The sequence below is a fragment of the Myotis myotis genome, unplaced genomic scaffold (genome assembly GCF_014108235.1).
Source record: "Myotis myotis isolate mMyoMyo1 unplaced genomic scaffold, mMyoMyo1.p scaffold_m19_p_40, whole genome shotgun sequence".
Lineage (NCBI taxonomy): Eukaryota > Metazoa > Chordata > Mammalia > Chiroptera > Vespertilionidae > Myotis > Myotis myotis.
The window spans coordinates 64,499-324,262 of NW_023416347.1; the positions used below are offsets into that span (position 1 = coordinate 64,499).

Consider the following 259,764-nt stretch of genomic DNA (forward strand, 5'->3'; position numbering starts at 1 on the left):
CGCCCAGGCCCGGAGCCCGCGCCTCCACGTCTGCTGGCCCGCAGCGGGGCGGAAGGCGGCGCCCGCCGGGGTCTCCAGAGCGCGCCCCTGCCCCGACGCCGGACGGCCCCGCGGTGGACGCCGCGCACGTCGGACGTCGCTGAGGGAGCCGACCCGCCGGGGTCGCGAGAGAGAGCGCGCCCCTGCCCCGACGCCGGGCGGCCTCGCGCACTTAGGGCGTCGCTGAGGGAGCCGCCGGGGGTCTCCTGAGTGAGAGCGCGCCCCTGCCCCGACGCCGGGCGGCCCCGCGCACATCGGGCGTCGCTGAGGGAGCAGCCGCCGGGGGTCTCCAGAGCGCGCCCCTACTCCGACGCCGGGCGGCCCCGTGCACGTCGGGCGTCGCTGAGGGAGCAGCCGCGGGGGGGGGGAGGTCTCCTGAGAGAGAGCGCGCCCCTGCCCCGACGCCGGGCGGCCCCGCGGTGGACGCCGCGCACGTCGGGAGCCGCTGAGGGAGCAGCCGCCGTGGCCCCTCAGGCCCGGCCCGCGCCCCCGCGCCTCAGGGCCGCCGGGGGAGGGACAGCGGCAGGTGACGGCCGCCGGGGCTATAAATAGGGGCGCGCGTCAGCCGCGGGCGGAGCGGGCGGCGCTGGGCCGGAGGGCGAGGGCGCGCGGGGCCAGGCGGGCGGCGGCGGTGGGGCAGCAGCATGGGCTCGCGGAGGGCCCCCAGCCGGGCCTGGGGCGCGGGCGGACGGGCCTGGGCCCGGGGCGACCGCGAGGACGACGGCCCCGTGTGGACGCCCAGCCCCACCAGCCGCAGTTACCTGCTGGGCGTGCGGCCGGAGACCAGGTGAGCGGCACCCCGGGGGCCGGCGGGCGGTGCGGGAGGGGTGAGGTGGGGGGCACAGAGGCCGCGGCCAGGCCCTGGGTGGGGCCCCGGGCCCCTGGAGGCCCGAGCCTGGGGGCAGGGCCGGGCCTCAGTGGCCTTCACGTCCCTTCACGTCTCCTCAGGCCCCTCAGTCCGTGGGCCTCACGCCTCTCGCTGCTCGAGGCTCCAGAGGAGAAAGGGCTTTCTTGGGGCGATTTCACAGGGGTCCTAAGGCGCCCTTATCGCCCCTGCCTGACTCCCGCCCGTGGCCCCCCGCGCCCCACACTGGCTGCTCGGGCCTGGGATTCCACAGTGAGAGATAAGGAAGCCCGAGCGCCTGAAATTCCTCGGGCTGGAGGGAGTGGAGCGGACACCAGGTGGTGGTGGGGGGGGGGGGGGTCGGGAGCAGGGGTAGCTCTTAGCTGGGGCGGGGGTCACCGGGAGGAAGGAAACCGAAGCCAGTGAGGTTCTTCCTATGGGCTCAGGGTTCTCCTCTCCCCAGGATCTTTGTGGGGGCTCGTGAGGTGAGGGGGTGAGCTGGGATGCCGGCTGGCCCTGTCTGAAGATTGCCTGCCCCGTTTGGGGGAGCGGGATGCTAAGGGAGGGGCCGGACCGCTGTGCCCTTTACTCCTTAGGAGTCACAGGGGTGTGGGTGCTTTAACAGTGGTTCTCAACCTTCTGGCCCTTTAAATACAGTTCCTCATGTTGTGACCCAACCATAAAATTATTTTCGTTGCTACTTCATAACTGTCATGTTGCTACTGTTATCAATCGTCATGTAAATATCTGATATGCAGGATGGTCTTAGGCGACCCCTGTGAAAGGGTCGTTCCACCGCCAAAGGGGTCGCGACCCACAGGTTGAGAACCGCTGTTTTAGGACCTGTGTTATCCCAGGTAGAGAGAGACAGGTAGGCAGTGGAGAAGCAGGCGGGCCGCAGAGGCCGGCAGACACACAGGGACATGTGCATTGCCATGGAGATGACCCTTCCTGACCCCTCTGGGCAGCTCAGTTTCCCTCCCAATGGGGAGCATATTTTCCAGAGGGAATTGTGAAGGTTGGCCCCAGAACTTGGCTTGTGGGCGTGCAGAAAACAGCCACTCGGAGAAGCTGCCTGGTCACCTACCTCCCTCTGTCCTCAGTTCCTAAAACAGCACCAAAATAGGCACCAAGGACATTTAGGAAAAGTCCCAGGCACTTCCTCGTGAATTGGCTGAGTTCTGTTGACCTTGGAGTTGGAAAAGTTCAAATGTAACCGGAACCTGTTTCTGCATAAAAACTCGTCAAATGGTATCACATGTCTGGGGCAGGGCCGAGGGCTTGTGTTAGTGACTGAGTCAGACTGGACACGGCCCCTGGCTGCCAGGGAAGAATGCCCCTTGCTCCTAACTCCCGGCTCTACGGAAAAACTGGCATTCCAGTCTGCGGGGACGCCGACTGCCTTGTGGGAGCCTCACACTTGTCTCACACTTGTCACAGTGACTTATCTGAGCTTGGCCTCCCATGTCTGGCCTTTGTCAATACCCATGGAACAAGTAGGAGAGAGAAGCAGGGCCTTTCTTGGAGACAGCAGCACTGGAGGGAGGGGGAAAAAGGTGGTTTCAAAACCAGGCGGGAGGCGAGGGGGGCAGGGGTCTGCGCTGTTAGGGAAAAGGCTGGAGAGTGGACATCGTGCTCACTATCCAGCTGCCCCAACAAGCAGGAGTCTTGGCCCAGGTCTAGAACTTGTCTCCCAGTACACACCTCCCCTCCCCGCACCCCATGGCCCTGGAAAGGTTTCTAGTCCATAGAAGCTCAAGGGTATTTCTAATGTCCCCTGGGGTCAGAGATCCAACATATAAACAGTCCCACCAAACTGTAGGCCCAGCCTCCTAGGGAGTCCAGCCTCTGGAACTTCAGCCCTATAGGCAGGTGGGGCTAGAGTAGGTTAGGAAACTACCGTTGGCTGGATGTAATCACAGCTACCTCATTTCTGAGGGACACTCAGAAGTCCCAGAAGTCCTTGCCCCCTCGTTTCAACCAAGTGAGCTCGGAGGAGCAGCAGAACCTATGATGTTTGCTACAGACGACTTTGTAACACCTGTTTTGCTTAGGTCAGGCAAGTTGTCTAGGGCTTTCAGGTCAGGACTTCCCAAGGGCCTTTTATGGCCCCAAATATCTGAAAGCCAGAAGGATGGGAGGCCTCCAGCTTCCATGGCCAGGCCTGGTTCTCTCCAGGCCCAATTCTATCTTTATGAAGAGACATATCCTTCCTGAGCCCCGAGTTTCCATTCTTTAAAATTAAAGTGACATTAAGAACTGTTTTAGGCCTTTCTGCCCCAACACTTGATGTCTCTGATTCTGACCCCTCAGAGCCAGTAAATGGGGAGTTCCCTGCCTGTGAGAGCCCCTAGCCTCATTCTGGCCCAGTCAGCAGGGCAGTCATATCTTCCACCTTCTGAAGACACGGTGCCTCCATCGCCCAGGATTCCTCCTGATCTGGCTGACATCTCTGGGTGGGGCCTAGAAAAAGGACAATGGGGCGAGGGAGCAGAGACTCCTAACCAGCCCTGGAGAGAGAACCGGGGAGGGTCACTCTCCCAGCTCAGTGCCTTGCCCACTTGCAGGTGGAAGCTGTGGAACCTGTCATTTTTCTCTGTAATTTAGCTGATTCTCTCCCTCTACTCCTCAGGGAAGAAATCCAGACCCAACAAAGGAGAAATCTCTCGATTCTGAGGAGAAAGGCAAAGGAAGTTGATGGTCAGGAAAGGATGGAGTTGGCCAGTGCCTTGGAACCATGGGAGGTTCCTCCCACGCTGTCTCGAGAGGATTTTTAAAGCTCTGAGCAAAGACAGCTGCATTCTTGCTTTCTTCTTCCCATCTTTTCTGGAGCAGCAATTCGTTCTGGGAGGCAGGACCCTTCCTGTTTGAAAGATGCACTTCCCTTCCTTCCTTCCCTCCTCTTCCCTTTTTCTGTTTCTTTCTTCCATGAAACAGTTGTTGAATACCCACCGTATGCCTAGCACTGTGCTAGGGGCTGTAGAAACCACAAAAAGATCTAGGTTTGAAGACTGGGTGGGAAGGATTTAGTTGAGCAGAAGGAAAGAGGAAGGGCTTTCTAAGCATGGAGGACAAAAATGAGGGCTCAGAGTCCAGTAATGGATGTGTCATGCTAGTTAGGAGCAGGCCTGGTTACAGTAGAACCTGACTAAGTGTTGGAAAGCAGAGAACCATGGCTGTAGCGGGAGTGTGAGTAGATCAGGGAGGGCCTTAAGTGCCCAGCCAAGGAGTAGAGACTCAATATAATATATGGTGGGGGGACTGTAGCATTTTTTTTTCTGAGGAGGGGTGTGGTATGAGGGGTGAAGGAGAAGTGGGTTGAGGTGGTCATCAGATGTGGAGCCATGAGGGTCTAGATCAGAGCACAATAGCTAGAGTAGAGAGGGAGAAAGAAGGGCCAAGAAGTGTTGATTGACTGGACCTGGGGGTAAGAAGGGGTGAGAGGAGCCCAGAATGGCCAGGGTTAGAGCTCTGGAGTTTGGGGGAGTGCTGGTGGTATCCACAAACCCACTGGAGGGAAAGCCAGGTTTTTTGGATGGAGAGGATGAGTTTGGTTTTTTGGTTATAAAGAGATACAGCCTGTCAGTGGAGCTTTCTTGTAGTGAAAGATGTACACTGCGAGTGCCACTGAGCAGGCTGGGCTGCTGACAATGGAGGGAGAGCTATTCCCATGGTAGGGACAGCTGCAAGAGTGAGTAGATGGGCTGGCCCCTGAGGTCTCCCGAAGAGCAGTGGAAGATGGTGGTCCTAGACTTCACTAGAGATATTTGTGTTAGGAAAGAGGAGGGAGAGGTAAAAGTTGGCTCATATCTAGTGGGCTGGAGCTCTACTATGGGGCAACCCTAGGTGGGTCCTCCTCACCCGCCAGTGGCCTACACAGCCCCTAGCTAGTGCCTACTCTCAGCTGCCCCGCGGCAGAGGGATGATCAAGGCTCTAGGCATAATGGGCCTTGTGCTGGTCTGACTGAACTGGGTGCCTCCTGGCTCCTGCTGAATTAACTGCTTTGTTTTTTTCCCTCTTTACTGTCCCAGCTGGTTTGCCTTGTGTGGCCTCTTTAACCGAACTTTAACACATTAATGGGTGTTCTCCAAGCCACCTGAATCCTTCCCAGCCTATTAGGGGATTTCCAGGAATGGGGGCTTTTTTTCCCCTCAAAAGGCTGAGGGTTGAAGCAGGAGCTGCCCCCAGGCTGCTATGCTGTGGGCTGGAGAAGCGTGCCAGGCAGCTCTAAGCCCTTTCTTGGGGGCAGTAACTGAAGTGCCTGGGACACACCTTTCTCAAAGCACAGCCCTAATGGGCTTTCTTTCTGCCTAAGCCCTAACCATTTCCCCGGACTCTGCTGCATTTAATGAGCTCTTGGTTTCAGATAGACTGGTGTCCGATGGTGAGGCCACTTGCTAACCGGAACAGGCCAACTAAGACAGCTGGTCCCTTTTAATAGAAAGGCCTCTGGGCCCTAGATGATGGCTGGTTAATACTTTGCAGACTGTTGGTTTTGCCTCCTCCTCTCCTTGCTTTTTTGGCCTAATGATTCCATTTGCTGTTTTTGCTTAGCTTATCAAGCAGCCGGTTGTCTCTCCCCAGCTCTGGAAGGTAAATGCACATTGCATTACATTTCTCTGACTGCCTTTTTTCTTGGGTATGGACACTGAGGGGCCCTTGGGTGATTGCTTGTGCACTACTAACCAGACTGCATGGAATGAGGGGAGGGCTGGAGGGTGGGTGGTGTAGGATGTGAGAGGTACTCGCGTGAGCATGGGTCTCACAGGCCACACATGATGCTTGCATGGACCATTTGAAAGGGGTGCAGGGACTCAGAAGTAGGCATGGGTTCTGAGATGCCTGCACTATATCTCTGTGCACTCGGGAGAGGCATCACGGAACCAGAACAGGGAGCCACCAGTCATGTGACCCACTTCTTCATCCTAGGTTTTCATGGTTTTTGTAACCACATATCTAGGTTTGACACTTCATTGTCTATCTTCTAACCATGGCTATTGCCTTATATATTTTTTTCCTTCAGTCACTTAAGGCCTCCTACCACCTCTCATTCTGAATTTCCCTTTCCTTTGGCTCCTCTCTACCCCTGCAGACTATGAACTCTGTGAGGTCAGGAGACACCATGTTAGTGTATTCCTGCGTTAGCTCGTTCTCTGAATCTGCTGCAGAGCCAGGGCAGGGCCTGAACAGGCCGCAGATGGGGTTTGCCCATTGAATGACTGCCTCCTGAGCTGGGGACAGCTCTTTACCCCTGACTATTACAATCAGAGTTGGGAGCATTTCTGGACTATTCCCACCACTTGGACCTCATCCCAGACTGGTAGATTGGGGGAGAGTTTGCTATAATTTCTTTAAACAGAGAAGGATTTCTAAGTAGCTAACTGGTCTCAATAGCTAATAATGTCTACAGATGTGATTAGTACCTACCATGTAGGTTTCCTTTGATGGGGAGAACAGTGAGGAACCTGGTTCTGGATGGAAGAAAGGTTATTACAACTCGTTCAAAGTGGAGCATGGTCACTGCTGAAAGAGACCATCATGAAAGTTCATTTAAAGCAGGGTAAAATAACCATACCTAAGGTCAAAGTTAGGTTCCTTTGAACATTATGTAAACCACTGATTCTGGTGTTCTCTAGAGCAGCGGTCGCCAACCAGTGGTCTGTGGACCACTGGTGGGCTGTGAGGTCTGAAAGATTGGCAGCTGCTGCTCTAGGGAACACATGATTAGGCTGTGATAGCTGTATGAAGTCACAGAGTTGGAAGGACTTAGAGGTGTCAGGGTGGGAACAGACCACTTCCAGATGTGTGGACTTCCTGGCTTTCCAGGGGACTGGAAGCACACTGACTCCATCCCATGTCAGAGTGGTTAGGAAGATGGGGACAGAGAGCATGTGACCTTCAGTGGAACATGACAGTGTCTGCAGTTATTGTCTGACATGCATCCAGACCCACTCCCCTGGAGGGCCTCATCCAGGCATGCCCTTCAGCAGTTCCTATGATTTTCCAATTTAAACATATTTTTTATAATATAGCTTAGTACCTAGTGTGGAAAGTTTGAGGAGATGTGTTTTTTTCCCCTTCAAAAAAAGTAATAACACAAATGACTACCTGTTGTTGAATATTTAGCATGAGCGCTTGTCTCTGCAAATTTTCTTGAAGCTTGATTTCCATGTTTTCTTTCTTACCCAATAGTTGAAATTATTTTCTTAGACTTGCTCAAGCAGCTTCGTCCTAAGAGCCTAAGCTGAATATTACATCCAGGCTCATGTTCATGAGTAAGGTAGGATTCAAACTAAGCATGGAGGACATAATTAGGAATGTTTTGAATTAGTTGCAAAATCATAGAAATCTGATTGCTTTTGGCATGGCAGTTTCTGTTGGTTGGGATTTAGTATTCCCCAAAGTCAGAGATTGCTGTTAGTACAAGAACAGCAAGAAACATTTTCAGATGTTATATTTCCTGAGTGTCAGGGAGTTGATAGTCTAGGTCCTGATGGACCCTCTGTTTCTGAGTGGATTAAAGGGAAAGGAAAAGACACTGACAGAGGAGTTGTAGGTGAGAATGTTGCAGGGAGTGTCTAACTGTGACTTCACTCAAGTGTTCAGTTACGTGAGAGGCCAGGATCCGCTTTCTTGGTAGTCTGTGGGGGTGGACTCCTGTCCTCCCTGAAGGCCTGAGCATCTGCATTCCTGTAGAGACGCCATGGCTGCACCCATCAGTCTAGAAGTTTTACTTGATTTTAGATACTCTTCTTGGGATGCAGTCTTTCTCCTCAAACTCAAGTCCAGAATGATCTCCATGGAAAGGACAAATAGAATGTGGAAGGTGTAGGGTTGTAGTTCTTGTTTGCTTGTTCCCACAGACTCTCACCCCGCCCGCTCCTGCTGGAGAGATAACAGGGAGACACACACTGCCTGTGGGTGACCACCCCCTCCTCCGAGGCACAGAGAAAGGCAGCTTTGAATGATTTGTCTTTTTCATCACAGTTCTTACTGCTTCTCTTCACTTTACCCCTCACAGTCCTCCCTGCTGCTCATAATAGGGTGTGTGAATTTGGATGGGGAGGAAGGCTGGGCACAGCTTGTGCACCATACAACCTGGCTATGTGGTTACGCTTCACGCCTTGAGTCTCTGCTGGCCCATGAAAAGGTCTGGCATGGTGGTTTGCTTCCTGTGCCCAGGAAGGAGAGGACTGTAAATGCTAAACAGTGTTGGTGAGTCTGTGCTGGACGCAGTGAGCCCACAAATGCCTCTGAATTCTGGGAGTTGGATTGTCACAGGGAACTAAAAGTCCTCTTTGTAGTTTGGCAATCCTGCTGGTTGGTCTTGGAGCTGCCAGCCATGTGTTCACTTGAGCATGTGGTCTCCAGGTATGGAACAGGGGGCCATGGCTGGCTTCCCATGACAGGTCCATAGCCCTGTTTAGGGTCAGAATTCATTTAAGTCTCTCTTTTCCAATACCCCTAGGAACCTGGGTCTAGACCCCCTGGCATTGGCTGGCTTATATTTTGTCTGCTATGAGTCTGTGCTTGCAAATGCAGGCTTTTTTTTTTTTTTTTTTTTTTTTTCCCCTGAGCCCAAGCTTTAGAATAGGCTCCTGAGCTCCTAGGACCTATGGATCCTTGAGAGTTGGCCAGCTTTTCCCTCTCTGGCATGAGTGGAGGCTCTGCTATGCTGGGGTCTCCCTCTCTGAGGCTGGGTCTATACATGCACGAGCTTCCTCGGAGCCGAAAGGTGGAGGGTGAAGCAAGGCCCCTAATGAGGATGGGGTGGGACGCCAGGCTCTGGCATGCTCAGGAATCTGGCCTGTGTTCAGAAGGCTTCCTATTGTAATGGGTCTGGGTCAGGATTCCATTTAGCCCTTGGTCCCATGGCTGTCCCCACCTGACTAAGAGGCCTAGGCTTCCTTGAAGAAAGACTTAGTCAAGTGCTTGCCATGGCCCCAGGATGACAGATGGAAATGGTAAGATTTAAGCTGCCCTGGACAACGCCAGGCTGTGGGATATTGGGGGGAAGGCAGCTCTGAATAGTTCTTTGCCTTTCCTAGGAGCACCTTCTGCTCCATCATTGCTCAGCTAACAGAGGAGACCCAGCCAGTATTCGAGACCACTCTCAAGTCCCAAGCTGTGTCCAAGGACAGCGACGTCAGGTTCACCTGCATCATCACAGGTAATGAGGCCATCCCCAGGCAGGGCCCAAGGGGGCTGTGGGGCGGACATGGAGGGGGATTGGCGTGTGCACAAAACTATGCACGTTGACATTTGTTTTCTTAGTTTTCTCACCAGTTTAATCACCTTATGTCGGCTGGGGTCCCTTTCACCTCCCATTCTGGAGCCATATATACACTCTGCCCTTCTTCAAAACCCGTCTTCAATAAAGGTTCCTCACCTTCAAGCATATACATACACGACTGATGAATCTTAATTCTAAGGGAAGAGACAATTCAGTTGAAAGAAGTTTTTGAAACCATCTCTCCCCCAAAATCCCTGTTTTACAGTTGAGTAGTTTGAGGCTTGGGAGTCCCAAGCCTAGAGACTAATGTACAATGATTCTGACTGCAGACCTTGGAGACAGACTGCCTGGCTTGGAATGCTGGTTTGCCCCCTTTTCAGTTATGTGATACTGAGTAGGTTACATAACCTCTCACTGTCTCATCTGCAAAGTGGGGAATGATAATAGTATGAACTTTATAGTGTTATTATGAAACGAAATGCATTAATACCTGCAAAGCATTTGGAATAGTATCAGGCGTGCAGTAAGTACCATGTAAGTGTTAGAATAGAAGGCCATTGTTATTTGCATTTCACTGAGCTCCCTGGTAGAATTTGAAGCAACAGGTTGGTAAAATAGGAAGCAAAGTGATGTTCCTTAGAAGGGGAGGGTAGAGGAGTGAGAGTACTGGAAAGTTGGACCAGGCATTGCCCCTCCTCAGACCTCTCAATAGAGTCTCCCACTGTACCAAGCTGACCCACTTCAGGTCCTGCAGGACTCACCAATAGATGCCTACCCTTCCCAGCTGTGCAGGCAGCAGTTCAAGGGTTCTAGGTCAAGGTTCCCTCCACAAGCATGTATTTTATTATTTAATTTTTAAAATTTTTACTGTTAAAAGTATTACATATGTCCCGTTTTTTCTCCCATTGACCCCTTATAGCCTGTCCGCACCTCCCGCCCCAGGCCTTTATCCCCCTGTTGTCTGTGTCCATATGCATACAAGTTCTTTGGCTGACCTTTTCCCACCCACCTTTGCCTTCCCTCTGAGATTCTATAATCTGTTTTGGCATGGCAGTTTCCTCTAGAAACTGTTGGTTGGGATTTAGTATTCCCCAAAGTCAGAAATTGCTGTTAGTACAAGAACAGCAAGAAACGTTTTCAGATGTTTTATTTCCTTCTATGTCTCTGGATCTATTTTGTTCAACAGTTTATTTTGTTCATTAGGTTGCACATGTGAGTGCAATCATGTGATACTTGTCTTTCTCTGACTGGCTTATTTCACTTAGCATAATACTCTCCAGGTCCCTCCATGATTTCTCAAAGGGTAAGAGATCCTTCTTTTTTATTGCACAAGCACATATTTTATATCAAGGGCATTGGTAGTTTCCAGCTGTGATATGTCCTGATTCTGGGGGACTTGTCTGCTCTAGCCAGCTAAACCACTTCTCTGGGATTGGTTTCCCCTGGGCAGGTCTCACCCTTACCTAGAACCTCTGAGCTCCAGTTTGAGAACACTGCCTATTCCAAGGGACACAGAGATGTGCCTGCTTCCCTTACCTTTGTACAGCATAACACATTTTGCAATGTTTATCTGTTTCCATAGTCATTGAATTCTTACAAAACCCAGTGAAGTAAGTGCTATTATTTTACACAGAAGGAAACTAGAATAGTTGAGGTGATTTGCCAGAGCCTACAAAGCTGGTAAGGAGGAGATAAGCTATTGCTCTGCGGCTCCTGAAGCTGTTTGCTTATGCCCGCTTCTCCTATCCTACTGTGGCACTGTTAAATGTGGCTCTCTCACAACTCCAGGCTTTTGCATATGATATTTTCCCTATATAGAAAATCCTTAATCCTTCTTTTTGAAGAAAATTACATTTTATTTTATTTTACCAAAGCAAAACAACACATGCACATTGTTTAATACTTCAAATTATACTAACAGGCATATTATCAAAATATAGTAGTTCACCCCTTCCACCAAACTTATCTTCTTAGAAGCAACTGTATTCAGCTTTTAGCTTCTTCTTCTGGTGTGCATACATTTCCATAAGACTAAGTAATATGTGAACACTGCTGACTTCTGAGTCTTCAAGTTTAGATGCTATCTCATCTTCCTTTTATGGTAGATGGGGAATTAGCTCTCTTTACCATAATTTTCTCTGCTCCCCCTTACTTATTTTCTCAATATAGTTACAATTTTTGTTTAAATCAATATTTACTGTTTGCCTTATTATGCCTATGCAATATTATTCATAATTAATGTTGTAGTATACTATGATTGTATTTCTTATTTTTCCTAAAGTTAGTACTTTCTTTAGTTTTTCACTTAATTAGTTTTTGGTACCTATTACTATTTCTTTTACACTTTTTAATAGCCTTTAAAAAATTGATTTTAGAGAGTATAGAAGCGGGGGAGGGAGAGAGACAGACAGACAGACAGACATTGATGTGGATCGGTTGCCTCCTACATGTGCCCCAACTGGGGATTGCACCCATAACCTAGGTATGTGTCCTGACTGGGAATTGAACCGGCAACTGTCCAGTGCATGGGACAACGCTCCAACCAACTGAGCAACCCAGCCAGGCCCTAATAGCCTCTTAATATAATTTTCTGCTAAGTCATTGCCCTCAGTACTCTGTCAGTTACTTCCTTGGAGACATCTCTCTTGCAGATCTCTATTCTTCGGTCTGAACTGGTGGCCTCTTAGGTCTGATCCACTGGTGGCCTATTAGGCCTGGTCCACAGCTATTCTCCTGGGTCTTCCCTTTGCCTTTATCCTGGGTTGACTCAGTTTCCTGGGTCTCACATCTTCCTTTTTTGTTTGACTTACTGTATGGCTTTATTGAACCACATCCTTCAGCAGGTCCTAAAGATGGTACAATAGCAGGAGGCATTGTGATGACAGATCTCAACCTATCTTTCCTGTGATTCATTCTGCACCAATATGATTTAGTTGCTTTCTATGTCCGGTGCATGATTGACATCCTAGGATCTCACTTCACTGTCATCCTGTAGATTCCCTTTATTTCTCTCCTGTAAAGGATTTCCTGTATTCCAGGGTTTTCTTTCTTGATTTACATTTTTGTTTTGGTAGCGTCCTAGGAGGAGTATATAGGAAGTAGATGTTAGACAACTTATATCTTAAAATGTCTTTTTCTTTACTTTACTCTTGATAGAGAGTTTGGCTGGGTATAGAAGTTGAAATTGAAAATAATTTCCCTTTAGAATTTTGACGAGATTTTTCCATTGCCTTCTTGCTCCTAATGTTGCTGTTTGGAGCAGGAGGAGAGTTTGGTTCCTAATCTTTTGCATGAGACCATTCTCCCCCCGCAACCCCTACCCCCCTATGGAAGCTTGTAAGAATGTTCTGCTATTTCATAATGATGTATTTGATATGGGTCTCTTTTCATCCTGGGGCATGCTTGGGCACTTTCAACCTGGAAACTGAATGCCTTCAGTTCTGAGAAACTTGAGATTATGTTGATGTTGAGTCTTCCTCCTGTCATGTGGACATTTACTACCAAGGACTCATTCTCTTCTTTTCTGGACCTTTTTTCCCCCTTTCCATCTGGTTATCTTTCTGCTCTACTTTTGGGACATTTCCTCAGTGTTATCTTTCAACTCTTCTAATGTTTTTTAATTTCTAAGATGTCTTTGTAAACCTTTTGACTGTAAATCCTTGTTTCCTGCATGGGCCCCAACCGGTGGCAGAGAGTAAACCCACAACTCCGGTATGTGTCCTTGCCTGGGAATCGAACCCAAGACCCTTCAGTGCACAGGCCATCATTCTAACCACTAACCATTTCAGCCGTCCAGGGCTTAAATCCTTTTCTATAGCATCCTGTTCTTTTCATGAATGTAATATCTTCTCTTTATTCTCTGAGACTACTAATGATAGTTTTCTAAGAGTTTCCTTCTCCATGTATAGCTTGTGTTTCTTCCAGTTGGCTTTTTAAAAATTTGTTTGGATCCATAATCATCTATTTACAGGCTTTCCTTAGATATCTAGGAGATGACTGGCTGGTAATGATTAAGAGTGGGAGACTAAAAAGTTGTTTGGAAGTTCTTAGCAAGTAGGAGGGGGCTGAAAACTTGGGTCTTCTCTGTAGGGTGATTTGGGGGCCACTGTTGGTAACTGCCACTGTGTCTTTAGTCCTTTCCTCCTGGACCAGCAAGATTCCTCAGTTTGTAGTCTCCAGTATCTTGTCTAAAGGGTAAAAGTTTTATGGGAAACACACAGATTAAAGGGTTGGGTGGGCTCTCTGTATAAAGCATTTATTTTATATGTATGATTATTATATTTTTTCCATTTTCCACCGAATAGTCATGCCCTCCGTGGCTTATCCTCAGGGATAAGTTTTATCTTTCTAGTTATAAATCTCACCCTTGGCCATGGTGGGGAAGGAGCTGTCACCTAGTGGTACAGAGTGGATAAAGGGATCCAGAGATCTGATAGTTGAATTTCAAGTAACTTCTTACCTTTCCAGCTCCTCCTGTAGCCCCAGTCTTAAAGGCACCTGTGGCCAGTTCTTATGCCCTTTGGGGGTTTTCTAGTGTAGGAAGGGTGATTGTCAGTTTTTCTCATGCTGGACTGGGTCAGACGGCCTTAGGTCTGCTAAGCAGTTTCTCCTTGTCCGTCTGCTTTCCAACTTCCAGTGTTGTTGCTCCTAATATTCTCCTTGCCTGTTCTCCCCTTACTTGTGGTTTTATATCGTTAAGAAAAAATCGCTTTAGTGTAGTCTTAGTGGTTTGGGGGAGAGAGTGAAAATAGATGATCTGCCTATTTGGCCTTTTTACCTAAAAGCCTACTACTTCTTTGCCTGGCAAATTCCTTCTCATCTTTTAAGGCCCAGCTCAAATGGCTCATCTCCAGGGGGTCATCTTTAGTATTTGCATTTAAAGCTCTTGCTCTCTCCTCAGTGGCACAGTTTGTTTACACATCTCTTTCTTCAACAAGACTGTGAGATCTGTGAGGTTAGAGCACACGCCTGACACATTGTGCCTCTTGGGAGCTGGCACAAAAAAGGTGCTCAGTATATATTTGCCCACTGACCATGCTGTGAACAATATCCGTATCTTTTCCACTTTCCATGTTGCCTATACATTTCAGTTGCAGCTTCGGTGCCTTGGCAGTAGCACCTGTTGTGGGGGCCTCTGACCACTTGAGAGGTGCAGGCCTCAGGGATGGCTTTCCCTTCTCTCCTTTTGTCCTTCTGTCCTTTGTAGCCATGGACTCTGAGAGCAACGTAGAGAGCCTAACATGAGTCTGACTTACAGAATCTTGGGACACTTTATTGAACACTTCCAATGTCATCAAGGGAGTAAGCTTTTCCCTGCTTCAAGCCCAACCTAAAGGGGCAAACTTGTCTCCCCTCAGTCTCCTGAGACCGGCTAGGGTTTTCTGTGTAGGAGCCCCTACCGTGCTGAGATCTACAACACCATCAACAAGGTTGTAAGATTTCCAGGATTCTGTATCTCTAACCTCCATACCCTTGTCCATTATTGTACGTAACTCCCTCTTCCCCCTCCTCACCTCCACGCATACAAACTATCTCAGGTTACCTGGGTTTTATGCAGCAGATTAGGAAAGATTTCTCTGTGATCACCATAGTAAAACTGTAAATAAGCCATTTCCAATTAGCAATGAGAAAAGAGAAAATGTAGACTGTAGGAGAGGGGGAAGGGTGATGCAGAAACATCAGAGAACAAAAGAAACAGGGTTAGAAATCAGCTTTCCAAGAGGGGAGGGAGGTAGAAGTGGGGAAAGGGGGGATACATGTTGATGGAAGGAAACTTGACTTGGAGTAGTGAACACACACTACAATATACAGATGAATTGTATACCTGAAACCTATATAATTTTATTACCCTATGTCACCTCAATAAATTCAATTAAAAAAATATTGGCTCTCCACATATTGGAAAGGTGGGTGGTGGTGGATGGGTGGATGGCTGAGATTGGTCTGTGTGTGAGACTGGCATGGTAATCCTGGCTCGTTTCCATGGAGACAGTAATCACAGTTGCCTCTCTTCCTCCACCCCGCTGGTAGCGTTTTTTATACTAGGCTGTGATGAGTCAGCCCCTGCCAAGAGCAGGTGATGCTTTCCTGGTGGGTCAGAACCTAGTCCAGGTGAGAGAGAGGCGGCTGTGCTGGTTCCATGTGGGCTGACCTGTGAGGGATGCCCTTGGAGGCTCAGAGAGGAAAAGTTTTACCCTGAGATTCTTCGTCAGAGTTAACACGTAGGAGGATAGCGGACCTTGACTGGTCCTTTTGCCTCCTATCTCCCCCGGGAGCCCCTCAAGCCAGAATGCGACTGCCTTCCCTGAGGCTGTCTAGCCCATTGCTGTCTAGCATGGTGGCCTCCTTCCCCACTCTCCTCAACACTGTTATAGATTCAATGTTGGGGTGTGTGTGAATGTGTGTGCACATATGTTGGGGCAAGAGGAAGAGGAAATACAGGCTAGATGGAACAAGGGACTGAGCCTTTAGACATAACCAACCAAGTTCCTGAAGAAACTTATTAGAGATGTCAGTCTAAATAATGACTACTGGTGCAGAAACTTGCATATTGGTCCCAGAATCACCAGTAGAAAGATCGTTAGAAAAGGAAAAAGGAAACCAGGGCTTTGTCATGGGCCAGCTATGTGACCCTGAGTAAGTTTCTTAGTTTTTTCTGACTCTCATCTTTTCTTTTCTTTTCTTTTTTTCTCCATATAATAGAGATTAAAACACCCGCCCTGTTTTATGGAAGAGAGGGATTTGAATTTTGGCTCTTCTACTTAGCAGCTGGATGAATTTGGGTAGGAGCCTTCATTTCATGGGCCTTGATTTTCTCTTCCTCAAATTGGGAATTAACATTCTTCACAGGATTTTTGTGAGGATTAGATGAGATAATACATGAAAAATGTTCAGCTCAGTGCTTGACTCAAAGTAAGTCATGAGTAAACATTAGCAATTGTTTTCACAAGATTGTCCTGAGGGCCAAATGAAACTCTGTACTTGAAAGCTCTTTGAAAACTTGAGATTTACATTCATTATGACTCTTGAATCTGAGCTTCTCCAAACGGAATGGTTGGGAGGAGGCTGCAAGTTCCAAGTTGGGTTCCAGACTCGGGTCTGCTGGCTGTGAAGCAGAAGTCACAGGGTGTGACAGGAAAAGGGAAGGCCACCGGCTCCAGTGCCTCTGTGGGCACACACTTCAGCATGCACGTGTGTGCAGCAGGGAGGGAAGGATCTCTCCTGCTTTTGTCTGTTTTAGAATACAGTTCATATTATCCAGGGACAAGCCATGTTTTCTCCCCAATTAAAGTTGTTTCCAAAACTCATGGTTGCCATGGAGCTCTAAGCTGTCAGGTTGGTCCCACTTTGTAAAGAGGCACAGTGGGCGGCATGGGGGCTTTGGCCCCAGCCTTGAGGCTGTGGAGTTCAATCAGTGTCCACCTTCTTTCCCCATCCCTGCCCCCTTGCTCCAGCCTGGATGGACTCAGATGCCCTGATGCCGAGGCCCTACTGGTCAGGTCATGGGGCAGGGAGGCTCTGAGCCGGGCCCTTGTAGGGATGAGATCATCCCACAGGATGGTGAGGGCACCAGTGCTGGTCCTGGCCATATGCATAGTGATGTAACCAGCGGCTTTAGCTCACAGTGGAAACATGGGGTTCACTTTACAGTCAGGGCTGCCCAGAGTTTGTTCCTGGCCAACCTGGCTGCAGCCTTGCCTCTCTTGTTCCCAGCTTCTGTACACAGTTCCAGGGTGCCCTGTGCTTCCACCACTCTACTCTCCCCCCCACCCCTACTCTACTGTTGTGTTCCTTTGTCAGGCATGCCCTTCCCGTCACCTTTGGTTTGTTTGTTCACTCATTCTCTTACTTATATACTCACTTATTCAGCAGGTTTGATGAAGTGACTGCTGTGTACCAGGCACTGTCTTCATTGGAGGGGATATAGCAGTAAGGAAGACATGATTCCTGTCCACATGGGACAAAGTCAAGGAGGGGAGGAAGACAAGGAAATAGTCAATTACAGTGCTGTGAAGGGCAAGTAAAGAGGAGGTGGGATCCAGTGTGGGCGGCCCACATTTTCTGGCCTACCCTTCAAAGCTAGTTCAAAAGCCACTCCTACCATAAAGCTGTTCCTTATTCCCCAGCCAGGAGTGCTTGCTCCCTTCTCTGCACTCTGAACACTTAATGCATTGCTTCATTCATTCATCTATAAATATTTAATGAGCGATTCCATACCAGGCACTATTCTAGAAACTGGTGACACAACAGTGAATAACATAAGTCATGCAGCTGATATTTCCATGGGCAACCTGGAGAGGATGGATGTAAACTAACGAAGTCATAGTGTATAATATGTCAAGTATCCATGCATTCTGTGAAGAAAGATTAAACGGTAAGAGGATTAAGAAGTGCAGGGAGAGGCTTCTCTGAGGAAGTGATGTGAGGACAGACAAGGACTTGCAGTGTGATGTTCACATGGTGTGTGAGAAGGGAGCCTGCAGCATTATGGGCTGGAGTGCACTGGGCAAGGCCAAGTGGTAGGAGGTGAGGTCAGTGTGCTAGTGGGCCCCAGATCAGGAGGCCTTAATGAAATGGGAGCTATTGGGGTGTTTTGAGCAGACAGGCGTCATGGACTGACGAGAGAGGAAGGGAGAAAGAGAGCGATAGAAACATCAGTGATGAAAAAGAATTATTGATTCGCTGCCTCCTGCAGGCTCCCTTCTGGGGATCGAACCTGCAACCTGGGCATGGGCTCTTGACTGGAATTGAACCAGGGACCCTTCAATCCACAGGCGGATGCTCTATCCACTGAGCCAAACCAGCTAGGGCCTGACTTTATTTAAAAAGGCTCCCTCTGGTTGCTGTGCTGAGAATGGGTTGAAGAGACCCAGGGAGGGAGTAATGAGAACAGAGAGGAGGTTATTGCAGAAATTGAGGTGTGAGATGATGGTGATAGACCAGATCAATGGTGAGAATGGCAAGAAGTGATCAATTCTGGTTATTCTGAAGGGAGGACTCTTAGGTTTGTCTGATGGAGTCGACATGAGAAAAGGAAGGAATAAAGGATTACCTCTAGGCTTTGCCCTGAGCCAAAATAGAAGGGTAGAGTTGCCATTTACTGAGCTGTGTGGGAACTGGCTTGGGAGAGAGAATAAGGAGCTTGGATATCAGGTGAGAAACAAGAACTAGGAGTTCAGGGGAGAGGTCTGGGCTACACATATAAATATGGGAGTCATGAACATATAGATATTTAAAGGCCACTGGATGGGATTAGATCCCCTAAATTATTTGGAGAAAGAATGGAAAATGGTTCTGAGGCCTGAGCCTTAGGACATCTCACATTTATAGGCCTAGGTGGTGAGGATGAAAGAGATTAGGAAAATCGGCCAGTGAAGCAGGAAGAGCCCTCGGAAGGACCAGGTGAGGAGAAGGTTTCAGAAGGGGTGGGTCAATGCTGATAGATTGGGTAGATAAGGCATAAGAATTAGCAGTGAATTTGGCACTGTTTGAGTCACAGGTGACCTGGACAAGAGCAATTCTGGTGCAGTGGTGGGTACAAAAGCCAGATTCGAGGAGAGAATGGAAGATCAAGTACAGACAAGTCTTTCTAAGTTTTTTTCTGTAAAGGAGAGAACAGAGAAACAGGGGCAGGAGAAGAAGATTGGGGTCAAATGAAGTTCCTTTTCAGAAGGGAGACAGTGCAGCAGGCTGTGTGCTGATAGCAATGATATAATAGAGAGGAAAAGTTTGGTGATACAGGAGAGAACAGAACAATTGTTGGAGAGATGTCCCTGATGAGAAAGGAAGTGGGATCCAGTATGGGCAGCGTTAGCAAGGCGTGTGGGCAATTTATCCATAGACAGTAGGGCAGGGAGAGCAGGTGTGTAAGGACCTGTCTTATCTTGTTTTGCTGTGCAATAGGTTCCCTGAGAGCAGATACCCTGTCCGTCATGCTTCTCTGTCTTCATAACCCTCACTTGGCAGTCAGCACATAATATATATATTTGAGGGGGTTGTACATTAGGAGTCTTTGTTTTCTAGTAAGTATTGCAAATCTATTGTAGTTAGCTGAATTCATTGGTAAGGCTAGCCAGGTTTTTTTATGAAATTGACTGGAGGGTGGCCGTGCCCAGGTAAGGAATGGAGCCAGTATTTGGAAGGATGTTGGGACTCTTTCTCTGGCTCCGAGCTCTTATTCTGTCCTGAACATTGAATTCATTTTTCCATCTCGCTACAGACCAGTGTAGTCTGCTTCTCAGTCCATGTGGCAGAGCATGGTTGTACCCCTTTGAAGTTATATTTCCAGACAACAAGGGAAGACTGTCTCTTGGTCCTAACTCCCAAATCCTAGGTCAGTGATTTGGATTAGATTAGCTGATTGGGTGTCTGTTAGTGGACCAGTCAGCTATGTGACTCTAATAGTTAGAATCTCTCCTTGTGGGTAGACCTGGAAGTCCCCAGAGAGGAGGGGCTGGGAGGACACTTCAGCCAGCCTCACAGCAGTAGGGTAGGTAGGTGTGGATGGTTTGGTGGGTGGATGGGTGAATGGATGGGTGTTTCAGCCATGTCATCAAATAATTGCTCAGGAACCTGGAATGCAAGAAAGAGGGCTCTTGGCAGTGGTGCTGGTGTTGAGGTGTTGGGGGAGATTTCTGAGGATAGAGCCGTCATTACAGTTGAGGATGTGAACAGGCCACTGAAGAAAGGAAGCTTATTACTATCAGCCAAGGCTTTCTAGAAACTTCTTCCTTCTCTTCTTACCAGGAAGCTAGGAAGTTTCTCCTCCGTATTTGCCTTCCAGATGCTGAAGAGGAGCAGTTTTCGTCTTTGACAGGGCCTAGATTCTAAAAATACGCTCAACCATATAATAGCCCTGTTCTGCCAGCAAGCCTGGGGCAAGTGTGCCAGTCCAGTCTCTTCAGGTGGTTTGGGGGAGCCATGACATCCTGTTCTCTCATCTCACTCTTTTGAAATTGGTCTTCCTGCAGCCCAATCTCCTGTTTCCTTCTTAGGATACCCAGAGCCAGAGGTGACCTGGTACAAGGATGACATAGAGCTGGACCGCTTCTGTGGCTTGCCAAAATATGAGATCACGCATCAGGGCAAACGCCACACACTGCAGCTCTACAGGTAAGGGAGCAGGGCTTGCTCTGACTCTCTGTCCTGCTGAGGGTTCTGTGGCCCAAGTCTGCCCTCAGCAATAGAGTCAGCTGGATGAAGATGTCCAGGCAGGCTGTTGGCCTGGAGCTGGGGTTGTGTTGTTGAGTTGAACCACCTGGTGAACTGTGTCTGCCTGCCAGTGTCTGGAATCTCCTAAGGCCAGGGTGGGAGTATTTGTGACAGCCAACGAGCTGAGTGCAACAAGAGGAGGTCCTGACCCATGGAAACATTTTCCATGAGGTCTGCGGCCAAAAAAAGCTCCTGTGTCATCCTTCACAAGGGGCTGTGTGGGTCACCTGCTTCTGAAGGGAACTCTCCTGTGCCCCAAGTCTAATCCCCCTGGAACAGCATGATCTTGATCAGCTTCCATCCTCTTGCTGGCCTTAGTTTCCTCAACTATACTGAAGAGTGATGGGCGTGGCACTCAGAGCAGGACTTTTAGGGACTGGGGTAGCTTGCTCAACTCTGAGAGGCTCTGGCTGTGGGGAGTGGGGGCCTCTCACATCCCGGAAGGAAGAGTTGGCATCTAATGCTTCTGCCTCCAGGTGTCAAGAAGAAGATGCTGCCATCTACCAGGCCTCTGCCCGGAACACCAAGGGCATCGTGTCCTGCTCGGGGGTTCTGGAGGTGGGCACCATGACCGAGTACAAGATCCACCAGCGCTGGTTCGCCAAGCTGAAGTGCAAGGCCGAGGCAAAGATGCGTGAGATTGAGCAGAGCTGGAAGCGCGGGAAGGAGGTGACGGGAGAGGCCGATACTCTGCGCAAGCTCAGCCCCGACCGCTTCCAGCGAAAGCGGCGGCTAAGTGGGGCTGAGATGCCAGTCCCCTCTGCCCCCACCAGGGAGGCTGAGGACAGGACCTCAGCAGCTTGGCAGGAACGGGAGGCTGAGCCTGGTCAGCAACCAGGTTTAAGCCTGATCAACAGTTTTGCCCCTGGAGAGGTGACCACCAATGGAGATGCTGTCCCTGAGAATGGGGAGGACGGGGATCATGGCCTATTGACATACATCTGTGAGGCCATGGAGCTGGGGCCTCAGAGAGCCCCCCAAAAGGAGTCAGGGGCCAAGAAGAAAAAGAAAGTTGAGGAACCTAAGCCAGGCCTACGGAAGCCAGAGTTAGAGAAGGCAGCTCGAGGTCACCGCTCTGAAAACTGCGTCCCTAGTTCAGACAAGCCTGACTCCTGTGGGACACGGGGGCCCATGGATGCAGAGCAAATTCAGACCTGGTCCAGAGGCAGGGCTGCACGGGGGCCTGGGTCCTCAGGAGTAGAAAGCACCAGAAAGCCAGCCTCTGCCATGGGCTCTCCAGCCCAGGCCCAGAATGTCCCAGCCCCTGTCCCAGGCCCAGACCAGGAAGTATATTTCTCCCTGAAGGACATGTATCTGGAGAGCACCCAGGCAGTCAGACCTCAGGGGGAAGAAGGGCACCACACACAAAGTGGCAGGGAATCTAGAGAGATGCCCTCAGGGAAGGTGCCCAGCGAGGCAAAAAGTGAGAAGGGGCCTCCAGCCCCTGACCAGCCGATACCCTCAGCCCCTCAGCCAACTAGGCCTTTCAACAGGAAGAGATTTGCCCCTCCGAAGCCCAAAGGAGAGCCCACCACCAACAGCAAGCCTGATTCGTCCCTGAATCAAGCTCCAGAACCCGGAGCCCAGAGCTTAGGAAACGCTCCACCTCAGGCTTCTACCCAGGTGCCTACACCGCCTGCCCGGCGGAGACACAGTACAAGGGACAGCCCCTTGCAGGGACAAGCAGGCCGTAGGACTCCAGGAGAGGTAAGTGTGGTGCTGGGTGCCTGGGGGTCGCTCTGGGAAGCTGACTTCATGGAAACTCTTGCTACAACAGCTCGGCAGCCAGTGAGCAGTGGGATATTTATAGAAGGGGTGGGGTAGGGATGGAGTGCCAGCCTGGAGCAGGGGACCTTGCCCCAGCCAGTCTCCAGATGCCAGGCATGTGGGCAGCACAGCCTGACAGTGTGGGAGTTCACAGCCAAGGGGCCTGTGCCCCAGAGGGAGGCGGAGGAAGACGATATTTTTTTGTTGAGGAAAAAGTCAGTGGAGAGTTTTCTGTGGGCTTTTCCTTAGAGAACAGCTTCCTGGGGGAGACAGGAGCAGGAGTGTGCTGGAGTATGCAGTGGGGTCTCGACCTGGATGCTCATTAGAAGATTTAAAAAAGATCAGAGTTCCAGGAAATTCTGATTTAATGTGGGTTTTTATCTAAGATTTTGGAGTCGGGTGTACCTGTGTACAAATCTGACTGTCCTTAACATTGTGTGATCTTGGGCAAGTTGTAACATCATCATCATCATAAGACATACTTCATAAGGCTGTTGCAAGAATTAAGAGTGCTTAGCACAGGGCTTGGTACATATTAAGAACTAAGTAAATGACAGGAGGTATAAGATAGTACTCTGGTGGAAGACAGGTGGACTGCTTTACCTGGGAACAGGAGTGTCGTTGTTTTCTGGGGATCAGGTAGCCAACAGAGAAAAGGTGATGTGTTTTTGTTTTGTTTTGTTTTGTTTTGTTTTAAAAGGTGATGTTTTGTGTGGAGACGGGCAGATAATTGACAACATTAAGGCACTTGATGGGAGTGGGACAACATTAAGGAGTTTGATGGGGGTGGGGAAAGAGGGTGGGAGGGCTGGGATTGAGAGGATGGACAGAAAGGAGTTTGTCCTGTGTGATCACTGCTTCATGTTTCAGGGGGCAGAGGGCAGGCAGTATTTCACAGGAGTTTAGAGAGGCAGTGTTTTATAGTGGGGCAGAAAGAAGGCAGTATTTCTTATGAGTGGCAGAAAAAAAAAGTGTTTCAAGAGTAGGGGTAGTGTGGATAAGAGATGGGATACACATACTGAGAAATTATTGGTTGTTTATCTGAAATACAAATTTAACCTGGTGTCTTGTGTTTTGTTTTGCTAAATCTGGCAACCTTAAGTGGAAACAGCATTTTGGCGGGAACTAAGATGAGACTGTTTCTTGGGATGGAGGGAGCAGAGCCTGGGCCCCAGGAAACAGGAGCATCTGGAAGCAGGGCTTACAGGGGTTGGGCAGAGGACAGATGGCTTCTTGGAACTGGGAGGGAATCACGTGCGTGCGGTACAAGCTGCTACAGCACCTCAGGGAGGGCAAGGGGAAAGGGGTGCTTCATGGAGAGCAGAGAGGGGCTGCCTTTCCCATGGAGAGAACTTTTATGGGGGAAGGAGGGAGAGATCAGTTTCAAGGGTGAACGGGGGAAATGGTTTTCTTTCAGTGGATGCTGAAGTTAGTCTGTGTGGACAGTTGTTCAGAGGGCGCTAGAGTACAGTGAACCTCAAACCAGTCTGTTTAGAATCTGTTTATGACCCTCATGCTTGGTCTCAGGAGATTTTAGCAGCTGGTTTGGTGAGTTCTAATGGCCCAGATGGGGCTGCCTCATGTACTTGACAGCCCACAGGCTGGACAGGAGGGCTTCCCTGTAGGGATGGCCCTCATAGGGCCCTAGGGATTTCATTTGGGAAGTGACAGGATGGCAGCTAGGTCTGGGAGTGAATCTGGCTCCTCCACCCACAGGGGTGGGGAGCACCATAGCCAGGATCCTGGCAGGGTCCTCCTTGCCTCTCAAAGGTGAGAGGAGAGGGTTCAGGCCATGTGAGCACAGGAGAGGCTGGCTGCAGTGGTTCTGCTGTTCTTGCAAAAAGTGTGTGTGGCTTTTAGTTTTTTATACTTAAAAAATGTGAAAAATGCATTTAACATCTGTGTAAATTTTGAAGCTGTTGCTTTTTAGTGGCTGAAGTTGACTGGTTTTTCATATTTTTACAGTACCAAATCTTTTTAAAAAACACATTATATGTTGGATTATGAGAGAAACACATGGTAATAGTAGAAAATATGGGGCGAAGCCCTAAAAATTCACCTATAATTCTACCATACAGAGACGTCTTGGTATATCTACAAGTCTTTTTGCATATGTAATTTATTAGTTTTTAAATTTAATTTGTGCTGTTATTCTGGGCATGGCACTCTACTTCTCATTATTTCATGAGCATTTTCTCATGATTCCTAAAAATTAGTTGAAAAACTTCATTTTTAATGGTTGTATACGATGCTACAGTATGTATATTTTAACCATTTCCTCCATAGTGTTTATGCTTTCCTTCCCTATGTGAAGGTTAGTTAAATATTAATCTTTATTAAGAAAAATTTTATTGCTTGAATTAATTCATTTGATTTTTAAATTAATCTGGAATTGATTTGCGTGTATAGAAAAGCATCAGTCTCTAGATCAATTTTTGGTTAATTGGGTAATTTCCGCAATTATCATTTGTTAATATTCAACCCTTACCTATTAGTTTGTGATTCTTTATATAATAATTTTTATAAACATTAAAGTCTGTATATTCACATCTGTCATAATCCATTCTGTTTGTTGGTTCTTACAACAGAATGATCTTGTTTTAATTATTATAGTTTCAATTTCTGGCAGAGAAACCCTCTTATACTTGTTTAAAAAACTTTTCTTAGCTCTTCTCTCTTGTTTATTCCTGTAGAAAAACTTTAGAATCATTGTTTGAAATTGTCCAAACTCCCATATATCATTTTTTGTTTTGTTTTTACCTTGTATCTTTATATTCACCATTATAAAAAACCCCACATTTTTTTTAAAAAAAGTGATGAATTGCTCTAAGAAAGTAAGCCTATAAGAAGGAAAAAAAAGTGATGAATTTTTAACAAGGTCAAAAGCCTATTAAATACTTTCCTGGAAAACTAAAGTCAGATTTGCATTTTGGATGGTCTCTTAGTAAGACTTGCTAAATAATATATTTTTAAACAGCTTTATTGAGGTATAATTTATATACCATAACATTTACCTCTTCAAAGTATATAATTCATTGTATACAATTCAGAGTTGTGCAGCCATTGCCACAATCCAGTTTTAGAACATTTCCATCATTATAAAAAGATCCCTCTTCTTTTTTGCTGTTAATCCTTGTTCCCACTCCCAGACCCAGGCACCAATTTATCTGCTTTCTGTCTCTATACCATTGGCATTTTGATTGGGATTGCGTTAAATATAAGAATTAATTTGGAAAAAATCTATATATTAATATTTATCTTTCTCATTTGGGAGCATGGTAGTTATTTCAATTATTCAAACCTTCTTATATCTTTTTAAGTTCTGTTGTCTGCTTCATATGGGTCCAGCATGTCTCTTGCTAGGGTTAAGTACTTTAAGGGTCTCTGCTTCTGGAATATGATACCAACTGTTCCTCCCTCCTGCAGTCTGTCTTGACTTCCTTTCCTGAAAATAAGGGTTATCTCTGGCAACTCAAGTTAGGCTTCCATCTTGGATATGGATGAGGAGCAGATGCCAGAACAGAGGCCTCTTGAGTTGTTAAGACTGTCCAGAGACCCTCCCTCCAGCCCAGCCATGCTGTTCAGACAGCTCTCTCCCTGGGCAGAAGCAACCTTGCCTACAGGTATTTGGTGAATGGGAACTGGCCATTAGTGTTCTCAAAGGCTGCTTTTTAGTGCTCTCGCATGGTACCTTCTCTGAGACTGCCTCAGTTCTCTGGAGCTGAGGTACAGCAGTGTGGGGACACCTTACCTCAGAGGGACAGTATAGCTCTGCTGAAAGCCTTGAGACCTGAGTGTTTCTTCTTTAAAAAAAATTATTCTCAATTACAGTTGACATTCAATATTATTTTATCTTAGTTTCAGGTATACAACATAATGGTTAGACAATTATATAATTTATGAACTGATTCCCCCCAATAATTCAAGTACTCACTCACCTAGCACCATATCCACCTGGCATCATACCAGTGTCTCTTTTTTTATTTTAATTTTTAAAAATTTATTCATTTTTAGAGAGAGAGAGAAACACTGATTGATTTATTATTCCACTTATTTATGCATTCGTTGGTTGATTCTTGTATGTGCCCAGACCAGGGATTGAATCCACAACCTTGGCATATCAGGACAATGCTCTAAACAACTGAGCTACCAGCCAGAGCTAGAGTGTCTCCTTTTAAAAGTATATATATATATATATTTTATTGATTTCAGAGAGGAAGGGAGAGAGAGAAAGAGATAGAAGCATTAATGATGAGAGAGAATAATCAATTGGCTGCCTCCTGCACGTCTCTACTGGGGATAGAGCCTGCAACTCAGACCGTGACTTCCTGGTTCATAGGTCAACACTCCATCACTGAGCTCCATCAGCCAGGTGAGAGTGTCTCTTGAAAAACCCTGTAAGTTCCGAGGATAATGATCCCAAAATGTGGACACTCCCCTCCCATAATAAGGGCTCTTTAGTTTTAGAGAATACGTGAATATAAGTATTTTATGAGAGCATTGAAGGGAGTAGAGGTTGAGGAGAGACATGATTCTTGCCTTAAGGGATTATCCAACCAATCAAGGGGACTAGACTTATACCAGATCAAAGTCAGAGGATATGGACAAAATGCATTGTTTAATTATTTGATAACTTGGATAAGCAAATGGCAACACACAGATTGGGGAAGAAGACCAGAATTCAAAGTACTACTTAACTAGCAATTTACGCTGTTTTTATTTTTATTTTTTAAATTGATTTTTAGAGATAGAGGAAGGGAGAGGGAGAGAGAGAGAGAAACAACAGTGTGAGAGCAAAACATCTATCAGCTGCCACCTGCATGCCCCCTACCTGGGATTTAAGCCTGTAACTCAGGCATTGTACTCTGCCTGGGAATCGAACCAGCAACCATTCAGTGCATGGGATGATGCCCAACCAACTGAGCCACACTGGCCAGAGCAGTGCTTACCTTTTTTCTTTTTTTTTTAATCTAGTATTTCCTGGCCTGGTCTTAATATAATTAAAAATTCAGAAGTAAGCATCAGCTTGGACAGAGAGAGCTTCAGGAGCCCTCTAGATCAACGGTCACCAACCTTTCGGGCCTCACGGACCACCAGTGGTCCGTGGACCACCGGTTGGTGACCGCTGCTCTAGGTCAGGCTTGAGGACTAGGAAAAGGATCTCCTGTTAGTGGTTGTAGTGGCAGCAGAGGCCATAGGTGTCTAAATTTTATGAGAGGCAATATTTCCCCTCCTTCAGAGGAGCTCTGGTCCCAAGAGGGTGGGATGAACCCCTGTTTTTGTTTTTGTTTGTTTGTTTTTAGTCCTGGGTCTCTTCCTTGGCCCAAGAATCAGGCTCATGTAAGGAAGTATGTGACAGAGAGGGGTAAATGAAGACCCTGTTATGTGACAGAAAGTACAGGGGAGATCCTGGAGAGGGGGAAGTTCGGGAAAATGACTTCATAAGCTGTTTATAAAGTCCTGGACTTATTCCCAAGCTGTTCACGCATGGATCTGGTTCTGAACAGCGTATCAAAAATGTTGAGACTGGAACTAAGAGACCATCGTTCAAATCCCAGACCGGCCACTGGATGGCATACAGAGAGGACAGCACAGCAGAGGCTTTGAAAACAGAACTTGGATTGCAACTACAACCTCAGAGGCTGAAAGGAACTTATATCCTGACACAACCAAGTACATTTGCCATGGGTACATGGGATAGGAAGCCACTAATTTTTGGGGGGGAAAGGGGAGAAGAGGAGTGAACTCATAAGTCTTCATAGAAGAAAAAAACTTGAATGAGGTCTTCAAGGAAGTGAAGAAGTCCTCCAGGTGAGCAAGGAAAAGGTTGAGAATGTCCAGTAGAGGAAAAACCAAAGCGTTTATAAAATAGCACTAACTTACTGTAATTGGTACAGTAAGTTTGTGTTGGGTGGAGGAACCCAAGAGGTGAACTTGGAGAGATATACCTGCTGGGACCCTTGCTGATGGAAAGGCTTCGATGATCATAGAAGGGTTCATTTACTTATTTTCATTTTAATTTAATTTCATTGAGTATGTGTCATGCATGTGGTATAAAACTCAAAAAGTATAAAAGGTATTGGAGCCCTGACCAGTTTGGCTCATTGGCTAGAGCATCGGCCTGTGGACTGAAGAGTCCCAGGTTCAATTCCGGTCAAGGGCATGTACCTTGGTTGCGGGCACATACCCAGTAGGGGGTGTGCTGTAGGCAGCTGATCGATGTTTCTCTCTCATCAATGTTTCTAACTCTCTATCCCCCTCCCTTCCTCTCTGTAAAAAAATCAATAAAATATATATTTTTTAAAAAGGTATTGGAGAATATTAAATCTTCCCTCCTTCCTTATCCCCACCACCCACTTCCTCTTCCTGAAGTCAGTCTCCATTACTGGTATCTTGAGCATTCTTCCAGAGCTATTTTCTGTGCATTTACATATATGTGTGTGTATCTGTGTATTTTCTACATAAAGGTGGTATATGATACTTTCTAGCTCATACCTTGCTTTAAAATTTTTTTTATTGATTTCAGAGAGGAAGGAAGAGGTGGGGGGAGAGAGAGAAACATTAATAAGAGAGAATCATTGATTGGCTGCCTCCTGCATGCCCCCTACTGGGGATCAAGCCCACAACCCGGGCATGTGCCCTGACAGGGAATCGAACCGTGACCTCCTGGTTCATAGGTCGATGCTCAATCACTGAGCCATGCTGGCCGGGCTGAACCTTGCTTCTTTTTTATTTGTATGTTTATTTTATTTATTTGGAATGGGTTGTACCATAATTCATTGGATCAGTCCTGTGTTGATGGAATTTAGGTAATTTCTAATCTTTGGCTATTGTAAACTACGCTGCAATGAATATTGGCAGTAGAGACAGAGGGAACAGACGTTGAGAAACTGAGGAAGTGGGTTCAGTTGCACTCAGGAACTGATCAGCTAGGGCAGTGGTTGGCAAACTGCAGCTCGCAAGCCACATGCGGCTCTTTGGCCCCTTGAGTGTGGCTCTTCCACAAAATACCACGTGTGGGCGCGCATGTACAGTGCGATTGAAACTTTGTGGCCCATGCACAGAAGTCGGTATTTTGTGGAAGAGCCACACTCAAGGGGCCAAAGAGCCGCATGTGGCTCGCGAGTCACAGTTTGCCGACCACTGACCTAGGGTGAGAGAAGTGAAGATAGCTTTAGCCAAAAGTTCTCTTTTCATGAGCCTTGTGTGCAAAGTCAGAATTTTCTTTGTAAATTATAGACTTCATGTCCATATTAATATATCCTAATCCTAGAATATCAGAAATTAAAAGAAGTTTCTAATATATTACTAATTGCTATTTGTTGGCTCCAAGGTATTTTTGTCTGTTAATATCTTACTGATTATAAGAGAAGTTGGAGGAGTGTTTTTATTAAAATTCTTTGCTCAGTCAGACTTAACATTTGATGGCTCCTGATATTTACCAAACTCTTCTATTTTTCTCTACTCATATTCATTCAAAATTCTATATTCAGTAAAGTAACTGTAAATTTCCTAATTAATTTATATTTTCATTATATATTTAAAAAATTATTATATGATCTGTTTCCTTTGGTGTTGTGTGTGGTTCTTCTGATACTTAGAAGTGTTTGTGTATAGTAATTTATAATTAAAATTTTGATGTTGTTGTTAATCTTCACCCAAAGATATTTTTTACATTAATTTTTTTTAGTAGGAGGGAGCGGGGAGAGAGAGAAAGAGAGAGAGAGAGAGAGAGAGAGAGAGAGAGAGAGAGAGAGAGAGAGAAACATCACTGTGAGAGAGACACATTGTTGACTGGATGCCTCCTGCACACGCCCTGACCGGGTCCCAGGATCAAACTTACAACCCAGATACATGCCCTTGATGGGGAATCAAATCTACAACCCTTTGGTTCTTGGGATGCTCTAACCCAGCAGTTCTCAACCTGTGGGTCGCGACCCTTTTGGTAGTCGAACGACCCTTTCACAGGGGTCGCCTAAGACCATCCTGCATATCAGATATTTACATTATGATTCATAACAGTAACAACATTACAGTTACGAAGTAGCAACGAAAATAATTTTATGGTTGAGTCACAACATGAGGAACTGTATTTAAAGGGCCAGAAGGTTGAGAACCACTGCTCTAACCACTGAGACCACTGGCCAAGGCTGTAATTTAAATTTTATATATATGTCATTAATTATTTTATCTTTTCAGTCAGTGTCTTTTTAAATTTTTTGTAGTGGGCAAGGATAGTTTCCACTTCCTTCCCACCATTTTCCCCTTTTATTTTCCATCTCCTATTAGTCTAAAATTTTATTTCTAAGTGATTTTATTTGTATTAGTTAAACATCTTCTATTTCCATATTACCTGGCTTTTTAGCTTTGAGTAATGTCTTTGGTTCCTGGCTTGTATAGGTCAGACATTTAAGGGATTTACTCCACTTGTCACCTTCCCCCTTCCCCTTTTGTGCTAGTTAAATAGTTTCTGTATTGTCAGGGCATAAAACATTGACATTCTGATCTGCCACTCCAAGCTCCTATGGTTTTAGTCTTGGTTCTACAGTTATATATTTCATTCTCATCAATTCTTTGGCTATGGTTTTTCTAATCACCTTTAGTTGAGTGAAGTTTATTCTCTAGAAGTTTCCTCAAGCAGGGCACATATTCCTTAACTCCTTGTATGTTCAAAAATAATTTTCTTAGCTAAGCAATTTTCAGGAGGATTCTTCAGTAGTGTACTTTTTAAATTTTTATTTTTATTGATTTCAGAAAGGAAAGGAGAGAGAATCAATGATGAGAAAGAATCACTGATTGACTGCCTCCCACAGTTCCCCCACTGGGGACCAAGCCCGCAACCCCGGCATGTGCCCTGACCAGGAATTGAACCGTGACCTCCTGGTTCATAGGCCGATGTTCAACCACTGAGCCACACTGGCTGGGCCAGCAGTGTACCTTTCCCTGTTTCCTTGGACACCTCCCTTATAGGTTTTCTGCTTGCCCTCCAGGATCCTATAGCTCTTGTAGGTGGAGTTTGGGGGCTTATCACCCTAGGATGAGTCCTTTATGTACAATAACTTTTGCTGCCATATTCTGAGACCTGCTGAACGGTTTCACTATTCACCTGCTGAGCTGTTTCACTGATTATTTCCTCCAAACAGCTTTTGTTCCAGCTCAGCTGCCCAGTGTTGAATCTGTCTGCTTTTGACAATACTGGTCCATTTTTTTTTAGACTGTGAGTTTTATTTACCTCCAGTTTCATAACAGTAGAGTTTGTTTGTTTTCTTGTTTACTTTGTTGGTTTTGATGACATCCAGGAGGAAAGAGGCAGATTACTATCTTATACTACTATGTTTATGTTTAAATAATAAATCCTTTAATTAGAACTTAAATGGGTGGCATTATAGTATAACAGCAAAGAACATGGGATTTGGAGCTTGGCACACCTGGCTTCTAAACTAAACTCTGCCATTTAGTATCTGGTAACGGACAAATCAGACCATCAGTGTTTTCATATCGAAAAGATTTTCACAAAGCTATCTCATATTGTTGTGAAGAGTGAGGTGATATATAGCCTCACTTCACCCATAATCATTCTATCCAGGGCAATGAGGGACAGGAGGAATGCTCAGAAGCCCTGGGGGACAACTCCCCTCCAAATCCCAGGGGCGGGTGGGATACAGACGAGCAGGTTCTTTCAGGAAAGCAGGATTTCTTCAGGGAGAGGGGAGAAGGGCCAGGCTGGACCTGGGTGCTGGGGATTCCCTAGTCTAGATTCTGGGATCAGGGGTTGGGGTGGGCAGCTTTGGCACTTTGTCACATAGCCTTTGCCTCCCAACCCCTGTGGGCCCCAGAAACCAGGTGGCAGGATTCCCATCAAGGCAGTTTGGATAAGGTCAGAGGAGGCTGGGATGCCAGATTGCAGATCCTGAGGCCATGAGTTAAGTTCTTGCTTTTGTCCATGTGTTCTCAGGTCCTGGAGTCGCAGGCGACCATGGTTCCTACTGTATCGGCCAGCAGCAGCACTGGTATAGCCTTTGTTGGTGGCAGCACCCCCAGAAGTCAGAGCATCATTGAGCCCATGGATACAGAAACCCAGGAGAGTAGAACATACGCTGACTGGAGACATGGAGGCATGAAGAATACAGAGGCTGATGGGAAGATGCAGGTGGATGGGAGGACACAGGCAGACAGGAAGACACAGATGGACATTGTGACACAAGAAAGTGAGAGGACAGAGTCAGACAGGAGTTCCCAGAAGGATGTGGTAGCACAGGGAAGGACAGGGACACAGGCGGAAAGGACACAGGAAGACAGAAAGACACAGGCAAGTGCGAAGACACAGGAAGACAGGATACAGGAAGATAGGGGGACACAGTCAGAGGGGAGTGTACCCATAACTGTTAAAGTTCAGTCAGAGAAGAAGTCAGTGACCAACCTCAGCCCACAGTCCAGAGTCCCTGAACCCTCACCTTCAGAGGGTTCCAGTTCCCAGATTATTGCATGTTTTGAGCAGAGTCCAGAAAGGTCCTCTGTCCCAGAAAAACCTGGCTTCGTGCTCAGATCTGGAGAGGCAGCAGAAACGGCCTCTGGTAACCAAGAGGAAATGGTGCTGGGTCCCCTATCAGGGGGCCTCAGGCTCCCAGCACAGCTGCTTCCTGAGGATAGCTTGGAGCAGACGGGAGGAGGGAGATGTTGGGGGCCGGAGTGGTCAGGTCTGGTCAAGGACAAGCCAGAGGATAGCCTGTCCCAGTGCCCCAAGGAGGAGCAGCCAGGGGAGGTGCTTTCTGTGGATCGGGGAGGCTGTCCTCCCGGCGGCCTGAGCCCAGATGTGCCTACTCTGCCTTCTCCTGCTGGTACTGGCCTGACCGACAGCTCACAGCAGGGGCTGCCCAGCACCCCCACTTCTCAGCACATAAGTGCAGCTGCCTTCTTGCCCTCTGGGGACCAGGCTTTGCTGAGTTCTGCACCCTCAGTGCACCTGGGGCCTGGGACCCCCTCCCAGAATCACCCACCAGAAACCGTAGCAGCCAGCAATGAGGGAGCCTGCGCCAAGATGTCAGATGTGGAAGGGAGGCCCTCAGGCACCCAGAGCTGTGACCCTGGTCTCATAGATTCCCTGAAGAACTACTTGCTTCTCCTGCTAAAGCTATCCAGCACAGAGACGAGTAGAGGGGGCACAAAGTCCCGGGAAGGAGCTGCCCCCAGGGGTTTGGCACCCTCACCCACACTGGCCCCTACTCTGGAAGTGGCTGGTCTGAGTCCGCAGACATCACGGCGCATCCTGGAGCGTGTGGAAAACGACCATCTGGTGCAGAGTGCACAGACGCTACTGCTCAGCCCCTGTACCTCCCGCCGCATCACTGGCCTCCTGGACCGTGAGGTGCAGGCTGGCCAGCAGGCCCTGGCTGCTGCCCGGAGCCCTGGCTCCAGCCCCCTCACCGTGCCTGCCATCGTGGTAGGCGAGGAGGAGGACCCTGGGCTGACCTCAGAAGAATCCAGTAAGGGTGATGGTGAGGTTCCCCTTGAGAGGTCTGGCCTCCTGGGAACCTCTCAGGAGAGCAGTGCGGGGGGTCTGCTGGGGGAGGCAGGGGGGCAGGCGGCCTCTGGTCAGAGACCCCTCTCAGCAGAGAGCAGAGCCCAGGAACCCTCCCGAGAGGAGGAGTTCCCACAGGAGGCACCAGCAGGTCTCCCTGCAGCCACCCCTGAGGAACTGGCTCTGGGGGCCCGGAGGAAGAGGTTTCTCCCAAAGGCCAGAGCAGCAGGGGATGGGGAGGCAGCCAAGCCTGAAGAGAGGGAGAGCCCCACGGTTTCCCCCCGGGGGCCCAGAAAGGGCCTTTCACCTGGGTCCCCAGGGACTCTAGGGCGGGAGAAGCGCTCTCCTACCCAGGGCCGAAAGGCAGGCCTGCTGGAGGTGCCACAGGCAGAAGAGGAGCAGGCAGCAGGAGACCTGGGCTCCAGCCCCAAGCCCAGTGGGCTGGATGCAGAGCCGACCCTGGATGAAGGCAAGCAGGAAAGCCCGGGCAAGCTGAGGAAAGCCAAGGACCTGCTCAAAGGTGAGCAGTGGTGTGGGGACTGGGGTGTGGCTCCACAGAGAGGGCTGCCCAGCCAAGGACATTGCTGCAGCTGCTAGAGTTGTGCGTGCCTGCTAGGGATTTACAGGGACCTAAAGATATTCTTGCGTCCTAATCCCTCAGGCTTTGCAATCAGGAAGGCCTTCTTCTCCTCCTGGCTCTGCCACTTGGAGATGGTAATAGAAGCAAACTTTGTAACATTGCAAGGGGTTAAATAAAATAGAATAAATCAAGTACTCAGCACAGAGATTGACATCCACGGCATCCTACCTCTGTCATCATCATCACCATAATCCGCTCTTTCCAGACTTGTCTCATGAGTATAGAGTGGTAGGAACGGGGTTCAAATGCAGGTTCCTAGAGTTGGGGGCCTGGAATGCAAATGGAAGTTCCTCTTTTGTTTGTTTGTCTTTAATTCTCACCCGAGGATATTTTTTCCCATTGCTTTTTAGAGTGAGTGGAAGGGAGGGAGAGAGGGAGGAAGAGAGAGACAGAGAAGGAGTGGAAGGCAAACATCGATGTGAGAGAGACACATCGATTGGTTGCTTCCCATACAAACCCCAACTAGGGGCTGGAGAACCTGCAACTCCGGTACATGCCCTTGACCCGGAATCGAACCCACCAGAGCTTTCTTTGGTGCACAGCTGACACTCTCTCTACTGAGCTACACTGGCCAGGGCCAGAAGTTTCTCTTTCAGCTGCTGTCTGTATCCTCGCTGGAAGGCTCGCCCTGGCTTGTGAAAGGGGTTTTAGAGTGGGTTCTTTCTAGCTAGGATGTGTGTTTTTGGGGTCAGGGAAGATGCTTCAGAGAGAGAGGTGAGGCGCAGCTGGGCGTTGTGAAGGAGTGGGCTTATGTGGAGACTTGAATCCTGTTTTCTCTCAGCCTGTTCCAGCAGGGACACCCAAGGAAGCAGGGGCAGGGCCAGAGGGCACAAGATGGAGGGGAGGAGCTCAGTCCTCTTCCCCGTCCCCTGCTCCCAGCCCCACAGGTAATTCGAAAGATTCGAGTGGAGCAGTTTCCTGATGCCTCGGGCAGCCTGAAGCTCTGGTGCCAGTTTTTCAACATTCTTAGTGACTCAGTCTTGACATGGGCCAAGGATCTGCACCCAGTGGGCGAAGTAGGCAGGAGGTAAGCTGTCTGGAGGCTAGCTCCCCTGACTGGCTCCCTAATTACAGCAATCATAAAATCATAATGTTGGGCATTGTCCTCATTTAGGTCTGTCACTCACTTAACCCTCACAGTAACTGTACGAGGGAGATTCTATCATTCTCATAGTAGAGAGGGGGAAGATAGAGGCTCAGAGGTATTGAGTCACTTGCCCAAAGTCACACAACTAGTGAGTGTCAGGACTGTAAACCAGACCTGTGTGATCTTAACCACAGTACCTTGCTGCCTGCCCCAGAGCTCCCAGCAGCCTGAGAGCCGGGTCTGAGGAGCCCCAGGACCTCCTTCTGGCCCTGGCTGTGCCGTGGTGATGGCTCTCACAGGAAGGGTCTCCACTCTCTGCAGTGCAGGGGACGAGGGGCCGGCGGCCTTGGCCATCGTGCAGGCGTCCCCTGGGGACTGTGGCATGTACCGATGCACCATCCACAATGAGCACGGCTCGGCCTCTACTGACTTCTGCCTCAGCCCCGAGGGTGAGTTTGCCCTGGGTCTGCCTGGCCTCCCTCCTGAGGGAGGGCAGCAGTCCTCTGCAGAGATGGTGTTCTCCCTGGGCAGACCAATCTGAGGACAGCTGCTTTCTCTTCTTTTTCTCCACACAGTGTTGTCAGGATTCATCTCCAGAGAAGAAGGTGAAGGTACAGAGCACCTTGGGGGAGGAGCGGGTGGCCTTCATCCCTGCCTTGCCATCTGTAGGGGGACCTTCTCCAAGGACTTGGAATCTGTTCCAAATGCCATGTTTGCCTTCACAGACAGCTACTCTTTGCCTCCTAGTTCAGGAGATGCTAGAGGAGGAGGATAGAGGAGGACGGCTATTTCAGAAGATGGAGGAAGAGGTGGCTAAGGGGGCCCTTTCCACAAGGAGTTAATTCAGCTCTGTGCCCTTTGCCTTTGTCAGAGTGCTTGACAAAGGGCAGGACAGGCCTCCAGGGCACATCTTACCCTGCCCAGCACCCTTCCCAGGATTTCTCACAGTGGTCTGTTCATTAGATTCACACGGGAGCCTGGTGGAAATGCACTTTCTTAGGTCTCACTGCAGATCTCCTTAATCACTGTTTCTGGGGAAGGACCTAGGAAAATTGCATTTCTAGTAGGCGCGCTGGTGACTGTGATGTACCCCAACATTTGATAAGCATTTTAAAGGTCCAAATATGAGAGGAAGAGTCTGTGTTGCTCCTGCAAGAGACATACTAAGGATTAGACTGTGAAAGTTGCTGGTGATGGAAAGATTCCTAGAGCTTCATTGGCCAATTAAAACATTAATTCCTTCACTCATTTAATCACTCATTGATTCAACCAGTGGCTTCTGTTCAGTTATAAAATCAAAATAATATCAAATCTAACCTCATACCTAAAAACTCAATACAGGCATACCTTCCTTTATTGTGCTCCAAAGATGTTGCATTTTTTACAAATTGAAGGCAAGACCCTCTACCAGCAAAAATACTATATTCCCTTTTTTGCAATACTTGCTTTATCGCAGTGGTCTAGAGTCAAACGTGCAGTATCTCTGAGGTATGCCTGTAGTAATTCTTTAATATCATCAAATATACAATCCTATTTTCCTGGTTGTCTCACAAGTTTTGGTTTATTTGAATTAGAAACCACTCATTGTGTTGAGCTGACATATCTCATAAGTCTGTCAGATATGTAAGTTCTTTCACCCTCAATTTTTTTCTCTCCTTACTATTTATTTATTTATTTATTTATTTGTTTAAATATTTTTATTAATTCCAGAGAGGAAGAGAGAGAGAGATACAGCAATGGTGAGAGAGAATCATTGATTGGCTGCCTCCTGCACTCCCCTCACTGGAGATTGAGCTCGCAACCCAGGTGATATGCTCTGACCAGGAATCAAACTGTGACCCCCTGGTTCATAGGTTGAAGCTCAACCACTGAGCCACACCAGCCGGGCCCTCTTTGTTATGTATTTGTTGAAGCCATGTGCTGTGTAGAATTCTTACATTCTAGATTTTGTTGGTTATAAAATCATTGAACATGTTGCTCCATCCATGTGCTTCTCTAAAAGATCGAGAGGCTTGGTCAGAGTCACGTATAATTGTTTTGGCAAGGCCACTTCACACGTGTGCAGTGTGTCTTCTTTTGCATCTTATCTCGACTCACATAACAACTGATTTACTTTTAGTAACGTTAAGATTGATTACTGGGTCCATTCAGGAGTTTTCTGCGTGATCCATCCCCTTTAAAAGTTAAAAAACTGTATCTGATACACCCATGTTGTTATCTAGGGGTTTTAATAGTCACTGATTATTGTCTAAATTCATTACTTCATTAGAGTTTGTAACATGGAGTGTTTTAATTCTACCATTTCTTTTTCATTCATTAATTGTTTTTCTTCTGTAAAGGAGAAATGGTTATTTGGTGACCCTGAGTTGGTACCCTGGTATCCTCCAAAGGTCACCAAAAAGACTTGTTTTGTGTTTGTTTGGTGCAGGGGGGAGAGGGTTCAGTTATAATTGTGAACATAGGGATTTTTGATATATTTGATATGTTTAATACATTGCAGAAATTATTCATTTTTGTTGGTAAGATTGTCTAATTTTGGCGAGTGGAAGCCCCTTCAGAAGGTTGGTTCCTCTGTCCTTTTGACAGACCTCCAGTGTTTTATTAAACACACACACACACACACACACACACACACACATCCTATATAATAAAAGGGTAATATGCAAACTGACTCTTAACAGCAGAATGACTGGGAATGACTGGTCACTATGACACACACTGACCACCAGAGGGCAGACATTCAATGCAGGAAATGCCCCCTGGTGGTCAGTGCACTCCCACAGGGGGAGCTCTGCTCAGCCACTAGCAAGGCTGATGGCTGCTAGTACAGCGGAGGTGGTGGAAGCCTCTCCCGCCTCCTGAGCAGCACTACGGATGTCAGACTGCAGCTTAGGCCTGCTCCCCGCTGGCAAGTGGACATCTCCCAAGGGCTCCCAGGCTGCCAGAGGGATGTCTGATTGCCAGCTTAGGCCTGATCCCTGGGGGAATGGGCCGAAGCCAGCAGGTGGTCATCCCCCAAGGGGTCCCAGACTGTGAGAGGGCACAGGCCGGGCTGAGGGACCCCCCCCCCCCCAAGTGCACAAATATTTATGCACCAGGCCTCTAGTATATATATATATGTATGTTAAGGGTGATCTTTTCCTTTTTAAAAAATATATTTTTATTGATTTCAGAGAGGAAGGGAGAGGGAGTGATAGAAACATCAATGATGAGAGAGAATCATTGATTGACTATCTCCTGCATGCCCCACACTGGAGATTGAGCCCACAACGTGGGCATGTGCCCTGACCGGAATCAAACCATGACCTCTTGGTTCATAGGTCGATGCTCAACCACTGAGCCATGCTGGCCAGGCTCCAGTCATTTCCAATAGCTTCTTTCTTTTCTGGTCTGACAAGATGATTCAGGTCCATCCAGTAAATGTTCTGCCCTAGGCCTGGAATCAACCATTTCTTCAGGGAGCTCTGGTTCCTTTTAGGGGGAAATGGTATTTAGTGGTTACAATCTGAGCATGAGGGGGGTATCCTGCTACTGGATTGGTCCTGAAAACTTTTTGTTAGAGTCGAAGATGTTGCTTGAGATGGAATCAATTTATTTGATCAAAACACCTAATTCTAAAACAAAGTAATTCTGGTTTTTTGTATTGACTAGAGGCCTGATGCACAAAATTCATGCAAGAGTAGGCCTTTCTTCCCCCGGCTGCTGGCACCGGCTTCCCTCTGGCACCTGGGACCTGGGCTTTCCTCCAACCGCTGGCAGGCACCCAGGACCGGGCTTCCCTCGCAGCCCCGGCTTCGTCCGGAAGGTTGTCCAGAAGGATGTCCGGAAGGACATCCGGTCTAATTAGCATATCACACTTTTATTATAGATCGCCACTTCCACAGAAAACCCCTGCCTTCCACACCACTAACCATGTTCTTACTATGTGATGGGCACTCTGAGCACTTACACGACAGGCATGTATCAGATATAGTTTCTGCCCTCAGGAGCTCACAGTCTGGTAGGGGACCCACGGTGTACACCAAAGAGCAATAATGGACAGAGAGTGAGCACACCGGGTGGCGGGTGGAAGACTGTTCCAGCCTTTTCCTGCCCTATAGACCCCACATCTATGAGGCAGGAGCTTGTAGTTTCCATGTTTTTCCTGTTTCCCTTCAGTTGGAGAAGAGATTGAAATGACTCCCATGGTGTTTGCTAAGGGTCTGGCTGACTCTGGCTGCTGGGGGGACAAGCTCTTTGGGCGCCTGGTGAGCGAGGATCTACGAGGGGGTGGACATAGGTACAGCCTTCGGAAAGCCTCCCAGGCCAAAGTCATCTACGGGCTGGAGCCTATCTTTGAGTCGGGCCGCACGTGTGTCATCAAGGTGTCCAGCCCGCTGGTGTTTGGGCCCAGCAGTGAGACTTCTCTCCTGGGCAGAAACTACGATGTCACCATTCAGGTACTGTGTCCCATTCCCACGGCCGTCCTGCTTTCTCTCCCCTCCTCCCTTTTCCCAGCCCGGGTCCTGTAGGAAAGCCCAGTACAGAGGCAGAAGCCATCTCAGCCTCAACCTGTGAGGGTCCTGGGATGATCTTTGAGAGCCTGAGGTGTAGCCTGAAGTTACATCTTTGGGGCCTTAGTTTTCAAACTAGATTTTTGCAGCAGAATCCTTTCCCACTGCCACCAGATACACCTTACACTGAAGCCTTATATGAGAGATAAGAAGGGAGTGACTGGGTGGGTGGTCTGTGTTGTGCCCATTCATCGGCCTCCTTGCTGTCCACAGCATGGCCCTGGGGCACTGGCACTTATCACCAGGGCCCCCTGGCATCCTCTAGCAGATGGCCTTCCCACATGGAGCTGGGCATGAGAGGACAGGGAGCTTCCTTGCTGATCAGGATGTGTTCTCTGTAATCCACAGGGGTGCAAGATCCAGAACATGAGTCGGGAGTACTGCAAAATCTTTGCAGCTGAAGCCCGGGCTGCACCTGGCTTTGGGGAGGTGCCTGAGTAAGTGCACAAGGAGGGGGCGTGTAGTGATTTCACAGCTTCTCAGGGGCATCCTGAGTTATGACCACGTCCAGATGGGCCCACAACCAACTCTGTGCTCAGCTTGATGGTCCTACAAAATCTAGAAACAGAGACCCCAGGATTCACTGCCTGCTTTAGGAAAGCCTCTGCTCTTGTCTTCAGTCTCCTCTTAGCCACCCCAGTTCCCTATCCCGTTGTCCAGTTTCTGCTAATTGCAAAATTTGAACATAGCAGGTTCTGGGCCTCTCTGAAGGTGGTAGGCACACTGGTCAGGATCCTTCTGTGGTAACCGGCAGAGTCGTGTGGGTTTGTAGGAGTCAGCTCTAAAAGGTAATTATTTTCACTCGCCTACTCTTGAATATTGGAGTCTAGCTGACATTGAGCCACAGTCTGGTTGAATCTTCTCAGGAGGGGTTCCTTTCTGACACATGCTGGTCTCAGTTCCTCCCTTAAGCACAGAGTCCTCCTGTGTCCATAGCGTGGTCCAGTTCTACTCCCCCTGACCTCAGAGAATAGAGAGGACTCAGAAGTCAATGCCTCCATTTCCTTTCTTGAACTCAGGGCGGAGCTCCCCTCCCTTGTTGCCCTCCAGGCTCAGAGCTGAGACTTCTTTCTTGGAAGGGTCTTCCTTTATGATCCAGTTGAGATGGAGGTGGGAGCTTTCTGCCACCCTACTTCCTGCTCACTGCAGGTGAAACTGTGTTTAGGATCATTCCACTGTATCTGATCTACCGGCCTGCAAACAATATCCCATATGCTACGCTGGAGGAGGACCTGGGCAAGCCCCTGGAGCCTTACTGTTCCCGGGAATGGGGCTGTGCTGCTGCACCAGCATCAGGCAGCTCAGAGGCCGTGCAGAAATGCCAGGCCTTCCAGCACTGGCTCTATCTGTGGACGAATGGCAGCTTCCTGGTCACAGATCTGGCAGGTATGAGGGTGTGAAGGTACGTGGGCACATGTGTGAGAGCAGGCCCAGGGTCGGGGGGGGGGGGGGGTGGGCTTGTGTACTAGTCTACAGCCCACTTTCTCACTTTCCTTTGCTGTTGGCAATAACCTGGTGAAGTAAATCGGACAGGCACCATTTTGTATGCAAGCTTAATACATACCAGGGCCTCCTGTAGCCTCATCTGTAATCACGGTTGTATTTAAAGGCATGCACTCCAGGCTCCACTTAAAATTTTAAAAGAATTTGTTAAAAAAAAATTACATGGGCTCTAATTCAAAACCCACAACCACCTTTTCAAAATCTCCCTTCCTCCCTTCCCTGCAGCTTTGCTCTGGACTTTCACTCTCCATACTACCCAAACTCGCTTCCACTCCAGCAGCGGAGCTTTACTGTCCCCTGCCTCCCTTTCCTCCTCCTCCATCCTCATTAGCTTTCTTTTAATGTAACCAACATAATCTATCTGGCTTCTTCCTGTTTCTCCCATTACTCAGATTCTTCCCCAGCAAAGGAAGGCCAGCAAGCATGAATCCTCCCTCCTTCTCTGACCATCCCCTCCAAGCCTACTCTCTTTACACAACTGGGCAGGAAAGAGGAAAAGATAAAACTCTCTACAGTGGTTAGAGAGGAATGCTGGGAATATCACACATTGTTACATATAGTCCCTGGTGTAAATAAGTGAGGAAACCAAAGGTCAGAGAGAAAACTGGCTCAAATGTGCCTTTCAGTGAGGTTAAACTGTATAATAAATACCGTTTTTATAACTCCATATATTTAGGGGTGGGGAGGCTAGTAGCACATTTAGCCATTGTCATTCACTCTATTTGTAAACTCTGAATTGATCCTTCCTTCCATCCATCCATCATTTAACTTTACCAAGTATTGGAAAGGTAAAAGGTGAATTAGGAATGGTCATTGTCTTTAAGAAGCTGTGATCAGTATACAGTTTCTATAATGAGTAAAATCATGTAGTAGAAAGACTTGAGAGTTAAAGAAATTAGATTTAAGTCCAGACCTCATTGTTTTCTCGCTGGGTCTATGTTTTACAGAGAAGAAAACTGAAGCTCAGACAAGTTTGGCCATTTAATCTCTCTGAGCTGCAGTTTCCTTTCTCTCTCTCGGAATAATAATATTGTCCCTGTTAATTTGTTACAATTAACTGAGACCATCTTTGTGAAAGCCTTCTGCAAACTAAAATTCTGTGCAGGTGTAAGGGAGCATCATTATTATAATACAAAATGGAATGTGGTAAATGCTGAGACATCACAGAATTAATATTTATTGCATAACTACTGTGTTTCAGACACTAAATTGGAGTCCTACATGTTCTGATTTCCTCAATACCTCATCTACATGGAGATAGTGAGTGACTTGTCAAGTTCAAACAGCTCAAGTGACAGAGCTGAAATGTAAATCCAGGTCCGTCTTGACTCTCAAGCCCACATTTACGCTGCCTATTGTACTCAGCCTTAGTGAGAGGCAGGTTTCAAGAAAAATACTATCAGACTGTTTGAAAATGCTCAGTTACTGAATGAATGAATGAATGAATGAGACTTTGCTTGAGCCACTTAACTCTGAGCCTAGCTCCTCACCTGTAAAAACGGGAATGTTATTACTAATACAGAAATACACCACGCTGCCTGTGAGATAGGCCTGTGGTGATGACCCACTGACAGGAAGCCTGAAGATGTGCCCTGAAACCTGGCAAGTTTCCATCTTGGAGACACGGGGGCCTAGAACCAGCCCTGGCTGCCAGAACTCAGCTTCCAACTTTCTTTCCAGGGGTTGACTGGAAGATGACTGATGTGCAGATTGCCACCAAGCTGCGAGGGTGAGTACTTCTCAAGGACAGAAGCCTCTGAGAGTCTTCTTAGGGTCTAACATGTCAAAGTTCTCCTGGTTCCTCATCCCTGAGGTGCTAGGCCTATGGTCACATGGTCCTAGTTGCACCCCTGGCCATGTAGTAACACCCCAGGGGTTGCCAATCCCCACACGCTGTGCCCCTGCCCCAGACCGGGACCAGCAGCTCCTGACGCCCACACACAGGGTCACCTGCAATTCTGGGCTCTGACTGTACCTGCTCCTCTTCCTTCTCACTCGAGAAAGCTCATCACGACACAGATGAGCAAGGGCCCGTGAGCAGAGTGATGCCCTAGAGACTGCTCTAATTTATATGAAAAAGGCAAATCGTCTTCACAACAGTTAGTGTCCCACATGAGGAAATCCATGTGCCAGGGCATAATGAGACCTCAGTTTAGAATTGAGGTTTTAGATCTGCCACCTGAGGTAGTACCAGGTAGATTCCCCAGTACTGACTGGTAGGGTATATGTACCTGGAGCTAGCCTGCTCCCCTTGGAATGCAATAAAGCCATCCCAAAGCCAGCCCCTCAAGGACCCTCAGTCTGGGTGGGACTCCCTCTCAGCTCTTACTGTTTGGCTTCAGATACCAAGGCCTCAAGGAGAGCTGTTTCCCTGCCCTGCTGGACCAGTTTGCTTCCTCCCACCAGTGTAACACCTTCTGTGAGATGCTGGGGCTGAAACCTCTCAAAGGCCCCGAGGCTGCCCACTCCCAAGCCAAGGCCAAAGGCTCCAAGAGTCCATCTGCCGGCAGGAAGGGCCCGCAACTGAGTCCTCAGCCTCAGAAGAAAGGCCTCCCCAGTCCCCAGGGCTCCCGGAAGAGCACGCCAAGCTCCAAAGCCACTCCTCAGGCTTCAGGTGCAGTCGCCACTCAGTTATTGGGACAGCCTCCCAGCCAAGAGGGGGGCTCCAAGGCCCAGGGCACACGGTAGCCCCTACAGGAGGCTGGGGGCCTCCACCCAGCAGCAGACCAACAAGGAAGCAGCTTGAACCGATGGAGACTTTCCCAATACAGACAAACTGGAGAAGGTGCACCGAGCAGGCACCACGTGGGGGCCTCTCTGCACAGCCTCTCCTCAGTCAGCTCCGCATCAGACGGCTTTGGTGCACAGCACACAGCCCAGTGGCCTCTCCTGGTGCCATGTCACCAGGGCTCCCAGGCCTCACCTCCAAGTTTCCCAAGGGCTGAGGCCCTCCTTGAAGTTTACACTGGCCACTGCTGGAGGCTCCCTGAGTCCTCTGCATGAGTTCTGCACCCTGACCCTTGCCCCAGCCAGACCCTGCCATGCAGGCCAGCACTTAACCCTCCGCCCTTTGCTCAACCCTGATCTCTCCCTGACCTCAGGGCTCTAGGCTTCCTCTGCTGTGTGACTCTCAGGGTGTCTTCTCTTTCAGACTACTTCGCCTCATTCATCCCAGCTTACCCTGCAACTAACCTGTCCCTGTGCCAAATGGGCCTCTTCAGTCCTGTGCGGTGGTCTTTGGTGGCACGTGTTCTTGCTTTCTTCCCCCTTCATTCAGGCACTCACTTGCCTGCTTCCCGTGCTTTCTTGCACCCCATCCACCATCCCTGGCTTTGAGCACAGTTGCAGCCTGCTGCCTGCCCTGCACTGACTCTGCTTGTCCCCTTGCCTGATGGCTTTTCTAGCCTGACCTACCCCCCTACCCACCAGGATCCAGGTAATGAGCAGACCCTCTGGCCTCTGGCCTACCCCATCCACTCCTCCCCTACTTTTCCCAGGCCCTCTGCCTATGAGGTGAGAACTGGTACAGGGGCTGTGTCAGCAGCTGTGGCCAGAGGGAAAGTGTGGACTTTGTGGGCCTTGTGCTCCATATTGAAGGAAATGAAGGTGAATTTCACATCCCCTCCTGGCTGGGGATGGAGAGCTGGGACTCTTCTCCATGGGGAAATGGCATGGGGGTTTTAGGAAGGATATAAACCATCTACCTGCTGTGAGGACTGTCTCTGTGCCTGGGACTTAGGACCCCTACCCCAACCATTAGCTCTTGATTCTGAAGCTCCAGCTCTGGGACCTCATATATGGGCTCCCAAGGAATTGCTGTGCTCAGCCCAGCACCCCGTGTCCTTCCTGAGAGCCCAACCTGGAAGCCCCAAATGGGGTGGGTCTGGAGCTAGCCTGCTCCCCTTGGAATGCAATAAAGGCAGCAACTGTGTTTCCTGCTCTCCCTCATCTGGTGTGGTTGTAGGTATATGGACTCAGGGTCCCCTCTCCCCAGGCAGGTTCTCCCTGGGCCGACTGGAAAAATGGATCCATGTTTTGGCTCTTGGATTGACATTTAGTCTCAGCCTTCTGTGGCCACAGCTAGACAGTCCATGCTGCTTATACAAGTGGGCTGATGGCTTGTGCTCCTTAGCAGGGTGTCTATGAACTTGAGGGCAGATTGGAATTGCTCCTTCATTTGGGAGAGGAATCCGAAGAAGGAAACCCGAGAGGGTAAAGCAGAGCTGGGGACTGGGGAAACGCCACTGTTTCTGGCTTCTTCCACTGCAGCCAAACCAGCTCCGGCGCCAGCCAGCGTCTGCCTCCCAGCCACTCACTGACCACTTCCTGCCTCCCAAGCGGCAGAAGGCTTCTCATTCCCAACCCATTCCCTTCCCTCTGTGGTTTGGGATTTTCCTTGCCTGATGTTTGCCCTCTCCATGCTGACATTTCTGACTTCTCTATCTCCTCCTATGACTTTCCCCACTTTTCCCTCTTGCCCCATTGTGCCCCAACTCTCCCACCTGCCTATCCCCGTTGGCCTGGTGAACTAGAGCTGGAATATTTCCCATTCATTTATTTATCCATTAAGCACCTCCCTACTTTATGTCAGACTCTGAACTGACAGTTGTTGGGGATCAAAGATGCATGATGTAATCTCAAAAGAGACCCTTTCCATTAGGTTTCTTGGGTTTTTGAGCAACAGAAATGGACTTGGATCAACTTAAAGAAAAAAGGTTCATGAGAAGAGTGTTGGGGTAGCTCACAGAGGAATAGCTGGACATTTAGCCTTGAGAAGCGGGGAGCCAGGTAGCTCCAGAGCTTGCCTCCCACGAGCTACTGCTGTTGTCAGGTGGACACCATCCAGCCATTGGTCCCAGTGGGTCTCCCTCCAAGGTTCACATTCCTGGCATGGGGCTCATGGAATGGGAGGAGGGCAGTTTCCAGAGGATGGGAATTCTCACCAGAAGAATGGTGGAGAGTGGGAGGGTAGAAAAGGCTTGGTGGGCGACGACAAATAATACCCCGACACACACACACACTGTTCTTCCCATCTGCTGTATTATGACTCCTCCACATACAACCAAACACAAATTTCTCCCTGCTTAGGGAGACCATTCAGGGTCACTTCCAATGACTGAATCCACGGGTAATGACTAAGCTACCACTCTCCAAAGTCCAGTGTCACCAGTAATACTCCACCCTCTTTTATCACAATCCCATTTTGAAATCTTGCAACCCGTGGATTAACTGGTAAAATTAACCATTTTCAACCAAAATGATAAAACCTAGCAAGAAAATAAGTATGGGTAAAGGCTACCATCCATTTCTCTACCAGGTCATGGGAACTAGTGTTTGTGACTGGGGATTTTTGCCTGTCGGAGTGACCTAGGTCTTCAGTTCTGAAATCCAGCTCCTTAGTGGTCCTGCCGGGTCGCAGGCATTAACCACTGGATATGGCAGTACTAGGAATGCTCTAGGAATCCCCATGTCCATCTGTGCCCCTTTCCCATAGCAGCAAGCATACTTTTCCTTAATAGTGTTCATCATACTAGCTACTCCCGCAACCTTTTGTGTGCTGCTCAGAGGTATAGGAGTCTGAAGTGGCCAGATAGAATCCTTACTATGACTCTTTGAGGAGGTGTTTCCTTGGGGACTAAAACCTCTATACCAGCCTGGTCCCAAACCTCACGTCTGAAAAAAGTATTGAGACTAGTGATAACAGACCCTCTCCTCTCAACTTCCTAGCCTGTAGAAGAAATAGCATCATGCATTGGCTGCCAGTTCAGAGCTTATGCTATAAGCTGCAGGCCTGGCCCAATCTTGCACGGTATTGTTTCTCAGCTGGAGCTATAGCTGAGTTTTCAGTAAACCATTTCATTATGCTGTCAAGCCAACTGCTTCTGGACTATGGGGATCAACGCATTACGTTAGTTGTGTTGCAAAGTGCATTCTCTGGTGATGTTTACAGCATTTCATAATTCCCTGGATATTGGTAGTAGAGGAGGTGATGGGTAAGGAAAGCAAATCTAAACCCAGGAGGGTCCATAACAGGCAAAACAAATTTCTGTCCTCTTAAAGCCATGGGTGTAGACTGAGGGGAGCTCAGCAGTGGGGCAGGAGGAGGCATTGTGGGAGATGGAGTGAGCAATCCACATACACGGCTGTCCAGTGCCTTCAGAGACCTATTCTGGAGTGCCCACCCTATGATGGGGTGCTGCTGGCCATGCCTCACTCTGGCTGGGTGGATCAGATGATTCCAGTTCACAGGGGTAGCCTAGCCACCTGGATGCCGTAGCCAAGCATTTAGGCTTTCTCAGAGGCAAGCCAGAGGGCCATGTCTCAGAAAGGTGATCATTTTTGTCCAACGCATCACTTTTTTACAAACCCTGGGTTCCCCTGCTGTATTTTTCTAGTCAGTACTTGCCACAAGCTTCATATAGCATTCTGCTCCATCTCAGGCTGTAAATGGCTCCCCAGCATTCTTCAGATAGACAAACACCTCATATATCATGGAATCTGTCACTGGTGGCAGAACCCTTTCTACTAAAGGCCTTCCCAGCTGGAGAGCCTTCATTTGCTCTAGGCCCAACTCAAAGCTAGTAGCCTTCTAGGTCAATCAATCAGTAAGCAGGTTGGAGCAAGATGCCCCAGAGTGACTTTTTTTTTTTTTAATTTTTTTACTAGAATTGGGTCTTAATGGTAAGGTATTCAAAATACAATAATTTGTTCCACATTATGGAAGAATATTCTGACCTTAACCCCTTTGCCTCCAGGAACTTATTAGGGTGTTAGGCCTTTGCATTTTAATCTGGTTTATCTCCCACCTCTGACTCACAAATGCCTTACCAAGGCTTCTAGGGAAACTAGAAGTGCTGTCAGCATGATAGAACTTAGTGGTGATGAGGTCAAGGTCCCTGTGAGCCAGGTGGTGGCACAGTGCAAGACAGATAAGATATTCTATATGTCGAAGCCAGGACAGCAACAGAGTACTGCTTCCCTGCCAGGTGAAGATGGCATGCTTCTGATGTTCTCTGTTCATCAAAATAGAGGAAAAAAATGAGTTCACTAGATGAGAGGATTTTTACCGAATGCCAGGAGCTGGGATGAATTTGCTTTAGCAAGAAGACCCCTCTGAAGCAGCACCTGCAATTGGAGTCATCACTTTGGGACGTTTACAGCAGACAAAGACCTCCTGGTGTCTTGCACTGGCTAAGCTGAACTGTGGTAGTAATCACTGTGACGTCACTCTCAAGACTTTGGTAGTAACACCACTGTTTACAGTTTCCCCAGGAATATGGTATTACTTCTGATTTACCATTTTGCTAGAGAGGGCAAATTCTAATGGCTTGCACTTGTCCTACTATAGTCACTCTTACCCCACAAACCAGAGAGCCATTGTGAGGTTTATACCTATAATATATCCATTTCAACTATACACTCAACCCCTGGTTGGCTTTGGGATTTCACTATAGCATAAAATTTGATCTGTGAATGACCCTCATTGATTGGCAGACCACATGCTTTTCCATTGTTCCCAGAAACAATGGAAAAGCTTGGAGCCAGTGTCCTACAGTGTCCTCTCCCCAGGTGTGGGTGTTTAGCCTCTCCTTCTATAGTCCCCAGGCAAAGGCCCAAACAGGTCCCTCTGGGAAGGCTGCAAGGAAGAGTTACAATATTTCCTAAGTGCTAAAGTAAGGTTCCTCTTCAAAGATAATTGATTTCCTCTCCATTGAAGGTCTGGAAATTAAGAGATTTTGACTCTACCTTGGCATCTTGAGAAAGACCTGTTTTCCCACCCAGAAGTCTTCAGTCATAGCAATAACTAGGGACTATCTTAGGGGATGCCTGGTCTTTTTCATTCCCGGGACCTAGTGATTGATTAGCCACAGCTAGAGGTCTGGTTTTCATGCCTGTGTGCCTTACGATGACTCCCTACTTTGTTCCTTCCCCCTGTCTCTGCTGCTGAGACCAGGAGCTCATTTTCACAGCAGCTCCCAGGCCTGGAGAGGAAAGCCAGCAGAGCCTCACCAGTTAATTTCTCGTGGCAAGGAGCGAGACCCGCAGGTCCTGCCAGAGGATAGTGAGAGGGTGGATGGACTGGATGCATGCCAAGGACCCAATAAAGCATTCTTGTCTCCTGAAATCTGTGAGTTCCTGCCTTTTTGGATTTTTGGTCTTTTCATTTTGCATAGACAACATTTGGTTCAGATTTGTATTATTTAACAACCCCCACCACCCCAAAAAACCTGGTAAGCAACGTACCTGACTGACTGAGCTTCAACTTTGAATGCAGAATCTCTGGTGAGTGAACATATAAACAAATATAAAATATAACCTGCACCAAAATTATGTTCTGCTATCTTGGTCAAATAGCCTTAAAGGAGTTCCCATAAAGTTTTCCTTTATTTTCTGACAATGTATCTAGTTCATACAGTTTCTTCTGGGTATAACTCTTCTTTTCCTACTCTAATTCTGCCTCACATTCCCTGGTCTATGTTGAGTGTGGATTCTGATTACTAGCAGATCAACAGTGTAGCATGGGGCAGGGTCGAGGTCTCCATTTTGCAACTCATGCTGTAGGTACCCCTGAGCTGATCAAATTCAGAGAGGCTGTCTCATTGATAACTAACTTACAAGAAAATGGAAATTGTACACCCCAAACCCACCACCTTGCTAATTTTTAATGAGAAATTTTAACTATCCAGGAAGCTGACACTAGTGTTTGCCTGACAAGTAAATTCTTCCCTTTTTCTTCTGAGAGGGAAAGTTTAAGGGAAGCCGCATTATCAGAAAGTTGTTTGATGAGCATAGAACAAATCAGACAAACCTCAGTTCAAATCCAGCTTTACTAGTCATGTGAACTTAAACTTGTTGCTTAACCTCTCTGAACTGAGAATGCCTCTTTTATATTTTATTTATTTTTAAAATAATTCTTTATTGAAAATATTAAATGTGTTCCCCTTTTTCCCCCACTGCCCTCCTCCAGCCCTTCCCACCCCCCACCCCAGGCCTTCACTGCCCCATTGTCTATGGCCATGGGCCATGGAGATGCCTCTTTTAAAAAAACATATATTTTTAAAAATTGATTTCAGAGAGAAGAAGGGAGAGGGGGAGATAGAAACATCAATGATGAGAGAGAATCATTGATTGACTGCCTCCTGCATGTCCCCTACTGGGCATCGAGTTCACAATCCAGGCATGTGCCCTGACCAGGAATCGAACCATGACCTCCTGGTTCATGGGTCGATGCTCAACCTCTGAGCCAGGCCCTCATTTAAAAAATATCTTTTCACTAATACAGATCTATTATATGTGATTAGTATATGTCCTGGGTACATAATAGTGAACAAAACAGACATATACTCCTCCTTCATGGAGCTTACAGTCTAGGTGAAACAAATACTTGTAAAATGGCAAATGTAGTATTAAGTGCTACAAAGAGGGAAAATGGGAGGGAATACCAGCAGGGGGTTGGACCTACATTAGACTGGGGCTCTTAGAAGCTAGTCTAAGGGTGTGATACTTGACCTGAGATCTGAAGGACTTTGATCAGAGGATAGAGGAAACCATCTGTGCAATAGTACAGGACAGAAGGGAAGCTTGGGTGGATAGTGTGGTAAACAAGAGGACTGTGGTATTGCAGTGGGAGGTTCAGTCAGAGAGCGGCGGGGCCAGGCTCAGTTTGCATTGAGCCCTAAGAGCGGGGAAGTATCAGTTAGGATCAGCTACAAGTGGAAATAATAGAGAAGCCCTCAAGTGACAGTAGTCTTAAGCAAGAGGAAGTTGTTTCTTCTTAGAAAGAAGTCGGTAGGCAGCAGCAGAACTGGACGTGATCCATCTAAAGCGGGCGTGGCAGTTGTAGAATGTCGTTGGAACCAAGGCTCCTCTCTGCTCTCTCCCGTCAACTCGAGCAAGAGAAATGATTGATCCCAAGTACAACATCTTGAGTAGAAATAAAATAATGATACAGTTGTCAAACATCAGACAACTAAATTTTCGTTTGTATAGAGTCAACAGATAATGTCTATAGAAAAATAAAAGATAGTATCTATATTTATGTATCAGTTGTCTATTTGTCCATCCTTCCATATACCCTATCATCTATTTATCTATCTATCTATCTGACTGTCTATCTATCTTTCATCTATTTATTTAAAGAGGTTACTACCAGAAGTGAAAAACAAGAACAGCTTGTTCGTAGTTGTCTGGGGTGGGGGTTAGGGAGATGGCACTGGTCTCCAGCTTTCTCAGCTCTGGTCCTCCTGAGACTGCCCAGTGGTGAGCTTCCATTGCCAGTCACTCGTTTGGATTTTACTTGAAACAGAAAGGCCTCCAGAAAGACCCACCTCCTTCGGCTTCAGAAACTCCTATCAGAGATTGGATTGTATCCTATTCAACTGGCAAATTTGAGCTTCATTGTTAAGTTGCAAAGGCAAATACAAGATTGATGGAACTCAGCTAGACAGGAGTGTCTGTCATCAGGAGGCGGTGGTTATATGAATGGAGCTTGCCTGGGTTGGGGGCACCAAAAGGTCCTGGAACCCAGGAGGCACCGTCCTCTGTCTTCAGAACTGATGTGGTTCAGAGGTGGCTCTTTCCTGTTACTTCCAAAGGGCTTCAAGGAGCAGCTACCAGACACTCAGCCTCAGGGGACACACCACACACGAGGATGACCCTGGCACTTGCAGCACATACCTGGATGGGAGAGTTATAACAGGACATGATTATATGGATTCCTGGCCTGAGGTAATGGTCTAGTCAACTCCTTTGGCCACTTTTTAAAAAAATTGATTTCAGAGAAAAAGGGAAAGGGAGAGAGAGAGAGAGAAACATCAATGATGAGAGAGAATCATGGATCAGCTGCCTCCTGCATGCCCCCTACTGGGGATTGAGCCACAACCCAGGCATGTGCCCTTGACCAGAATTGAACCTGGGACCCTTCAGTCCACAGACCAATGCTCTATCCACTGAGCCAACACAGTTAGGGCTGGCCACTGGTTTTTGATTATTTGAGTAGCACATCCAGGCCCAATATGGGACATGTCCCTGTGGATTAAAACTGACATTTCTTTTTTTCCCCTCTTTGTATGTGTGAGAAAGCTCAACAATTAGAGGCTGTTTTGCATTTAAGGATTTAACACTGGCTATATACAGAAGGGACAGCATTTCAGTTAGAAATATTTCACCTGTTACCAAGTTCTTGCTGTTAATATGGCAACATTTAGCATCTTGCTATTTTGACATTTAAAAATCAGCAGGCATAATCCTACTCTTTTATCCTTTAGTTCCCAGTGACAAATAATGCAGTGATAAGGCCTGTGGTTTTCAGTTCCTCTTGAATGACATTTATTAGCAGAGAGAAACCTGATGCTTTAGCTGAAATTTGGCAGCCCAAGAAGTACACCAACTGCTCCAAAGCACCCCATGCGCTAGGAACAATGCTTTCAGCTGACCTTCTGACCAGTAATCCAGTGGATATGCCAAAAGTTTCATTGAGAGAGTATTGGCTCATAAGAAGTTTCACACAGTGACAGCTCTGTTTATTTGCCCATGAACAGCACACATTCCGGCCACACAACGAATGTTACTGGTGATAGTAACTAAAGTAGCTCTTGCTAGATCTTCTTTACTAACAGATCCTTGCTTCCCCCTTATAAATCATATTGCCAATCATATTGCCAAAACCAGATGCTACAGCCCAGCCCAGCAGGCCAAATCTCCCACAGTCTCCTGCATATCTCAGCTTGTCAGCTGTCAGAATGGGTGCTGTCACCTTTGGATGCCATTTCACGAGCCTCTTTAAAATGTTCACAGCCAGCCAATAAACCGCATAAGCCCAGAAAGGTACCCCCTCCAAGGCTTGTCCCAGTGCCTCGTTTATAGTTGTCATCAGAATGGACTGCTAAAACACTGACTCCGAGCCAGTGTCCGCAAAGGCATCTTTTGGCATCGCTCGGGTTCTGAGGCACTAGCACGGGAAGAGCGCTCTGCTGCTATCTGTGTAGTGCCTGCGATATGTGTATAGCCCTTCTGGCAGACTCTGTACACAGCAGGCCCTTTGCAAGACGGTCGAGTTCATCCAGTCTGTGCAGGCGTGGGCACCACCTCCTGTAGCACATTGCACCAGGTGTAATGTTGAGAAGTTTCCCCCTCCAATTTGATAAAAGTAGACAGGTCCTGCCCTAACTGGTTTGGCTCAGTGGATAGAGCGTCAGCCTGCAGACTGAAAGGTCCCAGGTTCGATTCCAGTCAAGGGCATGTACCTTGGTTGCGGGCACATCCCCAGTAGGAGGTGTGCAGGAGGCAGCTGATCGATGTTTCTCTCTCATCGATGTTTCTGACTCTCTATCCCTCTCCCTTCCTCTTTGTAAAAAATCAATAATATATATATATATTTTTAAAAAGTAGAGAGGTCTTGGTTTGGAAATCGATCAAGTGCAGGCTCCCTTCTGGGCAAAAAGTGTTAAATCCTTCAGTTCCAGGTGTACATCCTGAATACTAGTGGATCCATGTGCTACATTCGAAGTCCAATGTTTCAGGACACTTTCCAAGCTCGCAACTTCTTGTTCTTCCTCTGCTGGGATATCAATAGGTTCAAAATATGAGAGCTTTACTAGAGTTCCCCCAGTGTCCGTGCAAAACCATGGGAAAGGGTTTTTTATTTTTGTTTTTGGCATCTTTGATCTTCATGGCAAGGCCTGAGGGGCCAGGGGCAGCCTGGGGTTGAGTGCACAGAGGGTGGTGGTGACTCCAGGGGTAGCTGGGCCCTTTGAGGAGGAGGAGGGTGGGCTTAGGGTGGGGGCAGTGGTGCCTGAGGTGAGGTTGGCCCGGGGGTGGCCCTACAACCCCCAAAGTGGGAGCCAGGCCCAAGCCAAGCTGGGGAAGGCTGCTGGCCTTCGCACCTGGCCCAGTAGGGGGGCGGCCCTTCACCCCCGCAGTTGCCCCAAACGAAAGGCCCTAGTACCCCAGCCACCTCTGCATTCCCGACTGACCTTTCTGATCAAATTATACACCCGGTTTCACATTAAGCCTCTTTGGTTCCACCAAACCTCCAGGAGAATTCTCATGGTAACAAGGCCATGGACAAACGCAGGGTTCTCTCTCAGACTCCCCTGAGAAAGACAGAGTACCTATGGGAAGGAGACTGCTTTGGCCTGGCCCCTGCCTGGGGTAACCCCCAGCAGCCTGGGAGTGAGGGGTGCCAACAGAATGAATCAGTTTTCACCCGTAGCGGCAGCTGCTGGCGCCCTGCAGATGCCCTGTACCATGGGCACCCATCTCCCAGGTGCTATGTTAGTTAGGGCATCGCTGCACCTTGTCTGAAGAATTGTCATGAGTTGAATGGAAGCCACTTTACCTGGGAGGCAACGCCCCCTCCCAACCCCTTCCCTAGTCCTTGGCTCACAACAGACTGGCCTGGCCTGGCCTCGGGGAGGGACTAACCTGTTGAAGAGTCTGTGTAGAGTTTGTGTTCCAGACTGAAGCTAAGCTCTTCCTAAGACGATGCCCTCACTTCTTACCCCCACCCTATGCTGCTCCCCTTACTCCCCTCGCTGCCCTTCGGAAATAATAGGAAAGAGCCATCTCTGAGCCACGTCAGTTCTGGGGTCACAGGACAGTGTCCGACGGGTTCTCAAGTAAGTCACTTGGACAAAAATCCTCATCTCTGCTAAGGAATCTGCATAAGATGAATCAGGCACCCTGCTGTGTAGACTGTCACTGGGCAGAAATTTCACTGGATCTCCTCTTTCATCAGGGCAAAATGGATATTCTCGGACAAGTTGGAGTTGGACTTAGTATTCAGGTTATGTGGCTGGTTGCCCAGTAAATCAGCCCCTGCAGAATTTGTGCTGGGTCTTAGGAGGTCGTATCCATGATGTCATGGAGTCTGACCCAAGAACATAATTCATAGCCACCGGCTCTAAGGGTGGGCTCAGAATCCATCCTGCCTGCCAAGCAGCGGGCGAAGTGGAAACATGGGGTGGACACCTCAAGTGACAGTCGCCTACAGTCTACCTCAGCCTGTTCATCTTCTCAGTAGTTGCTCCATCTATGATGCTGGCTTCCCCATTACACACCTCCATGGAGGACAGGTGGGGGACATGGTGACCAGTACCTATCTCACTGATTATTATGAGGGTTAATTGAGATACTGCAGGGAAAGTTCTTAGCACAGCCTGGCACATACCAAGCTCTCCGGTGTGAAGCTGTCAGCTGGTGCCATAGTTGTTACCATCTCCTGGAACCACAGGCTCCATCTCAGGGCCCATTCGCACACTGCTCTTCTCCGAGCCAGGAGACCCCGGGGCTTATCCCTTCGCTCAGATGAGGTGGCTAACCAGCATCTCTACTCCATCCCTGGAAGTGGTCTCATCCTGTGGGAAACAGCACTGCCTCCTGACCCACAAGCTGGCCAGTGTTTAGCTCCCGTGTTGGGTCATGCTGTCTACAAACCGCCACTGTCATGGAGCTGAAGGGAATTGGATACAACCTTTGGAATAGTGACACTTGGTTCTACAGGCATGGCGAAATGGAAAGGAGTGGTTCAGAATGAGCCATGGTGTATGATTGTCAGGTCCACACAGGAGGGACACTTGGCCCTAGTCTGAGGACAATCAGAGATGAGGCCAAGCCTTTCGGTCTCTGGCACAGTGTGACCAGTGGAATTCCCCCTGCTTGGAAGGAGCCAAGATATGCCTGGAAAGTTTCATTCTTCCTAGCAATTTTGTTTACTTTGTGATGCCTCACTTGTCAGCACCTTCCCTATGGACACTTCTGGTCTGTGGTAAATTTATTTTGCCAGCTCCTCCCAGGAAGGCCTGAAGTCCCCTTCATGCAAACTCTTGTAAAAAATTTCTGGCTTTGCTGTAAGGCTCAGTGGGTGCCCCACCAGACCACTTCTCTGACAGGGAGAGAAGACAGAGCAATCAAGGGATTATTTTTGCCTGTATAAATAACCAGCTTATCAGCTGGACTCAGTGTCAAATTCTGAGCCAACAAAGCAATGGAAATCCAAATTAATAGCCCTACAGCCCTTCCCAGAGGCTGGAGGAAAATGGTGCACCTCAGATAGAGGATGTGGCCTAAAAGCCATAAATGATATATTTGAACCCAAAGGGATGATGTGCATTAAGAACTACTTTGGTTTGTAGAACATCCTAACCTGGATCCAACTGAAAACAAAACATCTCAATCTCTCATGATATAAAAAGCGAATGAAATGGAGAAGAAAGAAGGATAGAAAGTGAAATAACAAAGGGAATATTCTTCACAAAATAGTAACCAGTCAAATATTTGGAAACAGTGATCTCCTACCTGCTTGGGGAAAACCCCCTGCCTGGTGGCCTTGGGCCCTCTTGGATGTGTGACCAGGTGTCCTTATGTTCTTTTGTCACCAGCCCTTCATTTCTTTCTTTCTTTCTTTCTTTCTTTCTTTCTTTCTTTCTTTCTTTCTTTCTTTCTTTCTTTCTTTCTTTCTTTCTTTCTTTCTTTCTTTCTAGAGGAACGGAGAGGGAGAGAGAGAGAGAGAAACATCAATGATAAGAGAGACTCATTGATTGGCTGCCTCCTGCATGTCCCACACTGGGGATTAAGCCCACACCTGGGCATATGCCCTGACCAGGAATCAAACCATGACCTCCTAGTCATAGGTCAACACTCAACCACTGACCCAGGTTGGCTGGGCACCAGCCCTTTCTTGTTGGCTGAGAACGAGATGAGCCCCAGACCCATTCTTTCATTTTGTATTAGATAATGGCCCTTTGTGCCCATCTGTTCTCTGTGAACAGAGTCAAGGGGTGGACTCTATCAGGGGACACTTGGATAGTCATGCCAAGTGGCCATTGCAGGGGTGTTCGACCTTTTAGGTACTGGAGAGAATGACAAGGTCATATTCCTGCAACTTTTTGTTCAGTGCTTGGCTTGGACACATGAATCAATGCAATGAAAGAGACCTCACCTGTGAAGAGCCAAGACATGAGTGTGGGCCAGTTTGTGAGAAGAAAATAGATTGTTGAACACCCTTTCCGATGATGGTTGCCTCTTACAGCCCTGAACGTCTCACTCACCACTTATAAAAATATCCTCTTTATTGTATCAAAGCCTGGCAAGGAGAAGGATTTCTTTCTCGTGTCTTGGCCGAGAATTCCCCAGAAACAGAAGGTGGCCCCAAAGAACTAACCCCAGAAACAGGTAAGTGGTTGCCTCTAAAGAGTGGGGCAGGCATGGGCGAGGTGGGGCAGCCTCTTCGTTATAAATCCAAGCGCTGTTTTGTTTTGGTTGGAAAGGAAATATATATGTATATTTATTCCTTGTCTTCCTCTGCCTGGCTCAGGCCCAGGCCTCACTCTACCACCTCATGGGTGGGACAGGCCTCAGAGCTAAACATCTCAGGAACAGCCTCCTCAGGAAGCAGGCCACAGGGGGCAAGTGATGCACTGAGTGCTGCGGTCACACAGCTGAATGAGGCAGAGCCAGGACCCCTGCGGTCCCCCAGCTCTCGGTCTTTCCCACCCAACCTCCTCACTGCCCAGCCTGTGGCTTTCAGCCGAATGCCACCTGAAAAGCGATCTGGTGCCTGACCTCAGTGGCTCAGTGGTTGAGCGTCGACCTATGAACCAGGAGGTCCCGGGGCAATTCCTGGTCAGGGCACATGCCAGGGTTGCGGCCTCGATCCCCAGTGTGGTGTGTGCAGGAGGCAGCTGATCAATGATTCTCTCTCATCATTGATGTTTCTATCTCTCCCTCTCCCTTCCTCTCTGAAATCAATAAAAATATATTTAAAAAATAAAAAAAGGAGCATCCGGTTTCTGGGGGCCAGGTCACTACGGTCACGCCTCCTTGAGTGGGGGCAGCAGAGGAGAAGCACAGGGTCTCCTGGCCTGGAGGAGGAGAATATGCCAAGACAGCTCTGAGGTGGGACTGTGGCAGTGATGACACCTGCCAGCCTGAGGGTGCCAGGCTGTCTGCCAAACACCCACCAAAATTAGTTCACTTAACCCTCATGAATATTTAAGAGGCAGGTACTATTACCCACCCCCACTGTGTTACAGATGAGGAAACAGGCTGCCTTTGAGAGACAGGAATGAATCTAGACCTTTAAGCTCCAAGCTCAGGATTTTATCTCATGACGCACAGCCTATTAAGTCCTTGCTGTGGAGATTAGGGCACATGAAAAGGTCAAGATGCCTGGCCGGTGTGGCTAAGTGGTTGAGCGTTGACCTATGAACCAGGAAATCATAGTTTGATTCCAGGCCAGGGCAACGTTTCTGGGTTTTGGGCTGGATCCCCAGTGTGGGATGTGCAGGAGGCAGTGGATCAATGAATCCCTCTCATCATTGATGTTTCTATCTCTCTCTCTCCCTCTACCTTCCTCTCTAAAATCAATAAAAAAATATTTTTACAAAAGAGGTCAAGGTCATAAGCTGCAATAGAGGGAATGCTTTGAAACAAGCTTGGCTGCTTCTGGATGTGTTGTGCTTCCAGGCTTTCGTCTGTCTGGACACCAAGAGAGAAGGAGAGAGGGCAGGGAGGAAGGGAGGGAAGGGGGAGAGGTTAGAAGGGGACCAAGGCAGAGAAGCAGCTTCAGACCCCTCTGCCTTGACTGCGACTTACTTGATGAGGCCCCTGTGAGGGTAGCTCTGCCCACCCTTGTGGAGGTTGCACACAGAGGCAGGTGTCCTGCTCAGGATACACCAGATGACAGGCATGGGCACTGAGTTTACAGTTGTTGACCTGAAACAAATAGGCAGCCAGATATTTCTCTAGCAAAATGGGTTTATTTGGGAAAAACAAAGAATTGCCATTCAGGACAATTGCTGCCTAGCCTAATAGCAAACCATTCGAAGTTCTAACAAAGGGAGGAAATTCTTTCGTAGAAGAGGAATTCTGGAAAGCTAAGATAAACAGAGACGTCTTCCCGCTGGGCTACAGGAACCCATGAACCCACGCCCTTTTAAATGAGTTCCTGTTTATTACTTTTAATAGAATCAAGACAGCGCATTGCCCCCCCCCCCCCCCCCCCGCGCCAGAGTGGGCAGGGCAAAGTGTGGATGTCTGCCCAGAAAAGCAAGTTGCAAAAAAGCTGGTATAGTCTGAGCCCCTTTTGTAAAATGAATGACATTTAGTAGTATTCACTTAAGAAAAAAGTCTCCACAGAAAATGCCACAAACTCTGTGGTGGTCATCTCTGAAAGTTTCACATTAGGGAATTTTTAACTTCCTTTGTTGTGTGGGACGCCCAACCCACGTCAAATCTGAACTCTGCCCCGGAATTCCCCTTAAAATGAGAACTCAGGCTAAAGTGAAAGCATGTTGCACACAGCCTGTCTTCACAGAAAAACACGCTGCCGCCTGCCCCGGAGAGTGGCTTGTTTACCACAGATATGTGAGTAGGAAGAGGATCTTGCCTCCCTCCATGTGGCTGTGTGTCTGTGTCTGCGTGTGCATGGGTAGCTGGGCTTCCCCAGGCTGCACGTGTGGGTGCCCTTCCACAGCTGTTGCTGCTCTTGTGTGCACACCCCTGGATCTGTGAGCTTAACCGGCTGCTGTCTGGATAGTGTAGGTTGCCACCCAAGGGGAAGAAAAAAAGAGGGGAGATATGGGGATATAGAGGGTCTCAGAGCTCTTACTTACAGGTGAGTTTAAGCCTATGAACTGAGCTTCAGTTAAAAAAAAAAAAGAAAGAAAGAAAGAAAAAGGACAGTATTGGCTCTTGTAATTGAAAGATCAGACAGAGGCCGAAAACAAGGACTACAGGCTTTATTAGAGAAGACCTGCAGGGCTGTCTCGCAAGGGGAGGACAGCAACTCGTGCAGAGGTGAGCGCGCCTTTTGAGGGGCGGAAAGGGAAGGAATGGGGGCTTAGTATGCTCGGCACGTGCTGATTGGTGGCTTAATGTATGTTCCATATAGGAACAAGGGCTTAGGGGATTTGGCAGGTGTTGATTGGTGGTTCAATGTATCGTCCATATAAGGTACATGGTTAGTCGCTCAGGTGTCTCCAGGCTGCAGGTTAAGTCATACTCCGCCCACCAGTTGGGGGAAGGGAGGTTCTATCAGTAATTGCAAAGTCCCTCTGGGGTAGGGCTGATTTCAGGTACAATTGGGTACAAGGACTAGAATGAAGTCTTCAGGACATTGTGTCTCCACCTTTCAGAGGTGGGACAGTACAATACAATGAAAATATCACTTAATGGCAATGGTGTGTGTTTTTTTATATAATGTATTTTTATTGATTTCAGAGAGGCAGGGAGAGGGAGAGGGAGAGGGAGAGAGAGAGAGATGGAAACATCAATGATGAGAGAGAATCATTGACTGGCTGCCTCCTGCACGCCTCACACTGGGGATCGAGCCTGCAACCTGTGCATGTGCCCCTTGATCAGGAATCGAACCACGACCTTCTGGTTCATAGGTCGATGCTCAATCACTGAGCAACTCGGCTACAGCTGGGCAATGGCAATGGTTTTAACCTATTGTGGGGAGCATTGAAAGCTAGGGCCTCTCTTCACAAAAATACCTGTATCAGGAACACCTACGTGCTACGCAGAATTCCTTCCTTCTCTTCCCTGTGCAGGGGGGCAGACTTTCTTCGCTTCTGCCTGGACTCGGGGTTTCTGAGAACTTGCCTCTCACAGGTTCAGAAGTGAGCGCAGGAAGGGATGCCTTCCTCTGTCCTTGGGGAATCATGGCCGTGGCCCCCAGCCATGATGAGGGTTGAGTTCTGGGATGGTAGCAGCTATGCTAGTTGTCTGGTCCCCCCTGCCAGCCCTCTCCCTTCCCATCCCCCTCCCTTCCTCAGGCCCCTCCCTGGGTCCTGCCTGGCCTTCCCCCTTTCAGCTTTGGGCCTCACTCTGTCTTTCAGCTGGAAGGTCTGGCACATGGAGGACGACACAACAAGACCCAAAGAGTCCGTCTCTCTCGCAGCCGTGGCCGACATGGGGGATGAGCTGGTCTGTCCCCTTCCGCAGTCCCATTTTGGTCTCCTAGTGGGAAGGGCCTTTGTTCACCATCTTCCTTCATTTCCTCCCCACCCCTCACCTCGTTACTTCAACAATACTTCAACAATTAGGATCCCCACGTCCCCCCCCCCCCCCCCCTGTGTGCTGGCCTCCTCAGTGCAGAGCAGCCCCTTATTTCACTTCTTAAACAGTTGTTGTGTGCCCACCGCATGCCAGTAGGGCCTGCCCTAGTCTGAAAGGTCAGGAAGGTCTCAACAAGGAGGAGCCATCGGCTTGTGATTTAAAGGATGAGAAAGAGAAAGCACGTGGGGGTGGGAGTGGCATGGGGGTGAGGGTCCCTGAGGAAGTCTCAGCCTTTGAGGAGCTGGCAGGCTTGTCCTTGCTGTGGAATGGCCAGGTTGGGGCCCACCACCCAGAACTCTGGAGCCTAAAATGACACCCTCTTCCCTCCCTTAGTTCCCTCCCCTTCACCACTTGCACAACCCAGGGTGCACCTTTCACATCGTAATTTGCAAGAGTAACCCCGCCATGTCAGAACCTAACTCCACAGACTGTGAGGTTATTTGTGTCCTGGGGCTGCGTGACCAGGAGGCCCTGCTTGGGACTCCCACCAGCCACAGCTCAGGCACAGCTGAGTGTCCCTCCCTAGCACAGAGCCCAGCACACAGTAGGTGCTCAATGCATGCCCTGCAGAATTTCAGTTGCCCTCTAATTACTTCCTGTGCAAAAGCCCAGCCCCCACCCCAGCCCACTCCTGGTGGCAGCCAGGGCCTCTCCCACTCTGGGCCCCCAGCTGCAGTTCTCACTTGGGGTGGCGGGGACACTGTGGTCACGCTCTGGTGGCTTTAGGAGGAAGGCCAGCCCCTGGGCAGCGACTTGAACCATGCGGAAGACAGGAACAATTTGAACGAAGCCAGCCAGGAGCCGCTCTCAGGAAGGTAGGTGGTCTCCAGGAGGGGACGCAGGCCGGGTAGGAGAGGAGGCCACCACAGGGAGCAGGGGTGGGGAGCAGGGGTGGGAGCATGCTCTCTGCCAGGGTGAAAGGCAACTCCCTGTATCTTTGCTGAAGGAAGGAGAAAACACGATTTAGCAAATGAGTGCGCCAGGCCCGAGGCTCCCAACCTGCTTTGAAGCAGCCAGAGTGAAATCCCATTGGAAACCCCAAACTATGCTGTGGGGCTGCTCATGGTGTAACTTGGATGGGGCCCCCAAACCAGACTGGCCCCCCTCTTAGCCATTCAGTCTCTGGGCACCTTGGGAACCTCGAGGCTTTGTTTGAAAACCCCTGGACTTGGGCAGGCCCCCCTTTTCACATGGGAAGGCTGAAGGAAGGGGATGGGCCCAGGCCACACAGGCAGCAAGTAGGAGCCGAAAACTAGGCCTCCCAATACCTAGGCCCACTGGGGCCCTCACTGGCCAGTCCTGAGTTGAGGAGAACAGGAGGCGGGGGTTCGTTCCATCTGTCTGTCTTGGAGCGAGATTGGGGAAGATGCACTTAGGAGGTGGGACATGGGACAGAGAGAGGGAAGAGAGGGTCCTTAAAACAGCAGCTGATGCCTAATGAGCTCTGAGTGTGCAGCCTGTGGGACCCCACCGGCTATTCAGATTCCAGCCTCTACTGCAGGGCTAGGCCAGTGACCAAATTACCAGGCAAGAACTGGCATTGCACTGGGCCTGGAAGGCAGTGGGGTCACAGCTGGAGCATAAAGAGGGCTGTCCCCACATCTCCGGAAGGACTACTGACTCAGCGAGGAGTGTCCCGGGTCCCAAGGGAGTAAATGCAGAGGTGAGAGCCTCTCCACCTTGCTCCATGGGACAGGAGGGAGGCAGCCGGCATGATTTGTGCACGTTGTTTGGTAGCTGGTTGCTGGTAAGTTCTTCCTGTTGGCAGGCCATTCCCCTCCAGCTCTGCAGGCAGGGTTATCACTCGGGTGGTGCTGAGTAGCCTGAGCCTTTCCTCAGTTTGCTCTGGGCTGGGGTTGCTCTTCCTCACTGTGGGATGTCAAGGCCAGTGCCTGGCTCACCCCAGGTCACCATTTTATTGGAGCAGCTTCTACCTGGAGGTGCTGAGGATCCCCATGGGGACGGGAGTCTGGGGGCCACTTGTGGACCCTCTGGTCTTCTCCCTAGGAGTACCCTGCAGGCCGCCCTGAGAGTGAGGCGCTTCTACAGGGAGCACGCACAACTGTTCCGCTGGATCTGCATAGGCCTGCTCTGCACTGGTGAGCCTGGGCCCAGCCCCACCCACCCCACCCACCCATTTCAGCCATCTCCACCCCAGCCATCCATGTCTCAGGGCAGGGTCGTTCACTTACCCAGTAATTCAACAGAGCTTTGTTGAGCAACGGCTCAGGGCTGAGCATGCCAGAAGCAGGGCCAGCAGAATTAAGGCAGACCAGATGTTGTTCCCAAGGCACTCTGATCAGTTAGGGAGAGGACAACAACTATGTCCACATAGTGCAGCTTGCCATCTGGGAGCACCAAGGAAGGATGGGGGTGATCAGGGAGGACTTCCAGGAGGAGGTGGCATCTGAGTCTCACAGGTTGAGCAGGAGTTGGCCAGGTGGAGGGGAAGGACAACAAGGAGTGAGAGGCACTCCATGCAGAGGAACCCCAGGAGCAAGAGTGAAAAGGGACAGGATGTGAACAGGGAGCTGATCAACAGCCTAGTGTGGCCAGAGGGTAATGTTCTAGACAAGGAGCCAGAGGATGAGGCTGGACAGATGAGAAAGGGCTGATATTGCATCGATGTAAGAACATCCAAACCTGTAGAGAGTTTTTATGATACTTTATTTGAGTCAAACAGAGATATGCCTGCCTGCAAGCAAGATCTCCATGGACTGAGAAAAATACTTCTGAGACTAACAGTTTGCAGTTTCTTTTATGCATTTGAGATTAAGGAGGGAACGAAAGGACGATTACATAAATGTGGGAGGAAGCCAAGTGCAGACTCTCCAATTAGTCTGGTAGCAGAGGGGGTCGAGTAGAGCTTACACTTACAGTGTTTCATCTCACATCTTTTATCCAGTGGAAAGGCTACGCGTATCTTCCCATTCTTCAAGAGCCCTGGCTTTTGAAACTCATAAGCCAGGGAGAGATATTTCCCCTCTATCTACTATCCACTATCTATCTACTATCTACTATCATATTCCTTTCTTTAAAAAAAATATTTTTATTGATTTCAGAGAGAAAGGAAGAGGAAGAGAGAGAGAGAGAGAAACACTAATGATGAGAGAGAATCATTGATCGGCTGCCTCCTGCGCATCCCCTACTGGGGATCGAGCCTGCAACCCGGGCATGTGTCCTGACTGGAAATCAAACTGTGGCCTCCTGGTTCACAGGTCGATGCTCAACCACTGAACCACACTGGCCGGGCTCATATTCCTTTCTGGAGGCATAGCAGACTGGAACAGACTGGTTTAGCTCCTCGAAGGGGAGGAGGGCAAAGGGGGAGAAGGAAATTCCAGGAAGAAAATGTCACCGATTAATACTTCAGAAGGGAATCCTGGCACAAATAAGCGGACGCCTTCCTGGAGTATCTGACTCACTCACTCTGTCCTCATTGGAACCCAATGAGCTTGGAGCATAGCAGGCACTCTTTCGACGCTAGAAGAGGCCACACTGTCTAGCAGTCAATGATGGCGAACCTATGACACGCATGTCAGAGGTGACACGCGAACTCACTTTTTTGGTTGATTTTTCTATGTTAAATGGCATTTAAATATATAAAATAAATATCAAAAATATAAGTGTTTTACTATGGTTGCAAATATCAAAAAATGTCTCTATGTGACACGGCACCAGAGTTAAGTTAGGGTTTTTCAAAATGCTGACACGCCGAGCTCAAAAGGTTTGCCATCACTGGCTCTAGCTTCTTCCGAACACATCTCCTCGCTCACGTTTGGTCAACACTTTGCAGCTTGCAGAGCCCTTATACACCACTCTATCAGTTACCTCAGTAACAACCCTCAGCACAGGAGGGATGATTGTTCGCACTTCCAGGTGAGGAACTGAGGCTCAGAGGGGTTGGGTGAAGTTCCTGCCCTCCAAGTTCTGGATGGGGCAGTTGGAGCCGGAGGGCGGGGCTGCAGGGGCCCGCAGAGACCCATGTCATCACTGACCCTCCTTCTTGTACTTTCCCCTCCCACTGCCAGCGTTCGGGGCCTTCCTGTTGACTGCTTGCATCCTGAATTTCCAGAGGGCCCTGCCCCTGTTTGTCCTCACCTGTGTGGTCCTGGCCTTCTTGGCCTACAGCCTGTTGAAGAAGCGGCTGGGACCAAACCTGCTGAGGTGTGCCACACCTTGGGGGTATTCCCGCCGCAGGAGCCTCTGGTTTAAGAGGTGAGTGAGCTCACAGCCCCCAGGTAGGGCGGGGTGAGAAGGAGCGGGGCACATTGACTGAGGGCCTCTGAGTCAGCTCTGGGGGCACAGCCAGGGCTGGGTGAGCAGGGCCTCGGGCCATCCCACCAGCCAGTTCCTGTGCTATGGGGAGAGTAATCCACCCTGCTTGCCTTTTGGAAGTTTCCTAAAGTAAGAGATCCCAGCTCATTCGGGCAGGGAGGGCCTATCAGATCATCAGGGACATGTGTGAGACATCTAGCTGCAGGGTGACCACCCTGGAGTCTGAATCAGCAGGCTGGGCTAGGGTCCAGGTGTCATTACTTTTAGGTAGCCCCAGGGGATTTTGTTGTTGTTAATAATCCTCACCCAAGGATATTTTTTCCATTGATTTTCAGAAACTGGAAGGGGGGAAAAGAGGGAGAGAGGGCAAAGGAAAGGGAGAGAGAAAGAGAAAGAAACATCGATGTGAGAGAGACATACACCCCGACTGGGACCAGGGATCAAACCTGCAACCCATGTAGGTGCCCTTGACTATGAATCGAACCTGAGACCCTTCAGTCTATGGGCCGATGCTCTAACTCATGAGCCACATCGGCCAGGGCAACAGAGAATTTTTTTAAAGTATATTTTTATTGATTTCAGAGAGGAAGGAAGAGGGAGAGAGAAATAAAAACATCAATGATGAGAGAGAATCATTGACCACCTGCCTCCTGCATGCCCCATATTGGGGGTTGGGCCTGCAATCCGGGCATGTGCCCTAACTGGGAATCAAACCCTGACCTCCTGGGTCATAGGTCAGCACTCAACCACTGGCTGTGCCGGCCGGGCCTAACAACACGTACAGAGTGTATAATGGTGGGATGTGATCTCACTGTATTTAGTATTTAGTCCCCTCCCAACCTTGAGAAATGGGGAGCCTTTGGCCTCCTTTTCCCAGTGAGTAAATTAGACTCAGAGAGGTTAGGTGGTTTTCCTGAAGTCACACAGCTCTCTCCTCCCACCAGACCTGAGTGTGCTTTTCCTGGAGCCCAGGTGGTCTCCTGTGTGGGGTTGGGGAAGATGCTGAGGGTGATGTCTTTCTGCCTTTCCCCTGCAGGGGTCTAGCCCTCGCTGCTTTCCTGGGCCTGGTCCTGTGGCTGGCTCTGGACACCTCCCAGCGGCCTGAGCAGCTGGTGTCCTTTGCAGGAGTCTGCGTGTTCATTGGCATCCTCTTTGCCTGCTCAAAGCATCACCGCGCAGTGAGTGCTTAGTTGTCAGGCTTGTCTCCCACTGCCTCCTTGGCAATGCAACCACCCCAATATCAGGACCCCTCCTGGTTTCACAGTGTGGCTAACACCTCACCTCCTCCCCACTCCCCCCTCTCTCACCCCCGGCTCCAGCCAGGCCCCCCAGAGATCCTGATGCACTCCTGAGTTTGGGGATCACCACTAAGGAATCATTAAATGCTGAGAGGCATCCTGCTCCCTGCTGCTGGAGTGAGAACATTGACAGAGGGAGATTAGGGCAACGGGGTCCCTGCCTATGGAGGAGGAATGGGGGGAGGGTCCAGGCAGACAAAGGTTACACTGAGGCCCGACCCTGAGGCTACAATTCCGCCCACCCAGTGATGACCCGGGACCAAGTGCCATGGCATGCCCAAAGCTGGTGAAGGCTTACATGGGTCCTCGGTTAGACCTGCCCACTCCTGCCTGTTGCCCCAGTCTCACTGCCGCCAAGGGTGTGGCCTATTATGAACTCCAGGAAGGATGTGACCACTGGCAATAGGTCCAACCCCTGGCTGGGTCCAGCCCTATCCTGAGCGCCCGTAGCCCCTCAGAGCAGCCCCCTGGCCTCTGCTCTCACCCCACCCTGTCCCCGGTGGGTGCCCCCGGGGAGCTGAGCTCACCAGGACCTTTCTGTATCGCCGGCAGGTGTCTTGGCGCACTGTGTCCTGGGGTCTTGGGCTACAGTTTATACTTGGCCTCTTTGTCATCAGAACAGAACCTGGATTTATTGCATTCAAGTGGCTGGGCGACCAGATCCAGGTGTGTACGTGGAGCCCGGCTTCCCAGGGCATCTTGGGTTGCCAGGGAATGAGACACCATTCTGTTGGGAGACAGTGGGAGGTGAGGCCTCAGAGAGGGATTGGGACCAAGATGGTTGGTGTGTAGTGGGCCCCAGACCAAGTGGGTAGCTGGGGGCTAGGCTGTGCAGCTGGTACTTCCCTCAGTCCTGGTGCCCCCGGACAGAGCAGTCCCCTCAGAGCATGCCTCAGAGAGAGGCATGCGGTCCTTGGCAGCCATCAGTGATGTGGAATGTGTATTGGGAGTGCTTAGAAAATTGCAAACTATTTACTTTGTGTATGTGTGTGTTTAAAGACAATGTTTAGTCTATTGAAGTTATACTTTCTAAATTTCATTTTTTATTCTAGTAAATACACGTAACAGTTACCAATTTAGCCATTTTTATTTTTTAAATATATTTTTATTTATTTCAGAGATTAAGGAAGAGGGAAAGAGAGATTGAAACATCAATGATGAGAGAGAATCATTGATCGGCTGCCTCCTGCACACCCCCTACTAGGGATTGAGCCCGCAACCCGGGCATGTGCCTTGACGGGAATCGAACCCGGGACCCTCCAGTCTGCAGGCTGATGCTCTATCCACTGAGACAAACTGGCTAGGGCCCATTTTAACCATTTTTAAATGTCATTGAGTTTATTCACATTGTTGTGCAACCATCATGACTTACTTTGTAAAATATGAATTACGGAAGACAAAAGGTTAATCCAGTACTCAGCCCTGGACAGGAGAAGTGACTTGTCCCTGCAGCCACAATGCAAGTTCCGGACCTAAATAAGGTCTTCTGTGGAAGTGTGGCCAGATTCAAACACCAAAGCCAAGAGCCTGGGGCAGGGACAGATGGGGGCTGTGCCCTTGGTCAGGAGGGAGGGGGTAGCAGGCCGGCAGGTGAGGCAGCCCTTGACAGCCGCCTCACCTATCACTGTTTGGCTCCCTTTGTTGTTTATTTATTCTCTAAATAACTCTCATCTCAGAGCATTTCTTTAAACTTTATTGAAAGGATGTATCTTCTGGAGAGAGTGGCCATCAATGGGGCTTTAATGACGCACACTGCCACGTGGTGTCCAGCCCCTACAAGGCCAAGGCCTGGGGGCCTCGTCCTGGGACCAACCTGCCACTGTTTCCTCCCTCCCTCCCTCCTCCCTCCCTCCCTCCCCTCCCTCCCTCCCTCCCTCCCTCCCCCATGGGCTCACTCTGGATTTCATTTTGTTTTGTTTTCTCCTTTCAGACCTTCCTGAGCTACACCAAGGCCGGCTCCAAATTCGTGTTTGGGGAAGCTCTGATCAAGGATGTCTTTGCCTTTCAGGTCAGCTGACTGTTGGCCCACAGGCCTTTAGCAGCCTCTTCCAGGCACCTCCAGCTAGTGGGGAGCCCGAGCCAGCTGTTTGGCCCAGGCCTGGGCCGGGGGGTTCTAGAAGCAGCTGTATGGGCGGGGGTTCTGGGCGGGGGTTGCTGGGAGGGGCCCTGGCAGGAGGATGGCTTGGCTTAGCGGTTTGCTTTTAGTTCTGTTAGCTGCATCCTTGCTCTTTTCTCCCTTTCTGGAAGAATGTGCACAGACCTGCAACTTGCATCTCTCCCCTAAGCACCCTTCAGAACCATGAATTCATAGCCCATCAGGCTACGAGGATGCTCAGCGATCTTGGGCCTCCCTTTATACTACAGGGGGTCACCCCAGAGGAGCAGTGACCTGGCCACAGTGGCCCAGCAAGTTAGGGCAGAGCCAGGCCAAGGGCTGGAGGTTTAGGGAGAATATGCAGGGGGTGATTCGGGTGGTACATGCCCACCAGGTACCATTTGGGGTCACCAGGTACCAGGGGGTCCTGGACCCTGGTCTCTCCGGAAGTCGGAGTGTCTGGTTACAATTTTCTGCATAGGGGGAATCGGGGAGGGAGTAATTGGCAGGTGCGATATACAGCCCAGCTCTAGGAACGTAGCCATCCTCTGTAGTCCCAGAACGTAGTCAGTGACGTCATACCTCCCTTCCAAAGAGCATGCCTAATCGCAGTAGAAATACATTTAAATCGTATTCATGGTTGCTAAACATTTTGAGATTGGATGTTGTGTTAAGAGAGAAAAACCAAGGAAGGGAGGGAGGTTTATCATTAACCAGCCTCAGCATTTTCCTGTCAAACAATAACTGTTTCCTGGCCGCTGTGAGGCCCTATCCTTTGGACAGACTGTCAGTGGATTAGCCAGGGCTTTCTGAGCAAAGATGGGTCAGGCGAGGGAGGACTTCAGACAAATGCCCCTTGGCCACAGAACTCCCTCTCTCACAAGATTCACGAGGCACAAATTTCCCTCCTCCCTGCATTATGCACACACACACATAAACATATACATGCACACATGCATACATGCACATGAACACACACACATGAACACCCACACTTGCCAGGCTTGGGACTTATCCTCAGTGTAGGAGTGGCTTTGTTGCTGAGTCGAATAGAAGACTCAGAAGCTTTCTTTTGGTTCTTTCCATGAATCATGTGGACCTGGTCGAAGGTCCTTGGCCCATGTCAGCCTGGGGAAGTCTTCTCTGGGCTCCCTCAGATTTTTAGAATCCAAGCTGCTTCCAGCTGGGCCACAGTCCAGCTCGTCACTCCTCCAGGAAGTGGAGCCCCTGCGGGAGGGTCCTTCAGTCCCCACCGCCCCTGGCCTGGAGTCCAGCACAGTGGAGGTGGCAGCCTGGCTGGATCATTTTGATTAGTCATTCCACCTTGGCTCTATTTCCCTTCTGGTAACTTTCCACCCACATGATGGCCTCCCCTCAGGGTCCCGCATCCTTCCTGGGTCTGGCTGAGCTGGAGCACATGTCTGCTCATCCCTTCACTAACACTCCGGCCTCTGGAACGTGCACCGCTTGCTAAGCTCAGCAGTGCTGCTTACAAGGTCTTTCTGAGAAAGCCCTAGGGAAGTGGTTCTCAATCTTCCTAATGCCGTGACCCTTTCATAGAGTTCCTCATGTTGTGGTGACCCCCCAATTTCATTGTTACAAATTGAACTATTGTCTAGTATGGAACGGACTGAAGGGGTTGGAGGACGACAAAGCCCCTCCCTTCGGTGGGTCCAGAGGGAAGACAATTGGCCTCGGGGGAGGCAGGGGCTCTGGGTCAAGAGCTGGTGGTGTGGCCTGGGCCTGAGGCCGGGGCTCACCCAGATCCGTGCTGGGAGAGCATGGGGAGGGAGCAGCCGGCTAATGGGTTCTTCCTGCTCTCCCTGAAGGACCGGGGGAGCCTTTCCCTTCTGGGGCCCAACCAAAAGAATTGTCTGTCTCTGTCCCGATTTTCCCCTCGGGAGGCATGCCCTCATCTACCAGGGTTTCTTGGACAATACGTCAACCCAAACCTGAATATAAGGAATTTGATCAGGATGCCCTGGGCGGCCGTATATGATATGATGGACCCGGTAGGCAGTGGTCAGATCGAAAGACCCTGCATCCGGCCACCCCACCTGGAAAGTGGGCCACTCCCGTTCACAGAATCGCTGTAAATCAAAAGCATTAACATCATAATCGTAGTCTCCGGCTCTCTTCTTGAAGTCCTGAAAATGCTTAAGAAAACATTGCAGCGGGGAGCACACAGAAGCAGACAACGACTGTCCCATTTTGACAACAAACACCAGACAACAAACACCAGACAGACAAGTCCTGTGCAACCGAAAGTCACACTTGCCAGATGCCGTGGCCACCGTCATGGCCACCGGCTGGAGTCAGGAGGTAGTGCTGCGTCCAGCCCTCCCCTTGACTCCCCTGTGAGATCTCACCCAGGCGCCTCCTGTCCTTACCTCCTGCAGGATTTTTCAGTAAGTCCTCGCCGCTTGCCCGGTGATGGATGGGAGAGAGCCTCCTGCCCTAGATAAGGGGTCCCTCTCACCCCTGCCGCTGGGTGAGAACCTCCTGCCCTAAATAGGGGGTCCCTCTCACCCCTGCCGGGTATCTCACTGCGGCCTCCAAATGTTGTGGACCAACATTTGTGAGAATAAGACCACCGACTCCAATTAGGTCTTAAACAGCAAGCGAGGATTTATTGAGCTGGCCAGCGTCTGCCACAGGCCCCTCCTGTAACAGCCCCGAGCTTTGTGCTCGGCGAGCTTTTATTCACAGAAACCACAAACGTCCTTGATTTACAGTTACAAGTGTCTAATCAGGACCTTGACATGCAGATGTCTGGGAGTGGGAGACTTGGAATTATGCCTGGTTACCTATCCTTGACCCCCATCCTTGTTAAAATTTTTTACTGACATTCAATTCATCACAGAACATAATTAAAGCATAGTGATTAATCACAAAAACAATATGTAATTATAGATGTGTTTTCCGATGGTCTTAGGCGACTCCTGTGAAAGGGTCATTTGAGAACCGCTGCCCTAGGGAGAAGGAAATGTTCTCACCTCCCAGGGGTTTCAGGTGTCTGCCTGATGCAGCCTCTGCAATCCCCAATGGTCAGCAGTGCCACATTTTGGGGAAAAAAAAATAGTAAGTAAGACAAGGACAAAAAATACCCCAAATAAAATAAGGACTGAAAGGTACCATTGGATTGCCCGACTGCTGTGGCTCAGTGGTTGAGCATCGACCTAGGAACCAAGAAGTCATGGTTCAATTCCCTGTCAGGGCAGGTGCCAGGTTGTGGGGGTCTATCCCCAGTAGAGGGCATGCAGGAGGCAGCTGATTGATGCTGTTTCTCTCTCGTCAATGTTTCTATCTCTCTATGCCTCTTCCTTCCCCCCACCCCCCCACCTCTCTAAAATAAATTTTTAAAAGCATATTTTTAAAAAAGTACCATTGGATTTAGTAATGACCATGTTCAGGGGAGGGGCTGGGAAATAACTGGAGACCAACTTGGGATGCAAAGGAGGGAGTTGGGACCTCTGAACCAGGAGAACTCTGAGAGAGTGTGGCATCTGCAGAGGCCTCCGAAGGAGACTCCAACAGGCAGGGGCAGGGTAAGGAGTGGGTGTGAGGTCGGCAGAAAGTCAGGAGGCATGTCCAGTTTATCTGCTTTTCTGTCAGTTGCTGGGGTTGCAGCAATCAGCCTGAGGCATCTTCTCACTTTGGGTCATTGTGGTTCCTCGCTGCCTGGGGCTGCAGTGCTTGGGCTTGGGGGCTGGGGGTGTAAAGTTTGCTCAGCTCCCTCCAGGAAGAGGAAGCAGCAGGGCTCTGTCCAAATGGGTTCAGTCCTGTCTTTGGAATCTGTTTCCCGGTGAGGACATGACATCTGCTCAGAGGTGTGGCTCTCAGAGGGCGGTGTCCAGATCAACAGCCCCAGCAGTGTCTGGAGAGGCCCACTTTGGACAGGTGGCGGGGGCGTGTTCCTCAGAAATTGCATTTCTAATGAATTCTCAGGTGGTGCTGCTGGTCCGGGGACCACATTTTGAGAACCATTTGCTGAGAAGAGCTAGAAGTACTTCTCCCTTGAGTTATGGGTGAACATTGGTACTGGCAGGCACAGCCTGCTCTGAGTTTCCACAAAGCAGTGGTCAGGACTTACTGGGGCAGCTACACCCTGGGCTCAGGCTACCCTTGGAGGAGATGGGTGCTGCCCCCGAAACAGGGAAACGAGGCCCCAGGGCTCGCACAGACTAGAGCTCCTCAGGGTCACGCAGGGTCTGGGCAAGCTGCTTGGTGGGCAGGGGGTACTCTGTCTCTTGGCAGGTGTGTGACCTTGGGCAGGTAACCAGCATCTCACAGTCTCAGTGTCCCACTGGTGGAGTGAGGTTTCCTGGCTGGGAGGTCCTATTGGCCTCAGGGACCTTGTTTAGTATTAAATGTCCCACCTTAGAAAGATCAGGCCCATCTCTCTTCTCTCCCATGCATCTTCCCTCCCTAGACAGTCACCATTTAATCCAAAAGACAGCCTCCCTTCCACCATCGATCCCCATCTCTCAGAGAGAAATGTCTCTGATTGCTGCCCCGAGAAAGCCATTCTGCAGTTGGGTCCAGCGCCCTGGGCACTCTCCTTCCTGGCTCCAGCCTTCTCCGCAGCCCTGCCAACCTGCAGAGCAGTCGCCTCGCATGCTAAATTGGACAAGCTGTCTAGACAGTACGTGCTCCTCCGTGCGTTTTACTCCAAGGGTACAGCAGAGTGATGTCAGCACCCCTCGTGCTGAGGGTGTGTCCAGCACCAGGCAGTCACAGGGAGTCACGGGGCAGGAAAGGGTTTATCCAGACAGTGCCCGTGTTCCCTGTCAGGCGACATCCCCCACGGCAGTGACACCGGTGACAGATGCCAAGTGGAGCAGGTCCAGATAAATCCCACAGCCTCCTTGGGAAGGGAAGGGAAGAGAAGGGAAGGAAAACCCCTCATCTTGTCTGGTCTCCAGGGGAGCTGCCCGGGGCAGTCTCTGTTCTCACAGGGCCATTCTGTCATCCCCGTGCATTTTGAACCAGAGCCTGATTCTGATTGCTCAAGATTCTCTCTTCTTAAAAACAACAACAACCCTTCCTCCACCCCTCTCTGCTCCAGCCCCTCTTCCTTTCCACATAGCAGCTTCTCCTCAGAGCTTTTACCCTTGCTGTTTCTTTCTCCTCCTCCTCCTCCTCCTCCTCCTCCTCCCCCTCCTCCTCCTCCTCTTCCTCCTTCTCCTTCTCCTTGCTGTTTCTTTCTCCTCCTCCTCCTCCTCCCCCTCCTCCTCCCCTCCTCCTCCTCCTCCCCCTTCCTCCTCCTCCTTCTCCTTGCTGTTTCTTTCTTCTTCTTCTTCTTCTCCTGTTTCTTTCTCCTCCTCCTCCTCCCTCTCCCTCTCCTTCTCCTTCTCCTTGCTGTTTCTTTCTTCTTCTTCTCCTCCTCCTCCTCCTCTTCCTCTTTTTTAAATCCTCACCCGAGGATATTTTTCCATTGATTTTCAGAGAGAATGGAAGAGAGAGAGAAAGACAGAGAAGTATCGATGTGAGAGAAACACATCAAATGGGCCAGGGAGGTGCCTGCAACTGAGGTACGTGCCCTTGACCGGAATCGAACCTGGGACCTTTCAGTCCACAGGCTGATGCTCTATCCACTGAGCCAGACCGGTTTCGGCTGGGTGAACTGCTTTTAATGTTTTCAATGGTTGTGATATTCCAGCTCTCCCACTTGCCATTTTAGCATAAGAATGCTCCCATGTTGTTACCAACTCTGCCCGACTTACTATTTTAAACCTGTTTGGAACAGATCACACATTCCAACAGAACAAAAGGGGATATAGTAAAAAGTGGGTCTCCCTCCCACCCCCCAACACCCCCCACCCGCCCCCAAGTCACCCGTTCCCTCTGCAAGGCAGCTGCCATCCCAGGCACTTGCAGATCCTTCTAGTGATATTGCGTGCCCACACAGGAGCGCACACAATGCCACCCACCCTTGTCTACACATAGAACAGCACCCTGTTCTCCACCTTCCCTTTTTATTTAACGACTCTCTTGGAAATGATTGCAGAGAGAGCTGCCTCGTTCTCGCTTCCCAGCCTTAGTGCTCCACTGTGTGGCTGTACATCAGGTTATTAAACTCCCCCTCCCCCGAGACACATGTGCGTTATTGCCTGTCCTGGTGACTAGAAATCAGCCTGCAGTGAGGCAGCCCTGGGGTGGGGCCCTGGGGTGGGGCCCTGGCCAGGAGACGGGGTGATGGTTGGGAAAGAAATTTTGAAGGAAGAATTGGTGAGGCTCAGAGTGAGAAAAGAGAAGTGACAAGCTTGGGAATAGGGAACGAGGTGACAGGAGGAAACGCTGGTTGCAGGTCCATGAGGAGTCTCATTCTGAGCCAGATAAGGGGCTCCTAACTCGGGCCCAAAGCACAGGAGGGAGGTTGAAGCCAGAGTCATGGGCCAGGGAGTGAGCTCACAGCCAAGGACAGACACTGTGCAAAGAGAGAGAAAGAACACTAGCCGTTTCGGCTCAGCAGATAGAACGTCGCCCTGAAGACCGAAGGGCCCTTGGTGTGATTCCGGACAAGGGCATGGACCTCAGTTCCAGGCTCCTCCCCAGCCCATGCCCTGGTCAGGGCTCGTGCAGGAGGCAACCAATCAATGTGTTTCTCTCACATCTGTATTTCTCTCTGCCTTTCCCTCTCTCTTCCACTCTCTCTGAAAATCAATGGAAAAAATATCCTCAGGTGAGGATTTAAAAAAAAAAAAGCGCTAGAGAAAGACATCTTATGCTCGTTTTACAGGCCATAAAAAGTGGTGGACTCTTTCCTGCCTCTCTACCACAACTCAGGCCTCGTCTGTGGTGAGGGGAGGAGGAGGGATGGCTGGGCAGATGGTCAATATTTGGAGGGGACAGACGTGTCTCTGGAGAGGCCACATATGTAATCCCACGCACTGAATGCAGAGCTGCTTCCCTGACGCTGTCAGGCCTCTGAGAGGCAAGGCCTTGGGTGGAGAGGCTGCCTGGTAGGTATCCCTGAGGCCCTGCCTGGTCCCAGCCACCCACCTGCCCCTCACCCGGGGCCTCCGCTCTTCCTGCAGGTTCTGCCCATCATTGTCTTCTTCAGCTGTGTCATGTCCATTCTCTACTACCTGGGCCTCATGCAGTGGCTGATCCTGAAGGTGAGTCCCAACACCGTGGCCTGGGCTCTCCCAGAGACACCTGCTCCGGGGGTTCACACTCTCCCAGAATGCCTTGCTCCCATGGCTCAAACCCTCCCCCAACCCCCTAGCCTTTCTCAAATCTACTGCTAACCAAATATCTTTTCACAGAGTCTGTTGTCATGATACTAGGCAGACATGGCACCACAATCCAGGGTAATCTTTGTGGGAGGGAAGTTTGTAGAATTGAGGGTGCGTTGAGAAGAAATGTTAGAGGGGGAAAAATAATTCATACCAAAAAATCTTGTGAGACCGGAGCAGGGGCTACATTGGCCAGACTTAGCTGGTGTAAATGCCAAATCCTGTGCTTATGTTCATAATATCTGCTGCACAAAATCAGGATGCAGGAGACAGCATTGCACCAGGCCAAAGATTATGAGTTTTTAGCTGATTGAGCTCAGAATAAACCAATACCGTCAGGTGGCTGCCGGGAATGCAGAAACCGCCTGCGGTTATGTTAAGAGTGTGGCACGAGGGAGGCAAAGACGCCTCCGTTTGGAGAATGTGTTTAGCCAAGGGGCTATGACAAACTGAACATCAGAGAGAGTGCAGGGCCGAACCTACGCTCCACGGACTGGCTGGAGGAGGTAGGGATGACGGGCCTGGGAAAGAGAAGGCCCGGGTGGAGGAGGCTGAGGGTAGGATAGCTGTCTCCAAACATGGAGGGAAGGGGCAGTTTGGGAGGTACCAGCAGTGAGGAGAAATTCCAGAGAAGCAGATTTCATCTTGATTGAAAGGAAGAACTTTCTAATATAGCGTTTCCAAAGCCTTATTCACGAAACTCTGGTTCCATAGCAGCTTAATAAATGCTTCTAGGTAAAGGGATCCCACAGTAAAATGGTTTTGTGGTTTTTGGGGTTTTTTTTTTTTTTGATGCTAACAAATTTAAACAAGTCTTGTGCGGGACTTGTCAGAGCCTTTACTGAGCTAATATGTAGTAATCTCCAAGGTGTGTGTGTGTGTGTGTGTGTGTGTGTGTGTGTGTGTGTGTACAGTAATTCTCAAATATATTTGACCAAGGAATCCTTTTTTCATGGATGGTAAGTCCCCATCAATGGAGGTTTGGAAGGGGAAGATGAATGGACCTTTTGGAGGAAATGTAGGGGGGGGGGGGCTCCTGCGTGGGTTGGGAGTTGGAAGGAAGCCTCGTAAGGTAACTCCCGACTCTCTCTGCCTCTGGGACTTGCTGATGCCAGCCCTGCTTGCTCCTAGATTGCCTGGCTGATGCAGGTCACCATGCGCACCACCGCCCCTGAGACCCTGAGTGTGGCTGGAAACATCTTTGTGAGCCAGGTGGGTCCTGCACCTCCTGCTGTCATGCCTGTCAGCAGCCTCCCATGGAGACCAGCTGTTCTGGGTCCCTGGAGCTCTGATTTAGTCAGTAGAAGAGCCATTGAACCTTCTCCCGGGGTCACCAAAGACGGCTGCCTCAGGGATGCACATCTGGGTCATGCCAGGGAGGATGCTATCTGGCACCTCCTACTCCTCTGGGCCTAGGCTGCCTTCATCAGCTTAGAGACGCACAAATCCTAGAGATGGAATCTAGCTTTCCCCTTTTGTACACGAGGAAACCGAGGCTCAAGGGTAGGAATGACTGGCTAAGAGCCAACAAGATAAGCCAGGACTTAGAATCCCATTGTTTTAGTTCCTGACCAGGGTTCTTTCTACTACATCCTTTTGTCTTTCTTTTCCCTTCCTCTTTCTGAAAATGTATTTTTCATAGTAAGTGTGACTCTGAAGGCATGGTTAGTCCTGAGTCCCTCCCTTTCAGAAGGCCTGACCCTCCTGAGGGCGAGTCTCTGCAGACCATTCCAAGATCCAGGCCCATCTGTCACCAAAAGGCATACTTGCCTTTCTTTCTGGCAACCCCCAGGCTTCACTGAAAGCTCAGCCTGGCCGGCATGATTCAGTGGTTTAAGCATCAACCTATGAACCAGGAGGTCACATTTCAATTCCCAGTCAGGGCGCATGCCCAGTTTGTGGACTCGATCCCAAGTGTGGGATGTGCAGGAGGCAGCCAATCAATGATTCTCTCTCATCATTGATGTTTCTCTCTCTCTCTCTCTCTCTCTCTCTCTCTCTCTCTCTCTCTCTCTCTCCCTCTCTCTCTCCCTCTCCCCCTCCCTCTCCCTTTCTCTCTGAAATCAATAAAAATCCTATATAATAAAAGGGTAATATGCAAATTGACCCTATCAGCAGAACAACCAAAACAACTGCTGGACCAGTCACTCTGGGGCGCACTGACCACCTCTTGGTCCCTTTCCCCAGCCAGCAGGCTCCAATCGCATGCTGGCCACCTGTGGCAGGGGCGGGGCTGGCGAGTGGGTGGGAAAAGCTGACCTCTTGGTCCCTTCCTCCAGCCGTCAGGCATCGATCACCTGATGGTGAATAGGGAACCGGGGTGGGGGGTGGGGGTGGCAGCGGGGGGCGGGACCAGCTGCGGGCAGCTGGGGAAGATGGCCCTGATCGCAGGTCAGGCCTAGGGACTGTACCCGTACATGAATTTCATGCACCGGGCCTCTAGTATATTTTAAAAAAACAAAAAGTTTAGACCCAAGTTACATCTGCTCCTGGCCCTTTGCATGAAAAGAGGTCATTCTTTGAACCTCTCTTATCCTCTATTTGCTCTCCTGAAAAAAGGGCATGATGTCTTCCTCCTCAGAAGGTTGTGAGTAATAACTGTGAGGTGCTTGGACGTGGTAGGAGCTCAACACAGGAGCATTATCAGGCCAAGTGGCAGGGCTGGGGGTCCTTGTACAGAGCAGGCTACAACGGATGTTCAGAGCGATTCAGTCAAGTACAGACCACAGTCTTCACCCCACCTGCTGTCTCTTCCCCTGGGACCCCCAGCACTCACTGGGAGCTGCCCACTCCAGTGGGGAGGGAACTCCCCAGGTTCCTGTGCTGGCCCGGCCAGTTCCGTTTGTCTGATACCTTTCCTGCTTGCAGACCGAAGCTCCTCTGCTGATCCGGCCCTACTTGGAGGACATGACGCTCTCTGAAGTCCACGTTGTCATGACCGGAGGCTATGCCACCATTGCCGGCTCCCTGCTGGGTGCCTACATCTCCTTTGGGGTATGAACACACTCCTGAAAGGGAGTGTAATTTGCTGTCAGTTTTAAAATACTTTCCCTTGATCCAGTTAGAAATATCGGGATACAGAAATATTTTCACAAGTGGTCAAATATGCAAAATTCTATTATTATTTGCAATAGAAGAACAAAACAAAACAAGAAACAACCTAAATGTCAAGCAGTGAGGGGATGAGTTGGGTGAATTTATCCATACAATGCCATGCCACAAGCCCCTAGAGCAGCGGTTCTCAACCTGTGGGTCGCGACCCCTTTGGCGGTCGAACAACCCTTTCACAGGGGTCTCCTAAGACCATCCTGCATATCAGATATTTACATTACAATTCATAACAGTAGCAACATTACAGTTATGAAGTAGCAACGAAAATAATTTTATGGTTGGGTCACAACATGAGGAACTGTATTTAAAGGGCCAGAAGGCTGAGAACCACTGCCCTAGAGTGAGGTGGGCTGTGGTCTGCCTTTCACTGTCCCTGATGCTGTGTATGTATGCGTTGAGGGATGACAGAATGACCCCCACTGTCCTCTCCTCTGGTCCCAAATTCCACCTCTCATCTCTGTCCTTGGGGGTGGCCAAGGGACAAGCCAGACTGCCCCTCAGCACTTTCTCCCTCAGGGCACTGGGCTGCACCAGTCAGCTCAGCTCCACACCCCACAGAGCTGCCTGGGCAGAGAGGTGGCTCTGTGACCTCAAGAAGTTTGCTTGTCTTTGTCTTCCGGCCTGGCACCCTTCCATCTAGAATTTTCGAGGTCACCTGCTTCACACTGAGGCTTAGGGAAGGTCCATCAGAGCTGGTGCACCCCCCACCCACTCCACCTCCAATTGATTTAGGAAGGTGTTTGATATTTCAAAACTGGAAACTCGAAACTGTTCCCGAAGCTTTTTTTCATGGTGGCATATTAGGGGCGGGAATGCCATAATATTTTCAGGACTCATAATATTTTCAGGACTTAGGGCCTTTGACTGTCTTAACCTGGTTCTAGGTCTCGCAGCCAGTTAAAAGAATGGTCTTCTTTCTGCTGCATCCATGTGGCTGCCCTTACTTCAGGCTAAAATCCTGGAAGAACTCTGTCCCTTTTCCACCTGCCTTACAACTCATCCTGCTCTCCTTCCCCTTCTCGGGCAGGAGTCCAGGGCGGCCCCAGGCAGCAGGGGCCTGGGTGCCCACTTGCCTGTAGCTCTACAGAATGTGCAGAGGCTGCCAGGACCAGCCAGATGACCAGGGCCTCCATTCACAGCCTATATCTGGCAGCCTCCAGGCTACCGCCCAGCTGGCCCAGGTGAAAAGCACCTACTAGAGAAGTCTGGTATCAGAGAAGCTCTCTTCTGCCCCCACCTGGCTCTTGGCCGCCACTGCAGCAGCCTCGGACCTTCTCCCACAGCCCTGCCTTCTTCCCACCCTCTCCCCTCTGCTTTCACTCCCTCCTCCAGGCACTTCCTCACTGTATCCTTGCTCTGCCCTCAGCCTCTGACTTACTGGAAGACCCCTCTTGTTCTCTCCTCCTTTCTCATTGTTGCTCAGCTTCTGGGTCCCTCTGCCCTGCACCTTCCTATTGCTAATATCTGGACATTTCTAGACCCGCATTGTCCAACCCAGGAGCCATGAAGCCACACATGGCTGGCTATGGAGCACTTGAAGTGGGGCCGGTCTGAAATGAGATCTGCCCTGAGACTTAGTATGGAAAAAGTCCATATGTCGTATTAATAAGTTCAATATTGATGACATGGGTGGAGAGATAATATTTGGGATAGAGTGGGTTAACTAAAATGTATTATTAAAATTAATTTTACCTGTTTCTTTTTAATTGGCTACTAGAAACTTTAAAGTCAAAGATGTGGTTCTCATTGTATTTGCCTTGGACAGTGCTGATCTAGACCTTCTCTCTGGTCTGGGACCCGAGGGTTACTTGACTGAATTCTTTCATGGTGGCCTGCACATGGTACATCTCCCTCTTCACCATACTTTCCAAAACTCTAAAGCAGGCACCCACTCTCTTCACTAATCCTGGGAACTGGTCTCTCTTCCCACCCCTCTGGTTCAGGAGCCACCGCGAGAGGAGATTAAGATGTGTGCCAGGAGCTGTGGACACGGCCGGGCAGGGTGACACTGAGGAGCGGGCAGTGCCACTGATGCTCCCTAGTCAGTTGTGCAAGAGTTGGGCACATGTCAGCGGGGTCTGGAGTGAGGCCAAGTGAACATCCACTACTTAGTTTTAACACCTGTAAAATGGGCGAGATTACTGCCCATCGCACAGCAGCTTAAGAATTAAATGCGATATCATGCAATTAGCATGATATTGAAGACATGGTAGTTACTTCTCTGACATAGTAGGGTCAGAAATACCTCCTCCTGAAACAGGGCAGCGTCATGCTCTGTAGTTGTCTGGATGTATTTTCTTTCTCAGTAAAGATCTTTCTTAAAAAATATATTTTTATTGATTCCAGAGTGGAAGGGAGAGGGAGGGAGTGATAAAAACATCAATGATGAGAGAGAACCATTGATTGGCTGCCTCCTGCACGCCCCCTACTGGGGATCAAGCCTGCAACCCAGGCATGTGTCCTTGGCCGGAATCGAACCCGGGACCCTTCAATCCCCTGGCCGACACTCTAGCCACTGAGCCAGGGCCTCAGTAAAGATCTTTTTGAAAATTCAAATGGAGAGCTCATGCCCTGTATCCCTCTCTGACCTGGGCCTTGGGGGTTGGAACAGAAGGCATTCCTGCCCGGGTATCTGGGATGTCATGGCCCTGAGAAGCAGCTGGCCTAGCGGGGGCCGGGGGGGGGGGGGGGAGCGTGTATGGGCTGGCCCAGTGGCCCAGAGAGCCCAGCCTGGGCAGGACTCACCCCTTTTCAAGATGAGCAGTACATGTCCAGCTGGGGCCTTTGAGGCTGTGGCCACGACTGCCTTACAGCATTGCGGCTTAAATTTACCTCCCTTCCTTCTTGTCCTTTTTATTTAAAATTTAAGAACTGCAGCCCTAGCCGGTTTGGCTCAGCAGATAGAGCATCGCCTGCTGACTTAAGGGTCCCCAGTTCGATTCCGGTCAAGGGCATGTACCTCGGTTCCAGGCTCTGGTGTTAGGCAACCAATTGATGTGTCTCTTTCACATCGATATTTCCCTCTCTCTCTGTCTCTCCCCCTTCCTTCCACTCTCTAAAAAAAAATAATAAAATAAAATTTAAGGACTGCAGTTGACTTATTATAAAATTTAAAAAGAAGTCTATTTTACTTTTCTGTTTATAAACGCAATATATATCCTTGTGAAATTTTCAAAACACACAAAAAAGCAGAAAGAAAAGAAAATCACCCTTGGCTTTCCAGGGGCAGCGAAAACTGGTTGGCACTGTGGTGTCTTTCTTTCTGGTCTTATAGCTCCAGAGCCTGCTTTCCCGCATCATTGAGGTTATGCTCTATATGCAATTTTGTGGTCATTTCCCCTGTGATTGTGAAGCTTTGGTAACCATTGTTTTCTATGGCAGCTTGACAATGCTTAGCCACTCCCCATTGTTATGTGTTTGGCTTGGCTCTAATTTCCCCATTTGGTAAATAACACAGTGGAAGAGAACAGGGAAGCAGAGGGGTTGGGGCCACCACAAGGATAGAAATCCAGGAAGGGACAGTCCTGGGGCTCAGGTGGCTCTGCCATCTTGCTGGGAAGGGTTTCGAAGCATGGCTCCAGAGACATCAGGACCCAGGGCCAAAGGGTGGCTGTGGTGGGAGGTAGATTTCCTGAGAAGAGCTCTCCAACCCAGGAGTGGGTGTGATGGGCTCCCTTGAAGAGGTGAGTATTCAAGAAGCGATCTTGCCGCCCTAACCGGTATGGCTCAGTGGATAGAGTGTCGGCTTGCAGACTGAAGGGTCCCAGGCTTGATTCTGGTCAAGGGCATGTACCTTGGTTGCGGGCACATCCCTAGTAGGGGGTATGCAGGAAGCAGCTGATTGATGTTTCTAACTCTCTACCCCTCTCCCTTCCTCTCTGTAAAAAAATCAATAAGATATATATATTTTTTAAAAAAGTGATCTTGCCTTAGCCAATTTGGCTCAGTGGATAGAGCACTGGCCTGAAGATTGAAGAGTCCCAAGTTCGATTCCGGTCAAAGATACATACCCAGGTTTCGGGCTCGATCCCCAGTAGGGGGCGTGCAGAAGGCAGCCGAGCAATGATTCTTTCTCATCATTGATGTTTTTATCTCCCCCTCCCTCTCCCTTCCTCTCTCAAATCAATAAAAATATATTAGGAAGAGATCTTATATAGGGAGGACATTCCTACAGTCCGAGGTTGAATTAGGTCACCTCTTGGATCCATTTCAACTCTCAAGTTCTGTGAACTTTGTCTGAAACCATCACAAACCCCTCCACCAGTGGCCAACCAGTCCTTGTATTAATGGTCAAAGGGACACAGCGCAGAAGAGAAGGATGAACTTTGAACTTTGACCCAAAAGGCCTGATGGGTTCTAATTCTTTGTCTTCCTCTATATTAGGCAAGTCAGACTTAATCCTTTGGGGACTCAGTTTCCTTCTTTATAAAATGGGGTAACACTATAGTTGTCTCTTGAACAGCATGAGTTTGAACAATCTGGACCCACTTTTACAGGGATATCATTCAGTAAGTACTATATTCTCCCTTTTTCATGATTTTCTTTTCTCTATTGTAAGGATAGAACATACAAAATATGTGTTAATTGACTGGTATTGGTAAGGCTTCTAGTCAACAGCAGGTTATGAGTAGTTAACTTTTGGAGGAGCCAGAAGTTATATGCAGATTTTTGACTATTTTTGACTGGTGTTCAGTGTCCCTGACCCCTGCTTTCTCAAGGGTCAACTGTACTCATCCGCCTGACTTACAGACACTCTGGGGGAAATATGAGCTCTGTACTATAGCCTGGGGCCCGCTGCACATAAAAGGAATTATAATGGACAAAGGTGGCAGCAGTTCTGACAATAATGACAGCCCAGTGGGGCTGAGTACAGTGGCCCCTGCTGCCCTGGGCCGCACTGCTTGGCCCCCACGTCCTCCTGTAACCCCCATCTCCCTCTTGCAGATCGACGCCGCCTCTTTGATTGCTGCCTCTGTGATGGCCGCCCCGTGCGCTCTGGCCCTCTCCAAGCTGGTCTACCCGGAGGTAGAGGAGTCCAGGTTCAGAAACGAGGAAGGAGTGCAGCTAAGCTCCGGGTGAGCACAGCAGGACTCATGCTGGTGCGGAGGTGGGGACAGGAGCAGAGGCAGGAGACAGCAGTGGGTCCTGTGTTCTCTGCCCTTCCACCACGCCCAGGCTCACCTCTTGCCTTAAACTGCCCTCTTTGTGGCTTCGCTTAGAAAAACTCGAACTCCAGTTCTTGCATCTTAATTTCCTTCTTGGAACAGCAGGAAACAATGGGCTGGTCAAGGCATGGGAGGGTGGCCTGGGTCTTGTGTGGTGAGGAGGGTCTTGCCACCTTCCCCACAAACCTTGAGCTCTGACCACCAGTGTGTCAATCACATATTCACTTACTGAGCGCTGTCCCGGATCTCACTCACCTCCTAACACCTCTTCATCATGTTCTTAACAGCTGCTGAGTAACATCTATCCTTTAAAAATGTTGAAAAGGGCCCTAGCTAGTTTGGCACGGTGGATAGAGCGTTGGCCTGCAGACTGAAGGGTCCTGGCTTCTATTCCGGTCAAGGGCACATACCCAGGTTGTGGGCTCGATCCCCAGTAGGGGGCCTGTAGGAGGCAGGCAATCAATGATTGTTTTTCATCACTGATGTTTCTATCTCTCTCTCCCTCTCTCTTCCTCTCTGAAATCCATCAAAATATATTTTAAAAATAAATAAAAATCTTGAAAAGATATCACTTTTGACAAATGAGCGTGGGGATACAGTATGCTCACAGCGCCCTGAAGGTTGAGAGCAGCACTGTCCTATAGAAATATGATCTAGAATTTTCTGGTCGCTGTCTTTTAAAAAGTAAAAAGAAGCAGGAGAGTTTAATAAAATACTTTATTAACCCAATATATCCAAAATATTATCTTCTCAACATTTTTATAAAATGATTTGTTTTCATATTGAATATTTTGGTACTAAATCTCTAAAAACCTAGTGTGTGATTTCCACTTACCACGCACCTCAGCTCTGAGCAGTCTCCTTTCAAGTGCTCCGAAGTCACATGTGGCTCGTGGCTCCTGTCGTGGGCTGCTTTGCCCTGGAAACCTGGGTCTCCTTCTGGTGCTGGGACCAGCCCTTCTCTCTGTGTGTGTCAAAGGGAAAAAACAAGGACCTTCGGCTCTGAACTACATTGCCCAGGGTTCTTTTCTGACCCCATAGGACAGTGATGGCGAACCTATGACACGCGTGTCAGAGGTGACACGCAAACTCATTTTTTTGGTCGATTTTTCTTTGTTAAATGGCATTTAAATATATAAAATAAATATCAAAAATATAAATCTTTGTTTTACTATGGTTGCAAACATCAAAAAATTTCTATATGTGACACGGCACCAGAGTTAAGTTAGGGTTTTTCAAAATGCTGACACGCCGAGCTCAAAAGGTTCGCCGTCACTGCCATAGGATGAGAGGCCTTGCTGTGTGTGTGGGGTCAGGCCAATAAGATGACTCTTGATCCCAACAACAGAGATGCTCAGAACATCTTAGAAGCCGCCAGCAGCGGGGCCGCCATCTCTGTGAACCTCATTGCCAACATCGTGGCCAACCTGATCGCCTTCCTGGCCGTGCTGGACTTCATCAATGCTACCTTCTCCTGGCTGGGGCACATGGTGAACATCCAGGGGCTCAGCTTTCAGGTACAGCCCCGGCCGACCCGCATGGCCTGGGGAGGGGGCAGTCCTGGGCAGTGGGTGGTGGTGGACATTCAGCAGAGCCCAGGCCAGCCCGGGTCCCAGCAGCTCCCCTTGCCTTGTGTCTCAGCTCATCTGCTCCTACATCCTGCGGCCGGTGGCTTTCTTAATGGGAGTGGCCTGGGAGGACTGCCCGGTGGTGTCCGAGCTGCTGGGGATCAAGCTGTTTCTGAATGAGTTTGTGGCCTATGAGAAGCTCTCCAAGTACAAGAACCGCCGCCTTACTGGGGTTGAGGAGTGGATCAATGGCGAGAAGCAGTGGATCTCCGTGAGTGTCCGGTCCCCTCCCTGAGGCAGGAGCATGACCCAGCTGCTCCTCCTGTTCCATGGGCCCTGTGTTCCACCTCCCACATCCTACTGCCCTGGGCCCAAGACGGCTTCGGGCCTCACGGCCATCACCTTGGGTCCTCAGGAGGCTGAGGTGCGGGGAAGGAGCCTTGTGGGAGATGTGGGAGATCTGGCCGTAGATGGGCTACCATCCTGTGTGGCCTTGGGCCAGCCGCTGCTCCTTGCCTCTCTAGAAAAACTGGTGTAACACCTGCTATATCTACCCCGAAGGAATAGGTATGAGCCTCCAGCGAGCCCTGAGGGTGAAGTAGGGAGACCTTACCACTACAGCCGCTGTCAGTACATTGCATTCAGTTCAGGGGTTGGCTCTTTCTGTTAAAATTTATTTTTAAAACTATAAAAGCTATAAAATGAACCTTTGTAAAAGAGTTCAAGCTCCATGTCACATCATCAGGAATGAAAATTTACCAATCTCACACCAGCCTAAAATAATAGCTATTGTTGTATACAGTTTCTTCTATTCTTTTAAAGATAATTTGTATAGTTTTCATTTTAGTATTCAAACTCTATTGTAGCCAGCTTTTCTCACCTACTATTATGACATAAGCATCATTTAAAAAGTATACTATATATATTTTTGTATTGATTTCAGAGAGGAAGGGAGAGAGATAGAGAGAGAGAGAAACATCAATGATGAGAGAGAATCATTGATTGCTACCTCCTGCACATCTCCTACTGGGGATTGAGCCTATAACCCGGGCATGTGCCCTGACCAGGAATCAAACCATGATCTCCTGGTTCATAGGTTAACACTCAACCACTGAGCCACACCGACTGGGCTAAGCTTCATTTTTTAAAAAAAAATATATTTTTTACTGATTCAGAGAGGAAGGGAGAGGGAGAGAGGGATAGAAACATCAATGATGAGAGAGAATCATGGTTCGGCTGCCTCCTGCACACCTCCCACTTGGAATCAAGCCCACAACCCAGGCATGTGCCCTTGACTGGAATTGAGTTAGGGACCCTTCAGTCCACAGGCCGACGCTCTATCCACTGAGCCAGACCAGCTAGGGCTAAGCTTCATTTTTGATATCTGTATTCTCACACATTACACATATCAAAAACGATATTGATTTGTCATCAGTTAAGGTGAATTCCGTTATTTGGCGATCATGCACAATGCTGAAGGGGATAGGTTTGTTTACAGAACTTTTCCCTGCTCTCCGATCATTCCCTCAGGAGCTTTTCCAGATGTGGGATGACTCAGTCAAAGGGCGTGAGTCCTGTGGTTGCTGCCAGTAACTTTCCCAAAGGGTTGTAGCAACTGAAATCACCCCCAGCTGTGCCTGTGAGCAACGCCTTCACCACACACTGAACAGCACTGAGTCGCCTCTTAAAAAAAGAAGTTCTAGTTGAATGGGCAAATAATAGCTCATGGTGTTCATTTATGTTTCTTGGGTTACTAGGAACTTTTAACATGAAATATTCGTTTTGTCTTTTAATTGTAAAGGAATGTACTCTTTCTAAAAAAAACTTTATGTGGAGTAAAAGGACAGTTTCCCTCTCACTCCTCATCCTCAGCTCCTCTCTCACTCTCTTCTGTAGAGATAGTGGATGGTACATTCCTTCAGGACCATTTTAAAAAATCCTTACCCGAAGATATGTTTATTGATTTTTTGAGAGAGAAAGGGAGGGAGAGAAACATCGATGTGAGAGAGAAACATTGATCTGTTACCCCCACACACACACTCCCCCTGACCGGGGATCGAACCTGCAACTTTTTGGTGTATGGTAAGTATGTACCCTGGTCGGGAATCAAACCCACAACCTTTTGGTGTATGGGACGATGCTCCAACCAACTGAGCCACCCAGCCAGAGCAGGGTCATTTTTTCATGAACTTCAGTCCTTCAGCAAGTATTTGTTGAGACTTCTGAGGTGCCATGCATTCTGTGAGGTACCAGGAATAGAAAGGGGAGTCAGACAGATCCTGGTGTCATGGAACTTACATCTAGTGAAGGACACAGGTAAAACAAAAGAAAGCAAAAGAATAAAAAATAAAATAACGACAATTCATGGTTTTATGAAGGAGACACCAGGAGGAAATGGGGGAGAGAGGGAGGTCTTTATTGGCTGGTCAGGAAAGGACTCTCTGCAATATGGAATTTAGGCCAAGACTTGGAGGGAGGAGAGGGGGCCAGGAGAAGCTGGGCAAAGCATTCCCGGGAAAGAGGTATGTGCAAAGGCCCTGAGGTTGAAAAGCACTTGTTTAGAGAACTGAGAGGAGAGAGTGCAGGTAGAGAAGGTGGTAATCATAAAAGACAGTGGCACAGGCCAAGGAGAAGTAGGATATTACTGACAATTTGACATTTCACATTTTAAGAGTACTTGGGCTGCTATATGGAGGGTAACTATAGGTGAGCAAGCAGGATGCAGGAGTCTTAATATTTATTATTTTTTTAAGTCTGTTTTTTAAAAAGTATATATGAATATATATATATGTATATATATATGTATATATGTATATGTATATATATATATGTATATATCCTTTCAAAGAGGAAGGGAAAGGGAGAGAGAGATAGAAACATCAATGATGAGAGAGAATCACTGATAGGCTGTCTCCTGCACGCCCCCTACTGGGGATCAAGCCCGCAACCCTGGGCATGTGCCCTTGATCAGAATCGAACCCGGAACCCTTCAGTCTATAGGCGGACACTCTATTCACTGAGTCAAACCAGCCAGGGCAGTAATGGCAAACCCATGACATGCATGTCAGAGGTGACACGCGAACTCATTTTTTTGGTCGATTTTTCTTTGTTAAATGGCATTTAAATATATAAAATAAATATCAAAAATATAAGTCTTTGTTTTACTATGGTTGCAAATATCAAAAAATTTCTATATATGACACGGCGCCAGAGTTAAGTTAGGGTTTTTCAAAATGCTGACACGCCGAGCTCAAAAGGTTCGCCATCACTGACTGCTAGGGCTATATATTTTATATTAATTTTAATAAACTCTTTATGGTATAAAGACATTAACCGTTTTCTGTTACATTGTCTACATATATTTGTCTCCCCCCCCCCACTTTATTTTGTATTCAGTGATTTTTCTTTTATCACACATTTTACACCAAATCTTTTCCTTTGGGATTTCTTCTAGTATTTCTAAACTTAGTTTTCTCCATTCCAGAAATCTGCTAAGTGTTAAATTTCTGGGACGTCATGGTGTTGTTAAAAGCATGAGCTCTGAAGGCAGAACTGAGTTCAAATTCTGACACAGCCGCATTCTTGCTGTGTGAACTTCCTCAGTTACCTAACCACTCTGAGGCTCGGCTTTCCCCTCTCCAAAATGAGAGTGATAACACTGCATTGGAACTATAATAATTATCCTATAGTTTGCATTATTTGCTGTTTAAAATATCAGTATTTATCTACTTCAATGATCTAGAATTTATTTTTTTATATGATATGAAGTATGGGTCTAAGCCAATCCCTGTCCCCTCCTCTCAAATTGTTGCATTTTGACTCAAAACACCTCTTTCCGGAAAATTAAGTAACTGTGCAGAGCAAAAGAGAAGAATTACCTTGCTTAAACTTGTACTGTGTGCCTGGTGTTTCCCATAGATGGTATGATCCTTCCAAGCTGGTACTGTCTTCCCCACCCTCCAGACGGAGGAACGAAAACATAAAGAGGCTATTGCCTTGCTCAACCTGATCATACCTGGGGACAAGCCTGGAACCCAAGTTGGTTGGGTTCCACGTCCCTCATTCTCTTCACGAGGCCACAATCCCTCCACCCTCAGAGTTCTCAGCAGAAGAGTCCACAGGAGTCAGGAGTGCAAGACTGTAGAGTGTTGGGAAGGGGCCAATCACCCAAGTGCCCCCTGGGTGCAGAGCTTGGTAGGACTGAGCCCGCCTGAATCACGTCCAGAAGGGCTGGTGATTAAGCTGAGCAGAGCAAAGGGCGCCTGAGGTGGTGCAGCTTGACCTGACTTAGAGGTGGGTGTGCAAGGCCTGGCAGGGCAGCACCGAGTATTCCCAAGGTCAAAGACACAGAACAGCCCAGCAGGTGTAACTCAGTGGCTGAGCATCCACCTATGAACTAGGAGGTCGAGGTTCCATTCCTGGTAGGGGCACATGCCAGGGTTATGGGCTCAATCCCCAGTGTAGGGTGTACAGGAGGCAGCCAATCAATGATTCTTTCTCACCATTGACGTTTTTATCTCTCTGTCTCCCTTCCTCTTTGAAATCAATAAAAATATATCTTAAAAAAACACACAGAGCAAGTGGGTGATGTGAAGGCCAGGGAGCCGGGTGGTGTAGGGTGCTCCCATCCCGTCTGAGGGAGCCCCTCCTCACTCATCCTCTGTAATTCCAGGTCCGAGCAGAAATCCTCACGACATACGCCCTGTGTGGATTTGCCAACCTCAGCTCCATTGGCATCATGCTGGGAGGCCTGGGTGAGTCTTGGGGGGCATCCCGGGCATCCTGGACTGTCGGGGACCTGGGCTCTAGTCCCGGCTATGAAACAACTTCCTGGGGACCTGTAGGTCTCAGTTCCCTGTCTTTGTCTAAGGAGAGGCCTGAATGAGATGGCCATGGAGGTTCCTCCCAGCCCAGGAATTCCATGATTTCTTGGCTTCTGGGTGCAGCCCAGGCCGAGCCTGGCTCTGGGATCTGGCGAGGGACCGGAAGCACGGTGCTGGTCTCTCTCCTAAGACCCTGGCCTGCCATTTCCCACTCCCAGTGGACAGGCAGGCTTGGGCACCCAGGGAGGCAGGCTCTGCCCAGCTCTCAGCTCTCTGCAGAAACCCCTTCCTTCTACTCTTCGCAGTCCCCCTGCCTGGGCTTGTAACCACCCCATTTTACAGAGGAGGACACGGATTCGTGGAGAAGTGAAGTGATAGCCTAAGTCACACAGCTGGCCAATGGCTAGGCCTGTATTTAATCCCAGGCCCACCTGACTCCAGACACAGGTTCTTTTCCTACATCTGCCTCCGGTGAGGTGTGTGGAGAGGTGTGGGGTGCTACCTAGTGGCCCAAGTCAGGCCAAGGACTCCCAAACTCAGCCAGTGTCAGGAGGACAGTGTCCATCCCTGGCTGCCTAGAAGAGAAAGGGGAGTCAGCAGACGCAGCAGCGGTGCAGAGCGTGGGCAGAGAGGCCCTCGGCGTCCTGGCCCTGAGCATTCCTGTCCCCTTGCAGCCTCCATGGTCCCCCAACGGAAGAGCGACTTCTCCCAGATCGTGCTGCGGGCACTCTTCACAGGGGCCTGTGTATCCCTGATGAACGCCTGTGTGGCAGGTGAGTCCCTGCCTGGCAGAGCCCTGATTTCTCACTGGGCTGGGCACTGGGGCTCTGGACTTTTCGGAAGTCCCTGAGGGTGGGAAGTGAGGGGATAGACCCTGCTTGCCATCTGCTTTCTCTGCACAGGGATCCTCTATGTGCCCAGGGAGGCCGAGGTCAACTGTACGAGCCTCCTGAACACAACCCTCAGCAGCACCAGCTTTGATGTGTACCAGTGCTGCCGCAAGGCCTTTCAGAGGTGAGGGCCAGGGGACGCCATGGGCACCTGGGCAAGGAATAGAAAGGTCATGGCCGTGGTTGATGTGGCCAGGGGAGGAGGAAGTGGGGCTTGAGGACCAAATTTGGGGAAGAAAGATGGACCAGAGACATGGAGCAACTTTTCCAGGGTTGCACAGCCTGTAGGGGCCAGCAGAGCCAGTGCTGGGGGTCAGACAAGCTTTTGCTTTCTTTCAGCACCAGCCCGGAGTTCAGCCTGGACAACTGCTGCCGATTTTACAACAACACAATCTGTCCATAGTGGGGCAGCATGACTTGGTGCCTTCTGGGGGCTGTTCTTCCCCAGGAGGCAGCTGACCCCACCTTTCCCTCTCCAGGCCTGTCCTCGGGAAAGCCCACTGGGAGGGAGCAGTGGCGTGAGTGGGCGGAGTCTGCCTTCTCTGTTCTCCCCTCCACATCCAACAGCACCCTGGTCTTTTTAGTCCCTTCCTACCATGGATCTCTCCCACGCACCCTTTCCTTCTCTTATGGCCACTTGCCCCTGGCATCTAGGCCCCCATCTTCCCTCTTCTCTGGCACATGGGGCTTACTGAGGCTTACCTCTGACCATGGTTTCTCCTGAAGGCCCCTTCCCCTACTTCCACAGACTCCCCACTGCCTTCCTTCATTGCACTTCCCAAACTGGTGTCCTGTGGAACACTCCCACAAGGTGTCCAGAACTTCCATGGTCCACTAGGTTTGGGAAACACTAGGCTAAATAAAGTTAGACAGGGGTTTTTTTTTTATTGTTTTATTGCTTAAAGTATTACAAGGAGTTATTATATATGTCTCCTTTTTTTTCCTCCCCTTGACCTTCCCCTAGCCTCCCATACCCCCCGGTGTCTTGTGTCCATTGGTTATGCTTATATGCATGCATACAAGTCCTTCGGTTAATCTCTTACCCACCCCCTCAACCCTCCCTGGCCTTCCTGCTGTAGTTTGACAGTCTGTTAGATGGTGCTCTGCCTCTGTATCTATTTTTTTTTATCAGTTTGTAATGGTCTTAATTATCCATAAATGAGTGAGATCATGTGGTATTTTTCTTTCATTGACTGGCTTATTTCACTTAGCATAATGCTCTCCAGTTCCATCCATGCTGTTGCAAATGGTAAGAGTTCCTTCTTTTTTACAGCAGCATAGTATTCCATCGTGTAGATGTACCACAGTTTTAACTTTTTGAGGAAACTCCATACTGTCTTCCATAGTGGCTGCACCAGTCTGCATTCCCACCAGCAGTGCAAGAGGGTTCCTTTTTCTCCACATCCTCTACAGCACTGTCAGAATGGCACCTCATTGTTGTTTTGATTTGCATCTCTGATGATTAGTGACTTTGAGCATGTTTTCATATGCCTCATGGCTTTCTGAATGTCCTCTTTTGAAAAGTGTCTATTTAGGTCCTTTGCCCATTTTTTGATTGGATTGTTTATCTTCCTTTTGTTAAGTTTTATGAGTTCCCTATAAATGATGGAGATTAAAGCCTTATCGGTGATAACATTGGCAAATATGTTCTTCCATGCGGTGGGCTTTCTTGTTGTTTTGTTGATGGTTTCTTTTGCTGTGCAGAAGCTTTTTATTTTGATATAGTCCAATTTGTTTATTTTCTCTTTAGTTTCCAATGCCCTAGGAGCTGTATCGGTGAAGAAATTGCTTTGGCTTATGTCTGAGATTTTGTTGCCTTTGGATTCCTCTACTATTTTTATGGTTTCCCGTCTTACATTTAAGTCCTTTATCCATTTTGAGTTTATTTTTGTGTATGGTGTAAGTTGGTGGTCTAGTTTCATTTTTTTGCATGTATCTGTCCAATTTTCCCAACACCATTTATTGAAGAGACTGTCTTGACTCCATTATATGTTCTTGCCTCCTTTGTCAAATATTAATTGAGCATATTGGTTTGGGTCGATTTCTGGGCTCTCTATTCTATTCCATTGATCTATATGTCTGTTCTTATGCCAGTACCAGGCAGTTTTGAGAACAGTGGCTTTGTAATACAGCTTGATATCTGGTATGGAGATCCCACCTACTTTGTTCTTCTTTCTCAGTATCGCTGCAGCTATTCGGGGTCTTTTTTTATTCCAGATGAATTTTTGGAGAGTTCATTCTAGGTCTGTGAAATATGCCGTTGGTATTTTAATGGGAAGTGTGTTGAATTTATAGATTGCTTTGGGTATTATGGACATTTTAATGATGTTGATTCTACCAATCCATGAACATGGTATGTTCTTCCATCTGTTTATGTCTTCCTCTATCTCTTTTTTCAACGTCCTGTAGTTTTCTGAGTAGAGGTCTTTTACCTCTTTGGTTAAGTTTATTCCTAGGTAGCTTAATTTTTTTGGTGCAATGGTAAATGGGATTGCTTTTTTAGTCTCTCTTTCTGTAGGTTCACTATTGGTGTATAGAAATGCCATAGATTTCTTGGTGTTAATTTTGTATCCTGCTACATTGCCGAATACATTTATTAAGTCTAATAGTTTTTTGATGGAGTCTTTAGGGTTTTTATGTACAATATCATGTCATCTGCAAATAAGGACAGTATTACTTCTTCTTTTCCAATTTGGATGCCTTTTATTTCTTCTTCTTGTCTAATCGCAATGGCTAATACTTCCAGTACTATGTCGAACAGGAGTGGTGAGAGTGGGCATCCCTGTCTTGTTCCTGTTCTTAGGGGAAATGGTTTTAGTTTTTGTCCACTGAGTATGATGTTGGCTGTGGGTTTGTCATATATGGCTTTTATTATGTTGAGGTATGATCCTTCTATTCCCACCTTGCTGAGAGTTTTTATCAAAAATGGGTGTTGGCGCCGAAACTGGTTTGGCTCAGTGGATAGAGCGTCGGCCTGCGGACTGAAACGTCCCAGGTTCGATTCCGGTCAAGGGCATGTACCTGGGTTGCGGGCACATCCCCGGTGGGAGATGTGCAGGAGGTGGCTGATCGATGTTTCTCTCTCATCGATGTTTCTAACTCTCTATCTCTCTCCCTTCCTCTCTGTAAAAAAATCAATAAAATATATTTTTTAAAAAAAAATGGGTGTTGGATTTTGTCAAATGCTTTTTCTGCATCAATTGATATGACTATGTGGTTTTTTTCTTTCAATTTGTTTATGTGATGTATCACGTTTATTGATTTGTGGATATTATACCATCCTTGCATCCCTGGGATAAATCCTACTTGGTCATGGTGTATGATCTTTCTGATGTACTGCTGGATCCGATTTGCTAAAATTTTGTTGAGGATTTTGGCATCTATGTTCATCATCAGCACTCACCTGCTCAGTCCCAGTCCGCCAGGTGCTGCTTCTGCTCCCTCAGTGTCAGTGTTTTACTGGACAACATTGGCTTTGCTCCTTGCAAGCCCCACAGGCTAGCCTGGGGTCCCTGACCTTAGGGTAGAAGTGCTTCCACTTAGCTCTGTATAGTGGCGTCTGGGCCTGATTCTCTTACCCCGTGGCCAGATCCTTGCCTTGCTCTTTGCAGTCCCCCACTTTGCCCCTATCCTTCCCCAACTCCCCTCGGGCCATCACGGGACATCCTGCTCTTGTGGACTGCGCAGCTGTCTCCCAGCATTGGACCCTGGTCCCTTTCCTGCATGATTGTGGGGTCATGAGCTGTCTACGGGCCCCCTGCCCTCCTTCCCTCCTTCCCTGGACTCCCTCCCTGCTCACTCAGCACATGGCTGGTGTCATTCCCAGAAGACTGTAAGCCCCGGGAAGACAGGGCTCAGTACCCAGTACCTAGTACCTCTCACAGTACCCAGCCCAGTGCTGGGCCCAGAAAATGTGCTGGGTAAATGCTCGTGGAATTGAATCGCACCTTCTCTCAGAGCCAACAGCGTATGCACCATCATAGGAGACGGAGTGTAATGTGATGTTATAAGGAATCGAATTGTGTCCCCCAAAAATATGTCCAAATCCTAACCTCGGTACCTGTGAATGTGAATTCACTTGGAAATAGGGTCTTACAGGTGCAATTAAGCTAAGTATTGCAGGATGAGATAATCCTGAATGTAGGGTGAGCCCTAAATCCAATGATTTATAAGAGAAGGGAGAGGGCGATTTGAGACAGGCACCGAGCGTACAATGAAGGCCATGAAGAGATGGAAGCAGAGACTGGAGTCATCCGCTCGAAGGCATAACTCCACGTGGGAAGCCAGGAGCCGCCAGAAGCTGGAGGAGATGTGGAAGGATTCAGATGGAGACGCCCTACAGGTTTTCGACTTCCGGCCTCCAGAATTGTGAGAGAATACATCTTGATTGTTTTAAGCCACTACGTTTGTGGTAATTTGTTCTGGCAGCCCTGGGAAACTTATATGGGTACTTTGAATGGGATCCTGAAATGGAAAAAATTGACATCAGTGGAAAACTGATGAAATCCAAATTAAGTATGGCATTTAGTTAGTAACATATTAATATCGGTTTGTTAGTTGTGAGAGTGTACCATCGTCATGTAGGATATGAACAACAGAGGAAACTGGGTGTGGGCTATATAGAAACTGTATTATTTGCCTAGCCTATTGAAAATGTAAAACTATTCTAAAATTTAAAAGTTAATTTTAAAACTGCATGGGAAAAATCTGCATTGACATAGGTGGAGTGTAACTTGCAATTCAGCCAGTGGGTGGTTCTGTCCCACACACTGTGTGTCTCAGTAGGCAAACTGCCAAGGCCTGTGGGTTGCCCAGTGGGCTATGTCTACTCCCTTCTCACCACTTCTTCCCACGGCCTTGCCCTCACCTCTCCTGTCCCCTCACTTACTTTTTTTTTTTTAATCCTCACCCAAGGATATTTTTCCATTGATTTTTAGAGAGAGTGGAAAAGAGAGGGAAAGACAGAGAGAAACATCGATGTGAGGGAATCACATCAATTGATTGCCTCCTGCATGCACCATGATCAGGGCCCGGGCTGGGGAGGAGCCTGCAACCGAGGTACATGCCCTTGACCAGAATCGAACCCGGGACCCTTTGGTCTGCAGGCCGATGCTCTATTCTCTGAACAAACCAGCTAGGGCTCCCGTCCCCTCACTTTAATTCAAGTGTACACCTTCAGTTGAATAGGAATCAGTCCTGACCTCTTTATAACCCCATGAAAAACATCATCTGCTTGGAATTATTTTTGACTCAGAATGAGTGAGCCCTGAGTTTGGACAGGACCCTAACCATCATTTTGAGGGTGTCTGCCCCTCCCAACTTTTCTGAGAATTTTTACCCCCACAGCATGGATGTCTCTGTCACCATGCTCTTATGTTTGAATCATGACACTCCACCCCCATGACCACCACTGATTGAACCAGGACTGAACGCCTGACTCAGAGGAAGCCAAATCCAAAGTCTTGCCAATGGCCTTCCAGATTCTTGGGAAAGAATATGAACTAAAAAACACCAGAATCAGAGCTGAGAGCCGAGTCACCACAGTGGGGCTGGCCTGGAGCTGATCTCATCCCCTCCCCACGCCCCACCCCCCACCCCCCACCCCCGTTCCGCAGCCAAGTTGCTCGGGTTTCCCTTGGGTCCAGTGAGAGCTGACTTCTCTCCAGAAACCCCACCTAACCTGAGCTGCCGCGAGAAGGTCACTCTTACTTGGTAACCGAAAGGACACTGGCTGGGAGAGCCACTCTGTTAAACTCCCCATTCCGCTTGGGATCAAGTAGTTGTGGTCGTTCACCATTTGCTTGAATACCATCAGAACAAGAATCTCACTTCGCCACGCAACCCGTTTCATAGTGGACAGCTCCGCTTCTTAGATGGGTCTTTTTGATTTTGCATCAAGAAGTGTTCCTTTTCATCCCAGTTTTGCCATTCTGGGCCCTTTAGAACAAGACCCATATTGTGTGTCTATCTTTATTGTTCTATTTTTTTTTTTTTTAAATATATTTTATTGATTTTTTACAGAGAGGAAAGGAGAGAGATAGAGAGTTAGAAACATCGATGAGAGAGAAACATCGATCAGCTGCCTCCTGCACATCTCCTACTGGGGATGTGCCCGCAACCCAGGTACATGCCCTTGACCGGAATCGAACCTGGGACCTTTCAGTCCGCAGGGCGACGCTCTATCCACTGAGCCAAACCGGTTTTGGCAATTGTTCTATTTTTTTTATTTATCAAAGTAATACTTGCTCATGGTTTCTAAAAAGTAAAATCTTACAGAAACCACCCAGTGGTTTGGCTCAGTGGATAGGACTCCTCCTGCAGACTAAAGGGTCCCGGGTTTGATTCCTGTCAGAGCACATGCCTGGGTTGCAGGCTCGATCCCCAGTAGAGGGCCTGCAGGAGACAGCCGGTCCATGATTCTCTCTCATCATTGATGTTTCTCTCTCTCTCTCTCTCTCTCTCTCTCTTCCTCTCCCTTCCTCTCGGAAATCAAAAGAAGTATATATTTTTTAAATCTTACAGAAACCTTGCACAGGCGTTCTAATCCCTTTCCCACATGACAGCCCTTCCAAGGTTTGATGACAGTGACCATGCAGCCTTCTCTCTGAGCTGGGAACCCTCAATTCTTTCCTCATTTCTCACTCACTCTACAGTAATTCCAAATTTTGCCCCAGGTCTGATTCTCAGTTATTCTGCAGTCAGCCAGAACCCAGGGAGGTGAATATGATCTCATGTGTGTAAACCGAGATGTTGTGCTGAGACTAAAGACTGAATAGAGCCACGGGAGGGTATTTGAAAGAGGCAGACCAACAAGGAAGGAGGAGTGTTAAGAAGCTGCATACCTGCTTCAGGAGGCCTCAGAGCTGAGGGCTTGCATGTTAAGGTTGAACCATGAGGAAGAATTGTCACTGAGGGAGAGAATGTGAGAAAGTCCTGGCCTGGATCACAAAGGCGACCAGCGGTAGGATATAGCACGAAAGGAGGGGGTGGGACCTTACCTTTTGGGACTCCTGCTCGGACTCCTGCTCACCCCCCATCCACAGCACAAGTGCCCAACTGGCCTGGGAGGTGCTTTCCATTCTCAGAGTGAAGGAACATTTCTGCTTTGGACCCAGGCCAGACAGAGATGTGGGATGGTGGAGTGGACTAATCACGCCAACAGAGGCTGTGCCTGGGAGTGAAGGGGCGGCTGGCACAGCCAGGCACTTGTTCTGCACTTGCAGACAAAGGCACTCAGGAAGCAGCCTCTGAGAGTCAGTCAGCTCTTGAGTGGAACTCTGGTTCTGATGTGGCAAAATATCCCAAGGAGGAAAGGAAAGCACAGGTGACAAAAGAAATCAATGTACTGTAAATGCACACAGGAACCTGGCTTATAAACTCAGAATTTTAAAATAACAGGCACCGCCCCAGCTGGTTTGGCTCAGTGGACACAAGTGTTGGTTTGCGGATTGAAGGGTCCTGGGTTCAATTCCAGTCAAGGGCACATGCCCAGATTGTGCGCTTGATCCCCAGTAGGGGACTTGCAGGAGGCAGCCAATCAATGATTCTCTCTCATCATTGATGTTTCTATCTCTCCCTCTCCCTTCCTCTCTGAAATCAATCAAAATATATTAAAAAAAAATAACAGGCACAAAATCTGGCCAAAGGATACATGATCCAGAATAGGGAAGATAACTGGTTGTCCTGCAAAAGTCACTCTCCCTTTTTCCCTCCTAGAAATAACTGATCGTATACAGATGGGCCACTGGCCACCTAGCATAAAGACTACACTTCCCAGCCTGCCTTGCAGCTAGGTGTGTCCACGTGACTAAGGTCTAGTCAATGGAGTGTGAGCAGAAGTAAACAGCCTCTGGATCTTGCCTTTAATGAAGGATCTTGCCTTAAAGAGCTAGAAAGTAAATATTTTAGGTTTTTGTTAGCCATATTATGTTATCTCTGTTGCAACTACTCAACTTAGACAATACTTAAGCAAATGAGAGAGGCTATGCTCCAGTAAAACTGAGTTTACAGAAACAGGTGTCCAGCCCACAGGCTGCAGTCAGGCAAAGGGACTCACCCTCCATGTCCCAGGTCCATTTCACAGTTCTGCTCCGTGCCAGTTGGAATACAAATGAGAAGGTGAGCCCACTTGGACCATGGAGACAAAGGTAACAACGCCCTGGGGATGGGGCAGCCATGAGTTAGAAGGAGCCTGGGCCCGTGATGTCTTTGTAGAGCAAGGCTGCCCTGATAGGGCAGACCTCGTGTGAGAGAGGAACAATGTCGATCTTGTGTATGTCCCTATTCGGGATCTCTGGTGCACACACCCTGCCACCGGTGACAAGGAAAGCAAGACAGACGGTCTGACCCCTTTCCTGTGGGGTTCCAGATGAACAAATAGGAAATGAGGTATTATTAACCAGGGGCCCACCGCCTGTTCTGGCATCCCCGGGCCACTCCTGTTGACAAAGTCCACATCTAAAATATACCACCCACTGGCCACCAAGACCTAAGAGAGGAGAGTCCTGATACACATGTGAAGAGACAAGGAGAGAGAGAGAGAGAGAGAGAGCCAGGTGGCCAAACTGCAAAGTTATCCAATTTCGCTTCATGACAGTGATAGAGGGACTTATAATCTGATAGAGCACGTGAATTAATCTGAAAAAATAATCATATTATTTTAAATCTTAGAACACATATACTTATGTGACTAGGGAGTCAAGTTTCTTATATGTGAATAGGGAGTTAAGTTTTTCTTAAGTTTTTTTTTTCAAGGCCTGTGCAAAGCGGTTAAGGAAGTGACTCAGCTGTGAATCCAGCAAGCAGAACCGATGAGCAAGGTCAGACTGACCCACCACGAGTCAAAACATCATCTCATCAACATCATCTCATTGCCTGATGGCTAAGGGCAATAGCTGATGTCTGCGGACCCCCAGGGCCACCCATAGCTGCACTCTGGTCCCAGCCTCACCCCAGCCCCTTCCCCTTTACAGTCCTGTCCCCTGCACCTTGCTGTAAGACAGGATTTGAATGCTTGTAAGCACCCTGTCTTCTTGGTTGGCTGGCCTTCTCAATAAACACCTTATGTGATTTGTTATTGGACACAGCGGGGTGGGGTGGGGGGGGGGGGGAGAGGAGGTGGGGTGTTCCTGGTAACAACAGGAGAACACCAGAGAGAGCAAGCAAGAAAGAAGGGTCCTATCCTATTGGCTCCATGCCTCAGGCTCACAGAAGCAGGAAATAGAAAAGAGGCTGATCTGCTATGCATAATCTGTTATAGTGGCCTCGCCCACAATGTGGACTCAAACCAATCAGATCCTCAATAGCAGGAAGGTGGCACTAGGAGAACACTGCCCACTCCTCAACCAGCAACTCTCCCACCGGCCAAGCCTTGCCAATCATGTTCAGAGCAGAAAAGAACAAGGAAAAGATAATCCCATAAGGACTATTTGGAACCGATTTTAAATCCTTATACAGGTTATGTTGCTATCTGATTTCTCTCCATGTGGACATATATCTTTTCAAGATGGGACGCCTTAGTTCTCATCTACAAGATCGGCAATAGCCGACAGGTCAAGGCTGCTCATGGGAATGGAACAATGTCGGGTCACAGCCCCTCTGCTAGGGCCTGGACCTCCGTGGACGCTGGGAATTGGAAGACATGAGGAGCCCCAGGCATATAGGAGAGACTTTACTGTAGACCAAGCAGTCATTGCAGATACAGGAGTCATCAGACAAAGTTGTTTTCAAAGTAGTCCCACAAAGCAGCCATGCACCGGCTGGTCAGCAACACAGTTTTATATCAACTCAGACAAAAGAGGCTTCTTGCTAAAGAGTGGTATCAATATTTGGGTTGTAGAAAGGTATGCCTGTGCAGTGCATACAGCAGGCATGTCAAACTCAAAGGCTCACACGGGCCAAATAAACAAGGTTTAAGTATATGTGGGTCACAAAAAAACAAAGCTTCAATTTTCATAGAAACGTGAGCTTATTTCGATAGACACATGCTGAATACAAAAGGCTGAAATAAATGAGTCACCATTAACATAAAATCATAGAACAGTTTAATAAAAATTAATATTTTTTCTTGAACATTAACTTACCAGACACTGAATAACTGCACAAATAAGCGTAACGCACATAAACCTATTTTTTCTTGTTCTCCGAAAGCAAAATATTTTGTTGCGCACACCAAACAAGTCGGTCCAAGACTAATGACATGGCAATCAGCTGCTAAAATATCCGCTGCTAGTATTAGTGGAGAGAAATGGTGCACCTGCGCGTAAGGCGCGTTAGGGAAATGAATGCAACATGATTATAGTAATCTGTCATTAGCGAGCGTTGTAGTTCGTTATTAATAATTATGTATAACAGGATATTGTAAAAATTAAGTTACGAAATTTTTATTAAAACGTTTCTTACATACCGTTATATTGGCTGGGCTGCAAAAATATTCGTTATGGGCTGCATGCAGCCCGTGGGCCGAGAGTTTGACATGCTTGGCATACAGTAAAACTGCTGTGTCAATGCTTTGCACAAGCGTGTGGCACATGGGCTTTAAACGTCCAGTGTACTTAGGTCAGGGTCCCCCTACACGGAATGCTACAAACTCTCCTAGATGTCACTCAACACCATGTGTCCAGTGCCTGCAGGTGCTCAGACCACGGTGACGGAGCTTGGTGGGGCTTGAGGAGCCATAATGTAGGCTGCTTCTGTCACTCAGCTTCAACCGACAGAGGACATGTTTCCCCCCAAGCAAAATTATGTTTTGTTTTGTTTTCTTTCTAAGAAAAAAGACAAGCCATTCAGGGATGGGACAGGAAACTCACTTTATAAACTAAAGATTGCTTTTATCTCCTGAAACTTAGTTTCACAATAAGATTCTTTTCTGCTTCTAGAGACATCACTCACTCATACTCTAACCAAACTATTTTGTTTTTAAAAGTCAGTACCTCAATTAGAGGAGAAATAAACTGTATTAAAGCACGCAGCTTTCCAGGGGATTTTTTCTTCGGCAGTGCGCCCGGGGCAAATATCTCTCATCTCCTCTCCTCTCTCGTGTTTGGGCTTGGGGCCTGATGTTATTGCGATGTCAGCTGCTTTGAGCCAAAGTCAGAGGCTGGGACCAGCATCATCTCTGTAGGAAGAGAACCAGGTGAGAGACAGTCTAGTGGCTGGTTTTCAGAAGGCCCTCCTTCTGGAAGTTTCCATCAGAGGGCTTAGGAGGAGAGGCATGAATGGGCTGCTGCGTGTCAGCAGGGAGGGCAGAGCAGCAGCTGCAGGCCACGGGACCCAGGAGCTCCACGGCTGCAGCACTCTGTGCTTTTCGTTGTGTGTCTTTCTGCACGGGGACCTTCCACTGAGTTGGCTTTCTCCATCAGGCTGAGCTCATGGCCATCAGAAAATCATGGACTCGCATGGTAGTTCACGTCCCTGACAGCCAATTGAAAAGGAAAAAAAGAGCAGAACTCCAAGAGTGTGATTGATTCTCCAGAGTCATGTGCCTCCCCTAGACCAACCTTTAAGGCCCAGAAAGTGGGATGTGCTCTTTCTTTTTTATATATATATACATACACTAGAGGCCCAGTGCATGGATTCATGCATGGGGGGGGTCCCCCTCAACCTGGACTGTGCCCTCTCCAATCCGGGGCCCCCCGGGGTATGTAGCAGTGCACAAAGTGGCAGGCAGCCGGGGAAGAGCCGGAGCTGGGCTCGGCGCTCAGCGCTCGGTGCTTTAAACCACTCGCGGCTTGCTCCCTTGCTGCTTGCTCCTTACCGCCGCTGCCGCAGAGGCAGGAGAGGCTACCGCCACCACTGCTGTGCTCACCAGCCATGAGCCCGGCTTCTGGGCTCCGGCTGTGGGAGCGCACTGACCACCAGGGGGCTGAGTCACAGGATACCACGAACTCGGTTGCTAAAACAACAAGGCCAAGATCAAGGTGCTAGCTAGCTCAGTGCCTGTGAGGGCACTCCTCCGTGTTTTCAGAGAGACACCTCAGGTGGCAGGGAGGGAGGGAGCTCCAGTCTCCTATTTGTTTTTTATTTTATTTTTTTAAATATTTTAAAACTAGAGGAAGGGAATGAGGGAGGGAGGATTCATTCACAGCAGGACGTGATCAACAGATACTTGAGTAGTGGTACCAGGAACAGCAGGGGGGAAGGGCATTCCTGCCACTCGGGCCTCCCCACCCGCTTGGGGGTGCTTCTGCCACAGGTGTCCGTCCCGGGTGGCCCGCAGGCGGAAGGGCACACGGCAGTGGGGGCACCAGGCCGTGTATGCGGCGGCTAAGCTTGCTCCTCTGGACACAGGCAAAGGAGCAGAGGTCGCAGGTATAGGGCCGCTCCCGGGTGTGTGAGCGCCGGTGCACAGTCAGCTGCTGCTGTGGGCACAGGCGAAAGGACACTGGTCACAGGCGTAGGGCCGCTGGCCCGTGTGCGAGCGCATGTGCACCTTGAGGCTGCCGAAGGTGCTGAGGGTCTTCCTGCACACGGGGCAGGTGGGGCTCCTGTTCGCCCGGGAGCCCTTGGCCTCCACTTCCTGCCCCACCACTGCTGACCTGGCTGCAGCCACCTCTGCCAGGCCCAGCAGCGGAGTCTCTGGGGCCTCGGATCCCGTCCAGTAGATGGACAGTCCATGGTCCCACTGCGCATGGCCCAGCAGTTCCCAGGCCTCGGTGACTGGTCGGCCACAGCGGAGGCAAGTCAAAGCCTTCAGGTTCTCAAGTTCTGAGTCCGGGCCAGGGCTGGGCCCTCCAGAGGGCGGACAGCCCTGCTGCTTGTGGTCCATGAAAGCCTTGATGGCCTCCAGCGGGAAGGTCTGCAGGCAGAGGCCGCAGGTCAAGGTATCCGGGTGTTTGTCAGTCCAGGGCTGGCGGTCGTGAGGATTAGGGACCAGAGAAGTCCACGGCGCCGACTGGTTCTGCAAGTCGAGGGCGAGGATGGTACGGGCGGCGGCGGGCGCCAGGATAGGGCACGAGCGGGGTGCGCCCTCGAGGCTGCCCCTGCCGGGCGCGGGCACCTCCTTTGGGGAACGCTGCTGCAGCCCCGCGGCCTGTAGGGGCCACGGATGTGGCTCGGGCTTCACGTTGATGACCAGGTCCCCCATCTCTATCTCGTCGTCGGTGTGGGCGGCAGACTCGGGGTCGACTCGGCGGGGCATGCAGCCGGCCTCGCGGTGGGACCTGGGTCGCGGTGCGGACAATCCTGAGAGCTGGCGGGCGGAAGGTGCGCGAGGTGTGTGCGCTTGGGCTGCGATGCTCATGTGAGTGACTGAGGCGCCTGGCCTCGAACTTTTATACGTGCTGCCCTGGCCGTGGCTCCGCCCACCGGGGCGGGGCCTGATGGGAGCAGAAGGGGCGCCTGCAGGCACCTGGCTGGAGGCCAAACTCAGTCTGAGCCTTGCCCACGGGGATTGGCTGAAGGACTACACCTAAGGGCACGGAAGCTCAAGCGGCCAGCATAGGAACAGCGACTTCAGATCCCTTTTGGGGGGTTGCTGAAACTGAGGCACAGCACCCCCACAAACACCCAGGAGGGAGAAAATGGTAGGGGCTACGTTTCTCACTGTGTCCCTAACAGTATCTTGGACTCTTTCAGTAAATAATAAAAATTCACTGGGCAAATCTCTATTGCGTGCCTATGGTGCACCAGGTACTGTTCTAAGCACTGGGGACACTGCAGCGAACCCAACAGACAATAATCCCTGGCCCCCAAGTTGACTGGTTCAGGGAGACTACGCTCAACAAGATAACTATGCAAAAGAGAGTGCCTTCCTGGGTGACCTGTGTCACCTGGAGCCAAACAAAGCTAGGAAGGGTTAGAAAGGGGCAGGGTGAGTTGTGGGGGGGAGGGGGGAGGGGAGCGGGACTCAAATTTCTCCCCACCCCACGGAAAGGTATGGTGGTGTTGAGACCTGAGAGACGTGAGGGAGTCAGCCAGTCTCTGTTCAGGAATAACTAGGAGAGACAAGATGGCGAGGAATAGGCAGATGCGTCCCAGGGCTTGTCCCAGAGCAAAAGGAGTGAGCAGCTGAAACTAATAACACCCACCCCTGAATTGGCGAAGGAGACTCAGCTGGTGAGACAGTTTGCAGCCGGGAAGGGCAGAGTTCCCCTGGAAAGGTAAAAACCAGGGATCTGGGCAGGAAAGTTTGCCAGACCTCTGAGCCCAGAGGGTCAGAGGGAGACCGTGCAGCACCCAGCTGCGTCCCTTGGGACAGGCACAGCCCCTGACTGTGAAAAGGAGATTCAAGGGATTGTTGGCGCCAGGGGATTTGAGATCTGGTTTCCGTAATTACGGAGGACTGAGCCTAGAGCGGGCAGCCTGAAGCGCTGACCGGACCATGCAGTGCAGGTGGGAGAGGAGCTCCCAGAGACTCAGCCTTCCCCGTTTCTGTGGCCGGCGTTTGTGTGTTTGTTTTCACTGAACCCTGTTCATAGGACATTTCGGATACAGACACTCACCCGTGCTGAGGAGCGGGAGAAGGTGCGGACGAGTGGAATCTGGGGAGAGGGTAGGGGGAGAAGAGGGGCCAGGAGAGGTGGCAGCAAATTGAGTGCTGAGTCACCCCTGAGCCCAGGACCTGGGCAGCCATTTTCTCCCTCTCTTCTATTTTTAAAAAAATATTTTCATTGATTCCAGAGAGAGGAAGGGAGAGGGAGATAAAAACATCTCGGCGTGTGCCCTGATCAGGAATAGAATCAGTGACTAGGAAAGGTCAAGCTGGTGCATGGGATGATGCTCAACCACTGAGCCACACCAGGTCACAGAGCGCTTGGAAGACGAGAGAGATGAGACTGAAGATTGTCTTGTATCAATATAGTAGCAAAAGTAGTGATTCTTAAAAAAAAATATATATATATATGTGTATATATATATATGTATATGTATATATATATATATATATATATACACACACACATACATACATATTTGGAACTGGAAAGCATTATACTAAGTGAAATAAGCCAGTCAGAGAAAGATAAATATCACATGATCTCACTCATTTATGGAATATAATGAACAACATACTCTGATGAACAAAAACAGACCCAGAGACAGAGAAGCATCGATCAGACTGTCAAACCTCAGAGGGAAGGTAGGGGAGGGTGGGAGTAAGGGGGAGAGATCAACCAAAGGACTTGTATGCAAGCACATAGGCCCAACCAATGGACACAGACACCAGGGGGGTGAGGGCATGAGTGTGTGTGTGGTTGGGGGGGGGGGGTCAGGGGGTAATGGGGGGGATAAGGACACATATGTAATACCTTAATCAATAAAGAATTTAAAAAATATATATATTTGTATTGATTTCAGAGACAAAAGGAGAGGGAGAGAGAGATAGAAACATCAATGATGAGAATCATTGATCAGCTGCCTCCTGCACGCCCCCTGCTGGGGATGGAGCCTGAAACCTGGGCATGTACTCTTGACCCAAATAGAACCTGGGACCCTTCAGTCTGCAGGCGGACAAAAAGCAGTGATTCTTCCCAGCGGGGAAGCTATTGCACAAAGTACACACAGCGTCGGGCTGCAATCTCTCTTCCTCCACCAGGTGGGGTGGATGCACTGGCCGCTGCCTCTGCGCGTTCTCGATGGGAGCCAACCAGTGCCTCAGGACTGTGGATTACCTACCCCAGCTGGCTCCCTGGCCCCACTTGGCTCCAAGGCTGCAGAGGGCAGAGCCCCAAGAGGTCAGAGGAGGTCACCGCCTTGATGGAAGGTAGGACCTGAAAAGGAAGTTCTGACAGGGATCTGCATCCCACCGCAGGAGTCACGCGCCCCAGGATGGGAGCGAGAAGGAGGACACGGTGGGTCTTGGGGAGCAGCAAGGAGGAAGGGGAGACCTCTACTTCAGAGGGAAAGGGGTGGAGAGTAATGAGGCAGGAAGAGGGGAAGGTCCCAGGCCCCGTTCCCAGGTAGAGTCCAGGAGGTGACAGGCTTGGGGTGGAGTGGCTGCCAGGTATACCGGGGTGGGGTGGGGTGGGGTGGGGGGTGGACCCCGGACACAGAGCTCACACCCCTCCCCCACAACCCCCAGCAGAAAGGAAAGGTCAAGCTGAGTGAAAGGCCTACATATTGTGTGACTGCCAAAGAGCGTCCTTAGGGGAGGGTCCACGCCCTTCTTCTGGGGTGAAGCCCTTGTTTGCCTGAGACTCCCGGTTTTATTTTAGTATCATTATTTTTTTAATACATCTTTATTGATACAGAAAGGAAATGAGAGGGAGAGGGAGAGACAGAAACATCCATGATGAGAGAGAATCTTTGATCGGCTGCCTCCTGCACGCCCCCTACTGGGGACCGAACCTGAAACCCAGGCATGTGCCCTTAACCGGAATCGAACCCGGGACCCTTCAGTCCACAGGCCGACGCTCTATCCACTGAGCCAAACCAGCCAGGGCTATTTTATTTTTCAATTACAATTGTCATTCGATATTATGTTAGTTTCCAGTGGTACCGCTCAGGGGTTAGACATTTATTAAGTTGCGAAGCGATGCAGTTTGAAAGCCCCTGCTTCTTAAAGGAACGGTGACAGCCCGACCCGCTGTCCTCCTCTGACCCTCCCCTTCCCTGCTGTTTAGCCACTTCTCACCCTCTTACCTACGGACTGCACAGAATCCAGCCAGACACAGACAGGCTAAGGAACATAGAGGCCAAAAAGAAAAGGATTAAATCTTAAGAAAAGTTGCAGCCCTGGCTGGTTTGGCTCGGTGAATAGAGCACCAGCTTATGGACTAAAGGTCCTAGGTTCAGTTCCGGTCAGGGCACATGCCGGGGTTGCAGGCTTGATCCCCAGTGTGGGGCGTGCTGGAGGTAGACAATCAATGATTCTCTCTCATCATTGATGTTTTTCTCTCTCTTTCCTTCTTCCTTCCTCTCTGAAATAAAAAAATATATATGTTTTAAAAAGTTGCGCTGAAACCGGTTTGGCTCAGTGGATAGAGCGTCGCCCTACGGACTGAAGGGTCCCGGGTTCGATATCAGTCAGGGGCATGTACCTTGGTTGTGGACACATCCCCAGTGGGAGGTGTGCAGGAGGCAGCTGATCAATGTTTCTCTCTCATCGATGTTTCTAACTATCTCTCTCCCTTCCTCCCTGTAAAAAATTAATAAAATATATTTTTTAAAAAGTTGCATAAGCCTAAGCCCTCAGGAGAGTGCTAGCACCAGCCGGTGTCGCTGGCAGCAATCCTGGGGGACTGGCTGCTACAGGTTCCACTCCAGGGGCCACCTTGGGAAGGAAACCTACTCCCAGGGGTGTTGCATCAGGCCCCACGTGGCCTTGCTTCTAACAAAGCATCGCTGTTCCTGGAAATACTGGCCTCAGCCACACCTGTGCAACCCAGGAACTGTCTGGGTTTGTGAGTTAGACTAAGGGTGGGGCTGAGGGTACAAGGCAGGCTTATGTACAGCAAGCATGTCAAACTCAAAGCTAACACAGGCCAAATAAACAAGGTTTGAGTGTATGTGGGCCGAAAAAAAACAAAGGCTTCAATTTTCATAGAAACGTAGCTTTATTTCAATAGAGACATGCTGAATACAAAGGGCTGAAATAAATGAGTCACCGTTAATATAAAATCATAGAACATTTTAATAAAAATTAATATTTTTTCTTGAACATTAACTTACCAGACACTGAATAACTGCACAAATTAATAAGCGTAATGCAAGTAAACTCTTTTTTCTTGGTCTCCGAAAGCAAAATATTTCCTGTTGCGCACACCAAACAAGTCAGTCCAAGACTAATGATGTGGCCATCGGCTGCTAAAATATTCGCTGCTAGTATTAGTGGAGAGAAATGGTGTGCCTGCATGCGTAAGGCACGTTAGGGAAATGAATGCAACACGATTATAGTAATCAGTCATTAGTGAACATTGTAGTTCGTTATTAATAATATGTTTAACAGGATATTGTAAAAATTAAGTTACAAAATTTTTATTAAAACGTTTCTTACAGCCTTAGCTGGTTTGGCTCAGTTGGCCTGCAGACTGAAGGGTCCCAGGTTTGATTCCGGGCAAGGGCACATGCCTGGGTTGCTGGCTCGATCCCCAGTGGGGGGTGTGTAGGAGGCAACCGATCAATGATTCTCTGTCATCATGGATGTTTCTGTCTCTTCCTTTCCTTTCCTCTCTGAAATCAATAAAAATATTTTTTAAAAATAAAAAAACATTTCTTACATACTGTTACATTGGCAGGGTCACAAAAATATTCGTTGTGGCCTGCATGCGGCCCGCGGGCTGCGAGTCTGACATGCTTGCTGTACAGACACAGATTGAGTGAACCCGGAAGCCACAGTTTCCCTCTGGCCCACTGTTGGGTGGTTTGGAGGCCTGTATAGGAATACCAGGGCCAAGGCACCCAGGGCAAATGGCATGGAATAGGGGTTTTTGTTTGTTTTTTTCTAATATATATTTTATTGATTCCAGAGAGGAGAGGAGAGAGAGAAAGAGATAGAGAGATAGAAAGCTCAATGATGAGAGAGAATCATTGATCAGCTGCCTCCTGCATGCCCCCTACTGGGGACTGAGCCCCCAACCCAGGCATGTGTCCTTGACCGGGACCCTTGAGTCCACAGGTCGACGCTCTATCCACTGAGCCAAACCAGCTAGGGCCCAAGTTCCTTTTTGGCTTAAGGTAGCCAGAGATGATTCTCTGACTGACACCCGGAACCCCTGGCTGATACACAGAGTAGGCCTGGGCTGTCGGGAGGGTGGGCTCTTGGGCTGTCACCCTGAGCCCCACAGGTCTGACCTGCCTTCCAGGACCCGAGAGCAAGCCCCGGGAGAGGAGAGAGAGCCCGGCGTCAGCAGGCCTAAGGAGTCCTGGTGAGTTAAAAATAAAAACAGAGGAAGAGAAAGGCTTGCTGTAATGACATGACTGGCTCTGTCTGTGTCTCCGACGAGCTCTGTGGCCGGCCGACTCTCCGTGGAGGAACTGAACCCTTCTTCTTCTTTCTCTCCTGACTAGACTTTCCTGCTGACTTTTGGGATTGGACTCTTTCCAGCAGGAATTCCCAGGCTCTGTTCCTCGGATGGCCAGCAAGCAGGAGAACCTCTGCAGTTCCCACCGGGGCCTGGGACAACCCTGAATTTACACGAGACTGTTCTCCTCCCAAAGGTAGGCCAGCCCAGCCCAGCCAGTGCGGCTCAGTGGCTGAGCATCCACTTATGAACCAGGAGGTCACAGTTGGATTCCCGGTCAGGGCACATGCCCGTGTTGTGGGCTCGGTCCCCAGTGTGGGGTGTGCATGAGGCAGACAATCAATGACTCTCTCTCATCATTGATTTCCTCTCTCTCTCTTCCTCTCCTGTCTTCTCTGAAATCAATGAAAATATTATTTTAAAAAAGGTAGGCCAGAAAGCCCAGACTCACTGAGCTCTGCTGCCTTCATGTGGGCACTGGCGGCCTCTCACATTCCAGAAGGACGGGGAGCCTTTTGAACTCATCCCTTCTGATCTTCTGGCTCAGCTGTAGCCGGGCGCACAGGAGCTGGGTGCCCACAGGCGCTGGCATAGCCCCAGACCGCGCATGCTAATTATGTGCTAGGGAAGCGCCCTACCCCCACCCACACTTCTGTATTCTGCTGGGCCCAAGGGCACACATGCAGAGGGGCAGGCTGCAGTGTGGGAAGTGGTCTAGGGCAGTGACTCGCCCAAGGTCACAGGGCAAGTTGGCCAAGGGGTGCATGAGGGTACAGTCTGGAGTCTTCACAGGTCTCTCCCTGCACAGCAGAGGCCTGGCTCTGCTCCCACAAGCAGGAAGCCCTTGGAGCAGCGGTTCTCAACCTGTGGGTCGCGATCCCTTTGGGGGGTCAAACGACCCTTTCACAGGGGTCCCCTAAGACCACCGGAAAACACATATATAATTACATATTGTTTTTGTGATGAATCACTATGCTTTCATTATGTTCAATTTGTAACAATGAAATTGGGGGTCACCACAACATGAGGAACTGTATTAAAGGGTCGCGGCATTAGGAAGGTTGAGAATCACTGCCTTGGGGCCTCCAGCGCCTGGAGCGACCAGTCAGTCCTTCGGTTAAAACGCGAGGAAGATATATGCACCCCTATGTTCATAGCAGCACAATTCACCATAGCTAAGATCTGGAAACAGCCTAAGTGCCCATCAGTAGATGAATGGATTAGAAAACTGTGGTACATCTACACAATGGAATACTACGCTGCTGTAAAAAAAGAAGGAACTCTTACCATTTGCAACGGCATGGATGGAACTGGAGAGCATTATGCTAAGTGAAATAAGCCAGTCAATGAGGGGGAAAAAAACCACATGATCTCACTCATTCATGGATAATAAAGACCATTATAAACTGATGAACAAAAATAGATACAGAAACAGAGCTGCCTCAAACAGATTGTCAAACTGCAGCAGGAAGGCCGGGGAGGGTTGCCGGGTGGGGGTGGGGGTGGTGGGGGTGGTAAGAGATCAACCGAAGGACTTGTATGCATGCATATAAGCATAACCAATGGACATAAGACACTGGGGGGTAGGGGAGGCCAGGGGATTGTTAAGGAGGGGGGGGGGGGAAGGAGACATATGTAATACTCTTTGTAATACTTTAAGCAATAAAAAAATAAAAATAAAAATAAACGCAAGGAAGAGGGAGCGGGTGGGGGAGTGGCCTGCAGCTTCTTAGCAGCGCAGCCTCCCGGTGGCAGGTGCAGCCTGGCGTGGTGCTCCAGGGCTTGGCTTGAGGGGTCGTGGGGCACCCTCGTGGGCCTCTCTTCGCCCCCCCCTTGCCCCCGAAAACGGGGGTCCTTCCAGGGCCTCTCTGGCTCAGAGGTCGTGGCCCGATTGAGGTCATGCAGCTGCGAAGGGGCAGAGCTGGCATCTGAACCCCTGCTGGTCTGTGTGCCAGACCCCCAACATCCGAGTTCCGCGTGAGGGAAGGCTTATGGGTGGAGGAGGCGCCAAGAATGGGGGAGCCCTGGGGGTTCCTCCCACCCCACCTTCCAGGACAGACCGGGCTCAGGCTTCTCTTAGGTCCGGGCGAGGGGAGCATGGGAGGGGGCAGCTTCGTAAAACTCAGAGGAACAAGATGGAGTCTCCCGGTGGGCATCGGGGTTTCGGGGGCTCGAGGTCACCGCCCTCCGCGCCGCTGATGTCCTTGGGCGAGTCCCTGCCTTGCTCCCCGCAGCGCCCGCGGCCGCCCCTGCCCCTCGGGCCGCGCATGCGCAGTGCGGCGCGCGGGAGGCGGCGGCGGCGCCCCAGGTGCTGCGCCCAGACGCCGGCCCGGAGGCTGCCGCTCGGCGCGGGGCGTGGCGCCGCCTCCAAACCCGCGGAGCCCGAGCCGGAGCCCGCAGGTCCCGGGGGCGCGCCGTGTCTGCGGTTCTCGACGGCGCGGGCCGGGCCGCCTGGATCCGCGCTCCCTGCCTCTCAGCGGGCGGCCGCCCGACGGGCTCCCCTCAGCCCCGGGCCTCAGGGCGGGCGCGGCGAGGCCGCCGGGGCGCTTCTTTCGGGGTCGGAGCCGCGAGGTGTCGGCGCCGCGGGGCCCCGGCGGGGAGAGCGCGAATCTCCTCCCCGGCGTTTCCCGGGAGCGCGGCCGGCGCTGGGCGATGTGAGGGCGGCCGGGCGCCTGGGGAGGGCATGTTCGGCGGGGCGTCCGCGGCGCCCCCGCCCCAGCGCCCCCTCCGCGCCGCCTCGTGATAAAAGCGGCGGCCGCGCTTCCTGACGTGAGACCCGCGCTCCGGCCGCCCGCCCGCCCGCCCGGCGATGACACGGCGCTGGAAGTGGCCGCGAGGCGCCGGGCGGGCCGTTGGCTGACCGTTTGCTGACCGGAGAGCGGCCGCCGCCAGCATGGGCTGCGCTGCGAGCATGTGCAGTTCCGGGACCCAGACCGTGTACCCGGGCGCCCGGGACTCCGAGGACGCGCAGGACCCCCCGGCGCTGCTGCCTCCGCCGGGCGGGGCCACCCCCGGGCCGCGGTGCCCAGGCCGGGCTCCGGGTGACGGACGGACGCCCGCAGCCCGTCCCTCCGGGCAGCGACCGGGCCCCGGGCCCTGATGAAGGGCGTTGTGGGGTGAGGACGCGTCCGGGCCGCTGTGGCGGCGGTTTCGGGGAGGCACCAGCCATCCGGAGCCCGGGGTCCTCTGTGAATTGTCCAAGGCGCTGAGGACGTTCCCTCTCCCCGAGCGGGACGGGGATCCCCGGAGCCGGGTCGGGGTGAACTTGGTTTCCGGTGGACGGAAGGGGAGGGAAGGGGAAGGAAGGGGGCGCCGCGGGGCCCGCGCTGCGTGGGGACCATCCCCCTGCGGCGCGTGCATTTGAGGTTCACGTCTCTCCGCAGACATGTGTGTGCAGTGCACGGATTTACAGAACCCGACCAGGAACGCCGGCTTTGAAACGTTCATCAGAACAAAGTTAATTTTTTTATATTAAGCAGTCGACTGGCGGAACACATTTGTGACTTTCTTGTCCTTTTTTTTTTTTTTTTTTTTTTTTAAATAGTTGAACGTCTTCTCCAAAGTGTATTGCCTCGGCTATGTTTTCTCAAACTTTCTGGGCCTTAATCTTTGCTAAATTTTCTTTTAAAGAATGATCATCTTTTTTTTTTTTTCTTTTTTTTAAAGGGGGAAATAAAGTTCAGTAGGGCACACAGCAGCAGTTTTCCAGGGCTCTGACTTGAACTGTTACAGCTGGAACGTATGCGTTGTTGATGTTTTACTAAAGGAGGGAAGGCAGATTGGTGCGAATGGTCACAGGTGGTTGAAGAGCAGCATCCCTCTTCCCGCAGCTGCTCAGAGTCGAGTCGTTTGCAAACTTAACCTGCTTTTCTGTGCAAACTTAACCTGCTTTTCTTTGCAAACTTAACCTGCTTTTCTGTGCAAACTTAACCTGCTTTTCTTTTCAACTGAGGACTGCGAGACCTCCCGAGCTTGAGGGCTGTAGCTGGGTTCGCTTTCTGTCTTAAGTTTGCATCAGTAGTCATGATATTTTTTTTTTCTATAACAGGTGGAGGTGATTTTCCCCACCCCTCCCTGTATATCACGTGAGAACTCACCTTGTTCTCGTTATCAGAAGGTGCGCGCTCTCTGGGTAGATTCTTCAGACACACACACCAGCAGTGGTTTTAGACCAGCCGTGGGCAAACTTCGGCCCATTTGAAATGAATAAAAGTAAAAAAAAAAAAAAGACCGTACCCTTTTATGTAATGATGTTTACTTTGAATTTATATTAGTTCACACAAATACTCCATCCATGCTTTTGTTCCGGCCCTCCGGTCCAGTTTAAGAACCCATTGTGGCCCTCGAGTCAAAAAGTTTGCCCACCCCTGCATTAGACTGTTGACCCAAGCTGCTCCGCATATCCACATAATGCTTATCCATTAAGTCTACCTAACTGGCTTTTTTTTTGTTTGTTTTTTTAAAGCATTACAGCAAGTGACGTTGAATCTGGAAACTTTTAACAGCTTTCAAGTTTTTTTGGCCCGAGTCTAATCTCGGTTTGTCTTGCATTCACTGATATTAAGCTTTTAGGCCGTGACAGTAGCCTTTTTAGCGAGAGGCCTTTCTGCCTTCGTGGCCTTTCTGTGGCGGAGTGGCTGTCTTGAAATGCCCCTGGTGTCTTATAAGCCTCTCCAGCGCAGCAACTTACTCTAAGCCTGTTATCCACAGTGCCCGATGTTCCCTGAGTTTCCAAGAGTCTTAAATTTTCTGTCCTGCTGTCAGACCGTCGTCTTGATTTGGGTCCCACAAAAGTACATTTGCCATGACAGTGCTTAATCCAGTGGCATGCGTATAGTGGGTGTTAAAGAAATGTTGACCGAGTTTGTATGTGTTTTTTTTTTATTGGTAACTGAATGTTGAAACATTTTCAGTCACTGGAATTTGATTCTGTAAAACCTCCAACATAGGCTTTAAGACTATATTATATTGCCCTGGCCAGTTTGGCTCAGTGGATAGAGCGTTGGCCTGTGAACTGAAGGGTCCCATGTTCGATTCCAGCCAAGGGCACATGCCTGGGTTGTGGGCTTGATCCCCAGTAGGGGACGTGCAGGAGGCAGCCGATCAATGATTCTTTCTCATCATTGATGTTTCTATCTCTCTCTCCCTCTTCCTTCCTCTCTGAAATCAATAAAAAAATATAGAAAAAAAGAGAAAAGCATATTATATTCAGAGGAGGGGTCAAATTGTAAGTAACAATATCACAACCACAGACATACTATAGTCTCATGCTTGTGACTCTCAAACTACATGTTGATACCACATCTCAATTACAGGTCTTTATAATTAGACATTTCTGGTAATAGGGCAGAGGTAAATATTGGCCTTTTTTGGTTCAATATTGTTTCTTTAAGGGAATATATTAAATATGCTCTAGAAATATAAAAATGCATGCTTAGGACAAACTGCCGGCAATTTAGCAAAATCGCATTATTTTACAATTAATTTGAATCCTTTTTATTAACATATCAAGATCCAATTTCTGTTCATTAAAATTTTTCTTCTTAAAAAATACAGTAAGTCAGCATATTGTTGAGTGATTTTCAGTAAGAAACTCATTGGGGGAAGTTTTTCTATTCCTAAAGCATAGAGTAAACACCAGTTCATCAGCACATGCTTGGGAGAGTGGTGATTAATTGCATTTTCAGATTAATTATTAAGCAGTGTATTCCCTACACTGTAGTGATCCCACATGTGTTCCCTGAAGCAAGTTGTGTACTCTTGAGAGAAATCTGGTGTTTAATCGGCACATTCCAGCACCGGGCCTGGAATCGAAGCAGCAGGGACGGGTAGGTGACCCCACGGAGCCTCACATGGCGAAGAGGATGAGGAAGGCGACCATCAAACAGAAGAGACCCAGGGCAAAGCCCAGAATGGCATAGGAGAAGAGCTGCTGCTTGAGAGACGGGTTCCTGGCATAGCCGATGATCAAACTGCCAAACACTGTTCCAATTGCGGCCCCTGAACCAGCCACACCCACTGCGGCAGCCCCAGCACCAATAAACTTGGCCTCTGTGTCAATGTCCCGGGAGACAACACTGGTTTGGAACTCCCATCTGGCCACCTGGAGTGGGAAGCTGCTGTAGGAAGACTGTTCCGATGGGTCTCTGGCCTGCTCAGGAAGCAGGCAGACACAGGCCGGATTAGACCCCGGGTGCAGCAGCGGATGAGAGCGGAGGGATGAGCAGTGCCCCGGTGGTCTGCATCTTTCCCGTCTCCCAGCGTTAGCTCTAGGCTTCAGAGCTCAGCTCCCCCACCCACAAGTTGTGTACCCTTAATAAGTATTAAATAAAAAAATGGTTCATGGTCAAATACATTTGGGAAATACTGGCTCAGACGAAGTTCTGCAGAATTCTTTCGTGCAGGATTGGTCATAAAACGGAATTTTCAAAAACACACTGTGGCTCCCCAAATCATTCCCCAAACTTGTTTCGATTACAGAGCCCTTCTATCGAGGTGTATTTTAGAGGCAGGCCGCACATTAGAACATGAGTATTCAAAGTACAGGAAATACACTTAACAGTAAAGCTCAATAAATACAATATGCTCCTTAATGATTCCAAAGGTACTTTAGGATCTTGTAATACACGAGGCTAGGTCATCTTTATGAACTTCATTTAAATACTAGAGGCCCGGTGCACAAAAATTTGTGCACTCGGTGGGTAGGGAGGGTCCCTCAGCCCGGCCTGTGCCCTCTCGCAGTCTGGGACCCCTCGGGAGATAACGACCTGCTGGCTTAGGCCTGCTCCCGGGTGGCAGAGGGCAGGCCCAATCCCTAGGTGCAGCCCCTGGTCGGGCTCAGAGCAAGGCTGATTGGGGAGTTGGGGCACCACCCCCTGTCATGCACAGAGCAGGGCAGATTGGGAGGTTGCGATGCCACGCTCAGTCACGCTCAGGGTAGGGCCGATTCGGGGGTTGGGGCACCACCCCCTGTCACACTCAAGGCAGGGTCGATGGGGAGGTTATGGCTCTACCCCATCACACACAGAGCAGGGCCGATCAGGGGGTTGGGGCGCCGCACCCTGTCACACACAGAGCCACAGGGCAATCAGGGGGTTTGGGCGCTGCCCCCTGTCACACTGATCCTGGTGCTGGGAGGCCTCTCGGCTCCGCTGATCCCGGTGCTGTGAGGCATATTACCCTTTTACTGTATAGGATAGAGGCCTGGTGCACGGGTGGGGGCTGGCTGGTTTGCCCTGAAGGGTATCCTGGATCAGGGTGGGGGTTCCCACTGGGGTGCCTGGCCAACCTGGATGAGGGGATGATGGCTGTCTGCAGCTGGTCACACCCCCTTCAGGGTCGGGGTCCCCACTGGGGTGCCTGGCCAGTCTGGGTGAAGGGCTGAGGGCTGTTTTCAGGCTGGCCGGTGACTGAAGCTCCCAACCGCTCCTTTTTTTCTTTTTTTCTTTTTTTAATTCTGGGCCAGCTTTAGCTCTGAGGCTTGGCTCCAGCTCTTAGGCCTCCGCTGCTGAAAGCAGGTATCTGGCTTGTTTGGGTTCTATAATCGAAACACTGTTTCAACTCCAGCTCTGAGATCCCGGCTGGCTCAAAGCAGGTTTCTGGGGTTTTGTTTAGCTTCTGTATTTGTAACAATGTTTCAAGCTGCAAGCTCAGAGGCCGACAGTGGCAGGCGGGGAACCTTGGCTTCCTCCGTCACTGAAGCAAGGAAGCCTCATGTTCGCTTCAAGCTGCCTGGCTGCCGGCCGCCATCTTGGCTGGCAGTTAATTTGCATATCGCCCTGATTAGCCAATGGGAAGGGTAGCGGAGTGACACCAATTTGCATGTTTCTCTTTTATTAGTGTAGATAACTAAAAGTACTCTGACTGTTGATTCATTTCGGGAGTTACTGCCTGTGTGGTTACCGATGATGACTGCTGTGTTCAGTTTTGTTTTGTTTTCAATTGGGGTGAGCGTTAACTGTAACATTTCAGTGTCTTCTGTCAGTTTGGGGATTTCCTCTGTTTTCCCTTTCCTTAGCTAGGACTTGAGTGGCCCTGAAAAGAGCTGAGTGTGTGGGGCAGGGTGTCAGAGGGGACCCTATATGCTCACCCTCCCTCCCTTTTAGCAAACACCCAAAGCACTGCCCTGATTGATGCCCTCCCCACCCTGTGTGGCTAGCCAGCTCTGTGGAGTGGCAGTCACGTCTGTTTCGTTCACTGCTGTACCCCACAAGCTCCCACAGGTCTTCACAGCCATTTGTTGAAGTGGAGACTTGTGTGCACCAGGCTGTAGAAGTGGGCAATCCACCCGGCCCATAAAAAAGGAGAAATAGAAACCAGCGTGGAGGCTGTAGAACTTGGGTTTGATTTTGAGGAAATCTCGGGTAATTGGACCCAGGGAGCAATCTGTTTTCACCTTGGTGAGCAGAGTAGATTTCCCTGTAAAGATGGAAGGGTTAGTGTAGTTCAGTGATGGCGAACCTATGACACGTGTGTCAGAGGTGGCACGCGAACTCATTTTTTTGGTTGATTTTTCTTTGTTAAATGGCATTTAAATATATAAAGTAAATATCAAAAATATAAGTCTTTGTTTTACTATGGTTGCAAATATCAAAAAATTTCTATATGTGACAGGGCACCAGAGTTAAGTTAGGGTTTTTCAAAATGCTGACACGCCGAGCTCAAAAGCTTCGCCATCACTGGTCTAGGGTCACCTTCGTCCAATCCCGGACTCCCCTTCAACCCGGAAAAGTGTAGGTAGCCGAAACCGGTTTGGCTCAGTGGATAGAGCGTTGGCCTGCGGACTGAAAGGTCCTAGGTTCGATTCCGGTCAGGGGCATGTACCTGGGTTGCGGGCACATCCCCAGTAGGAGATGTGCAGGAGGCGGCTGATCGATGTTTCTCTCTCATTGATGTTTCTAACTCTCTATCTCTCTCCCTTCCTCTCTGTAAAAAATCAATAAAATATATATTTTTTAAAAAAGTGTAGGTAAGTGGGACAATGAAATAATTTCTTTCTTTTTTAGTCCTCACCTGAGGATATTTTTCTATTGATTTTTAGAGAGAGTGGAAGAGAGAGAGAAAAACGGAGAGAAACATCGATGTAAGAGAAACACATCGATTGGTTGCCTCCAGGGCCTGGGCCAGGGAGGAGCCTGCAACTGAGGTACGTGCCCTTGACCAGAATCGAACCCACGACCTCTTGGTCCACAGGCTGATGCCCTATCCACTGAGCAAAACCGGCCAGGGCAGCAATGCATCATTTATCAGAAACGGGAGCCATTTAGCACCGATCTCCTTCCTTGTGTAGAGGGAGAGAAGGCAGCAGAGTGGAGGGCCCCGCTCTGCCACACACCTATGGTGTGACTGTGGACAATTCCTCTCTGGCCCAGAGTCGGTTTTCTTCTTTGAAAAGAGACGTCGAGTCACAAAATACTAGAGCTATAAAGGGCAGGTGGCCTCAAATGTAAGGTAGAATGCTCTTGGCTGCAGATAACAGAAGCTCTAACTAAACAGAGCTCAGCCCGGCCGGCGTGGCTCAGTGGTTGAGCATCGACCTATGGACCAGGAGGTCACGGTTCGATTCCCCGTCAGGGCACATGCCCAGGTTGCGGGCTCCATCCCCAGTGTGGGGCGTGCAGGAGGCAGCCGATCCCTGATTCTCTCTCCTCACTGATGTTCCTCTCTCTCCCTCTCCCTTCCTCTCTGAAAGAAAAAGAAATATATTTAAAAAAATAAAAAGAGCTTAAACAACGGAGTATTTGCCATGTAACAAGGAGTTCAGCTGTTGGGTGGTGCCGGGGTGGGTTAATTCAGCAGCTCTGTGGTTACACTCGAGGCAACAATGGTGCGGGTTCATCTTCCCGCTGTGCACCCTCACTGCTTGCGGTGGTCTGGACTGAACACACAACACCCCCGAGGTGCACCTATGTCACCCAGCGATCAGGACGCTGCGTGCACACTCCAGGAGCCCACACGCCTCATCGCGGAGCTGCTGGTGGGGCTGCCTTCCAGCCCAACCCATGAAACTGCTGCCAACAGCCCCCCAGGGATGCTGCCAGAGCCATAGTGGCGTTTCCCTTCCTGCAGCCTCTAGTCTCTAAGGTGCCTCCCTGCCTGACCCTTTAGGAGCCAGTGGGTCAGAGCAGCGGGTGGAAGGGGATGGACATAGGCCCCAACAGGTCTCGTGTGGAACAGAACTCACAAGGTGAAGATTAACAGCACGGATTTCAGAATCAGAGAGGCCTGGGTTATGTCCTTACTACCTGACCTTGGGCCGGTCACCTTTGTGTGAGATTTAGTTACCTCACCTGTCAAATAGGAGTGCTAACCCACCTATCTCAGAGTATTGTTGGGAAGGCTCAAAAGGAAGTTATTAGATAGCCCTGGCTGGTGTGGCACCATTGGTTGGGCATGGTCCCGGGCACCGGGAGGTTGCTGGTTTGATTCCCAGTCAGGGCACATCCCGGGTTTCGGGCTCCATCCCCGGTGGGAGGTGTGCAGGAGGCAGGCAATTGATGTTTCATGCTTACAGCAATGTTTCTCTCTCTCTCTCTCTCTCTCTCTCTCTCTCTCTCTCTCTCTCTCTCCCCATCTCCCTTCCTCTCTCTCTAAAAATAAATAAAAAATCTTTTTTTTTTTTCAAAAAAGATAATTATTATAAGGAGCTTTTAGCACAGTGGCCAGCAGCTTAGAAGGGGCTCAATTCCTGCACATCCACCCTCCTCCCTGTCACTTGGGGCCCTTTGTTGTCTGCACTTTCTCTTACATCTGCCTGAACGTTCTGTCCTCTATTTCTTATCTCATTGCTTCTGACTCATTCTCCTAGTTCAGCCAGGACAGTTTTGGTTGCAAGAAACCGAAAACTAGAACCAAAGAGGCTTAAGCAAAAGGAAGTTATTTGTTATTAAAGCTGAAGTGTTCAAACATAGTCTTGCTTCAGGTGTGGCTTGCTCTGGGCTCAGCCAGTGCCATCAACACTCATTAACTAACTCTGCCGGTGTGGCTCAGTGGTTGAGCGTCGACGTATGAACCAGGAGGTCACGGTTAGATTCCCAGTCAGGGCACATGCCCGGGTTGAGGGCTCCATCTCCAGTAGGGGGCGTGCAGGAGGCAGCCGATCCATGATTCTCTCTCATCATGGATGTTTCGATCTCTGTCTCCCTCTCCCTTCCTCTCTGAAATCAATAAAAATATCTTTAAAAAAAAAATCAGTCATTAACTCTGGGCCGATTCACGTGCCCATCTCTCAATCAATGTCTGTGGCCAGGGAAGGGGCGCAGGCTAAAACAGGGAAGGGGCACAGTTCCGCCCAGATCATCCGAGCTGATGGGAGGGCTGTCTGTGTTTCCCCAGAGGAAGGGCTGGTGTGGTTATGAGAAGGATGAACGAGTGCTGGACATGACAAGCAGCGGTGGACGCAGGTTTTAGGTCAGGACCGAACTGCCTGGGACTCACTCTCTTCTGTCCAAGATGAAGTCATTTCCTCCTGACATGCTCGGAGCTCCTTGTACGTCACCGCACTCATCAGCCTGTAATTATACGCCCGTCTCCCGCCCCCCATTCTGAGCTGCTGGGGCTATTTCTGTCATCGTCATCTCTTCACAGCCCGGCCCAGCGCCTACACATACTACACACTCAATAGAGTCTGACGTGAAGGGATGACTCTGGGGCCCTGGGTATGACCTGGCCCAGCCTGCTACCCTGACTGTTCCAGCCGCACAGCCACTTAGGTCAGAATTCACCGCTCCCCCCAGCCCCCCAATGTCTTCTCCCCCTGCAAGCAGGCCTGGGGACACTTACACAGGACGCACTCCCCAGAGAAGAAAAAAACGAGAACGGGAATTTCCCCAGGGGTGGCCTAGGACCCAGAATGTTGGGCAGAAATGTCATGATGAATGAGGAGAGGGGGGCGGGGGTGGGGTGACAGGGTTCTGGATTAAGCGCTTTAAGAGGAGTGATTCATGACCACTGCGGCCAGGCAGGCAGTTAAAAAGCCCCGCCTGCTTTCGGTAACCAGGGTGCCACTCGCGTTTGGCACCACATCGGTCCTGGGAATGAAGCAGCCCTCAGTGGCGCTGGTGTGTATCATGTTTCGCTTGCTGCTTCGCAAGCCCCAGTGGAGTTTGGCTCCTCGGTTCCCTGTATGTAACTCGTTATTGCCAAAGCGTCTTTTCGTGTGAAAGCTGATTTTCATTTATTTCCGATAAAAAGCTCTTTCTAACCGTTTCCTTTTGAGCCTTCACAACAATACTCCTATTTGACAGATGAGTAGACTAAGTCTCTCACAAAGGCGCCTGGCCCAAGGTCATAGAGCAGTGGTTCTCAACCTCCTGGCCCTTTCAATACAGTTCCTCATGTTGTGACCCAACCATAACATTGTTTTCGTGGCTACTTCATCACTGTCATGTTGCTACTGCGATGAATCGTCATGTAAATATCTGATCTGCAGGATGGTCTTAGGCGACCCCTGTGAAAGGGTCGTTCGACCGCCAAAGGGGTCGCGAACCACAGGTTGAGAACCGCTGTCATAGAGTAAGGACACAAGCCCAGGCCTCCCTGACTCTGCATGTAACTCATTTGCACAGTAGAGATGAGCTGGGCTTTGGTGTGAGAGAGGGCACAGTTTGCAACCTGGTTCTGCGTTCTGTGTGATGTCGGGCAAGTTGCTTAACCTCTCTGAGCCTCCACTTCCTCTCCAGGAAAGTGGGGACGATAATGCCAACCTCACAGGGCTTTAGGAGTCAGAAGGGGATGCTTCTGTGTAGCGGGAGCTCCAGGTTTCAGCTAACCTTTGGAAGGAGTCGGAAGAGATGAGTGTGCTGTGTGGGGGAGGAGCATGGGGACGCCCCAGGGCTCTGTTCTCTCTCAGCTCTGCCCAGAGGTGGGCGTGAGTCGGAGCCCCCAAGGGAAAGTCTATGTACAGAAGCTGGAAGGACTCCTTGCCCAGACATTAACCCTGTAAGACAAACAGCATGACTTCGGGGCCTGGAGACAATGTAAGATGTGTGTGTGTGTGTGTGTGTGTGTGTGTGATGAAGGATGTGTAGGGCAAGCATGTCAAACTCAAAGGCTCACACGGGCCAAATAAACAAGGCTTAAGTGTATGTGGCCACAAAAAAATAAAAGCTTCAATTTTCATAGAAACGTAGGTTTATTTTGATAGAGACATGCTGAATGCAAGGGGCTGAAATAAATGAGTCGTCGTTAACATAAAATAATAGAACATTTAATTTTTTTTAATTTTTATTTTTTTTTGTTTAAAAATATGGAACGCTTCACGAATTTGCGTGTCATCCTTGCACAGGGGCCATGCTAATCTTCTCTGTATCGTTCCAATTTTAGTATATGTGCTGTCAAAGTGAGCACAATAATAGAACATTTTAATAAAAATTAATATTTTTCTTGAACATTAACTTACCAGACATTGAATAACTGCACAAATTCATAAGCGTAACGCAAATAAACCTATTTTTCTTGTTCTCTGAAAGCAAAATATTTCCTGTTGCGCATACCAAACAAGTCAGTGCAAGACTAATGACGTGGAAATCGGCTGCTGAAATATTTGCTGCTAGTATTAGTGGAGAGAAATGGTGCGCCTGTAAGGGAAATGAATGCAACACGATTATAGTAATCAGTCATTAGGGAACGTTGTAGTTTGTTATTAATAACTAGGGGCCCAGTGCACGAATTTGTGCACCTTGGAAGGAACTGTGGGCCGCAAGGCTGCGCTAGGCACAGGGGCGGGTCTCGCCCATCCTCTGCGCCCCCTCAGTGGAGAGAGCAGGTGCAAGTGCTGGACAGACTGCGGCATGCAGGACCAAAGAATTTTCAGTAACCACCAGAGGCTCGCCCCAGTGACACTGACTGGTGCCTGGCCTTGGTCGGGCACCCCTGCTCACCTGCTCCACCATCCCGCCATGACCAACGACCACCATGTTCTGCACATGCCCCCTGGTGGTCAGTGCACATCATAGCGACCGGTTGTTCGGTTGTTCTGCCGTTTGGTCTATTTGCATATTAGCCTTTTATTATACAGTGGGGCCTTGACTTACGAGTGTCACAACTAACAAGTTTTTTGAGATACCAGCTGTCTCTCGGCCGATTTTTTGCATTGAGTTGATAGAGTAATTTGAGTTAACGAGCTCCTTAACGAGCTCGGTCTCGGAACGAATTAAACTCGTAAGTCAAGGCCCCACTGAATAGGATTATGTATAACAGGATATTGTAAAAATTACGTTAAGGAAATTTTATTAAAACGTTTTTTACATACCGTCATATTGGCTGGGCTGCAAAAATATTTGTTGTGGACTGCATGCAGTCCGTGGGCGTGAGTTTGACATGCTTGCTGTAAAACATAGAAACATAGAAACATAGGTTTATTTCGATAGAGACATGCTGAACACAAAGGGCTGAAATAAGCCCCAAAGTGTGGCTTCAGGGCCTGGAGACAATGTAGGAAGGATATCATGTGTGTGCATGTGTGCGCACGTGTGCATGTGTGTGTGCATGTGTGCGTGCATGTGCGCGTGCGCGCGCGTGCATGTGTGCATGTGTGCGTGTGTGTGCATGTGTGTGTGCGTGATGAAGGATGCATAGGGTGACCAACCAGCCTGGTTTGCCTGGAACTGAAGACTTTTAGGGTAAAACCGGAGAGTCTTGGGCAGACAGGGACACGGTTGGCCACCCTGTAAGTGCATCTTTTCCCACCGGGGCCTGGAGCCCAGAGGAGCTCCTGCGTCCCGAGGACACCAGGGCCCCAGCTTTCACGGCCCCAGGAGTCAGGGCCACGGAGGGTGACCGCACTCCTCGCCTCACACCCACCTTCGGACACTCCCGCAAGTGATGGGGGGGCTTTGCAGGAGGCTGAAGGCTTGTCTTGGAAGAGGGGGGAAGAGTCAGCAGAATGTGGGTTATGGCTGCCGCGGGGACCCCGGGCAAGGCCTGGGGAGACTTGGCTTCCATATAAGGGCCCACCCAGCGCCTGGCACTCAGGGCCACTCTTGTCATTGGATTTCCTAACTGGTCATGGGTAGCCCACAGCAATACTTTTTTGCCGGGGTCCAACCCCAGCGGGTCCAGGGGTCCCCAAAGGTGTGGACGGAGTTGGCGAAGAAGAGATGACATGGAGACAGCGTTCAGTTGATCAGCAGCCTAGCCAGGATCTCTAGCCAGGATCTCCAGGCAAGTTCTGGTTAGGATCTCCAGCCAGGTTCTGTGTCCATGTTCTCTTGCTAGGTTCTCCAGCCAGGTTCAGTCACCAGGTTCTAGTCAGGTTCTCTTGCCAATTTCTGTAGTCAGGTTCAGTCCAGGATCTTTTGCCATGTTCTCTCCAGCGAAGTTCTTCTGTCTCTAGGTTCTGAGTAGGTTCTGTGTTCTAAGTTCTGTGTTCTAAGTTCTGTCTCTTGCTGTCTTATTGCATCTGTATTTATACCAGTTGATTCAATCCTATCAATCTCTATTACAAAGGTTAGGGCGTTTCTTATCTTCATTCCAGGGAGTAAAGATTATGTAGCTTAAGCACGATTGTTCGTAGTTAAAGTGATTAATTACCCGCCTGGCACTTAGTTAAGAAGTTTTATTCCCTCCCTAACTTCAGGGGAAAATCCCTACCTGGGGAAACAACCTTTCTCAGAGACCTTGGTTAAAACACATAGTGTCAAGAAGGTGAGCAAACATATTAAGAACAGTATGCCATATATGCCAGGTCCCTTGAAACAGCAAGCATGGACCGGCTCCCGGCACTTTTTTAAATTTTAACTTTGAATCTGAACACTTTAAAGAAATATTTCATCTTAAAAACTTGGGAGTTGATTTAAAGCAGTGGTTCTCAACCTTCCTGATGCCGCGACCCTTTCATACAGTTCCTCATGTTGTGGTGACCCCCAACCATAAAATTATTGTCATTGCTACTTCATAACTGTCATTTTGCTACTGTTATGAATCATAATGTAAATATCTGATAGGCAGGATGTATTTTCATGGTTACAAATTGAACATAATTAAAGCATAGTGTTTAATCACAAAAACAATATGTAATTTTATATGTGTTTTCAGATGGTCTTAGGCGACCCCAGTGAAAGGGTCGTTCGAGTCCCAAAGGGGTCGCGACCCACAGGTTGAGAACCGCTGATTTAAAGCATCTTGGACACAATGCTATGTTACCTGATACATTTTATCTCCAGTTCCATTCAGAACCTCTAGACCAGTGGTTCCCAACGTGGGGTACATGCCCCTCAGGGGGGGCAACTTGATGTTTAAGGGGGGCAATTCGAGAATGAGTTATTAACAGTGAATTTTTTTTGCATTTCTTATAGTTCTAGGGGCCTCATAGACAGCCTATAAATATATATTGTGACATATTTATGTATTTCAGGTCTCTATTATGTTTTGAAACTTTGCTATTTTTTCATCTCACTTCATACTATTATTTTTTGTGACAGTTTCTTAGTGATTTCTTCCTCAGTGCTCCACTCTCCTTTCGTCCTTTTATTTTTCTCTCTCATGGGTGCCATGTTCTTTGGAAGCTTGTTTAGACCAAGTTCATGGCCTTTGAGGCTTCCTCCACGTGAATAGGAGTTCGCTTTCTGAATAATAAGAATGATATGTCCGGGGGTGGGGGGGGTGGGCATCAGGATGTTAGAGATGCTTAGGTGAGGCGTGGCCACAGAAAGGTTGGGGACCACTGATCTAGACAATGCTAGAACAGCCGGGACGGGGCTGCCCTACGTCTTACCTCTGATTTCCTTAGTTATGTTCCGTCAAGTGCTCCTTGGTCGTGGGGAACTCCTTAGAAGTGGCCCTGCTCAATCCCAGCCCCTGGGTTGTAGTGCTTCCGGATTACATTTCTAGGAAGCTCTTAGCTGGAAATAAAATGCTTCCTTGTATTAAAGAAGCATCCTTCTATTTTTTAAATTTTTCTTATTTGTTTTCTATTTAATTTACATTTTTCTTTTTTTAAAAAAAAATATATATATATATATTTTTTTTTTATTGATTTCAGAGAGGAACAAAGAGGGAGAGAGAGAACTAGAAACATCAGTGATGAGAGAGAATCACTGATCGGCTGCCTCCTGCACACCCCACACTGGGGATCAAGCCGGCATGTTGGGTATGTGCCCTGACCGGGAATCAAAACCGCGACCTCCTGGTTCATAGGTGGACACTCAACCAGCAAGCCATGCCGGCCGGGCGGAGCACCCTTCTATTTCTAAAAGAGTCTCTCTAAGGGATTGGGTTTTATTAAAACCCTGCATCAGCCCTGGTTCCAAAAACACCTCAGTGTTTTCATCTGCAAAATGGGGGCAGGGGTGGAGGAGTGGAGGATCACAGTGCCCGCTTCAGGGACCGTTATGGGGAACAAGCGAGCTCACACCCGTGAAGTGAGCAGCAGAGACCCCAAGAGTCAGGCTGGGCGGTGTCATCGCTGCCACCTCCGAGCCGTCCTGACACACTGCTCTCCTCCTCCAGACCAGGAGACCCCGTGTTGCTCCCCTGCTCCCCCTGCTCAAGGAGGGGTGGCCGGCAGTGCCCCTGGCCCCCCCAGACGCCAGATGCTCTTTTCCGGTGTCAATTGGCTGAAAGCCACAGGTTGAGCGGTCCGGTCCGAGGGAAGGGCCAAGAGGTGCAGGGGCTCGGGGTCCTGGCCCTGCCCCACCCAGCGGGGTGACCTCAGCGCTTGGTGGGGAGGGGAGGAGCCTGAGGTTACAGGAGTTAATAAGGTCGTTTTGAGGAAGGGAGTCCTCACTGGGTTGTCAATCCCAGGCTCCAGGTGAACCACAAGTACCCAGGTCTGGAGCCAAATAGAGGAGAGAAATGCAGGGCACACCTGAATTCTGGGCGCCGTCACAGGGGCTTGCTGACTCCGCCGCCGTTCTGGATTCTAGGGGGCGCTGCTCTCTCCTTACTGTTCTGGCCTAAGGGGGATCACCCAGTCCCTTCCGCATCAGCGAAAGATTGGGATATACAAGCCCACTTCACTAAAGGCTTGTGAGCACCAAGAGAAATAAAGATAAGCAGGGCCAGCCCTAGCTGGTTTGGCTCAGTGGATAGAGCATCGGCCTGTGGAATGAAAGGTCCTGGGTTCTATTCCCAGTCAGGGCATGTGCCCAGGTTGTGAACTCGATCCCCAGTAGGGGGCGTGCAGGAGGCAACCAATCCATGATTCTCTCTCATCATTGATGTCTCTCTCTCTCTCTCTCTCTCTCTCTCTCTCTCTCTCTCTCTCTCCCTTCCTCTCTGAAATCAATAAAAAAAAATTTTTTTTAAATGTTGAGTCCTAGCCAGTTTGGCTCAGTGGATAGAGCATCAGCCTGTGGTCTGAAGGGTCCAGGGTTCCATTTGGGTCAAGGGCACATGCCCATGTTGCGGGCGAAATCCCCAGCAGGGGGCGTGCCGGAGGCAGCTGATCAATGATTCTCTCTTATTGATGTGTCTCTCTCTCCCTCTTCCTTCCTGTCCGAAAGCAGTACAAATATATTTTTTTAAATGTTGAAAGACTAATAAGTCTGCAGACTTATCCCTTTTCTAAAAACTAAATAAAAAAAAAAAAGATAAGGAGGCCCATGAATATGCAGATGATCAACAGAGGCTTTGCATCTGGGGCTGGTTAGCTCCCCCTCATCCAGGGGCAGAGGGGGTGCCCAGGGAGTTCGTCTCAGTCCCCCAGCCAGGCTCTCTATGCTTTCATTTCCTCTCATCCCTCCTGGAGCAGGGGTGGGGGACGGTGGGGTGGGGTTGGGGGGGAGTACACACCTTTAGACAAAGCAATTCAACTTTTAGGAGTCTACCCTATAGAAAAAGGTTTAACCAAGGATGTTGACTGCAGGCCTGTTTGTGATATTGCAATAGTTTTGTGTGTGTGTGTGTGTGTCTGTGCGTGTACGTGTGTGTGTGTGTGAGATATGTTTAACACAGACATAGGTCTGTAAGCATATGGTCCAAACAATAGTTACCTCCATAGAAGGAAGGGAGTGGGGGTGGAAGAGAAACTTTCCTTTGCTTCTGCTCACTTTATATATTTCTGCTTAGATTTTTTTTTTTTTACTATTTCCAGCACATACTCATGTGTAAATTATAAAATTTAAATTTATATATAATATATATAAATATAAAATTATAAATGTGTAATTTAAAAACAATACAACTGCCCTAGCCAGCTTGGCTCAGTGGATAGAGTGTCGGCCTGCGAACCAAAGGGTCCCGGGTTCGATTCTAATGAAGGGCATGAACCTCGTTTGCAGGCTCCTCCGCAGCCCAGGCCCTGGTCGGGGCTCGTTCAGGAGGCAACCAATCAATGTGTTTCTCTCACATTGGTGCTTCTCTCTGTCTTTCCCTCTCTCTTCCACTCTCTCTAAAAATCAATGGAGAAATATCCTCGGGTGAGGATTTAAAATCAATCAATCAATAACATAAAAACAACACATCTTACAAAGTTTTGAATGAACAGGATGAAGCCTAATTCCAGACGTTGGTAGGGTAATTGATCCTCATGACAGTTGGGGAACTGCCTGGTACACACCTCAGTGGAGAGAGCATCGGCCTACAGACTGAAGGGTCCCAGGTTCGATTCTGGTCAAGGGCATATGCCTGGGTTGTGGGCTCGATCCCCAGCAGGGGGCGTGTAGGAAGCAGCCAATCAATGATTCTCATTATTGATGTTTCTATCTCTCTTCCCCTGTCTCTTCCTCTCTGAAATCAATAAAAATATATGAGGGGTGGGAGGGGCCGGGGAGTGAGGGGCGGAACAAGGACCAGCTTAGGTGGAAGAGGTGTAGAATCCGACAAGGTTTTGATTTTAGATGCACAAAGCTGTGTGGTACCATGCATTTTCATGTCTCTGGTAAACTGGCGAGGAGGGCTTCGAGGGCTGAGGAGTCCCCTGGGAATGGACTGGGCAGTGGGGTGGGGGGCTGGGCACAGGCTGGCATCTGTTCCTTTGTTTGGCTCCTTTCCCAGCCCCACTGACCTCAGACTGAGTCCTAGGAGTAAGAACTGCAAGCCCACATTCAACTGTGACTCTGAGCCATGTGGGGGTCAAGCCGTTCAGTTTGGGGGTCCCCATAACCAAGGGGAATGGACTGGAGGAGTGGGGGTATGTTCTGTGTGCCACAGAGCTTCGAGGTGCCCACATGGCTGGCATAAAGGGGGTTCCCCCCCTCCAGCGGGACTGGCGCCATTAAACTCCTGAGACACTGCCAAGTGGTGGGATTCTGCATGGGGGCCTGAGAGTCTTGGTGAGCTGGTGGGTGGCATATGGGTTAATCAGTGAACACTCTTTTAATATTTATTTATTTATTTACTGATTTCAGAGAGGAAGGGAGAGGGAGAGAGAGAGAAACATCAACAATGAGAGAGAATCATTGACCAGCTGCCTCCTGCACGCCCCCTACTGGGGATCAAGCCCGAAATCCGGGCATGTGCCCTGACCTGGAATCAAAAAGTGACCTCCTGGTTCATAGGTGGACGCTCAACCACTGAACCACGCCGGCCAGGCCACTGTGAACTCTTTTGTGTCCACTGTTGCTGAGGCCCTGGGGCTGGTTTCACATGATAGAGAAACATTCAGGGACCTCAAGGTGCAGGTTACGGCCAGGCCAGGGAAGGGGGGTGGGGTGGGGTGGAGTGGAATTGATGTCAAGGGGTTGGAGCTGAGATGGGGGCCTGTGACTTCTGCAGTGTCCGGGCTGGGTTCCTGAGTGTGAAAAAGTGTGTGTGGGAGGGATGGCTCTCTGTGGCTCCAGAAGCTGGCAACTGACGTCTACCTTTCCTGTCTGCTCCTGTGTCGTTCTTAACCTTCAGTCTCTACGTCCAGGGCCCCAAATTGCCCGTTTCAATGGGGAGGAGTAGAAAATTGGGTGCCAGGGGCACAGTCTTTGATCGCTAACCCCTGGATTTCCAAATCAGTCACTGCTGCTATCCAGCAGTTCTCTGGGCACAAGAGAGGGTAACTGACCAGCTTGGGAAGGACAGTGAGGTGGGGGCGGGGAAAAGCACCCTCACCGCCCACATGAGCTCAGGCTCAAGGATTTCCAAGGGGAGCCAGGGCCCTGTGAGGGGAGGGCCCAGAGGCTACAGCAGCCTGGAGCCCCAGGGGAGGCAAGGTCAGTGGAAATGATCAAGGCCAGACGGGGAGGGGAGGGGAGGACAGAGGGCGCACGGTCTACTGCCATGCACTCTGGTAGTTCAAAGCGTTTTCTTCCTGAATTCCTCTTTATTTTTATTTTGTTGTTTTTTTTTAAATCCTCACCCAAGGATATTTTTCCATTGGTTTTTAGAGAGAGTGGGAGAGAGAGAGGGAAAGACAGAGAAATATCGATGTGTCGATTGGTTGCCTCCTGCAGGAGCCCAGACCAGGGTACAGGGCTGGGATGGAGCCTGCAACCAAGGTGCGTGCCCTTGACTGGAATCGAACCCGGGACCCTTTGGTCCACAGGCCGACATTCTATTCACTAGGGCAATTCCTCTTTATTTAAGAATCCAGATTCTGCCTGGAAAAATTACCTTCTAAAACCTGCCCAGAGCCCTCGCTGGTTTGGCTCAGAGTGTCAGCCTGTGGACTGAAGAGTCATGTGTTGATTCTGGTCAAGGGCACATGCCTGGGTTGCGGGCTTGATCCCTCATAGGCGGAGTGCAGCAGGCAGTGGATCGATGATTTTTCTGTCATCATTGATGTTTCTCTCTGTCTCTCCCTCTCTGAAATCGATAAAGATATATTTTTAAAAAATAAAATATAATAAAACCTGCCCAGAACAAAGGTGGAAAACACTATACAATATAGGCAGAATAACGGGTGATAGTAAAAATCCTCTCCTGAATTTTTCCAGACCTCTTCCTTGATCGGCTGCTACTTTGATAAGGCCCAGAGGCATAAACATGACTATTGATCAAAGTGCTTAAGCCTGATAATGGACGGAGTCAGGGAGCTGGTGGTTCCGGCCCGGCTCAGCTGGTAATGAACGTGAATAGCACAGGCTGCTTGCTCTTGGGTTCCGGGCCTTCCTGCTGTGCCACTGTCGGGGAACCACTGCTGTTGGGGAACCGCCTGGTGCACACCTCGCACCTCAGCTGGAAGACTGAGGCTCGAGGGGCCCTGGGCTGCGGATCTTAGGGGGCCCCGGAGCCCGAGCCACCACCGGAGCCCCAGCCCCTGACTGTGCAGCAGTCCCAGTGCTGCAGCAGGGACGCTAGCCCTGAGCAGCCTCCGGGTCCAGGGCTACCTTAGGAAAGGCCAGGACTGCCGGGGGAGGGGGGGTGGGGTGGGATGGGGAGAGGTCAGGGGTCTTTGTGAACCCACAGTCACAGGGAGGGCAGGGGCGGGGGTGGGTCCGAGGTGGGCCGCTCTGGGGTGCCACCCCATGGACACTCAGGGTTGTGGGGGCCCCCCAGGCACAGGCTGGGTGACTCGCCCAAGGTCACAGGGCAAGCTGGCCAAGGGGTGCATGAGGGTACAGTCTGGAGTCTTCACAGGTCTCTCCCTGCACAGCAGAGGCCTGGCTCTGCTCCCACAAGCAGGAAGCCCTTGGAGCAGCGGTTCTCAACCTGTGGGTCGCGACCCCTTTGGGGGGTCGAACGACCCTTTCACAGGGGTCCCCTAAGACCATCGGAAAACACATAGATAATTACATATTGTTTTGTGATGAATCACTATGCGTTAATTATGTTCAATTTGTAACAATGAAATTGGGGGTCACCACGACATGAGGAACTGTATGAAAGGGTCGCGGCATGAGGAAGGTTGAGAACCACTGCCTTGGGGACTCCAGCGCCTGGAGCGAGCAGTCAGTCCTTCGGTTAAAACGCGAGGAAGAGGGAGCGGGTGGGGGAGTGGCCTGGCGCTAACGCAGCTTCTTAGCAGCGCAGCCTCCCGGTGGCAGGTGCAGCCTGGCGTGGTGCTCCAGGACTTGGCTTGAGGGGTCGTGGGGCACCCTCGTGGGCCTCTCTTCGCCCCCCTTTCCCCCCCGCAAACGGGGGTCCTTCCAGGGCCTCTCTGGCTCAGAGGTCGTGGCCCGATTGAGGTCGTGCAGCTGCGAAGGGGCAGAGCTGGCATCTGAACCCCTGCTGGTCTGTGTGCCAGACCCCCAACATCCGAGTTCCGCGTGAGGGAAGGCTTATGGGTGGAGGAGGCGCCAAGAATGGGGGAGCCCTGGGGGTTCCTCCCACCCCACCTTCCAGGACAGACCGGGCTCAGGCTTCTCTTAGGTCCGGGCGAGGGGAGCATGGGAGGGGGCAGCTTCGTAAAACTCAGAGGAACAAGATGGAGTCTCCCGGTGGGCATCGGGGTTTCGGGGGCTCGAGGTCACCGCCCTCCGCGCCGCTGATGTCCTGGGGCGAGTCCCTGCCTTGCTTCCCGCAGCGCCCGCGGCCGCCCCTGCCCCTCGGGCCGCGCATGCGCAGTGCGGCGCGCGGGAGGCGGCGGCGGCGCCCCAGGTGCTGCGCCCAGACGCCGGCCCGGAGGCTGCCGCTCGGCGCGGGGCGTGGCGCCGCCTCCAAACCCGCGGAGCCGGAGCCGGAGCCCGCAGCTCCCGGGGGCGCGCCGAGTCTGCGGTTCTCGACGGCGCGGGCCGGGCCGCCTGGATCCGCGCTCCCTGCCTCTCAGCGGGCGGCCGCCCGACGGGCTTCCCTCAGCCCCGGGCCTCAGGGCGGACGCGGCGAGGCCGCCGGGGCGCTTCTTTCGGGGGTCGGAGCCGCGAGGTGTCGGGCGCCGCGGGGCTCCCGGCGGGGAGAGCGCGAATCTCCTCCCCGGCGTTTCCCGGAAGCGCGGCCGGCGAGTGGGCGATGTGAGGGCGGCCGGGCGCCTGGGGAGGGCATGTTCGGCGGGGCGTCCGCGGCGCCCCCGCCCCAGCGCCCCCTCCGCGCCGCCGCCGCCTCGTGATAAAAGCGGCCGCCGCGCTTCCTGACGTGAGACCCGCGCTCCGGCCGCCCGCCCGCCCGCCCGCCCGCGCGGCGATGACACGGCGCTGGAAGTGGCCGCGAGGCGCCGGGCGGGCCGTTGGCTGACCGTTTGCTGACCGGAGAACCGCCGCCGCCAGCATGGGCTGCGCTTCGAGCATGTGCAGTTCCGGGACCCAGACCGTGTACCCGGGCGCCCGGGACTCCGAGGACGCGCAGGACCCCGCGGCGCTGCTGCCTCCGCCGGGCGGGCCGGGCGCCCTGGTCCCTCTGGAGCCCGAAGCCTTGGCCACCACCAGCGGCGCGCTCCCCGCGGACCTCCCCCAGCATCGCGACTGTAAGGTAAGGGCGCCGGCGGGCGGGAGCTCTCCCTCCGGGCCGGGCGGGGCCGCCTCCGGGCCTCGGTGCCCAGGCCGGGCTCCGGGTGACGGACGGACGCCCGCAGCCCGTCCCGCCGGGCAGCGACCGGGCCCCGGGCCCTGATGAAGGTTGTGGGGTGAGTTTCGGGGAGGCACCAGACGTCCGGAGCCCGGGGTCCTCTGTGAATTGTCGAAGGCGCTGGAGGCCGTTCCCTCCCCCCGAGCGGGCCGGGGATCCCCGGAGCCGGGTCGGGGTGAACTTGGTTCCCGGTGGAGGGAAGGGGGCGCCGCGGGGCCCGCGCGCTGCGTGGGGACCATCCCCCGCGGCGCGTGCATTTGAGGTTCACGTCTCTCCGCAGACATGTGTGTGCGGTGCACGGATTTACAGAACCCGACCAGGAACGCCGGCTTTGAAACGTTCATCAGAACAAAGCTAATTTTTTTATATTAAGCAGTCGACTGGCGGAACACATTTGTGACTTTCTTGTCCTTTTTATTTTTATTTATTTTTTAAATAATTGAACATCTTCTCCAAAGTGTATTGCCTCGGCTATGTTTTCTCAAAGTTTCTGGGCCTTAATCTTTGCTAATTTTTTTTCTTTTTAAAGAATGATCATTTCTTTTCTTTTTTTAAAAGGGGAAATCAAATAAAGTTCAGTAGGGCACACAGCAGCAGTTTTCCAGGGCTCTGACTTGAACTGTTACAGCTGGAACGTATGCGTTGTTGATGTTTTACTAAAGGAGGGAAGGCAGATTGGTGCGAATGGTCACAGGTGGTTGAAGAGCAGCATCCCTCTCCCCGCAGCTGCTCAGAGTCGAGTCGTTTGCAAACGTAACCTGCTTTTCTGTGCAAATTTAACCTGCTTTTCTTTGCAAACTTAACCTGCTTTTCTGTGCAAATTTAACCTGCTTTTCTTTGCAAACTTAACCTGCTTTTCTGTGCAAACTTAAACTGCTTTTCTTTTCAACTGAGGACTGCGAGACCTCCCGAGCTTGAGGGCTGTAGCTGGGTTCGCTTTCTGTCTTAAGTTTGCATCAGTAGTCATGATATTTTTTTTTTTCTATAACAGGTGGAGGTGATTTTCTCCACCCCTCCCCGTATATCACGTGAGAACTCACCTTGTTCTCATTATCAGAAGGTGCGCGCTCTCTGGGTAGATTCTTCAAAGACACACACACACCAGCAGTGGTTTTAGACTGTTGACCCAAGCTGCTCCGCATATCCGCGTAATGCTTATCCATTAAGCCTACCTAACTGGCTTTTTTTTTTTTTTTTTTTTTTTTTTTTTTTTAAAGCATTACAACAAGTGACGTTGAATCTGGAAACTTTTAACAGCTTTCAAGTTTTTTTGGCCCGAGTCTAATCTCGGTTTGTCTTGCATTAACTGATATTAAGCTTTTAGGCCATGACAGTAGCCTTTTTAGCGAGAGGCCCTTCTGTCTTCACTGTCTTCCTTTTTGTGGCGGAGTGGCTGTCTTGAAATGCCCCTGGTGTCTTATAAGCCTCTCCAGTGCAGCAACTTACTCTAAGCCTGTTATCCACAGTGCCCGATGTTCCCCGAGTTTCCAAGAGTCTTAAATTTTCTGTCCTGCTGTCAGACCATCGTCTTGATTTGGGTCCCACAAAAGTACATTTACCATGACAGTGCTTAATCCAGTGGCATGCGTATAGTGGGTGTTAAAGAAATGTTGACCGAGTTTGTATGTGTTTTTTTTATTGGTAACTGAATGTTGAAACATTTTCAGTCACTGGAATTTGGTTCTGTAAAACCTCCAACATAGGCTTTAAGACTATATTATATTGCCCTAGCCAGTTTGGCTCAGTGGATAGAGTGTTGGCCTGTGGACTGAAGGGTCCCATGTTCGATTCCGGCCAAAGGCACATGCCTGGGTTGTGGGCTTGATCCCCAGTAGGGGACGTGCAGGAGGCAGCCGATCAATGATTCTCTCTCATCATTGATGTTTCTATCGCTCCCTCTTCCTTCCTCTCTGAAATCAATAAATATAGGAAAAAAAGAAAAAAAATATTATATCAGGAGGAGGGGTCAAATTGTAAGTAACAATATCACAACCACAGACATACTATAGTCTCATGCTTGTGACTCACGAACTGTACATGTTGATACCACATCTCAGTTCTAGGTCTTTATAATTAGACATTTCTGGTAATAGGGCAGAGGTAAATATTGGCCTTTTTTTGTTCAATATTGTTTCTTTAAGGGAATATATTAAATATACTCTGGAAATATAAAAATGCATGCTTAGAGGGGATAAACTGCCAGCAATTTAGCAAAATTGCATTATTTTACAATTAATTTGAATCCTTTTTATAAACATATCAAGATCCAATTTCTGTTAAAATTTTTCTTCTTAAAAAATACAGTAAGTCAGCATATTGTTGAGTGATTTTCAGTAAGAAACTCATTGGGGGAAGTTTTTATATTCCTAAAGCATAGAGTAAACACCAGTTCATCAGCACATGCTTGGGAGAGTGGTAATTAATTGCATTTTCAGATTAATTATTAAGCAGTGTATTCCCTACACTGTAGTGATCCCACATGTGTTCCCTGAAGCAAGTTGTGTACTCTTAATAAGTATTAAATAAAAAAATGGTTCATGGTCAAATAAATTTGGGAAATACTGCCTCAGACTAAGTTCTGCAGAATTCTTTCGTGCAGGATTGGTCATAAAACTGAATTTTCAGAAACACACTGTGGCTCCCCAAATCATTCCCCAAACTTGCAACATTCCCCAAACTTGTTTTGATTACAGAGCCCTTCTATCGAGGTGTATCTTAGAGGCAGGCCGCACATTAGAACATGAGTATTCAAAGTACAAGAAATACACTTAACAGTAAAGCTCAATAAATACAATATGCTCCTTAATGATTCCAAAGGTACTTTAGGATCTTGTAATACATTTAATTAATATATTTAAATATAACTAAAAGTACTCTGACTGTTGATTCATTTCGGGAGTTACAGCCTGTGTGGTTACCGATGATGAATGCTGTGTTCAGTTTTGTTTTGTTTTCAATTGGGGTGAGTGTTAACTGTAACATTTCAGTGTCTTCTGTCAGTTTTGGGATTTCCTCTGTTTTCCCTTTCCTTAGCTAGGACTTGAGTGGCCCTGAAAAGAGCTGAGTGTGTGGGGCAGGGTGTCAGAGGGGACCCTATATGCTCACCCTCCCTTTCAGCAAACACCCAAAGCACTGCCCTGATTGATGCCCTCCCCACCCTGTGTGGCTAGCCAGCTCTGTGGAGTGGCAGTCACGTCTGTTTCGTTCACTGCTGTACCCCACAAGCTCCCACAGGTCTTCACAGCCATTTGTTGAAGTGGAGACTTGTGTGCACCAGGCTGTAGAAGTGGGCAATCCACCCAGCCCATAAAAAAGGAGAAACAGAAACCAGCGTGGAGGCTGTAGAGCTTGGGTTTGATTTTGAGGAAATCTCGGGTTATTGGACCCAGGGAGCAATCTGTTTTCACCTTGGTGAGCAGAGTAGATTTCCCTGTAAAGATGGAAGGGTTAGTGTAGCTGGATGAACAGGGCACAACAGGTGACAGAGAATAGCATAGCCACACACTGACCCAGGGCCACAGCCTCCAGCACTCGGAATCCTCACAGGTGGATTTCTGTTTTGGCCATGTCCAGTCTTCACTCTGTCCTCTTTTCCTCACCTCCTATTCGCTCTCTCTTTTCCCCACCAGCTTCTCCATCTTCCTCCCTGCCCACCCAACCTTCCTCCACAAAACTGGCCAAACTAGCCATCTTACTCAAAGTTGTGTAGTTTCTCAGTGTTTCTCGGCTGTGGAATCAAATTTATTTCCTGCTCTTAATATACCAAGTGGATTAATCAAATCTTTATATTTCCCTAAGCTAAAGCAGATGTCTCTTTTTGTGTGACCTGACTGCTTTTCCCCCCACGAGAGGTCATTGATCCTTGGTAGATTATATGCAAGTATAGAAAATTTCCCTCTGGAAATACAATTGAGAAAATGCGACAACCACTGAGCCACACCAGCTGGGCTGTGCTGTATATTTTTTAAACATAAAGCAGATTTTATAGACATAGAATAGGTATTGAAGAAAATATGAAAAGCCAAATCTCTATGAGAGGCCTGGCAAAATAATAAGATTCTACATACCGAAAGGTTTAAGTGCAGGATAATGAGAGAACTCTCAGCCCATGAGCGCCAGAGATAAATTACAGTCACTTATTTCAGAAACAGAAAGGGGAGGGGGGTGTCGCATTTTCTCAAATGTCCGTCAACCACGTAAATAAGTTGTGATATGCTTAAACAGTGGACTGACTAGTTTACAGCTCTGAAAATGAATGGATTGTGGCCACAGGTATCAACGCAGATCAATTTCTAAAACTTAATGTTGAGAGAAGTTATATAAGAACTTATGAAGCATAATTCCTTTTATTTAAAATTTAATAGCTAAACAGTATATTATGTGGGGTTGTGTATAATAGATACATAGGTAATAAAGCTATAAAGAAAAAATACTACAAAATTCAGTTAGGTAAAGAAACTTTATTTTAGGGACTAAAATGATTAGCAGGTTAATTTGAGTGCTTACTATAGAGAGTATAGGAGGGCTGAACAAGGCCCTGCCCTCAGGGCACAAGAAGTCCTCCCTGGGAAGGTGTGGCAGGGCTCCGCCCTGGAAGTGATGGTAGTGCCACAGGAATGGATGGGTGCCCAGGGCACAGCCAGGAGCTTGGTCTGGATTGGTCATAAGGTATAGAGACAGGAAGGGAGGGGGGACTTGGGCCTGGACAGGTAGACAGGTGTGAGGGTGGAGGGGTGGCTTGCTTTGCAGACTGGGAGGGGGCTGACCAGGAATAGGATGGAGGGCCTGAAAGCCAGGTTGGGGAGTTTGAAGTCCATCCTGTAAACCTTAGAGAGCTCCCAAAAGCTTTTTCACTTTCCTCAGGGTAAACACATTTTATGAAGGTTAAGTTTCAGAGGAAACTCGTTCGTGTAGGGTGAGGAAGAGCTGGAGGTGGGCCTGCTGTAGGCACGAGGTGTGACCAGGCATCAGTAATGTCGTGGGGTGGCTTGGGGAGGAGGGAAGGAGGAGCTGGCAGGCTGAGGCAGACTGGATTTGAGGAGTGAGGGAGGAGGTAACTGGAGGGCGACTGGGAGGTGGGGTTTACCAGCAGAGAAGGACTGATAGCATGCCACAACTTGTGCAGGGCTTTATGGTTTACCAGGCGCTATTTTTATGCAGCGTCTCATTTGATGTTCCCCAAGCTCCTGTGACGCAGGAAGGAGGGATTTTATTTTCCCTCTTGAAGACCTAAAGAAGCAGAAATTTGAGGAGATCAAATGACTTGCCCCAGTTTGTGGTGACCGCTTCCAGAAACAGGTTCACTGTAATAGCATAGGGCAGAAGCCAGAGGAGAGAGGTTAGGGAGTTCTTTAAAAAGCCTTTCTGGTCTCTTGGTTCTGGAATCATGTTATAAAAGTAAACTTTTATTTTTCCCCTTATTAAGACAGTAATGTTCATTGCAGAAAACTTGAAAAATACAGAAAGGAACAAGGATCGCTTCAGTTGCACAATTACTTACGTTGCATAATCGGGAGAGAGCGTCCCATAAAGTGGTGGCTTGTTTTCTCCCTCCATGTAGGTTCCTTTAAATAACTGTAATTCAGAATGATTTTTAAAAATTGTTTTGTTCATTAGTCCTAGGAAACACTTAGCTGTTATTTCCCCAGATGTCCCCTTTCCATTTCCTCATTTTCTTTCTTTTGCCGCTCCCTCCAAATGATAGGGTTTTTTGTTTGTTTGAATGTCTTTTTATTGATTTCAGAGAGTAAGGGAGAAGGAGAGAGAGATAAAAATAGCAGTGATGAGAGAGAATCATTGATCGGCCGCCTCCTGCACACTTCCACTGGTGATTGTGCCCGCAACCAGGCATGTACCCTTGAGCCAGATCGAACCCAGGACCCTTCAGTCCTCAGGCCGACACTCTGTCCACTGAGCCATACCAGCCAGCGTCAAATGATAGGGTTTTGACACATCTTGGTCTGCCCTCCGTGTCTCCGCACTGTTCTCTCATATTTTTAAAAAAATGATGATTCAAAGCCCCTGTTCTTTTTTTTTTTTAATATATTGATTTTTTACAGAGAAGAAGGGAGAGGGAATAGAGAGTTAGAAACATCGATGAGAGAGAAACATTGATCAGCTGCCTCCTGCACACCCCCTACTGGGGATGTACCCGCAACCAAGGTACATGCCCTTGACCGGAATCGAACCCGGGACCCTTCAGTCCGCAGGCCGACGCTCTATCCACTGAGCCAAACCGGTTAGGGCTGCACTGTACTCTTACTTCCCATCTCTGCATCACAGTGTGGGAGGGTTTTTTAGTCCACTCTTCCAGCTACTGACTCATTCCTCAAGGTCTGCACAGCCCTCGAGCCCATTGAGTTTTAAAATTGGGCAGTTTTTGTGTTCAAGATTTATGGTTTGTTCTCTGCTTATTCATGTTTTTTTTCGGTTGTAGCATTCTACTCCCTTATCTCTTTGAGGATATAAATTAGACACACTTTGAAGTCCTATTCTGATTGCTGTTTATTGAAAACATTTTTTGTGAAATAAGAAATGCAGTCAGAAAAATGTACAAAGTCTTAAAGTGGGCAGCTTGATAAGATTTTACACATGTCTGATGCGTGTAACCGCCACCCAGATCAATATAAAACATGGCTAGCACTCCAAAAGCTTGCCTCATGACTGTTCACTATTTTTCAGTATTTTTAACATTTTATTACGAAAAATCTCAAATATACAGCATTCCCGGAAGAATTTTACATTAGCATTTTACTGTTCTTGCTTTATCATCTATCTGTTTATCTGTCTATCTAATCCTGAGTAGCCACCTCCTTTTTCTTTTATGCATTTTAAAGTAATTATAATCATCAGTACACCTCCCCTTCAATATTATAGCATGAATGTCATTAATTAAGGTTCATTATTTGTTTAGATTTTTTTCTTTTGAGGTGTAATTTACATACAATAAAATGCACAAATATTTATTGTACATTTGCTGAGTCTTGACAAATCCATACATTTGCCTGTGTAATCAAAACCTCTCTCAAGTTATAGAACAGTGATGGCGAACCTTTTGAGCTCGGCGTGTCAGCATTTTGAAAAACCCCAACTTAACTCTGGTGCCGGGTCACATATAGAAATTTTTTGATATTTGCAACCATAGTAAAACAAAGATTTATATTTTTGGTATTTATTTTATATATTTAAATGCCATTTAACAAAGAAAAATCAACCAAAAAAATGAGTTCGCGTGTCACCTCTGACACGCGTGTCATAGGTTTGCCATCACTGTTATAGGACATTGTCATCACCCAGAAAGTTCCCTCGTGCCCCTTCCCAGGCAGTTTCTCCCCACCATCCCTGCAACTGTCCTTCTAATTATTTTCAAAAATGCAAAACCAGCCAGGGGGGCATGGCTCAATGGTTGAGTGTTGACCTATGAAACAGGAGGTAATGGTTCTATTCCCGGTCAGGCACATGCCCGGGTTGCGGGCTCCATCCCCGGTGGGGGCGTGCAGGAAGCAGCCAATTAATGATTCTCTCTCATCATTGATGTTTCTCTCTCTCTCTCTCTCTCTCTCTGTTCCTCTCTGAAAGCAATAAAGATATATTTTTTAAAACAAAATAAGAGAGTGACTTAATAAGCAATGATATATGAAATCAAATTGTATATTATCACCACATAAAATATGTGCATATGAAAAAACACAACGGTAATACACCCCAAAAATGATAACCAGTTGTTACATTTGTGTTAATTTTTTCCCCATTGTAGATTAGCTTTGTTTGTTCTAGAATTTCATATAAGTAGAGTTATATACTATGTACTCTTTTTATGTAACACTTCTTTTAGCATCGTGTGTTTTGAGACTGAGGGGTTTGATGTGTCAGTAGTTCGTAGTGTTCTATGAACTTGTAAAAGCTCATGGTAGATACTGTTTAATGCCCCCAGTGTTTTAGTGGCCTCTAGCCTCCCTTCTCCCTCACACCGAGAGCTCCAGTTTGGTAGGTTCTGTGATAGGGAGAGCACTGGTTCTTTATTGGATCAATGAAGTATTCCTTCATTCCTTCAGCACACATTCACTTAGTGCTCACTGTGGGCCAGGAGCTGCGCTTGGCTTTTGTAAGTTATGTGGAGATGTAAGGTTAGCCTTCTTGCCCTGGCCGGTGTGGCTCGGTGGATAGAGCGTCGGCCTGTGGACTGAAGGGTCCCGGGTTCTATTCTGGTCAAGGGCACGTACCTTGGTTGCAGGCTCCCTGGCCCTGGTGTTTCTCTCACATCGATGTTTCTCTCTGTCTCTCCCTCTCCCTTCCACTCTCTCTAAAAATCAATGGGAAAAATATCCTCAGGTGAGGGTGAACAACAAAAAAAGATTAGCTTTCTTTTTGGATGATGCATTCATGGGAGAGAAGACTTGTCTCTGATTGTGTGTGTCTCCCTGTCCCCCGATTCTCCAGGGCCTGTTCAGGAATCTGAACATACCGTTGACTGTGGTACAAAGAGGGCAGGGGAATTGGAGTCAGAATTCTGGCTTTGGTTCTGGTTAAGCTGTGAGCTGGGCAAATCACGGCACTCGTCTGCGAGCCCCGGCTCCTTGGATGTAAGGTGAGCGTATGCGAGAAGGTGCGGGAAGAGCCCTAGAACTGCCGGACTTGCCTTGTTTTCCTGTGGTTATTAATCAGAACTGTTTTCTCACCACCGGGGCGTTAGAGAAGGAAGCTCTGTTATAATGCGCTCAGTGCGGCTAAATATACTGACAATGGGAAAATAAACGGGTGTACTGCCTTGCTGGCCTGCAAACCAGAAAACAGTGACCGGAGCCAAAGCTGTGTTTGTCTTGAGAGGCCAAGAATATTTCTGCGGCGTAGGTCAGCCCGGATCCCACAGTGACTCGTGGGCCAGCGCGTGGTTTTGGTGTAGGCTCAGTTGTTCCTCGGGCTGGCTCTGCCACAGTGAGAGCTCGGTTACTGGGCTCAGTTTCTGCCGGAGAACAGTGATGTTGGCCGGCCGGAGGGGTCTCTGGTCAGGGCTGCTGTGGACTGAACTCGTGCTTCCAGGGTGCAGGCACTGGCCCGCGGCGCAGCATGCGGTCCCACGCCGGCTCCTTCCCACCAGGTTGCGTTGGAGTGAGCAGTTTCTAAACGATGGCCTGAGGGCTTTGCCCTGGTGTCCGCTACTGCGGTACAGCGGGATTGCTGAAGTGATCTACCTTATTTCTCCCTCATTGGGACATTTTTTGGAATTTCTACCCCACCTAAGCTATTCTTCTGAAGAACATATGTTTAGAACATATTTAAAAAAATATCAATACTAATAAAAGGATAATATGCTAATTAGACCACACATCTCCTGGACATCCTTCCAGACAAAGCCACGGTGGCAAGGCAGAGGCGGTTAGGGGCAACCAGGCCAGCAGAGAAGAGCAGTTAGGGGCGACCAGGCAGGCAGGCAGGTGAGCAGTTAGGTGCCAGGGGTCCCAGATTGCAAGAGGGATGTCCAACACACATCCCCCGAGGGGTCCGGTAATGGAGAGGGTGCAGGTGGGGCTGAGGGAACCCCCTCCCCATGCACGAATTTTGTGCACCGGGTCTCTAGTATATATATATTTAAGGGAGAGGGGGAGAGAGAGAGACATCAATGATGACAGAGAATCATTGACTGGCTGCCTCCTGCATGCCCCCCACTGGGGATGGAGCCCTAACCCAGGCATGTGCTCCAACCGAGAATTAAACCATGACCTCCTGGTTCATTGGTTGATACTCAACCACCAAGCCAGGCCAGACCTCATTGTTAAGTTCCCAGACAATCAGACCCCCCATATGCAGGAGGTCCAGATTTGCTGCTCTAGAAGCAGAGGTTGGAAGAGGGGGAGCAGAGTGATCAGCTGTAAATCCAGCTGTGCCATCTCCTGCTCAGCTCCCCATCGGCCAATCCAGACTCCTTCCCTTGACCTTCAGAGCCCAGCCCTATGTGGGTCCTGGCGCTTCCAGCTTCCGCCCATGCCTCACACACCGCCCGCCTCCGGTACCCACATGGCAGGGACTCGATGCCCTCTGGACTCTGGACTGGGCAGTTTCCTCACAAGCGCTCTGCTGAGAATGTCTCCCCAAGGGAATCAGCAGAACCAGTAAAAGAACCTGGTGACGGCGGAGCTCTGAGAAGGAAGTAGGTAGCTGTTGGAGGAAGTGTTTTACGTGTGGAACAAATGCCCTCAGGTTTTTGTGTTTATGGAATTCATTCCATTAAAAAAAACAGATTAAGATAGGATGCAGGGTTCAAACTGTCAAGGTCATGCCTGCTCCGAGGATAGAGAGGTCCCTGTGGGCTGCTCTGGGGCAGGATTTACCCTCCCGGGGTGTTGGAGGACGTCCTTCCTTCCGCAGAGAATGGATATCCTAGGGACCAGAGGAGCGAGCTGGTGGCTGATGCAGCTTCTCCTTGCTAAGCGCCTGGGGAGCCTGTGACTGCAGAGGTAGGTTACCCTTCAGTGCAGGCGAAAGGGCCTCCGGGTTTGATGGCGCCCCGCTGCGTGGCGGGTTGTGAGGGACAAGCAGGCTTTCCTGTGATCAGCTTAACTCCTCTGTTCATCTGGCTTGTTACACTGAAACCTACAAAAACATGGGTCACTAACCTAGAAATAAACTAAGATTGCTGTCACACACCAGTGACCACGTACCAGGCACTGTTCTAAGTTACTTCCATTTATTACTGATTGAATCCCTAAGAACACCCAAAGGGCTTGGTATTACCTTAATGGCTCACCTTTAACAATAAGAAAACTGAGCCAGTGGAAGGTGAATTTGCCCATGGTTTCCTAGCTAGCAGCCTGGTTTCCGAGTCCATACTAGATTTTGCTATTTCTGTAGTTTTCATTTTACTTTTTGAGATTAATGAGGTGTCGTGAATGGGTTTTTTTTATGAGTCTGGTTTGTTGTTGTTTTTTTTGAGACAGTTCTCTTGATTATATTGGTCAGGATGCTTTTGACTGCAGGTGACAGCAACCTAACCCAGCTGAGGCCTAAGAGAATCTGTGGGCACCACAGCCTCCCCTACTAACCAGACCTGGAAGGACGGGCACGCCCGCCTCCGGGACAATGAGACCAGGACTCTCTCCATCTTCCTCTCTCACTTCTGTCATCTTCCATTTTCTGGGGCTGGTTTATTTCTGCTCAGCAGGAAGCAGGGCCCAACAACAGCCCCCATTTCACAGCTTCATCCGTGAGAATCTCTTCCTTTCGTTCCCACGTGCAAGTCCTGGGAAGGACCAAGACGGGCTGGTTTAGGGCACTTGCCCGCCCAGCGGCCAATGGTGGCTTCTGTGATGTCAGGGTGGGGGTTGCGGGGTGGTGGGGTAAGGTGGATGGAGAGGAGCAGCTCTCAGAGGATGGGAAGGTGCTGGTCACAGAACCACCGCTGCTCCTGCCCTGGGGTTCAGCCCAAGCCCCCAGACGCTTTTCATCTTAAGAATTTATACCACTTTTATGTGTAATGAGGCTTGTTCTTAATTCTGATTGTGAGACAGTGTGTGTTCTGAGTTATCAGAGAAACTTTCCATTTATTCTGTTTGCTAAGAGGAGAAAATTTCAACAAGTTTTGACATAGGAAGGGCTTCCCAGTTGACCCTCTCCCTTGTGTATTCTGCTTAAGGATATTTAATGACTCTGTATTGCGCATTTCTTCTCTTTTTATCCGTTGCTTTCAGGGTTATTGCTTGTTTTCAATTCTGTTTTTGCATTCCAGTGGTAAGATCATCGCATCCTGTGTTTTGGGGTTTCTTTTCATCAGCTAACTGTATCTTAGGCAAGCCAGCCAGTCTTGTGGGCCTTAATCTCTTCACCTGTTAGGATAGGCCGACCGTCAAAACACACCCAAAGTATACAAAAGTCTCAGCCTTGATAAACGTCTCTCAGTCATGTCAAATCTGAAAGGAGTGTCCCTGATTAGTGGAGGACTCTTCTCGAAGTGGCGACTCAGGGACTGAGGCTCCCTCCATCGGTGGCTCCCAAGGTCACCGAGCATGTCCGCACCGACAAGCTTTCGGGAGGGGTAAGAGCACGAAGGGTCGTGGGTGAGAGGTTCTTAGGGGCCAGACCTGGCAGTGGTCCGTGCCAGTTTGTTCCAGGGGTCACTGGGCCACACCTAGTTTTGCCGAGGCAGGGAAATGGGATCTGTCTGTGTGCCCAGGGAGAAGAGGAACCGGGCCTGGACAGCCCGCCATCTCTGCCACACCTCTTGGGTAACTATTTTAGTTCTTCCCTTTTCCCCCTGCCATGCACAGCATTTGTGAAGGTTGGTCCCTGACATAGTCTCAATAACAGATTCATAACCCAGGCCTGAGTCAGGCGTGAAATTCCTCTGGTCCCAGTTACTAGTCCTGTTGAATCTTGCCTGAAGCTCACAAGCTCTCACTCTGGGCTTTGCATCTACATATGCCAATAAACCCCCCTTACGGCATAGTAATTTGAGGTCGGATTTTTTAAAATTTGCAACCAAAAGCACCCTGATTGATACAACTTATGAAATGGAACAGGAGCAGGGAGAGAGGAGGGGTAGAGTCTGGATCTCCAAGTCCTGCTTCCTGCTGCCGCTGCCACATCTGTGATGCTTCTTTGGCTACTCGAACCCCCAGGCAGGGTCTGAGTTGACGTTATTCGAGTTTGACTTCCAGTTTCCTGGAATTACAGCTGGGATACTGTTCTTCGTTCTTCTGTCCTTAGACAATGATTTGTCTTTGGATTGAGTGATAGTTTCATTGAAGAATAAATAACGACATTTTATTTGTCTTCCACCAAAATGAACGGAACATAGTTCATATGCTTTCTTTTCTCACATGTTGTTTTAGCAGCTTCTCTAAAGTTTGCCTTTTCATCGGGAAAGTATATGGAGCAAATATACACGCTGCAGAATGCATTTGTTTTATACTTGGGGATTATCTCTGTTTATGTAGGAATTCTGTATTTCTTGATTTGGAATGTTCCAGACCCTTTTGTAACTTGAACAGTTTGCCAAATTTGTTGATTTTGTAGCACCTCCATCTTGAAAAAAAAAAATGCCAGCGCCGCTAGTGGCCCAGGGAGGTGTCAGAAGCCAGGTGATCTTTTCTGTGTTGTGACACTGAAATACAGGTTAATTATGTCTGTCTGAGTGTATTTGCAGAATTCCACCCTCTGTCTGCTGATACCTACTAGGATAACGGCCTGCCTGGCTCCCTGTCACTGCCTTTCTCCTGACACCTTGCCCCCACCCCACCCCTATTCAGTTGGACTTTATTCTAGTCCATGCTCCCCTGGGACTCAGCCCTGTTTCTAATGACGGGCCTTGTTGCTGTGGACACAGTCTCACCTTAAATTCTTACACCCTCTCCTGGCGACCTGTCAGCACCTCGGTTTCCCTTTTTCTGACTCCAGGCCCCAAGGATGAGACCCTGCCCCCTGCCGCGGATTTCCTCCCACTGCTGATGTGTCTGCCTGCGTCCTTTCCCACCCCCTTCACCCCACCCCACCCCACTCCTCCTGCCCTTGCTGGCCGAACCATCTGCCTTTTGCTAAATGTCCCTAAAGCAATGCCTGGCAGCCTTGTTTGCTGGGGATACGGTGGGGAGCTTCTCTCCACAGTGTCTGAGTAGCCAGGCGCCCACTCCACCTTAGAGAGCCTGCGGGGCTACCCAGCCTCCTCCCTCCAGGTCAGCCTGTCTTTGTCCTCAGGGCTCCTGCTCTGATAATGGGCACGTGGGAGAGACAGGCTTGGAGTTTGAGTCCTGTTCAGAGGAGAAGGAAGGAAGTGTTCTTCACCCAACTTCTGCCCCCTTTTCCTCAGTCTTCCTGGGGTGTGTGTGGTTGTGTGTAATGCTCTGTAGTTTAGGGCAGGGAGAAGGTGGGAGAGTCGCAGAGTAATTTTTACGTTGTGACTGGGGAGGAAGCCTAAAAGCCAACCTGGAGACCATTCTAGCTCTTGTCTCTCTACCTTCTCACTTAACACTATTGATGTAAAAACAGGCTTTTTTTCTTTTCTTTTTAAAATATAATTTTATTGATTTCAGAGAGGAAGGGACAGGGAGAGAAGAGAGAGAATCATTGATCAGCTGCCCCCTGCATTCCCCCTACTGGGGATTGAGCCCACAATCCGGGCACGTGCCCTTGACTGGAATCGAACCTGAGACCCTTCAGTCTGCAGGCGGATGCTCTCTCCACTGAGACAAACTGGCTAGGGCAGGCCCTTTTTCTTTTGAAAGTGACTGTTAGAAAGTCATTTTTGGCTGCAGGTGATATAGAATGTTTTATAATCAGGCCAAGAAGAAACTATACCTGTACGTTTGTTTTCTATGACCTGGGAATAAGGATGTTACAGATCTCTCTTTGTAATGGAATTTGTTGTCCTAAGAGCTTACCCATTGTAAAATTTAGGCATTTTGAGTGACAGATGATAAAATTCATCTAAAGGAATATATTCGGGGGCTTCAGGCTGGAGAAGGACCCTTGGCCATGGTTTTCACATGGCCAGTTTTAATCAAAAGTTTAGGTTTTCTCCAGACAGTGGTAGGTTGTCTTGTCTGTTATTACAAAAACCAGCAAAACAAAAAACAGATGTCATATGCCGTTGGTAGGAATGTAAGTTAGTAAGGTTATTTTGGAAAACTGTTTGGCAGTATCTGCTGAAGTTGAACATATGCATATTTTGTCTCCTACCAATTCTGCTCCTTGGACATATACCCAGTAGAGGTGTGTACATATGTTTGCCACAGTCACATACTAGAATGTTCATAGCATTATTCACAACAGCAAAAAACTAGAATCCCAAAGTCCACTCAAAGGAGAATAAGTTGTGATAAAAGTATACAATGAAAGGCTCTATAGCCGTGGAAATGAAAGAACTATTGTTATATGCAACAGCACGGGTGAATTTCACAGGTAAAGTGTTGAATGAAATCAGCCAGACAAGAATGATTCCCTGCTCCTAAACTCAGGCTGAGGTGTGGTGCTGGGAGCCATGATGCCCTGGCCTTTTGGAAAGAACATGAGGGCTTCTGAGTCTGGGAATGCTGTTTCTCGGCCCGGATGGTAGTTAGACGGGTGAGTTTACTTTGTGTAATTCACCAAGCTACACACTTAGGGTTTATGTATTTTTTCCTGTATGTTAACTTTCAATAAAAATGTGTATTAGAAACCTCAGTATGTGTCGTGTTGGAGCCAGGATTTTCATGAATGTCCTTTTTGTCTCTGGTCGTGGCATGTGCCTTTCCCTTCGTCTAAAATGCCTTTACTTGCTTCTCACTCAGTTCTTTCTCATGCTGTGGGTCTCCCCTGAGAAGCTGTTTCCCTCTTGCCCCACACATGGAGGGTCCAGCATCCTCTTCTGTGCTCCATCAGCACCATGTCCTGGAGCCCAGCACGGCTTTTACATGTCTGTGTGTGCATTTGATGGCCTGTCCTGACATGTGTACGCTCCAGGAGAGGGGCGGGGCCTTCCTTTGCCAGCCATGTGCCTATACCTACGGGTATTTGTCCAATGAAGGAACCGGGTGGGCTAGCTTCAAAGGGAGCAGCCTTTTTTCTCCACCCTTCTTCAGCTCCTAGTTCAGGGGAGCGTGAGCTTGAGGGGTCCTGTGGTCGAAGCCTCGGTGAAGATGATGGAACGTCGTAGAGAGTATATGTGGTGACTTTAAGGTGTGACCTTAGGAGAACTTCTGGCTGGAAGAGCGAGGCAGTGTGAGTTCGTCAGTCAGTGTCCCTTAACCTAGTACTGTGCTCGGTGCCCCCTAGTTATGTTCTTGAGAACAAACAGTTTATATGTGACTTAATTTGTTCTGCCTTTTCTCATGACAATTCTAAGGTCAAGCCTATTTTAAGCCTGAGAAACAGGCCCTGGAAGTTAGCTCCAGAGTCCCTACTTCCTTTTTCTTTCCTCAGCATGGAGATCTTGGCTAAACCCCCCTCCACTCCCCACGAAACTCTTCTCTGAAATAGCTCTGAAAGTAATGTCTGTATCTGCTAAACTCACTCTCTCTGCACTTCCGTTGTTCTTTTTCACTTAGTTACGGGAAAATGGCACATTGTCGTTTGCCATTCTAACCTGACAGAATCAAGTCAAAAGTGGTCAGGAGCCCTAGCTGGTTTGGCTCAGTGGATAGAGCGTTGGTCTGCGAACTGAAGGGTACTGGGTTTGATTCCCGGTCAGGGCACATGCCTGAGGTTGTGGACTCGATCCCCAGTAGGGGGGGCGTGCAGGAGGCAGCCAATCAATTATTCTCTCATCATTGATGCTTCTCTCTCTCTCTCTCTCTCTCTCTCTCTCTCTCTCTCTCTCCCTCCCTCCCTCCCTCCCTCCCTCCCTCCCTCCCTCCCTCCCTCCCTCTCCCTTCCTCTCTGAAATTAATAAAATATATATTTAAAAAAAGAGTGGTCAGGAGATGGGCTTTGGAGCCAGACAGTGTGGTCCGAGATCCAGCCCTTGACCTTTGGCAAGTCACATACCTCTGTGGGCCCAAGCTTTTTATTTGTAAAACTAGAGGCCCGATGCACGAAATTCATGCAAGAGTAGCCCCCCCACCCCCCACCCCACTGCCAGCACCAGCTTCCCTCTGGCAACTGGGACCCGGGCTTCCCTCGCAGCCCTGGCTTCGTCTGGAAGGTAGTCCAGAAGGACGTCCGGTCTAATTAGCATATTACGCTTTTATTATTATAGATGGGTGTAGTTAAAATTTGATTAAATTGTGAATATAAACAACCTGTTCAGTGCCTAAAAAATTATAAACATTCAATGAATATAGATATAGTAATTATCTGTAATGGAAGGTTCAATTTTGTTATTAGAAAAATAATGGCTTTAATATATAGTATTTATTATATTTTAAAAAGTATTTAGGGCTTTCCTTTTAAGAATATATTTGGAAGTTAATTTTGGTGACTTAAATGATTATTCAATACCCAATTATACAATTTACCCATGGGAACAAGGAAGGAAATAGAGCATTATTAAATTGGTTTGCATAACCCTTCACCTCCCCCCCACGCCCCGTTAGCTTTGAAAACAGAAGGGTGGTGGAGAATTTTGGAGAATCTGAAACCATTTCCTGAAGAACAGTCCCGTCCAGAGTTGCACAGAAATTGGGGATGTGAACTGGAGCTTCGAGCTCCAGTCATTTTGCCTTCTTTCAGCAATTTCTGGTTGCTTAGCATTCACTGTGACGCTAAATGACACTGCATTTGTTGGTGGGAAAAGGGGAAGCAGAATTGTTTTGCAGGAGATGGAAGATGGTATTGACACACAAAATTTACAGATTTAGACCTTAGCAACTTTGTTCCTGAAGGTCTAGATGGAGAAATTATAAGGTCAGAAGGGCTTTGAAATGTGGAAAGAAACGTTTCTGTATCCTGCCTCTACCACTGTGTAACTTGAGCCAGTTGGTAATTTCTCTGAGCATCAATTTTCTTATTTGCAATATAGCAATAATACATTCTACCTTGTAGATTTTTAAATAGGATTAGCTGAGATATCATATAATAACTTTTTCCTAAGAGACAGTGAGGTATACATAAAAGAGTGAGTTTTTATTAGCGCTTCCTTCCTCTGCATCATTTTAACCTCTTGTCTGTTCAGACAAAAACAAGTGAATTCTGTTTAACAGATTCCCTAATTAGCTGGCTTATTATTTTGAAACGTTTTATTGTGGAGAATCTATACAAATAAAAGACAAATATGTTAATTGACCGTACCTTCGCTATGCACATCAGCCAATCAGAAGAGTATGCAAATTAACCCAACAAAGATGGCTGTTAAATTTGCATACTGCAGGCGGGGCGGCATAGCGCGATCCGCCTGCCCCACTGCCAGCCGCTGCCTACCCTGCCGCCATCCATGTGCGTGGCCCTGTACCCTGCTCCACCGCCCACCAGGCCTGCTGTGTGCAGAGGGCAGCGGGGCAGGGCGGCACAGCAGAGGGCCTACCATCTGCCACCTGGGGAGCGGGCTTAAGCCAGCAGGTGGTTATCTCCTGAGGGGTCCCAGACTGTGAGAGGACAAAGGTCGGGCTGAGGGATAACCCCCCGCCAGTGCACAAGTTTTTGTGCACCGGGCCTCTAGTTTTTAAATGTACAGAAGCAGAGAGCACAGTGTTACATTTGTTGCAGAACAAATTACCCCCAAATTCTGTGGGTCAGGAACTAGAAAGCAGCTTGGCTTGGTAGTTCTGGTCCACAGCCTCTTGCAGCCAGGTGTTAGCCGGGGCTGCAGTCACCCAAAGGCTTGACTGGATACAGGATTTGCTTTCAAGCTGGTCCCCTCACCTGGCTGGTCAGGTTAGTGCTGGATGCCTTGGGGCGGGGCTCAGTTCCTCACCATGTGCTCCATCTTTGCTGCTCAAGTATCCTCATGGTGTGGGTGCTGGCCTCCCCCAGGGCCATCTAGTAGGCCAGGACTGAAGCTACGGTGTTAATCTGGAACTTGTATATACTTGGTTCCACCATATTCTATTGGTCACATAGGTCAGTCCAGATTCAGTGAAGGAGAAGACCACAGAGATCTTGTGGTGACCATCACATCTTTAATTCATTCAAAGTTGCAAATGGTAATATTCCAATTCTACCACTCCTTTTTCATTTGGATATTATCTCCAGTGCAATGTTAAAAAGTAGAGATGATAGTATTGTATTTAAAATTTTTAAAATTGATTTTAGAGAGAGATGAAGGGAGAGAGAGAGAGTGAGAGAGAGAAACATTGATTTGTTGTTTCTGCATTCATTAGTTGATTCTTGTATGTGCCCTGACCGGGGATGGGACCCAAAACCTTGGTGTTTTAAAATGACACTCTAACCAACTGGGCTACCAGGCCAGCGTGAGAAGATAAGAGTTTTGTTTTTATTATAAAAGTGGAGGCCCGGTGCATGAAATTTGTGCACAGGTAGGGCCCCTAGGCCTGGCCGGTGATCAGGACCAATCAGGGCCTTCCTTCCGGCTGCCAGCTGCTGGTCCGGGCCTTCCTTCGTTCCATGCCACCCCCTGGTGGTCAGTGCATGTCATAGCGAGTGATCGAACTCCCTGTCTCCCAGTCGAACTCCTGAGGGGACACTTTGCATATTAGCCTCTTATATATATTGGTAGCATCTTATTTCTAACTCTGGCAGGAAAGCTGTAGTTTTTCTCCATTAAGATTTAGCAGACTTCTACATTCACTAAAACAGCAGTTGGCGACCGGTGGTCCATGAACCACTGGTGGTCCGTGAGGTCTGAAAGGTTGGCGACCGCTGCACTAAAAGGAACAGTGGAAGGAAATTATGTAGAGAAAGTGTTTGGGTTTTTTGGTTTTTTTTTCAAAGTATGAATGAGATATACTCAACATTTGGTAATGTGATTATACTACTCCCAACTCCATAGTATATTTTTCTCATTTTCTTAATAGTTGATGAAATTAGTTATTTTTGACTATTTGCCAAGGAAAATAATATATTTAAGTGATAAATATATTGGAGGACTGTTACTATGTATGTAATTCTGATTTTGAAAATAATTGCATAGGAAAATAAGATGAAAGGAGCTTTAAGAATGAATCCCCAGAGACTTCACCGTCTTGTTTCTGCCTTCTCAACACCTAGTTTCAGGGTTTGCTGTGGTGGGGACAGAAGATACTGGAGGGCTCGAACACCATCAGTTAAAGGCTTCAGTGACACATGTCACTTCTGCCCAGTCTAGTCAATGGCTTAACTGCAGGGGGTGGGAAAGGTAGTCGTCCTGTGCCAAGAAAGAAGGGACAGGTATGGGTGGGGAAACATTAAAAGTCCTTGCCACTGCCTGGCCAGCGTGGCTCAGTGGTTGAGCATCAACCTATGAACCAGGAGGTCATGGTTTGATTGCCGGTCAGGGCACAGGCCCAGCTTGTGGGCTCAGTGTCCAGTGTGGGGTGTGCAGGAGGCAGCTGATCGATGATTCTCTCTCATCATTGATGTTTCTCTCTCTCTTTCTCTCTCTCTCTCTCCCTCCCTCCCTCTCTCTCCCCTCACCCTCCCCTCCTCCTTTCATTTCTGAAATCAATTAAAAAACAAAACAAAACAAAAAAGAGCTCTTATGGCAGGGAAATTTGTGATAGATGATAATTACAGGATCATTTTTAAATTTTGTTAGTTATAATGGAATTTTGGTTGGGGAGAAAAGTTTGTGTGTGCACACACACACACACACACTAGTATTTAGGGGTGAAAATGTCAATTTGCTTTAGAACACTGTTGCAAAAAAAGGGATGAATGTAGCAAGTATGTTGGAATTATAATAATTATTGAATCTGGGTGATGGGCATATGGAGATTCTTTATACTTTTCTCTATTTTGTGTACATTTGAAAATGTTCATCATAAAGATTTTGAAGGGCTTTGGGCCTTTGGAGGCCTTGGGGGTGGTGACTTTGAGGTCCTTTGGCTGGGATTCTCCTCTTAGCTCCTTTTTCCTGGCACTCTGAAGGTGCCCGGTGAGCCACACCGCGATGGAGCCACCCTTACCGTCAGGAATGAGTCCAAGAAGGAGGCTCATTATTGCCCCTTATTTAAATGTTCTTGGGCATTTGCAGATGACACATATCCTCCCACAGACACAGGTTCTGAGTATATCATTAAATCAAGCTCCTTAACCTTCCAGATCCTGTGTCTGTGTGTGTTTGGAGGGGCCTAGTCTGCCAAAGAAGGAAAGAGGCATTTTCAAGTCCTCGGCCACAACTTTGGTTTGGGACGATTTCTCTTTGTGCCTCCCACAGTTTTGGGCTTTAAAAGAAAAGGAAAACTCTTTTTAGTTTTTTATTTTAAAAATATATTTTATTGATTTTTTTTTTTTTTTTTTTTTACAGAAAGGAAGGGAGAGGGACAGAGAGTCAGAAACATCAATGAGAGAGAAACATCAATCAGCTGCCTCCCGCACAGCCCCCACTGGGGATGTGCCCGCAACCAAAGGTACATGCCCTTGACTGGAATCGAACCTGGGACCCTTCAGTCCGCAGGCCAATGCTCTATCCACTGAGCCAAACCGGTCAGGGTGGAAAACTCTTTTTAAATGTTGAAATATTTCATTTCAGACTTACAGAAAAGTTGAAAAAAGGATAGTACAACGAATTCCTGCATACTATTTATACAGATTGCCCAAAATCTCAACATCTTACTGTGTGCTTTTATCATTCATTCTCTATCCATATTGTTGTTTTTGAGACCATTTGAAAGTCAGTTGCAGACATGATGCCTCTTTACCCTTAAAGAAATACTTCAGTGTGTATTTCCTAAAAACTGAAAATTTCTGTAATCAATACAGTGATCAAAGTCATGAAATTAATATTGCTGTAGTACTGTTATCAAAACCATATCCTTTTCCTCATTCAAATGTCACCAGTTGTCCCACTAATTTCCTTTATAACAAAAGAAAAAATTATTTTCTGATCTAGGATCCAATCCAAGATCACCCATGTTGCCATGTACATTAGTCTTCCATGTGGGGAATCCCTGGGTATTTGTCTTTTGGGATCTAGGCATTTTTGAAGAGTAGAGGCCTGTTATTTTGTAGAATTTTCTTTATTTTAGGTTTATCTGCTGTTTTCTCATGATAGGTTCCGGTTATGCATTTTTGGCAGGAAAACCACAGAAGTGATGCCGTGTCCTTCTCGGTGCCTCAGATCAGAGGGCTCCTTGTGTCCCTTTGCCCATCACTGTGCTGCTCACTGTGATTCCTTGATGAAGCTGGTGTGTTCTGGGTTCCCTCGCTGTTTTTCCCTTTGAAATCAGTGATATCTTATAGGCAGATACTTTGAGACTATCTATCCTTTTCCTCATTAAACTTTCACCAATTAGTTTTATCATCCATTGATGACTTTTGCCTGAAACAGTTACTACCATGATGGTCAGTCACCAAATGGTGAGTTTTAAATCCTGGGTAGCATGTGTTTTTTGTTTAAAATTAAAAAACAACAACATAAGAATTTATTTGAGCCAAATTGATGACATATGTCGGGAAGCGAGATCTCAAGTGCTCCCCTGGGTAGCATGTTTTGACAGTTTGTTATTCAGCCACTCAGACGGCAGCTTTATGGGAAAGAACAGCTAGATCTCAGCATTGGCCAGGACACATGGGTGCTTTGCAATTTTCCTCCGAGAGAACTTGGTTCGGTCCAGTTCCCACCCCTGCTGCATGGCTTGGGTATCAAGTTGCTCTGCCTCTCTGCTGCCCTGTTAGTTCCAGCACCAATCCACAGTCTCAGCAGCAGTGTCTGGATATTGGGAGTGGTTTTGTGTGATGTCTGTGACTCAGATGGTATCATATCCACTCGTATAAACCAGCTGAGGCTGCCTTTTCCAGAAAGGCCTATGGCAGGGTAGCATGTCATGGATTTATATCTAACTAGAGGCCCAGTGCACGAAGTTCATGCATTGTGGGGGGGAGTCCCTCAGCCCGGCCTGCACCCTCTTCCAATCTGGGACCCCTCGGGGGATGTCCGACTGCTGCTTTAGGCCCAATCAGGCAGTCGGACATGCCTCTCACAATCCAGGACCACTGGCTCCTAACCACTCGCCTGCCTGCCTGATTGCCCCTAACCACCTCTGCCTGCCTGCCTGATCACCCCTAACCCCTCTCTCTGCCTGCCTGCCTGCCTGATTGCCCCTAACCACCTCTGCCTCGGCCCCGCACCCGGGACCCAGGATTCCCTCCTCCGGCCAGCCGCAGGCACCTGGGACCCAGGCCGGCTTTGCCCGGGCCAGCCACAGCCGCAGGGGACCGTGGGTGGGCGGCTTCACCTGGGCTGCAGGCACTGGCGCTGGCGACCACAGGGTGAGTGGCTTTTCCCCCTCTCCCGTGCTGCTGTGGCTTTGTCCAGATGGACGGCAGAAAGACATCCAGTCTAATTAGCATATTCCCTTTTATTAGGTTAGATGGGTCAGAGGAAGATTTTGTCCTATATGAGCACATTTACATGCTAAAGGGAGAGAGTCAGAGAAGGTGTTAATGATTAGGACATAGGGGACTATTGTTGGGATCCTTGAAGAGGTGGGCCTAGGAGGTATGATTACCTTGGGGCAAGAGGAAGGGCAATTCTTTGAGGAAGACGGGGGCAGGAAGTGAGCATGGGAATGAACACTATTGTTTTTGTAGATTAGGAGTAGGTACAAATTTTAAGGAGTTGTTGCCTGATTGTCTCCTTTTTCATTATGAAATAATGAGCTCATAATCCCGAGAGTAAGGAGTTCAGTCCCAAGAGGGAGGGGGTACAGATCTTGAGGACATCACTGAATAGGGAAGGGTATAGGGAATAAGAGCTTTCAGGGCTCATTGAAAGAGTCCCAGCTGGGGGTGGAGAGCATGAGTGTTTGGTGACCTCAGTCTACAAAGCCCTGTGATTTTCTCCAGCTGTACCCATTGGCCCAGGTGTAGAAACAAGGAAGCGAACAGTTGCATTGATTTGCCACATATTGTAGTGAAAGGCAAGGAAGGGGAAGTGGGAGAGCAGAAGGTGGGACGAGAGGTGGTTTGAGTGGTGGATCATGTGGTCTGTGCAGGATGGGAGAGGTGGTGAGTTGGGGCAAAAGTAGAAAAATGAAAGGATGGGAAGTGGGAGGATTGTAGGAGAAGGAATGAGTTCCTGAGAGCTGGCAGGGTAGAGAGAGGTGGATGTTGGAGTTGAGCATTTTCAGTGTGAGACAGTCCTGGCTGATGAGGGGCTGGAGGGGAGCAGGCTGGAGGTGGAGGTCACTGTTATGCCCAGAATTCAAGATCCCCAAGAAACCATGCCAGGGAGCCAGTCCGATGCAAAAGCAGAAGGTCCTTTATTGAGTTAGCTAACCCGACCCGGGCCTCCAGTCGATGCAGCGACCGGAAACCGAGTGCCACCCGTGAGAAAATCAGGGCTTTAATAGTGAGGGGAGGGGAGCTGGCTGTGGGCCCTGCCGATTGGCCAGGCGCAAGTCGGGTCTTGTTACACAGGATGTGGTCATCTCTATGGCGCGCACATCCCTTGCTTGTCATTGGTTAGTTCAAAGAAATCCCGGGCGTGGCCAGCAGGGGCCTGGGCTCGGGAAGAAGGCACTTTTCTGAGCACATGGCCTCTGCCCCATCAGTCACGGCATTGTAATAGAAGGTGTTGAAGGTGCTGATGGGTTATTTACATGGACGTTGACACCCAGATTGGTGGCAGGACGTTGGTGGGCGTTGGTGGAGAGGGCGTGACTATGTTCCAAATGTTCAGGGAGGCGCTAGAGCAGTGGTTCTCAACCTTCTGGCCCTTTAAATACAGTTCATGTTGTGACCCAACCATAAAATTATTTTTGTTGCTACTTCATAACTGTAATGTTGCTACTGTTATGAATCGTCATGTAAATATCTGATATGCAGGATGGTCTTAGGCGACCGGTGTGAAAGGGTCGTTCGACCGCCAAAGGGGTCGCGACCCACAGGTTGAGAACCGCTGTGCTAGAGGATTCCGGGAAAGAGGGAGAGTTGAGCAGGAATGGGGAGCATGGTAGCAGAATGCCATGGACAGCCCTAAAGGAAGTGGCATTTTGTCTGCCAAGGGATCAGGATGGCTGGATCTGGAGCTGTGCTGGCTCTCCACAAGTCTCCAGCAATGCCTTGAAGCTCATGGAGAGAAGCATTTGCTCAGGTTTCCAAACAAAGGTTGGTCTTTGGGTCTCTCCTTGTATTATTTCTTCCTGTAGTTGGTCCCTTTCTTTATCTGCTACCTCCTGCTTTCCTTCAACAGTCCGATCTGAGACCACTTCTTTCAAGGCTCTTTCTTGAGGCCTCTGGTCTGTGCTCACCTGTAACTTAACAGGTAGCTCCCATGTCATTGTCTGCTTGTACCTTGAGATGACTAACTTTCAGGAGGAGTGCTTGCTTAAAGATCTTCCCTTCCTGCCCGGCCACGTGCCTCAGTGGTTGAGCATCGACCCATGAACCAAGAGGTCACTGATTTGATTCCCAGTCAGGGCACATGCCTGCACTGTGGGTTCCATCCCTGGAGGGGGTGTGCAGGAGGCAGCTGATCGATGATGTTTCTCTCTTATCCTTGTTTCTCTCTAAATCAATAAAAACATATTTGGAAAAAAAAAATCTCCCTTCCTATGGGGGCTTCCCTCAGTGCTCCCTTTCTGGCTGTCCTTTCTGGGAGTCCTATCCTAGTCAAGAATTTCCTGTTTTTTCCCCCACTGGGCCAGCACTATAACATTAGCATAACTAGTGACTTCAAAATAAAGAAACCAAAAACCCAATTAACCAATTAAGGTTAAGTTTCTGACCCCCAGGCCTGCTGGGAACTCTCCATCCACCAGAAATGCTTCTTCACTCCTGCTCCCGTTTTTTTGTTTGTTTGTTTGTTTTTTAAGAATCTGCTAATCCTTAACAGATTGATCTGAGTTTTATATTTAGATGAAAGTTATCCATTAACAGGAAAGTTTGAAACTGTTGACAGGGCTGACAGCATTGAAGGATAGAAGTTAACAGGCAACCTTCAGACGGAAATGTTTCCGTGGGGCCTGGGCATCTTAAAGATCTGTTTTGGCAAATAGTTACTCAGGGACGTTGGACCCTCCTTAGGAAGCTTCGATACCACGGGACTCGGACCAGAACAGCGTGACCCACCTTTGCACTTCAGAGTTTGGCCCCAGTGAGTCTAAGCCTGTTTGATGCCAAACACCCCACTGTCTGCCTTACTCCACTTCACCCATCCCGTCCGCTGCCAGGTACAAAAGTTTCAGCCTGGGTTTGCGCAGACTCAGGGGGACCGTAACTTCGCAGGGCTGAGTGCCAGGCTCCAGGTACTGAATCCGCGTCCCCTGAACCAGCGGTTGTCCGGCTGCCACTCATGGGTCATGACATCAGTTTGGCAGGTTATGGCCAGCACCGCTGTCCCACTTATTGCTGTGTGACAACCCTCCGTGCACTGAACACCAGCCTCTTTATGCTGCCTCATGGATTCTGCAGAGGAATTTGGACAGGGCCTAGCGGGGAGTGGCTTGTCTCTGCTACTGGATGCCGGGGGCACTCCTGTGGCAGGAAGTGACCTGAGTGGCCGTGACTTAGAATTGGTTGGTGGCTCCTTCACTCACACGTCTGGTCCTTGGGCTGAGGTGCCTTGAGGCTGATGGGCTGGGCTGGGATTGTTGACCAGAGTGCCTCTCTTTGGGCATCTCACAGTGTGTGCCTCGGTTCCAAGAGAGAGGGTTCCTAAAGGAAGCCTCTGGACAGCAAAGTTCTCTATTGGTTGAAGCAGGCAGGAGCCCGCCCAGATTCAAGGGGAGGGGACACAGATCCCGTCATTCAGTCCTTCAATGAGAAGCGGGTCAGAACCTTTGTGGCTCCCTTAAAAGCTACTATAGGTGACTTTTAAATGAGATGGGATGTAAAATAGCAGAGTCCCTTGTATGCAGTGAGAATAAGTACTATGAAACGTGTGTTTCAGATATGTGTGTCTGTATATTCTGGTACATGATCTAACATTTTTCTTGCTGTGCATTTACAAGTGTTTTGTGTGTTTTTTTTTGTTAAACACTACCTAACTGTAGTAACATCTGATTTGGTTTATGAACAACAAATTTTGTAGTTAAGGACTGTCACCTCTTTCTCAATTAATAGGTTACTATGATGTGGTTCTTAGTCACTTTGAAAGACGAGATCCCAAGGAATTGGTTGTCATTTGCCCGTAAGGACAAAAGAATGGTCTCTCCTTTTTGCATCTGTTGTCATCACCTACCAGAACTTCAAGGCCCCATTGGAGAGTCTCTGCACTTTCAAATGAGCTGTGGTCTGGACTGGCAGCCAGACTTCCCGGAAAAAAAAAAATTGTTTTTTTAAATATTCATTTACTTATCCTCATCCCAGGATATTTTCCCATTGATTTTGAGAGAGAGTGGAAGGGAGAGGAAAAGACAGAGAGAAACATTGATATGAGAGAAACACATCGATAGGTTGCCTCCTGCACATGCCCTGACCAGGGCCCAGGCCAGGGAGGAGCCTGTAACCCAGGCTTGTGCCCTTGACCGGAATCGAACCCAGGACCCTTTGGTCCACAGGCTGACGCTCTATCCACTGAGCCAAACCTGCTAGGGCCTTCCCGAAAATTTTGATCTAATATTTGTCAATCTGTTTTCTAAAAGAGTAGCAAGCAGCCCTAGCTCGTTTGACTCATTGGATAGAGCATTGGCCTGCGGACTGAAGGGTCCCTCCCGGGTTTGATTCTGGTCAAGGGCACATACCTGGGTTGTGGGCTCGATCCCCAATAGGGGGTGTGCTGGAGGCAGCCAATCAATAATTGTCTCTCATCATTGATGTTTCTCTCTCTCCCTCTCCCTTCCTCTCTGAAATCAATACAAACATACTTAAAAAAATAAGTAAAAGTGTAGCAAGCAGATTTGAAAGGAGCAGGGCATACTGCTCTTTGCAGATGAATATACTTAAGGATCAGGAGGCGGAATAACCAATCCATATGGAGAGACAGCCCTCTCTCTGAGGAAGGTGGTGTCTTAGGAGAGGCGTCCCACCATCTGTGTTGAAAACGGAATTAAATGCTGAGACTGGGCTCTGCTAAAGCAATCTGCGTTCCCTCCATCCTCTGTCGTTGCTTCCACCCTTTGAAGGAAATGTGCAAAGATGACTGAGCAATAGTATTCACTGTTACCTTATAAAATGACTACATTTTTATTCAAATAGCTTACAAAATTTGCATGATTTTAAAATGTGAAATGATATATGTTCACTCTAGGCAATTAGAAAGTACAGATAAGCATACACAAAATAAAGATTATCTGTTATTCTACCACTTAGAGAAAATTGTTGATTTTGTTGTTGTTGAATATTTCCTGTGGATATATATAGTTAAAAAAACAAACGATGGTCTCTTGCAGTTCGTTGTTCTGAAACCTGCTTTTAAAACGTATGTGAACACATTCTATGTCAATTAATGTTTGAAAACACATCATGGTATTACATTGCATACAGATAGTATTTACTTACTTGGGGACAACATTGAACTATTATAAACAACTAGAGACCCGTTGCACGAAGAGATTCGTGCAATAGGCCTTCCTTCCCCTGGCTCCCAGCACCGCTTTTCCTCCAGCACCCGGGACCCAGGCCTTCGCTCTGGCCACAGCGGAGAAGCCAAGCCTCTTCAGTCTTCAGTTGTCTTTGCTCTGCGCCTACATATGCAAATTAACCGCCATCTTTGTTGGGTTAATTTGCATACTCGTCCTGATTGGCTGGTAGGCGTAGCAGAGTGACACCAATTTACATGTGTCTCTTATTAGTGTAGATGTTGTAGGGAACATCCATATAATTATATAATTAAATATTTTTTCCCTTCCCCATAATTATTCTTAAACTTTTCCTAAGCCTTTTAAAAAATATGCAATATATGCACCTGGTACAAAATATCATTATTTTTCTTCAGGAGATGTATGTCTAACTTGAGCTGCTAAATCAAAGAGCTTAAACATTTTAAAATCTTGATGTTTATACTGCTAACTTGTTCTTTACAAACATACCAGATTACGCCCCTACCGACCTACTGAAAGTATTATCTATTCCTAGTATTTGACGATTTGATAGGGACAACAGTCATTCCTTGCTTGCTTGATTTTGGGATTTATTTGGGCTATAACTTCCTCTGTGCCTTTTCTGCCTCTCACAACCTGCCTGCCCTTCAAGGCACATCTCAAATGCCACCTCCTGCCTGGCCCCTCCTTTACACCTGCCAGAAAGGTGAGGTTGCCCTTCTGCCCTGTCTTGTCCTTCCAATTAGTTGTTGCTAGTTTACCAGCTGCTGGTGTTTGTCATCCGTTGTAACCTGGTATTTGTACCTGGTTACCTGATTGCAGCCCTTGAGAACTACCAATGAACTGGGTTCTCTGTCACCTGCCCCTGCCCCCTCTCTGCAGCCTCATCTGTGGAACCTTCCATCTCAGCCACACTTAGCCATCTACTGTCCCTGAGCATCCTAGGTGGACATAGTATTTGTACATAATATGTTCTCTTTCTAGAATGCTCCTTTCCCCCTTCTGACCTGACAGAGCCCTACATTTCCTTCAAGATTTACCTCAGCAGGCAGCACTCCTCTGAAAACTTTGCTGATTTCCCTCACCCTGCCCCCCCTTGCCAAGTTAATCAGTCACTTCTCAGGCACGCTCTGTACAAGCATTTGTTGTTAAACATTCACAAAGTGTTGTAATTATTTGTTAATATTTCTCTATCCTTTGATACTTAGTTTCCAGAAGATAGAATTCATATTTTTAATATATTTTATTAATTTTTTTACAGAGAGGAAGGAAGAGGGTTAGAGAGTTAGAAACATTGATGAGAGAGAAACATCGATCAGCTGCCTCCTGCACCCCCCCCCCCCACACACACACACACTGGGGATGTGCCCGCAACCAAGGTACATCCCTTGACTGGAATCGAACCTGGGACCCTTGAGTCTGCAGGCCGACGCTCTATCCACTGAGCCAAACCGGTTAGGGCAAGAATTCATATTTTTATTTCTATAACTTCAGCACTCATTATAGGTTTAGTGCATTTAAAAGTGCTCTACAAATACTTGTTGAAATGAATGGACAAATGATTGAACAGCTACTTTATATCCTCCTTACAATAGGAAATCTATATGTTAAAAGACTATAAATTATAAAAGAAAAAAGATATTGTTATGTTCCTTAAACCAGAATCTGAAAGCCCCATTACATTTCGTTCTCTTTTTATTTTTATTTACTTTTTTCTTTTGTTTTTTTCCCATCACCATGTATCTCCACCTATACCCTCCCCCCCAGCAATCACCCCACTGTTGTCCAGGCCCATGAGCTCTTTCTTTTTTGCTCATTCCCTCCATACTGCCAGCTCCCCCTCCCACCCTGCTGTCAGCCTGCTCTCTATCTATGAGTCTGTCTCTATTTTGCTTGTTAGTTCACTTTGTTCATTAGATTCCATGAATTTTACCCTTTGCAACAGCATGGATGGACCTGGAGAACATTATGCTAGTCAAAGAAAGACAAGGACTATATGATTTCACTCATACATTTCTTTTTAAAAACAATTTTTATCTTTCAATGACAGTTGACAATAATATTATGTTCGTTTTAGCTGTACAACATAGTGTGATTAGACATTTATATAACTTACAAAGTGATCATCCCAATGTCTAGTACCCATGTGGCACCATTCATAGTTATCACAATATTATTGACTATAATAGAGGCCCAGTGCACAAAATTCGTGCATTGGTAGGGTCCCTAGCAGCTGGCAGTGGCCAGCCGGGTACTCCCTCCTTTCCCCCAGCTGCCTGCTGCCAGCCCAGGCCTCCCTCCCTTCTCCTGGCCGGCACTGCCCACTGGTCGAACTCCTGGAAGAACTCCCGGTCGAGGGGACAATTTGTATACTACGCTTTTATTATATAGGATTCCATCTGCTGTACTTTACTTCACCTTGACTATTTTTTATAATTGCCAATTTGTACTTCTTAATCCCTTCACCTTTTTTACCCAGCCCCACAACCCTTCCTTCCATCTGGCAACCATCAATTTGTTCTCTATATCTATGAGTTTGTTTTGTTTTGTTTGTTCATTTATTTTGTGTGTTTTTTTAAAGATCCCACATATAAGTGAAATCATATGGTATTTGTCTTTCTCTGTCTGACTTTTTTCACTTAGCATAACACCTCTAGGTCCCCATGTTGTCAAAAATGGCAAGATTTCATTCTTTTTATGGCTGAGTCATATTCCGTTGTGTATATATGTACTATATCTTCCTTATCCATTTGTCCATCAATGGACACTAGGGTTGCTTTCATACCTTGGTTATTGTAAATAATGTTTCAGTGAACACAGGGGTGCATATATCTTTTCAACTTAGTGTTTTGGATTTTTAAAAAAAACCCAGAAGTGGAATTGCTGGGTCATATTGTAGTTCTGTTTTTAATTTTTTGAGGAACCTCCATATCGTTTTCCATACTGGCTGCACCAATTTACATTCCCATCAACAGTGCATGACAGTTCCTTTTTCTCCACATCCTTGCCAATACTTGTTATTTGTTGATTTATTGATGATAGCCATTGGTATTTTGATAGGGATTGCATTGACTCTGTAGGTTGCTTTATGTAGTATGGCCATTTAAACAATGTTGATCTTCTACCCATGTGCCTGGTATATGTTTCTATTTAGTTGTATCTTCTTCAGTGTCTTATAGTTTTTCAAATACAGGTCCTTAACCTTCTTGGTTAAGTTTATTCCTAGGTATTTTATTCTTTTTGATGCAATTGTTTTCTTAATTTTTCTTTCTGATAGTTCATTATCTACATTAATAAAAGACAAAGATGCTAATTGACCGTACCTTTGCTATGCTCATCAGCCAATCAGAAGAGTATGCAAATTAACCCAATAAAGAGGGCCATTAAATTTACATACTGCAGGCGGGGCAGGACAGTGCGAGCTGCCATCCAGGCTTCCCATGTATGACCCGGGGTGGCAGGGTGGGACAGTGTGAGCCGCCACCTGTCCCTCTGCCATCTGAGCCTCCTGTGTGTGGACATCCCCCGAGGGGTCCCAGACTACGAGAGGGCACAGGCTGGGCTGAGGGATACCCCGAGTGCACAAATTTTTGTGCACCGGGCCTCTAGTTGGAGTATAAAAATGCAACCAGTTTCTGCATATTAATTTTACATCCTGCTAGTTCATTTATTATAATAGTTTTTTGTGTGGAATCTTTAGGGTTCTTTCTATATAGTAAATGCCATCTGCAAATAATGACAGTTTTACTTCTTCCTTTCTAGTTTGGATGCCTTTTATTTTTGTTTATGATAGCTGTGGCTAGGATTTCCAATAATATCTATAATAATAAAAGTGTAATATGCAAATTGACCAGATGGCCGAACAGTGGAATGACTGTCCAGACGACCTTCAGGATGAAGCCACGGCTGCGAGGGCTGGCCCAGGCAGCTGGGGCTGTGAAGGCCTACTCTTGCATGAATTTTGTGCATTGTACCTCTAGTGTTAAACAAAAGCGGTGAAAGTGGATTTCATTGTCTTGTTCCTGATCTTAAGGAAAACAGTGTTGAGTATGATGTTAGCTGTGGGTTTGTCATAGATGGCCTTTATTATGTTGAGGTGTATATTTCCTCTATTTCCTTCTTTGCTGAGAGGTTTTTCTTTTTGGTTTGTTTTTATCATCAGTGGATGCTGAATTTTGTCAAGTGGTTATTCTGTATCTGTTGATAGCATATGATTTTTATCCTTCATTTTGTTTATATGGTGTATCATGTTAATTGATTTGTAGATATTGAACCAACCTTGCATCCCAGGAATACATCCTAGTTGGTTATGATGTATGATCTTTTTAATGTATTGCTGAATTTGGTTTACTGATATTTTGTTGAGGATTTTTGCATTTATGGTCTCAGGCCTGTAATTTTCCTTTTTTTGTACCATTGCATTTCTTTTTTTTTTTTTTTAATATATTTTATTGATTTTTTACAGAGAGGAAGGGAGAGAGAGAATCAGAAACACCGATGAGAGAGAAACATCGATCAGCCGCCTCCCGCACATCTCCCACTGGGGATGTGCCCGCAACCCAGGCACATGCCCCCGACCGGAATCGAACCCGGGACCCCTCAGTCCACAGGCCGACGCTCTATCCACTGAGCCAAACCGGTTTCGGCACCATTGCATTTCTTATTTGGCACCCTAGACCAGTGATGACGAACCTATGAAATGCGTGTCAGAGGTGACACACGAACTCATTTTTTTGGTTGATTTTTCTTTGTTAAATGGCATTTAAATATATAAAATAAATATCAAAAATATAAATCTTTGTTTTACTATGCTTGCAAATATCAAAAAACTTCTATATGTGACACGGCACCAGAGTTAATTTAGGGTTTTTCAAAATGCTGACACGCCGAGCTCAAAAGGTTCGCCATCACTGCCCTAGACTGAGGCCCAGAGTGGTAAGCGATTTACCTCAGGCCACATAATGATGAGAGGCAGGCCTGGGACTAGACTTCTGCCTTTGTCTCTCACATACCTCTTCTTCCAGTTTCTGTAACACCACCTTGCCAAGTAGTTTTGAGCGGGTGGCAGGGTAATTAGTATCATCCAAGGATTGTCGAAGACTCTGCTCTGTTCTCTTCTTGTGTGTGCTTATGCTCACAGGGACCATTGTCTGCCTCTTTGCTACCCAGGTCCTCCCTGCCTTTCCAGACCCAGCCTGATTCCTGCCTTTTCTGTCTGCCTCAGTCAAAGCCGCCGACCCCTCTTCTGTGTTCCCATGTTGTGCAGTACGTGAGGCGATAGGTGCAGTGATGAGTATGGGCCTTGAGAGTCTACAGCCCTGGGTCCAAGTTCCACACCCCCACTTACTAGCTGTGTGACTGACAAATAGATAACCTTGCCGAGTTTCTGTTTTCAGATCTATAATTAGGAAGAGGAATAGCAGTTTCTACTTTATACGGTTGATGTAAGAATTAAGTTAGATACTCTTGGGTACATAGTAAATAGCCATGTGTTACACGCTATTGTTGGTGATGGCTTGATTACTGTGAATACATCACCGAAGGCTGACTGCTGGCCTTCTCCAGGCCCAGTTCTCCTTGTGCCTGGTTGCCTGTTGCTGAATCCAAGGCTACCCAGTTTTGCAAGGAGCATATCCTGACTTAGAGGCTGCTTACCATCACATACTTGTTGGAATATTTTGTGGATAACATTTGCCTAAAGTCATGGTACCCTGGTGCATGTCACTCTGCCATCTGTAGTTTTGCTCATTTGTGTGGGGGATGTTTCGTTGAAAAAAATTGTTGTCTCTGTGGTCTGCTGAGAGAAGGAACAGAATGTATTCTCTGTACTTCACCGCTACAACCAGCTTTGAGGCTCAGTGCTTGTATAGCTGTAAGTCTCTATTAATTAAGGAAGTGGATTAGAAAAGACAGTTTAATGAAACTCAGATTGCAGGCAATGGCACACATTCCCTTGTTTGACTCCGTCGTCCGAGCTCACCTCAGGTTGTAAAAGCAGCAGTCTGTACTTCTCCTGACCATCCTCCTAATTAATAACCTGTAGAGATTGTCTGTCCTCGGTATAAGACTTGGATAATTTGGTTGTTTGGATTTTCTCTGTCTTGTAAATGAAAAACCAGGAAAACACTGTATTTATTATACAAGGAACAAAGGTTGTGGAAACAGTAACTTTTAAAAAAGAAGCCTTAGTTACCTAGTTTTTACAGACCTAGGTCTGCTTGTTGTATTTCTAAACGCTGGTGGAATAAACCTTCATTTTCTCTGACTTACAAGGAAACTAATATGTGGAAAATTTGATCTTTCAAGGGCATGACTTCTGGTTTATGGGATAGTTTATTTTAAAAATTAAACATTTCAGTGTCTCATGATACTCTAGGTTAAAGGAAGTTCTCATGAATATTGTGTAGCTATTAAAATTATAATTTAGATCTTTTTTTTCCCCCCAAGAAAATACCCAGTTTTAAGTAAAAAAAAAAGCATGGGAAAAGGCTGGTTTATACGCATCAGAATATGTGCTCATATGTTAAATGCGGATTATTTTAGGTTAATGAGATTTCAGGTAACAGCATTTTACTTTTTCTCTTGCACCCTTTCTGTACTCTCTGGACTTCAGAATGATCATGTATTACTTTACATTCAAGGATATTATAAAGCTGTTGGGGTTTTTTTTGGAGGAAAAACAAGTAGAATTTAGGATGTGAACATGGTAAAGTCAGCCTTTCTCCATCCTGCCCTGGAAAATTATTCTGAGCACCTAGGAGAAAAAGAAACAGAGATGTAAACTTTATATTTGGAGAAATTAGATGTCTGAAACCCCAAGCCAGAAAATAAGTGGACAGGGTTTTTGAAAGGTTGAACTAGGAGTATGAGAGGAAGTGGATCAAAGTCACTTACAGCTGCAGATCTCGGGAAAAGAAAAGAAAAAAACCAACAAACTAGCAAATCACATTTTCCTAAGGTGAGAGATACACCCTGGGGTTTTATTTGAAACTAGAGGCCTGGTGCATGAAATTTGTGCATGGGGGAGGGGTCCCTTCAGCCCAGCCTGCACCCTCTCCAATCTGGGACCTCTTGAGGGATGTCCCCCCCCCCCCCGGCTGCTGGCCAGGTCACCCCCAACTGCTCCCTTCCAGCCTGGTTGCCCCTAACTGCCCTCCCCACCGGCCTGGTCGCCCCCAACTGCCCCCTCCCTGCTGGCCTGGTCGCTCCTCACGGCCCCCCTGCTGGCCTGATCGCCCCATGCAGCCTGCTTGTTCAGTCGTTTGGTTGTCCCTCACTGCCCCCCCTGCTGGCCTGGTTGTAGGCAGCCATCTTTGTGAGAGCGTGAGGTTAATTTGCATATTACCGCTTTATTATATAGGGTAGTGGCAATAAGTACATGAGCTGGTGGCAGAGCTGCACAGGGTCCAGCTTGATCCCAAGATGCAGAAGAGCTGGACTGAGTGAGGACTTGTGCAGTGACATTTGCAGGGAGCATCTAACCTGAGGTGGCAGGAAGGAGAGAGAGTCTCCAAAGCCTCCTTTATTATCCAATCCTTGCTTTCATGGAAGTAGTGTACGTATGTAACAGATAGTAGTACACACAGGGATTCCAGTTTAAGTGACATCTAGCAGTTTCTAATACTAGCTCCCCAAATCTTCAACTCGATTATCTGAGGTTGAAAATTTATGGCACCAGCCCTAGCCGGTTTGGCTTACTGGATAGAGTGTTGGCCTGTAGACTGAAGGGCCCCGGGTTCAATTCCAGTCAAGGGCACAAACCCAATTTGCGGGCTCAATCCCCAGTGTTGGGTGTGCAGGAGGCATCCAATCAGTGATTCTCTCTTATCATTGATGTTTCTATATCTCTCTCTCCCTCTCTGTTCCTCTCTGAAATCAATAAAAATGCATTTGGGAAAAAAAAGAGAAAATTTATGCCACCAAAAACAGGCCAGTAGGGCACTTTGTGGGTACTGCTTTTAGTAACAGTCAGGTATTGCATTCCTTTTCTTCCTCCAGCATCCCCGTTGTCTTTTCATTCTCCATTCATTCAGACTGCAGCTCTTGACATACGTCTGAGCAGTGGATGGAGATCCTTTCCTGGAGGTCCCTATAAGTAAAATGGGGGTGTAAACAGAAGACACCCCAGACATTAAAGGACAGAGTCTTCACCTCAGGCGGGCAGAGCCGCCACCTGCCTGAAAGCCTGTTGGGCTTGAAGCTGAATGTACCAACCTTCCCTCCCACTGAGCAATCACTAGTGCCAGCGAGCAGAGCTGTGAGCACAGCTTGGCTTCGAGAATGTTGACATGGGGTCCTTCTTAAAGGGTCCCTGCCCTCGATGTTAGCCGAGCAGGCAGAGGGGAGCCCAGCACAAAGCCTGTGTGTCTGTGCCAGGGTAGAAAACGAGGGAAGGCTGGAAAGAATCTGGAGGAGAGGCACTGCCCATCTGAAGGGAGTTGCAGTGGGAGGGACACAGCAGGAGAGACTCCAGAGAAATGACAACAATGCTTTAAAAATCCATCATGCCCAACAGTGAGAGATTGTCTAGTGGCACCTCCCTGGGCCTGTCGTCTGCCCCTGCCTCACACACAGCAGCCAGCAGGCGAGGGAGGGAGTGAGGGGGAGAGAAGCCCCCCTCTTTCCCACAGGCGTGCTGCCCCTGCCACTGGCCCTGCTGCTGGAGAGAGAGGCCTTTACTTCCAGTGCAAACTGAAGTGCTGATTGGGTATCTTTTTAAAGTTAATGCAGTTAATATATAAATCATTAGTGTACAACTTTATGAAGTTTTCTCAATGTAACCAGCACACAGATCAGGAAATAGAACATTGCAGCCTGGCTGGCCTTGCTCAGTGGTTGAGCATTGACCTATGAACCAGGAGGTCATGGCTCGATTCCTGGTCACAGTACATGTCTGGGTTGTGGGCTTGATCCCCAGTGGGGAGCGTGCAGGAAGCTCTTTCTCATCATTGATGTTTCTAGCTATCTCTCCCTATCCCTTCCTCTCTGAAATCAATCTATCCTATATAATTAAAGGCCAGCGACCATAACAGCGTAACGACCAGAACAACTGCTCGACCAGTCGCTCTGAGGTGCCTTGACCACCTCTTGGTCCCTCCCCTCCTCACAGACTCTGATCGCTGGATGGTGAACGGGGAACCAGGGTGGGCGGTGGCGGGGCAGGACTGGGGACTGGCAAGCAGGTGGAAGGCAGACCTCTTGGTCCCTCCCCCCAGCCCGCAGGCTCTGATCATGGCGAATGGGGAACCTGGGGTGGGTGGCGGTGGGACTGGGGACTGGTGATCGGGCTGAAGATGGCCCTGATCACAGGCTAGGCCTAGGGACCCTACCCATGCACAGTTTTGTGCACTGGGCCTCTAGTGTATGTGTGTGTGTGTGTGTGTGTAAAAACCTAAGTGACCGTGATGACCGGACAACTGTAGCTATGACGCACACTGATCACCAGGAGGCAGATGCTCAACGCAGGAGCTGCCCCCTAGTGGTCAGTGCGCTCCCACAGCCAGCCTCCCACGGCCGCCAACCTCCCATGGTTCCTCCATGATTGGGACTGGTTGAGATGGGCCGATTGCTGGCCAGGCCGAGGGACCCCACCCGTGCACAAATTTGTGCACCGGGCCTCTAGTAAAAATATATTTAAAAATTAATAATAAATAGAACATTCCAGGACCCTATTTGGCTTTGAATTTTCTCTCAGTCACTCCATCCCCACAAAATATACTATAGATTAGTTTTGGCAGATTTGAACTTTATATAAATGAAGTGGATTCATCACTTTTAATTACTTGAGGTTGCACTTGTGACTTAATGAGTATACTGGGTCCAATAGTATCCACCCAAACTTAATGTCCACTGGACCCTCAGATTGTTGACCGTATTTGGAAATAGAGTCGTTGCAGATGTTAATAGTTAGATAAGGTCTTACGGGGTTAGAGTGCACCCTAAATCCAATGACTGTTGTCCACCTGTTCTCTTGCTCTTTTTTTTAAATCCTCACCCGAGGATTAAATCAATTTTTTAAAATTGTTTTTTAGAGAGGAAGGTAGAGGGAGCGAGAGAAACATTGATGTGAGATACATCAATCAGTTGTCTCCCTTATGCACCCTGACTAGGGATTGAACCCACAGCCTAGGTACTACACACGTAACAGATTCCCTGACTGGGAATCGAACACCATGGCCTTTTCATGTACAGGACGATGCTCCAACCAACTGAGCCATCCGGCCAGAGCAGTGCTGTTCTCTTGAGAAGGCCTTGGTGTGCTGGAAATCCGGGTGCTTGCCCAAGTCTTCCGGCTATCTGTTCACTGAGGACTTTAGGAAAAATCAACATGTAATAAGTAAAACCAACCACTTGCATAAGTGGTCTGCTTTATTTCATTCTCTGAGGGTAATTATAACTTCGTGTTTTTGATTTATTCCTTATCACTGCCATATATGTTTGATACCTTCTCTATTTCTAAGTCCTCTTTTTGTTAGGAAAATTTTTGTACACTATTAAATCAGCATGAAGAATTTGAGTTTCATTTTGCTTGATAGGTAAAAATATTTGAAGTGTATATAGATGTACATTCAAAATTGTTAATGTACAAAATATTTTTGCTTTTATTATTAATTTTACACTTTTTGTGTGTGTGTTTTTTGTGCAAAATCACAAGATGGTATCCTAACTTTTTTTATATGAAAATTGTGCCTTTGATTGAACTAGAAGGTTTACTTTTTGTTTTGTGCATCATGCTTCATATCAGATTCAGTTATGTGTGCTCAAAACCAATGCTGTTTTTCACTTTTTATAATTTAAATGGGAAATAATTTTTCAAAGGCACATTCTAAAATATCAAAACAAAACATAGTTGAAAATAGCAATTGATATGAGGAGCCAATATGCCCACAATAGCAACAGATGAGAATTTAATCACATAGAATTTTGTTTGAATATTTGGTTAATTGAGGATATACTCAACTGTAACTGAATTAAAAATTGCATCATTTCTGTGGAGACCTTTGAGAATGAGATAGAATATCCATTCACTGGAAAGATTTCACAGTGAAATGAGAAAAAGAGCAGAATGATGTATAATATAAACCAGTCAGGAAACCTAGCCAATCTTCATTCTACTCTAACAATTTGGATTGTTCTGTTTTCTTAGCTATTTCCTTTAGGAAGATATATCATCAAAACGTGAAGCAGTGATGGGGATGTCCGTTACTCAGTAACGGGTTCATTCAGCCTTTACCAAACACTACCTTTTGGGTGCCAGTTTTATGCAAGTGAATAGAACTCAGAAGCTCATTTCGGTGGGGGAAACAGGATAAGATTCTAATGTGATGCAGAGAAATCCAGGGCCCATGGGATACACCTTGGCATGACACCTCCTCCAGATGGAGGTGGGGCCAGAGGCATAGGTAGAGCTTAGCCTCTCTTGAGTCTTGAAAGATGAGGAGCAATTAGGAAGAATGCAGGAGTGTGCCACGCTGAGGGAGCCACGTGGCCACGGCACAGTAGTGAGAGATGGGCTGTCAGGAGTTCTGAGGGGCACGCAGTTGGAGCCTTGAATGCTGTCTCAGAGAGTCCAGGCCTTATCTGGGGCAGTGTGGAGCCCCTGAATAGACTGTATTTATAGACCATCTATTTTGCTGCTTTTGAAAGTTAACATTCTGATATTTTTGTGCATCAGATTAATAATTTCATGCACCGGTGTACAGTTTATCTGTTGAATTCAGGTAGTAACGACAGAAGGCAGACTAAACTAACTTTTGTCTTATTAAGACAGTGAGTACAGGGAATGCTTAAGTGTAAATAGATGTGAAATGAGCAAAAAATATTTTTAAGTATTTTGTGTTCAGTATTTTTGTACATCCTGTAGAAAAATCTGTCATTCACTACATATTTTGAGGCACTTGTTAAATTTGGGGAATAGGAATTCCATTTTAGGACTTGTGTGGATGCAGTCTCATGATTAATTATTACTGAAGTAAAGAGGAAATGATATCAGCAGATGTGCGGAGCTTTTATTCACACTGAATACACCATTCACTTAGACAAAAAGATCACTTCTCAATTCAGATCGGAATATTCTAATTTAAGTTGTGTCATAATCTCTATGGAAACAAAGCGTTCCACTGTGTAGTCGTTGCATAAGTAACTCATTTCCCCCCAAACACACAAGGAAGAGGCAGATGCTTCTTTTTCCATGTTTTTCTCAAAATTCTCTTACAATAGAGGAGACTCTAGCTGGTGACATTGGTTTTGTCAAATTTAAAATATCTGTCCAGATTTCCTGCTTAAAACTTATAAAATTGTTAAAACTTAGAGATCGTTGATGAGTTCCTTTTTTTTCCCCTAGCTGAATCTTGATGCAGAGGATTACTATCCTTCTAAGTCAGTGGTTCTCAACCTTGGCTGCACATTAGAGTCACCTGGGAATCTTTTTAAAATCCTGATTTCTGGGCGCCATCCTCCGGAAATTCTGTTTCTTTGTTATGGGGTGGGGCCACAACATTAGTAACAAAGAAACAGAATTTCTGGAGGATGAGGTCCAGAAATTAGGATTTTAAAAAGATTCCCAGGTGATTCTAATGTGCAGCCAAGGTTGAGAGCCACTGTTCTAAGTCCTTAGATATTGGTATCATCTGCTTGTGCAAGGCAGTCTCCAACCAGGTGGTGGGTTTCTTCTTACTGATCTTCAATCATTCTTTATATACTAGCAGCCTGGTGCATGAAATTCATGCACTCGGGGGATCTACTTGCCCCAGCCTGCACCCTCTCGCAGTCCGGGAGCCCTTGGGGATGTCCAATTGCCGGCTTAGAGGGAGTGGGCCTAAGCTGTCAGTCGGACATCCTTAGCACTGCCACAGAGGTGAGAGAGGCTTCCGCCACCACCACTGTGCTCGCCAGCTGTGAGCCCTGCTCAGGGCTTCTGGCAGAGCAGTGCTCCCCCTCTCTCCTGGTGGAGGACACTGACCGCCAGGGGGCAGCTCCTGCATTGAGCATCTGCCCCCTGGGGGTCAGTGTGTGTCATAGTGACCAGTCATTCCCAGTTGTTTGGCTGTTAGGGTCAATTTTCATATTACCTTTTATTATATAGGATAGAGACCTGGTGCATGGGTGGGGGCTGGCTGGTTTGCCCTGAAAGGTGTCCCGGATCAGGGTGGGGGTCCCACTGGGGTGCCTGGCCAGCCAGGGTGAGGGGCTGAGGGCCGTTTTCAGACTGGCCACGCCCCCTTCACGGACGGGGGTCCTGCTAGTGTGCCTGGCCAGCCTGGGTGAGGGGCTGATGGCTGTTTGCAGGCTGGCCACAGCCCCTTCAGGGTGGGGATCCCCACTGGGGTGACTAGCCAGCCTGGGTGAGGGGCTGATGGCTGTTTGAAGGCTGGCCACGGCCCCCAGCCACCCAAGTTCCCAGTGGAGGCTGGCTGGAAGCAGGTATCTGGGATTTATTTATCTTCTATAATTGAACTTTGTTGCTTTGAGTGGAGGCCACAGCCAGCCAGGGCAGGAGGGAAGCTTGGCTACCTCCATCACCGGGACAACCAAGCCTCCTGCTTGCTCCAGCTCCTTGGCTGCTGGCCGCCATCTTGGTTGGGTTAATTTGCATAATGTTGCTCTGATTGGCTGGTGGGCGTGGCTTGGGGTGTAGTGGAGGTATGGTCAATTTGCATGTTTCTATTTTATTAGATTATCTGAGCCTTTGGTCAGTTATATGTTCTGCAAATACCTTCTCCCTTTCCGTGGCTTACCTTTTCATTTCCTTACTCTAGGGTCTTTTGCCATGAGAGACGTTCAGGAACCTTAAATGCACATTACTTACTAAGTGAAAGAAACCAATCTGAAAAGACTACATACTTGTAGGATTCCAACTATATGTCATTCTGGAAAAGGCAAAACGATGGCGATAGTGTAAGGATCAGTGGTTGCCAAGGTGGGGGCTGGGGAGAGATGAATCCCAAAGGAATTTTAGGGCAGTGAAAAAGTACTCTGCATGATATATATTTTTTAAATATATATATATTTTATTGATTTTTTACAGAGAGGAAGGGAGAGGGATAGTTTGAAACATCGATGAGAGAGAAACATTGATCAGCTACCTCTTGCACACCCTCTCCTGGGGATGTGCCCGCAACCAAGGTACATGCCCTTGACTGGAATCGAACCTGGGACCCTTCAGTCCGCAGGCCGACACTCTATCCACTGAGCCAAACCAGTTAGGGGTCTGCATGATATTTTAATGACGAATACATCTCATTCATTATTCATTTGTCCATGCCCATAGAATGTATGTACCAAGAGTGAGTCCTGATGTAAAATATAGATTTGAAGTGATTCTGATGTGTCAGTATAGGTTCATCTTTGGTAAAAAAAATGTACCATTCTGGTGAGTGATATTGATGATGGGGGGAGCTATGCATGTGTGGGAATGGGAGGTATAAGGGAAATCTCTGTACCTCCCTCTCAATTTTATTATAAGCCTAAAACTGTTCTTTAAATAGCTCATTTAGCCCAGTCGATGTGGCTCAGCAGTTGAGCATCGACCCAGAGTCCAAGAGTCCACGGGTTCAATTCCCAGTCAGGGCACATGCCTGGGTTTCAAGCTCAATCCCCAGTAGGGGTCATGCAGGAGGCAGCTGACTGATGATGTTTCTCTCTCATCTCAGCGATGTTCCTCTCTATCCCTCTCCCTTCCTCTCTCTCTAAAAATCATTAAAAACATATTTTTAAAAATAGCTCATTTAATCGAGACACCATTTTTGCCCAACACTGTGGGCTAGGGGAAAAAGGGTCTAGGTGGTTATACCCTAGCATGCGACTCAACTTTGTTGTTCAGTTAGGGTAACATATAAAAGGCTCATTGTAAATATTTTCTGTTTAAATTGACTGAAGAGAAAATCAGGAACAGGTGAGGGGAGAAGAAGAGAGACTAGGACGTGGGCATGGATATGCAGCGCTTCGCCTGCTCAGAGAGGGACCAGGGAAAGGGTTAGAAGCTACGCCTCAGAGTAGATCTTAGTGCCATCTTGTGGGTGGATCCGGAAAGGACCAAGCAGACCCACGCCAGCTTCTATTAGGATGCGTATGCAATACTGATATAAAACTGCACGTCACACATCAGAACTCCGGTCTGATTTGATTGTGTCCTTCCATCAGCAAGTCCTAATCACTCTGCCTCCAGGGACACTGCCAGGCCCAGCTGCTACCCTCTCTCCCTTCGACTTCTCTGGAAGCCTCCTGACTGGTATCCTTGCCTCTGTTCTTGTCCTCCCACTGTCCATGCTCCACCAGTAGCTAAAGGGATCTTTAAAAAAAGTAAAAATTAGGTCATGTCACTTCCTTGTATAAAACTCTTCAGTGGCTTTTCATGAAAATGGAGTGACACTCAAGCTCCTGTCCTGGTATAGAAAGCTCTGCATCTTATGGCTCCTGTCAGCCACCACCTCACTCCTGCTCTCTTGCTCTCCTTCCCTGCATTGCTCTTCCTGTTCCCCCACCCCCACCCCCCTTAGGTCCTGTGCACCAGCTGTCCTGTTCCCTCTGCCTGGGCTCCTTCCTCTGTCCTTCCTGGCTGGCTCCTCCTTGTCATTCAGACTCTCCTCCATTGCTACTGCAGAGGGGCCTTCCTTGACTGATTCTTGACTCTGTCACATCACTCCCTGTTGTCTGTCTTGTTCTCTGTTGCCTGCTCAGTGCCTAAAAAGCATCCTATATAATAAAGATGTAATATGCAAATTGACCATCACTCCCTTGCACAGATGGCTGCCTGCATGTGGTCACAAGATGGCTGGCAAGGGAGGGCAGTTGGGAGCAACCGGGCCTGCAGGGGAGGGCAGTTAAGGGTGACTGGGCCGGCAGGAAAGGGCAGTTGGGGTGACTGGGCTGGCAGGGGAGGGCAGTTGGGGGTGACTGGGCTGGCAGGGGAGGGCAGTTAGGGGTGACTGGGCCGGCAGGGGAGGGCAGTTGGAGGCGACCGGGCCGGCAGGGAAGGGCAGTTGGGGGCAACCAGGCTGGCAGGGGAGGGCAGTTGGGGGATATCGGGCCAGCATGGCAGCAGTTAGGCGTCAATCAGGCTGGCAGGCAGAACTGGTTAGGGGCAATCAGGTAGGCAGGCGAGCGTTTGGGAGACAGCAGTCCCCGATTATGAGAGGGACTAAACCGGCAGTCGGACATCCCCTGAGGGGACCCAGATTGGAGAGGGTGCAGGCTGAGCTGAGGGACACCCCCCCCCCAGAGCACGAATTTCGTGAACCAGGCCTCTAGTTTAACATAATGTGGCTGCACAACAAAGATTTGTTGAACGGATGAATGCTGCTTTTCGGGTTCAGCTAGACCAGTGATGGCGAACCTTTTGAGCTCAGCGTGTCAAAATTTTGAAAAACCCTAACTTAACTCTGGTGCTGTGTCACATATAGAAATATTCATAATTTTTTTTTATATTTGCAACCATAGTCAAAGATTTATATTTTTGATATTTTATATATTTAAATGCCATTTAACAAAGAAAAATCAACCAAAAAATACGTATAAAATGAACAAAAACAGAAAAACAATGTACATTTAGGAAAAAATAATAACAATGATAATCAAATGGTATGAAAACTAGAAATTAGTGACTTTTTTGGTGCTGAAGTTTGTCTGCTAATTCTTCAATTGCAGGTTCATACTTGGTGCACTTCAAGGCCAAGCAAGCGCCACTAACTTCATCTGTTAGCTGGTTTCTTTTGTATGTTTTAATATTATTTAATGCTGAGAACAAAGTCTCACAAAAATATGTTGATGAAAAAATTGTTAGCAAAGCCATCGCTAGATTTTTTATGTCGCTAAAAGTGTTAGGTACTCTGTTCCAAGCACTCAAAATTTCTTGTTCAGCCCTGGCCGGGTTGGCTTGGTGGTTGGAGCGTTGGCCTGCGGACTGGGGGGTCCTGGGTTCGATTCCGGTCGGGGGCGTGTGCCTTGGTTGCGGGCACGTCCCCGGTGGGGGGTGTGCAGGAGGCAGCTGATCTGTGTTTCTCTCATCAATGTTTCTAACTTCCTCTCTGTAAAAAATCAATAAAATATATTTTTTAAAAAAATTTCTTGTTCGTAGTTGCACTCTTCTTCATTATTCAAACGATTTCTTTCCAGATTTTCAAGTTTCAACCTTAAGTCGACAAACACATGAGTCCAAATGCTACCTTGAAAATCTGAAAGTTGCATCTCTAAATCGTCAATTTGCATGCATTGGAAATCCTTTAATTCCAAAGTACTGTAAACAACTACATCCGGATACTTAATTATTTTAATGGTCTGTCCTAGGCTTCTAAATTGAATCTTTCGCTGAACTGTTCAAATAACGAGTTTACTATAATCTGGTACATAAGTATGGACTCCATTACACTTGTTGTAGTGGCCTTCTCAAAATACTTTTTTATCCGAGGAAAATACTTACAAGTTTTAGTTTCAATATCTCACTTGAAAATTTTAAGTTTAGGAGAACCAAGATGGCGGCATAGGTTAACGCCGGAGTTTGCTGCTTTGAACAACTACTTCAAAAGTGAAACCAAAAAACGGAAGGGACATCACCCAGAACCACAGGAACGCTGGCTGAGTGGAAGTCCTACAACTAGGAGGAAAGAGAAACGCATACGGACACTCAGAGGAGGCGCAGTGCTGAAGTCAAATTCTGAGGTGCGGAGTGCGCGGAGCAGGCTGGCGGCGGAGGGCGCGGTTGTTGTTTTCAATCGGGAGGGAGTCCCAGACTCTGAGCTCCAGATCCGGGCGAGTCTTTAGGGACCCAGACTCAAACGGGAGAAGCGGGACTGTCTGGCTTCGGTCAGAGCGAGTGCAGCTTTCTCTCTGAGCTTTGCAGCGGGTGCCGGGACTCAGAGAGGCAGAGCCCCTGGGGACAGGACTGAGAGCCGCCATAACTGCTCTCTCCAGCCCACCCTGTTGATCCTGTGCGACCCGCCCCGCCCAAGCCCTGCACAGAGGCATTTGCTGGATAGCCTCAGGCAAAGGCTAGATTAGCACCTCCCTAGAGGGCAGAAGTTCTCTCACTGCTGACACAGCTGATTCTCATAGCCACTTGGCCTGGAGGTCAAACCCTCCCTGGAATTAGCTACAACAATCAAGATTTAACTATAAGACTGCGAACAAAGACCACTAGGGGGTGCACCAAGGAAGCATAACAAAATGCGGAGACAAAGAAACAGGACAAAATTGTCAATGGAAGATATAGAGTTCAGAACCACACTTTTAAGGTCTCTCAAGAACTGTTTAGAAGCCGCCGATAAACTTAATGAGATCTACAAGAAAACTAATGAGACCCTCGATCTTATATTGGGGAACCAACTAGAAATTAAGCATACACGGACTGAAATAACGAATATTATACAGACTCCCGACAGCAGACCAGAGGAGCGCAAGAATCAAGTCAATGATTTGAAATGCGAGGAAGCAAAAAACACCCAACCGGAAAAGCAAAATGAAAAAAGAATCCAAAAATGCAAGGATAGTGTAAGGAGCCTCTGGGACAGCTTCAAGCGTACCAACATCAGAATTATAGGGGTGCCAGAAGATGAGAGAGAGCAAGATATTGAAAACCTATTTGAAGAAATAATGACAGAAAACTTCCCCCACCTGGTGAAAGAAATAGACTTACAGGTCCAAGAAGCGAGGAGAACCCCAAACAAAAGGAATCCAAAGAGGACCACACCAAGACACATCATAATTAAAATGCCAAGAGCAAAAGATAAAGAGAGAATCTTAAAAACAGCAAGAGAAAGAAACTCAGTTACCTACAAGGGAATACCCATACGACTGTCAGCTGATTTCTCAACAGAAACTTTGCAGGCCAGAAGGGAGTGGCAAGAAATATTCAAAGTGATGAATACCAAGAACCTACAACCAAGATTACTTTATCCAGCAAAGCTATCCTTCAGAATTGAAGGTCAGATAAAGAGCTTCACAGATAAGGAAAAGCTAAAGGAGTTCATCACCACCAAACCAGGATTATATGAAATGCTGAAAGGTATCCTTTAAGAAGAGGAAGAGGAAGAAAAAGGTAAAGATACAAATTATGAACAACAAATATGCATCTATCAACAAGTGAATCTAAGAATCAAGTGAATAAATAATCTGATGAACAGAATGAACTGTTGATTATAATAGAATCAGGGACATAGAAAGGGAATGGACTGACTATTCCTGGGGGGGAAAGGGGTGTGGGAGATGTGGGAAGAGACTGGACAAAAATCGTGCACCTATGGATGAGGACAGTGGGTGGGGAGTGAGGGCGGAGGGTGGGGCGGGAACTGGGAGGAGGGGAGTTATGGGGGGAAAAAAAAGAGGAACAAATGTAATAATCTGAACAATAAAGATTTAATTAAAAAAAAAAGATTAAAAAAAAAAAAAAAAAAGAAAAGAAAATTTTAAGTTTACTTTCAAAAGATTTGATGTATCCAAACATGACGTCAATACTTTTGCCAAAACCCTGTAATTTTAAGTTCAGTTCATTCATATGAACAAAGAGATCTGTAAAAAACATCAAATTGCTGACCGACTTAGGATCATTGATCTGAGGAAATTTTGCCAGATCCTTATTCTCAATAAATACCGTAATTTCTTCAAAGCACTCCCTCCACAAATCGCTCAAGTACTTTACCTCAACTCAGCCATCTCACATTATTGAACATCAGTAGTCCACTGTAGGTTGAATCAACTTCCTGTAAAAGTGCAGAAAATTCTCGCTTGTGAAGTGGTCAAGAAGCTATAAAATTCATAATTTTTGTTACAACTGACATGAAATCATTCAATTCTGAGAATCCCGATTTGGCACACAACACCTCCTGATGGATAATGCAATGAAAAGGTACAAGTGGATGTGTAATAGCTTCCATAAACAATTTCAGGAATCCCACATTTTTTCCCACCAATTTGGTTACCCATCTGGCGTGACTGACACAATTTTAGAGATATCAGTGTTTAGGTCACTGAATGTTTTTATAACAACCTTACATATTTCGTTTCCTAATGTACTTATTGGCACTGATTCTAACTTTATCAACTCTTCTCTCATTGTAAGACCATCAGAATATCTAGCAATAATGGCCAACCGAGCATTTGATGTGACATCAGTAGTTTCATCAAGAGAAATCGAAAAATATTTACAACTATTTAAGTCTTTTTTTAATTGATGTTGTACGTTTTTGTTAAGATCTATTATTCTGTCTTTGATAGTATTTCTGCTGAGTGATAACTCAAATTCTTTTAATAATATCATCTTTATTTTTCATATCGTGAAATTGAGCTGGTGCACATCTTAGAAATGTTTCCTTAATAAATTCTCCGTCACTGAGGGCTTTTCCATGCTGAGCTATGGAGTGAGCAATACAGTAACTTGCTGATGTTAAATTTGTAGAGCATCTTACAAATTTAATGATGGAATTTGATTGACTTTTATAGAGGTGTAGCTGCCTAGAAATGTATTCCTTCCTTTCATCGATACTTTTTTTCAAGAGCTGACAATGATTAGTTTCAAAATGTCTCTTTACATTCCACATTCTGCTTTCTACCGTTTCATTACACAGTATGCACAATGATCTGTTGTTTCTGTCGACAATCCCGTACAACTGGGTCCATATGTCTTGAAAGGGTCGGCTACTGCTACTTCCACTTCCTTTATCATTCAGTCTTGCTTTTTTATTTTTTTGATTCTCCATCACAAGGCTGCAAAAATAAATAAATATAAATCACGGCGTTTTTTATAAAAGGTTGATAGGTTTCTTACCTAGTAACTTTTTGCAGTGTTGTTGCACTGACTCCTGGTGCAAAACAATTCAAAGATAGTATGTATAGCCAACAAATATATGGTGCTGTAATCAATTATCCGACATGCAGAATGTCTCACCGAGCACTGCTGCACTGTATATCTTTTTTTTCCTAACCCTCTCACTCCTGTCTCCCAATGAACATGACGATCACGTGCATCCATTTGCCGAATGCACCCGAACGCACGGGAAGCTTACCCGAGGCACATGTTCACAATAACGAGGCCGTTTCCAGAATTGGGCATTTTGTCACTCGAGTAAAAATAAAATGTCATGAGTAAAGATTAATCTCTTTATAGTGCAATTCTTAACCTTTTTATATTAATGTCAATATTGGAACAATGTATCTTGGATGTTTTCACTATGTATCTTTGCTACACAACACTGATGTACATGTTTACATCCGGCTTTAGAATTGCATTATTGATTATGAGTAACGTGAGTAATAATATTACTCGAGTGATGCCCAACTCTGGCCATTGCGAGAGACAAATATTTGAATTATGCAATTTTTTGTCTCTGTCGATGTGTGTCACCCAAAATGAGTTTGCGTGTCACCTCTGACACGCGTGTCATAGGTTTGCCATCACTGAGTTAGAGGTTAGGGTTGGGTGGTTTTAGGTCTTTCTCAAGGGAGCATGAAAAGACCACGGAAATTGTCCTGGCCTGTTTGGCTCATAGGATAGAGCATCAGCCTGTGGACTGAAGGGCCCCAGGTTCAATTCCGGTTGGGGACACATGCCTGGGTTGTGGGCTCAATCCCCAGTAGGGGGGCATGCAGGAAGCAGCTGATCAATCCTTCTCTCCGCCCCCCCCCTCCTTCTCTCCCACCCTCCCTTGCTCCCTCCCTCCCTTTTCTTGCTCTGTGCAATCAATAAAAATTAAAAACAAGAAAAGACCACGGGAATTAAATTGTAGTGAATGGTGTCCTGTCCCCACCATTGCCCCTTACCAGCTGTTAACCATACCGCTCTTAGCTGCAGTTTCTTCACCAGTGGAATGGAGGGAATGAGTTCACCTTACTCACAGGGTAAGGACTCAGTGGGATTTAAATGTGATTGGAAGCAAGGCATTCAGCACACAACCTTCTTTCTCTGTTAAAACTGAACCACACCGTCATTGTTTATGTTGCTCCTGCCGCTACTCACCACTGCATCTAGTGTAAGAAACAAAAGAAGCTATAGATGAATTTTTTAAGAATTATGAATAGCCAGGGTTAGACACTCGTTCTTTGCACTCCCGGTACCTAGTTCTGTGCTTGCTTATAACATAGCAGTGGGTGGTTCACACACACACACACACACACACACACACACACACACGGCTGGATTAATGTTGACTCTTCTGAGCTAAGAACTGGTGTCCCCTGATTCTTGTCCAGGCTGTGTCCCTTTGATCAAATGACCACTCTTTGTTGAAAGAGAGAAAAAGGGAGAGAGAGAGAACGGCCGCTGGCTGTACAGGCACAGCCTGGGGAGATAGTATGGCTCAGGACAAAATCTGACTTCAGTCTTCACTATGGTTCCTAGGTTTGTGTACAATTAATGTAAACTTATCCCAGCATAACTTTAGTTCCTAATAAAGGGGATGTAGGAAAGAGAGAGAGATCACATGATTCTCTTGTGGTAAGATTCCTTCATGTTCCTTTATGAAGTATACTCTGAATATGAAATTATTCTGAGAACTGGAAATTCTACAATATGTACATGTATATGTAAAAGCTGGTATGAATATGATTTCTAGATGAATTCAAAAAGAGTAACTGTTGTGTAAACACTCGTTCAAAGATATTTTTTGAATGCTTGCTGGTTCCAGGCTGTTGGGTATTGGAAGTAGAACAACGAATGAAGCAGGTAAATCCCTGTCTTCATAGAACTTACATTCTAGTAGGAGAGACAGACAATAAAGAAGATAAATAATGACCTAACTGGTTTGGCTCAGTGGATAGAGCGTCGGCCTGTGGACTCAGGGGTCCCAGGTTCGATTCTGGTCAAAGGCATGTGCCTTGGTTGCGGGCACATCCCCAGTGGGGGGTGTGCAGGAGGCAGCTGATCGGTGTTTCCCTCTCATCGATGTTTCTAACTCTCTATCCCTCTCCCTTCCTCTCTGTAGAAAATCAATAAAATACATTTTTTTTAAAAAAAGAAGATAAATAATAAAATCAGTAACGTGGTAAATGGTGACTAAGAGCCACAGAGAATGAAAGCAGGCAAAGGAATAGGGAGGGTCAGGGTGTAGAAATTTTAGACAGGTTGGAATTATTTATTTCCTCTCCCACCCCCACCATGATCAAGATTCATAACCCAGTAACTTTGCCTTCTAGAGTCACATCTAAATGATAGGTCAGTTAGGGGGAAAAAAAAGGCAAAAAGAAGTCTGATGTGTTTCATCAAAACTTCTAATAATTTAGTTCGTGTTTCTGTCATCCATATTCACGAAAATTACTTTAAAATATTAAAAATACAAATGGACATCATCCTTATCTGATAGTCCTAATTTTACAATCCTTTTTATAACTGAATCTTAATAAATACATAAATATTTAAAAATCCAAAAGACCAAACGCAACAACCTGTATGATTTACCAGCATCAGCCTGTGAACATACTGTTTGTTTCTGTTACCTAAAAATACCAGTTGCTTTTGAAGCTGAAAGATTAAATCCAAGCGACATTACTGAAGTTAATTGGAAAATGATTTTCCCTTCTAAATGTTTGTGTAAAACGTAAATATTATTAAGAGGGCAGATTAGGCCAGTTTGATACTGACTTTCATACACAAAGAAAGGGCAAATAGAAGGATTCCGGTAGTTCCGATCCCCTATCCAGAGCCGCTGGGAATTTGTTTATTCTTTGAGGGCCCACGGCTGACGTCCGCTCACGGAGTAATGTCATCACATTTCCTGGGGGTGGTGACTTGGGGGGCGGCCGTGGTAAGCAGTTGTTGGACTTGACTGGGCCACTGCTCCACAGAGGTCCTGAGAGCCAGACATACCCCTAGACAGGATGTAAGGTCAGAACACAGCCTCATTGAGTAAATAAAGTGTTCGGTGGTAAAATAGAACTGCCAAAACAGGAACGTCTTAAAAAGATACTTCTAAACTTACACGGAGGCAGCATTCATCATTCCTAAAAAATTAACCTGTAGCTTCTTTTGTTTCTTGCACTGGATGCAGCGGTGAGTCGCTGTCATAGGTGAGACAGAAGGTTGTGCTGTCCTTGGCCTGCACCAGCTGCTGCCTCACCCCATTCGGGCAACATGTGCAGTCGTTCCCGGGAGGGAAGCTCTGGCCCTGAGCCAGCCACACTTTCCTCTGGGCCCTCAGCTGGTGACCAACACTGTGTACTCACATACATGTATTTTTTTAAAACCGTACTAGTCATTAGCATTTGATATTGTCATTAATTACTGCCTTTATCTTTACTTTTTCTTCCTGTTTTCCTTAATTTTGTACTGTTGATTTTCTCAAACGGAGACTTGAAGCTTACTTACTTAACTCTTGTTTCATGACAAGTCACACACAGTGAGGAAAAGGAAAGCCGGGACTCACTCAGTTCACTTCCCCACCCTGCGCTGCACCTTCCCGGGTTCTGAGGAGACCCCTGGGGTTCCTCTGTGTAATAATTATTCACTCTCGGTAATTTTTCTCTAGGAGTTTCAGTTCCATCTGTAGCTCTGATTAGAGACAGAAAGTTTAAGCAAGTCTTTTTCTTACAGAGACGAACATCTCACGTGCAGTTTGGCCCCATGAGGTTTCATGCAGATCAACTCCAGGTAATTATAAACCATGCTGTCATTTTCTCCTGTTGGTTTCCTTTAAAGAGGTGGGGAGGGAAAGGGCCTCAAGTTATACATTGAAATTCGTCTTCTGTGTTAGATAATATCAGTACTATAGTTATCTAAGAGAGTGTATGTTTCTTAGAAATGCACATTGGACTATTTATAGATGAAGAAATGTCTGTGACTTACTTTCAAAAGTTCAGCAGTAAAATAAAGAATGTGTATAATCGGGCATGTGTGGAGTGAGGGAGTGGGGGAGGGGGAGAAAGTAAAGGTGGCAAATTTTAATTTTTTTTCTTATTTCAGGGAGTAAGGGAGAAGGAGAGAGAGATAGGAGCATCAATGATAAGCAAGAATCATTAATTGGCTGCCTCCTGCACGCCCCCAACTGGGGATCAAGTTTGGAACCCGGGCATGTTCCCTGTCTGGGAATCGAACCGTGACCTCCTAGTTCATGGGTCGATGCTCAACCACTGAGCCACACTGGCTGGGCAAAAGGTGGCAGAATTTTAACAACTGAGGAAACTAGAAGAAGTGTATACTAGAATTCATTGTCATTCACAACTTGCCTGTAGGTTTGAAATTTTCTGATATAAAAACGTAAAAGCATGTGCTTCCCTGTGTTCCTGAATAGCTGTTATCAGAGAAAAATACCTGTAAATTATTTAATCCAAAATATTAGACAGAAACAGCCAATTGAAATTTAGCCCCAAAGTTCTTTGATGTTTCCCACACACAGACACATGTGCACTGTTTCATTCTTTTTAAATGGGAAGGGACTAGCAGAGATGTGCTCTCTTAGTTCTTTGCACTTGGAGTATTTGTGCACATGGTCAGCTTAGAGGAGCGAGTAAGCCTTGGGCACAGGGTTTCTCTCAGCTCTGCGGCCTCTTTCTCACAGGCTGCCCTGCCTCTCCCTTATCACCCTGGCTCCCAGGAGTCAGTCTGGGTCTAAAGGGGATGCTGCTTTGTGCTGCTGAACCACATCTATGGGGGGTGGGGGGGCTGGCTGGATAGGGGGAGCAGCAGATCAGGCCTCACCGCACCCAGGCCAGGCCTGGGGTCAGCCAGCGGCATCCCAGGCACAGACACTGCCTCTTGCTCCTGGTGCTATTCCTGTGTCACTTCACTGACAGGTTGTGAACTATAATATTTCTGTCTGCTTTAAATTTTCTCTTTTAATCAAAACTAGAGGCCCAGTGCACAAAAATTTGTGCACTGGCGGGGAGAGGGGGGTGTCCCTCAGCCCCACTTGTGCCCTCTCACAGTCTGGAACCCCTCAGGAGATAACCACCTGCTGACTTAGGCCTGCTCCCCAGGTGGCAGATGGCAGGCCCGATCTCTAGGTGCCTGCCCCGCCTCCCCGGGTCGCGCACAGGGCAGGGCCGATGGGGGGTTGGGGTGCTGCCCCCGGTCGCACACAGGGCAGGGCTGATCAGGGTGTTGGGGCGCTGCCCCGGGTCGCGCACAGGGCAGGGCCGATCGGGTCTTGGGGCCTCGCGCACAGGGCAGGGCCAATCCGGGGGTTGGCGTGCCTCCCCGGGTCACACACAGGACTCCTGGGCGGGCCAGCAGATTGCTGCTGCCCCACCCGGCCGCCCCAGGTGGGTCACACACGGGACCCCCGCCGCCCAGGATCGCAGATAGCAGGCCCAGATGGTGGCAGGGCAGGCGGGATGGCGCTGTCCCACCCTGCCTGCGGTATGCAAATTAGCCGCCAAAGTTGTTGGCGGTTAATTTGCATATCACGCTGATTAGCCAATGGGAGGCATAGCGAAGGTACGGTCAATTACCATGCTTGTCTATTATTAGATAGGATTTTTTTTTTTTTTTTTCAATTTGGAGGCATTACATTGAGTCAGAACATTTAAATACATTATATAGCCCTAACGGGTTTGGCTCAGCGGATAGAGCGTTGGTCTGCGGACTCAAGGGTCCCAGGTTCGATTCCAGTCAAGGGCATGTACCTTGGTTGCAGGCACATCCCCAGTGGGAGGTGTGCAAGAGGCAGCTGATCAATGTTCCTCTCTCATTGATGTTTCTCTCTATCCCTCTCCCCTCCTCTCTGTAAAAAATCAATAAAATATGTTTAAAAAATAAAATAAAAAATACATTATATAAAGTATTAAGTGTTCCAGGAGTTTGACTGAAATATTAGCATTTCCCATCTAAGGACTGCCTAGTTAACTTACTGTTAACTAAAACAAATATTTGTGTGGTTTAATTGGTTTAATTTCAAGATAAAGTGCTTGATCAGTCCTTGGTTGCATTCTGCCAGAGGTTTACTAGCAAAAGGAGTATGTGATTCATGCACTAGGACTGTGGTCGGCAAACTGCGGCTCGCAAGCGACATGCGGCTCTTTGGCCCCTTGAGTGTGGCTCTTCCTAAGCCTTAGTATGGGGCATGATTAAAGTGTTTCAGCCAGGTTCAAGCCTCGGACTAATGAAAGGACAGGGTCCTCTCATTGCCACGTGCAGGTCCCAGCTGGAGGGCAGGGCCCTCCCAGCACAATTATAGCCAATGGCTGTGGTTGTAAGCTTGAACCTATGGTCCAAACACATGGCCCCACATGCCTTGTGGTAGAGTTCAGGTGCATGTAGTTGAGTAGGGTTGGAACTCATGAGAATGCTGTAAACAACTTGATCATGCCCCTACTTTGCCTTGCGGCATCTGCTATAAAATAAAGACACGGCTTGTGGGCGCTGGCGCTGTCTCCTCATCAGGGAGCAGTGTCCACTGAGACCCAGCTTTCATTCTCTTGTCTGTCTTTCCTTAATCCCCCCCCCCAAACTCAGTTTACCTTTGGCCGCAACACCTTAGGAGGACCCTAATTAAGTTAATAACAATGTACCTACCTATATAGTTTAAGTTTAAAAAATTTGGCTCTCAAAAGAAATTTCAATCGTCGTACTGTTGATATTTGGCTCTGTTGACTAATGAGTTTGCCGACCACTGGCCTAGGACGTCCAGATAGAATAGCCCAGCTTTCCAGGAGCCGAGTGATCTGGCCCCTGAGTTACATGGGGGAGACGGTTTATATCAACAGATTATGTTCACATCGGTGTGCTGGCCTTAAAACACATGGGAGTTTTCTGTGGCTGGTTAAGAAATGATATTCCAACCTCTTTTTTTTTTAAGTGTTTATGCTTTTTTGATTCAGGTGCTTTTAGTGTTTATCAAAGACGACAGCCAGTGTAAAGGATTTCGTAAGGCGTGTGAAAAAGCAGGGTTTAAGTACATGGTGGCCCTGGAGGTCCAGGCTGTCCTGACCTGTTTCCTGGCTGCAAATCATGACATCATCATCATCGACCACAGAAACCCCCAGCAGCTGGACGCCCTGACGCTGTGCAGGTAAGCCCGAGACTCGGGCCCACGTGCTAAGTGGGCCGGGCGCTTGTGACAGTAATGCCACCCAGAAATATATTAAGTTAAATTCAGTGTCCTTTAAGTTGCCTTCCATGCATGTAAAGTAAACAAGACCATAGCATTATTTCTAGGACTGATCTTTTTTTTTTTTTTTTTAATTTTATTTTTTTTTTAATTAAATCTTTATTGTTCAGATTATTACATTTGTTCCTCTTTTTTTTCCCCCCATAACTCCCCTCCTCCCAGTTCCCGCCCCACCCTCCGCCCTCACTCCCCACCCACTGTCCTCATCCATAGGTGCACGATTTTTGTCCAGTCTCTTCCCGCATCTCCCACACCCCTTTCCCCCCCAGGAATAGTCAGTCCATTCCCTTTCTATGTCCCTGATTCTATTATAATCAACAGTTCATTCTGTTCATCAGATTATTTATTCACTTGATTCTTAGATTCACTTGTTGATAGATGCATATTTGTTGTTCATAATTTGTATCTTTACCTTTTTCTTCCTCTTCCTCTTCTTAAAGGATACCTTTCAGCATTTCATATAATCCTGGTTTGGTGGTGATGAACTCCTTTAGCTTTTCCTTATCTGTGAAGCTCTTTATCTGACCTTCAATTCTGAATGATAGCTTTGCTGGATAAAGTAATCTTGGTTGTAGGTTCTTGGTATTCATCACTTTGAATATTTCTTGCCACTCCCTTCTGGCCTGCAAAGTTTCTGTTGAGAAATCAGCTGACAGTCGTATGGGTACTCCCTTGTAGGTAACTGAGTTTCTTTCTCTTGCTGTTTTTAAGATTCTCTCTTTATCTTTTGCTCTTGGCATTTTAATTATGATGTGTCTTGGTGTGGTCCTCTTTGGATTCCTTTTGTTTGGGGTTCTCCGCGCTTCTTGGACCTGTAAGTCCATTTCTTTCACCAGGTGGGGGAAGTTTTCTGTCATTATTTCTTCAAATAGGTTTTCAATATCTTGCTCTCTCTCATCTTCTGGCACCCCTATAATTCTGATGTTGGTACGCTTGAAGCTGTCCCAGAGGCTCCTTACACTATCCTCGCATTTTTGGATTCTTTTTTCATTTTGCTTTTCCGGTTGGGTGTTTTTTGCTTCCTCGCATTTCAAATCATTGACTTGATTCTTGCGCTCCTCTGGTCTGCTGTCGGGAGTCTGTATAATATTCGTTATTTCAGTCTGTGTATGCTTAATTTCTAGTTGGTTCCCCAATATAAGATCGAGGGTCTTATTAGTTTTCTTGTAGATCTCATTAAGTTTATCGGCGGCTTCTAAACAGTTCTTGAGAGACCTTAAAAGTGTGGTTCTGAACTCTATATCTTCCATTGACAATTTTGTCCTGTTTCTTTGTCTCCGCATTTTGTTATGCTTCCTTGGTGCACCCCCTAGTGGTCTTTGTTCGCAGTCTTATAGTTAAATCTTGATTGTTGTAGCTAATTCCAGGGAGGGTTTGACCTCCAGGCCAAGTGGCTATTCTAGGACTGATCTTTACCAGCTGGTCTTTGCCTCTGGCTTTGTTTCTCTTTGCTTTGTTAAAAATGGTAAGAAAGGATGAATTCTAACCATTAAGTGTTAGGATGAAATCTAATATGTAACTAACCACAGCTGTCACCTGCATATTGTTGCAACAAGTTATTATAACTTTCCATATGTTTGACGGTTGTCCTCTAGCGTTAGGTGAATGTGCCTCGTTTAAAATACTTGCAGAATATCAGTAATATGAGAGAATTCTGGGCTTCTTTCCCATCGTGTCCAGGCCCAGCCCTAGCCACAGGCGTGTCTGGATGATGGAAAATCATATGCTGCTGGGCCATCCTTGTTGTAAAATAAAGGTTAGGTTATAGTTACGCTGCACTTTTTTATTGTGGTAAAATATACAGAACACAGAATTATGCTCTACCTGTTAACACATTGTATGCGGGAAACGTGTTTACACGTTTTACGTATTTATACGTTCTACCAGTGTAGTAGAGCACGGGACAGGTATTAATACGTTTTTTATAGACTAGCAGTAGAATGCGGGTAACATATAAATACGTAAACTAAAGTTATCGTAATTTTACTGAACGTTGCCATTTGCGGAAAAAATTAGCAAAAATGGCCCGCGCCACCTGTTAGCGCGCGATAAAAACTACCCGCAAGCAATGTGTTAAGGGAGGAAAATGTACAATTGTTACACATTTGGGGAATTTTCTAAAAAATTGGATTAATTCATCTAGCAAATTTTTCTTAATATATAGATTAAAATTCTATATAATTTTAAAATAAGGAATGTGAACGGGGTTGCTTACTCTGGTTTCCCGAGTCAGTTTTGTGTTGATTCTGGCCCTTCCCTGGTTGATTTCCAGGCTCTCCCTCCTGATCCGCTCGCTCGCTCTCTCCTCGCCAACTTAACACAACGCCCGCGAGTGTCGCCCTGCAGAGCCCTGCCTTCCCGTCAGCCTCCGTTTGGGCACCTACTCACACGGCCTGTGGAAGGCCTTTCAGCAGTTGCTGACTTGTCTAAACGACTAGCTTTCACCTGTATCTCTTTGTTGGGGATGCTTATAACGCCTTACACTTGATCAGGTGCCTTGTGGAAGGCCAGTTACTCTGTCTGCTATACTTCCAGTCGAGGAACCCTATCGTGCATGTCTCCTCAGTTCTGGGCACGCATTTGGTATTAGAGCCACATGGGTGAGGAGCTGTGGGTCTTGCCTCTGAGGAGCGGAGGCCGTAGTTGGCAGGACCAGAGAGTGGTGTCAGTACAGGCACATCTGTGCCCAGAGAGGGTGCGCATCCAGGTGCTGCAGGGCCCATGTCAGGGCGGCTCCACACGGGACATTTGGGCTGAGTCCTAACGGACGGGCAGGAGATTGGGAAGGAAGAGGGGGAAACGTTCCAGGTAGAGGGAGCAGCATTTGTAGGGGCAGGCAGGGTGTCTGGGGCTCCTACTCCGGTGGGCTGGATGGCTGCTGGGCCGGGGAGGGATGGGATGGGGCTCGGGCTGCGGGCATGAGCCCAGTCATGTGGGCTTCGTGGGCTGAGCCCAAGGCCTTGGACTTCACCCCTCGGCAGCTGAGACCTGGCGTGTTCTGTGCAGGTGAGCGGCGAGAGCAGAATGGAAGGTCCTTCCGGCCGCCAGCTGGGAGGGGCCGAGGCAAGTCAGCCGCTTGTGCGACTGTCACCGGCCATGCTGTGCGGTGCCTGTTATCAGCACCTCCTCCCAGCTCCTGTCAGAAAACCCAGGAGGCAGGACTGACCCCGCAGTTAAAGAGCCAAAGTGAAGATGGCAGAGAAGTCGGAAGCCGGGAGAGCGGAAAGGGCCAACGCAGCCAAGAGGGGTCCAGAGTGCAGGGAGCCTGTGCTCCCCTCGTCCTCTCCCTGCTTCCATTGTTCCGCCAGAACTGCTAAGTGTTTTTAGTTTTTAAAGAATTGTTTTAAATTCATTTTAAAATTTGTTTTCTTGATAGGTCTATTCGAGCAACACAAGTTTCAGAAAACACAGTTATTGTTGGTGTAGTACGCAGGTAAGCTTTTTTTTTTTTTTTTACTTTGAAATTTGTGTGTTAACATCATGCTTGCTCTTAACAGCGGCCTGAATAACAGCTTGCAGGCTGTCCGGCGTGACCCTTCTAGTTTGGCCCTTTCTTTTTTGTTTTTTCTTATTTTCTTTTGCTTTGAGAGTTAATTTCATGTGAGAGTTTCTACTCTCATACTTGGACTGCCTTTCACTTTACAAATACGCACAGCACTAGAGAATTCCATGTTTTCCAGGGCTATCCTCCCAGGGCACCTAACTCCAAATATATATGTGAAGATTTAGAATTATACATAAATGGAAAAAATCTTCCATTTCCTCCTTAAGTTGGAAGTAAGGAAAGGATAAAAATACGTGAGGAGGGCAGTATTCAAATAAATGTTACTTAGCTTACATATTTTTATAGATGGAGAAACGTTGCTGTGCCCTTTAAACTATTTCTCTGAGCCTTGTTGCGGGGAGAAGGGCTTTTTAAATTATTTATTGGCTTATAACATTGTATACATTTCAGGTGTGCAACATCTGTATATACCACATCTTGCTCATGGCCAAACTCTAGTTTCCTTCTATCACCATAGTATTGACCCCTTTACCTGTTTTACCTTCCCTATTGGGTTACAAAATAAAATAAACAGGCAGTAGAATAAAATAGGAAAGAATTTAGTTTAAAATGTTTACATATCAAATAGATAATGTGGTTACTCCTGTATTCTACTGTTAGTGTAACTTGCTATATTTCAACTATTAATATATACTGTCAAAAAAGCTACCTATGAAACTAAAACAGAAAACTTTTTAATTGTATACTTTTGATTTGTATGTTACTCTAATTCATCTAAAAGTACTCATTATAGGACAGTCACCGTGTTGCGAGAATCAGTGCACAAAGAGGTGCGCTGGACTTGATAAGAATCGTCTCTAACCACTTGCTCTGTCCTTTTGAAGGCGGGATGGAGAAGAGTCTGTGATGCCCCTCATTAGTGCCGGCTTTACAAGGGTATGTACCCCTTCTTCATTATGCAGGTGTGGTCCAGCGTGAGGGAGTATGTTATCTTAGCTCAGAGCGAGCAACTGAATGAACTTGAAGAGAAAAAATGTGTTGTCCTTGTGCTGTGTTCCATTTTGGTTTAATTCTATGACCTGGTAATGATTACATCTACAGTACCTAGCTTTCTTAATCTTTCCAAGGTATGCCTTGTTGTCATGGCTGTGTGTCTCCATGGTTTAGTGTGTCGGCCCGTGCACAGAAAGATGGCAGTTTCAATTCCCGGTCAAGGGCACGTACCTGGGTTGCAGGCTCGACCTCGACCCCAGCCCCGGTCCTGATTGGAGCACATGTGGGAGGCAACCAGTTGATGTGTCTCTCTCACATCGATGTTTCTCTCTCTCTCTGCCTTCCCTTCCTCCCCCACTTTCATCCCCTCCCTTCCACTTTCGGTCTAAAAATCAATGGAAAAAATATCCCCAGGTGAGGATTAATAAACAAACAAAAACCAAACAAAAAACCTATGCCTGGTAAAGTCATCTTTAATGGCATAGTCATTAAAAGTTATACCAGCCCAGCCCGCGTGGCTCAGTGGTTGAGCGTTGACCTAGGAACCAGGAGGTCATGGTTCAATTCCCAGTCAAGGGCACATGCCCGGGTTGCAGGTTTGATCCCCGGTGTGGAACATGCGTGCAGGAGGCAGCCAATCAATGATTCTCTCTCATCATTGATGTTTCTCTTTCCCTCTCCCTCCCACTCTGAAATAAATTAAAAAAATAGTTATACCACAGGAGTGTTGTTATAATGCCTTAAAGTCAGTTCAAGGATCCTGGAAATAAGGCAACCCAAACACAGCTCCCTTCTCTCCACCCCCAGATCCGGTCAACTGGTTTCTCCTAAGCCCAAAGGCTGGAGGCGTTGGGCCGCTGGTTGCCTTGGGAATCGGGGAGAGAACCAGATTTGTAGCCCAAATTTATATCAGTGAAGTAGAGGTAGTCAAGAAACCTCAGCCGATGGATTGCGTTTCAAGGGTTCTGGGTGATAGTACCCCCAGGTCCCTGCAGGAGCCGTAAGATCCTCCCCAGAGGCAGACCCTGCATTGGCCTCAGAGGATCTCACCCACAATGGTTGGAGGCAGCACTCAGTCACAGCTCACCGCCCACAGGAGGAAAGGCACCAGGAGTGAGCACTGGTCGGGAGGCCGTGGAAACACACCCTCACGCTCCTCAGATACGAGGGTTATCAGTTGAGATTTTAAAGCAATTATGCTCATTATATGTAAAGAAATAAAAGCTTGGAAATACCTGCAAGGGGTAGGACGCTATAAAGTGACATAGCAGATTCTAAGCAGAGCATGGAATTTTGAGAAATGAGCACATAATAAATGAAAATCTTAAAACTTAGACAGTAAGTCAGAAAAAATTCTTCCACATGTAGCACAGAGATAGATTAATAGCATATAGGTAGAGCCTGAGAAATGTGGAGCTAGAGATACAGGCTTAACCAGTACAGAAGGACAGAAGGAGAATGGGCAGAGGTCGTATTTGAAGAGCATTTTCCAGGGTGGACGAAAGACTAATCCACAGACAAAGATTCCAACAAATCCAAAATAAGAGTCAATAAAAAGAGGATACATCATAGTGAAGAAGGTAAAATAGAAGAGCTTAAAGTCAGCCAGAGAAAACATTAAAAAGAATGGCAGGCTAACAGCTAGCTTCTTAGCAGTGATACATGAAAATAGCACACAGTGAAATCATATTTTCAGTGTGACAACTGCCAACCTAGAACATTATACCTGGCACAAATGCCTTTCAGAAATGAGGTGGAAGTACAGACTTTGAGAAACAGGGAGCATGAGAGAGTCTGTAATTAGAAAATCCTCACAAGGACATTCTAAAGCAGCCGTGGGCAAACTACAGCCCACGGGCCGGATCCGGCCTGTTTGAAATGAATAAAACTAAAAAAAATAAAAAAGACCATACCCTTTTATGTAATGATGTTTACTTTGAATTTATATTAGTTCACACAAACACTCCATCCATGCTTTTGTTCCGGCCCTCCGGTCCAGTTTAAGAACCCATTGTGGCCCTCGAGTCAAAAAGTTTGCCCACCCCTGTTCTAAAGCCTGTACCTCGGGCAGAAGGAAGGTGAATGCCAGGAGGAAGGCCAGAAATGCAGGAAGGAATGGCGAGCAAGAAAACGGTGAATGTGGGGTGAACCTAACTCACATTCCCCGTGTAACACAGTGATGACAACGTCTAGAGATTACACCTAGGAGAGGTGCAAGCCGAGAAGCATACCCCAGCCAGGTAGCTGGGCTGTTTCCCTCAGAGCCCAGTCTGGGGAAATATGAGCAAGGACTCCAGCCACACAACAGATGAACTAGAACAGGAACTTTAAGATGAGGGAGGATGCAGTGGCAAGGAAACTGGTGAGTGACAGACCTGCCATGGGCATGTGCTCTGTTTCTTTTCTTCTCTGCATGTGTACGTACACAGGTGTGCATATGTGTTATATGTAATTATATGACACTAGAGGCCCGGTGCATGAATTTGTGCATGGGTAGGGTCCTTCTGGGTGGCCTGCAGGGATCTGGCCAAAACCTACAGTCCAACGCCGCCTGCAGCTCCTACCTGCCACTCCTGCTCATTCCGGCCCCACTGTGCCTGCTGTGGGCTCGTACCCAAACAATCCCGATCAGGCAAGGCTCGCCCTGCTGCAGCGCTCGCTAGCCATGAACCCTGTGTCTGGCGCCCTCCCAAGGGGAGCGGCCTGCGGGATCGGGCTGAAACCAGCTCTCCAACATCCCCCGAGGGGTCCTGGATTGGGAGAGGGCGCAGGCCAGGCTGAGGGACCCCACTGGTGCATGATCGGGTCGGGGAGGGACTATGGGAGGGTTCTAGGGTGTGTCCAGCCCATCTCACTCAGTCCAGATCGGCCGGACCCCAGCAGCAAGCTAACCTACCGGTCGGAGTATCTGCCCCCTGGTGGTCAGTGTACGTCACAGCAAGTGGTTGAGCAGCCTTAGCATATCATTAGCATACAGACAGTCCTCAGGTTATGTTGGACCCTACCTCATTTCGTGGTTACATTGCCATCTCCCATTTATTTATATAAAAAAAAAAGTTCCGTCATTTCCACGTATGTACATATGTGCTTTATGTTTTTTATTATTTACCACAAGTAAAGATCAGGAATTGTTCTTTCTTTTAAATTTTTTTTACTGTTTCACTTCATTACTGCTGTGTATATGCTCCATGTGAGTGACATAGGTGCTTATGTAGGCTTACAGCAAAAATCGCATTACGTCGCGCTGTAGGAACGGATCTCCGACGTAACCCGAGGACCTACTGTATTACACTTTGATTGGTTGTTCGGTTGTTCTGTCATTCGGCCTATTTGCATATTACCCTTTTATTATAAAGGACTAGTGGCCAGTTGCACGAAGATTCGTGCAATAGGCCTGCCTTCCCCTGGCTGCCGGCACCGGTTTTCCTCCGGCAGCCGGGCCCAGGCCTTTGGTCCGGCCGCAGCAGCGAGGCTTGGCTTCTCCGCTCCGGCTGCTCCCAGCCCCTCCTTGAGTGGAGTCCAGGGCTGGCGGGAAGCTTGGCTTCCTCTTGTCGCCGGGAGCAACCCAAGCCTCCTGCTTGTTCCAGCTCCGTGGCCGCCGCCATCTTCAGTCTTTGCTCCACACCTGCGTATGCAAATTAACCGCCATCTTTGTTGGGTTAATTTGCATAGTCAGTCTGATTGACTGGTGGGTGTAGCAGAGTGGCAGGGTGACAGAGTGATGGTTAGTTTGTATGTTTCTCTTTTATTAGTGTAGATTATATATAAACAAAATATATATGTGTATAAAATTAGACCCAATTTAAACAATATAGACTGACATAAATAATACTCTTCTAACAGAAGGGACATACCAGAAGAGACATTTTAATAATGGCTCAATATTTAAATACCTCAATATTTATATCTTAGCCAACCCTATGTGTCTTCAGGGTTGGGGGAGGAGGTGGAGATGTGAGTATTCTCATGGCCTTTATAAGGCAGACGTAGAATGGGGTGAGCAATGAGCGTAGCCTGACATTTTGTCTTTGTGGGAAAGGTGCAGACCACAGCATTGCTCGGGGAGCTGCTTTGTAATTGGTATCCTGTTTTCAAGTAATAGTAACGAAATCTCTGTCTGCTTTTGAGGTCAGTGAAAAGTAAGTAGCCATTAATAGAACAGAAAAGTTTAGTAAACCTTCCAAGCTAACAAGAGGACATAATAGCCCCAGCTGGTTTGGCTCAGTGGATAGAGCGTCGGCCTGCAGACTGAAGGGTCCCAGGTTCGCTTCCGGTCAGGGGCACATGCCCAGGTTGTGGGCTTGATCCCCAGTGAGGGGCGTGCAGGAGGCAGCCAATCAATGACTCCTTCTCATCATTGATGTTTCTCTCTCTCTCCCTCTCCCTTCCTCTCTGAAATCAATAAAATATATATTTTTTAAAAAAAAGGGAGGGAAATCAGGGACTACTGACCACGAACATGTAGGTCCTCATTCACACCTGCAGGCCAACACAGCCCTTCTCACCGCTGAAATCAGAGCGAGGTGATGGGCCTAGCAGCCCCTCTCCTGAGAGGGGAAGAGTGCTGGGCTGCTGTTCCCTCACCAGTCAGCCCTGACTCCACAGAGCACCGAGGAGCCTGCTGCCTGCACAGGTGCCCTCTGCTCACCGCAGGAGGAGAGAGCCCTGGGCACGCTGCTTGTGCCCCTGCACACACGAAGTCGAGGCGCGGGAGGCTGGAGATGCACTGGGGTCCCCAGCCGTCCAAGGCCTTGGCTGGCCTCACCTCCCTGGAGGTGCGCGATCTGGTGCCGTGGGGACAGGTCAGCGGATGACCTGTGCACATCCCTGGGTTTTCACTGGGTGAGAAGATCCACGCTTCTACTCGGAGGTGGACGTCCAGTTAGAGGAGCACGTGTGAACCACAGCCTCCTGCTCCCTCTGCTCTGGGGGGTAAGCTTTTGTCGGCTTAGCTGGGCTACGGTGAGAGGCCAGTGAAGGAAAATGTTGCCTGAGTGGGGGTTACCTCGTGAAATCCAAGTGCAAAGAGAGATGCACGCATTTTTCTTGCATGTTATTGGTGTGTATAACATTAAAGAGGACAACATACTGCTCTTAAGTAAGTGAATATCCTCGGAAAGTTTATGTAGGACTTTGGTAAATTCCTTTCTACATATTCTAGCCTCTGCTATGACTCGTACACGACCCACCTCCTCTTATTTCAGTTACCAAGTTGGGAGTCTGTTGGAAAGAATTACTGTACAGGTAGACATACTAACGGGAAGGCGCACATTGTTCAGCCACGACCCCCTTTCTGTCGCAGAGGTACGTGGAGAACCCCAGCCTCCAGGCCTGTTACGTGGAGCTGCTGCAGCTGGAGTTTGGAGAGGTGCGGTCACAGCTGAAACTCAGGTAATTCTGCCTCTGGGAGGCCCGCGCTCCACACAGGGCAGTCGCGAGTGAGCACCCGGCAGGATGGCTACCTTTTGGGGTAACTGACCTCCTGCCAAGATGGGATGGGGTGATGTAGTGGCTCCTCTCCACATACAGACGTTCGGAGTCTGCGTGGGTGTCTCTGTCAGTGGTCATGTTAGCAACTGGAGACTCAGGTGTAAAGATGGGGCTGCAGCCCGGCCAGCACGGCTCAGTGGTTAGCATTGACCTATGAACCAGGAGGTCGAGGTTCAATTCCCGTGGGCACATGCCTGGGTTGTGGGCTTGATCCCCAGTGTGGGGCGTGCAGGAGGCAGCTGACCGATGATTCTCTCATCATTGATGTTTCTCTCTCTCCCCTCCCTCCCTCCCTCCCTCTCCCCTCCTCTCTGAAATCAATAAAAGTATATATTTTTTAAAAATAGAAACATTGGGTAAAAAAAAAAAAAGAGAAAGGACATGATTAGGCAGTTCATAGGGGATGTATATTAATCTCCAGTAAACATGAAAAGCTGTTCAACTTCACCAGTACTAAAACAAATGAAAATTATATACCATGTTTTATTTACCAGATCTGTAAAAACTTAAAAAGGGTGATAAAACCAGTAGGGCTTCTCACAGATCCATCCTCTCCAAACTTGTTGCAACCAGAGGTGGGAACTTCTCCCTCTTTTTTTTTTTTAATCCTCACTTGAGGATATTTTTTCCCCTGATTTTTTTTTTTTTTTGAGAGAGTGTGTGGAAGGTAAGAGAGACACATCGATTGATTGCCTCCTGCACATGCCCCACCCGGGCCGGGGTCCGAGCCTGCAGCTGAGATTCGTACCCTTGACTGGGAATCAAACCCCGGACCCTTCAGTCCGGAGCCTGATGCTCTGACCACCTCACACACCGGCCAGGGCTGTTCCCCTTCTTTTTTTAATTAGCGTTCGTTACCTTTATAATCAGTCAGAAGACACCTTCAAATAAGTGAGTGTAACACCCAAGGTTGTATTAGGTTTTGTAGTGTTTACATTAATCCACCCTTTTTTCTCTCTCCATAAAGGGCTTGTAATTCAGTATTCACTGCACTAGAGAAAAGCCACGACGCCATTAAAATCACCAGTGAGGACAACTACATACAGGTGGGTCGTTTGGGAGCTCTGTCCTTCTGGGTCTCTGGTTTTGCTTGTTCTCGTTTTTAGAATTGAAACCCTCCAGTAAGATTTTTCTTTTTCTTTTTGAAGTTCAAGAGACCAGGTTTTCCATAGAGGATGATCAGAACGAAATCTCTAAGAGATGTAATTTACAGTCAGTGCCCTCTAGATACGAAGAGGCCCAATAGTTACTGTGTGTTCGAGGAGAGCCTTGTGTCCAGGAGGGTTGTTACTGGGGTTGTGGGTGGAGGGGTGGGGGGCGGGGAGTGGGCGGGGGGCGGGGGGCAGGAAGGATGCTGCAAAGGGAAAAGGCTCTGACTGTAAGGCCTGCGAGTTCTCACCTCCTCGTGGCCTTTGATGTAGTTGACACTTACAGACATTTCTGAGAAACTACTCAGAATTTCAGAATAACCAAGTAATTTCTGAACAACTTGTCCATTATTAGCAAAGTGGGTTTCTGTCTGTGACCGGAGACACTTGTAGATACCGGGAGAGGGAGTTGTGTCTGAGAACAGCTCCCCTCTGGTGTGGCTCTGAGCACCCCTGGCCTGTAACCTAACTTGTGACTTTCTTGATAAAGAGCTGATGATGCCGACATTCAGGAATCAGTGCCCTCAGAGGTGGCACAGGGGCCAGCGGGTGAGGGCACAGGCTTGGTGTCAGACAGGCCTCACCCTTTCCTAGCCGAGCATCTTTGGGCCAGTTACTTACTCTGCCTGAATCTGCTCTCATCTGTACGAATGAGAGAAATATTAATGCAGACAGCAGCCTCCCTCTTGTAAGGATGCTGAGGACTAAATGAGTTAATGTGTGTGCAGTGCTGTAGGCCAGTGATGGCGAACCTTTTGAGCTCGGCGTGTCAGCATTTTGAAAAACCCTAACTTAACTCTGGTGCCGTGTCACATATAGAAGTTTTTTGATATTTGCAACCATAGTAAAACAAAGACATATTTTTGATATTTATTTTCTATATTTAAATGCCATTTAACAAAGAAAAATCAACCAAAAAAATGAGTTCGCGTATCACCTCTGATATGCGTGTCATAGGTTCGCCATCATTGCTATAGGCCTTGGAAATAGTCCTTGAACAGTATGATGATTTTGTCATCATCCTCACATTATTATTATCATTATTATTATTATTATTATTAGCAGCACATGCACAGCCTTCCCCATACATTGTCTTCTAGGCCCTTTGGAAATTCAAGCATAGAGCCTTATATTTGCAAACACTCCCCAGTTCCCAGCCTGCTTCCCAAGTACATTATTCATTCCCGTCACAGGAGCGGGGAGATGTTAAACAGATGTGCAGTGGGCGACTTGGAGTTGCTCAAGGGGCTGTGGGAATGGAGCCTGGCTGCCTCCGATCCCCGATCCCCGTCTGGTGCTGTGTCCCAGTTCCTGATCCTAGCAGCGCCTGGTGTGTCTCCACGGGGACCTGGAGCCTCAGGAGAACATGGGAGAAGCCCGCCAGTAACCTGGGCAGCTCTCCACACTCCAGGGTCCTGGGGGGAGGGGGTGGTTCTCGCGGCTTCAGAGCCGCCATGGTGAGCGCAGGCTCCTGTGCTTGGGGGGAAGTGCCGGCTTAGGTGGAAGTCTGTCTTCATTGGACTCTTCAAAATTTCTTTTAATTCACTCGATGCTTTTTTTTCTTTTTGTTGTCTCCCCCGCCCCAGTATGTAAATCCAGCATTTGAAACAACAGTGGGCTATGCGTCGGGTGAATTATTAGGGAAGGAGTTAGCAAAAATGCCTCTAAATGAGAAAAAGGCTGACTTGTTCAGTACTATAAATTCATGCACGAAGATGGGCAAGGTAAGTAAGAGGTTAGTACCTTTTTGACTTTCCTATCACGGCGGGGAAGGAAGGATACTGCGCGGGCTCTGAGCATCGCATGTGCCAGACGCCCTGCCTTGCTCTTCGCAGCAGGCGGAGGGGGTGGGAGTCTCCCGGTGCCCAGTTGGCAGGTGAGGACACAGGCCAGGAAGTACAGAGCATGATTCGCCACCAATCAGAGCCACTTGAATTGACACTTCAGGTCATGGTTTTCATCTTTATACTAAGTTGATCTTTCTAATGATTGACCGAAGTGGTGGTCATGGGCACATGGTTCTGGGTAAAGGATTGCCCATGAGGTGACATTCTCAGAACACACCTGAGCCCAGCAGTCCTCTGAGCCTCGTTCATTCATTCATTCAGCATTTTTAAAAGTGCCTGCTTTGCGGTCCTGGCTGGTTTGGCTCAGTGGCTAGAGCGTCGGCCTGTGGACTGAAGCATCTCAGGTTGGAACCCCGGTAGGGGGCGTGCACAAGGCAGCCATCAATGATTCTCTTATTGATGTTTCTCTTTCTCCCTCTCCCTTCCTCTCTGAAATCAATAAAAATATTTTAAAAAATAAAAATAAAATGCCTGCTATATGCCAGGCAGCTGCTACATTCTGGTATAGAAAAACTAAACAAGACACCAAGTCCTGCCTCTGAGAACTCCTGTTCAAGGGAGCAAAACAGACAGGAAAGAGGGAGGAATCGTTGCTCGGTCGTGTGAGACGGACGCCATGTGGTCAGTGCTGAAGGCGGGAAAGGCAGCGCAGGCTGCAGGATTGTTTCTCTGGACAGTAGCTTCAGGCCCCGTTGCCAGGTTTTAGAAAGCGAGAAGGAGAGGGCCTGCTGTTCATGGTCCCTCTTCAGTTGTTTCTGTGGGGCTCATTTCACCTTTGGAATTGGGTGGGGACTATTAATATGATTATTGAAAAAGTTGAAAAATCCGTGACCTGCTTTTCTGCTCACCGTGGAGGCCCAGGGGCAGTGACACCCTTCCCTGGGCCCGTGCTGTCCTGTTGCAGGAAAGAGTCTGCCGTCGGGGCAGGAGGGGTGTGCCAAGATTCAGCCCCGCGTGCTCGGGCCCCTGAGACCCCAGGGTGGCATGTGTGCCTTCGCTTTGCCACGGCTCTGAGCACGCAGGGCGCCTGCAGGGAGGACAAGGACAGGCCTGTGCAGAGCCCTGGCGTCGGCATCGGAAGTGAAAGTGGGCGCTGCTCCACTCACTGTACCTTCTGCTTCCGGTCAGGGAGAGAGGTTCCTTACTAGAAAGAGAGAGGAAGTCGGAGGCAGGTGCAGGGACCCTGAGAGCCGCGCTCCGTCCCTCGGGGGCACGGCGTCCTCAGGAGGCAGGTGTGGGCAGCGGGCAGCGTTACCTGAGGCCCAGCAGCCCTAAGGGCTTTGCGTGGCCTTCCCACCCTAGCAGTCAGAGAGTCGCCTGGGTGTGCGCAGGATGCTGGCCCTCGTGCCCCTGGGCCTGACGGTGGCCACGCTGCGCCTCCTTCCCCGTCACTGAGGGCAGGGGCGGCGGCGGAGAGGAGAGGGGACATGTCGTGGATGGGCCCTGGGAGCCTCTCGACCAGGCGAACAGCGGCGTCCCCTCCTGAGTTGTGCTGCTGGGCACCGGGTTCAGAGGGCCTCAGACTCCAACAGCAGGAGGCCTGTTCTCTGAACCAGCGGTCGCCAACCTTCTGGACTCACGGGCCACCGGTTGGCGACCGCTACTCTCACTGCATGAATGAGAGCAACGAATAGGACGCTGGTGCTTTACTTCAGAAAGGAGCCCGGTCATGTCTCGTGTGGTCAGGGTTCGCGGGAAGAGGGGGAAGGCGCCACGTGCCCTTCACCTTCACCTGCTCTCTGGCCGCTGCAGCGGGAGGGTGTGTGCCTGGGCCTTTCTCATAAGTCCCTCCGAGAGCAGCAGGGCCCTGGGCCACGGTGGGGCTCTGGTCGGCGGGGGGACATCAGGCGACGCTGGAAACCAGAACAGAGTGCAGCGAGTGGGTCGGTGACGGGGTGGGGGCTCTAGATGTCAGAGTCTACGAGGCCAGCAGTCAGTCTGTGGGCAGAGGAACAATCCTGATGTTCAGGCACATCCCTCTGCCCCGTCTCAGCCAACGGCTCCTCTTTGGGGGTAGCTGATCCTAGTACAGTGATGGCGAACCTTCTAAGCTCGGCGTGTCAGCATTTTGAAAAACCCCCACTTAACTCTGGTGCCGTGTCACATATAGAAATTTTTTGATGTTTGCAACCATAGTAAAACACACTTATATTTTTGATATTTATTTTATATATTTAAATGCCATTTAACAAAGAAAATTCAACCAAAAAAATGAGTTTGCGTGTCACCTCTGACACGGGTGTCATAGGTTCGCCATCGCTGTATTCGGTACCTTGGTCTGCAGCCCCCACACTCACACCTGCTTGTCGCCGTACATGTGTCCCTAGACTCCTCCCTCTCCTCCTCCCCGAGGCTTCTCTGTCGGGGCTCTAGACCGTCGCCCGTCTTCTCTCTCGGCCTCTTGGCGCTGAGGGACAGTGATGTGGGCTGCAGAGCCCTCTCTTTCCACAGCCTTTATCCCCCCCCACCCCCGAGTCTGTGACTCTTCCGCCTCCCTCCCCACCTGCTCCCGTCTGCCCCTCTTCTGCCTGTGCCCCCCTAGTTCACCAGGGCCCCCGTCCCCCGCCGTGTTCCTCGCCACCCGTCACTGAGGCGCTTCCCTGCTCCACATCGATGTCTTCCTCCCGCTTCAGCCCAGCCTCTCTGCAAGGCCTGGCTCAGCAAGCCGCCGCCACGTTGGAATCAGCGAGTCTGACAGTGGCCTCTTCGTATCCCCTGTCCACGAGGGACCCCCCTGCCGGCCCCTGTGGCCTCTGCTGGTGCCCCAGGTGCCAGCTGCCTGCACTGTGACTCCTGGGGCGGCTGTGGTCCCTCCCCACCGTCAGTCTCCTCCATGAATCATCGCCGAGCCCCCGACTTTGCCACTGCCTGGGCCTGACCTTGTTCAGGGCCTTCTTTTAAAGAAAAAGTTTACTGATTCAGAGCGGAAGGGGGAGAGAGAAACATCAGTGATGAGAGAGAATCGCTGATCAGCTGCCTCCTGCACGCCCCCTACTGGGGACTGAGGCCAGAACGTGCCCTCCTGGTTCATAGGCGGACACTCACCCACCGAGCCACGCTGGCCGGGCAGTGGTCAGTCCTGCTGGGCCTGTTGCTCCCTCCGTGTAGATTCAGTCGCTTGGCTGGGTGCCGGGTTTCCCACCGCGGCCTCCCTTTCCCATGCAGGAAGCCAAGCCCCAGGTGTTCTTTCACCGTTTTCCAGGCACAAACACTGCTAGCCCTGGGGTAGGCCAGGGCACAACGATGGGCACTGAGGAGGGACTGTCTCCATAGTCGGAGCAGCTGAGGCAGGAGGGAGGGGCGGCCTTCGTGCAGGTCGCCAGGCCCCCCCAGAGAAGAGTTCAGGATTGGCCAAATGTGAGGGTCTGGGCAGGAGACCTGAGCTGAGCCACCACGGCTCCCAGGGGGTCCTCTTCCGCCTGCTCAGCCCCAGGTCCTGTGGGGCTCCGGACCCTGTGGGACACCCTGGGAGTCATGTCCTACAGCGGGCTTAGGATTTTTATAGTTGGAGCCCTTGGTGACTCTTGGAGAATTCAGAACCGTCTAGGTGATGACAAACCCAGCTCCACTGCGGCTTCTCTGCACCCCCCACCCCCAAGTGAGCCCAGCACAGGGGAGCCCCTGCAGCCCCGCCTCCCGCAGTCCTGTCCCCACACACCTGCTCTCTCCCCGCAGTTCCTGAGGGAAAGAATCCCTATGTTTTGTCTGATCTGAGAGCTCGACTAACACAACTACAGTCCTGGCTTGAAGCTCTCACCAATTTGTTCTGCCTGAGCCCAGACCTGGCTGTTTCCCCATCTTCCCCCCGCCCCCTGCCCAAATGCAGAGGGTCCAAAACCCTCCCACAACCCAGAGGGCGGTGGCAGCCCACCATGCTGATGGCCAGAGTGTTCCTTCTCTCTCTGGTCAAGTGCAGGGCCAGAGGCCCCCCCTCCCCGTCGCGGCAGGTGGGGTGCTCTCCACGGGGGAGCCAGCAGGCAGCCTGGCGGCCTGGTGTGTCAGCAGCCGGGGGAGGTGGAGGAAGCAGGGTCAGGTCCAGGTGTGGGGTTGGGATGACTCTGTGCTGATTCAGTGGTAACTGAATCGGGGCCGGAGTGGGACGTGTTCTTGGGTGTATGTATTGCACACAGAGCATAACGATGCTTGCATTGCATTTACAGGAGTGGCAAGGCGTTTACCACTCCAAAAGCGGAGATAACGTATCACAGAATGTGAAGATAATTCCTGTCATTGGACAGGGAGGGTAAGTGGAATAAATGTGCTCCAATCAAATGCTGTGTTTGGCTGATTGTAAATGTGCTGTAAGTGCTTAAGAGCTGCCTGCACAATGTGAGAGACAGACGTGTGTTAGGTCAGGCGTCACCCTAGAATGGCCTTCCCGGGGGCTCCTCAGGGCTGCAGCCTGACTCCAGCTGGCGACTCACAGTCCCAGATTCCAGACCCTCCTCTTGTGCTGCAGACACACGGGCCTAACGCATTGAGGTCAGAATACGAAGGCAGTTTATGAAGCTGTGTGATGAGCACACGGACTGAAAGAGTTGTGTCTAACCTGAAAGCCTGTGATTGCCGCGTAGACCTAGCAAATTAAATAAGAATAATTTAGACACCACCGTCTATGGAAACGCATATCAAACAGGTGTGAGCACAGATTGGAAGGCAGTGTCTACCAGGAGCCTAACAGTCTCCTCTGGTTTGTCTCGGAGTCTAGTTTAAGAGATGGGAACGATGGGAAAGTGTGAGTACGTTCTAGAACACCCAGCCATCAATGCAGCTGTGAGAAGTGATGCCAGAGGAAATGACAAGGAAGATGCTTATGTAAATGCACAATCAGACCCGTGTGTGACCTCACGGGATGATGAGGAAAAGGGCAGAGGAGGAGGAGGTGGGACCCGCCCCAATGTGGGCCCTGACCTCCGCCCTTTCCCAGATGAGGACGCTGAGGCCGGTGGCCAGCACTGGGCGGAGCCAGGCCGAGACCTCTGCCGATGCCTTGGGGAGACGGGTCTGGGTGGGCCCTCCGTTCTGATTCTTCGCCTTTTTATGTCCTCTCCACATGTTTGTGTGATAAGCACATCGGGATTCGGTTATCAAGGGGAACGGAAAAATGGAAGGAACAGGAAGTGAGGAGAGCCGGCGGCTCCTGGGAGGAGGGCTGGTTGCTCTGCTCCCAGGGAGCCGGCCCGTCCTCTGGCTGAATGACTGGGTCCGGTGGCTCGGGAACCGGAAGCGCCTCAGCATCTGGGGTCCTGAGCACGAAACACGCGGAGTGTCTGCAGGCTCCGGTCGGTCAACACGCAGCCCATGTTAGAAGCAGGTGTTTGTGATTGTCCGTTACGGCGCCTGGGGAGGAGGCGGTGTTTGTACTGAAGAGTCGGCTTCCTGGCTGCAGGCGCCAAAGGGTGTTTGTGGAGACGCCTTTGGGGGGCGTGGCGGGACCACAGAGGTGCTTTTCTCAAAGCGGGTGTGTGTGTGGAGAGATGCTCTTTCCATAATGAGAAATAGCAACGCGTCCGTCAGCACAGCCATGGACACCGGGAGGGAGAAATAACGCACTGTTTTCTACTTGCAGCAAAATTAGACACTATGTGTCCATCATCCGGATGAGCAGCGGCAACAGTAAGGTGTGTCGGGGCCTCGGGACGGGAGGGGACGGCTGCCCCCCGGGATGCTCCTCCCCCGAAGGCGGCCGCACTAACAGCTTCTCCATCGTTTCCAGGCTGAGAAGATCATGGACTCCGTTCATTCTGACGCTCCCACAGGTATGGCGCCCACGTTCCTCCTCTGAGGGCTTGCCCACTGCACGGCGGGTCTCTGCTGCCCAGGCCCAGGCCCGGAGCCCTGAGGGCATCTGACAGGCGTGCGGGGAGCCTGGGCCCCTCACATGCATGAATTCAATGTGGAAGCGTGTTGAGTGACGTGTGCTCTAAGAACAGGGACAGCTTTTTCTGACAGTCATCACCGCCAGCAGACGGGGCGCCGGGCCCTTCAGCGGTGCCTCCCCGGGTCCGCTCCCACCTCTGCTGGGTGACTGCACATGGTCCGTCCCGGGAGGAGACCATCTCCCGGGTCCGGCTCCCATTCCTTCAGCTTCGGGGACGTGCTTCCCAGCACCAGGCAGCTCGTTTCCTCGGGAGCCGACTGCACGCGGCCCTGTGCTGAGGGTGTTACCCCGATGGGCAGACATGTTGTAGACAAAGTTCCCTTTTCACAGAGGAGGGAACGGAAGGACTGACTGACTTGCCCTGGGCCCCGTCCAGGAGGAAGTGGTGGGCTGGCACGGGCTGCGGCAGTTCTCGTGGGCGCGGTGCCCAGGAGCACACAGGGCTTGCGTGAAGGCAGAGACGTGGTGGTGGTGCCGAGTGACTCACGGCGAGTGACAGGTGGTGAGTGGTGGGCGAGAAGGGGCCGGGCCATGGCGCCTTAGAGGAGAGGGAAAGTCCAGGCAGGGACGGGTTTGAAGAAGAGGCTGCGGAGCCCTGGCCGGCAGCTCCATTGGTTTGAGCGTCGTCCCAATGCCCAAAGGGTGCGGGTCGCATCCCCGGTCCGGGCACATACAAGACTCAGCCAGTGACTCATCAGTAAGTGGAACAACATATCGGTGTTTCTCTCTTCCTCTCCCCCCCGCCCCCCCCCCATCTCCCATCTCCTATCTCCCTCCCTTCTTCCCTCTCAAAGTCGATTAAAAATTTTTTGTTTTGTTTAAGAAGAGTGTGTGGAAGGAAAAGTATTCCAAGAATAAAACAGGCACAGAAGACGGGAAGTCCAGAGTGTGTTCTGGAAGAGCAAGGGTTAAATTGGACTGGTGGGCGGGTCCGTGTGCGGAGAGGAACTGGGTCAGGCAGTGTAGGAAAGGAGGGTTTTCACCTGCAGGCAGTGCAGCCTGAGCCGGGAGTAGCCTGAAGTCTGAGCTCTCAGGGCAGGTGTGTGACACCCCAGACAGGATGCCAGCATCGCCACAGGCGGAGCAGAGGCGCAGCCGCCAGGGCATAACCAGTGATGGCAGGAGGGAGACAGGCCGCGGGGGAAGGTGGTGGGAACCAGAGCGAGGAAAGCAAGGAGACACAGTTGAGAGGAGGTTGTGAAGCCTGGATGGTGAGGGGGGGACGGGCTGGGAAGGTGAGGTGAAGGGGTGTGTGTGCTTGCTCACTCGCTCACTCGTCGGCTCGTTCATGCTACAGCTTCTGTTGAGGGCCTGCTGGGTGCTGCAGAGAGAAGGGCCGGGGGTGTACGTTTTGCTGCCAGCAAAGCAGGTAGCTGGGATGTGGGGCCGATGAGACTGAGCAGGGATGGTGGCAGGGGGTGGGGACCGAGGGCCCAGGAGGAGCTGGAGGGAGAGGCGGGCACCTGAGTCAGAGCTGGTGGCACAGAGAAGAGGGAGGGGCGTGCAGAGCTAGGGGTGGCCTTTGCATCCGAGAGCTCACCAATGACGCAGAGGAGTGCAGGTTCAGGAGAGGGCAGAGCCAGCCTGAGGGGGTGGAGGAGCAGGAGTAGAAGCTGCCCGCGTGGGCCCAGCCTGACCATAACCCTTGCACCGCAAGGTCAGGGAGCGCCTTTACTTGGATAGCTATATAAAAGCCTAAGTGACCAGCCGACCAAACGACCGGTCGCTATGACGTGCACTGACCACCAGGGGACAGGTGCTCAATGCAGGAGCTGCCCCCTGGTAGTCAGTGAGCTCCCACAGCCAACCTCCCATGACCCCTCCCCAACCATTCCCCACTCCCCATTGAGGGGGGCGGTCGGCCAGCCAAACTCCCACAGCCCACCCTCCCACCGCCCCCCGCCAACCTCCACAGCACCAGGCCACTAGTCTGTATATATAAAAGCCTAAGTGACTATCTGACTGTCCAGCCAGTAGCTACGATGCACACTGACCACCAGAGGGCAGATGCTCAACGCAGGAGCTGCTGAGCTATGGTGACTTGGCAGCTGTGGTTCTTGGGTGACGCCCCTGGCAACAGAGAGGAGGGAGCCTGGTTCCGGAGTGCATCACCCGAGAACCACCCTCTCGCAATCCAGGACCCCTTGGGGGATGTCAGAGAGCCGGTTTCAGCCCGATCCCCGCCGGCCAGGGTCCCCACCGGTGCATGAGTCTGTGCGCTGGGCTTCTAGTCGATGAAGATGTAGAACAGCCCTGCGAGGGGGGCACGGCTGTCATCTCTTTATTACAAAGAAAGAAACAGGTTCAGAAGGTTTAGGTGACGGCGTGGAGCGGGCAGCCAGGAAAGGCAGAGCTGGACTAGCAGGCAGGTCAGGGCCATGCTCACGGCTGTCCAGCCGGGAGAAGTCTCAGCCGGGAGACTCTGAGGCCGCCGTGCTGGGCCGCCTGTCACGTTACCAGATCACACCCTCCCGGCGTCTGCCTTCCTCTCAGCATCTAACCGCCTTTTATCCAAAGCCCTGCTGACTGTCAGGTGGGGTCCTTGGCTATACACCACCAGCACCAGTTCCTCAGAAAGAAGCCATTAGGAGATGGGGCCCACGGTGGGACAGGGAAGCCAGAGCACCGTCCGAGAGAGAGGGACCCAGGGAAGCTGGGCGCGGCCCCTGCGGCCTGGGAGCAGCGTGCGGGGCCCCCATGGGCTCTGCCGGAGGGCCCCCCCCCCACAGCCTCCCTCGCTGCTGGGCTCTGGGGTGAAGCGCTCGTTGGTGGCTTCCTAATGGGGAATGGGCAAAGCGCTCACCCTGTGGTGGGAGGCACAGGACAGGGGCTCGGATCCTGGGTGTCCAGGAAGCCAACAGGTCCCAGCACACGTCCCTTTAACTCGCCAAAGACATTCCGTGTGATGAGAGTCCGGTCCAGTTAGGCACCCACACGGCAGGTCATCTGAACTCACTGTACTTTGTGGCACCGCATGGGGGGGGGGGGGGCCTGGGGACGCTTCCCAGAGATGGCGATGGTGGGAATGGTGCCTGGGACAGACAGGTCAGTCAGAGGACAGGAAGAGCATCCTGGAGGCAGAGGGAGCCCCTGCAAAATGCCAAGGAGAAATGAAAGCTGCTTCGTCGCCCCCAAAGCCCGGTCCTGTCCTCGTGCACATGCCTCCTGCCTCCAGCCACACGCTGCTCCCCTCCCTCCCCACTCCCCCTGGGGCTCCTGCACTTCCGGACCCTGAGCTCCCGGCCTGTGACCCTCTAGACCAGGGGTGGGCAAACTTTTTGACCGAGGGCCACAATGGGTTCTCAAACTGGACCGGAGGGCCGGACCAAAAGCATGGATGGAGTGTTTGTGTGAACTAATATAAATTCAAAGTAAACATCATGACATAAAAGGGTACGGTCTTTTTTTTTTTTTTTTAGTTTTATTCATTTCAAACGGGCCGGATCCAGCCCGCGGGCCGTAGTTTGCCCACAGCTGCTCTAGACCTTATTCCACTTCCCACCCCAGCGCCTGGTTAGGGCCTGACACGCGGTGCCCAGGGTGTGTGTGTGGAGTGGACAAACGGGGAAGGATGAAGGAATGACCCAGTTCCTGGCCCAGCTGTAAAGGCAGGGGTGCGGCCTCAATCTCCAGAAGCTGCCGGAGGAGACACACTGGCCGGAGGTTGGGAGGAGGGGCGATGGGAGGGGCGAGTGTGTGGAGTGCTGCCCGAGGCAGGGGCAGCAGATGCCCAGGCTGCTCCTGAGAGGGAGGGGGAGCCGCTGGCCCAGCCTCGCGTGGTCAGGGCCAGTGAGGAAGGCAGGCTGTTGCCGGCCAGCTGCTGTCTCGGAGGTGCTGGGGGGTGTGAGTGCGGGGGTGTGTGAGTGCGGGGGTGTGTGAGTGCGGGGGTGTGTGAGTGCGGGGGGGGGTGGTGAGTGCGGGGGGGGGGGTGTGAGTGCGGGGGGGGTGTGAGGCGGGGGGGGTGTGAGTGCGGGGTGTGTGAGTGCGGGGTGTGTGAGTGCGGGGTGTGTGAGTGCGGGGTGTGAGTGCGGGGTGTGTGAGTGCGGGGGTGTGTGAGTGCGGGGGTGTGTGAGTGCGGGGGGTGTGAGTGCGGGGGGTGTGAGTGCGGGGGGTGTGAGTGCGGGGTGTGTGAGTGCGGGGTGTGTGAGTGCGGGGTGTGTGAGTGCGGGGTGTGAGTGCGGGGGGTGTGAGTGCGGGGTGTGTGAGTGCGGGGGTGTGAGTGCGGGGGGTGTGAGTGCGGGGGGTGTGAGTGCGGGGGTGTGAGTGCGGGGGTGTGTGAGTGCGGGGTGTGTAGGGGTGTGTGAGTGCGGGGTGTGTGAGTGCGGGGTGTGTGAGTGCGGGGGGTGTGTGAGTGCGGGTGTGAGTGCGGGGGGCCAGGCCGCCAGTGGCTGCAACCAGTGGTGCTCCCTGTGCACAGGGCTGAGCAGGTGGTGGATGGCAGACGTGTGTCTATTGAGCGTCTGTTCTGTGCCGGGCGGTGCTGCCACCTGGGAAGGAGAAAGGACTTTCCTGTGCTTCCTCATGCCCAGCTGGGGAGGAAGGCGGATGGAGCCCACGGTTACCGCGGTTACCGCAGTGTGTGTGTGTGGGGGGGCATTAGGGGAGGACGCCCCAAAGGTCACACCTGGACTGCATCTTAAAGGAGGCTGGCTCTTAACCAGGTGAGAAGGTGGCCTGGGAGAGGCACGCTCCCTGGAGGAAAGCAGCCTGTGCCAAGACGTAGAGGGTGGGGGAGACCAGCACATCACAGAAGCCATGATGGTGGAACGGGGTCCAGGGATCACAGGGCCCTGGTGCCACACGGGAGCTTAAATCTTATCCTGAAAACCACGGTGAGCTGAGCCGTTGAGAGGTTCTGGTCGGGAGAGTGTTGGTTATTTTAGAAGGACTGCTGGGCTGCCTGTAGAGCAGGGGTAGGAGGGGGCACGGCAGGGGCCGTGGGACTGTGACCGGAGCTGCCGTTATAGTCCAGAGGGCTGGGTGCGGCTGCGGCCTAGGGTGGGCAGGTTAAAGGGGTGCTGAGATGAGGGCGTGGGGAGGAGGGAGGAGGCATGGATGCTGCTCCGTGACCTGGGACAGCGGGTTTGGGAGAGAGAGTGCGTTCATGGCGGTGCCGGCGGGCGGGTGGCCGTGGCCAGGTAGGATGCAGGCCCGAGCTCAGGGCAGGACAGCGGCACGGGAGTGCGTCACAGCCAGAGGAGGGGGGCTCCTAAGGAGACTTGTTTTCCAAGAAGAGAAGGGCTGCCAGACATTTGGGAACCGAGGGACCAGGAAGGAAGAGTGAGAGACGGAAGGCAGGCCAGGGGGTGGACCTAGGCCAACAGGAGTTTCCAGAAAGGGGTCGGGTGTGTCTGGGACCACAGGCCCAGTCGGGTCAGGATGGAATTGTCCTTCAGCTGCAGCAGCGCAGAGGCCAGCAGTGACCTGAAGGCCAGGTCAGTGCCCACGGAGAGGAGAGTGTAGCAAACACCAGTGCAGACGTGTCTCGGGGGCAGCCAGGGGCCGGATGCAGGTCCTGCTCGGGGGCAGGGCTGGCGGTGAAGCGTGGCCGGGCAGAGGAGGCGCGGCTGCAGCAGGAACCCTGTCCACACGCCGCCCCCAGGCTCCTCGCCTGTGACCGGGGGGCCGGCTGAGGGCTGGGAGGCTCAGAGCCACCCACGGCGCCGGCAGGTGCACGAGGAGGGGCAGGAAGGAGGTGCGGGGTGAGGGGAGGCCAGGCAGCCACTCGGAGCCCAGAGGGTCGTGGTGCCTCACAGAAGGGGGTCGGAGACGGAGGAAATGACACAGCCAGCCCAGTGCCCCCTGGGAGAGGCGCGCTCCTCCCCAAACGGCAGGCCTGGTGTCACAGAAGCAACTGCATAAAGGGTTTCTCCCCTTTGGGGCAAACGCGTGGGGCTCAAAAATCGCTCCCACTTTCCTCAGCCACAGCAGCAAGGAGTGCTGAGCGCACATCTCCTCGTCGCCCCTTTCCGTCGAGACGGGACCCTCGTTACGGGGCCTGGAGCCTGGGACGCGCTGTCTGACCGGACATGTGGGACTTTGTGAGAGAGCCCGACGCCTCCTTTTCACCGTCTGCTCTCTGCAGATTTTTGTTGCAACTTAGTGTCCAAATTCTTAAATTTTGTTTTAAAAATTTTAGATTGGTAGTTTTTCTAACGGTAACTGGTCGTTTTTCACCCCTTGATGAGGTGATTTATCTCTTGTTCCCACAGATAATCAATCAGGTAAACATAAAGACAAGAGGAAAAGCTCCCTGGATGTCAGGAGTGTTGCCTCACGAGCAAGCGAAGGTAGGTCCCCAAGACCGGGGAGCTGGTACCACCTGGTGCTGCACGTGCGGACCTGGCACCACCCCCCCCCCCCATCCCCGGGCCACTGCCCCCCACCCCCCAGCAATCTGTGACACTCCCCTCTCCTCATCCCCGGGCCACTGCCCCCCCTCCCCTCCGGCTCCTGCCAGTGGGCTCCATGCTGAGCCTTTTGCGGGAGTCAGGGAATGGAGAAAAGGGCCGGTGTACTGTCTGTTGTCTGGTTGAGTTCCTAAAGTGTCACAGCAGGTCCTGAAGTAACGTTCCCGGCAGGTCACTGCCTGTGTGAGGGTGCAGTTCTCCCAGGCGGCCTGGCTTTCCTCCCACAGCCCAGAGAGCATGCTGGGAAGTGTGTGTCTGGAGGTCCCGTCCGAGTGGGTGTGGGCGAGGCCCCGCGGTGGAGGGGTCCTGCCGGGCCTTTGCTGGCCGGGGCGGCTGCGGCACCCTGGCCCTGAACTGGAATAAGGGGGTTAAAATGATGACCTCACTTGTTTTTATTGGCCTTTCTTAAATATGTGGATCGCTCATGCTTATTTCAGTGTTCAATATTAGAAGTGTTTGCGTTTCTATTTAGAAGTTTGGTGATGTTTTTGTGACCAGAAATATGTTGCAGGATCCAACTCTTGTTTATATCCATTAGCCGAGGGTAAAACTGGTTTCCGTTTTGCTGAAATAGAAGTTCCTAATAACCGATCGATGGTTTTAGGTGAGCACCTACTATGCGTCACCGTGGGCAGGAGTTTGCCATAAGCTTCCCTTCTGGTGGGGAGGTGAGCTGTATTCTGGCAAGTGAGAGGCTTATTCTGCAAATATTATTTTAGTTCTAATTAGAATATACTTTTTAAAGATTATGTAGAAGTGGCCTGAATGACCTAATAGTTTACTTATTTATTTTGTTAATCCTCATCAGAGACTCTTTCTTTGATTTTTAGAGCATGGAAGGGAGAGGGAGACAGAAGGGTTTATTACACAGTCTAGATATGGGCCGCTATTGGATATATGTATCAAAAATGGATTTTCTGTGGTTTGCCTTTTCACTCTTTTAATGAACACAGGTTCGTAATTTTAACCTTAATCCAGTTCACTGTATCCATGTCTTCTCTTATAGCTAATGCTGCTTCCTGTGTCCTGTTTACAAACTCTTCCTCTGCTCCATGGTCATGAAAATGTTCTCCCATGTTTCCTTCTGTGTGCACCTTAGGTCTGTGATCCATTTCAAGTTAATTTTTTATCAGGAGAGAGTAGAGACCAAGGAGGAATTTTACCACAACATTAAAACCCAGTTGGCCCAGCACTGCATTGGCAAACAGCAATACACATTTTGTAGTAGCACTGTCATAAATTAGGGTCTATACCACATGGTCCGGTCCTGGGTTGTGTCCCTGGCTGTTGGTCTGTGCTTGTAGCAGTGCCAGCGATTCCTGCAGCCTTAAGGGAATTCTGCTGCTTCCTCGAGATGCTCCTGGCCATTACTGTGGGTTCTTTGCATTTCTGTCTGACAGTTAGAACCAGCCTGTTCGCTTACACACACCATCTCCTGAGTTTTACTTGGAGTCTCTTGAATCTATAGATCAATTTGGGGACAATGGAAATCTCAGTAATAGTGAGTCTTGCAGACCAGGGAATGCTGTGTCTCTAGCTTATTTTATCTCAGTAATATTTTGCATTTTCAGTGTATAAATTTTGAAATCTTTCGTTAGATTTATTTCTAAACTAGCGGCCCAGTGGTGGCTGCTGGCCGGGGCCTTCCTTCCTTCCTTCCGCACTGCCCCTAGTGGTCAGTGTACGTCATAGTGAGCGGTCGAACTTCCGGTCTCCCAAATCCTGAGGGGACACTGTGCATATTAGGCTTTTCTATGCATAGAAGATACTGATGTTCTTTGATGCTGTCACATGGTGTGTTTTTATTTCAATTTCCGATTGTTTGTTGCTAGCATGCAAAATTACAGTTGACTCTTGTGTACTGACCTCGTACTGAGTAACCTTGACGCTTGCCCAGTGATTGTTGAGGTCTGCAGGTGCTCAGGGACTCTGTGCACACACAGTCCCAACCATCTGTACATCTTCTCTCCCTGACTTGATTGCATTTACACTGTGGTATGGTTTTTGTGAGCAGATGTCACTATCACATTTTTAAATGAGAAAAAGCCCTTTTATGACATCGTGATAAAATAGTGGTTCTTATTTTTGGTTTAATGGCCACATTGGGAAAGTCAGCACCATATGCTGGTCGCCAGCATTGAAAGCGTTTGGGAGCCTGGGGTTGGTTCGTCACGCGGTGTGGCTCCTGAGGCCTCCATTTGGTCACGGGAAGCCGCCTCAGGCCAGGGAACACTGTGACCCCTTAAGGTCCCTGGTACAGAGGTTTGGCCCGACAGTGGAGCTTTCAGGGGGACACAGAACTCTGTGTGACACTAGTTCAGTGATGGCGAACCTATGACACACGTGTCAGGCGACACGCAAACTCATTTTTTGGGTTGATTTTTCTTTGTTAAATGGTATTTAAATATATAAAATAAGTATGAAAAATATAAGTCTTTGTTTTACTATGGTTGCAGATATCAAAAAACTTCTATATGTGACACGGCACCAGAGTTAAGTTAGGGTTTTTCAAAATGCTGACACACCGAGCTCAAAAGGTTCGCCATCACTGCACTAGTTCTTGCTGCCTGTGCACGGCCCAGGCTGCCCCCAGCTCAGCCTCCCCCAAGGAGCCACATCTGGCAGGACCAGCAACAGCGTAAACCAGAGCTCGGAGTTGCCGCTTGCCTGGTGGAGGCGTTGCCCTAATGCAGGGGTCTTAGACTTTTTAAACAGGGGGGCCAGTTCACTGTCCCTCAGACCGTTGGAGGGCCGGACTATAGTTTAAAAAAAACTATGAACAAATTCCTATGCACACTGCACACATCTTATTTTGAAGTAAAAAAACAAAACGGGAACAAATACAATATTTGTATTTGCATGTGGCCCGCAGGCCGTAGTTTGAGGACCCCTGACCTAATGATTTTAGACCAGCCGTGGGCAAACTATGGCCCGCAGACCGGATCTGGCCCGTTTGAAATGAATAAAACTAAAAAAAAAAAAAAAAAAGACCGTACCCTTTTATGTAATGATGTTTACTTTGAATTTATATTAGTTCACACAAACACTCCATCCATGCTTTTGTTCTGGCCTCCGGTCCAGTTTAAGAACCCATGGTGGCCCTCGAGTCAAAAAGTTTGCCCACCCCTGGGCTAGACTAAGCATAACCGTGGGAAACAGCAAAGGTTTCTGCCTTGAAACCTTTCGCAGAAACGCATGGACTGCAGTTGGTGGTGAGCTGTATTTTGGCTCCGGCGTGTGTGGCACAAAGAGCCTGTGGCATTGTCTCCTGGGCAGCAGCAAGCAGAGCAGTCGTCGGCCTCATTACAAACACAGAGGCTGTGGCCGTGGCGTGCGGGCTGTTTCCTGTTCTCTCTCTGACATCAGAAGTTCAGTTCGGGGCCAAGTGCATCCTGGTGCCTGGAGCCGAGGGAAGCAGTGCTGGCTCTTAGGATGGGAAGGAAGCTCAGGCACCGGGCGGGTCTGCTCCTCCCCCTCCCCGTGCAGCACACGGAGGCCTCGGGGAGGTGGGGAGAGGGAGGACACGGAGCCCTGGCGGTGCTGGCCCTGATCCCTGCCCGTGTGATCTCCCCGCAGTGGCCAGCCAGAGGCGACACTCCTCCTTGGCCCGGATCCACTCCATGACCATCGAGGCGCCCATCACCAAGGTGAGGAGTCTGCGGCCCGTCTCCACTGAGCAGACCACCCTTGTCCTCCCAGCAGATTGCTTCCCATGAGAACCAGGGGCCGCACAGTAACAGCGCCCTCCTGGCCATGGGGCCTCTGGAGGGAGGACGTGTGGCGGGAACAGCTGGCTGGTCTTGGGTTGGCCCTGAGCACCAGGCAGCCTGACTCTGGGTTGCTTCCTGTTGCTTTGAAGGCTCTGACCTCGTGTCTCTTCCCATATCGCAGGTGATCAATATCATCAGTGCTGCCCAGGAGAACAGCTCCATGCCTGTGATGGAAGCCTTAGACCGCGTCCTGGAAATTCTGAGAACCTCGGAGCTGTATTCACCACAGTTTGAGGCGAAGGAAGGGGATCCTCACACCAAGGACCTCATTGGGGGCCTGATGTCTGTAAGTGCACTGGCCGGGCTGCGGCGGAGCTGCTGGTGCTGCTTGCCCCGTTACACAGGGCTCGCTGCTCGCCGAGGCCACAGCCTCGCCCACCTGCCGCCTCACCCAGGGCTCAGCGTGGAGCAGAGGAGGGCAGTCTGCCGAGCCAGGGCCCCATTTCTGCTTAGTGGTCCTACGAGCAATTTATTTAAATAAAACTTAATTGTTTTAAAGATTTTGAAAACGGGGGCAGAAAAAAAGAAAAATAAATGCTCGATGCTGCACAGAAACAGGACGGGGCCCAGATTCCCTCCAGACCCCCTGCCCAGGTCTGCGGCTTCACGGGGAGAAGGCCTTGTGCCGTGGGCTCGTGAGGCCCGTCTCAGATAGAGGTCTCCCCGGGAAGAACTGTGTGGAAGACAGATCAGTCCGTCACTGCCGTCACCTGTGTGTTGGTCAGAAATAAAACTCCCCTTCCCTCCCAGGTCCTGCTCTCTGAGGTCACTGACATCTTACACATCGGGCGTTAGGCGGGTTCCGGTAGCCGCCTACAGCCCAGTGTTATGACATCAGGCCTGCAGAGACAGCGAGGTTCCGTGACGGAATGTGTGTTGAGACTCATGTCTAACATGGGTCTGGCCTATGACAGAGGCCCCCCAGCCTGTGGGGAGGCGGACACTGACACAGGAGGGGGAGGGAGAGAGGCCTGCCGGAAAGAGGGGGGCTGCTATAGGGGCTGGGAGCAGCTCTCACCCAGGCTCTGCTGGGCGGAGTCGGGTGCTTAGAGGGCCAGGAAGACTCTAGCTTTTTCTAGAGGACATGGAAGCCTGGTGTCCATTAGGGTGAGGAGGGTGGGGTGGGGAATGGTGGGAACAGGGCGCTGTCCCTAAGAAACCAAACGTCTGCGTGCCAGCAGGAACGCCGGGCCTCGGGGCCGCCTTCTCAAGCTGCCCTCGCTGCCCCCTCCCTCCCCCCGTCCTAGTGCCAGGCGATGGAAGGGAGGGCCCCTGGGGGTGCGTGAGGGAGAGTCTGCCCTGCTGCCCTCTGCGAGCATCTGTCTGGGGGCGTCAGGTAAAGAACAGCTGTGACTTCTCTCTCTCGTTTCCTTGATTTTTATCAGGACGGTTTTCGAAGACTCTCTGGGAATGAGTACACTCTCTCCACAAAAAGTAAGTTTTCCTTTGTAATTTTTTTTATCATTATTAACATTACAGTCAAGTTTAAATGATGAAAATTAGTTTTCCCGATGGTTTGTCCTAAAAGCCCCGAAACAAAGCCCCGAGCCAGCACTGTGCCCTCAGGAGTGGTTCACGGGCAGAACCTGCTAACACTGTCCTCCCGATCACCCCTCCCCAGACCTGCATCAGATTTCGGGCAGCTTACTCACCTCCGAGTCCCTCCACAACATCCCACCGCGGGTAGCTGAGGCCATGGAAAACGATGACGACTGGGACTTTAATGTCTTTGAACTGGAGACTGCCACCCAGAAAAGGTGAGCCCACCTGGCGCTCAGCGAACAGCTCGGTGCTGAGGGCCGGAGCGGAGAAGCCCCCAGCGAGTGGGTTTTGCACAGAGCTGGTCCCTGGTCCCGGGGCGGCGGGTGCCCCCGAGTCACCAGGGCCAGGCCTCCACGGGGGTCCGTGGGAAGCCAGGGAGGAGACAGCAGACTCTGGGAAGCGTGAAATGGAGCAAGAGGCTGACTTCTCCAAATGGCAGGGTTTTCCTGGAAAATACAGGCATGATCTCCCCTGTAGGTGGCGATCTGCTGGGATCACAGCAAAGAGCCCCACTCAGAGCCTAGAACTAAAATGACAAACACACCAACACACGTTTGAGAAGAGCCAGCCCCAGGACTTGGCGGCTGTGTTGGCGACAGGCATGGCGACTGGTGTGCTGGCAGGCGAGGGCGATGGGACTGTGCCTTGACTTTTGCACCTGCTGGGAAAGAACTGTTAACCAAGCGGGGGCTGGCTTGGCACACAGGAGGGGTGCCACGGAGCTGGTGCTGTCCAGGCCGCCCTCAGGTGGAGGCTGTGATGTGGGGGCAGGGCAGTCACAGGGGAGGTGCGCTCCCGAGGGATCACCAGGAGACAGTGTCAGGTCGCACCCCATCTGGGTGAACTGTCCCCACGGCAGCCCTGCCTGCCTGTGCTCATGCTCACCATGAAGCAGCCGCAGGTACATTCTCCTTCCGTGGCCCCGACCTGGCAAAGACCGTGGAAAAGAAAACCCCATGGCAGACAGGTCTTTGAGCTCCTGGTTGACGCTCTAGTGACCAGGCTTTCACGGGAAATCAGGCCAAGGCAGGTCGGCTCAGGCCCTGCCAGCTCATCGCCTCTGGGCACTGCCTCAGCAGAGCCACATTTCTTGACCTTCAAACCAAAAGCCAGGTCAAGGCCGGTTGCTCACCCGCTAAGGCAGCGGTTCTCAACCTGTGGGTCGCGACCCCTTTGGGGGTCGAACAACCCTTTCACAGGGGTCGCCTAAGACCGTCGGAAAACACATAGATAATTACATATTGTTTTTGTGATTAATCACTATGCTTTAATTATGTTCAATGTGTAACCATGAAAATACATCCTGCCTATCAGATATTTACATGACGATTCATAACAGCAGCAAAATGACAGTTATGCAGTAGCAACGAAAATAATTTTATGGTTGGGGGTCACCACAACATGAGGAACTGTATGAAAGGGTCTCGGCATTAGGGAGGTTGAGAACCACTGCCCTAGGGGCACCTCCTCATACACGAGGCCAGCAGAGGGCGTATGGCTGTCTGGCTCTTGTGCGGTCCTGGGAAACTGTTAGTGTGTCCAGGCAGGACACCCAGCGGGGGGCACAGGCACAAAGGGGAACGTGGGGTTCGAGGTGGCACCAGTTCAGCTTGGCTACAAACTTGCTGATTTTGAGGCACCGAGTGTAGCAGGCGTCCGAGCCCCGCCCCGCTGTGCCGGCTCCCTGGGGGCAGGCCCGCTGTCTCGCCCGCCCTGGCATCTGACACGGCTTCCATGCTGTGCCTGTTTCTCCTTCCAGGCCTTTGACTTTTCTTGGTCTCAAAATCTTCGCTCGCTTTGGGGTCTGTGAATTCTTGAAGTGCTCGGAGACGACGCTGCAGCTGTGGCTGCAGACTATGGAAGCCCATTACCACTCCTCCAACCCCTACCACAACTCCACCCACGCCGCCGACGTGCTGCACGCCACTGCCTACTTCCTCTGCCAGGACAGGATCAAGGTGCGCCGGGCGCTGTGTCCGCCTCCCCCAGTTCCACGCAGTGTGGCTCTCAGGAGTGACTCCCGTGTGCGGCCACGGGCCCGCGCTGTGGCACGGAGTCACGGCGTCCGTTCCGGACGTGACCCAGCTGTGCCATGGAAGTAAGACGGGCTGGTCCCCAGGGAGAAAGGCAGCACGAACAGGAGGGGCTGTGCACTGGGGTTTCACTCGGAACCTAGAAGCAAGTACTGCCAACTCAGTGTTGGCTGTTGCCGCTTAGGGCCCCCGCGTGCCCCCCCACAGCAAGGGAGAGGACGAGGTCACGTCTGGCACCTGGGCGTGTTGAGCAGATGTTAGTTCCTCACCCTGCAGGCGAACCTCGGAGCCGGGTTTTTGTTCTTAAAGAAAGATCATTCCCAAGGCCCGGTGGACTAGGAGTCCCGAGAGAGCACTGTCACAAAGGACAGAACACGGAGCAGCATGTAAGACACCACATTCCGCTGTAACTTCCTGCTTCTGGGCTGCTTATAGATAACACGTGCGCGTTCAGAAAGCTAACTGAAAACACTTCTAACAGCCTCAACGAAGGTAATCCACATCGTGCTGTTCAGCCATTCACGCCTCTCCGCTGAGGACACCTGTGTTGGGGCAAGTCCTTACCTGGTGTGAGTGAAAGTCGGTAACGTTCCCTAAAAAACATGCACAGATACAACTTTCACAGTCGCGACAGGGACGCTGGGTTTGCTCAACAAGACGCTTTTCTCAGAAATCTGGGCAGGAAGAGAGCTCTGCAGAGTCCTTGCTCTCGGTGCTGTGTGGTTTCTAAAAGGTCTCTCCTTTTCAGCAAGCGTTAGACTCCGTGGACCAGGCCGCCGCCCTCATCGCAGCCGCCGTCCACGACCTGGACCACCCGGGGAGGACCAACCTCTTCCTGTGCAACGCGGGCAGCCCGCTGGCGGTGCTGTACAATGACTGTGCCGTGTTGGAGAGCCACCACGCGGCCCTGGCCTTCCAGCTGACCGCCAGGGAGGACAAGAGCAACATCTTCAAGAACGTGGAGAGGTGAGGATAACAAGGGTGTCGGTCCCTCTGTCTCTCTCCCCACAGCTTTATTGTGATAAGTTCACACACTAGACCAGTGATGGCGAACCTATGACACACGTGTCAGAGGTGACACGCGAACTCATTTTTTGGGTTGATTTTTCTTTGTTAAATGGCATTTAAATATATACAATAAATATCAAAAATATAAATCTTTGTTTTACTATGGTTGCAAATATCAAAAAATTTCTATATGTGACATGGCACCAGAGTTAAGTTAGGGTTTTTCAAAATGCTGACACGCCGAGCTCAGAAGGTTCGCCATCACTGCCCCATACAGTGCTCACCCATTTGGAGTGTATGATGGTCTTTATTCAGAGTAATGCAGCCCTGACCACCATCACTTTTAGGACATTTTCATCCTCCTCTCAAAATATCAAAATCAGCTTAGCCGGTTTGGCTTAGTGCACAGAGCATCGGCCTGTGGACTGAAGGGTCCCGGGTTCAATTCTGGTCAAGGGCACGTACCTTGGTTGTAGGCTCCTCCTCGGGCCAAGCCCTGATCAGGGCTCATGCTGGAGGCAACCAATTGATGTGATTCACATCGATGTTTCTCTCTGTCTTTCCCTCTCTCTCCATTCACCCTAACAATCAATGGGAAAATATCGAGTGAGGATTAAAATACACCAATGAAAACATCAAACTCATCAGCAGTCACTCCTCACTCACCCAGCCTCCAGCCCGAGGCCACCACTGACCAGTTCCGTCTCCATAGACTGGCCGGTTGTGGACATTCTAGCGAAGGGGGCCTCTCACTGCGTGGGCTTTGTGACTGGCCCCTTCCACTCAGCACAGCTCCTCTGCATCCTGACACCTGAAGACAAGGAAGAGGAACGCTGACCCCTGGAGCCTTAGGCATTCAGAGCGCCTGCACCTGCCTGGGACACGCCCTCTTCCCAGCAAGCATCTCCTCGGTCCCCACGTTACTTCCCTGGCCCCTCACACTCATTACTCAGTTCCAAGTCTCCTTTGTAGCACTTACCACATTTTTCATTATTTGTCTAATGTCTGATTCAGTTTTTTTAAAAAATATATTTATTGATTTTTTTTTTTTACAGAAAGGAAGGGAGAGGGATAGAGAGTAAGAAACATCGAAGAGAGAGAAACATGGATCAGCTGCCTCCTGCACACCCCCTACTGGGAATGTGCCCACAACCAAGGTACATGCCCTTGACCAGAATCAAACCTGGGACCCTTGAGTCCGCAGGCCAATGTTCTATCCACTGAGCCAAACTGGTTAGGGCTGATTCAATTCTTTTTAGAAATTTGATTGACTAGAGGCCCAGTGCACAAAAATTCGTGCACTGGAGGGGTCCCTCAGCCCGGCCTGCACCCTCTCGCAGTCTGGGAACCCTCGCTCCTTACTGCCCATCTGCTCGCTGCTCCTTAGCAATGCCTTGGAGGTGGGAGAGGCTCCTGCCACCGCTGCTGCACTCGCCCAGCTTCTGGCTGAGCAGTGCTCCCTGTGGGAGCGCACTGACCACCAAGGGGCAGCTCCTGCGTCGAGCATCTGCCCCCTGGTGGTCAGTACGCATCATAGAGACCAGTCATTCCGCCATTCGGCTGATTTGCATATTACCCTTTTATTATATAGGATAGGATTTTAGAGAGACATCGATTTGTTATTCCACATATTGGTGCACTCATTGATTTTTTTTTTTTTTTTTTGTATGTGCCCTCCTGACTGGGGATCAAACCTGAGCCTTGGTGTATGGGATGACGCTCCAGCTGAGCTCCCAGCAGGGCTGAGCAGATTCCTAAGCTCTGAAGATCATGGGGCCTTTTGTTCACCACTGGCCCCTTGGTGTCTAGTGATAGGGACTGAACATCAGAGGGAAGAAGGAAAATGTATTCTGTCACGAGGAATACAGGGGTGGGCAAAAGTTTATTTTTGTATGTCTATTTGTTAATTATTGCATTACTAGAGGCCCGGTGCACGAGATGCGTGCACTGGGGGGGAGACCCTCAGTCCAGCCTGCGCCCTCTCACAGTCCGGGACCCCTCAGGGGATGTCAGACATCCCTCTCACAGTCCAGGGCTCTCTCAGTCCAGGACCCCTCACTCCGTACCGCCCACCTGCAGTGGAGGCAGGAGAGGCTCCCACCACAGCATCTGAGCTCGCCAGCCATGAGCCTGGCTTCTGGCTGAGCGGTGCTACCCCTGTGGGAACACACTGACCACCAGGGGGCAGCTCCTGCATTGAGCGTCTGCCCCCATAGTGGTCAGTGTGCATCATAGCGACCAGTTGTTCCACTATTTGGTCGATTTGCATATTACGCTTTTATTATATAGGATTTCCCATATCAACAACTATACTTAAAGTATGTATCCATTTGGATTTTTGAGAAGTTTTAATGCGGGATTTTATAAAAAAGAGACTCCCGATTGTACTAAACTCCCTTTTGCCACATTCTAGCATTTCAGAGTGGATTTACAGTAGGTTTTATTCAGAGATACTTGTGTGTGGACATGTACATACACGTCACCTCTGGAAAAGTACACAAGGCTCTGATAACTGACTGTTTCTGGGGAAAGGAACAGAATGACTGCACCGTTCTCTGCACCTTTTGTTTTTAATTATATGGTTTACGTCCTCAGAAAATAGAAATTTGAAAGTAATTAGAAGCCAGTGCTGGGGAAGAGGCGTTGAGCACCCCTGGACGTGCTCAGCCCTCAGGGCTAAGTTTCTGGGCACGAAAGCCTTTGGGTCCTTTGTGGGGCACATTCTTCATAACCACGGGCTCCGTGTTCAGCGAGACCGGGCTCTGCTCACCCGGCTGTGTCCTTTCTCTATTCTGACAACTGGGTGCCTGACAGGGATGACAACGTCATGGACACTGCATCTGGAAGGTCTTGCCTTAAGATTCTGATTTTAACTTCTGTTGGGGCGCTCGCCTGTAACCTCCGTTCTTCTGAAGTGTGCCTCCCAGTGATGTCAGGACTTTAGCTCCAGGGACACACATGCCAGGTCACATTCCTGTCCGGTCTGGGTGTGTGATCTCAGCGGCCTCTCGTTTGTCGTCTGAAACAGGAATGACTACCGGACGCTGCGCCAGGCCATCATCGACATGGTCTTGGCCACAGAGATGACCAGGCACTTCGAGCACATCAATAAGTTTGTCAATAGCGTCGTCAAGCCCTTGGCAGAGCTGGAGGAAAGCGAGGTGAGGGGGACTGGCTGCCACGCGACCTGTGCAGGGCTCCTCCGTGTTGTTGGTTCCTGGAGTTTATTCTGTCAGTCCTCACGGTGGATCTAGTGGAGTAGATTTTACAAAAAGCACCGATTCTTTCCGGGGCCCCCGTCTGCCCACCACCTCGCCCTGTGCACTGAAGCCCTTTCCCACCACGGCCCAGCCCCCACCAGTACCCCGTCTGTGAGGCTAGGACCCCGGTTTACTTCTGCGCTCCTGTGTCTCTCCCTGGCTTTCTGGCTTATTACCCTTCGCACGTCCTGCCGAGGACTCAGCTCCCTTCACCTGGTCTCCCTGTCAGCCTTTGACTCCCTGCTTCCCACGGACAAGGGTTCAGACGCCCCTGCCCTGCCCCCAGGACAGAGTTGGTTGTGGCCTGTACCTGCTCCCCGCCTGCCACAGAGAGAACCACATACAGTGCCTCGTGCTCACAGTGGGGCCGGGCCAGTGAGGCGGGCGTGGCACCCGGGCCCACGCTGATCGCTAAACGTCCATGTTCCAGGGGAGTGAGCCAAACCCTCCTGACGTAGACACGATGCTCCGGTCTCCAGAGAACCGGACTCTGATCAAGCGGATGATGATCAAGTGCGCGGACGTGTCCAACCCCTGCCGGCCCCTGGAGCAGTGCATCGAGTGGGCTGCACGCATCTCGGAGGAGTACTTTTCTCAGGTAAGACACTGCCTCTTAAGGGCCTCCATTTCCCCTTCCCTGTGGTGGGAGCCGTATCTGTGGGGGTGGCAGTAGATTCGCTCTCACGGTCACAGCCTCTCAGTTCTGAGAGCACAGCTTACACCCTATTCACTCAGCCACTGACCTGTCTCAGCACTAAGGAGCCCGTCCCCGCGCCACAGCCGGTGCTGACGGCCTTGAGGGTGCAGCGCTGTGACTGTTGAGGACCCGAGACCCTGGACAAGGACACAGGTCGTCAGGACCTCCTTTAACCGGTGCTAAGGCCCTGCCACTTCTCACAGACCTTCTGCGGTTGGATGGGTCCAGCCTGGCCCTGCACTTGGGACATATTTTCAGGGTGTAACGATGTAAAGCATGGGAGTTCCATTTCTTCCATCAGTTCAGTGCAGGAGAGCAGAGAGGGTCAGTGGAACAAAAAACATTTCCAAAGTCCAAATAATGTTAAACACCCCCTTTTTAAAAAAAAAAAAAAATATATATATATATTTTTTTTTTACAGAAAGGAAGGGAGAGGGATAGAGAGTTAGAAACATGAGAGAGAAACATCGATCAGCCGCCTCCTGCACACTCCCCACTGGGGATGTGCCCGCAACCAAGGTACATGCCCTTGACCGGAATCGAACCTGGGACCCTTCAGTCTGCAGGCTGACGCTCTATCCACTGAGCCAAACCGGTTAGGGCTAAACACCCTCTTTTTATAAACAACACAAAATTCCTTAATCTGACGACTGTTCCAACATGCAACAGCCAAACTCACGTGGCCATGCCAGTCGCCTGTATTTCTCTCTCTCCCTCTTGATTTTCTGTTCCTACTGATCCTCAGGCCACCTTTCACTCCCTCCCGTCAGTGTACTACGGTGATCTCGCCTCACCCCGTGGCTAGTTTCTCCCGGATCCTCCCAGTAATTCCCGATCAGCACTGGCAGCTTCCGTGTCCTATGTCTGACTGGCGGCAGGAGGCAGGGAAGGGCTTGTATGTAAAATCTGTAGTTCTGGGCAGTGATGTGCAGCCTCTCTCACTGCTCACCCACAGCAGCACCCAGTCCTGCTAAGCGCCCTGTACAGGGCACCATTTTCCCTTACAGAGATGCACAGGGAGCACTGTCTATGGCCCAACAAGCCGCACAGGCTGGTAGCGTAGGCGCTCCGTGATGTTCTCCTAAGGAAACGTGACTGCACATAAAGCGCTTCACCTCCGAGTGATGTTTGTCTGTTTTGCGGCACGCATCTCAGGGTGTTCAGAATCTTTCGATAAGATAATGCGGCCGGAGACGAGAACAGCCACCAGACCCCATGCTGTGGGGGGCTGTGTCTCCCTCACCCCTGCGTGCTGTGGCAGGTGCTGGAACGGTGGCTGCGGGGAGGGTGGCAGCTAGTGGGCGCAGGTGCCATTCGGAATCTTAACTGAGGAGCTTCGGCAGGAGGCTTTCCGGCGCTGAGAATGTGGGTGGGGGGTCCTGAGGCCCTCCTGGCAGAGCCGGCCCCGCTCGGGGAACAACTTGGAATCTGGTGGCAGGGGCTCCCGGTCGGCTTCTCACCACAAGCTCCCTGGGCTCTAGGAGTGGAGCAGGCACTGAGACTCATAATTCTGGCATTTTCTGCTCTGCAGACGGAAGAAGAAAAGAAGCTGGACTTAACTGTGGCGATGCCAGCTTTTGACCGAAACACCTGCAGCATCCCCAAGTCCCAGATCTCCTTCATCGACTACTTCGTCACAGACATGTACCATGCTTGGGACGGTAAGGACGCTTAGAGGACTTTTCCCAGATGTCAGGACAGCGCAGCAAGTAGCGAGTGCTGTATTCTGTATGTGACTCCAGGTCATGCTTGGGGCTTACACTTTCCAGAAAGACTGAGATGAACAAGCTATCGCCCGGGCCCTGAGGCCGGGGCATGTGCACATCCTCATTAACTGCCCCTCCAAGGGGTGGTTGTCATGCTAGTTTCAGAGCTGAGAGATGAACTGTGGCCACACAGAGAGTAGCAGAGAAACTAGGATTCACAACCACGAACACTGACTCCACACCCCACGGTGTCCCTGGAGCCACTTGCTCCAGCCGCTGCCCTGACAGAGGCCCCTTTTCCGCAAAGGGGCCCCTCTGGGAACCTGCTCTGCCCGCCATGGGACTGCACTTGGGGGAAGGGCTGCAGGGCAGGCAGATGTGGTCTGCAGTGCAAGGGGTGGGAGCACCAACAGGAGAGGGACTCGCAGCCTGCTGTCTCCTGGCATCGCTGTAAGGTGGGGGCTCTCGATGCTTTGTTCCTGACAGCCCAGCCCCAAAGGTGCTGATTATGGTAAATTAAGCAGAAGTGCTCCCTGTTTTACTGATCGGAGTTGTGAGCTGAGCAAGTCCTAGAGGAGATGCTGGCATGAGTGCAGGGCTTGCCTTTAGTACACGTGGGCCCTTAGCATCCTGCATATGCCTGTCCTCCTCCTCCTTCCGCATGCTCTCTCCTTAGGAAGCCCGAGCCTCTAAGCCAGGGGGCCTCAAACTTTTTAAACAGGGGGCCAGTTCACTGTCCCTCAGACCGTTGGAGGGCCGGACTATAGTTTAAAAAAAAACTATGAACACATTCCTATGCACACTGCACATATCTTATTTAGAAGTAAAAACCAAAACGGGAACAAACACAATGTCTGTATTTGCATGTGGCCCGCGGCCGTAGTCGGAGGACCCTGCTCTAAGCTGAGGCTGTGAGGAGAGCTCACATTCCCCTGTTTGTTCAGACTTTGTAGACCTACAGGAGTTACTGCAGCACCTGGACAACAATTTTAAATACTGGAAAGGACTCGACGAAAAGAAGCTGCGGGGCGTCCGACCACCTCCTGAACCAAAATAGTATGTGAACCCTCTTCCTTGTTTTTTTAAAATATATTTTATTGATTTCAGAGAGGAATGGAGATGGAGAGAGAGAGAGAGAAATATCAATGATAAGAGACTGATCAGCTGCCTCCTGCACGCCCTACACTGGAGATTGAGCCCACAACCCAGATATATGCCCTGACTGGGAATTGAACCATGACCTCCTGGTTCATAGGTTGACGCTCAACCCCTGGGCCTCGCTGGTTGGGCTTCCTTGGTTTATCAGTATCACACAGACTAAGAAGAGGAGGCAGCTGTGGAGTCAGTGAGAGCCACATTTTGTAGCCAACATTGACCTCAGACTCATTGTGGGTTTTCAGTTTGCTGGGCAGAGGGTTCCTGCCTTGACCACTATCATGTTCACCCACCTCCTACACCTTTGCCACCTCGATCCTCACCCTCGTGGTGAAAAGGGGTGTAGGTGGTAAAAGTCCATAGTGAGGGTGAAGGTGATAAAGTTGGTTCAGGTCAAGATGGAGGTGAAAATGGTGAATCTCAAGGTGCTGAAAGTCATTGTGAATGTCAAGCTGAAAGCAGCAAAGGTAAGGAGATGATGGGGTCAAATGTGGTGGTCAACGTGAAAATGGAAAAGTTCAATTGAGGATGAAAGTGAGGGAGTAAGAGAGAAAACCAAGATGGCGGCATAGGTAAACACCGGAAATTGCTGCCTCACACAACCACTTCAAAGCTACAACTAAAAGACAAACATCATCCAGAACCACAGGAAGGCTGGCTGAGTGGAAATTCTACAACTAGAAGGAAAGAGAAAAGCACACTGAGACCCAGAGGAACTGCGGAAGTAAAGTGCAGAGGTACGGAGGCTCGAGCGTGCGGAATGGGGCTGGCAACGGAGGACGCCAGTGTCTTTTGCAATCGGGAGGGAGGCACAAGCTCCCGACGGCCCTGACTCCAGTAACGGGCGAGTCTCTGGGGACCCAGACTCATGCGGGGAGAAACTGGACTGTCTGGCATTGGGCGGAACTCAAGGGCGGCTTTCTCTCAGAGGTGCTTGCAGCGATTACCGGGACACTGAGACCTGGGGCCTCTTAGGGTAGGACTGAGGAGCAGCCATAGCTGTTTGCTCCAACCTGTTGATTCCCTGAGACCCGGCCCCACCCAGGCTGCGGCAGAGACTTTTGCATATGAAAGGCCTGGCCCTTTGAGATCTAAAATTACCTAACAAACTGCAGCTGGTTCAGAAAGACCCAGAACATCCAAAAGAAGGCCCAAGGCCCCACAGCAGCTTGCATTGCTTCACAGCTGGGCCTCATCTGGGCACCTCCAAAACCCAAACAAGGAAGAGGAACCTGCAGATCTCTCAGTAGCTCCTGCTGGGTAGCCTCAGGCAGAGGCTAAATTAGCACCTCCTTAGATCCAAGAGCCAGTGTACCCAGTGGTCAGAGTGAGACCATCCAGATTACAACTCCTCAGATCCATAAGGGGTACACTCAGGGGGCAGACTCAGGGAACACCAAAGCCCCACTGAAGCAAGTCTTCCCCATAAGGGTGTCTTCGGCACAGAAGTTCTCCCACCCAATTGGCCTGGAGGTCAGTTCATCCCAGTGATACCTACAACAATCAAGGCTTAACTACAACAAGACTATGCACACAGCCCACAAAGGGATGCACCAAGAGTGTCCACCCCAGGTAATTGGGGAGGCTGAGCCACTGGGCCCTATAGGACACCTAGCACACAAAGCCACTCTGCCAACACAGGGAAGCATAAAAAATGCAGAGACAAAGAAACAGGTCACAAATGACAGAAATGGAGGAAAGCAAATGACTGGATATAGAGTTCAAAACCATGGTTATAAGGTTTTTCAAGAATTTTCTAGAAACCGCTGATCAATTTAGTGAGACCCTCGAGGATATGAAAAAGGACCAACTAGAAATTAAGCATACACTGACTGAAATAAAGAATAATATACAGAGATCCAACAACAGACAAGAGGATCCCAAGAATCAAGTCAAAGATTTGAAATATGAAGAAGCAAAAAAATATCCAACCGGAAAAGCAAAATGAAAAAAGAAACCAAAAATATCAAGAATAGTGTAAGGAGCCTCTGGGACAACTTCAAGCGTACCAAAATCCAAATTATATGGGTGCCAGAAGAAGAGAGAGAGCAAGATATTGAAAACCTACTTGAAGAAATCATGACAGAAAACGTCCCCTACCTGGTGAAAGAAATAGACTTCCAAGTCCAGGAAGCGCAGAGAACCCCAAACAAAAGGAATCCAAAGAGGACCACACCAAGACACATCATAATTAAAATGCCAAGGGCAAAAGACAAAGAATCTTAAAAGCAGCAAGAGAAAAACAGTCAGTTACCTACAAGGGAGTACCCATACGACTGTCAGCTGATTTCTCAACAGAAACTATGCAGACCAGAAGGGAGTGGCAAGAAATATTCAAAGTGATGAATAGCAAGAATCTACAACCAAGATTACTTTACCCAGCAAAGCAATCATTCAGAATTGAAGGTCAGATAAAGAGCTTCACAGATAATAAAAAGCTAAAGGAGTTCATCACCACCAAACCAGTATTATGTGAAATGCTGAAAGGAATCCTTTAAGAAGAGGAAGAAGAAAAAGGTAAAGATACAAATTATGAACAGCAAATACGCATCTATCAACAAGTGAATCTAAAAATCAAGTGAATAAAAAATCTGATGAACAGAGTAAATTGGTGAATATAATAGAATCAGGGGCATAGAAAGGGAGTGGACTGACAATTCTCAGGGGAGAAAGGGGTGTGGGAAGAGACTGGACAAAAATGGTACACCTATGGATGAGGACAGTGTGGGTGGTAAGGGCAGAGGGGAGCTATGGGGGGGTGGGGAAGAGGAACAACTGTAATAATCTGAACAATAAAGATTTATTTTAAAAAAAAGTGAGGGAGTAAAGGTGATACAGGTAAAGGTGAAGGAAGAGGAGATAGTGAAGTTGAGGATGAAGGTAGAGGTAGTGAATGTGATGTTGAAGGTGGCAACAGGGGATAAGGTGGGGTAAAGTGGTGCAGGTCAGACGAAGGAGGCAATGGTGGTGAATCTCAAGGGGCAGGTAGTGAAGGTGAACTTTGCCAGTGAAGGAGGTGGTTGAAGGTCAATGTGAAGTGGCCACGGTGAAAATGTAGGTGGTAAAAAGAAGGTGGTAAGGTCAAGGTGAAAGTGGTTAAGTTCAAAGTGAGGGCAAAGGTGGTGAAAGTCAAGTGCAACAAAGGTTGCCATGGATAAGGAAGAGTGTGAAGGTAGTGTCAAGAGGAAGGTTGCAGCAGTGAAGGAGGTGAGTGAAAGGGAAGGCAGTGAAGATCAAGTACAGCGTTTCTCAACCTGTGGGTCGCGACCCCTTTGGGGGTCGAACAACCCTTTCACAGGGGTCGCCTAAGACCATTGGAAAACACAAATATAATTACATATTGTTTTTGTGATTAATCACTATGCTTTAATTATGTTCAATTTGTAATAATGAAAATACATCCTGCATATCAGATATTTACATGACGATTCATAACAGTAGCAAAATGACAGTTATGAAACAGCAACGAAAATAATTTTATGGTTGGGAGTCACCACAACATGAGGAACTGTTTTAAAGGGTCGCAGCATTAGGAAGGTTGAGAACCACTGATCAAGTAGCAGGTGGAAACAATAAAAGGTGGTGAATATGAAATTCAAAGTGAGGATGAAGGTAGTGAAAATAGTAAAATTGTGGTGGAAGGTGATGGTGGTGAAATGATCAAGGTGAATATATAGGTGGCATCAGGGAAGGAATTAGATGAAGATGGTGAATTCAAAGGGTAAAGATGATGAAGGTGAAGGTGGTGAAATTGATATGCAAAGATGAAGGCGGTAAAAGTGAAGGTGAAGGGGGCAAAAGTAGTGAAACTCGGGTAACAGTGGTGCAGGTCAAGGGAATGGTGAAGTTCAAGGTGAGGGTGAGGATGAAGATGGTGAAGGTTATGAAAGTGAAGATGGTGAGGGAAGGTGGTTTCTGTTGAGGTGGGTAAAGGTTACATGGGTAAAGATGTGTTGAAGATGATGAAGTCAAAGGGAGTGTGTAGGTGGTGAAAGTGGTAAAGTTCTTTAAGGTGAAGGTAGTGAATGTTGCATCAGTAAAGGAAAAGTAGTTAATTTCAAATTGAGATGAAGGTAGTGAAGGCAGTGAAAGTTGAGGTGACAGGGGTCAAGGTGAATATAGACATTGTGAGGGTGAAGGTGTTGAAATTGAAGGTGAAATTCAAAGCAAGAGTGAAGTTGATGAAGGGGGCAAAGATGAAGGGTGTGGACAGGTAAAGGTTATGCACATGATGTTCAAGGTTGAGGTGGGTCAAGGTGGTTGGTCGTGAAGGAGAAGGGTGAAGTAGGCGAAGGCGAATATATTGAAGGTCAAGGTGAAACTTGTAGAGGAACTGAAAACCTCTCAAACTTACCGTGAAATCCTGCATGTGGCAAACAGTTTCTCACAGGGTTCAGCTCTGAGAACACCTTATGGCATTCTAACCTTGTTCCACATCATAGAAGCTACTGATGGTTACTTCAACCACAAATTTTGAGGTGGATTACTAGTATCAATTATTAAAGTGTTTATTACAACTTCAATACTTTCTAAGAGTTTAAAAATACTTCAAAGCCAACTTTAAATGGTATGACCAAATTTACATGATTCATATTCATTAAATATGTAATATTTAGTGTATACTTATTTTCACATGCTTACTGATTTTAGAGAGGAAGAGAAACATCTGTTGGTTGCCTTCACCATACGCACCCCAACACGGAATCAGACCTGCAACCTTTTGTTGTCAGGATGATGCTCCACCAGGGCCCGATAGAGATACTTGTACATGTGAAATTTTTATCCAATTTATGCTAATCAGGAAACGCTGTTTCTACAGGAGAAGGCTCCTTCTGTCTGAAACTGGACCTCTGAAACTGCTCTACTCGCCTGATGTACTTTGCCAGCGATTCTACAAATTAAAAGAAATTAGGACTGAACACTTTTTCATAAAATTTTATTAATGACTTTTTCCAGAAGTTTGCCTTATTTTGTAGTGTTTATACCAAATATTGTCATAGAAACATAGCAAACAGAATATTTACTAAATTGACTTTTTAAAACCAATCTGTTTTTATCTTCATAGGTAATTTTTAATTCTAGATATTTATAAAGGTTCTGTATCTTCACACTTTCAATAAATGTAGTACCATAAAAAATGACATATCAAAGTACTTGTTATTTCATTTTAAACTTACATTGCTTTTCCAAGATAAAAATGAAATTAAACTATTTGTAAGAATTCATGTGTCACCTTTTCTTTGGTGTTTTATAAGACTGACAATATTTCATCTTTTTCGCCCTCTGAATGAAGACTCCTTTATTGACAAGATTAATAGTTTAGTGACTACTTCAGGTTCACAAAGGTCATGAATATGTTGAAAAATTCTCAGAAACTACATGGATATCAAGCACCCAGAAGAGATGACAGGGCCCACCCCGCAGGGGTCTGTCTGTCTATGGAAAGAAAGACCCCTTCTTCCTGTTGGTAATTATAGGCTGATGTGGGAAGGCCCTCCCCTCCTCCTCCAGGTGCTAGGGAATGACTCCCACAAGGAACCGGCCATGGCGAGGTGAGAGCAGTCAGGCGCTGTCTGGAATCTGCACCACATACGTGAAGAGAGGAAAGAAGCAATAGAAACCTCAAGGTAAGCCAACGGAGTTTACAGAATAACGGAGATTTCAAAAAGGACCAGATAGACATTCTAGATTTGAAGAGCATCATCATCGAAACAAACACACCTTTACAGGTTTAACAGATGAGATTTTACTAAACACAGAACCAGTGAATCGGAAGGCTTAAGGTAGTCAGCATGCAGCAGGGAGAGATTAAAAATGGAAATACGAGGAAAGTTAAAATAGAATGACACATTTCCAAAAGGGGAGAATACATACGGACATGCACCACCCACAGGAAACCTAACAGGCCCTCGGGATTTCCCAGAAGTAGCTCCTCAGATTTAAAGGGATCAATAAACCCACACGACACACTGATTCAGAGCATAACCTGAAAGCTGTGAGAAAAGACCTTGTTCATTCCACTGTCAAGGAACTAGTGTTAGACTGCCAGCAGACATCTCATCTGCAGAAGACAAAGTAGTAACGTTTTCAAAATCCTGAAGGAGATGGTCAGCCTAGATTTATATACCTAACTGAGCTAGCACTCAGAAGGTAAGATAAACGCAATTCCAGCCATGCACACACAACTCATTACACACAGGCCCTGTGGGGAGAAATGCCGAAAGATGTATAAAGTGAGTCCAGAAAGAAGAACTGGTTACAGAAACCAGTGGTAAATGAAGAGATGGGTGTAAGCACATGGGCAAAGCTAAAAGGATATTGTGTGGGGAAAATAATAGTGAAGCGTAATCGGGAGTAGGAGGAGCAGGTATCCAAAGTAGGATAAGGTAAATGTTCAGCTTATCCTAAAAGAGTGTTGTGTATTATAGATTAGACCTTCAATATGATTACTTACAAGTTCAGGGAAATTTTCAAAGGAACAAAAATATGTGGGATTTAAGCCATTGGTGAGGATGTGGAGAAAGGGGAACCCTTGTGCACCAGGGATGGAATTGTAAATTGGTGCATCCGCCAAGGAAAACAACATGGAGGCGCCTTCAGAAAATTAAAAACAGAATAACTGTATGACCCAGCATTTCTATTTCTGGGTTATTTATTCCAAGAAATTCAAAACACTAATTTGAAAAGACCATGTACTCCTATGTTCACTGCAGCGCATTTACAACAGCCAAAACAAGGACGCAACCTAAGTGTGCACTGATGGATGGATGGATAAGAATGATGTGGTGTGTGTATGTACATGAGAGAATACGACTCGGCCATAAGAAGGAACAAAGCTGCCATTTGCAACAACATGGGTGGACCTAGAGGGTATTACACTCGGTGAAATAAATCACACAGAGGAAGATGAATATCACAGGATTGCACTTACATGTGGAATCTAAAAAATAAACTCATAGATGCAGAGAACTAACTGATGGCTGCCAGATGGGATGAGGGTGGGTGACTAACTGAAAGGGGTGGGGGGGATTTGAGTACAAACTGGCAGGGAATAAAGTCAGTAATATTGTAATAGCCCTGGCCAATGGCTCAGTGGTTAGAGCGTCAGCCCATGCACTGAAGGGCTGTGGGCTTGATTCCCAGTCAAGGGCACAGACTTTGGTTGCAGGTTCCCCAGCCTAGTAAGGGCACGTGGGGGAGCAACCAATCGCTGTGACTCTCTCACATCAGGGTTTTTCTCCCCCCTCCTTCCTCCCTCCCACTCTGTCTATAAATCAATGGAAAAAATACCCTCCAACGAGGATTCCAATATTATTTAAAAATACCCTCCAACAATAATAATATTGGAATAACTATGGGTGGTGTCAGGTGGGTACTAGACTTCTTAGGGGATCACATCGTAAGATACAGAAATATTTAATCACTATGATGTACACCTAGAAGTAATATAATACTGAATGTCAACAGTAATTGAAAAAAAATTTTTAATTTTGTCATGTAGGGTTAAGCTTTGGAGGACCACAAACCACTGTGATATGATTTTCTGCCTTCCTCCAGACAGACGGTACCTGATTGCCTAGGGCTACAAAATAGGGAATGACAGCTACTGGACACAGGGTTTTATTTGGGAGTGGGGGCGAGGGGACAGAAATGTCTTACATTGTGGTGATAAATGCACACCCCTATGAACATACTGAAAAATACTGAGTTGTAAATTCTAAACGGGTGAACTGTATGTCAAGTGAAGTTGTTAAAAAGAAAAAAAAACACAATGAAATTGTGGCCTTAGAGTATGGTAACTAGACAGTTTCAAAACGGCTGCCAGTGACCCTGCCTCCTGGAATTCACAAGTGAATGAACAGAGAACATGGAGAAGTGTCACATCCCAGAAGTGGCTCCAAAAGGCAGGGGGTTCATCTCCTAGGGCTGCCATGACAAATGACCACACGCTGGTGGCTGAAAACGAATCCATTTCCTCATAATTCTGGGGCCAGGAACTGAAATTAAAGTGCCAACAGGTTCTCCCTCTGAGGGAGAACCACCCCATGCCTCCCTCCCAGCTCGCGGCCACTGCCAGCATCCTCCCTCCCTCCCCTCGTGGGGCCCTGGGTGCGTGTCTGACCTCTCCTCTTCTCGGGGCCACTAGTCATTCAGGGCTCGCTCTGCTCCGAATCTGTGATTTCATTTCACAATCCCTAACTAGTTACATCTGAAAGACCCTGTTAACACGTAGTTCACGTGCTGGGGTTCCGGGGATCTGAACTGTTCAACCCTTTACAGATGATGATACCAATCTCGCTCACACTATTGTTCCTACTTGCTTGCTCGGATGAAGCAAGCTGCCATACTGTGAACTGTCCCCTGGGGACGCCCACGTGGCATGGAAGTGAGGTAGCCCCAGCCCACGGCCGCCGTGGCGCCAAATCCTGCGACCAGCACCCACTCGGGGTGCTGTTCACAGACGAGACCACAGCTCAATAGGCACCTTGATTCCAGCCTAAAGAGAAAACCAGAGACAGACACTGCAAGACAGTGGGTGTTGTTTTATCCAGTAAATTTGGGGTAATTTGTTACATAGTGACAAATAACTAATACATGTACCACACATCAGAGCTAAAGCGTGAGGGAGACCGACAGATGTCAACTGGCTAGACTCAACTAAGGAAAAAGGAAAAGACCCACAGAAACAAAATCAGAAATGAGAGAGAAGTCACCACATCACAGTTATACAAAGGATCGTACTAGAATATTATGAAGGACTATATGCCACCAAATTCAGTAAGTTCCTAGAATTATATAACCTTCCTGGTCTAAATCATGAAGAACTGGAATATCTAAATAGACCAATCAGTAGTGAGGAAATTGAAACAACCATCAAAAACCTTCCAAAAAATAAAGTCCAGGACCAGATGGCGTCACCAGTGAATTCTACCAAACGTTCAAAGAAGATTTAAAACATATCCTTCTCAAACTCTTCCAAAAAATTGAAGAAGAGGCAATACTTCCTAACACATTCTATGAGGCCAACAAAACCATGATACCAAAACCTGGCAAAGATATCACAAAGAAAGAAATTACAGACCAATATCTCTGATGAATACAAATATAAAAACCCTAAACAGCCCTAACCGGTCTGGCTCAGTGGATAGAGCGTCGGCCTGCGGACTGAAGGGTCCCGGGTTCCATTCTGGTCAAGGGCATGTACCTGGGTTGTGGGCACATCCCCAGTAGGGAGTGTGTAGGAGGCAGCTGATCGATGTTTCTCTCTCATTGATGTTTCTAACTCTATCCCTCTCCCTTTCTCTCTGTAAAAAATCAATAAAATATATTTTTTAAAAAAAATCCTAAACCAAGTCTAGCAAAATCAAATACAACAGTACATCAAAAAAATAATACATCACAATCAAGTGGGGTTCATTCCAGGGGCAAAGGATGGTTCAAAATACGCAAATCAATTAATGTAACACACCACATTAACAAAAGAAGAATAAAAATCCTATGATCAGAAAAAACATCGGATAAGATACCACAGCTATTTATGATTAAAACACTCAATAAAATAGGAATAGAAGGAAAGTACCTCAATATAATAAAGGCCATGTGTGATAAACCCTCATCTAATATCATACTCAATGTTGAAACACTGAAAGCTTTTCCTCTAAGATCAGGAACAAGATAAGGATGTCCACTCTCACCACTCTTATTCAACGCTAGTGGCCCGGTGTACAAAATTCATGCACATAAAAAGGGAATTAATTAGAGGAAATATTTTAATATTGCTATTTGCCCTTTCTCTATAATAGAAGTGTCAGAGATGAAAGAAAATTAGTAAAATGTATATGAAAATCTTCCTCCTGTCAGTCTGGGGCATGCCATGGGACTCAGAGTCAAGTCCCGGCACACCTGTGTGCACTTTGAAATCACGTGAGACCCAGACCTGGCCAGCCCCACCCCCGTCAAGCCCCGCCAGGAAGGGGCGCAGCCTCAGGTCCCCCGGCACACCCTCAGGTCCTCCGGGCTGGCGCTGGGGCAGGGGTCATGGCCTGGGGTCCCCCAGACCAGCGCTGGGGCGGGAGGTGCAACCTGAGGTCCCCCGTCAAGCCCCATCAGGCAGGGGGCGCGGCCTGAAGTCCGCCATCAAGCCCTGCCGTGCTGGGGGTGTGGCCTCAGGTCCCCCGCTCCAGCCTGGCGCCCGCAGCCTCAGGTCCCTGCTGATCGCTCATTACGGGAACCCCGCCTCCACTGTGGGCGCAGCCATCTTGTGATGGCATGGTGTAGTGAGGGTCAATTTGCATATTACCTTTTTATTAAATTGGATAGTGCTGGAAGGCCTAGCCAGAGCAATAAGGCAAGAGAAAGAAAGAAAAGGCATCCAAATAGGGAAGGAAGAAGTCTCCACTTCTTGGGGATTACATGATTCTGTATATAGAAAATCCTAACGACTCCACCAAAAAACTATTAGAAACAAATACAGTAATGTTGTAGGATACAAAATCAATGTGCAAAAATCCATTGCCTTCCTGTATACTAACAATAAAACTTCAGAAAAAGATATGAAAAAAAACCACAATTCCTTTTGCAACTGCAACCAAGAGTAAAATACCTAGAAATAAAAAAGAACATGAAAGACCTATACACTGAAAATCACAGAGCATTACGAAAGGAGATTGAAAAAGACACAGCAATATGGGAAATACCCCATGTTCATGGATTGGAAGAATCAACAGTCAAAACGGCCACACTACCCAAAACAATACAGTAGGACCTTGTTTCTCAAACTTAACGCATTCTGGAAGGCTGTTCAAGAAGTGATTTGTTTGAAAACTGAATCATTTTCTCTCATTAAATATAATGTAAATTGAATTAATCCATTCCAAACCCCCAAATGATTCTGTTTTAACCTTTCTTATATACAGTACACATCTAATGTACTGTCTATAAACAAACACTTCTTGCCCTAGCTGGTTTGGCTCTGTGGATAGAGTGTCAGCCTGTGGACTGAAGGGTCCCGGGTTTGATTCCGGTCAAGGTCACATGCCAGGAGTTGCGGGCTCAATCCCCAGTAGGGGGCATGCAGGAGGCAGCTGATCGATGATTTTGTTCATAAAGGTCAAAACACTTTATGAACTTGACCCCAAATGCAAGGGAAATAAAGCCAAAAAAAGAAATGAATGGATCTACATTAAACTAAAAAGCTTCTGCACAGCAAAAAAAAAAATTGACAACAAAACTAAGAGGCAGCCAATAAGATGAGAGATATTTGCAAACAGTAGCTCTGACAAAGGTTTAACTTCCAAAATATATAAAGAACTCATAAAACTCAACACCAAACAAACTACCCAATCAAAAAGTGGGCAAAGGACCTGAAAATACACCTCTCCCAAGAAGACATACGAACAGCCAATAGATACATGAAAAGATGTTCAACCTAACTGGCAATTAGGGGAATGCAAATCAAAACTACGATCAGGTACCACCTCACACCTGCTAGAGTGGCCATTAGCAACAAGACAAGCAAAAAGTGTGGGTGAGGTTGTGGAGAAAAGGGAGCCCTCACTCACTGCTGATTTGCATTCCCCTAATTGCCAGTTAGGTTGAACAGACACATAAATCGAGAGCCCAGCTATAAAACCACCTGTTTATGGACAGATAATTTTCGATAAATTTCTCTGCCAATACCATGCTGTTTCGATTATCATGACTCTGTAGTATAATTTGAAGTCAGGTAGGGTGATATCTCCAGCTTTGTTCTTTTGGTACAACCACTATGGAAAGCAGTCTGGCAATCCCTCAAAAAATTGAGAATAGAGCTACTATACAACCCAGCAATTCCTATCCTGGATATTTACCCCCAAACCTCAAAATCATATATTCACAAAGATATATGCTCCCCTATGTTCATTGCAGCATTCATTATTCACGGTGGCCAAGACATGGAAACAACCAAAGTGTCCAGCAACAGAGGACTGGATAAAGATGTGGTCCATATTCTCAATGGAATACTGCTCAGCCATAAGAAAGGATGAAATAGGGTCATTTGCAACAACATGGAGGGACCTTGAGAACATTATGCTAAGTGAAATAAGTCAGTCAGAAAAAGCTAAGAACCATGTGATTTCACTCATATGTGGGATGTAAACCTTAAACTCATGAACACGAATGGCAGTGTGGTGGTTGCCAGAGGGAAGGTGGTAGGGGGGGGAAGGGGGAGCCTAATATAAGGTGACAGGAGACGATCTGACTTTGGGTGGTGGGCACACGGTGCCCTATACAGATCTTGTAACATAGAAACCCACACCTGAAACCTGTATGCTCATGTTGACCAGTGTCACTCCAATAAGTTTAATTAAAAAGAAAGAATTGAGAAAAACCAGACTCAACCAAAAGACTATTAGAAACAATAAACAAAGCTGTGGGATGTACAAAATCCAGTGTTCAGCCCTGGCCGGTGTTTCTCAGTGGTTAGACTTAGAGTGTTGGCCCACGCAGCAAAGGGTCACGGGTTCGATTCCCAGTCAAGGTCACATACCTGGGTTGCAGGTTTGATCCCTGGCTCTGGTCGGGGTGTGTGTGGGAGGCAACCAATTGATGTGTCTTATATAAATGTTTCTCTCCCTCCCCCCCTCTCTCTCCTCTTTCCACTCTAAAAATCAATGGAAAAATATCCTTGGGTGAGGATTTTTAAAAAATCCAGCCCAGCCAGGGGGCTCAGTGGATGAGAGTAGACCTATGAACCAGGATAGGAGGTCACAGTTCAATTCCCAGTCAGGGCACATGCCCAGGATGCAGGCTCAATCCCCAGTAGGGGACATGTAGGAGGCAACCAATCAATGATTCTCATCATTGATGTTTCTCTCTCTCTCCCTGTTCCCTTGCTCTCTGAAATCAATAAAAATATATTTTAAAAATCCAGTGTTAATATATACTAACAATGAGATAACAATATCCAAAAACAAAATGAAGAAAACATTCCCTTTACAAATGGAACAGAAAGGATAAAATACCTAGGAATAAACCTAACTTAAGGTATGAAAGACTTGTACATGGAAATTACAACACATGAAGAAACTTGAAGAAGACACAAAGAAACAAAGATATTCCGTGTTCATAGTTAAAATGGCCATACTACCTAGAGCAATCCATAGAGTCAGTGCAATCCCCATCAAAATACCAATGACATTTTTCAAAGAAATAGAACACCCCAAATAACCAGAGCAATCATGAGGGAAAAAGAGCAAAACCAGAGGTATCACACTCTGTGACTTCAAATTATACTACAAAGCTACAGTCATCAAAACAGTAAGGTATCAGCAGAAGCACAGGCACACAGACCAATGAAATGGAATTGAGAGCCCAGAAATATAACCACACATATATGGCAACTAATTTTTGACAAAAGAGCTAAAAACATACAAGGGAGAAATAAAGCTTCTTCAATAAACAGTGTTAAAAATATTGGAAAGCCTCGTATGCCATCTGACACCATACATAAAAATTAACTCAAAAAGGATGAAAGACTTGAATATAAGACCTAAGACAAAAAAAATACATAGAAGAAAACATAAGTACTAAGTTTTTGTGAACTTGATCCTAAAGATAAGGGAAGTAAAAGTAAAAATGAATTGAATGGGACTACATCAAACTAAAACAAAACCAAACCAAAAAAAAACCTACTGCACCGCAAAAGAAATCATCAACAAATCAAAAAGACAACCAACTGAATAGCAGATATTTGAAAGCTATACCTCCAATACGGGGCTAATATCCAAATATATAAATAACTCAAACAACTCAACAACAACATCCAATTTAAAAAATGGTCAGGGGACCTGAACAGACAGTTCCCAAGAAGACATTCAAATGACCAACAGATATGAAAAGATGGTCAACGTCATTAGCTATCAGGGAAATGCAAACCAAAATCACAACAAAATGGTTATTATCAATAAGACAAGAAGTAGCAAGTGTTGGAGAAGATTTGGAGAAAAAGGAACCCTCTTGCACTGCTGGTGTGAATGGAAGTTCGTACAACCATTCTGGAAAACAGTAGGGAGGTTCCTCAGACATTTAACAATAGAGCTGTACCCTATGACCCAGCAACCCCTCTTCTGGGTATCTACCCGAAAAATGGAAAAATGCCCATAAAGATGTATGCATCCCTGCGTTCACTGTAACATTATCCATGGCAGCCAAGACATGGAAACCAATTGTGTCCCGCATCAGATGATGAGACATATGTACACAATGCACTACTATTCAGCCATAAAAACGGATGTAATATTGCCATTTGCCACAACATGGACGTATCTTGAGTGTATCATGGGAAGTGAAATAAGTCAGATGAAAAAGGACAAGAACCACAGAATTTCACTCATATGTGGGATATAGAACAGAAAGCAAGAAACGAACAAACTCATAGACAACAGATTGGTGGTGACAAGAGAGGAGGGGATCGGGGTTAAGGGGGTCAAATATATGGTGACAGAAGGATACTAAACTCTGGGTGATGAGCATGCAATATATACACGATGTATTACAGAATTGTACACCTAAAAGTTATATAATATTAATAACCAACATTGCCACAATAAATTTAATTTTTGAAGAAAAGAGCTGAGCCTGGCCAGCATGGCTCAGTGGTTGAGTGTTGACCTATGAACCAGGAGGTCCCAGTTTGATTCCCAGTCAGGGCACATGCCCGGGTTGTGGGCTCAATCCCCTGCGTGGGGGGTGCAGGAGGCAGCCGATCCATGATTCTCTCTCATCAATGATGTTTCTCTCTCCCTCCCTCTCTGAAATCAATAAAAATATATTTTTAAAAACTAAAAATTAAACATAAAAGCACTAGAAGAAAAAAGCTCTCATCCCACAGAGCAACAAGGCTGACATAAATAAACCCAGAGTTCAGGCACACAAAACCCTGCTAATTTTGCCCATGTTTAAGGGACAAGACCATAGGCCCCGGCAGGCCGGGAGGGGGTGCTGGGGTCGGAACAGCACTAACTCAATCCCCAGTCGGCAAGGTGGGACCACGAGGAGGTGTCATCACAGCTCTTTGTAAGGCTGAGAAATTAGAAACAACCACAATACCCAACCCCAGGTAACTTTTAAGGAGAAAAGTTTGGGATGATGCCACAATCTTTGCAGTTCTTTGCAGCTACTAAACGTGATGACTTAGGAGCTAATTCAGTGAAATGGGATGACCACAAAGCTGCATTTTTAAGTAAAAACAACTAGAACGGCATATACGGAATGACCCATTTTGGGGGAGGAGGCACAAACTGAAGGAGACACACGGGGCATTTCCCGTGGTTCTCTCTGGAGGCCGGGAAGAAGGGGGCTTGGCTGTCTGCCTGGGTTTTTTCTGGATTTTCCTAAACTTAATACATTTGATTTACTTCTGCAATTAGAAAGTCCTAAGGTTTGAAATCTGAATGACTGAGAAGGTGGTGTGAGTCCCATAACTAGGTAACTAGGAAAAGAGGAGGAGAATGGATGGGTGAGGGCAGACGACAGTTCAGGTTTGGATGGAACTTAGTCTGAGGGTCTGTGGCCCTCCAGGGACAGGAGGGGCCGGCTGGGGGTGGACCCTGGACTCAGTGCTGTTAGCTCCATGGACGTGACACCAGCCTTGAACTCGTCAAGGGCCAGGCGGGGAGGGGACGGCTCAGGGCACAGCTGCATCCCTGGCTGCTGTGGACGAGGCCCAGGGCACCCCGGCTGGAAGGGGCCCTGCAGGGGGTGTCCCCCCGATGGTCCTACTTCCTGCCTGAGCCCCTCACAGAGGAGGCTCACCCCCACCGGGGGAGGACGGGGCAAATGACCTTCGCTAGTGTATCCCTCAGCAGGTGAGAGGCAGAGCAGTGACATTTCAAACAGGAGCAAAGGTGACAACCTTGGAAAAAGACAGGCTTGCCCGCCCACCTCGCTGGGGCTGAACCTTCCAGAGAGGGCAGGGAAAGATCAAAGAGAAGTAGGACGCTGTTTTGCTCCCCAGTTTTCTATAAAAGACATCATTAGAGTGGACAAACTGGCTTCTTTTTTTAAAATTATTTTTATTATATTTATTATTTAAATATATTGTTATTGATTTCAGAGAGAAAGGGACTATAGAGATACTGAAACATCAATGAGGAGAATCATTGATCGGCTGCCTCCTGCGCTGGGGATGGAGCCCGCAACCTGGGCATGTGCCCGTGACCAGAATCGAACCCTTCAGTCCGCAGGCCGAGGCTCTATCCACTGAGCCACACCGGCCAGGGCAGCAAACTGGCTTGAGTCACAGGAAACCTTTCCCCCACGAGGTCTGGGATCAGAAACAATGGAGCAGGAGCCATGACAACCATCAGCTCACCTCACACTTAGGAAGAAGCTGAGTAAACTTGGAACAGCGTGTCTCCTGCTATAAAGAGGAAATTTCAGAAAGTTAGGAGCCACCACACTGAACACAGTTAATTACATGCCCTTCACTCCACTCGCACGGCCTCGTGCCATGAGAGAGAGAGGGGTGTCCGGCCCCGTCTCTAGGCCTGCGCCCTGGCTTCTCTAAGGGGTAGCGGGCCAGCCTGGAACATGCAGGTCAGCCGTCTGCCATCCGGGCCTGCACACAGGATGCTGCAGAACCTGGTTTAACAGACGCTTTCTTTGCACAATGAAGGGCCCTGCAATGAAGTGAGGTGTTTTCACAAGCCGCCCTCCCATTTCCTCTCACCCCCATTTCACCAAAAAGCCCCAAACGCCCGCCGAAAGGCTCCATCCTTGTCCCATGGACTAGGTCCAGGTTAATCTAAAAAAGGAGGAAACACACTCGGCCGCCAGGAAGCAATAGCTTCAACTCAGGGGCCAAGAACACCGCTGTAGACTGAGAACAAGGCAGGGGGCGGCCGGGAAGGTCGGGCAGCTGGACCCAGCGGTCATGGCCACTGAGAGAGAAGGGGGCCCAGTGCAAATTACCCGGATGGAGGGTGGGTTGGCGGCGTTTCTAAAAATAGAAGTAATGGTTTAAGAATTCATCTGAGGATTTTCAGGTATTAAAAATACGTTTCCTCCCAGGCACGGAGATTGGCCTCAGATCTTGCGGCTCGAATCGTCCCCAACAACCTAGTGACTTAGCCACACACCTGAGTTAAACCCACTGCCCACAGGGGGCGTGGAGCTCCCAGAAGGAACATTATTTCAGAAGAATAAAAAATTATTTTCCTTCCAAATGGTTTTATGAAGGGTGAAGAATCAAGTCTCCTGTAAAATTAACTTTTAAAAATTGAAAATTTGCCGAAGCCGGTTTGGCTCAGTGGATAGAGCATCGGCCTTCGGACTGAAAGGTCCCAGGTTCGATTCCGGTCGGGGGCATGTACCTGGGTTGCGGGCACATCCCCAGTAGGAGATGTGCGGGAGGCAGCTGATCGGTGTTTCTCTCTCATCGATGTTTCTAACTCTCTCTGTCTCTCTCCCTTCCTCTCTGTAAGAAATCAATAAAATATATTTTTTAAAAAAATTGAAAATTTAAAATATTATTTTTATTATGCTCCATTCAAAAACTGATGGTTTCCAGAATTTCACCTAAGAGTAACAATGAAGAGAAAACAAAACAACACACACACACAAATGAAAACAAGCTAATACAAGGATAAAAGAAACTCAGAGTTTCCTCGTAGCCGAAATAAAAACAGAACAAGATCAGTTCAATAACAACAAAATAAGCTGGCTGTCTAGAAGTCTTTTCTTTTTTAAATCTTGTCCAGAGAATTTGTTTTTATTGATTTTCAGAAAGTGAGGAAGGGAGAAAGAGAGAAACATCGATCGGTTGCCTCTCACACATGCCCTGAGCTGGGATCAAACCCGCAACCTTTTGATGTACAGGGCGATGCTCCCACCAACTGAGCGACCGGGTGTAGGAAACAGGCCTCTGTGATCCATCACCAGCATAAACCAATGGAAACAGCTACTGAATTTCCCCGACAAACAGAATGTAAAGGGGAGGGAAGAGGATCCAGCATCAGGTGGAAACCCCCGAGGTGCCTGCTCCACTAGACAGGGGAGGGGGAAGCACCCAGAAAGGGCCTCAGCCCGATTTTTTTAAATGGCCCAATGGGAGGCAGTAAGACCTAGGCAGCAAGTGTTGGTGAAGATGTGGAGGAAAGGGAACCCTCACGCGTTGCTGGAGGGACTGCAAATTGGTGCAGCCACGATGGGAAACATTATGGAGGCTCCTCAAAAAATTAAAAACAGAACTACCAGATGACCCAGCAATTCCACTTCTAGGTATTTGTCCAAAGAAACCCCAAACACTAATTAGAAAAGATACATGCATCCCTATGCTCACTGCATCATTATTTACAACAGCCAAGATATGGGAGCAACCTCAGTGCCCATAGATAGACGAGTGGATAAAGAAGAGGTGGTACATCACATACACCATGAAATATGACTCAGCCACAAAAAAGAATGAGATCTTACCATTTCCGACAACATGGATGAACCAAGAAGGCATTAAGCTAAGTGAAATAAGTCGGACAGAGAAAGACAAATAGTATGTGATTTCACTTACATGTGGTATCCAAGAACAAAATAAGTAAACATACAAAACAGAGACAGGCTCATAGATACGGAGAACAAACTGAGGGTTGCCAGATGGGAGGCTGGGGGGACTGAGTGAAAAAGGTAAAAGGACTAATAAGTACAAATTGATAGTTGCAAAATAGTCATGAGGATGTCAAGTACAGCACAGGGAATATAGTCAATAATACTGTGGTAACTATGGATAGTGCCAGGAGGGTACTAGATTTATCAGAGGGTCACTTCATAAATTATATGTCTACCCACTGAAACTTAGTAATATTTGAACATCTGAAACCAATATAAATATTACTTTATATTCAACTAATATAAATATTAGTTGAATGTCCACTGTAATTGTGAAAGACAATAAAATTTTTTTAAAAAGGGAATATATTCAAGAAGTAGTCTTGGAAAAACTGGACAGACACACGCAAAAAAATGAAGCGGCCACTTTTCAATACAAGAAACTCAATCTATATAATACATCACGGTAGTAGGAGAGCAAACCACGCAATCATCTCCGTTGACACAGGAATGGCATCTCCAAAAGCCAACCCTCTTTCATGATAGAAACTCTCAGAAACGAGGAATAGAGGGAAGATTGCTCAACACAATAAAGGGCATTTATGAAAAGCCCACAATGAATATCATGCCCCATGAGGAAAGCTTGAAAGCGTTCTCAGTCCTCTCACCAGTGAGCAAGGAATGCCTGCTTTCAGCACTGCTACTGAACCTTGCCCAAAGTTCTATCCAGAGCAATTAAAACAAAGGAAAGGCATCCAAATTGGAAACAAAGAAGACGACCATCTCTACTTGCAGGTGACATGATCCATGCAAAGAAACTCCCAAGGAACGCAGGCAAGAAAGCTACTTGAGCTAATAAACAAATTCAGCAAAATCACAGAGTACAGAGTCATCACACAAATTCAGCTGTGATTTTACACACCAGTAATGAACAATTAGAAACATAAAGAAAGCAGTTCCATTTACAATAACATCTATATGTGGGTTTTTCTAAACCAAGCAACCCCTAAATTCTCTGTAGACACAAACTGGACGGGCTACATTTTAATTCAACTCTCCCTCTCTCTTTTGCTTTGTAATCCTCACCTAAGGACATTTTTCCATTGATTTTTAGAAAGAATGGGAGAGAGAGACATCAATGTGAGAGAGACACATTGATTGGTTGCCCTTGACCGGACTCAAACCTGGGACCCTTTAGTCCGAAGGGTGACGCTCTTTCCATTGAGCCAAACTGGATAAGGCAAAAAAAAATGTTATTTTTTTAATTAAAAGAGAAGGAAACAGGAGTCCATCTTCTAAAATAGTTTTAGCTACTAAAAATAATTGACACTATTATTAATTTTGCTAGCTATCAAAATGGTCACACAAATCTGATTATGCAACTAGGAATATTTTAACCTAAAGAAATCAAGTATGATTCTAAAGAAAATCATACAGTAAATTGAAATCCATTTGAAAACAGCATGTTCATGCTGTTCCATTTGATACTTTTTCATTTATTTATTTATTTACTTACTTACTTATTTTTGCCTTAGGCATGACCTTTGTTCGCTCGGACACTGTACAAATATTACAATTTCCTTTTGCTCCCAATGTGTATAAATGATCTTCACATAGGAATCCATTCTTTACTGCAAATCTTTCTAAATCTCTGCAGGTGGCGCTGAAGGAGGGTAAATGAATGAACATGAGCGGGGCTAAGGGAGGGGGGTGTGGGGGGGGAAAGAGGGGTGTTGGGCCAATCCTGGGGACTCACCTGCCCAGAATCCTACTTAGAGACCTCTGTTCCTTCCTGTTAGCACCCCACCACCACCACCATCACCACCTCCCACAGGCAGGGCTCAGGGCCAGGCAGAGGGGGCACGGGAGAGGCCCAGGAGGAGCATAGGGTCCACTGGCGGGAAGAAGTGAAGCAGGTTAAGGGCAATGCTGGCAAATGCCCAGCTCCACGCCAGCTCCCTCCTGAGAGGGGGAGGGGTGGCAGGACGGGGCGGTGGAGTTAGACAAGCTGTTCTAAGGAGTGAATTTGAGTCCTTGTTCTGTGACACTGGGCGGCAGTAGAGCCTGGGCTCAGGGAGGGAACACAGTGGAGGAAGTTTCCAGAAAAGAAGAGGCAAATATTCTGGCTCTACCGTGGAGGGGCTGAGCCCTTCCCCTGCCCTCCCAGCCCGGTGCAGGGTCAGTGCAGGAGAGCGAGCTGTGGCCGGAACTGTGCGATGAGGGGAGACTGGGGAAGCCTGGAGTCTGTGGCTCTCAAGCTGTAGGGATGGGTGGCATTTGGTAATTTTTCAAATGCAGCTTTATTCACGAGTCTAAAGCACATTGTTACAAAACAAGAAAACAAACAGCCCTAGTCGGTTTGGCTCAGTGGATAGAGCGTGTCGCCCGCAGACTGAAGGGTCCTGGCGCTGGTTGCAGACTCAATCCCCGGCCCTGACTGGGGCCTGGGGGAAAGCATCCAATCAATGTGTCTCTCTCACATCAATGTTTCTCTCCCCCTCCCTCCCACTCTCTAAAAATTAATGGAAAAAATATCCTCAGGTGAGGATAAAAAACAAAAACCAAAAAAAAGCACATTCTCTCCCCCTCCCTCCCTCTCTCTCTCACACACACAGCACACTGTTACAATCCACTGATTACATTTACTTTTGCAAGAGGAGGAAGAGTGATTTACACTATTTTTTTTCTACACAGACATCTAGAAAGATCAACTTCACAACAAGAAAGTTCATTCACATCCCACACAATAAAACAGTCTATCAGAGTAGGGTGAGTAAATGGAACATGAGATTTTGAGAGAACACTATTTTATTCATTGTTCCAAAATGCTGCTGATGTTCTAGGAATTAATGATTGCACCAGAGATAAAACTGCGTGGACCTCATCCTGCCTTCTAAAAGCTTACAAATTGGGGCAGCATTATACGCCTTGTGCATAAGTATAAGTTTCATGTCCAAAGGAAGGGATGCTTCCCTAAAACTTCAGTAAATGCTTCATTGAACAATAAACCATTGACACATGCATTTCTTTTCCCCACTCCAAATAGAATATAGGCTCCCCGAGGGCAGATAGTAGTTCTGAATTAACTACTATCTCTCAAGCACCTCGGAAAGTACCTAACAGATACTTAATAAGTATCCTATATAATAAAAGCCCAGTGACCAAAACGGCGGAATGATCAGAACAACCAGAGACCAGAACGACTGTGGCCCCTCGGCCGGGCTGGCCCCACCCCCCAGCAGGGATCCCCACCCTGATCCAGGGCCCCCATCAGGACAGGCCAGCAGGCCCCCACCCATGCACCGGGCCTCTATCCTATATAATAAAAGGGTAATATGCAAATTGACCCTAACGGCGAACGACCAGAATGACCGATTGACCAGTCACTATGAGGCACACTGACCACCTCTCAGTCCCTTTCCCTGGCCAGCAGGCTCGGACTGCCTGATGGCAAACGGGGAACTGGGGTGGGTGGAGGCAGGGGGCGGGGTTGGCTGTGGGCAGCCAGGGAAGATTGTCCTGATTGCAGGCCAGGCCTAGGGACTGTACCTGTGCATGAAATTCTAGTTTCTTAGATATTGTGAACTTCAGAAGTATTCAAGAGGACACTGCATCTCTCCCTGCACATATTTCTGTATCTATTCGGAAGAAGAGTGAGATTACCCACCTTCCTCTACTTAAGAATATTACTGTCCAGGCCATTGCCCTTCTCAGGCAAAAAATAAAAATCTTTCAGTGAAATCCGGACTGTGGCTGAAAAAAAAAACACCTAAAGCTTCCGTGAATTAAAGGACACTATCAACAGAGAAAAAACGCAGCACAGCCTTAGCTGGTTTGGATAGAGCATCGGCCTGCAGACTGAAGGGTCCTGGGTTCGATTCCAGTCAAGGGCACATGCCCAGGTTGCAAACTCCATCCCCAGTAGGGGGTGTGCAGGAGGCAACCAATCAATGATTCTCTCTCATCATTGATGTTTCTCTCTCTTTCCCTCTCCCTTCTTCTCTGAAATCAATAAAAATATATTAAAAAAAGAAAAAGAAAAAAAGCAACACAGAGAATGGCAGAAAGTATTTGCAAATCATAGCTGATAAAGCATATCCAGAATATACAACGAACTCCTATAATTCAACAGCAAAAATACAAACAGCCCAATTTAAACATGGGCAAAGGATTTGAACAGACATGTCCCCAAAGAAGATATGCACACGGCCAATAAACGAACTAAAAGATTCTCAACATCATTAATCATCAAGGTAAAGAAAATCAAAACCAAAATCACCCATAAAGACAGTAACAGAAAAATAATAATTGTTGGCAATTATGTGGAAAAATTGGAACCCTTGTGCATTGCTGATGGAAATGTAAAATACATTTTCCACAGTACAGCCGCTGTGGAAAATGGTATGGCACGTACTCAAAAAATTTTTTAAAAATTAACAGATTAACAACAAAAATCTGTAAGAGCAAGTGAAATTCATTCTTAACAATACTGTTCAATAACTGACAGATTTAGTTGTTTTCTTTTTTTTAATATATTTTTATTGATTTCAGAGAGGAAGGGTGAGGGAGAGAGAGACAGAAACATCAATGATGAGAGAGAACCACCGACTGGATGCCTCCTGCACACCCCCCACCTTAATTCCCCACAGGGATCCACCGCAACCTGGGCATGTGCCCTTGACTAGAATCGAACCCAGGATCCTTCAGTCCTCAGGCTGATGCTCTATCCACTGAGCCAAACCAGCTAGGGCAGATTTAGGTATTTTCTACAGAACAGCTACTGATAAATCACATAATAAACAGCATAGGTTTTAAACACCTCACACTTTTGCAAGATTTGAAACCTCTCCAAATAAGCCCTTTCCTGCTCTACACACATTTTTACAGCCATCAACTGTAACATTAGCTCTGCCAATCCCCACTTACTAGTAAGGTTATACTAAATTAGTGATTTCGCACCTTTAAAAATATTCTCACCTGCTGTGGTTCTACGCCGACTGTTCAGAGGCCAATTCTTCAATCTTCAAAACGAACATTGAGCCCCGAATAAACAACGGACCAAGTGCCAAGGAAAACAATTCAAAATGGTTTGGCCTGTTTATAATTAGCTATTTGTTTTCAATGTTCTCAACTCTTCAAGCAACCATTCCCATCCAAAGGATAGTTGCCTTAAATAAGTTTATTTTCTCTGAGCATTTTTTTTCCCCCAGAGAAATTAACTCAACATTGGTAAACAGCTTTCCATGTTTAGGGAATGAACGAGCTACTCATACCTTACATTCAAAGCCCACTTTTTTTTTTTTTTATCATGTCCCTATGCCCCAATAATTAAAAAAAAAACACCACTCAACAGACTTTTAAAAAATTGTTTATTGACTCCAGAGAGAGAGAGAGAGAGAGAGAGAGAGAGAGAGAGAGAGAGAGAGAGAGAGAAGGAGGGAGGAAGGGAATTAACCCTAAGTTGGTTGCCTCCTGGAGGCGCCCTGACCTGGCATCCAAAACCCGGGCATGTGCCCTGACCAGGAACCAAAGCTGGGAGCTTCCGGTGCAAGGGACAAGGCTCCCACCAACTGAGCCAGGGCTTGAGACACTTTTTTGAAAATTAAGCTTTTTTTATTGAACTTTTTTTCCTATTTACATTATTGATTTATTCATGGGAATGTATCATACTGTTATTTAAGTCTCCAAACTTCTTTTGTTTAAAAATATTTTTTAATTGATTTCAAAGAGGAAGGGAGAGAGAGAGAGACATCAATGATGAGAATCATTGATGGGCTTCCTCCTGCACGCCCCCTACCGGGGGTGCAGCCCACAACCCCGGCATGTGCCCTTGAGCAGAATGGAACCAGAATGGAACCGGGACCCTTCAGTCCACAGGCCGACACTCTTTCTACCCACTGAGCCAAATCAGCCAGGGCAGAATGTGCCTTTCAAAAATATTTTTTAAGCCGAAACCGGTTTGGCTCAGTGGATAGAGCGTCGGCCTGCAGACTGAAGGTGCCAGGTTTAATTCCGGTCAAGGGCATGTACCTGGGTTGCGGGCACATCCCCAGGAGGAGATGTGCAGGAGGCAGCTGATCGATGTTTCTCTCTCATCGATGTTTCTAACTCTCTATCTCTCTCCCTTCCTCTCTGTAAAAAAATCAATAAAAAATATGTTTAAAAAAATATTTTTTAAAAATATATTTTACTGGATTAAAGAGGAATGACATGGTTTAAATCACGTGCTAACAGTATAACTCTGGTTAATTACAGCCAAGTAAGGACAGAAGCAGGAAAGCTATTGCAATAATCCAAGGATTAATATTGAGGCCGTACCAGATGTCTAATTCTGAATATATTTTTAAGACAGAGCCAATAGGATTTCTTAACAGCTTACATATAGTGTAAAATGAAGAGAGGAGTCAATTATTACTGAAAAGGTTTGGGCCTGTGCACTTGGAAAAATGGAGCTGCCAATTACTGAGAGGGGGAAGACGGTGGGAGAAACAAATTCAGCAAGATGAAGAATTCAGTTTGGGCCCGGCCAGCGTGGCTCAGAGGTTGAGCATCCACCTATGAGCCAGGTAGGTCACCGCTCAATTCCCGGTCAGGGCACATGCCCAGACTTCAGCTCTATCCCCAGTGAGGGGCGTGCCGGAGACAGCCGATCAATGATCCCCTCTCATCACTGATCTTCCTATCTCTCTCTCCCAGCCTGAAATCAATAAAAGTATGTATATTTAAAAAATATATATTTTATAGATTTTTTACAGAGAGGCAGGGAGAGGGATAGACAGTTAGAAACATCGATGAGAGAGAAACATGGATCAGCTGCCTCCTGCACGCCCCCTACTGGGGATGTGCCTGCAACCACGGTACATGCCCTTGGCCGGAATTGAACCCGGGACCCTTCAGTCCGCAGGCCGGGGCTCTAACCACTGCGCAAACCAGCCAGGGCAGAATGTGCCTTTTTTAATCAGCACAAAACCATCACTGCTAACAGAGCATGATTAGTATTTCCTACAATTATAGCTGGTCCCCGATCTTCTATCTCTGCCCCATCAGTGTTACCTGTGTCCCCTCTTCCCCCCACTGACCCCTTTTAGTCCAGCCCGCCCCCCCACACACACACACTTAAAAACACTTCCAGATGCTGTAAACAGGTGGAAAGGCTTGAGCTGTGAACGGGTCGGTGCGGTCTAATGCCAGACGCCGGCAGCGACTCGAGCCCCTGCAGCCAGAGCGCAGCCGACCCCGCAGGCGGCGCGGGAGGACAGGGCGCCGGCGGAGCTCAGCGGGCACCGCGCCTCCTCCTCGGGCCGCCCGCCGTTCCCCGCGGGGCCGGGCCCTTCGGAAGCGCGACCACCCTCAGCGGGCGGCTCGCCCGGCAGCCGAGGGAAAAGCAGCTTCACTCGCCCCCGTCGCTTGAATGGGGTCCCCCGCCCCCCAAAACCCAACGCGGAGAACAGCAACCTCAGGCGCGGCAGGAAGTCGCCTCCTGTTGGTCCATTCAGATTCACTTCAACATTCCTTCACGCCCACCCGTCCTGGACTTCCCTGGACTTGCCCTTTCCTCAGTTCCCTCATTGAGTTTCTTTAAAAAAAAATGCGTAATGTGTTCATTTTATAGCTGTGAGTCGCTTCGCTTGGAAAAGGAACACAAATAACCGAAGACGACTTAAAAAAACACACAAACTGACCTGCGGCACCTTCCCCTCGGCGGGCGGAGCGGAGTCCCCGGCGCGGGCGGAGAGCCGCGCGGTCCGTTTTGCGCCGAGATCCCCGGAGGCGGCCCCAGGGCCCGAGCAACCTGGGGGGGCCCCTGAGGGGGGGCAGCACCGAGGGCCCGGCGCGCCCTCAGGCAGCTCCCAGCGCCCCGGCCCCGCCCACCGGCAGCTCCCAGCGCCCCGGCCCCGCCCTCAGGCAGCTCCCAGCGCCCCGGCCCCGCCCTCAGGCAGCTCCCAGCGCCCCGGCCCCGCCCACCGGCAGCTCCCAGCGCCCCGGCCCCGCCCACCGGCAGCTCCCAGCGCCCCGGCCCCGCCCACCGGCAGCTCCCAGCGCCCCGGCCCCGCCCTCAGGCAGCTCCCAGCGCCCCGGCCCCGCCCACCGGCAGCTCCCAGCGCCCTGGCCCCGCCCACCGGCGCGGCGCGCACGCGACCACCTGGCCGGCCCCGCCCACTCGCCGCACGTGCGCGACGCCAGCCCTGGGCGCGGGGCTGCGTCGGCTTTCACAAGCCCCACCGGAAGTTAATGAGCGCGCCGGGGTCCCCAGGTGAGGACCGAGGCCCGGAGGCTCCTCTGCAGGCGCCCATACAGCACCTGGCGGCGCGGGGCCTGCCCCGCCCCCTCTCCCCGCCCCTCCGGGACCCGGGGCGCCGGCCCGCAGGTGGGGCGGCGATGCGACCACACTGCCCCCTGGCGGAGAGCATGGCGAACAGCGTCGCTAGTTTCAGGGTTGATCTCGTTACCCTGGCTCATTGGTCATCTGCACCAAAAGGCCACCCACCCTTTCCTCACCAAGGACACCAAAAATCTAAGGGGGAGGGGGGAGGCCTTTCTTAAAAAACAAACTTTTGTAACCTTTTCAAACTATTTAAAAAATCTTCATTGTTGAAGATGACAGATGCCCCCCTTTTCCCCCCATTGCTCCCCGCCCCAGGCCTTCACCGCCCTACAGTCTGTGCCCACAGGGCTTCATAGGCAAGAGGATTTGTTGGGAATACCAGACCCCACACCAAAAAATGGAAACCAGTTTGCTGTAAATAAGAGAAGGCCCTTCCTTACAATAGTAGTGAAGGGAGTACAGTGGGGCCTTGACTTACGAGTGTCCCGACTAACAAGTTTTTTGATATACCAGTTGTCTACATCGGCAGATTTTTTGCATTGAGTTGATAGAGTAATTTGCGTTAACGAGCTCCTGTCTCGGAACGAATTAAACTCGTAAGTCAAGGCCCCACTGTACATGGAGTGATGCTAACAGCAGTGAGCAGAGTTGACAGATACTTAGCCTCAAAACCTCCGTACAAAGGGGAACTGGAACTTAGATGCGCCAGCACAACTGCTCAAAGCAATCACTAAGTGGGATGGGGCGGCATAAAATGCCCCAAGAACACAGCACCCTTCTGTAATACAGAAAGCCAGGTTAAATCGCATTTTGAGGAATGTCAGAGCCAAACTGAAGGACAGTCCACAAAACCAGCCAATACTTTTCTGAAAAATGTCAGTCATGACATAGAAAGGAGGCTAAAGGGATATGGAATTATTGAATCAATGGCTTATTTCCTGGTTTTGATCATCCCATGGTTACAGGCCATGTGGCCCAATGGTTGGGCATCTACCTATGAACCAGGTCAGGGCACATGCCCAGGTTGCAGTCTCCATCCCCATAGGAGGCATCCAATTGATGTTTCTATCATCACTGATGTTTCTATCTCTTCCTCCGTCTCTGATATCAAAAGGGCACCTGTCGCCCTAGCCCAGTGGTCGGCAAACTGCGGCTCGCGAGCCACATGCGGCTCTTTGGCCCCTTGAGTGTGGCTCTTCCACAAAATACCGACTTCTGTGCATGGACCACTAAATTCCAATTGCACTGTACATGCGCGCCCACACGTGGTAT

At 48.7% G+C, this 259,764-nt stretch overlaps 4 protein-coding genes, 1 non-coding gene and 2 pseudogenes across 8 annotated transcripts; 3 read left to right on the forward strand and 4 right to left on the reverse strand.

The window, feature by feature from the left end:
• Nucleotides 1–604: 604 nt before the first annotated feature.
• ALPK3 (alpha kinase 3) lies at nucleotides 605–45,344 on the forward strand. Of its 2 annotated transcripts, XM_036306272.1 has the most exons (14): nucleotides 605–826; nucleotides 5,439–5,477; nucleotides 8,933–9,054; nucleotides 20,112–20,229; nucleotides 20,805–22,035; nucleotides 32,051–34,133; nucleotides 35,133–35,280; nucleotides 35,662–35,789; nucleotides 35,916–35,951; nucleotides 39,499–39,779; nucleotides 40,242–40,330; nucleotides 41,059–41,279; nucleotides 43,077–43,125; nucleotides 43,739–45,344. In XM_036306272.1, exons 1-14 carry the CDS (start codon nucleotides 684–686, stop codon nucleotides 44,082–44,084), a joined length of 5,034 nt encoding a protein of 1,677 aa, XP_036162165.1. In that variant the 5' UTR covers nucleotides 605–683; the 3' UTR covers nucleotides 44,085–45,344. The 2 variants fall into 2 exon arrangements, with proteins under 2 accessions (XP_036162165.1, XP_036162166.1); XM_036306273.1 differs by lacking the exon at nucleotides 5,439–5,477.
• Nucleotides 45,345–45,467: 123 nt separating this feature from the next.
• Nucleotides 45,468–92,921, forward strand: SLC28A1 (solute carrier family 28 member 1). 3 transcript variants are annotated; one of them, XM_036306275.1, is made up of 18 exons: nucleotides 45,468–49,524; nucleotides 61,238–61,325; nucleotides 62,184–62,272; nucleotides 63,465–63,556; nucleotides 65,489–65,675; nucleotides 66,772–66,913; nucleotides 67,586–67,699; nucleotides 68,964–69,041; nucleotides 76,169–76,249; nucleotides 77,501–77,581; nucleotides 79,238–79,363; nucleotides 84,425–84,555; nucleotides 85,994–86,162; nucleotides 86,287–86,484; nucleotides 90,886–90,967; nucleotides 91,711–91,809; nucleotides 91,939–92,050; nucleotides 92,266–92,921. In XM_036306275.1, exons 2-18 carry the CDS (start codon nucleotides 61,254–61,256, stop codon nucleotides 92,327–92,329), a joined length of 1,917 nt encoding a protein of 638 aa, XP_036162168.1. In that variant the 5' UTR covers nucleotides 45,468–49,524; nucleotides 61,238–61,253; the 3' UTR covers nucleotides 92,330–92,921. The 3 variants fall into 3 exon arrangements, with proteins under 3 accessions (XP_036162168.1, XP_036162167.1, XP_036162169.1); XM_036306274.1 differs by lacking the exon at nucleotides 45,468–49,524 and adding an exon at nucleotides 59,633–59,762; XM_036306276.1 differs by lacking the exon at nucleotides 45,468–49,524 and adding an exon at nucleotides 59,774–60,194.
• Nucleotides 51,996–55,602, reverse strand: LOC118654973 (annotated as a pseudogene).
• Nucleotides 92,922–104,275: 11,354 nt separating the features above from the next.
• On the reverse strand, nucleotides 104,276–105,166 carry LOC118654974 (zinc finger protein 296-like). Its single transcript, XM_036306284.1, has one exon. It carries the CDS (start codon nucleotides 105,164–105,166, stop codon nucleotides 104,276–104,278), a length of 891 nt encoding a protein of 296 aa, XP_036162177.1.
• An 11,422-nt stretch (nucleotides 105,167–116,588) lies between these two features.
• Nucleotides 116,589–117,085, reverse strand: LOC118654988 (annotated as a pseudogene).
• Nucleotides 117,086–124,065: 6,980 nt separating this feature from the next.
• LOC118655003 lies at nucleotides 124,066–124,172 on the reverse strand. The gene has a single exon (XR_004967174.1). It is a non-coding gene; the product is annotated as a U6 spliceosomal RNA (small nuclear RNA).
• A 10,626-nt stretch (nucleotides 124,173–134,798) lies between these two features.
• PDE8A (phosphodiesterase 8A) lies at nucleotides 134,799–236,725 on the forward strand. Its single transcript, XM_036306288.1, has 23 exons — nucleotides 134,799–135,035; nucleotides 187,626–187,682; nucleotides 190,850–191,040; nucleotides 194,516–194,572; nucleotides 195,529–195,580; nucleotides 200,940–201,028; nucleotides 202,095–202,173; nucleotides 203,862–203,999; nucleotides 208,283–208,365; nucleotides 209,692–209,743; nucleotides 209,839–209,881; nucleotides 216,216–216,293; nucleotides 219,990–220,060; nucleotides 220,305–220,469; nucleotides 221,569–221,617; nucleotides 221,805–221,940; nucleotides 223,485–223,683; nucleotides 224,507–224,724; nucleotides 227,795–227,927; nucleotides 228,457–228,624; nucleotides 230,255–230,384; nucleotides 231,374–231,485; nucleotides 236,404–236,725. Coding segments are annotated over exons 1-23 (2,502 nt in total). The 5' UTR covers nucleotides 134,799–134,834; the 3' UTR covers nucleotides 236,405–236,725.
• Nucleotides 236,726–259,764: the final 23,039 nt, after the last annotated feature.

Excerpts from the sequence above, each read along its gene's own strand:
- ALPK3 (XM_036306272.1), top strand. The coding sequence starts at position 684 with ATGGGCTCGCGGAGGGCCCCCAGCCGGGCCTGGGGCGCGGGCGGACGG. Across the intron at positions 20,230-20,804 it reads CACACACTGCAGCTCTACAG|GTGTCAAGAAGAAGATGCTG; the intron begins GTAAGGGAGCAG and ends TTCTGCCTCCAG. Across the intron at positions 22,036-32,050 it reads GCCGTAGGACTCCAGGAGAG|GTCCTGGAGTCGCAGGCGAC; the intron begins GTAAGTGTGGTG and ends ATGTGTTCTCAG.
- PDE8A (XM_036306288.1), top strand. The coding sequence starts at position 134,835 with ATGGGCTGCGCTTCGAGCATGTGCAGTTCCGGGACCCAGACCGTGTAC. Across the intron at positions 191,041-194,515 it reads GACGCCCTGACGCTGTGCAG|GTCTATTCGAGCAACACAAG; the intron begins GTAAGCCCGAGA and ends TTTTCTTGATAG. Across the intron at positions 223,684-224,506 it reads TCTGCCAGGACAGGATCAAG|CAAGCGTTAGACTCCGTGGA; the intron begins GTGCGCCGGGCG and ends TCTCCTTTTCAG.
- LOC118654974 (XM_036306284.1), bottom strand. The coding sequence starts at position 105,166 with ATGAGCATCGCAGCCCAAGCGCACACACCTCGCGCACCTTCCGCCCGC.
- SLC28A1 (XM_036306275.1), top strand. The coding sequence starts at position 61,254 with ATGGAGGACGACACAACAAGACCCAAAGAGTCCGTCTCTCTCGCAGCC. Across the intron at positions 79,364-84,424 it reads GTGCCTACATCTCCTTTGGG|ATCGACGCCGCCTCTTTGAT; the intron begins GTATGAACACAC and ends TCCCTCTTGCAG. Across the intron at positions 90,968-91,710 it reads CATCATGCTGGGAGGCCTGG|CCTCCATGGTCCCCCAACGG; the intron begins GTGAGTCTTGGG and ends GTCCCCTTGCAG.